The sequence below is a fragment of the Xiphophorus maculatus genome, chromosome 3 (genome assembly GCF_002775205.1).
Source record: "Xiphophorus maculatus strain JP 163 A chromosome 3, X_maculatus-5.0-male, whole genome shotgun sequence".
Taxonomy (NCBI): Eukaryota; Metazoa; Chordata; class Actinopteri; order Cyprinodontiformes; family Poeciliidae; genus Xiphophorus; species Xiphophorus maculatus.
The window spans coordinates 20,211,888-20,452,164 of NC_036445.1; the positions used below are offsets into that span (position 1 = coordinate 20,211,888).

Sequence of the window (240,277 nt, forward strand, 5' to 3'; positions counted from 1 at the left end):
AATAATTTTATATCATATATGCTTCTGATTTTACTTTTTGTCACAATTGTTCCAGATTATCAAATCTGTTTAAATTTCGGATCAAGATTAGAAATGCAGTTTTTGAATGATAATTATGTTTATGGAGGCAAGAAGGCTATTCAAATCAACCTGACCCTATGTGAAAAAGTAATTACTCCCTTTTTCAGGCATAGATTAACTTTGCATAGTCACATGTTTTTTCAATCCTTGGCCTGGATACTGTTAAGCCTGTAGAATAAATGAATCACTTAAAGAAAAGTCTGTCAACATAAAATAGGCTACAAGTAAGCAACATATCAGCCCAATCAAAAAGAATTACAGAAAAGATGAGAACTAAAGTCATTGACATTTGCCAATCTGGAAACGTCAAGCTCCAAGGCTTCCAAGGCTTTGGGACTCCAGTGAGAGCCACAACCCAAAAACAGAAAACATGGAGCAGTGGTGAACCTTCCCAAGAACGCATCAGGAGCTCATTCAGGATGCTACAAAATAACCTAGAACAAGTTACCTACACATAAAAACCAACAAGTTTACATCTAATATCACAAAAGAAGATTTTAGAGTGGCCTACTCAAAGTCCACTGACATAATGTGACTTGACCACAAATAGATCGATGCTAAAAATCAATTCTAAGTGACTGAGGTAAAGTGCTGCATTGCATTTACCCAGAGTGTCTTTTTCTGATGTTAAAGTTTGTTTGGTAACTAGAAATATTTGAGTGTTACAAAAGAAGCAAAAAATAAAGAAATCTTTAGGAGGGCACATCCCTTCATATCACAGAAGATTACTGCTTAAAGGTTACGTGAGGGGGCCTAAAAGTCAACCTTCTGTTACTTTTGATGTCATCAACATTAAACATAAATACAGTGAAGAAAGGCAGAAAGATTAAGACAGTGCAGTATCATCTGCCATGTTTTATTTATTTATTTATTTATTTATTTTTTAATTTCCTGCATTGGTGAACATACCCAACACAAGTAACCATGGAAATAAGCCCTGAAAAGAATCGAGACATCATCATAACATTAAAACCCCAACTTACCTCGCTAAGCTATTATCTCACTGCAGCTCCAGAAATGTTCTGACATGCTTAACAAAAACTCCAGGTGACACCGAAAAAGCTCTGAACTGCTTAGTGAAGGTTATTAGCCAGTTATAGACAGAAACGTATGGAATAACATTTGCTGTTTTATACTTTTAACTAGATCATTTCCATTAAAGTGTTGCCCATACCACAGCTTTATTGAACCATCCCAGATTTTTTTTCACCACCAAACAAATGAAAATAGGCAAAAGCCTGAAAAACATGAGCAGAATGTGCAAGTATTTAAATGAGGTGATGTAATAAACAGCTTTCGTGTTGAACTGTGATGTAGATGTTGAAAGCATTCGTTTCAACCGTATAAAGAAAGCCACATAACTGTGACGTTGGTTCACTGGAACAAGGCTTTATGTTCTTTTTTCCTCAGCTTATTTTACCAGATGCCAGAGAGCCACATTTTCATTGTCTGGATATAGAAATGTGAAATACCAGCTCTGCTTACATGTTTAGATGGATTCAGACAAGTTGTTAGTCCAAGTTCAAAACAACGGCATGGTCTTGTCCTCCACTGTGTTCGATTTGCCTCAGAAGATGAAGTCCAGATCTGGGATTGATGTCACACTTGTTCTGGTTGCAATTTGAAAAACCTATGAGGAACTTTATCTGCTTTGGTGCTGACTAAAAGGAGCAAAACAACCTTCTAGCAGCGTTATTCTCTATTTGCATTCAACACTAAAGCAGTATTTTCACAGCCAGAGGTTCTCATCAGTATCCATGTTGGGTACTGAAATCCGGACAGCGAGGCCATGTTGCTGTCTGAAGCATGAACAAGCAGGAACAAGGTAGCAGTGGGTTGGTTGTCTCAGATATTCTTCTGTGAACCATTTCAGAGTTGATTTTATCAACAATTAAAAACAAACAAAATCCTGCTCTGTATCACATTGAAGCCCACATTATTTATGTGTTTAAGAAAAACAGTGCACTACCTTCTAGACATGTATCATCTTCCCAAAATACCCTTTATGTTGTACAGGGGGGATCTGGGCTGTAAGTCTGGGATCTTTCTTTGACCTCCTGACTTCAGTTCAGGAGAGAAGTGGATTGGAAAGAGAACTATTTTTGCTGAAGGATTTCATTATTTTGCATAATATAATACATACAATATTTACTATGCAACGTTTAACACTGAAAAGGGAACACGGAGCTGCAGGAGAAGAGGTATATTCCTCTTCTTTTTATTCTTTCAAAGGAGTAGCCTGGCTGCACTTAAGCAATAAACTCTTTGGGAACACATGATTGTGTTTTTTCTTTTCTGCAGCTGTAAAGTACGTTTTACAGGTTCCATCAAAACCAGTCAGCTGTGTGGACTTTAGGAGAACACCTCAGACTCATTAAAGCAAAGTCAGCAATGTATTTGTTGTTGAATGACTATACTGCAGTTACTAGGCTGCCTGGCCATTGACTCACCCAGCTGTCTGTTTATCTCTCCCTTAATTCCCATTGATAAGGTCAGCAACCTACCGTCTCTTTTCCTCCATCCATCAGTCCAGTCAGATGTACATAATGTGATATACACACAGGAAATTAAAAGCCACCAAGCAGAAACTTCCACGCTGGTTGGTCTGCTGTTTTTTTTTTTCCACTTTTTGCTTTAGGGAGAGATAAATAGAAAGAGAGTGCAGAGGCTGCCATTCAATACAGTCCCAGTAAAAGATTTATTTAGTGGCATCAGCAGATTTAGATTGCAGTGATTTCGTTTGTTTTTACACAAAATTCAGGCAGACTCGGTTTTGGGAAGAAATAGATATATCTGTGGAGAAATCTCAATTATTGTTATCGGTTTACTGTTTTCATAGAAAATATTCCAAATGGGGCAAAAACATGATCAGAGAGAAACCTGGCATGAACACATCGCTGGTTAGACTGCATCTCCTTGCAGAAGTATTTATTCCCAGTGAAAGTCTTCACATTTTATCACATTATGACCAAACCACAAATGATATATTATTTCCAAACAGATAATACACACATAAATTCACGCCTGTTTACTTTGATACCCCTAAATTAAAACCAGCACAACCAACAGATTTTATTAAGAGAGTGACTCATCTAGGAAACACAGTTCATCCGTGTTAGATTTATTTTCAGGGGAAATACTTCACAAAATCTAAATTCTATGAAAATCTCCCAGAGGTTTGTTAAGAAAACATTGGAGAACAACAAACATCGAAGACAAAGGTACACAGCAGACAGGTCGTGGAGAAAGTTGTGGAGAAATTTAAAGACAATTTAGTTTACATCCCGTATTTTTAGCTTTGAACATCAGAGCTCAGCTCAGTGCATACCTGGAAAACAAAACAGCGACCGCTGTGAAACCACAGAAATGACATCTGGCACAAAGACAGTATTGATTAGAGACTGTGAAGAAAACTGGCGTAAATTCAAATAAATTAGCAGTAAACATCACCCTGAACAGACCATCTAGACTGTGACACATGATGGCAGCAGCATCATGCTGTGGGGATCCACTGCATTTAGTAGGAACATTGAAGCTGGTCAGAGGTAGTGGGAGTTTTAATAGTGCTAAATACAGGCTAGTCTTCCAGAAGGACAAAACCCCCTGAACATACAACAAAAGTTGTAATGCAATGTTTTTGGGTGGCTCAGTTAAAGTAAAGACAGAAATCTAACTGTGAATCTGTGCTGAGACTTGGAAGTTGCTGCTCATGGACGCTTTCCATTCAGTCAGACTGAGCTTGAATGAATTTGCAAAGAAGAATTGAAAAATATATTTAGTCTATGAATTTGCACAGATAAACTCAAAGATAGTAATTGTAATTGCAATAACGGATGGCTCTACCAAAATGACTAACAATACAAACCCATCGCACACTTTTCAAATATTTTAAGCGTAAAACTTGTGGAAAACCATAAATTTCACTCAACTATTATATGCTGATTTTTTTTTAGCACAATGACATCAAACTCCCACGAAAAACAAAACCACGTTGAAGTTTATGGTGTAAACAGGAAAAAATACAAAAACCCTCAAGGATTATGAATATTTCTGCAAGTAGCTGGATCTGGTTCAAAAAGCCCAGTGGTTCCAATTAAAGTAAACCCATCTTGGCATAAGCAAGACCCAAACAATTAAAACAAAGGAATCTCTCACGTGGCAGAGACTGCAGAAAAAAACAAAACACCCACAACAGGATAATAATAAGATCTGTCGTATTCCTCTGATATTATGCTGAATCAATGCTGCTCTGCTGAGTTTTCATTTACCATCTGTATAATTAAAGCAGTGCAGGTCCTGAAGGGGCTTAAGAGAAGCTAGCTGCATTAAAGGCGGTTTGATTGGTGCTTCGTTTCAGAGACAAGAAAAACAGTTTGTCCCTCATTTAATTTCTCCTCTATCTGCTGGGTCACCAGTAAAAATGACGATTTTCTTTGTGTGGATGATTTGCCCATCAATCTGCCTTCCTCTGCTTCTGCTCTTACATGCAGAATAACTTAAGGTTATTACTCGCAAATTTCTCTCTGGATTAACAATCGCCATCTGTCAAAACACACCTTGTATGGCCTAATGAAAAGATATGGCTTCAAGCCATTAATAATTTTATCGTGTGATATGTTACATTATGACAGAGCATACATTGTAATACCAAGGAAATTCTCTGGACCAGTTTAATTAGCTTCTTGACACACAGTGCCAATAAGTGTGCCAGCAGCTTTGATGATATAGAGGTCTGCAGAGAACTCGCTCCGGGGAAATAAGAGCATCTTTTGATTGTCAAAAAAGAAAGAGAACAAGAAAGATTTATGCTGTTGAGTTGAGGACATGTTTTAGTGCTTCCTCAGGTTGATGGGCTGTATCTCTCTTAGGCATGCTTACAGTGTTTTTGGTGATTTCAGTTCAGGACAAGACAAAAATGTGAGCGCTCAGCTGCCAAATGCTTTCTGGGATCCATGGTTTTAAGCCTTGTAGGTTTGGTAAGCTGCTCAACCGCCTTTAAAAACCTACTTTTATTAGTAAGAGAACGTTTTTAGGGATGATTTTTAGGCTTTAGGTAGAGATCACTTCACAAAGCTTGCAGCATCAAAAGTGACAAAGAACTGTATTAATCACAGCGTACAATCAGCAACGCTTCAGCAAGAAGCATTAAGCAAACATAAAAATAAGGATGACTAAAATTTGTTATTTACGGTAACTGCAGCTGAGACGCATGGACAAAACTGTATTTTCTACTTGTGAGGTGATCAGGGTCACTCAGATTAGAAATGATGTAAAAAGATGTTTCTTATCTGTCCAACTCTGAGCTTTACTGTGGGTGTCAGTTTTAGCAGTGATGTCTCCAGTGCAATGAATGCTGGTGAAAGCAGTTCGATCAGTTCGTTTCAGTAAATGGATGCTCAGCAGTTCCATTACTTGAGTGGAATGTTCCTCTGTCTTTCCCATTTTATAGAGGAACTAAGAGGAAAATTACTTTTGAGTCATGACATTTCCATCCCAAGAAGCAAGCAGTGATTAAAAGTCTCCAAACATTCTGGTGAACTTCAAAAGAGCAAATGATGAAGTAGAAAAACGCTTCTGTTGCCTTATTTTATGGGGAAAATGTGGTTGGTAACTATGACAAGAGGGAGTTAGCAAAAAAATGATTATTTCTTAAGATTAATTTATTTTTCTGTCCTTATTATTGCTTTCAAACTGAAGGTTGGATTTTTCTGATTGATTTTGTGCCATTGTTGACCTTTACCAGCTCAGAAAGATCATTTCTATTTTCACTAAGGTTGTTGCTTTCTAATTTTTATTTGTTTTATACTTCTATACAAATGAGAAGCTACGTTAGTCTTATTAAAAATCATTTTACAATTTTCTCATCCAACGCTTTTCTTTTCTTTTCAGGACAGAAACTTTCAGACATCAGGTGCTGCTGGCTGGTTTTGCAGGTCTTTGCTGTGACATTTCACGACATCATGAGCAGATTGAGATAATTCTGCTGTACAGTATTCTGCTTTTGCAGCTAACTTAAATCTGCTTTACATGTGGGCAAACGGAGCATTTGTTTATTCCAGACAATAAAACAAGGCTGGTTGTTCTCCGTGTTTGAACCAGCACACACTGTGCAGACAGCAATGACATTACAATGTAGTCCTTTTATTACTTTGAACTGAAGGGTTTCTGGAAGTAGTCAAAGTATTAGTCAGTCCACTTGAACGGAGAGCGTTGCTTTGCTTTGGTCAACATTCAACGTTCAGGTTGTAAGTCGGAGCTTCAGAAGAAAAAAAGCTAAGATGTATTATTATTATTATCTAATGTTTACACATATTTCCTTTGAATTACTCACATTGTATTTCGTTATACCCCAGAGGTGTTTGACTCGACATCGCACCAGATACCAGATGACAAGCGGACTAATAACTGTTACCAGTCTGACTAATCAGTAGGCTGTGATTCAGCTCGGTTCTCAGCTGCCCTCATATTAACCTGCAGCTTGTTATTAACACACAGCTCAAGAGAAGTGTGTGGCTGCAGGTTCACATTTTCAAGTGTGTGCATGTGTGTGTGTGTGTGTGTGTGTGTGTGTGTGTGTGTCGGGGTGAACTTGTGCAGGTTTTTAGTTTTAGGCAATGAGAGAAACAAAGCATGGTTCTGTTAGTTCATCTGCACATTTTTAGAACAAGAAAGCCCTGGAAGACTTTATATATATGTATACATATATATACATATATATGTATGTATACATACATACATACAGTATATATGTATGTATGTATACATATACAAAACTGCTATATCAATCAGCAGGTTGTTTTTGCATAGGACAGAAAAAAAAACCTTCAAATGCATTTCCTAATACAAAGGAAATGCATAAAGAAATTTTTTTTGGCACTTGATGCCTTTGTTGAACAGCAACTTGACAGGAAATAAGAGGAGAAGCAGCAAATGACTCAAACTGGGAATGGAACCCATGACAACAGAAATGCAGAGAAGTGAGTCACAAATAACCTTAAATCGACTGACATCATAAACTGTATTTATCTGCACTCTATTATGACCAGCATCCATTTGGACTGCATATAACTGAACTGAAGTCTGTCTACAATGGATTCATTTGATTACATATTTTTCATCAACTGTGAATATATCTATTTGTCCCGTAATACCCCTTGAGAATACACTGTGAATTTACACCAAACTCAACTCAGCTGACTTCTTCAAAATTGACTTGGAAAGGTCAAATTTTCAACTTTTATCCTTTTCAATTAAATAATCATTCTTGTATTTCTTTGTTTGCATAACTGTCTGTTGTTAAGCAATTAGGTAAAAATAATTTAATTACTCTGTTTTATTTTTTTAATTAACATTTATCCGTCCGTCTTGTTGCACAGTGCCTGGTAAAAACTGTGTTCTTATGAAGCCTAATAACTAGGCTGGTGTTTCCTGGGAGAAATCCTCCTCTGCTCAGGAAATGGTGCTTTCTCTGTTTGACAGAGCAACAATGATGGCTTGTTCCCAACAATTACACTAAGACAGAGGAAGAGCGAGAGACTGTGCTGTAGTTTGATTTTATCACTCCACAAATGATGACCTGCTCTAAAGCCTTAAATGATTGGTCATGTGCAGAGGCATCCCTAAAGTAAGGGTTACCTGAGTGAACGTCTCTGATTACAGAGTTATGCAAATACCAAAGGTAGGGAAAGAACTATTTTTGGATTTTTATGCAGGTAATATTTAAAAAGTTATTGGACCAACACCACATGGCATGAATAAACTGTCCATGTTGCTATTTTATTCATTTATTTATTTAGATATTCACTTTTTAATTTAGTTATTTATTTTTGGGTTTTGTTTTTACTTTTTTTTTAGATAAAAACTTAAAAACACAAATAACCTTGAAGATTCTAGGCTACGTCTTCAGAAGTAAAATGCAGCAATAGTGTTTTTAAAAAAAAAAATATATATATAAATAGGCGTTGTCATGACATGACTTTGTGAATCATAACAATCTCATTGGAGTAAATAACATGTGGGCCAACTTTTACTCTGTGAGTCATGCCTTTATTCTGCAGTACCGCATTTTATGTAGGATGAAGGGAGCAGAAAATGACTGAAGGAAGGAAAAAAAGGATAAAGAAAAAAAACAACAACAAATAGATCCAGGAAAATAAATTATAAAGGATTAAATTTATGCTTGAAGAGTAAGAAATGCTTGATGAGTACTCTTCATTTGTTGTGGAAACATTTTGTTTGCCACCTCAAAGTTTGGTGAACACAGCATTTTATTAATTATCAGTGAGTGAAGTCTCATAGCGGCGAGTGTGAATCTAATGTGAACTCAGTGTGAAGCGTAACATCTGATTCTGAGTATCCTGGTAAATGTAAACATCTTGTTTAGTTATAACAACGTTTACCACTTTCTGTCTTGGTTTAGCTTTCTTTGTTTTTAAAAAAATGTGTTTCATTATTATAGATTGGTTACTTAATTAGCACATTTTACAAAAAAAGAATCACAGTGTTTAGCACAGCTTATCTTAAAATCTTTTCAATGTATTTATGTTAGCATGCGTGGAGCCAGTTTCTGCCTTCTTACTGCTTCAGTGGGAACCAAACCCAGATCTGAACTCAGTCACTGTGTAACTCCTGTGTCCCTAACCTTTTAAGTTTAGGTTAAATTTGAAGAGAATAATCAAACTTCACTGAAAGATTGCCAAAAATATATATAATTTATTTTTCTTGTCCTTCTTTCAGCCAGTGAGTTAGTCGCAGGTGTTACGCTAAATGTTTTAGCTGAAGAGACATCTATAGATGCGGATGAACTGTTTTACGTGTTTCTGTTTATTCCACTGACAAATGATTTTACAATTCTTTGAAATGACTTCATGGGGTTCAACAAACTTCAGCAAGACTTTTTCTGATTTCCAAAAGTATAAGTATAAACACCTATGAGTGTTTGAAGAATTGTTTTAATTCTTAAAATGATTAGAATCCCTGTGATAAGAAATTCCTTAACCCAGCTAAATAAAACTTGTCTGAAGTTGAAAATGTTGTATGACCGTTTGAAAAAAGGTTGAAAAGTGTTGCTGTTTTTAAGGAAATGCCTTTTTTTTCTATTTGTATGTTTTAAAAAAGACGAAAACAAAACTTTTGCAAAATGAGGATTCTACTATGGGATGTGGATATTTGTGGAAAATGATGTAAAGAAAAGTTTGAAGTTTCCAAAAAAAATGAAAGAAAAACCTAGATCTAATTAAACATTACAAATCCTTTTAGTATCATCCTGTTGTAGAAATTCAAACCACCAATTGACATTATAGCCACATTATAAAGATTGCAGCTAATTTCTAAATCAATTTTAGTCAAAGAGCCACTTGCTGCTCTGCTGTAGCAGGTTGCAGAGCGCTGAACCCGATCAAACTGTGTATTCTGCCAGATCAGCTCAAAGGAGAAGCTGCATCAGTGTGTGGTCTGCTGCTACTGAGCAGCTGATAAATAAAAAGATGATGACAGGAGGACAGAAAAAGAGGAAGCGCAAAGAGGGCGGAGCACAATTCTTCCTCACCTGATTATAGTGCTTGCAGCAGATGGGCAGTTGTTTAAATAAGTCAAGCATGTGTGTCTGTTTGGGCTCAAGAGACACACCTGGAACAAAAGTATTCAGAGGTTTAGATCAGCCAGCCGCTGGCACATGTCAGTAGCGTCTCTTTCCCATGACTCCTACTTGTAACCCCTCAGGGCAAAGTCAGGGCGACGGCTCTGCAGCAGAGGAGTCATCTGCAGGAGCAGAGTTACGCAGCTCGAACGTGTCTTTCCCACACACACACTGAGGAAAACATTGATTCATTGTGATTCTTAATTTTCTTTTAAAGGGAAAAGTTTAGAATTTTAATGCATAGGTGTAAAAAATAAGAGATGGTTCAATATACTGCAGGTCGATAATATCACAGCTCCAGATCTTTTATACATTTTCAACTCAAATAATCTTGAAACGCAGAGCAAATCGAAAGGAGACGTTATGAGGGACTGGTGACCTGTCCAGGGTGGCCCTCTGTCTCACTTTTGGTGCCTGCTTGGAAAGGATCCAGCTGACCCTTGACCCCGAGCAGGACAAAGCTGATGGTGAGACTTCAACTGGATCAGAATCAGATTTTTTGGTCAAATATCTGAATGCACAACAGACTGGCTCCAGCTGTTTATATTCAGCTTTTCACTGAATATAGAATAATGCACAACAAAATATAGCAAAGAAACCTGGGAAATATAATGAGAACTGCTATGTGATGCATAGTTTTTGTAGATGTGAAAACTTTTTGATAAATTGTTATTGACTCATTATTCTGATGTACTAAACTCTGTAAGTTGTTTTCAGAGGGAGGAACCTGAGGGAGTTTGTCTGGAGTCTGAATGAAAAGCGTCGCATTTGCCCGCCGTTTCTCTAAGGTCAATAAATCTTGGCACGATGACAGAGGAAACTTTTTTTCAGCACTTCTTCAGTTCACTGAAGTCAATTCCCATTATTTTGAATAGTTCCATCCAAATTAAATTTATAGGATTAGCAGCCTTTAGAGGATTTGTTAGTGGGACTCATTTAAGCTTTGGACGAAGTCCGTCTGCATATTGATCCCCGTTCTCGTCTCGTTCTTGAATTAGCAACACCCTGCTGGTTGTGCAGGACCAACTGATACCTGCTAAAAATGCTCAAACAATCCTGTGATAAAAGGACTTCTTAAGGGAAGGTTTGGGGTTTCACTAACTTCATCTGTGTTTATAAAATAATGAGGTGAAGTCCGTGCTGTCTGGTTTTGTACAATATACATTCAGACCAATGGTACTTTGTTTTTATCATTAAAATAACTTAAGCATTGAATAGGCAAAGGATAAACAAAATGAATGGAAACTACCGTCAAATATAAACTTTGGTAGATTTCTTTTCAGAAAATGTAAACTGTTGATTAAAATCATTTTAAAAATATGCGGCTGGCTGTTTGGTACCACAGATAGAGTCATTGCATGATACTGCCGCATTTTGCTGCAGACACTCTGATTTCATCCATTTCTACCAAGGTTTTTATGAATAAAAATGCACTTTAAACGACTATTACATTTTAAAACAACTTATTGCTTCTTGTAACCATGCATCCATGGAATAATACATAGGGTAATTCATAACCTGAACCTGCAGAAGCTGGTAAACTAGAGCACCAAAGACTTTATTTTGACAGAATGTAGACCCAACACTGCATAGTTATATTATCAATCATGATCTTCTGTGCTGTAATTTTGTATGGTTACTGCTTTTGGCTCCGTCATGCATAGTGTTAGCCTCTAGCTTGATGACTCTTTCCACGTTATTCATGTTTCTGTGTCTGCTTGTCATGTTTCAGCCGGTATCTGTTCCTCTGCTGGGTTGTTTTCTGGTTTCTACTTTTTTAATCTGAGTTCCATAGATTCCAGTGTTTTCCTTTCTGTGTATAATATTCTGTTTCCCTCGCTCACTCGGCTCTGCTCCGCTCACAGCTGACACTCATTCATAACAAATGAACTCACCTGTAAAGCTTTCCAGCAATCAGCCTCCTCAGTATTAAAGCACTTTCACTCGTCACTGCTTCCCCTGAGGTTTCTCCTTTGTCCTGTTCTGTAAGTTCTCTCACGGTTTCTAGTCCTCCTGAGTTTTTCCTTCTCTTTCTGTGCCAGTATAAAATCTGAAGGCTTGGACTCTTATGTTTTAATGATAAAAGAAAATCTCTATGATGACACTGATACATATCTATGTCTATGTTCTTTATTTTATTCTTACCAGTGAGAGGTTTTAGTTTTTTTCGTCAGGTTGCTTCTCTGAGTTTCTCCCTCTATAAACACCGTGGGAATGTCAGCCACAGCTTTTGGGAAGAAGACAGATTTGGTGTCCCACAAATTAAAATGAACTGGCTGAAGCTGGTGAGTATTATCCATGGTGTGTGGAGTTCTGTCCACAAAATGGACTTAACGGGAAGATTTTACTCTAAAAACAACATAATTAGACAGATGAGTTTGCAAAGTGTTGCTGCATTTAAATGGTAAATTCAACATTTGTCAGTAAATATAAAGCACAAATTGAATTAATGAGTCTAGAGGTAGCAGGATTAGCATAATCATTCAAACATTTGACCCAACACAGTTTAAAATCAATTATACCAAATCTGGAAAAAAAATGTAAAGGTGAGAAAATGTTTAAAAAATCACTCATTACTCTGGCATTAAGTGTATATAAATTATTGTGGTCATACTCACTGCCTTAAAACAGGAACAAACTGATCTGATTCATGTTGGAGTGAGAAGAAATGTTATTTGTCTTATGTTAACCATTTTGTTCCATTTTATTTCAAATAAGACTTTGAAGATTTTCTAAGGTCAACAAATAAAATAACTGGTTGACTCTTTCTGCATGTTTCTCCTTTAATGAAAAGAATTACCAAAACTAAGCCTTCGGGATTATAGATGTGTTCCTGAAAATGTTGAAGCAAGCACAATAATGTATAAACAGTTTTGGGGAGGGAAAACAAATCATAAAATAAAACACCTACGGGTGTGTCTCTGTGCGTTTTCAGTTCCGATTAAAAAACAGTGTCATTGCTCCTTTAAAATCAAAGCTGGCAGCTCAGCAGGGCATGGCGAGGCACCTGCTCCGAGCGCGCAGAGCCATCCTGAGACTTTCCCTTTACAAGTCAGCACACAAACAAGCGAGCATTACAAGTGACCTGCTGGGTCCTTTGAAGCCTCAGCTAGAGGATTAAGTCGTCCGCTGCAGGTCCCACTGTGTTCCGAGGAAGCGCACTGGAGGAGCCCGGGGGGCTGAGAGCGATCCGACACCTGGAGGAGGATTCTCTGCAGCGCCACTGCTTCATGTTTGTCTCTCTATCTGAGATGTACCCCGCCAAAGGAAAGGGTTGGGACGAGGAGGATCAGCCGAAGGGAGGGATGTCTGAATAACAAGGAGAGAAACACCCTCTCTCCAGACTGACCGTGTCCCAAAAGGAGTGAGAGAAAAAGAGGGAGAGAGAGAAAGAGAGGAGCGCTTCAGGAGGAATCAGCGGCAGCTCTCAGACATTTTTTTGGTTTTCAGAGGATCTCCTTTGGGGATAAAAAAAAAGACGCTTTGAATTCATGAGTCCAGAGGTAGGAGCGCGATTTTATTTGTTTTAATTTACGCAGGAGTCTTTGAACGGCGCTGCATTTGGCATGCTAACTGATTATTTGGCTCAAATTGTGTTTGGAAACTTTATGAATCAGTGAGCGATAGGCTGACAAGGAAACGAGAGATGCACCTGTGCGCCGGTGGCGGTTCAAATGGCAATTCCGGGTATTTTAGAAAATTTATTTGAAACTTGAGAAAGGAGATTTTTTTTTTAAATGGGGAGATGATTTTTGCACAAAAAGAACGTAGTTGTTGATTTCCAACAGGGGCGCCTCCAGAAAGTTTTCAGACTGATCACATGGGGGCCCTTTAATCTTAGGGTGACATTTTGAAAACAAAAACCAAAACTAAGTTTATTTATGCTGTAGATAGATAGATAGATAGATAGATAGATAGATAGATAGATAGGAGGTGGAGGCGATATTTAGAAATGGCAAAAATAATCTTATCTTAACCAAACATAATTAAAAGAAATAGACCGGGAAGTCTATGACTGTGTTTGGCAAATTATAGGGATGGCCATTGCACCACTGACTTTCACATGCTCTGTTGGTAATGTGTTCATTTGCACATCTGCTATTGTTTTGTTTTTATGCCTCCTAACAATTTCAGAGAACAATTGCAAACTGTGTTCTACATGCAGTGTTAAACAGCAGCATTTTTCCCTAATAAACTGATTAGCTAACAATCAGGGTGACCTTTGTAATCTAGTATTTATATTCACCAAATTACAGGGTGGCAACTCTATTATTACCCAAGAACATGACAAAGCAGAGAAACAGTTTTGCCTTGTATTAAGAATTGCATGAAGAGAAAATAGGTATAAAAAAGAACAAACAAACAAAAAATAAATCTGTGTTTTTTTATTGTTTGCTCTCTTCTGTGTGGTGCTTAGAAATACCTATTTTTGCTCAATCCCTTTTAAGTCCCCCTCCATAAAGTCTGATTGTTTTCATTTTGAAAACAATGTCAATTTTCTGCTCTTTTAACACTGTTAGATTTTCCTTCCTAGATGGATTGTTTTTGATATATAATGACTTATTAGAGATATTTGTGATTGATTGCTTAATCTAGAGTGATGAACAGTTGGATTGATATTAACATTATTTTTGAGTAAACAAATAATCTCCTTATTTTGTTTTAAAATTTTCAGCATATGCAATTGCTGCAGAGGGAAAAAATGCTCATTTTCTGTTTTTATTTTGAAAAAAAAAAAACATGAAGCTTTCACACATCCTAGCTTGTGCTATGAGAATTATCTGTACAGTCAATTCTTCAGTTCAAGTCTGAGCAATCTAGATATATTGCTGTTGAACTGGTCATGATCCAGTGCAGTCCAGAAACAAGGAAAAAGTTTTGCGAATGTTAACAGAGCACTTTAAAAATTGAGAAAAGCAAATATTTTCAAATTATAGTCTCAAATTATCATAATCCACAAGTTCTGTTCAAAACTATCAATTCTCAGACTTTCATTTGTAACAATTTCCTTCTTTCCCTTCTTTGTTGATAAGGTTCAGTCCACCAGGTCATTGATCCATCTGTCTTTGCTCCCTGCTCGGCTGTCTTCAATCAGCTTGAGCCTAATTGTTTAATTTTTAAACAAAGTAGTTGGTGCAATGAAACATTAAAGTTCTTCCTCTGATGCCATCCCTGCATAGTTTTAAAAACAGGTGTTTCCATCATTTCGACCCTCAGTTTTTACCAGTTAAAAACAGCAGAGCGCTTCCCAGAGCTTTCAAGCATTAATCTTATTCATTCCAGTCTTGCTTCTGCTTTTATTGTTTTTTGTTTTGTTATATTAACTTATGTATTGGCTCAATACTGTGCAGCACTTTAAACATTTTTCTTTTAAAATGCGGTTTATAGATACATATAGATTTGGAGTTGAAATAGCCTTTTGATTCAACTCAGTTATAAGCTTCAAATCAAACTCCAACTTTGTGTCTGTGGACTGGTGGCTTTATGTCTAAGATCTTTGTTTTGGCCAACATAATTTTGGTTTTGGGTTTTGTTTGCGTTAAATATGGGATGATCAAAGGTTGCAGATTCATTCAAAAATTTAAATAGCCCTTTTAGATGAATGCAGTCAAGTCAATTAATGAACTTAGTTATTCATACACCGAGCTGGACAAGTTAGACATCAAATCTCCATTGATTGGAGATGCAAATAAGCTTTTTCTTTTATGCCATTGTGCAGCCCCAACACAGAAGACGCCCTGGACAGGTAGCCATATCGTTCATATCATTAAGTGCCACTGGCTCAGGGTTATGCTTACTTTGATCAGATCAGAATAATTTTTGGTACATATGCTCTTTTATTCATGTGACTGTCAGCCAGGTTGCGTTGATCCCTTGAGACAGATGATAAGGCGTCTTTAATGTTTCCATCTCTTCTGTAATAATGAGAGACAGACTGGGGGAAGGTGAGGAGGCAGGTGACTGAGTGGATGCAGAGAACAAAAAGTGAAAGGTGAAATGGGGAGATGGAGGAAAAGAGGAGAGCTTCTGTTGTGTTTTCTCTTTTTGTCAGACAATAGGACTCATCAAATGATCTCTTGGATCTGTCAATCAAACTACGGTCCTCCTCTCTGTCACTTTGTCCCTTTCTTCTGTTGGGCCTTTTGTTAATTTCTCAGCTCTTCTCTTCTTTCACACAAAGTCCTCTACTGTTTCTCGCCCAGTCTTCTCAGTGTAGGCTGGAGGGTCGACCACTGCTCTGTGGTCAGTCTAGACTACATACTTCTGCCCTGTAATTGTAGAAAAGCAGGAGTGTAAGGCATGAATAACTGATTCCAGATCAGTGGATTGGAATTGCTTTTGACCCCCAGAGTCTAAAACGCCTCGGTGGCATTCAGGCTGCTTCTGTTGCTGCTTTATACGCATTCCTTTAAATTCATCTGATCTCTACCTAGCTCTCCAACTAACTCAAACTTCTCCCTCTCCATGCAGGTCTAGACTGCTAATGTTGAGGATGTTGTTGATGGGAGAGGTCAGGTGGTGTTTTCTGGCCCCGCTGGTTTTACTTGTCTTTGTTTCCTGTGACCCCAGTAAGGCTCAGGGTCAAGGTAAGAACCCCTTCCTCATTTTTCTCTGTCTCCTTCTCACCATCCTAATAACATCCCCCCATATCCAGTCATTCAGCTCCTCTAGATCATGTTCAGTAAACCCCCCTTCGCTCCTCATGTTTTCCTCCCACCAAGTTTCACCTTATTGACCCCCTCCACATCACGCTACCTCCCTTCTACTGTTTCTGCTCCTGTGTTTTTATCCTTTCATGTCCCTTTGTTGTCTGTCTCTCTCTGACTCTGATCAGATCCCATCAGACTCATCATAATACTGCCTTTGTATCATTATACCTTCTCACCCTGGGAGCATGGCACCTCCTGTCAAAGTATCATCCTTTTATTAAACATATTGTGCTCATACCTCATGCTGTTGTAATTTCTCAGAGTAATTTGCTGCACAACACATCACACTTCAGCGCGCTTCGCAATTAAACACGTAAGCCCAGTTTGATCAAACCGAGTCTTGTCGAGAAGGGATTTTTCTGGGTGAACATCTTAATAAGAGAATGTTAAAATTCCAGATGGATTTGTGCTTGTCAATAAGAAGCTGACATGTTCAAATGCTTCTTCTCACTGATGTCTGTTTTTGCTACCTTAACCTGGGTTCCAACACAATTTTTTATTTCAAAATTTTACTCAAGTTTTCTGAATTCTCAGTTTTTTATAAACCCACTTTTTAAAACATGCAACCTGCAAACCAGGCAGACTGTGAGAAAGTCAGGAAAAATAAATAATTAGGGACAGGAGGGTGGATGGATGCATGCATGAGTTTAGATGAATACATTAATTCATATTCTGTGTGAATGAGTGCATGTGGACTGATAAATGGAACAATGAAGAAATGGATGCAAAGTTTTAAACGTACAAATGAATGCATATGTTAATGGGGCCTCCACCTGCAGTTCATGAGAGCTTCTGTCCTGCACCTTTTAGATGCATTCCTGAGCTAAAACACATACATCTAATGAGTGAGTCCAGTTAAATTGGAGCCTGGATTAATCCTAAATTTAGAGCATAGTGACTTGAAGTGCCCTGATTTACACACTAGGAGAGCGACTAAAGTCTGGAAGATATTTTCCCATGCTCTATTTTATCTATACTTATTTTGACCTAAAAAAAGGCTTAAGTAAAATCCCATATATTGGCAAATGGTGTGTGGGAATCCAGCCTTAATCTGCATTACTCATTCTCCATTGAAATTAAATATTTAACACCCAAAGTGCACAACGACTCACATCCAGTGCTGATGTTTTTCACTCACAGAGAGTTGCAATAACTGCATAAATTATAGTCTGAGCTCAGATATGATAACTTTATTGTCCATCACCTTTGATATGGAGATGTGTCTTGGACATATGGCAGAAATTTTCAATAGATGATAAATAATAAACAAACCACAGAATTAACCAATATAAACAAAACTCCAACTACATAAGCTTTAAATAATAAAAGCATAAAAAACAGTATTTAAATCATTATATTGTTTAAAAAAATAAAATAATGTTCCAGTCAATGTGTCACTATTTAAGGTATCGCTTGTTCAGAATCAACACAGCTGAAGGGATAAATGGGTTTTGTTTATGTTAATGGGACCATTCATCTTCTACAAGACGGCAGCAGCTTAAATGAGGACTGCAGAAGATGTGCTGCGTCCTTCTGAATCTGAACTGCTTCTTTCTTTAAAGCGTGTTTATGTAAATCAAGAGGATACATTTGCTGGTGATGATTATCTTACCGCGTGCTTGACTGCCTGGTTGACCTTATTTCTATGTTTAGCCAAAAGATCCCCAAACCAAAAACAATACTAAAGTAGGGAACACTTTCACAATAGATCAGTAGATCAGCTGAGAAGTGTACTTGTGTTGAAGCTCCTTTGCTTTCATAAGAGAAATAGACGCTGTCTTGCCTTTTTATGCACACAGTCCACATTGGGCTGGAAGGTCAGCTTGTCGTCTATGATTGTTCCCAGATACTCAAATTCAGTGACCTCTTCCACTGCCTGCCCTCTCATGACAACAGGTCTAAGAAAAGGCTCAGTATTTCCCTTCAGGTATAATTCCCTGGATACTCTTATTAATCTTATGACTGAGTCATAGTGTGTGACATTATGTCGCTCATCAGACCTTGGGAGAGTTTATTTGCTTTTTGGCATCTACTGTCATAATAATGGATCATGTGTGGATAGTAATCACACAGACATGATGCAGAGGAAGTCTTAAATATTTAGCTCTCCTTGCTTTGCCTTTATGTGCAAGTATACAGTACGTGGGTGTGGAAGCAGCTTGTATGCCCTTTCAGGATCTCCATTCATGCTAAGTAACAACCAGAAAAGCTGCAGGTTTCATTTAGAGAATCTCTCAGTGAAATATTGAAAATGCATTCTCTAATCAGTTTATCACCTATGAATATTAATGATTAGAACTTTTTCTGTGTTTTGGTTTAAGGTTTTCTTTTGAGTTTGACTCCTGAGTCGATTGGGTTGGTCTGCTGTGTACGTATATCTTTCTGCTGTAAGCAAGCATATTTAAAAAATATCAAGAGTTTTCTGCTTAATGTTGTGCTCAGACTCAATCTACATTAATCAAGTTAATTTTTTTAAACAGATATTTTGCTCCCCTCTTTAAAAAAAAATAAATAAAATTCTTTACATGGTAAACAAGTACCAGTATAGTAACTTATAACTTTTATATACCAAGGTTTTAAAAACTAATGGTTCCTATGCTGTTCCTGTGGCCTGAGATCCTTTTAATGAGACACCAGAGAAGAGCTGGAATAACTTTTCTGTACATCTAATGTGTTAGTGTAGTGCTGCCCCCTCCCCACTTGACCCTCCTTTTCACTTTTTTCTATTTACAAGAATATTGCCAAATTTGCACCCCTCATGTGTCCTGGCAACTTTATGGTCATTTTCTTCATTTCTTGTCTTTTTCTGTGTTAGTTGTTGCATTATGAACTACTGCAGCTTTAAAGCTTCTCCTGTGCATTAACCATGATGCTGCCATGTTTACATCAGCAGCACACTTACCTGTGTTTTGTCTCTGTGTGTAAACGTATGAAAATATTATAGATTATTATAGCTATTATAATAACTACGCAGTACGATAAATTAATTTCAGCAGCAGTATAAATGATTAATTTAATTTTATCTTTTGATTAAAAACAATTAGATTATTTAAAAAAATATATTTTCTGCTAAAGTAGTATATTAAGTACTGATGCTGGGAGAATTTCATACTGATTCAATTCTTTTACACAATATGATTGACTGCACTACCGATGCTGTGGCAGAAGGAGGCAAAAATATTGATATTAGCAATAACAATATCAGAAGTGAAAGCAAGCAGATCCTGAGCATTCGTAAAGCAATGCTAGGCTAAACATTTTAAAATTTACTGGCAAGCATGAAGTTAGCTGTTATGACCTAATCTTTAATTCCAGATGGATTCACCATAAATACAGTTTTTACATTTCCACTTTATGTCTAAAAATCAGTTTCAGTCACCAAAATCTTAATTATTGTGGACAGGGTTCAAACGCAACCTATATCTGCCTTTTTTAAACTATTTGTATCAATGTTAACAGGGCGTTTTAGTTTATTGGTTACTTTTTTTTCTTTCTCCTGCACTCCATATTTCTCACCTGTGATCAGCATTTCTTTCATGTTGAGCAGGAAGACTGCAGTTTGATCCTAGTCAGTCACAACTAAACAGGAGTGACCTCCTAGATGCTGGAGGAAGCACTGTTCTGTCCCTTCATTAGGGAGGTCATTAATGTCTGCTGGGTCTGCTTCTGTAAGCTGCAGCATCTGGTCACCGTGGATTTGAGCTGGAGGATTAGAGAGCGCTCTGCTCATTCAGGATGTTTGTATATGCTACTGAAATGTCTTGATATTGTCAGGATCTCCCTCCAATGGAGTGTGCCAGACTAGGAAGTTTTATTACGAGGAGCGAAATGCTGCCAGTGATCTGGAACTGAAGCAAGACAATCAGTATCTGGATTGTTTCTTCCTCTGTGCATCCTTTGGTTAGTCTGTCATGTAGTGTCTCCAGTAGCTGCCACTAGAGCAACATTTACTGTTTCAAAATGTTTCTCTTTCTGACTGACTCCTTAAAGTTTTCCCAGACTTACAGTAAATATTTATCCAAAGATGCAGATGCTTTCATTCTAGCCATTTTTAAATGCTGTCAGCTTCAGCAGATGTACTCATGACTTGGGCAGTCAGTACGTGTTTGACCTGTATTCATCTTCTTCTCAATGTCAGCAAAGTCTGTAGTGTCGTTCTGTACACTTTTGATAAACCTGAATGTTACACCTGCAGCTTAAATTAGTATGCTCCTGTTTCAGCCTGTGGATGCAGGCTGAGGATAGGATTAGCCATGGCAGAGAAAAATTAGAATAACAGCAAACTATCATGCTCACAGCAGTACTGCTGACAAGAAGATTTCCCATTATATTTAGTATACCACTGAAGGCTGCAGGTAGCCCGCTCCGTTCTGCAAATAGACATTTGGGGGAAAGGAACAAAACATTTACACTCTTCATACATCCTTAAAACTTTCTATGCTGTTTTCATGAGAATTTCCAAGTTTTGTTAAACAAAAGGTCAGGAGGTTTCCTAACAATATTAGGATTCTGCATCACAGACGTCTGGTTTAATATTTTTGAATAATTTTTATTTGCCATCAGGTCATGGAGGTGACGGAGAACAGGAGAGAAATCTAGACATCTCTCTCCCTGCTGATAGCCTCCAGCATATTCTGGAGGTCCTGAGTAATTCCCAGAGCAGAAGGAAAATATTGTCCTATTAGTGAGTTCTAGGTCAACTTTGAGGACTTCTTCCAGCGGATCTTACCCACAAAACCTCCAAACAGAAGCAGCCAACTTGCATTCTTGCTTTACTGACTTCTTCAGTAAAATCTCTGACTTCTTTTTGCAGAGGCTTTACTCTGAGCTCAGATGAATAATGGAGCCCCTCCCCTTATCTCAGAGGGTAGGTCCAGCCAGCTCATTTGAGAAAGCCCTCAAATGAGCTGCCTCTCCTGATGAACAGTGCAACATAGAAGGATTGTTATTTTGAGGGCTTCAGGGCAACAGTGTGCCTCAAGAGGAGTAGCTCAAGAATTTTTATGTCTTATTCATGAATGATGGTAGAATGTTGCAGGAGATGGATTGAAGAACTGGCGCCTTGTTTGCAGGCATTGCACTAGTCTGCCATGTTGAAGAAAATCAGACCCATGAAGCAAAGCTCTGAAGATATCTGAGCAAAAGAAGTTTTCTAAAGAAGCAAAATGTTGAAGGCAATACAATGCAGTGTTACTAAAATAAAAGTTGCTACAGGATAGGATAGGGGTATAATGGTACACATATCCATACAAAACTGTACCGGTACAGTCATCCCTTGTTAGCGATAGTAATGAGACAAAAAATGAGTCAATCACAGAGTGAGTCTGAGAATGCATCCAAGTGTTTTTGCTGCTTTTTGTTAGGAGCCACACTCAGAAAAAGAATAGATCAAGCCATCAAAAGTAGCCTACACCAAATTAATGCATGAATGGCTTTTAATAATAGCATGCAGGAGTCTGAAGGTCTACCTGCATGTTTTTGTTAATTATCAGTTTGCATTGGAGCCGTAGCAGTGGAGTGTAGATTGTCAAGTATTCCTCAAACTTGCATGAAAGAATCAAAGCAACACTGCAGGTATGTTTTTGATGAGGGAATAACATTATAACTGGATGTAAAAAAAGTTTATTTTACATAATACCGCCCATTTAAAGTATAACCCCGCAAAAAACACTACCGGTTACACTTGTAGTATTGAATGTCTAATGACCTCAATTTTCTATCAATAATTTTGTCCAAGTTCAGTTTAGCTTAATTTGCACTTGTGTAATTTCTGCAGCATTCTTCTGTCCGACCCATGGGAACAGCTATGACTGTTCTTTTTAAAAAAACTAAAAAAAACTCACGCTGTGGAGAATTTTCGACAATCAGCTGCTCAATTTTCTTAAAATACAGGTGTTTCTAAAACTTTAGAACAGGGGTCCCCAAACTTTCTCCTGTGAGGGCCACATAACTTGTCCCTTCTCTGATGGGGGGCCGGGGTCAGTTTGTAACAGAAAAAGTGTGACAATTGTAAGAGTGCTAAACATAAAAATGTATTGTTTTTCAGAAAGCACAATCAAATAACCTTTTCTGGATTCTTCAGAGAACAAAAGTCAGGAAATAACACTATTTATGAAATAAATAATAACCAAATAACACTGGGTTCTCCACATAAAAAAAAGGGTTAGGGTCAATTATATGCATGTATAAAATAGTTACTAACTAGTAGTTAATAATAAATAAAGTTCATTACTAACATTTATTTTATTGCAAAAGTCCAACTTATCAAATAAAAATGCACATATATGAAAATACTCTGGTATTGTTCAGGGGGCCGGACCAAATGTGGAGGCGGGCCGCATCTGGCCCGCGGGCCGTAGTTTGGGGACCACTGCTTTAGAAAGACCAGTGAAAGAAAATGCAAATTTGGCTCTCAGCTTATTCTTCTCCAGAGGGTAAAGGAGTGACCCGATACCTTATGTTCCTGTTTCCAGCCGACTTCATTCCCGGTCAGATAAATCTTTTTAAAAATATGTATTCATATATTCAGCTCTGAATAAGTCATGCATCGTAAAGATTTTATTGGTGAAGTGGGTTAGTGTTTGTTATTTCATGGCTTTGTGCGTGTTTACTTGCATGGTTAATTACTGGGATTGATTTTGTTGATTAGCTGACAGCCCGGATCAATATTTTGCTTCAGGATATATCAAAACAGATTATGTGCCAAATGCATATTTGCACAAATATTGCATTATGTGTGTGTACGTAGTGCATTAGTATTACTGAGAGTGTTGGGCAGTAGTTTCACTTCTAATGACCAAGGGGAGAAGCCAATGATGGGAAATCATTTATTCATAAACAAAAGCGGTGATGAGATGGGACAACCTGTTTTGAATTTAAAAACTGTCAAATTATCTGAGCCGTAGCTGCTGTCACCTTCTCATCTGCCTCTGCTGACTGCAATCCAGCCGGTCACGATCATCTGCAGCCTCACACTAAAAAGAACGTTGAGTTAGCGGAGAGGCGCCGCGGCCCTCTAATACTGACGGAGAGTATTGATGATTCTCATGGCCTGCTGTGACTGTAAATGAGCAACATTAGCTGATGAATGCTTTGAAAGGCCTTTAGGAGAAAGTTACAGACTATGAAAGCAGTGTGACTGGTGAGTGTACCGCTTCCTTTACCGTATCCAGGTCACTCTACATCCAGAATGCATGCATAAGCTAAATTACACAGCACTGAAGGTACAAACAGGGAGCGTCAGCTAAAGCAGCCGCTGTGTGACAAGCATGAAATAGACTACAAGCTTTTCAGAACATAAATATTCTTTTTCTAAAACATTGTGCTGATGTTAAAGTTGAGCAGATATTGCATTTGAACGCAACTCTCTTCTGCTAGCTTTTTTTTCTTCCCCACATAACAGAACAAATATAAATGTACAGGAACAACCAAGAGAACGTGCCTTAAATTTGATGAGTCTGGACAAAGTTTGGCAAGAACACATTTTTGAACTGTACTTTCAGACGAATGGTGAAAATAATTATCCCTACCGTATATGGAAAATGGCACTGCAGGAGGGCAAAACCTACTTTTCTTGCACAGTGAGACATATGAAGAGGTTGTGACTTTTTTATTCATGACAAAAAAAAATCTTGTTTGTTTTGTGAGAAATGTTCCAAAAAATATTGCTACTGAGTTTGTGAGAACACTAAGACTAGTGTAAATATTCATAAGCCTTTAGTATCTGTCATATAATCTGATGTTGAAGCAGCAACCTTCAACCACAAATGTCAATGCAGGTTTTAGCTCAGAGATGCACCACAAATCCATGTAAAGCAAATAAAAATGCTGTGAATAAACTTGCAGGCTTAAACAGTTTGCCCTGTTATTCTTTGTTCCTATCTGCAACAAAGGATGATGATTTTTGGCATACTGCTAATGGAAACCTAACATTTAGTTTTTCAGAAAATCTAAATATTACCTAAAACCAAATAAAAGTTTTTATTACACAAAAGTCAGCCTTCTGTTGACATACTGTCGATTGTATCCACTCAATATTTGATCAGGGCTCCTTTTGCTTGAATTGCTGCATTTATTGTAGCGTAAAATAGAAACGATCAACCCGTGTTTCTGCGGAGGCATTAGGCAAGCAGCGGTTCCTTTTTTACCCAATGCCTTCAGTTTGTCTGATGTAATTTATCTTCCTGGTGAAAATATCATTATATGGTAATCTCTTTTAATAGATTCTCTGAAGGATTAAGAGGAGGCCAATTTGTTGGCTTATTCGAACAGAGGGACACTATTGTCCTTTAACCAGTATTGATTCATTTTGAGAAAGTCAGCCAATTGAAAGTCCTGCTCTAAAATTAATTAGTGTTTTCGTAAAACTTGTCAGCAAGCAGGAAGCATGAAAACCCCAAAACTCTTCAAATCAGCGCTAATTGGAAACTTCACACCGAACCTCAAGGAACGTGGCTTCTCTCCACTGTTTTTACAGACTCTGTGACCTTAATTTTGTAATGCAAAATTAACTTCTATCTGAAAAGACAACTTCGGACCACTGAGGCCTCCTCCTTCCTAGCAGTTTATGATATCTTTGGTTCAGGGATTTTGTCACACCAGGAGTCCGAGAGTCATATTGCCAGAGACCTGGCTGAGTCCTTGTAGCTCTGACTCCAGCTGCATTCAAGACCTTGAAAATCTACCCCAATCTCTTCAATGGTCTTTTCTTTATAATCCTATCAAGGCTGCATTTGACCCTGTTGCTCATGCACTTTTTCCTCACACAGTTTTTCTTCCCCTCAATCTTTCACTGATATATTTGGATGCAGCCCTCTGTGAAAAGCCAGCTTGTTCAGCAGTGATAATTTGTGACTCACCCTACAATGACTCTCCTTGCACAGGTCATTGCATAACAATTATGAGTTAAAACATTCCAATAAATCTTATTTATTTTAGTTTAGTTCAGTTTTTAACAGGGCAATTTACTTTAATCATCTTATGTCAGTTTAGCATGTATCTGTGCTAGATTTGGCTATGAAAGCTAAAGGTCATCTGCAGTACCAGGGTGAATATGATTAATGCAGTAAATCACATGATTAAGTTATAAAATACTGAAGAATGAACAAGACCAACAAAACATGTTTAATATGCAACAGACACTAATCCACACATGATCACAGATGTGATTTGTTCCTAACCACCGTTTAATGGATTTAGGAAACTGCCTGGAAGATTGTAATGTTCCTCGGTTCTGTCATTAAAATATTCAAAGCATGAGCTGCCCTATGCTGATTGCACTAACAGAAATAAACTCTTCATATATTTCACTCTGTATGTACATGAATCTAAATCGTGAGTTTCTATGGAACTCGTTTCTTTAATTGAAACTCTAATGTATTGATTTGTTTAAACACATTAACTACATAAACGTTTGCATGCTGTAACACATAATCAGTAATGACAGAGTTTTGATTGTCTTTTTGGTTCTTCCTCTTGTTCATTATTATTATTTAAATGCTCAACCTTGACCAAATGACTGAAGGGGACTGATAGGGCAACAGTGTAATCATGCAGCTTAGTATTCAGCCTTACACACTCAATGCAGCAGCCAGATGACTGCTGTAAGAAAAAGGCATTACTTACACAAGATTGCGATGAAAGAGTGCAAAAAGGCATTAATTCACTGAAGCACAAGCAGGAGTGTAAGGTGGGGATGAAGGGGGTGAAATAAAACGTGAAAAAAGAGCAGAATGGATGAGAGGCAGACAGTTTAAACCTGAAGGTGTGATAAAAACAGAGAAGGGTTCCATGAGAGCGGTGGAGGAGATAAAAAGAGAGGAGAGGTGGATAGAAGCCGGAGTGGATTTGCGCTAAGTGCTGTCTCCTCCATGAACAGAGTAGTTTGTGTACAAACGAGATGGCCGCGGCGTTGAGTGAGCACGCCCGGGCGTTCTCCCTCAGGTTCAGTACAGGATAGCTATCTTGCGGTGACAGAGCCAGCATTTGTCATCCATAAATCCTGAGCCTTAGCAGAGCTCCTGCAGCCTGAATACTCAGCGGAGTCAGTACCAGGCTTATCTGGAGAGACAAGGAGAGGGTAGCCAGGGACTTAAAGCAAGGAAGGAAAAAAAATTAAGTAGAAATGTTGGCGAGAGGATAAAAGAGGAAGGAAAATCAAAGTGTGACTGGTATGAGACGAGGTTGAGAAGGAAACAGCTGTAAAAAAAATAAGGAGAGTTGGAGAAGAAAGGGCTAAGAGATTAACATGAGAAGGAAGGTGATGCTAAGGAATGGTAAAGAGGAGACTGAGAAGTCACCAAGTTCAAAGATAAACATGGATTAAGACAAAAAGATTTTGAATGAATGTTGAATAGTGAGTTTGCAAAGAGCAGTGAAGAATAAGAGAGAAGGGCGCTCTGGAAGTAAAGAATAGGAGAGAAGATGTTTGGAGGAAAAAAACAACTTATGTTGGAGAGGAAATCAAAAATGGGAAGTGTTGCAGCTGAAGTGGAGGACAATGACCGAGAGGACGGTGGGAGAGTGATGCACCGGTGAGCATTTACTCCTCAGTCAGGATTCCCTCTGAACTCTCTCTGCTCGTAATCCTGACAGGAATCATCCCCTTCTCAGACTGGAAATCTCAAATCGTGTTTGCTTCACGTTAACCCAGATAATTCCAGTTCATACAGCTCAATGACATCTTTAGTCTACACACTGAAAAAGAGATAACCCAAGCTCAAATTTAAAAGATCCTTTAAAAAATGGCTCAAAAAAGGAAAGCATGTGAACTATACATTAGAAATGAATTTGCATTTATTTCTCATTGATAATTTGGCAACTTTTTTTGCTTGAAGAAATTGCTGTTTGGGTTTATGGCTATAATATTAATTATTATGTTATTGTTTGTCTTTACTAAAGTTTTGTAGTTATGTTTTTGTCTTGTATTTTAAAAATTACTCACTCATTCCTGCTGCCTTGCTTCAATTAGTTTTGTATTTACCTCCATCACAGCATCTGAAAAGCAGAAATAGCGGTTCATCGAGGTAACTCTGTGTAAATGTAGTTTTAGGTGAAGCTCAAGGTAACTCTGTGTAAATGTAGTTTTAGGTGAAGCTCAAGGTAACTCTGTGTAAATGTAGTTTTAGGTGAAGCTCAAGGTAACTCTGTGTAAATGTAGTTTTAGGTGAAGCTCAAGGTAACTCTGTGTAAATGTAGTTTTAGGTGAAGCTCAAGGTAACTCTGTGTAAATGTAGTTTTAGGTGAAGCTGGTTCACTTGTTAGCCATTTGAGGGTGCATAAATGCTCTCACAAAGGATCTTTAGATTTGCCCAAGGTGATATTAGAAACCTACTTCTTGAAGTCTCTACATAATCTATTGTTTATATATTTGTTTAAAAAATGTTAAAAATGAACTTCTACCTTCAGCTTAATGATGCTTCTTGCTGTCGTCTGCTTAACCACCGTTCATGCAGAGCTGTATTGATATGCCGTAATCACAAAAGAATCTGCCAAGACTTGCTGCTGCGTTTGATATTAGACACAATATGAAGCTCACAGAACGTGATATTGTGAGACACAGAGAGACACTACAGAATGCATGAAATGTGGGCACTTCTATCCAGAAAGAAAATGTGAAATGTGGTTGATATTTATGGCCATATGGTGATAAACAAGAACAGATGTGTGAGATTGTTGAAGGGTAATCAGAGGCCCTCATGTTCTGTTGGCATCCTGGGGTTATTTCCAAAAGTCGTTCATCAAAATTTTATGTCGATACAATCATCATCCTGCTCATAGATCTCGACATTCAGACATACAGTGGGCTCAATTTATTTTTTTTATAGGTTTGTTCCATAATTCAGTAGGTGAGTGTAATCACTGACATGCAAAGCAAAAGTAGAGGCACTCAAGGCAATTTTCACCCAATTATAAAGATCCTACCTACTCACTTCACCTACCATCAAACACACTATGTGATGCCAAGGTAGTAATCTTCTGAGCGCCATCATGCACTGAAAATTATTCATAGATTTTTATTGTGTGGTATAATTATACATTTTCAGCCCGTGCCTTTAGAGTATTGGATAGGTGGCATAGTGTCGTCTCTTAAGAAAAGCAGCAAGGAAACAGTAAAACTTAAAGTGTTTTATTGATGTTTCTGCAAATTACAGTAGAGCATGAAATATTATAAAGGGATGTGATTCTTTTGATTGACTTTGCTTGTTGTGCCCAAGTGTCAGGAGTTACACTACTCCATTTGTAAAAAGTTAAACAAGCACTGACATTAACTTCTGTTAAATAATGCATTTACAGTTTTTATACATTTGAACAAAAATAATGAGACTTTTAAAGAAAATTCCATATTATCCATAAACTATAAGATGCAGAAGGCAGTCAATTGTACCATTTGTCAATTTATGGAAATTCTTGAAAATGTAACATTGTCTGCTGGGCTTGCTTTTGATTGACTTGGTTCTTATTTTAAGGTCAGTAATGGGACATGATCAAAAATATTTCAATAATCACTTAACTGTAAATAATTAACAGCTTTAATTTTGTTGAATAGCGGAATCAATAACTAGACACATAAAACATGTTATGCAGATATTTGTACCTCAATCTGGTCTGTGCCAGAATGTTGTGGATATGCTTTAATTAGCACAGGTCCACATACAGTTTCATATATACTGTATGTATTGATGTAACTTTTATAATTTGCAGCTTAAATGTTTTTCCCTGTTGCTTTGTCTTTTTCATTTTGATTGTTATATTGCAGTTATAATGTCAACACATTAAAAATAAATCCGTCTTTTTGCTTTGTTAAGATAGTAGTGTTCTACTATGAATATATTAATAAATTGTATTCTCTTCACTAATAGGAATAACATGCAGTTTCTTTCTAAATGTCTTCTGGACATCCAGCAGTAAAGGCACTAATGACACAACCTGCCTCAGAGTACGATGTGGGAAGAAAGCTGACATAATCGACCATGAGTCATAAGCTGCTGGTTTGTCAGCCAGGACTGCTGATGGACCCCATGAACCCAGAATGACTTCTTGTAGCTGTTTTATCAGTTGAATGTTGAATAAAGGACCCAAACGCCGGCAGGCTGGTGCAGAAACAAAGGCAGCCGATTTAATAACGACAAAACAAAACCCACAATACAAAATACAAACCATGATGCAAACCAGAGGAACACAGTGGCAACACAATTTCACATTTATTCAAAATAAAGCAACTTTCTAGGCAATTGCTAACCTCTGTCATGAAATGGATGCGTGGTGGATGCTGTTATCACCACCACGGCACCTTAAATCTTTTGCTGTTTCAGATACCATAAAATAAATTTAGCAAAAAATTTATATTTGAAAAGAACTATTCGTAGAGATGACCTGTCCAGGGTGACCCCGCTTCTCGCCCGTCGACAGCTGGAGTTAGGCACCAGCACCCCTGCTGGGATAAGGGTGTGGGGAAAATGGATGGATGTTCATAGAGATTAAATAAAAAATTTAAAACTGACCAATTTTGTTCATTTGCCCCTACTGAGCAGACAGAAGTTATAATAAAGTAATTTCAAGGTCCAGCTATCCATTGAAGGCATACAGAAAATCCAGCATTAATGCTCCACCTTCTCTTTCACACACGGCCAGTCTGGGCCCCAGAAACCCAAGATATTAGCTGCCAAATGCAGAACTCGAGGCTCAGAACGAAAACCTAAAATCAATGTTATCAAGGAGTCTGTAGAGGTGGTCGACTGAGGCCCAACGAGGGCCCCACAGGCAGAAGCAGCAGAATCAGGACTTTCTACACATACAGAAAATGCTTCACAGATGCATCTTGAAATGTCATTTAAAATTTACAAATGCAGAAAACAGAGACCCAGGAAGGCCTGTTTGGGATAGATGGAGAGAGAAAAACAACTAAAAACAAAACGACAGATACAACATGACATAAAATCCATTGTCTAAACCATAAATTTATAAATGCTTTACATAAATCCAATCACTTCTGCAGATATTGTCCCGTTACATCCATTGTAGCTCTGTGTGTACGTATATGGTCGTTGTCTAACTTGAAGTTTAATTTCCACTGTAGTCTTAAGTCTTTTGCTGGCACACATCATGTTTCCCATGGAGGGAAAAAACAAATCAGCTTTCACAACATGTTTACTGTGTCCCGTATGGTTTGTGGGATACTGCAAGCTAAACTTTTTATGACTTTCATTCGGCAAAGTATTTCTTTATGCCAATCTTCCATAAAGGGCAGATTACTTGAGTGCATGACTCTGCAATTGTTCTACAGATTCTCCTACCTGCAGTTCCCACAAAGTTACCGGGACTCCGTTGTGTATTCACAAAAAATGTAATCCATATTTTTTTCCAACCAAGTGACAATTATGTGTTACTTTGTTCTGGTTTTTCTCATATAATGGTGGCGGGAAGAGTTTCCAGTTTCAACCCCCGCTCTATCGTTTTTGTGTCCTTGACATCTCACCCACCTTGCCTGCTGGTGGTGATCAGGGGGCCCAGAGGCACCGGTGCATGGCAGCCCTGCTTCTGTCAGACTGCTTCAGGGCAGATGAGGCTACTATGTAGCTTATAGCAGTGTGTAGGCGTGTGCAGGGGTGGGTGAATGAATGTAGTGTGTAGTGATTTGGGGTCGTCTGGACTTGATAAAGCACTATACAAGTACAGTATATGATATACCATACCAGCAGAATGCTTCAAAATGTGTGGTTGTATGGTGATAGGGGGTAGAAATACCATATTTATTCCATCATAAGCTGTGTGAACTCCCAATCTGAATTTCATTCCACTTTCTTCCTTCCTGTTTCCTTGTTTTATCTTATTCTGCAGCTTTCGGATCCCTTCCAAATACTTTTTAAGACATGTCTAATGATGCTTAGGAACTTTTCAGGTCACAGTGTTTCCTTGAATTAGACACAGGTCTCTTTTTACATGCTTATATCTGGTTTAAGTGTTACCTTACTCTTCAGTTCCAGCTCCGAGGAGGCTGCGTTTCAAAGTGCACAGTTCCCGCAAACTCCTAGTTTCATGGAGGGAGCCCAGAGGAGAAGTCGACAGCTATTTATTTCTCTACAACAGCTTACCAGGTAGGATCCTCTACACACATGAACAGAATACACACACAGAGAGAGATAAAACACTATGTCAAAGAGTAGTGTAACTTCAGGCACCCGAGGAAAGAAGTAGGAAATGGATTTTTTTTTTTTTTTAATCTGCCAAGAAGGATTATGTAATTTACTTCTTATCAAAACTCCTTTGAACAAATTTCACTTCTGGGAGATCTGCAGACCTCAAAGTTTGTTCTGCACCTTTGCCAATTTGGAGAGCATGGGGGAGTGTTTCTGCTGAATATGTGGGACTTGTCAGAAGATTTTTAAAAGAGGGACTAATAGAGGGGACAGTAGCAGGACCACTTTCTAACTCATGTTGGAGGTCAGCCTGGGTTAGCTGAAGAATGCACCATGTTCTGCTTTGTTTTGCATCTGCCACACGCTGCACGCTGTGCAGATGCAGTGCATTCACAGCCTAGTATAAATCGCCCTAATCATTGCTGAGAGCATCCTCATCCTGTAGTCGCAGTGCACCTGCATTTACAGCCAAGACTCAGGCACTTCACTGCTACTGCATTATGGTCTGCATCTGGTAATAAAGCTGGGCTTAACATTAGAGTTGATTTTTTTACAGCCTGCATTAAAAAGGAATATGCAGGAATAGGGATTCTATAATAAAACTCATCTGGCGATATCATGAGAATAGAACTAAAATTCAGCTTTATGCCTCCTTCTTTCTCAGGGAAAAGAACAGCTTATTGCTGAAAATGCAGTTTCAGGTAATTAATTTCAGTACAATCTTTGCTGCATTCATATGGTGAATAAAGCCTTTTTTTGATCATTGTGAAAGGAATGAAATCATGTTCCTTCCTTCTTGTTTCGGAGTCAGAGGAGGTGAATGATGGAGCTAGTTCAGAGCTGCTGAGGAAACATCTTTATAGATCACAAAGGATTCAGTTAGATTAGTCACTGACCTTTTGGGTCAGGATAATTTTCCTGTTCTACAAAGACAGAAAGAGCTAGGTTTTTATGAAAGAAGATGAGATCGATTTCACAGGAGAACATGACTTGCTGGATGTTTTCTTAATCTTAAACCTGGAACAGAGAAACTCACCTGTTCCAGGTGAAATCGGGTTGTCGTTTTCACCTGATTAAACTGAGGAGAGAATCTCTGCTTCTTCACCTTGCTGTTGGGTTTCTGTATGACATACAACACAGAAACCCAACACCATACCTGACAGGTGGTACAGTGTTTTTTTAGGGTGAACGCCTCGCATTGAATCCTCCAAACATTCCTCTTATATGTCCTGCACCTGATGAGTTCAATCTTTGTCTTGTCTGACTGTAAAATCTCTCAGAAGACATTCGATTGGTCCTGCTGTAAGTTTCTGTTTTGCCTGAAGGAGAAACTTCTCCCCAAGTTGGTGGTAAGTAGTGTTGGGTCAAAGGGTTAAAATTATAAGTAACTGGTTCCAAACACAGGAAAGCAGCAAGTGTACATGAGAGTGAAGTGTTGACAAATATCAAATTGTTGGTAGCTTTTTTAATTCAAGGGTTAAAAAGTGTGTGGTTTCTCTGCAACATCAGAAATTAATCTAATTTCAAATAGCAGGGTGTGTAAAGGCTCATATATTTGAGCCTTTGTGTATAATTTTGAAATGGTTCAATAATTAATTTCTGTGAATGAGGAGAGTGTTTCTGTCACATCCCTTGTTATTGTGGACTTCTGCTTTTTTCATTTCTGTGTATAGATTTGTTATTTTGATTATCTTTTCCTCCAGCCCAGTTTATTCATTCAGTTTGTTCATTACCTGAGTTTTGTGAGTTTTGGTGTATTGTGAACTTAGTATTATCTTCTCATTATAGTTTATTCCTTCTGTTAGTTTAGTTTCTCTTTTTATCTGTTTGATTTATTTTGTTAGATTTGGTATTTATTCCTGTTATTGTTTAGGTTTTCTTCCTCCTATCTTCATCTTCGTTTTAGTTGCTTTGCCATTTACTCCCCTCCCCCAGCTGCTAGTCATTTTCTTGTCTAGTCTTGCTCCCTTCACAGCTGCAGCTGGTTACCTCTGATTAGCTCCTTTGTCATTTTCACTCCCTCCTCTGTCCTGGACTCCAGTGGCTCATTCGTTGTTCTGTTTCATTGTTGCGCTCTGCCGCCTCTCCATGTTCTGGGTTTCCAGTTTTTGTAAGTTTTTGACTTGTATTCATTAAACCGTGGCTCATATGACCACTCTGTTCTCCTGACTGCATTTTGGTCCAAATCCAAATTGAACAATTTAGAGTTTTCAATGCTAGTGCGTTTTTTTCTTCTTCTTTATATGAGTAAAAATGAAGCCATGCGACACAAATTAAACTTTTTTAAAAAACGTTGTTTTGTTTTTTTTAAAAAAGAAAATAAAAAAATAAACTGTATCTCATTTTCAGGCCTCAGTATAGTGGTTAAGTCCAGTGTTGAGTCCTTCTAGTGTGTTGCAGTGTAAAGCGGTGCAGGGCGTTGTGTGTACCTGCTTCAGTTTACTGTATCTCTCTGGCTGAGACCCACAAAACTTATAGTTTATAGGAAGGAAAGAATAGGCACTCACACACACACCACAAGGGAATAATTCACATGTGTAGGATTGTATATGATTAATGCAGCCTTGTCTCCACAACGGTATTATACATTAATTTGTTTCTGCAGCTATAGTTTCAACCCACAGTTTAGAAACGTTTGTGAAATTTATGTTAACTCTAAGTATGAAATTTTACCATTGTCTACCTGCAACAATTTAGTAACCTGTCAAAGGCAGATCCAGAAGATCAATAAAAGCACAGAAAGCATCTAGCAGAAGGAAAGAACAGACAGCCAAACACAAAATCAAGATCATAATACTAGATTTTCCTTTTTTATCCACATTTAACCACTTGTATTTGTCAGGTATGTGGTCTAAGGATTGCATAAATAAATCCACATAACAAAATATTTCCACCTTGACTGTTGAACAGCTCTTCAGATGAGTTTGCTTTTTCCTAGATGGCGGCTTACAAAAAAAAACATTTTTATGTAATTCTAATGTTATTTCTTGTGACTGAGTGTCTAAATGTCCCGTTTTTTTTTTTATCCCTTTCTCTGTTTTAGGTGGTCAGCAAAGGGAGATCATTGTGTCTAAATCTGACCCAAAGGTTTTAATAACAGACTACAATCCGTCTAAGGACTACATGATTAGTGTCATTGCTATTAGAGGCGGAGAGCAGAGCAGACCACTTCGGGGGAGATTTAAAGGTTTGTTTCATTTCTTTCTGCCCTTCTGGAATAGTCTTGTCTTTTCTGTTTTTCTACTTAACTAAATAGTCTTTGTTTTGTTCTCATTACGTTTGGCCTTTTCCTATTTTAAGCTGTTTAGACATTCTCTCAGATCATTTTGTTATGCAGTGTCTATACTGTATATTTTTCCCTCTATCACTTTTCTCTTATTTGTTCTTCTGCTTGGTTTTGTTGTTGCTTCATTGTCTCATTTTTAAAAGTTATTTTCTACTTTCTTCCATTCCCCCCATCTTGGCTTAAAGAAGCCTTGGACTAAAAGACTCAGTACGATCAGTTTCAGCATAAATACCAGCACTCTGGTATTTAATAGCGTTTAACAGTACTACTGTGTTTTTGGAGTTCATGGTCTCTCCCTTCATTCTCCAAACTAAATCAACACCCCTGTGCCCAAAGAGCTCAAATTTACACTCTTCTAACCAAAGAACACATTTCCAAAACACATCACCATGTTTCAAATGTTCAACTTTAGTCGGACGTTGATGCCCTGTTGTTTCAGCAAAGGAGTTTTTCCTGGACGGTGACCTTGAAGTTCTTCATGATGAAGAACTATGACACTTTCTTGACGCATCAAGTCCAGTAGAGGCTATTTTAGCAACAATCATCTTGGCAGTGACCCAAAGGGTGACATATCTGGCTATTTTCCTCTGCAGTTTTTAAAAAGTTGTGCTTTCAGCCACACCCAGCTTTATTTGCAAAAGAATGTGCGCCTTGATGCTTGGCAATGATGCGTCATGCAGCTGTTCTACACACCATGAAACATTTGAAAATGACAATGTAGCCTTCACCCTCATATTAAGTGCCTATTATCTTCTTTCTTAGGGCCAGACTTTTTTTTTTCCTTTTGGCATGATAAATTTGCTTCTGATCAAAAATGTCAGATTAGTCAAAGTGTTACAAAATTAACTCTGGTTAGCAGGACTGGTGCCATTTGAAGGTTCTGTGCTAATTGATTACCTCGATATGGTGTGAAAGTTAATTGAATATTCAAGTGAGGTCAAAACTAATTTGATATTCAGATTTGTCTTGGAAGTAAATTAAGCTTCTTGTTTAGTTCAGCACATAAATAAAATATACAGATAAAACTTTATGGAGATTTTGTCTTCGGTGTTTCGGAAACAATTCAATTATGAACCGTTTTTATTGTGGTCGTTTCTATGGAAATACTAAGAGTTTTGTGTGATTTCATCAGGGAAACTCTCAGCCACATTACCACATTATATTTATGGCAAAATAAAGTTTCTTAATCCGTGTTTTATTTCTGTTCTGTTAACGTCTCATTACCTCTCTCCAGCTAAACCAGCTGCTGGAGGTGATAGTGATAAAGAAGATGAGTCTGAGCTGCAGAGACTGACTGATTCAGATGGACCTCCTGACGATGCCAACGAGATCTCTGGAGGTAGGACAAAAACACACACCATTTCCATGACAAGAGGCTGCCTTTAAGCTGAACATATAAATGAGATAAATACCTTTTGGATGGATTCTCCAGTCTGTTGCCATAGAAATGTTTTGGAGGCTGGCAGATCAGCATGTGTAGTGTCAGTGCAGATCCGGTTGTTTCCAACAACATGCAGAGTTTGTGAGCAATCAGTAATGGAAAAGGTCAGAGAAATGCCCTGACTGGCACACGTCAGGTTTTCACCCGACAAGTGAGAACGAAGATGCCAGAACCACATATTCCTCACTGATGAATCTGTCATAGTTGTGATTTCTGGAAACATTTAGTGTTTAACATGAACTCCTGATATAAGCAAAGTGTCATTCACTGTTCGCTCTTGTCTGCATGAGTTGAAGCTGCTTTTTTCTTAAAGAATTTGCTTTATGTTTGAAACCAAGCTGTTCCAAGATGTTCTTTTTGATGGCTTAAGATTTGTTTTCAAAGAAATTTACAGATAGATGTCTTGGATATTTTGCTGAGTGGTCTTCCTGCTAACACATTCCCAGTTAACATGGGAATTTGTTTTGCTCATTAATCATTTTTGCAATGCTTTTGGGTTTTACTAATGTGTGAAGATCATAAAAAATCCCATCACACAGATGATGCATATAGCAACATCTCAGATATTAGGAAAGCTGTTAATGTGTGAAAGTGTTTGTTTTATTAAATGTGAGTCTAAATGTATTCACACCCAAGACAGATGTGGATTTAAAAATTATTTTCATGCAACCCAAATATTTGCTTGTCTTTCCTTCACCTTCTTATTTACACTTTGAACAACATCATCACAGTGATGACATATAATTACATTCCAGTACAAACCAGGGAAAAAGAGGTTTGTCTCTGTGGACATAATGGTGCATCTCTCAAAAGATAATTAATGAATGTAAAAGGAGAATCAACCTTAAACCTGTTTTTATTTGCATTATAATAAACAATGGCATCTCTTCTCAATAATGAATGGAAACATCTGTTGGAATCACAGTAGTAAAACCTTCCTTGCTGACCAGCTTTCTGCGTGTTTTCATTGTATTTTGACAATTTAACTTTGGCTCCAAGTCTTTGAAGTTGGAAGGCCTCTTTGCCATCACCCTAATCTTTAGCTCCCTCTGGAGACTCTATCAGATTCATATTGAGACCTAAAAGTCAAAATTACCTCCAGTAAGAAGAAACAAAACGATTGCTCTGAACCTAACTCTGCCAGAAGTGTGATTAAATTTTGATCCACACATTAGTTTTTCCTTCCAGCAACAGCATTAGAGCCCAAGTCTAATAGAAAGCATTTGCTCTGGGGAAGAAAGCTAATTGTTTCAATCTGAACTCATTTGATTCACACCACCTAAAGATGCATTTAGGGCCCATTCGAAATTTGTACAACACTCAAACAGTGTTATTTTTATGTATATACCAACTAGCAAGTTTAATTCAGGTGACAGATGTTTGTGCAGGTGTAATGAGACAATTACTGGACATTTCCTGGATGCATAAAATGAAACTGGTGTGAAAGGAAACTCCTTAAGTCGTCGTATAAGAGCAATCAGCCATCAAGATATCAACCTCTGTCCTGTTCAGCACCGCCGTAGTTTTAGCTGTTGTGTTGATCTCTACAGTGCATTAACTGTATAGACTGCAATTATTTTAATTACTATACAGTTATATATTGATTGCACCATATAATTCTTCTGTAATATGCTAAATGTGCATTTCAGATATGCTGATGGAGCACACAAGTACAATTTATTTATACACACTGAGAGAAGCGATGAACAATTAATTTCCATAAAAACATAACAAATTGGCTCTTGGGTGCAAAGCACATAGCTAATAAATCCTGTACTGACTGCAGGTTTTAGAAATAGCTTTTATTAATTGCAATACCAAACAAGTTAAAAGATTAAAATTATTGATTTTAATTTTAATCAAAATTATGAATGAAGGATTTATCTGCCCTATTTAAGTCTTATTTAATTCCATTTATGATTACAACACTTATAATTTTGTTGGTGCAGTTTCAGACATTAAACATTTTCTACATTTTTCTCTGTAAAACCTGTTTCTCTGTGCTGTGTCATCATGGTGATACAGAGAAATAAAAACAACGCAAAACAATAATAAATTCCAACAGCAAAGAAAAAATAGAAATGGAAATGTACTTTTGTGAGCTCTCTTGGTTTGTTTCTTGTCCGTTATTATGCCAGATACAATCTCGCTAAATAGTCATCATTAAAAAGATTTAAGATTGCTTGTACATTTAGTTTTATGTAGATGAACTTGTTTATTTAAACATGATAAATGCATCATTGCACTAATGACACATATTGGTTTGTATTTTAGGTTCTGTTAGCTATTTGTTCATATGGATCTGTTTTTTCCCTCGTCAGACATTTTCAAAATTATAAATAACCAGGACACTGTTTAAACCTCCTTCTTATGGCCTTAGTGTTCCTCTGCAAAAGAGACTAAACATTTACACTCAGTGTGAATATCACAGGTTTAAGTTGAACACTCAAAGGAATTAAACAAAGTTTCTTTTCTGTAAGGTACTCAACCTTCCTGTTATCTACAGAAGTCTTGCCCTCTCTGCCCATTGCAGTCTGAATGAGGCAATTAAAGAATATAATTTACTTTAGATTACTTTAAGATTGTTCTTATACCTTTTGTGCTTTATTTTTTATTTAGTTTTTAAACATGTCATTGCAGCTAACTTTGACTAAAAGTAGAGAATCCACAACCTCCTGGTAAAAATGGTTTATAACTGCAATCTGGTGCTTACTTATGATGTTTTCTGTTTGGAAAATAATAAAATTTTCCCAATGATACAATTTTACAATACAATTTTCTTTCGCTAATGAGAAAATATTGTTGTCTGAAGTTTTACATTTGATTCTTTATATTCTTATTCATTTAAGCTACTTAGAAATAATTTGCCAATGTAACTTCCATGTCACTCATAAAACAAAATAGTGGAGTAGTTTGAAATAGAAATAAGAACGGTTAACTAAAAAAACAAGTGAAAAAGTGGTTTGCGTCCATGTAAAACCAGATGGTTTTTTTCTGCATGCATAGAAACAGAAAACTGCAACTGCAGTTGCAGTTTGTAGATTTAACTCGCAGCTAAAAAATAATCTTTACTAGAAACTCTGTTTCACAGCTGACATTGAAAGAAAAAGTTCAGAAAATTTAAGTGAGAAAAGTTTAAAACTAAATATCTGGGCCACTGAAAGAAAAAAAAACCTTTCTACAGATATAATTCAACCTGTATTCCAATTATTTTAAAAAGAAAAAAATTAAACCACATAAAGCAGGCTTTGTGTGTCTAGACCTACCCACAGGTTTTAGTCTTTCATATTAAGTTCCTCTTACTTCCCTTTCTTCTAAGCAAGGATATTATAAAGTTGGATTTCCATCATATTCCTGTTATTAGACCCAGCTACCTTTCAATGCAACACCGGAGACTTTGATTGGTTCTTTGCTTTTCTAGCTGTTGGGGATTATAATAATATCCTGCTGTGCTTCTGTAGATTCTGTCTGGATTCAGCTGCAGCGATAATAATAATGCATCTCTTTAGTTCAATAGAGAACGCTCCTTTATATTGAGGTATAATGTGTGACTGCTTCTCCTCTTCCCTCCACATGATGCTCTGCATGTGTATTTATATTCCACGGTGATAACAGCGGCGTCCCACTGAGCTACACAGAGATGGTGCTACAGACAGTCTCCCAGGGTTCCTGTGTGAATGTGTTTTGTGTGCGAGTGTGCGTAGACGAAGGTGTAGCTGTGTGGAGTTTAGTACTGCTGACCTACTCCATCTTTGTTCCAGAGTAGCAATCAGGGCTTTCATGTAAGAATACCTTAATTACAAAAGCTGGTCATTCCTTCCTGTGTATGTGGTGATATTATATATATATTTATATATATGTATATTTTAGGTTGCTGATGATTATATTTAGAATTAGGTTGGTATTAGGATAAAAAAAAGATCCTACAGTTTCAATTTGAACAATTTAAAGTTTGTCATCTCTTGCCAAACATGTTTTTTTTAATCTTACTATGTAATACAATCAACTACTTCAGGGAGGGATTAGATTTTAAAGGTGTTACTGTTGAATGGGGTGTAACAAGAAAGTAGCAGATAAGGCCATTAGCCAAAATAAATGCCAAAGAATTTCCTCTACTATCAATGAAATAACTGCTTTTCTGGAAATACTCTCCAACCATGTTATCGTACTTGGACATATGTTTGAGCTAAATAAAAAAGTCTCCATTCAATCAAAGGAAATTAGTTTTCCGTCTTCTTCTGTGGTGACACCAAGTTACTCGGGCTCTTAGAAAATACAAAATGTTTGCAGTGGATTGAATATGTTTTCAGTCCACCACAGCCCCAACAGGAGCATTCAGGTGTGAAAATAAAATTTCCCTTTTGTGTCAATTTAATAACACATACTTATGTGTTATTAAATGTGGCTTGCTTAAAAGCAAAGAGAGACCAACCTGGTATTTTTCTCTTTTGTTAGCTTATGTTTTTGTAACTGATCAGTCTGGGGGGATTTTGTTGTTCAGTTTTTAATTGATGAATCAGTTTACAGGGGGTCGTGTTTGATTGCAGGTGGAGAAGTCGATGCACATCGACGATGGGCATCAACTTACCGAAATGGACTTGGAACTCAGGGAACTGATAAAAATCCTAAACCGATGTCTGATGCCCCATACTGTAATATCTGACCTCTGTTAGGGTTAGGGAAAGACAGCTGTAAGAAATTCAGCTCAAAGTTTAAAACAAACCATGTAAGGGGAAACAGAAACATGTGGAAGAATCTGCTTTGGTCTGATTAAAACTAACTGGACGTATTTTGATTACTTTGTTATGTATGCAAAACTCTGTGCATAAGGGGAAACTAACACCCCATATAAACCTAAACACACAGGCATCAGAATGGAACATGGCGATAGCAGTATTATGCTGTGGGATTCCTTTTAATCGGCAGGGGAAGAGAAGATGATGGAACTAAAGAAAAATGTTTACATGCTGCAGTGGATGAGTGTATTTAATTGAAATGGCATGAATCAAAATTAAATGTTAAAAAAAAAACAGTTACTGAGATGAATATTTAACCCCATGTCTGGAGGCTGAACTGATAGGACAACAACTCCACGCATGTTGGCTTTTGCCTGAAGAAGATCTGCTACTGAACTGTAGCATATTAAAATTATAACTCTACTTGATGGTTAAAGAAGACAGATCAATATTATTTCATAATATTATTGAGAACCACAGGCAAACAGAGGACATATTGTCTCTATTTTAGTTGCTTTTCACATAGTTTTCTCTTAATTTAAGGTTCATTTGATGGACCATAGTGTATAGAGATTTTTCTGTCTGCTGTGGGATTACATGTTTCTGAAGGGTTACCTTGTTTTTCATTCCAACATCATCAGAAAAGGACAAGGAAAATTAATATTTATGTTTTGCTTAGCAAAGAATGGAGGCTGATGTATTTCCCCGGAAATAGGTCCTAAACAATATTATTGAAAAAACAAATCTAGTATTTGTACAGCTGTGCAACAATAGCTCTTTTAAGAAATCTGTCAAGTGATATGTGTGGGGTTATGACTGCATTTGTTGCTGCTTAGTACTGGACGCTAAGCAGCCTTTAGTATGAAAACTCTTGGTGGCATTGTGGAAAAAGAATGAATGAATCTGTTGAAGCTGGAAACACCCAGTCAGGTTTATTTAGAACCGCAGGTGAGAACCCTGTCCGCTGTGTCTTACAGATGTGTTTTATACCCCAAGAAGAAGAAGTGCAACAATATTTACAAGATCGACTTTTTTATAACAAATTAAAATTCTCAGGTTTAATTTAAAGCAGTGTTTATATTTCCTAAATCCATCATAGTTTGAAAGTTTTAGAATATGTTACAAATGGAAATGGTAAATCAATATTTTCCTTTGCTGACTGTTAGAGTGACATGCAAAAGGCGAGCAGTTGTGACACAATAGAGCTTTTTTTATCACAGTTGCTCGCTTCTTCACAGCGACTGTACTGAAGGGGTGTTGTGCTGTCAGAACATGAGGTTTCTTAACTTGCTGGTTCTGCAGAATCAAAGACATGATGTGAAATGCAACAGCTTTCGTGTCTAGAGTGGCACAAATTCAGTTCTGTGACTTCCTGTGGTAACAGCTCAGGGGTGCAACACCGACATCCCTTCATCCTTCGAGTCTTAGAAACTCTTGAACACAACCTATCGCATCTAAAAAATCAACTTTAGGTGCATCCACTTGAAAACAGTGTTGGTGTATTCTTGAGGTAGTCGTATGATTGTGCTTACCAAACTGTTGCATTCGGAGAGGACACATTGATGAGGATGGTGACATCCCCAGAGGGTTTTCAAGTACTTCTCTGATCAGCAGCTGGATGGTTCAAATTTGAACGATCAGGTATTCTGACCAGACAAACTCTCAACTCTCAAGGGATGGATAAATCAGACCAACGCTGACCTTAAGATTGGCCTTGACTTCAGCCATGTTTAATATGTATGGGCTATGTGCAAAAACAAAATCTCTAAATCAGAAAGTTTTAATGAACAATACAGTCTCCAAGAAAACAAGTGGTCAAATATTCAGCCAGAAGCTAAATAACCTCAAATGTTTGTGGCTTTTCTGTCATTTGGTGAGGGATATTTAACTAAATATTAATGTTGCGTACGTACATAAGATCTGCTATGTACAATTATGATTGTGTGTGGAATATACTGTAGATAAACCACAAAAGCATCAAACATGTGCCTCTAATTGTAGTGAAATTGTTTGCTGTATCATCATTACTCCCAGCAAAAGAAATGTTCAAATGCATCAATCTAAAGATCAAAATTATGACATTCATGCTGAGTGTATGGAAACTTCTTAATGCCACAGAATTTCCTTTCTTAAATGCTCTGGTGCTTCATTGTAGTTTTTGTATTTCCAACCGAAGGTGAACTTAACACTCACACATGCAAAAACAAATTGAACCCAAGAGACAGATGCTGTTAAAGTTGAGCTGGAGGCCAATGAGATTCAGCTGACATTCAGCATACTGGTCATGAAGGAGTAGGCGAGTCTTATCTGTCATCACTGCAGAGAGAAAGAAACTCTCACCTGCTGATTAAAGTTTCTAAATTTGTAACAATTTATTCTCAAGAGTATGCATATTGCAGATAATACTACAAAATTTGTCTCTTGTTTAGCCTTTCTTTAGACACAGTATTTCCATGCATCCTTCAGTTTTCTTTTAAAATCTCCAGCAGTTGCACAAATGCAGGAAAATCTTCACTATTCGGCTACTGTAAAACTCAGTGGACTCACTGGATTGCAAAGATTTTGCCAAGAGACATGTTGATAAATGGACAGCAAGGCAGTCAGTAAGGGGAAATTAATGAGTTGAAGCCAACATAATCAATACAAAAATTTCATGTAATATAGACTAGAACAGCAGCATAATTAAACTCCAATGATTCTAAGCAGTTCATCATTCCTTTGTATTTGAGTCTTTTAATGCCAAAATCTTTTACTGACACAGAACATGCTTGTTTAAACAAGAAAGTAATGCTTTCACAGAACAAAGCAGATATGAAGTATTAAAGTGACTAATGGACAAGAAGGTACTGCTTCTGTATAAGTTGTGGAGTATCCACATAGGCTAAGTGAGACACTTCTGATTGAAAAGTACTGGAGGAAATGAGAAAAGAAATTGTTTTTCTCATGAAATGCAAAAGTAATTTCTGAAATTCATTTTGGCATCTTTTCCATCACTTCTGGTCCTTTATTTTCCATATTGTATATTTTTCTGCTCATAAATTATTCCTGCTGAAAGGAGCAGAGGAGAGATCCTGATCCTGAGCTGCTAAGACCCTCCACTCATTTGGATGTGAGTCGTGTTTGTGTGGTCTGTGCAGCCCGTCCTCGTCCTCTATTAATAGAGGACATTTATGGGTGAGTTGAGCTAATTGTATGATGGCGGTTAACAAGTGCATAGATGTGGCTGTGCTAATGTCATTTTATTAATTATTGGCAGGAACTCAATTAAAATAATTAGCATCTAATTTCCTGATTGCACCACTGTTGCTTCCCATCTCTCTATCTTTCTGAGACACTGGGCAGGACTATTTGTTTTGTGCTGAACCAATATCTTATATTCTTTTATTTCATGCAGGAAACAAAACAAAAACAGTGAAAGTTTGCATTAAACCAAAAGATTCAAGAGTCGTTATGTGCTTAATATTGAAAGAGTAATGCAATTCCTCCTTTTACTTTTGCTCACAGCATGCCTATTAAATGTCTTATTAGGGTAAAATAAATCAACTTAATGAGCGTAGTTGGAAAACATTTCATGTCAAGGGGACGTTTTGTTTTCGAAGCTGATGTGTTAGAAGCAGAAAACTGCTCCTGCATAAAGATTTAAGTCAGTTTGTCAGGGGCCAGATTGTGTTGGCTCGACAACAAGATCGGAGCGTCTCCTAAAGTTCAATTGTTGTAGAGTTGGTTTTGTTTTGTGGTGGTCAGCATCTTGGAAAAGTCGGCAAAAAAGAAGAGTTGTGTCCACTGTAGCTGTGCTTTGCTGAAGCGAGATAGTTTCCTGATCCTAAACAAAAAGGTCCATCGAGCAGAAAACAATGACAAGAGGTAGGAACCATAAACTAATCAGTAAAATTCAGCACTAAGCCACTGTTGATTTGTAGAGCCATAAAACCTGTTGGGAGCTACACACACGTTATAATCTTAAACGTGTGTGAAAACAGATATTACATATGTATTCAAGTTTTAAAAGAGAAATCTCTGGATTACTATTAAGGTTTCACTGGAAGCTACGCTGGTGTAATCCGCTGTCTTGTCAAGACATTTGGTTTTAATTATGAACATAAATTTGTCCTAATGAGGCAACACATGCTAACCTATTCAACTAACCCTAATATTTTGGGTTTCTTGACTAGACTTGATGTATATTAATGTAAGGTTAGGGTTGGAATAAGGCATTAACTTAAGAAAAGGAAAGAGTTTTGTTTAGAACTGTAATAAAAAATGGAGAAAAGCACAACTATAAAAGTTTATATGTGTGGATCAGGTAGATTCCATACAGAAAACAAACGACAAAGAAAAATGGATAAGCCAAACAAAGGTGGATGGGAGGGAAAATGACAAAAGGCTTTAAAGAAGTAGGGTATTGACAGGCCACATTATGCTTTTACCATCCATAATATCTGTTGTTTCTGCATATCTGTGTGGTGAATGAAGTGGAACCAAACACTCAGTGGAATAAAGATCAGGAGCGCAGACACAGACAGATCTTTCATGAAGTGACATAAATCCTCTGAAAACAGCTGCTGGATTTCAACTTAAAACCTCATGGATCAAAATACTTAATCTCACATATAAACACCCACAGGCTCAGGTTTCACCAATGAATATGAATGTCTGTGCCTGACTGAGTTTGTCTGATTTAAACAGTGGACTGCTGACCAAATGACAGGTGTATCATTCTGCTGCATGTCATCGTCTTCATAAATAAGCTACTCTCCGATCTCCTGAACCACTGTCATCTGGTGTAAGGACGGATCACTGAGTTACCTGCTGTTTCTTTTTCCTTCTATTAGTCTAACACAACTGTATATTGCTAAAAAAAGTTAACTTGGCTATTTCTTCATTCACAAATCCACTTTAAAATCATTGCAAAACTGAAAGAATAAGTTATTTCTCAGAATTTACATCCATACATCGCTGTGCAAAAGCATTCAAACTTCTAATTTTTTTTCACTTTTATAACATTACAACTACAAACTTCAAGAACCACAGGTTTTTCCTATTTTTAGATTTTAACATAAAGAAAACACATAATTCTATATAAAAACAGGATGGATGCAGGGCGTGCCGTGATGGCGTAGGGGTTAGCGCGACCCATATTTGGAGGCCTTGAGTCCTCGACGCGGCCGTCGTGGGTTCGACTCCCGGACCCGGCGACATTTGCCGCATGTCTTCCCTCCTCTCCTTCCCCATTCCTGTCAGCCTACTTTCGTAAAAGGGACACTAGAGCCCCCAAAAGAGCCCCTGGAGGGGTAAAAAAAATAACAGGATGGATGCATTTTCTTTATCATTTTCTTTTCCAACCTAATGACATAGAAAGTAAAATATCTCTGCTAATTTTAGTGTAATGCAGATGTGCAAATTCAAATGCAATTATTCCATGAGAAAACTGAAAAACTACTAAAACCTAATAATATTTGCTTCTTTATATTTTTACTATCAAGTTATCTAGAGCCACTACAGAACGTCCAAAGAGCCACTTGCGACTCCACAGCCAGTGTGTCTGCTGGTCACTAACCTGATCACTGCCTCACATCTTCTCCAAGCAGATCGCCCTGTATTTAGCTTCATCCATCTTCCTTTCTGCACCGACCACCTCCAGAGTCCCTGTTGAAGACAAAGATTCCCAGGATTGCTGAAAATAGCTAAACAAGGAAATTTTTTATGAATTGCTGAAGTCACTAAGGGGATATCGAGTAACTATTTAAACCTATAGAGTTATGAAACTTTGACTTACAAAACATAGGGATTCACTCTTAGTCAAATGAGGGTTAGAAACTGAACAGGGTAGTAATTGTTATTTCTATAAATGACCTCACAGGGGCAGCAACCCTCCCTCAATGATGACTGTAAAAGCCTTTATCTGCAGAAGAAGAACTGAATAGCAATGGCTCCCTTCCTGGGTTATAGTAATTGGAACAACTACTAAACTTTCTCAAAGGTAGTTAAGGGTTGAACCTGAAGTTAGATTACATGTTTTTTTGTTGTCGGTTTTTTTATGAGAATTGAGAAGAACTGACAGCAGCAGGTTGTGGCCATTTCAGAGTAAGCAGCTCTTGATGTCGTCAAGATTTTTCACCTTTGCCCCCTTCTATTGTTGGCTTTTTATATCTGCTTTTCTGACATGTTTTGCACTTGCAGTCATATTCAATGATTTTGGGATTATCTACTAAGGTAAAAAATAATGGAATGTTGTTTATTCATAAGTCATAATATTTAAAGTCATTGATATTTAAAATCAATTGAAATACTTTGCAAAATAGAAAGAAATGAAATGTAGGTATGAAAATTTATTATAAATAAAACGGTAAATTGGCTCTGCTAAAACTTTTTAATTTCTATCCGCTTTTGTCAAAAGTCATATAAAGTTTGTTTTTTTCACAAACATCTTCGACAAAACATATTTTTAGGCATAAGTTCTTCATTGTTTCTCTTTTTAAAAATGGCAAGAAATGTTTGCATTCCCTTTTTTGAAATTATTTACCAAAGACCATAAAGCTTACACAATTAGTTGTAGCCTTGAATCAAAAGGTTGAGGGCCAAACCAATAAATTACATTGACAAGGGCAACATGAGGATCTGACAAACACTGAAGGAACCCAGGAACAATATGTCCACAGGAAGGAAGTGAAGAACTGAATATGAAGCGTGGTTCTGGGTACTGATGTTGAAATGTTAGAAATCTTAACATGAAGCATAAATGAATCAACAAACTGTACAACTTATAAAACAGGGGAAACACTGGCAATGAGAACCGATGTAAATATAATGCAAAACATAGGAATACACTGAATAGAAAACCTAAAAAAAACTTGAATCCCTAATAGTTATAGCTACAGAAACCTGCTCAACAGGATATCAGTAATTTCCAATATGAAATGATACTTAAATAAATCTGGCAGAAGTAGTAATAAAATAGACGGTTTAATATCCTTGACACTTTTTGAATTCATTGAAGCTGATACAATTTTCAGTATTTTCAGCTGAGCATTTCTACTGGTTAAACTTTTGGGAATTAATGTCCAATTATTATTTTTTTATATATTTAGCCATGCATTGACGGTGAAGTACTCTTCTGAAAGCAGGTTCATCCTGAAGAAGGAGAAGGTTGCCACTGTGGGGACCATCCTTGCTTCTGTCCATGTATCTGCATGCCTGTCGCTGCCCTCAATATTAATTCCAGATACTGAAATACAATCACAGCGATGGGGAAAGTAAACGTTAACTGAAGAGAGACTGAAATGACAGCACGCTCCGTCTGATCCCTGGCTAAATAGAGGTCAGCAATAAATCAAGGCCGTCTGGGAAGAACTGTTAAGACCAGAGAGAGACAAAGAAAAATAGAGGAAGGGTTTGAGGCAATGGAGAAGTTTTTAAAACCAGATAAGTTTGTGTGCAACCGCATATTTTTGGGGGGTGTATTGTGCATTTACAATTCTCACAACTGTATTCATAAATGGGAATGCGTGTCAGTTTCTGAGTAAAGAATATTTCGCAGCAATCTTCTTTGCTTTAAGTAATCTGCTCTGTAGGGAGCCTGTAGTTTGGAGTCTCTTTTTCTTTTACTTGTCTTCGCACAATCTGTAAGCTCCTACAATTGTTCTTTCTTTTAAATGACGTTCATAATTCCTGCTTTTCTTCTTTTCATGGCTTCAGTGCTTTTCAGTGTCTCTCTACTTGATTAGCTGTTGGAGCCAACAGTGGCTGTTGCAGTCACATTTTTAGCACAGTCTGCTGCACTCCTACACAAGTTCATTCAGTTATTGCAAAGCCACAATTTTTTTTTCTTTCCTCCTGCAGCTCCACAGCCATGCACTTAGTGCTGTGAGATATAAGATTGGGCCTGTTCCCCTCTCTTGAATAGCAGGTGGACAGTCTGTCAGCTCATAGCCATGCCTGCTTTGCTTGGTGTGTGTCCAGCTGTGTGGTTAGCAGGTTTGGTCAGCACATTTTCTACTCTTGCTTCCAAGCAAATAAGGTTCAAATGTGATTCAGCCAACACTGTGATTCACAAAGTCACAAATCCGATTTTTCGGTGCTGAATAATAATAGCCAGACTACTGAAGTAATGTGTTGTTTGTGGATTTGTTCTCTTGGATGCAAACGGGTGTGTTTTTTTGCCTATTTTTTATTCATGGAGAATCTGGCAAAGACATTTTATATGATATTATAACAAACAGTGCAGCTTGTTGTGGCAATCAGTCACTGTAGGAGTGTTTGGAGTGTGAAAAGGTGATAAGTTGTGGGGGGAAAGAAGTAGATGTAGTTATAATTTGTGGGGATTTTGAAAAGCAATGATTGCAGAAGAGGTTAAGATTAGAAGCATGAAATCTGTAATGGCCAGTCCCAGAGCAAACAGGTTTAGATTCGATGGCAAGTAACTTATCACCATTTACAGATCACATTCCAGTTTATATCATTTGGGATATACAGTAGGTGAGCAAGAGGCCAGGGAAAATTAACATTTCTCTCACATTTTAAGTTGAAAGGGTTTTCACAACAGCCAGTCGTGTTGCACAAACCTTGAAATATAATTTTTTCCACACAAATATATTCTGCAAATTTTAAGAAATATTCTGAAACACTAGAGAATGTGGACATAAAACCTACCCTTATTTAACAAGTGGAAACACAAGAAGTCAGAAGAGGATAGATGTAGTACAACTACAGCTCCAAAAACTAAAGCATTGTGAAAATGTTCAATAGTTTTTCCAAATATTATACAGATTCATTAAACATAGACTGAATTAGAGCCCTTATTTTTTATTTTGATAACTATGACTTGTATATAATGAAAACCCAAATCTTAGCTCATTAGAAATGTACCAAGCAATACTTATAGCATATTTACATAATTTAGTCATAACTTGGTCTGAATCATAGATCTGTGCAGCTGCAATTTCTTGGGTCAAAAGATACAAAGCTGATCTAGTGTAAATAGCAAAGTTGTAACACTATAAATAGTAATTACAAGAGATGAAGCAAAACAAAAGTTTATTTGACCAAAAGTGAACCCAATCTTATTTATTTATATCCAACTACATCTGACTTCATAGCATCTGAAAAGTCACTCAAAATCTGAAAGCAGTTTATTTGCCCTGCAGAGCAGATTGTGTTCATTTTCTACAATATTCAGTTCATTAAACAAGACAACATAATTGCTGAGTCACTAAACACAATGGCTTTAAAGGGTTTGCAGTTATTTTTTCAAATAAAATCCGTCTTTTGATAAATAGTTGGTTCTGTAATCCAACAGATTATACATCAGCGCTGTTATCAGTTTGTGCTTTTGATTCAGTTCTTTCCTTCTGTCACATTCTTTTTCACTGTTCTACGCTCCAAATTCCCCTCAGGTCCACTAAACCTGCACCTTAACCCACAGCAGAGCAGTGAGATGGCTGCAGGACGGAGGTGAGCAGAAGGCCAGAGGGGCTTTAAAGGAGCAAGGAGACCTCTGACCAGGCTGCTGCTGCCTGACAGTCAGAAAACGTCTCACTAACACTAAATTATGACCATGCAGCTTCCAAAGGACTGTGTGTGATTTAATGTATCACAATACTGTAATGCAGCCTTCTTTTTGCTTAAATTGTTTAAACTAATAGTTTAAAATAATTGTGTGGTGGAACATCTCTTTTTTTTTTTCATGTGTTTGACTTTTATAATGATCTTTTCCACCAGTTTGATGTTAAACAAAAGCTAAATAAATAAATAAATAAAACAGTGTGAGAATAAATGGCAGCAAATCATTTGCTTTAACTGACTATAGACTGTTTACAGATGTTGTCGGGTGTACTGTGAAGGACATGAATTACCTAGATTATCGGTTCAGAGGTAAAACACTAACATTATGACTAACTTCAGCTGACATGCTCGCCACCCTGCACACAATAAAAGTTGGGAATGGTTTTGCGAGCTGTGAAAAGCTGTAATTACCAACCTTCTAATCATCTGCTTACCAGCTGGATCGGCAGGCATACAGGTTTTGCACATCTAACAATACCCAGGAGACCCAGCCTCTTATTTCCTAACCTGTCAGTGCATAAGCCTTTTTACACCGACAGTCACTGAATCTGTAGCTTTATGCATGATATCAACTGGCTTCTGTTATCATTTGTCACAGCATAAGAAAGAATCTTCCATATGCAATGCCTTTTCCATGGAATATGCAATTTGTATTCTCAATACAAACATAAATGTATTGTATTGGGAATTGTTTTCCTAATAAATGACAAATAGATCAGCACGAATGGAAAAGGAGTGCATTTTTTTCTGCATTCCTAAGTTAATAACTTTGAAGCTCATACAGCTTCAAGTCTCTTCGATTTGCTTCTACCAACATCTTATCGAAATTGTTCAAGACTGTTGTCCTGTTGAAAGATGAACCTTTGACCCATCTCAAGTTTTTTGCAGCCTCTAACAGGTTTACTCCCCTGTATTTAGCTCAGTTGTCTCCCGGTTGGTTCTGACTGTCCCTATTGCATCAAACAGATGTTATGGTGATGTTGTGTTTAAGGAGATGTTCTCTGTTAGCTGTTTTCCACCTTTAGCATTTTACATGATGGACAGAAAGTTTAATTTTGACATTCTGTGACTAGTGGCCTTTTTTATGGGGGTTTTTTTTGTGTATCTTCTACACTGCTTGTGGCAGACATCAATTTGGGTCACTTACTTTCTTAGTAGTAGTCTTTCATTAAAGCCTTATGACAATGTGATGTTGATGGATTATCTTACCTGAGGTATGCATCTCTGCAGCTCCTCCAGAGCTCTGCTTTGTCTTCGGAAGATGGATTGAACTGCTCTCTGCAAGACGTTACAAGCTAGTCTTACTGTTTGTTGGCATCTTTCTTGGTCTCTGTGTTTGTTCACGAATGTTTCCTAACAAACCTTTGGAACCTTTTTATATCAAAATAAAGGGGCTGAATACAGCTCTAAACAGCTTTGTTAGAACAATTTTGAAAAGCATTTATCATTTCCACTTGTCTGTCTCTGTGTTTGCCTACAATGCCTCAGTCAAACCTGTAAGGCAGCAGAAAACGAAAAATTGTCATCAGCCGTCTCTGGGACATGATTTCTTGCCGTCTCTCTTTCATCTGCTGGCTTTAGCAGCTGGCCTGTTCAAACCGGCAGACACACAGAGACAGCAGACAGACGGCTCTGTTTGGAAAGTTGCTCTTTGAAACAGATACTACTTCATTTTAATGTTGGAAAAATCTGTAGCTCTAAGCTTTAGATCTCGTTGTGCCAAGTTACCCACAGGTGGAATGTTTAATATGATGCAGTTATCATATATATCTAACCAGCACCAGCCTTTAGTTGGAGCAGAATGATAAATAGGTCCTGCTTTACATTTATTGTAGCAGAGGTGTTAGAAAACAGTTTGAATGACTTTATTATAGTTAGTACTAGCTAAATAATCTACATTAACTCCCCTATCTTTCGTCTAATCCCTAGAGCTTATTGCGCTGAGCAAAAAGCAAAGTAATAACTCACATTCCCTGCAGTCAGCATTCTCTTTTATAGCTTTTCTTCACTTGCACATAAATCTCTTTGTCAGCATGTTTTGGATTGTTCTCCGTTATTTCTGTAGAGCAGAACGTTATCTATGACACAACCTTAAGTGGATCCAGTCATTTTCAGGATGCAAGACTGAGAGGGATGACAAGATAAGCTTTATTGAATTATAAAGGATGAACTAATTCTGTGTGTGTTTTTTAGATTGTGGAGACATAAATTATAGAGACCAGATAAATGCTTGATACTGTAAATCAACATAAAATAAAAAAATAGGCAAGGATAAAATCTCCTAGACAAGCAGTACTTTTATTTTCTGTGTAAATTTACTATTCTTCCTTATGTCTATCTCTGTCCTTTTTTCCTTCCTTCTTTCTTTCCTTCCGTCCTTCCTTGAAAAATCTAGAAATCGGTATTTGGGAAAATGTGGAATTTTAAAACAAAAGGCATATAAGAACCCTGAGCTGCTGCAGTGATGTAATGGAAGTACCACAGTTTTAATCTCTGATTTGTTAAATAAATGCTGTTCTGGGGCGTGCTGTGGTGGCGCAGGGGGTTAGCACGCCCCACGTTTGCAGGCCTTAGTCCTCGACGAGGACGTCATGGGTTCGACTCCCGGTCCCAGCGACCTTTGCCGCATGTCTTCCCCCTCTCCTCGCCCTCTTTCCTGTCTGCCTACTGTCGCAAAAAATACGAGCCACTAGCGCCGCAAAAACTCTTCGGAGGGGAAAAAAATAAAAAAATAAATGCTGTTCTAAATATTGTAATCAATAATAAATAATAGAAAGGCGTTAAATTTTGACTGAATTGTTTTTGTTTTTAGATGTTTCTATTCAAACCCTTAAATGTCAAACTTTTCAAGACAGTGACAGCACTAATTGTATTATTGAATTTTAAACATGTGTGCTTTTAAATCTAAATTCAACAATAGTGACAAATTTTAGTTAATTGATTTTTTTATTTTTCTTAACCTTTTGAGGTCGACGCCCGCCCTGTGGCGGGCATGACGTCATGTTTCTGTGTGTGTTTTTTGCTCCAATGTGATAATAAATTTTGTCAAAATGAAACAAACACTGTAAAATCACAAAGTTTAGGATGTTCTGAAAATAATGATACCAAACAAGGTAAGGTAAATAGTTTTTATGGTGAAAATATAAGGGTAAATTCAAAATTAGACCAAAACGGCCATTTAGACCCAAGACTCCAAAGTAAAATGTGATAATGTATCATTTTTTTGTTTCAAATAATTATGCCATATTTTTTCTATTTTGTCTGTGTATTTTATTCTAAGTTTGACTTTATGAACCTGCTGGTTTTTCTTGTTTTGTTTTCTTTTTTAGCTGATCAGTTTGTGTGCCACACTGCGGCCATTGCAGATATTGTGATCCTGGTAGACGGCTCATGGAGTATAGGCCGGATCAACTTCAAGCTGGTCCGTACATTTTTGGAAAACCTGGTCAACGCTTTTGACATTGGCATTGATAAGACCAGGATAGGTGGGTCCCAGATGTTATTTTTCTTAGAGATTTAGAAACTGCATGATCCTCTGTATTGCCTCTTTTTATAAGTCCAAAGATGTTTCTTATTATTATTTGTTTTTTGTTTGTTACTTATGTTAAACCATCTATATCAAGATCTTCAAACTCAGAGCCAGACATGCAAATGTTAGATGTGTCTCTGCTTCAGCACACCTGAGTCAAATAATCGGGTCATCAGTAGGAATCTGGAGAAAATGAATGCATAGTGAAGAGCTGACTCAGCCATTTAATTCAGGTGTGTTGGACCAGGGACACATCTAAAAGTTGTAGGTGTGGATTTAAAGACTCCTGCTCTGTATCATTATTGGCACCCCTGGTCAATATCTGCTTAAATAAAGCAGCATAATATTAGACTAAAAAAATGATGTTTGAAGATTTGTCTTTCTTATCATCTTTCTCTTACCTTATGTGGTGTCAAGTTAATCTTGGCTCTTAATCCAGCCTTGATTCTCATAGAATAAACTGTTTTATATTTTCTAGTTCTTACTCTGAGTGTAATAACTTGGTAGCAAATATCTAACAAGTAGCTAGCTGCTACAGTATAGCCAGCTGCTACTTGTTAGCAAGTAGTTATTTGTTATCAAAAGTAGACAAGTAGCAACTTTTGTTAGCAAACGGCCACCATATTTCTGCAGGAAGAGAAACTACTGGATTAGTAATTACATATTCCAATAAAATGACAATATATGCTTTCTACACATCTTTTTCTAGTAGATGTGTAGGGTTCTGTAAATCAGTGATTGGGTTCATAGTAGCTGCTGTTGTCTGTTTCCAGGCCTGGCCCAGTACAGCGGAGACCCCAGGATAGAATGGCATCTGAATACTTACTCTACGAAAGAAGCTGTCATTGATGCAGTGAAGAACTTACCGTATAAAGGAGGGAACACTCTCACAGGTACTGCTTAAAATTAAATTATTACTAGCATCTGCTTCAAAAGTGCCTTTCTGGTTTGTTTCATTAAGTTTTTAATCTGTATGTTCCCATTTTTACTTTAAAGTCCAAACAAGCATTCACACACCACCCCATGCAGATATCATCTTTTGCTCTATTTAATCATTTCTATGGGAGATTTTTCTATTATTTACAACAGCATTTGCCAGTGAACCTTTTTTATTCACTTCTGTTTTTTATCTCCTCCCCTTTTTTATCTCTTTAACACTCTCAACAGGGCTTGCATTGAATTTTGTCTCAGACTACTGTTTCAAGCCTGAATCTGGCTCACGAGTTGGTTTACCAAAGATAGGGATTCTCATCACAGATGGAAAATCCCAGGACGACGTTGTACCCCCAGCAGAGAGCCTGCGAAAGGCTGGTGTTGAGCTGTTTGCTATTGGTGAGAACAGACGCAATTCTGCCACAGCTTCTCTACGACCCCTTTTCTGCTCCTCTAAATTGAGATTTTATTTTTTCAGACATTACTGACCTGCTGTGCTAAAGTTTATTCATCAAGACAGTGTCTGTTAAAGCTAAACATCGGACTTGAAATCCCAACATTGCTTCTGCAGTTGACTCTTTTCCAACAATGACATGTCCTTTACTCTTCTAGGTGTAAAGAATGCTGATGAGAACGAGCTGCGGTCCATCGCCTCAGAGCCGCATCACACTCACGTCTACAATGTAGCTGACTTCAACATTATGAGTTCGATAGTCGAGGGACTGACGAAGACCGTGTGTGAACAAGTGGAGCTGCAAGACAAAGACATCAAGCAGAGTAAGGAACAGGAATGAAAGGCAGAGAGCCTGCAGAGACCACAGATAAGGGACTTTGTAGTGGCATCCAGAATAATAACATCATCTTACATAACCATTAATCCCAAATATACGAAGGTCAAAGTAAAGCCAGGCAAGTTTATCAGTATGTCACTGCTCAAGCTAAAGTTAATTTGAATCACTTCACCAAGAGGCAAAATATAAGGACAGAGGTAAAGGAAATTACATGAATAACTAGAAATGATCAAGAATATTAGATAAAATAACCACCACATTAAAAGAAAGAGTATGCAGATGTAACATAAATATGATAAGTAGATAGGGTCTTTGATCCTTTTGCATAAACTGCAGTAAACTGTAAATTGTTTCGTCCTTATTTAAAGGGGCCAACAGATTCTGAACAGCTCAGGTTAGCAAGGAATTTGTTGCTTAGGTGAAGAGCACAGAAACATAAATAAATATTATAATAAATATACACAGAAATAATTACTTCACCCTAAGAACTCTTTGTAAAATGCACAAGTGCAGAAAATAAATGGGACATATTTTCTTTTTACTACAGGTATTAAAACAAAGAAAATTCTGCAAACTTCTAGAATTGTGTTTGACCATAAATGTCCATGCCATTGCATAAAGCCCTGAATGTCATGCATTATTTTTTCATTCTTCCACCTTGTCTTCATGTTTACACATATTGTGTTCAGAATTTACCCCAGAGAAAATGGAAATGCCGCTAAACCTGGAAACCTCAGAGGTCACAGCTCAGAGCTTTCGGGTCTCATGGAGTCCGGCAGCTGGAAACGTAGAGATGTATAGAGTGGTTTACAGTCCGGCTCAGGGAGGAGAACCACAGGAGGTAAACGCCGTGTTGCTTCCTGAGAATATTGCTATACATAATGAGTTATCTTTTTGTAGTGTTGCTGCAATTAAGAAATGGCTGCCTCATTGCAGACGCTTTGATGGTGTGAAGCTCTGTCTTGTCTTGTAATCTGTGGATGTAGCATGTGTGGAAGTGGAAGGAAAAACCTTTAGAAACGCTGCTGGTAGGAGTAGCTGAGTGAGGACGGACACTGCGCTTTTTTATCAGTTTTTCTCTGACATGTTGATGGTGTTCTTCATTGATACCTCTTGCATCTCTCCATTTACATTAACCTAGTTTCTCAATACAGACTGTGCTTGCAAACAAAAACTGATAGTGCTGTACATGCGGGTGCTTGTTTGCTCCCCGAGCAAAATTTAGTACATCCAAAAGACAATAGTGTTTTCTGTCTAAACATTGTTAAAGGGTGAAGTGACGTCTTCTGACTGTGGTAGTAAGTTGTTTCTTTTTAGCAAATGCATAAACTGAGAATGACTTTCATTGTTTTTGTTTAGGCTAATATTTAGAAATGCACTGATGTAAAAATTTGAGCTGGTATTGATATCTAACATAAATATTGTTAGATCTTTATATAATGCTGTAATTTCTCCCCATATAGTACACACTATTCCCTTCTTTCTGTTTTAATACATCAAATATACCCTCATTTGCCGCTTCCTTATTGCCTTTTCATTTCCGTACTTTTGTCCCTTTCATCCACCTTTCCTGCTTTGACTCGTTCTCCTGCCCACCAGGCTGTCGTGGCTGGCAGTGAGACTTCAGTGATGTTAAAGCATCTCAGCTCTCTCACTGAGTACCAGCTCGCTGTGTTTGCTGTGTACACGGACGAGGCAAGTGAAGCTCTGAGAGGATCAGAAACTACCTGTAAGTTTAGTTTTAGACATATGCAAAAAAAAAGAAAAGAAAAAGTCAACACCTTAGAACACAGATTAGTAACAATGTTTATGGCAATGCAGATTTTGTTTTTAGGATCTTTTGTCTTTTTGTAAAATTCATTTTAAAATGCATGCAAACTGTTGAATTTTATCTCATTTGAGTATTGAAAAACCTTTAGGTCTAATTTGCCTTCCTCTCTAACAATAAGACGTGAATCAGAAAATAAACATGAATCTTTTTTGTTGTTCGACACCTGGTTTCAAATATTGTTTTATTCTTGTTCAAATGTCCTGTTTTTGTCTGTCCGTGTGTGTTTAGTGGCTCTCCCGTCAGTCGCTAGCCTCCAGCTGTTCGATGCGACTCACAGCACAATGCAGGCCAGGTGGAGCCATGTGGAAGGAGTCTCAGGTTACATGCTGCTGTATGCTCCTATTACAGATGATGGAGATCTAAACAACAAGGTAGGCAAAGAAGCAAAAAGCTGAGAATGCAAAGTTTTTATAAATTCTCCGGCGAAGTTGACTATTTAAATTTGTTTCCAAGTGTTGCCCTCAGATTAATGTAGCTGACGGAGTAACAGAGGTGGAGCTGGTTGGCTTGACGCCTGACACTCTATACACCGTCACTGTTTATGCTATGTATGGAGAAGAAGCCAGTGACCCCAAAACAAATCAGGAAACAACATGTGAGTAATGCATATGCCCGCTCGAGCAAACTGAGATTTATTTTATTTTGTTTTGTTAGTTTTAGTTTGACTCCATGTGATCTCAGCATAACATTCTGAGCTTCGATTTAAAAGCTGAAAGCAACATCTAACTCAGTCTGCTGTGTGGGAAGTCTCATTAACAAAATATATGTTTCCGTCAGTCTCATAAATCGGAACATAATCTGTCCTAAGGGTAATTATTTAACAAAATCACTGAGCCCTGAATGCATATTTTACCAAAAGGAATGAGAGGATTACAAAACATTTTTTTCTCAGAATCACAATGTCAAGAGTTCAATTGAATTTAATGGTTATATGAGACCAGGTTGCTAACAGAATCAATAATTCATCTATTATTAAACACACCAATATATTTCAGTGAGTCAATAAATATAAAAACAGAACATAAATAAACTTGAAGTAGAAACTGCTTTGAGAAGTTCTGGAGTGAATTGAGAATTGAGTTTCATTGACTGAGTAAAGTAATTTTCAAGAGTGTGTGTGTCTCTCACTCTCTCTCTTAAAGGTAAGTTCAGGGTTTTTACACATAATTTGTTCTTCAACTGAGTTTTAACCAAGTCAATCTAGATGTGATAAATTCGACTGGGTTCTTCTTTGACGGTTCTGTGGGTCAGCACTGCAGCACGCACAAGCTACCCTACCTTGATGTCATCAGACATGGAGGAATTCATGCCACGTTATCACCGCTAAAGCTGAAAATAAACTATTATGCTTAAACCTTCTGGTTGCCATTTCTGAGGTTATACTTCTAAAACATTATAGGATGTTGCCAAGTGGCAGAAGTCATCTTGTATTAAGAACAAGGCTGCATTCAACTCAAATGAGCAGAATTGAATCATTCCCAATAATACAAATTGTATAGCAACTTCATAAACATCAGCTTTGCATTTGTAGTTTGATAAATGCAGACTCATCTGCAGGCTAAAAGATTAATTTAGAGTCCCTGTAATGTCATGATAAAGTTGTCTTCAACAGCCTTGGGTTGGTAAGCATGTAAAACATGTCAGGTTTCCAAGTGTCTTTCATGCTGTCATATTTGCTTTTATTTTTTTGCCAGTACCTCTGAGCCCTCCCAGGAATCTCCAGTTTTCAGACATCACTCATAACTCCGCCCACATCAGCTGGGATTCACCGCCTGATGGGGTGAAAGGTTACCGCATCATGTGGGTCATGACAGACGGACTGGTCACAAAGGAGGTGTGTTTGCTTCTCTCTGTTTAAAGATAATTTCAGAAACCCAAAGGCTGTGAACGTCCAATTTATTCTTTTTAAATGTTCTTGATCCCTCGATTCTTTTGTATTAAAATTACTTCTGTGATTTTACCTACTCTGATTGAATGTTTTAATTTTTGCTATCTTAAAGTTACCATGCAGGTATTTGCTTTATGCAGGCGAAGGTGGGCCCAGTGAATTCGTATGACCTCAGTGAGCTGGCGTCCCTCATGGAGTACTCGGTGGCCATCTTTGCTTTGTACAATGAGGGCCAGTCAGAACCACTCACTGATGGCTTCACAACCAGTAAGAAACCTTCACTGTGCATCACGACATATAGGCAATAAGTCATCACTGTTTTTTAATCATTTATCTGTAGGATACGTTTTATGAATCAATATTAAAACTAAGTCATGTTACATGATAACTTGCCTCTATTAGTTATTGAAAATTTTAATTGCGAAGAGAAAAAAAAAACTCATTCTTGTTTTTTTTTAAGTTCTTTACAAATAAAAATGTAAGGAGAGTGGTGTATTTTTGTATACAGCCCCCATAATTCCATGGTTTGCAGAACCCCCTTCCACTGCTAGTCTTTTGGATTATTCGTCTTCGCACATTTAGAGACTCAGATTTTATCCCAGTCATGCCAATGGTCAGTTTTTTTGTACGTTGTTGCTCTGCTGGAAGCTGAACCTGCACCCCAGTCTGAAGTGTTTTGCAACCTCTTGCAGGTTTTCTTCCTGTACTGGGCTGTATTTAGTTTAGTCTATTTTCCTATCTGCTCTGACCATTTTTACTGAAAGAAACTGCATAACACTGCAGGCAAACTTGGGCAAAAGGTTATATTTTGTTCATCATTTTGGCCAAATATCTTTCTTTCACATTTGCTTTTTTTGACACATGGATTGCTACAAACTTTTAACAGGCCTTCTCATGGCTTTAATTCACCACTCTTCTCTTGCCATTTTTCCATAAATGTAACATTTGTAAAGTGCACACAAATGTTGCATGTGAACTCCATTTACTAATTATATAATTTGGAGACAATTGATTTCACTGGATGTTTTCTAGGGAATTAGACCTAGAAAGGAGGCGGAATAGAAATGCACCTCTTGCATTTGTGCAAGGAAATGTAACTCTTCAGTAGATTAAACGACTTTAAGTGTTATAGCCTTTTTATTTATATTGCAACATTTGTGCACATTTTGGTTGTCAATTTAGCCATTAATCCACTGTCAAACAACATTATCCGGTTAACTTTTAAAAACAAGAATCACAGATGTTTATATATGTTAAGTGGCAAGTAATTTTTGTAATAGCTTCCACTATTAACAACTTCTCATGCTATCTCTTGTTAAAAAAAAAATATTTTAAACTATTTGTAAAGGTTATTTTTTGTTTATGTAGTTTTTGCTAATATTTCATCACACTTTAATGACAGGTTAGTACTTTTCTATACAGTTGGATAACAAAATCTATTATCTTTTGTTATAAAATTAGTTCATCTAACTCCCCATAACAAATATTAGCACATCGTACTAAACATTTCTCCTAATTACCCATGCTACCAACGCTTAGTGTGTTAAGTATATTTATTTTTGCTATCTATTTAATCATTCACTTTATGGAGAGTGCGGGTTTTAATTTGCTGAGGAAAATTTGTCTCAGTTTACAACAAACAGCTTGATCAATATCATTAGAACGTTAACGATTTCTCTTAACGCCAAATGGTGCTGGGTTTTATAACCTTTACTGGTCCTTCTGCCATCTTGGCTTCCTGCCAACCCCATTTACACTTCAGCATTATCGCTCAGTCACATAAAAAGGTAATTTTACTGTCCCTTACTATTTCATCTCACTAACACATATTGATTTGTAGGAATATCCCTTTGAGCTACAAGCAGTTAGCCTTAAGTGCTGCATCAGCTCAAAAAATGTATGTGTGGTGAGCAACTACTAAAATATGCAGTCCTTTTAAGACCATATAGGATTTTATTTATCTACTAGCAAACTTTGTTTAATGGACCACGTTTATGAAAAGGGGTTTTATGTCCTGAAATGAATATGCAAGCACTTTAAAATTTGTGGAGTGGAGACGTAGGTAATGGAGTGGACCAGGAAGAGTAGAGTTCACATTAAGGAAGTGAAAAAATAACTCATGTAAGATGAATACAGAGTGTAAGTGATTCAACAAACATCTTCATATAACCTTGCAGCATTATGAACACAACATCATTGAAAACAGCAGCAGAAAGAGAACTTCACTGTTTGTTTCAGCTCCGGTTCCTGGTCCGCTGAATCTGCGCTCCAGTGATGTCTACACTGGCAGCTTTAAAGTCAGCTGGGATCACTCAGCCACAGACATTGCTCTCTACAGACTCTCCTGGGCACCATTCTCTGGTGGTGACACAAAGGAGGTTAGTAAAAGTGAAATGTGTCCTTTGAATTGTTTTGTGCTGAAATAAATGTACCTTAAACTTGCCTCTCCTAAAATCCAATCCAGTATTTTGCACACTCCTTGAAAAGGATTTGTGAAAACAGATATTTGATATATTTAGTAGAAACTGCCATGACCGAGCCATTTACATATGTTTTGTCAACAACGTGGTTGATTTAGTCCACTTCTCTTCTTGTATGTAGATGAATAAATGGCTTTGCTCCATATGCTTTGAGAGAGGGAAGTCTCTAGTCCAATGACTTACACAGAAGCTTAAGACCATTACTGGTAGTACAGCTAAAACCCGTGGCATGGTTGAATATGAAAGCTGAATAAAACTAGACATTAATGGCTCGGGTGTTTTATTACCACGATCTGGGGTTTTGAGACAGCTGCGAAGCAATGATAGAGTCCCGGGTTTGTGTGGAGGGGTGTGTATGTTGTGTGTGTTAATGTGTGTTTTGCTCAGAGTCATCAGAGCTGAAAATGCCACCCTGGGGAATTGAAGAGATAAGCTGGGGATACTGACAGCCTAAAGAGAAAGTGATACATGTGGTTTACTCTTTTTCTCGGTCACATTCTCAGCACATGCTCGTGCACACACACACACACACACACACACACCGATTAATTTCCTCTTAGTGTTGAATTTGAGAGGTGATTAAGCACAATAAATTGAATGCAAAAGACAGTCACATAGCTGTAATGTAGTACTCCCCGACCTTCCTTCCACTTTTGTGATGCTACAGAAAAACTCCTCCACCCAAAACCCTTACACCTGCATGGATGCTCATGCATGTGAATGTTGAAATTACGATTCAGTAATTTATTAACTATTTATTATTGGTATTGTACAGCTCAACCTCTCTTCATAAAAAATAAATGTTAGGTTCTTTGTCATTTGTAGCAGCAGCTGTTTTATTTCATTGCAGCAAGGAGTTAAAGGTTATGATGTGTATAAAGAAACAATAATCCAATTATAAAGTAACAAGTCAGACTTTGAATTGAAGCCTCTATCTCAGATTCTTTTTACATCCTTTTATAGATAGGAACTTCAGTTCCTGGGAGGGTCCAGAGTGCATCAATTCTGGACATCTTTGTGTTTTATTGATGCCTTTTATGGAGGAGTTTAGTCACGGTGGCCTCATCAAGCAGATGCTTCCATCATGGAGTGACAGTTTTTGATAGAAGCGATATGGCTCACTGCCTAGGGCAGCTTCATGTCACAGGGTGATGCTTGGAAAAACAAAAAGAGAAAGATGTCATTTGTGCCCTGAACCAGCTTTCTGCTGCTTACGTGAATGTCCAGGAAATAGAGAATGAGGTTCCACCAGATTTGTGCATCGTTATAATACTAACAACTTTGGTTGTGCTAAATGGCAATGAAGTTGATGGGTGGTTTAAAGGCCAAAATTCTTCAAGGATTATGGATTGTATTTAATTGTTTCTTGTTCAAGATATAAAATGCTTTGACTTCTAAGACCTGCTAAAATATTGAACAGTTTTTAAAAGAGTGGGCAGATTGTGTGTTGTGTAAAGTCAAATATTTGGTGTGGATTGAGCTTTTTGAGCTTTATATGATGTTACGATGCTATTCCCTCGTCAAAAACATACCACAAGCGTTGCTTTCATTCTTTTAATGCATATTTGAGAAATCGTTGAATCCTCCATCTCAACCATTCAGGTGCCTAAAAGCTTGCTCTCACAAAGCTCCTCCTTGGAGCTGCAGTTGCCAAGCTGAGCCTCTGTTTCAAGAGCTCCCCTTCCCTCCAGCTCTTACAGACTAGTGGCAGCAGCAATTACCAAACACCTGCTGGAACTTTACATCTGCTGAGCTCATCGTCAGAACTACTTCTCAGCCCAACACTTCTGAAAACGATTGTAAACGGTATAACAAGAAGCATTATTGTACTGACATTCTGAAGTTGGAGTGTTGAAAAGAGCAGGAGCTTCTTAAAGAGACAGTGGCCAATTTCAAGATGTCAAATTGCGAAGTCAGATTGCTTTAAAGTTATGTTTGATTTATACAGCATTTTTTATAACAACTGAAGGTAACATAGTGAGTTGATTGTGCTATAAAAAGGCACTATGTGTCTAGAAAATACATGCACTTCAGGTTAGCATACAGATTCAAATCTAAACTGATCACAGATTTTTTTAAAACATAGTTCAGAGATGGAAAAACATTTACTTCTGAAAAAAAAAATTATACTTTGTTTTCTCAGAACTATTGCTGAAATCGTATCTAATTCTTGTGAACCCAATATTGTGTGCTGTCTTGCCTTGTAAGCACAATTTATGGTGACGCACATATTGGAGGAGCTTTCTTAGTGTGCCCTTAATGGAAGAACCACACTGCCAGCAAACCCTGTAGTGATTTGCAGAAGAGTGCAGAATTGCTGGATGAAGATTAATTTAGTTGAGTTTTGGCCATAGTGTTCAGCTTGAAAGAGTGGATGAACATTTCTAGTTAAAAATGAATAAGCAGATATCAGTTTGAGAAAAAAAAATCTTAGATTTAATATGATTATTTTAAAATGGAATGGAATCTGGATGTTTCCACCTGAAAATATTTTTAAAATGTTAGCAAAATCCCATAAATTGTGAATTATCCTGTTTTGACAGAGTCTGTTAAACAATTTTATTCAGCAAGAGAGCGAAATTAAATGTCTTGTACTGATGAAAATGAACTATTATATTCGAATGTCTGTTTTTTTTTAATCGTAGGTGATTTTGAGTGGAAGTGAGAACAGATACACTCTCGACGGTCTCAGTCCCTCCACTAAATATGAAGTCCTGTTAACGGCCATATTTGAAGATGAATCTGAGAGCGACACGGTCTCTGTCATAGAAACCACATGTAAGTGTCAACAGACTCACTTTTAACACGCTGCTTTTAAATGAATCGACATATGTCTTTAAAATGCATGACTCTTCTGGTTTGATTCTCATAACTATTCCCTTCTCCCCATTTTTTGATGCAAAACTTTCAATTTGTGAGCCAAAGTGTTGACATTCATCAAGACATTTGCGTTGTTGATTTTTGCCTCATCTTAGCAGAAGGAAATCTATTTCTGCTCACAACGATTAGTTACAGGTTCCTCTCTAATTGGCTTAGTTATTGGCACAGGGCATTGTTTAGCAGTAATACATTCTCTGATTTCTACTTTCTGTAATTCTCCAGTGGCTATAACAACAACGATTCATACCACAACCACAGGTAAGTGCCAAAGGTGGAACTGTGTGTTATTGCAATACATCATGAGTGGAAGCTTTTTTTTAATATATCTGGGGCATGTATGGAAACATCCAAACACATCCAGCAAGAGGTGGCTCACTGTGACACACAATCTGTGCTAAAATCATTCAGAGTAATTTTTTTTTTTTTAGTTTAGCTATATATGACTGTTTGAACTCTTCTTTTAATAGTCCTGCCAGCACATGTCCATCTTTCAAGAAGGGCTGGGCGTTGGGCTAAGGTTGCCGTTACTCTAGTGCCATTAAAAGAAATCAGAAGCAAGTTTTTTAACTTGATTCATTGACTTATAAAGAGTAAATGAATCTGTTTGCAAACAGATATGTGCCACTCGTTTAATCCGATAAACGGTCAATAGTGAGATCAAATAACTTTCTTCCCTGTGAATAAAGTTTTTAAACAAAGCATGAATCTGTACATTTTGTTTTTGCTCTTCTCATTGTCATTGTCCATCCCTGCTTATCGAAAAGATATCTAAAAACGGCTGTTTGAATAATGTTGCTATGGACTTATGTAGAGTACATTTTATGTTGGACTTAATGTCTACTTACCTAATTCATAATTATTTGAAATGTTAAGGGATTTGTACATGCCTTTTGCTTTAAATGAGTTAAACAGGTTTTCTCTGTGATGCCACAGTGACACGTAAGGCTGTGAAAAACCTTTACCTGAGTGATGAGACCACCCAAAGCTTAGAGGCATCCTGGGAGCTGGAAGACACTGATGTAGAGAGCTACAGGATTTCCTACACTGACCTCAGTGCAAACCAAGAGGAGGAAACTGTAAGTTATTAATGTTGTGAGCTGTCATGGTTTCAGGAAGATATGGACCAAAACAGCATTTGTCGAGGCTGATCTGTGTTTTTATGTTTTGCACTCTTTCTGCGATTTGTGAGACATCTCCAAATATGTGTAGGTTTTGTCCTTGTGGGCATTATCGCACTGAACCCGATGCTTGTGAATCATTCAGAGATATTTCCCCTGGACAATTCTGAACAACAAACATATGAAGCAGACCACACTGAAGTAGCGTCTAGAGGAAAACCGTTGTTATTTCAAACCTCCAGCCTCATGGATTGCACTACAGACGTCACTGCAGGGTCATGCAGTGCAGCCAGAAAACTGATTACACTTCTAGCTGCAGTCCACTCAGCCTCTTCTCCTGATCCCCTGTCCCTCTGAAGAGCCCTTGAGCTCAGTGTCATGTACTGACCCTGATCACTAATGCTCACCCAAACACGTCCGCACAGGCCTTCCACCCTTCTGTCCCCTTGCCTCCATGTTTCTCTGATTCTCTCCCTCGTGACTTTTCTCTCTCTCCACCTCCCCCTTTCTCTCTTTTAATTTCCCGATGTGGTGTCAGAGCCACAGAAGATGGAGAGGCCAGGCCAAGCCAGAAGACAGACCATTATCTTTTCTGTAGCCATTTGCCTCAGTGGGAACACAGATGGAGGGCAGCTGAGAAAAGAGCAAAAACACAAAAACTAAAAAACACCACTGGAAAGTAAAACAGTCAATAACAACACGAGAGAAATGCTTAAACCTGTCTGCTGATAAATAAAGGATGTTTTAAGCTGTAGCTTTAGTGTTTACTCTTTGTTCATGTTGTTGAGGATAATAAAAAAATAATAATTTCTTAACAGTGGACAGCTTCACTTACTATTAAATGCTGTTTCCTTTCATCAATAGCCTTGTAAAAATCAAAAACACATTTATTTTTAAATTTACTCAAACATTTTTAATGCTAATTTTTCCAAATGAATGAATGCTATGATTTGTTGTACGAAGGCTTGTTCTGTGTTCAGCTCACTTCCCCCAGTGAAGCTACATGTACATGAGACTGCTGTCTGGAAACTGCTCATATTTTCAGACGTTGATTGGGGGTTGTCCTGTCAGACCGTCAGTTCCTGAAACAACACAAAATATAACTTGCAAAAGTGCATGCGTGGTTAGTTCAACCTTGCTGGACTGCACACAGAGTAAAAATCTTGTGAGGTCCAAATTACTCTGTCTCTTAAGACCACAGCAGGATTAACAGAAACTCTGGGCTGGCTGTAACATCTACAAAGACAGTTAAAATGTATCTCATGCTATCTAATTTTTACAAAAAATACTGTTTAATTTGTCCATACTCTAATGGTAGTATTATACTACACCCACTTGAGACACATCCATTTGTAGACTTTCTAAAGAACTTGATCATAAGTTTTTTTTTTCACCTCAATCGTCTCTCCAACCTGGAATTCAGGAGTAAAACCAGGCACAATGTGGATCTGCAGAACTCCTAATAATGTCTTATATCTTCTTTTTTTTTGTATCTAGATATCCGTTGGTGGCGGTCAGAAAAGTATGTTGCTCCAGTCTTTACTACCAGACACGCAGTACAAAGTGACGGTCACACCAGTGTACCTTGATGGACAAGATGGCATCAGTGCTTCTGCTTTGGGTTCTACATGTAAGCCTAAATATCCTGAAAACACAAACACACCCCGTCTCACAAAAACATGGCATCACAGCGCTTGAGTGAATTATCAGGACTTGTTTTAGATTTGATGAAAATAAACTATAAATTATGGAAACACAAATGCATAAATAATATCTGTGAAGCCAGAAACGAAGCTCATGTTGTGGCTTTCATGTTTGACTGCTTAAACTTAAAGAGCTGGACTTCACATAAAAAAAAATAATTAAAAAATTTCAACTAGGTTGGTTTTCTTACCTTGTAGTAATTGAGTTTTGCAGATTGGAGCTTTATTATGTACTTTCTTTCATATCCATTATAAATGTTCAATTTAGTCAAGATCAAGACTGCTGCTGGACCTTTCTGTGAATCGATCTACCTTTCCAGAAGAAATGTTTTACTGTTTGCTCTGTGGCAGCATCATCCTTCAAAATGGCCCCACCTTTATGATTACAAGACAAGTCTCTAAAATTTAAACCCACACCTCTGCATTAACCATAGAGGTAATGAAAACTGTGCCGCTTCTGATCTGAGATGCCGCATCATTGATGAAAAGCAGTTTGATGATGCATCCATTTCATGTGACAAGATGTTCTTATGGGTAAAACTGTTTATGAATTTTGTATTTGCACTTTCATAACTACAATCCTGATATGTTATACACACCATATTTCTTATATTATGTATTTTACCATGACATTTTCTTTGCTTTTTTCTTTAACTTTTTATTAATATTAGATTCTTCAGGAGATAAAATTAATAAAATAAAATTCAAGGAGCTTTGTTGCACTTTCTGCTGTTGCTGCTGGCCGCTCTCTTTTTGTCGCTACATTTTCTGCCAATCAATTTATAGTTTTTGGAATAAATTACTTTTTTTGTTGTCGGAAAGTAAAACAACTCAGCCAAAATTCTCCAGGAGTAATAATTTCATATTTCATTGCCACTAGTTTAATATTCATGCATGTTATGAATTATTAACCTGTGAGGTTATTTCAAGGTTTCTGTGTTTTCTGTGAATGAAATATGCAGGTTTCAGTTTAGGAGAATAGGCTGAAAGATAATGAAGAATTTATTTGCTCTAAGCAGAATGCTAATTTGCACTTCGTACAATTTATGTTAATTTATGTGCCGGATGGAGAATATGAATTAAGGTGATGAGAAATACTGATGCTTTTCTAATTGTCTTAATAAGAACTCCTCGTTGTTCCAGCAGCTCCTTAAATAATGAAATGATTAAATTAGTCCAATTGACTCTCTTTACCATTGTTCAACCTTTTTTTTGAGTAGCACAGATTGTCTCTTTGTTATGCAGCAAAATAAAACATCAGATTAAACATGTCATATTTTAAGATTAGAATGCCATAAATAATCATCAGTCAAATTAAACTGCCATTGTCCCAGACTATAGTCATAAATTACAACAAAGACATATACTGTGAAAGCACTTAGAGAGTTTGAGGGTTAAAGCCCCCATAAATCAAGAGCTAAAGAGTTTTACAACCTTGCAACTATTTTTCGTTTGCATCGGGAAGAAAATGATTCATGTTACAACCAAAGCTTAGCCAGTTCTTCCCCTGGCATTCTTAACCACTCTCCATACAGCTTCTAGAAAAGTTAAACTGTTCAGCTTTTCAATTTTTTTTGCAAATAGTCCTGTGCTGGTACTATAAATGAATAACTTCTTTATGGATGTGCTCTGTAAAATCTGTAAAAAGGTCAAGAGATTTTTGTTTATTTCTTAAACAAATGAACAAACTGGCCATACTGGATGCATGAAGTCATTTGCTCTCTGCAAAGACTCAGTGAAACTTGAATTTTAGTGGCTGTTTAAGCAATAAAATTCAGAATCAAATCATTCCGTGTGCAATCAGAAAACATGCAGTCCTTCTCTGCAGCATTCAAGTCAAGTTCGCCTTTTTGTTTTTGTTGCTTTGGTAGTGCCTCTCTTGTCTCCTGAAAATCTACGTGTGTCAGAGGAGTCGTACAACCACTTCAGGGTCTCCTGGGATCTGCCTCAGTCTCCGACAGAAGGTTACAGAATTGCCTACCGGCCCATTCATGGTACACACACACACACACACACACACACACACACACACACAGACTGAGATCCAAAGCAGAAAGTTTAAAGCTTAAAAAAACCAGCATTGTAGCACAAAGATATGTGCATCCTCTCCACTCTTTCATTGAGACGTCATTAAATGACCATTTTAGCTGTTCTGTTCTGCGTATGCTGCTAATTACTTCACCAAGCCATGGATCCAGTATTTTATAGTTTCCAACTGTTTTCAATTACCTAAAAGCAATTATTTTACCTCAGAGGAGCAGGTACAGGCAAACGTGCTGCATTGATATTATTTTTAGGAATGTTGAAGAAAAAGAAAAGTCCCACACAGACCTTCAATTTCACACATATACACAGCTAGACTGGAAGAGACTTTTGGTGTATGTTGGCACAGACACAACTCAATCTGTATTTTATGAGGATTATTCCACTGGATGGTGTGTTAGCATAATAACTTGAATTACTTAGTTTTATACATTTTTAAAAGAGCTCATCCAGGAATCTGTGACATCTGTTGCTCAGTAGGTTTAGAAATTTCTCTTTCTGTTTTTCAAAAGTAATGTTTACATGTTCCTACATTATTTTTCCTGATCAAACTAAAAGTTCTGGCCCACTCTACTTTTTTCTGTCTTTTTATACATGTTTTGTTTTTTCCTTTTTGTAGTTCAAAGTCCAGTTTTGGAGACGACAGTAGACGAAGATGTGAACTCAATTCTCCTCCTGAATCTTTTAAGCGGGACGGATTACAGTGTCCAAGTGACGGCTTTCTACCCAGGAGGACCAAGTGAACCACAGCTCATTAATGCGAAGACATGTAAGCATTTGACATAATAATACCACAAGAATTCACATTGTATTGAATTCTTGTGGAATTATTCCCTTCTGTTAAATAAGAAGAGTTTCCCATTTAGCAGACGAGAAATTGTCAGGTTACATATTATTGCAAAAAAAAAAATAAAAAGAATAATTCATTTTAAAATTCAGTGTGAACATGCTGATGGTGGAAATTAAGTATAGTTAAATTGTTTATTTAAATGAATATGAAATATTAAGTGCAGACCAAAACACACCTGGGTAAAATGTACAACTTTAATATTTAAAGGAATATATTTTTTTACTGTTAATATATAGACTGATGCTTAAGCATAAATAGAGCAGTTGTGAAAAACATTGAACATTAAAACATTTGAAAAGCATTTGTCATTTACTTTTCAGTGTCGGTCTATCTGTTGGTCTATCACACAAATGTTCTTCGAACATGTTTGTGGTTGTAATATCTCATGGGATAAGATATTAGGATTTAAACAATATGAAAACTTCAAGTTGTATAAATTATTATGACGGCCATTAATATCCTTTGAAACAGGATCTAATTATAGGAACAACATTTTATAAACCTGTTAGTTTTAGTTGTTAAAATAAAGAAACTTAAAAAAAAATAGGTTGCATCACTAAAAGGTCACCAGCTGATTTTTTTCTTTTGTTTTTTTTAGTTCAGTTTTATTATGAAGAGACACTGGGACCATTACAGAGACAGAGACCCTGGTTGCAGAAAAAGAAATGCCATTTTAGAAAAGCACAAATGTGTAACATGCATATTAATTGCCTGCTTATTCCATGCAAACTAATTTCCATTGAGACCTTAGCAAACAGGCTGAAAAGCAGAAGGATATTAATATTTCCCATTCAGAAAGTGAGAACAATCCTTTCTGCATATAGATTTGAAATCAGTGGCTGGAGTAAAACCCAGCAAAGAGGCTTTTATTTATCTCATCTAAAACAAAGAGATGTAGAAATGAGAAGACTAACAGAGATATTAGATAGAAAGTTAGATGCATTGCATTACAGTACACTTGTCTGTCATCTTCAATTATGCCAACTTCTTAGTGTAAAACTAATTACATTTATGCCATTGGTTTAACATGTCTATGTTTTAGTGTCAATTGCTTTACTCTCTTGGTTTTTAAATTAAATTTAAGTCTTTGTCTTTTTTCTCATGCATTTATCAGCGTTTACACCGCAGTGTAATTTGTTGCTGGCAACGCAAGACTAAATACTTATAATCTGTTGATTGCAATCAATCCTCTGCCCTGCTGTATTGTCGGATGCATCAGATTTGCTTATGTTACACAACTATTAGCATGATTTGTTCCTGTTCACTCCTCAATGGAGAAACTAATTTATTATTCTCTTTGCATGCTAGTAGTATGGATGTTTTAAGAATGTTCCCCTGGATTCTCTTACTGCAATGTGATCTTGAAAGCCGATAGACATGTGTGCTCCAAATAAATCATACACAACATGCAAAATCAAAAACTAATTAATTGAGACGCTGGAGCTTTTATAGTCATAGTAATGCATTTGAAACCAAACAAGCATTGTGGTACTCGACAAATCGAGGTTAAGTTTTTCTTTTATTATTTTCTCACAGAGTTTCTTAAGAGAAAGAAAGAAAAGTTAAGTTCCCTGTTTTATATCACAGCTTGAACAACAAATGTAACAAAGTCAAATTTCTTATTTCTCCTACAGGGCAATTTCAGACACTCACATCTATCATTAGTTATGCGGTTTTAATGTGTAGACATACCTTAATGATTTTATTTGGCTTAACCATTAGCATTTCTAAGTTTGTATGCAAAGTAGATTTAATATTGTGTATGCATGGTCACTAATCTGTCCAAACACATATACTGACAATATGCTTTATGGCCTTAGTATGGGAAAACAAGTTTGGTCATTTATTTTACAGATGGTTTCTAAAATAGTGTATTGTTGAGTACATTAAACAGATTACACAAAGGAAAAGGTGTGGACTGTCTCAAGTGCTCAGAAAGAATATTATAGATATTCATGTTGAAGGTTGTAAGTGTCTCAGTGTGTTTTCTTATGGACCCAACAACAAACATTAGCTAGGTACCATATTAGACTTAACAGAGGTTTATTACAAGAACACAGAATGAACCAAGAGGTTTGAGAAAACAGAACAACAGACACATGAAGAGCATCAGGAAAATCCAAGGAGAAATGGAAAAAGAGGGGAAATAAATGCTAATAAAGAGCTAAGATGAGACTAAACTCCAACAGATTTTGAGAACCATATCTCCTATAAAAGAGGTCCGCCAGATCGTGAGACAACAGCGAATCTCTCACTTCTTGGATGCTAGACGAGCTGCAACCTCAGGAGGTTTTGATGCGTTTTGAGCCAAAAAGCATATCGACAATCCCCAAAGTTGATTACAATGTAGACTGATGGGACAAAACTTGAGCTTTTATGCCAATGACATCTGTTTTATGTCAACATGGATCTTTCAAAGAAAAGACTACACAACACACAATATATTAAGCCTACTTTGAAACATGAATAGAAGTCATCGTTGTCTATTAAATTAAAAACAAACTCCAATTTTTAGTAAGTATGAAATAAATAGCACAAAATGCCATCATATGTTTTAAGTAAACTGGGTGTAATAGTACACTTTTGTGTCTCTGCATCTTATTTAAAACAGCAACTGTGTGTCACATACATTATTCAGTAGTATTTAATATAAAGCACCTGCTTCCCTGTATATATCCATTTTATATTCGCAGCATATTCAGCTAATAAGAAGGAAAGTAAGCAAGTGACTCCTTGGAGACTTGCTTTATAATAGCACGCTGTAATTCAAGAGAAAAACAAGTTCCTGCTGTTTAAGTAGCATACTTTGCAGTGTCCAGCATGCAACCATGATATTTTGCAGCAAAACATCTAAGGCTCAACTACCTTTCTTTTTTTATTGTTTCTAACTCTGCCTACCTGAATTTTATGTCAGTTTACAGCTTTCACACTTTTGTGGATCACACAAAAAATAATTTAATTCAGTTTATTTATATAGCACCATTTCACAACAAACATTGTCTTTAAAAATATAATTTCCACTCAGTCACATGCATCCCGATTGATCCAAGTGTTCAAACAGTAGAATGAGCTAATTGTTCAAAGCAGTTTGGAAAGTTTCTAAGGAAACCCAGCAGATTGCATTGAGTCAAACATGTAGCGACAGCAAAAAATCTCTATTTGAAACATGAAGGGAGTTGTTTCAAAAATAACACAATCTGCAAAAAACAAAAGAAGCAAAAAAAAATGCATCCTTTTTTTTGTTCCATTATTGAACTATAAACCAAACATCTGTATCTGATTCAAACATCCCTCGAATCAAATATTCTGGATGCACATTATATGCAGTTTATTAAATGTTTTTCCATTTTATTCTTGAAATAAATGTCTGACTCCATACCTTTGATGAAGTGATTAGCTCAGAGGAAGCAGACTGAAGGATCATTGGAGGAGAGCAGATGATAGAGCTGCACTGATGGAGAAAAGATATCAAAGTTGTTCTTAGAATTGTAATTTGTTTTTCAATGCAAATGATCACTGGCTGTTATAAATACAGTCATTGCTCAGTTTGGATTCATCTCCCTGAATCTCTCCTGATTGATTGTGTTGGTAGAAAAAATGTGTTCACAGGATTTAAACAAATTTTTATGGCAAAATCTCAGTTTTCCAAACTTGAATTTGAACTGTTTTCAAACCTTCATTGGGTCATATTAGAAGGATTTAATCTCAGGAAAGGGAATGAAATCTGGAAATATTGTTTCAAGTAAAAACTGGAAAATGCCTCATTCAAATGCCTTGCATGTCCCCTGACTACAATGCAAACATGTTATTGGTTAATTCAACAAATTCATCATCACCATCATCTTGTAAGCGTGTATTTGTTGCTTTTCTGTGATAATACAGACAGAAGCTATTTCTCATAATCAGTCCCAGTTTGTTTAAAGCCACATGTTGAATCAATCTCTCTGTGTCTCACTCCAGTGTTCCTTGGTGTTTCTGGCTTGTCAACCTACCAGGTGCGCTCCAACAGCATGTGTGTTCAGTGGCAGCCTCTTCTGCACGCCACATCTTACCGGGTCTCCATACAGTCTGTACTCAGTAAGTATATTTACTGGTGGATGCTTTGTCTGTTTACGTAACGTTTTGAAAAATCTCTCGATTTTCCTCTTGGAAACTGAGTCTAAAAGACAGATTTATTTCATTTAATGTAAAAACTGAAGTATCCTAACACATTCTTGTATTATCTAATTTCACACCACTGTGTGCTAACTTACTGCTGTGTAGGTATATGATACTCCATCAAAAATATATACAGATACCAAATTATTTAGTGGAATTTTGTCTCATTCATCTAGACCAGGGGTGTCAAACTCCAGTCCTCGAGGGCCGCTGTCCTGCAGTTTTTAGATGTGCCACAGGTACGAAATGCTGGAAGGAAATGGCTTAATTACCTCCTCCTTGTGTAGATCAGTTCTCCACAGCCTTGCTAATGACCTAATTATTCTATTCAGGTGTGGTGCAGCAGAGGCACATCTAAAAGTTGCAGGACAGCGGCCCTTGAGGACTGGAGTTTGACACATGTGATCTAGACAGAAAGGTGGTGTTAACTAAGGTTTGAACAACATTATTGCTCAAACACAAAAATGTTTATTCTAATTTAATGTCGGACAGTGAGGGGAAAAACAGTTTCTTTTTATAGAGTGTATGTAAACATCTTCTTTCAACCATAACTAAATTTTCATTAAACGTTTTATGTGAGCCAACTTTGTCTCAAACAGTGATATGCTCTATGAAAACCAACATCTGTGCAAAAAACACCCTCTGAAGTAGCACTATACAAACACTGTCTTCGTTAATGAAGTGTTCATTTCTACACAGATAATGGTGCTCTCATTTGTGCATTTTGTTTGCATGACAAATAATTACACAAGCATCTTAATGACCATGCGTGTCATTTTACAGTCCTATTTATTTTCTGCCACTGACCAGAGTTGTGCTTCGTGACTCACAGTTTTTTATGACTTTCTTGTGCCAAAAATCTTTCTGTAAACTTATTTAATGCAATAGCAGCTGTGGATACCTCTGAGTAGCATCTCACTTAGGATAGTGTCTGTTGGATCATTGTTACATATTAAAAACAGAGGATAGTTATGTGATACATGCCTGGGTGAGGCAGAGTTTACTTTAAGTTCACAGAGCCAACTGGCTACTTAAACAACTTCAAAATTGTAAAAGTGTGAAAAATAATTTGCAGTTATTTCCTTTTATCTCTCAGATTGTTTCCCTATTGATTACTCTCCAACATAAGATACAGTAGGAAACAGAATTAAACCATTGAAACTTACAAATGTCAATTGTTACTCTGCATTACAGTTTAAACCAGATGTTTACATGCACTGAATAAAAAGTCATATGCATTTTTTTCTCACTATCTGAAGTTAAATCAGAACCAACTTTTCTTGTTTTAGGTCAGTTAGAATTACCAAAATTATTTATATTTTCTAAATGCCAGAAAAAAAAACATAAAAAAACATAATCTGATTGATTTAGATTTAGAACCGAAACGCTCAGTTCCTCTAAGTCGAGGCTAAAAATTAACCTGCTTAAAGTTGCCTTTGACTCATAACAACTGAGACATTGACCAGCATATTTTATGTCTACCTGCTTGAGGATTTTGAAAATGGCATTTGACAACATGCAAAGTTTATTTGTTGTTTCATAATTGGTGCTAAGCACTTTGAGCTGCCTTGTTGATGAAATATGTTATACAAATAAACTTGACTTGAAGAATAGAGTAAAATTTCAGTGTCCAGATGTGCACCTTGATTGAGACCTACTCACATCGACTCTGTGCTGAGATTCCATTCAAAGGTGCATTTACTAAATACTAACTTGGAGGGTTGGAATATTTAAGCAATCACTTATTTTATGTAAATATTTTTGTTATTATTTTGTAGAAATTGGTTTTTACTTTAACATTAGAGGGTTTTATGCAACTTTTATTGTTATTAAACACTAACAAGCAATAAAAGAAAATAAACTGCACTGGTATATGTAGCGATGCACCAGTCAGAGTTTGTTAGTTTATTTCCAATAATGAGATCTTCGCTGATACAGATTCTCTTTAAATGTGACATAAAAAGGTTTAAGAACAATGTTCAAAATATTTCCAAGGTTCCTTGTCGTTTGCTGTCATGCGGCACTTATTTTAGCAGGAGAGGCAATATCTCACAGCTGTGTGGGAGTGTGGGCGTGGGTGTGGGCGTGTGAAATTTTACTATTTTAATTCAAAGACAAAAGAATTATGTGGTTTCCATTTTAAATTGTCCATAGTGCTTTATTTGAGTAATTAGCGTAATTAGCATAACTATAGCAGCTCTTCTGGTTTTATTTGATTTTGGTTTACCTAAAAAGCTTTTGCTTCCCTGGTTTAGACATAATGCAGAACAAGATTCAGTAAAATATTTCTTGAGAAAAAATATTTTGATCTGAGTTTTGTGTTATTTATTTGGCTTTTTTTATTATTTCTTGCAGATGGTCAGAGACAAGAACTAAACCTGGGAGGTTCAGCTTCGCGCCACTGTTTCTATGACCTCACTCCCAGTAGCCAGTACCAGATCAGTGTTTATACACAAATGCAAGAAATGGAAGGACCGTCTGTATCCATTACTGACATGACACGTACGTATGCATACTTTTATCCTCAGAAGAAGAAAAAAATGTTTTCAAACCTATTCATCAACCTTGACTCGCTCTCGTTTTCCACAACATCCCTGTAGCTCCTCTCTGTCATGCATTTATCTCAGCTCTACAATATGTTCTACTTGCTAAAGTTTTCTTTTAGTCCATCATGTCTACCTCTCTCTGAGAAGATAGCTTCTAGTGTTGCAGTTCATTGCTCAGCTGATCAATTGAGCTGAATCTCACATCTCCATGGACAAAGAGCGCTCACCTTACATGAATAGAGGGACACAATCCCATGCACACTGACTAACATGCACTCAACCACACAAACATCTTAATAGAGAAGACAGCCGGTGATTTAATTTAGCAGCTAGCTTAAGGGTGTGGTTTCAGCAGGAATTGAAAAGTTCTCATCTCTACTTCAGTAAAAGGTGCTGTTAGAAAATTCGTATTAGAATCCAAAGTAAGTTATCTTGAAATCCTTTAGGATTTCAATCTATTGTATTAGCCTTAGCCAGCTCTTGTCCAATGGGATAAAAAGTAACGTTACTATAGATCATTCTGAATGCATGCAGCTAACCATGAAATTATGAGGATTATTTTGCTGTGCAGAATTTTGTTTATCTATTGACTATTTTATGTTGCTAATGAATGGACTACATTGATTAAATGTAGTCTAATTAAGAAGTTGTCTGGTTAAATTAAGAGAAATGAGACAGATGGCTACTCTATGAACTTTCATTTTTTGTGTGTTATTTCTGGAATGCCCATAATTTTATTGTTTAAGGTTAAATAACTGGATAGCTTTTGATGAAATTGGCTCCTTACGTCTTGTGCCATTACTAGTTTGATATTTAAGTGCACAAACCAGTGGTACTCCCAGAAAAGTTTCATAGTGGTGGCCAGAGTAGACCACCAGTAAAAATATTAGAGGGGGCGCAGCTTTTTATTTTATTTTTAATTTTATAAATGTGTGTATTTAGTTAGTTATTGGGGTTTACATTTATGTCTTGAATGAATTTAATGACTCTACATGCCTTTCTATGACCTGAACACGGTTCCTTGATTCTCTAGAATAGCCATTTGATTTTAAAGAGCGTCCCATGCATTGCATCCTCCCCAACTCCCCCGGACCACCACTACTGACACAAACAAGCTGTTGATGTTTGTAGTTGGCAAATAAATTTTGTCATGGCATTACTTTATTACACTGTTGTATGTTCTTTTCTTTTTCTGTGTGGTTATTCAAATGTAGTTTCAGAGCCGACTCCAGTTCCGACTGAACCTCCCAGCACAGAGCCCACTCCCACCATCCCGCCTGCTAAAGAAGGTAAACTTTAACCACAACATGAAGAACAGTGTATCTGTATATGTGTATATTTGTATCTGTAATAGTATAATTTCTGAGTAATTCAGAAATATCTAGCTTATAATTTGGGAACATTTACTAAACTGTGAAAAAAATATAATGTGAAATAGAATCATCTTTTTCCATAAAATCATCAAACAATATCTATAGAGTTTATGTACTGAAGCTGCTTTACTTTGTCTTGGCAGCCAAATAATTCACAATTGTAGTGATCAAAGGAATGAAACCATTTTGGACAGCAGAGCAGATTACAACAGTGTGTACTAGGCTTAGTGCATGGCTGAGTGATTTACAGATTAATTAAAAACAAAATATTCTAGTGATTTATATATAATTTCCCGGCATGTGTAGAGGTGAAGTGCAGCGGAAGGTCATCTGTTAGACAGATGAGAGCTGCTATATTGTGAGATGTCAAATGAAATTGATGGATTTCTGTTCCTTTTCTGAGGTGAAAAAGCTCTGCTGTCTCTCCAAAGGTTCATCAAGAGGGAGGAGGGTAGGGAGGCAGTTTCTGTCCCTCTCTGATCCAAACATATCTGAGCTCTGGTCAATGAGTTTACCTGCTTCTTTAAAATGTTTATTGAGCCTGGAGACATCCCTAGCACTCAAACAGCACTAGACAGCAGAGAATAGTGCACCTGCAGGGACCGACCATGAGAAGATCTCCAGTAGACATCCAGATAGATTCTTAGTTTCTTCAGAAAATAGTCTACTTATTCCCTTCTTGCACACAACTTTGGTGTTGGTGCTCCAGTCCTTTCTGTTGTTAACATATACACACAATATTTACAGCTGACAACCTCCTCCAATTCTCTCCCATATAACTTGACACAATGGTAATTTTACTTTGTGCTTTTCAAAATGGGAAGAAAGGAAAAGCATGCACATAAAGCAGATGCATCTTTATCTTTATAACTCTGATTCACTTGTATCTATAGTTAGAGAAATAAAGATTTTTAGATAAACAAGGCTGAGTGAGGACTCAAGTTCAACTCATTTACTGCACATAAGGAGGATGGTTACAGAAGTTTAAAAATCTCCAAAGATTAGTATTAAAGAATGGCTTCAAAGTTTTCAGTGTGAGATTATGCTTACTGTAAATCTGTCTAAAAACATTCTATAGATCTTTAACAGGGAAGCATAAGCCTAAAAGTTGGTATTTCTTAATGAGTATTAAGGAGCCAAGATCAAAAATTATTTATTTTATGTCGCGATTTTTCCATACAAATGGAGACTACAGTAGAGGTTTTAGCATATTTTCTTGCCTCAGTTGTTGCCTCGCCTCAGAGTGGCCATGATTGAATAAACTAAAACCTGTCAAAGTTGAAGTGACCCAAGTTAAAGTGTTTGAGTTGAGAAAATGATCAAAGATAAATCCAAAATCAAATTAACATCAAAAGAGGAATTACCAAATAAGTTATTGATGAACAAAACACTTTGCTGACTGGTAAAAGCAGGATATGTTTTGTTTCTCTGGTTATAACCCTGGTTTATTTGAGTCCTGTTTGTGTGTGTGTTTGCTTCACCCTGCAATAATTGTTTTCACATGTTTCTGTTTCCATCATGTTGTCATTTCTGAACTAACTCTACTTGAGTCACAATGGGGAAAAAAGCAGAGCCTCTCAACCACTGGCTTCAGTGTAACAATAGTCTTACATTTTTATTACTTTCAAATGTGCGTGCCGAAGTCAAAAAGCGACTGCTAAACACAAAGCCTTACATCATTTGTGGGTGACCCCTGAATCCTAATCGTTAAATGAAAACAGGAAGAAGCTACAAACAGAAGCAATTTATTTCTACCTCATTAAAGTAACTGTAACTTGATGTATAATACTGTAAATTAAGTAAACTATAGCACAAATCATAGCTGATCATAACTGATTAATTTAATAGTGAAAATGGAAATCAAGGACAGGAAAAAAGGTTCAAACTCCCACCCATAAGATCTTTTTCCGCCTCCTCTTTTAAAAGGTCACCCTACAACTCCAATCCCTCAGACATGAACCGATACGCCTGCTGAGCCCATCTTTAAGCATTTCTGCTTAAGTTTCTGACCTTTGTCAGACATGTGCCTCCATGTGAAACAGCATGCAACCTGTACTCCAAGCAAGATGAAAAAAGAAGGAAAGCGAGAAAGAGTGTGAGGACAACAAAAGCAACAGAGGGAAGAAACTGGACAAAAGTGAAGGGTAGAACAAAATAAACACAAAAATTGCTCTGCAGAAAACTGAAACAAAGAAACTGAGTGAAAGGACGATGAGAGAGTAGAAAAATATGTTCTTGAAAAAAGTAGGAAAATTATTTAAATTGCTGAAGAAAATGGCAGGAGAGAGCGACTGCATAGAGAAGTGTCAGTAAAAACCATCACAGCTCCTCAGTTCCATCCTCTTCTGCTGCTTCAGAATTGCAGCCATTTTTCATGCTTTCCCTGAAATTTATGGAGGCCGGCAGGATCATAAACACTGCTTGGAATTTTGTGACTTTGAGTATGAAAAGCCTTTAAAACCCCTAAACAACTTTACAGCTGCTGCAATATGGCTTCTGGGAGTCGTTGAGAAACCTGAGAAGAATAAAAGCAGAGAGTAAAGTCGCTGCGGGGCCACGAACACGACTGAGCTGCTAACAAAAGAAGACATGAAATACATAAACCCATTAAAAAAGGGCATTTCTGTGAGTTTCGAAGTGAGTGCACATTGTTAATCCGTCTTTTGAACTTAGTGTGTGCATTGCTCTCATGGCCTGATCCTTGCATATTGACCCCTTTCTTATAGATATATTTGCCACGATTCTTACTTTGAATATTTAATCAGTCTTAATAATTAGACAACCTGTTGAAATTCTGCATTTGCTTTGTCCTTATCTGGCTTCTGTGTGATTTTTTTTTTTTTTTTAAATCCAGGTATGAATTGGGTGGCTGACTAAGTCTTTCTGCATGACTGTCTTATCTGTCTAGTGTGCAAGGAAGCCAAGGCTGACCTGGCGTTTTTGGTTGACGGCTCTTGGTCCATTGGAGACGACAACTTCATGAAGATCACACGTTTTCTCTACAGCACTATGGGTTCACTGGATCTGATTGGACCAGATGGCACCCAGGTTTGTCACTAATGCTTTGGATTTTTATTTTTTTGTGTGTGATGCTCAGACAAGTCAAATAGTGACTAAAATATTCAGAGGTGGGAAAGCTCAAGATGTCATGACTTTTTTTGAGAATGACCAAAGTGGGCTGGACTACTGCAGATATGAGTATAAATAGAGAGACAGCTTAGACATGAGTAGAGAAGGTTGAAGGATATAATAAAGAATAGTACAGAATTGCAGTCCCAGAACTTATTTACATTAAAATTTTGAATAATTTGATAAATTGTTTTATGAGTCACAGTTATTTCTTTCCAACATTTAATGTAAAGCAGATGCTTGAAAAGAACCAGGGATCTTATATTGTGACAACAAAATTAGAGAGCGAAGCTCATCTTTCAGAGTATGTTAACTCTGCAAAAACAAGTTTGCAGCAATTTAGAAGTTTTCCATGTAGATTGTTAAGCCCTCCAAATCATTAAATAGCTTGAGGTAATTGTTCTATTGTGGTGGAATTTCTGTATTTGAACATGAAATGCACATTTCCTCATAAACTGGCTATTAGATCATTAAACGTTATTCTTTTCTTTTTTTTGTTTTGCTTTTTACGTTTGTGCCTTTAGACCTTTGTTTTATTGGGAAAGTGCTAATTCTGGCATGAGTCTACATGGCATGGAAGCTGTTCTTTACCCAATTTTCATTTGTTACTCCCCAGAGAAACCTGCTTGTCTGCAGCCCTTTATCTACTTAAAAGTTTAGGAACGTGAGAAGGAACTTTATTCCCCTAGTGAGTCAATCTTTACTTTCTGGAACGACCTACAAGTTGCTGAGCTGCATTCATTGCTCATTTTCTGCCACTGTGTTCTTTGCCAGGAAACATTACTTCTTGTGCATAAATGGTGGTTTTAATAAGTTAAATATGCATGAATTAAAAGCTGGAATAAGCATCAAGTGGTTCGAGCAGGGAAGGAGGCATTTCTCTGACTCATCCTGCCACAGTTTTACCATTAGGCTGATCAATAGCAATGCCAGGCTTTAACTCCTTCCAGTGTAAAACTGATTTATTTTGGCCTCTTCCCTCCGTGGCCTCCATGATGTCAGCAGACTTCAGCTGCTTCATTTGTCACACTATATAGGTGCTTGCTAAACCTTTTTGTTTCATTTGTGTAATGTCTGCTGTTAAACAGTTTGCTGCCTTTGCTGTTCCCCAAAACCGCCGAGCAGTGGGATACTGACAGCAAGCCACTGGCTGTAATGTGAGAAAGTTGGCTGCCCTGTAAAGAGGCAGTGGGCCCATAAATGTAATGAGACAAGAGCCACCAGTAGCACCATTACTGGTGTGGATGGGATGATGGGGTCCATCGCTCTAATAAAAGCCTATTAGATTGATTATATATCAGTATTAGATATCTGAACAAATGCGTCTTTTAAAACTATTCACACCCAGCTGGACTCTTCTACATGTTGTCATGTTGCATCAGAAATGTTGGTGTGTTTTCTTTTTTTTGTTAGACCAACACAAAGTTGTGAATAGCTCAGAAGTAGAATAATGTATATATTTTTTTTTTGTAATAACAATCTAAAATACAGCAGACTTTTATATCAGGGAGTCTTGGTTCACTGCTTTACATTTCAGCGTAAGTCCCTGCCAGGTTTCCACATCTGCCATGTTCTGATCTAAACCATCCCATTGTTCTGTAGCTCTGGCTGGATGCTTAGGTTCATTGTTCTGTCACAAGCTGGACCTCCAGTCTTAAAAATGACTTAGGAAAACAAACCGAGTGTTTAATGTCATCTGGCATATCCAAAGTAAATGCAAATACAGCAGATAAAACTGAAGTGGATGTTAAATCGCTATATTACGACTATAAGAATTTTTGCTTGTTTCAAAGTTTTCTTGAACCAAACCTGCACAGACTAAAGTTGGAACTATTTTCAAGTGATAATGTGTTTGGTGTTGATGTGAATTGATAGGGCAGAATGTTATTTTCTGTGAAAATTATTTCTCTAGGTGCAGACAGAATTAGACACTGAGAGCAATTTCTTTCTCAATGCTGAGAGCTTATTCGCTGTCTCCCTTTCTGTGCAGGTGGCTGTCGCTCAGTTCAGTGACGACGCGCGGACAGAATTTGTGCTGAGTTCCCACGGTAACAAGGAAGCGCTGCTGGAAGCCATTCAGAAGATCAGATACAAGGGCGGGAACACCAAGACAGGTTAGGAGAAGTTGTCAAGATTACTGTGGTGATGCTCTCACTTTCAAAGGAGAGGACCAAAGCAAGCTTGCAGTTTGTCCTACATTAGTCTAAATTTACCTCTGATTTGTGAAAACAGATAGTAGTTTCCCCTAGTAAAAAAAATATTTACATTGGGAGAACTTGGAGTCCTCAGGTAGTCCTAAAATATTGATGTTGGAAGTTGGAGCTGAAATCACAATATTCCCACAATGTCTTAAAACTAACTTTACTCCTCCAAGTGAATGTTTTCATACTATCTGGACCTGTGGGAAGGATCCATTTACACTCCAACCAGTAGCTGGTTCTAGTGTGTAATAACACACTAGAACCAGCTTATTTTGTCAGCTGGTTCTAGTGTGTAATAACACACTAGAACCAGCTACTGGTTTTCTTTTATCTGGAGTCAGGAAGGAATATTTCCTCAAGACAATCAAGCTTCATATGAAAAACCTGAAATGTTGTAAAATTTGCATGCTTTGGAAAATTTCTTTATTTCTTCAAGCAGCTCTCCATTATGTTTCCATCTTGCACCCTGACACACAACTAAATTCATTTTAGTTTTTGGTGGTATTTTTAATGAAATGATGACAAGATTAAATAAAAATGGCATAAATTAATACACAAATAAGTTTAAAAAACCTATTTAAGTATGTGATCATTTAAACAGAACCGAAAGCACAATCAATATACATGTTTAAAAAAAACTCCAAAATGTATGTCATGACAATATGTTCAATATTTAATTGAATGTAAAAATAAAAATAAATAAAACATGTTGTTATGTTTTATGGAAACATTGTTAGACTCCTGTGTTGCTGCATATTGTGAATTTATTTATTTTGTCAGCGTTTCGTATCATACTCGATGGGATGCTATAGATGATCTGATTGGTTTGCTGCGGAGGTGCTATCCATGTTCACCAATGAGCATTTATGCTCCACTTACCAAGCCATAGTGACAGTTTATTATGTCATGATATACTGTTGCATAGGAAATATGAAATAATAAAAGAAATACTAAAATAAATATATATTTGCACCATATAATTAGTGCACTTAATACACTGACATAATAATAAAACTGCAAAATGTTTTTTATGACACATTTGCTACACTTCTATTTTAATTATTACATATATCACTATTTTATTGTCTGTTTATTAGATTCTGGCAGCTCTGAGCTGTTAATCCTGATTTTTTTTTTCTCTTTTGTTTTAACCACACTGCTTCCTAAAAGCATGTAAAATCCATCCAACTAAATGACTTCACTCTACAGCCATGCTATTTACTGCAGGGGGAAAATATATTAATTCCCGGTCAGGATCCATGATGATCACGCCTGTAAAATTGGGGCGGATGTTTCTTCTGTACCAGGACACATGAGATGGTTGTCAATAATTCAGCTGGTTTCTGCTTTTATTGGCAATCCTGGTTGTTAAAAGCACTTTCATTCAGCTGATGTCTGAAATTTGTGCTCAACATCTTTTTCCGTCCTTGAAAATACAGTACCTACATGTTCAAGGCCTCTGCAATATATAGGTAATATTTATTTTTCCCTTTACATGCTTCCATCTTCATCTGCCTCTCTTGATTTGTTTTCTTCCTTCTTATCATTTTCTTTTTCTTTTATTTGGATCCCCATTAGTTGCAGTTCCCTGCATCTACACTTCCTGGGGTCAACACATTCAACATAAACAACTGAAAATACATAACATATAAATATATCACATAATAAAAGTAACTACAGAAGTAAACAAATACAAAATAGAGGGCGTAGACCAAAACAAATTAATTATAGCACAATAAAAACATTCTGCAAAAGGACATTCACTTCAATATTTTGTCTTCAGCTCTGCAAATTCCTTCTCCATTTGCTTACAGCTTAAAAGACGGAAATGGAGCGAGTACTTTAGCTGACAGGACAGTATCCAAACCAAATGTATGCGGAGTACGGCAAAGAAGAAAATGAACCATGATATTTCATCTTCAGACCACAGAGGGGTAAAAGAGAATCAGCTGAGGTTTGGCTAATGCTCAAAGACACAAAATCAATCTTTCTTTCTCTTCGTTTTTGAGCATTACAAAAGCTGAAAGTTATAGAAATTAAATTTTTATCCTTCAGCTTTTTAAATTTACCTCTCTGAAGTTTTTGTTTTATTGTCACTAAATCATAAAGCAGGGCTGTTTGAATAAACATTTCATATGCTTTAGAGTTAACTGCAAGAAGATGCAGGGATTCAAAGTCATGTGAAAATGACATCCATAACACTGCTAGTTAGTCTAAGCTTGAAATCTGAAAATTGCTGTTTGTTTGTGCTTTAATTAATAAGGGTTTGCACAGATTTGCAAATGATTCATTCCCTTTCATCACATTTTGTCACATTACGACCAGAAACCTCAGTGTGTTCCTTTGCAATTTTATATGACAGGCTTGTGAATTTTTACTGGTAAGGTTCACACATATAAAGACTTTTATAGAGATATTTTTGTCCAGTTTTATTTAATATTTTCTAAAGCTCTGTCAGATTGGATGAAAACATCTGCTAACATACATTTTCAAGTCTTCCCATAGATTGTGCTAGATTTAGTTCTGAATTTTGATTACGCATTTTTAGAAAGTCGCACTGCACTGTCGCTGTACGAGTGTTGTTGCCCTGAAGGCGAACCTCAGTCCCTGACTCAAGTCTTTTGAAGCATCTAAATTTTTATGGATCTGGAATTGCTCTATTTAGCCCCTTCCATCTTTCTGTCAAGTTTATTTGTATAGCACATTTTAGAAAAAAGGCAGTTCAAAGTCCTTCACATGATACAAATGTAAGACAATAGGCAAACTATACAAAAGTTGTGAATAGTTGCTGTCAAGAGTAGATATAATCAATGGCGACTTATTAATAAAAGGCAACTCTAAAGAAATGGGTTTTTAGCCTAGATTTAAAGGAACTCAGTGTTTGATCTGTTTTGCAGTTTTCTAGAAGTTTATTCCAGATTTATTGTGCATAAAAACTGAATGCTGGTTCTAAACATTTGTTTTTGATTATGTAGGATGTAGATCAGACCAGAACCAGAAGACTAGGGTGGCCCCCATGGTTGATCCAATGACAATATTATTCAATGTATTTTGGTGCTAAGTCATTCTGGGATTTATAAATTAACAGCAGTATCTTAAAGTCTATTGCCTGGGAGTCAGCAGAAGGACTTTAGGCAAGACAACTTTATTTATATAGCACCTTTTAGCCAGAGACATTTTTTTGTACAAAGTGCTTGTACAAAAAAAGTTCAAAACAACATACATAGATAAAAAGAAAGGAGAAAAAATCAAGCAGATTAAAAATAGAGTAAATATTAAAATGTTAAATGTAATGAGTCAATAGAATTAAAAAAATGTACAAATAGGCAACTGCAAATAAAAGGGTTTTTAACCTTGTTTTAAATAGACTCAAGATTGGGGCAGTCTTACATTGAGCAGGAAGCTTATTCCAGAGTGTTGAGCTCCGACTCTCGGAATAATTAGTAGGTTTGACTCTAATTAAATCAGTCGGGTGATGTGCTCCATCTTTCTGGTTTTAGTGAGAATGTGAGCAGCAGTGTTCTGGTTGAACTGGACTGGTATATTTATTTGAGCTGTATAATCCTCTTTTTTCTTTTTTTTGCTCCAACGTATTTAAGGTCACATTACCAATGTCATAAAATGTAGCCTAAAGAGTCTGTACTGTAATAGTTCCATATTTGGCAGTGACACAAAAGTTATTTTTCGCTAACTTTGTCTATCTAAGGCAGACTAAAAGACGAAAGGTCTTTAGTTGTTGAGCTTTTCAAACCTGCTGAAATTAAATTGTAGCTAATAAGGGAACAAACTTATCTAATGTGAAATACAATCTTAACTAAACTTGACTCACTGGCATTACATTTAATGCAGCTATATTTTACCATCTTATGATTTCTGCTGGTTTTTGACCCAACACACTGGGTCATAATTTTTCACCCAGCGTGTCAAAAATAAAACAACTTCTACTGCAGCAGGATCAATAGTTATTTTTATGTATATATATTTCCAAAAGTATACTTTAACTTTTAGGATAGTTATTGTTTGGTCTTTTAAATGAGTGTATGAAGATCCGAGTATATGACTTTAGATTCCCTATTCAGTTTTTCTTTGATAAAATAAACTAAATTGTCAGATTTTTTTGTGCATTTTGTAATGGTATCTCTCTTTGGCAGCAGATACAAATCTGTGAGACACCAAAAAATTTTGGTTTTCTGTAGAAAATGACTGCATTTTGATAAGCAACATCTGAAGACAAACTACCTTGAAATGTGTTCATTTAGATACTTCCTCATCCTCTCTTTCTCTGTTCTGGTCTTTTCCGTCTGAACCCTCCCCATCAGCCTCCATCGCCCGGCCCCCTGCTCCATCTGATAGCTGCCCTCCTCCCTGTGTTGTCTTCTGTGTCTCTTCATGCCTCGCTAGCTGCTGCATTTCTAGACATGCCTGTCACGATCAGTGTGTAGAAACAGATGTACTCACAGACGTCTGACATCACAACGTTTTACAGGCTGACAGCATTGTCATTTGTCATCACAGACAGCTTCTTGTGGAAGTGGAGAGAGAAAGTTGTGATATAGTCTGAAAGTTTTGCTTGAAGTTCAGGGACAGTAATATATGTGCTGCATACTATTAATCAGTTTATGGTTGTTTATTAAATTTCTGCAACAATTGGAGTTCATTATCATCTGATCCCTACAACTCAAACACATAAATGTCTCTTGCAGGATGATTAACAATAACCCCATTTAAACTGATTATGTAAATAATGATGTACTAAATTGGCACTAAAATTAAAAAACTGCCTGTGTGAGAAGATTACACTTCTCACTTACTGTTTGGTATAATCAATTACTTTTAGTTCCCTTCATGGGGCAAACAGTGAGCTGTCAGGTGAAATACTTCATTTCTGCACATTATTAAAACTAGTACCCTGTCCACTGCTGTGCTGTGGTGAGTTGAAATCCCTCCCACGTGTAAGATTTATAAAATTTGCTGTGGTGTGTTCACAGAGATGGCCTTTATCAGGGGTGGGCCTGGAAACCTTTTAAAGCCGTCTAGACATTTCATATTGAACGATTAGGTTCATTACCAGGTGATTGGACCTCAAGATGTGCGAACTTTGTGTAATATTCTGGCTTGACTTAAAGCATACAACACGACATGTTTGTGTTAGTCTCAATTCTCAGTGCTTAGGTCATCAATTCTCTGACGTTGTCTTGTAAGGTTGATTATAAAAAGCTTTAACTCATTTCTGTGTAATAATTTCTATGCTCAGAAATGTGCCTGATTAATGCGATTGAAAGATGAATTAATTATAGTGGAGGAATATGAGGAGCCATCTTTGTAGTTTCCCTAACATTCACTTTATGCTGCCCCTTTTTGATCCTGTGTGAAGTAGCATCAGTATTTACTTAGTACATGTAATATTTTTGTTAAAGTGATGGTGTAAACTATCATAACAGAACAAATCTTGATATCATAGGCATTTTGTCAGGTAATAATATAGAAATGTAAATACGGATTTACATCTATTATAGAACAGGCAAATTTTTCAACCGTTTTTTTCTTCAAGAAAAGTTGTTTATCTTTTACTTAATACAGTAATTTTTTTTAGATTAGAGACTACACTGTTATATAGTAGTTTGTTGGCTTATATTTTATAAATGTTTTCAGACACCTCCCCTTGAATTGATTCTAAAAACATCGTCACTGAAAAGGGTTCTGCTGTTTGAGGAGGTTATAAAGACATCAAAGCCATAACATGGATTTATTAAAGTAAGCCAACTGTGGCGATGCGCTCATGTATGGACTTTCATGGTGGGTTTGATTTAAAAGATGTAATTATGTGAGGGGGCTGGTTCTGATGAAGGGAGTGTCAGCAACTCATTAAAAGAGGAACATAATCAGCAGAGTGAGGAAAACGCCTTTAATATCCAGGTTATACAGTATGATGCGCAGAGAGAGCTGTGAATCAGAGATTAACTAGAAAAGGCTGGGGTGTTGTCACAGTAAACCTAAAAAGTACTACAGATAATCTGCTTGTTTTAAAGTCTTAGGATTGGACTAGTCTGGTTGAACCAAAATCCTCAGAGTTAAAACAACAAGGATTTTCCTCCTGATTCAATTACAAATGTCTTCCACACTTGGTTGTCTTCCTTGTAGAGATGTGTACAACGCTTTCGAATATGATCTGTTATTGCAGCAGCATAATCTCTCTCTGAAATGTCTAGAAAATTATATAACTTTTAATTTGAGTGCATTTACTTACTGTAAGGCAGGCAAAGCATTCATTTAAACAAAAAAAAAACATTTAAATCTGAATGTTTTGTCTTTTGTTTCCTTCTCAGGTCGAGCCATCAAGCATGTGAAGGAATCCATCTTCACACCGGAGGCCGGAGCCAGGAGGGGTGTTCCCAAGGTCCTGGTTGTTCTGACCGATGGACGTTCGCAGGATGATGTCAACAAAGTGTCAAAGGAGATGCAAATGGAGGGTGGGTGCTTCGATTTATCAAGAGTAAAATGGTTGACTACAACAGGAATGATGTCACACCTGAGCTTAGCACATTTGTGGAGGTGCACTCTAACATCCATCCACTTTCTAACACTCTTGTCCTTAGTGGGGTCAGGAAGGGTGCTGGTGCCCATTCCGGGCGAGAGGCGGGGTTCACCCTGGACAGGTCGCCAGTCTGTCGCAGGGCAACACAGAGACAGACAGCACAAACAACCACTCACACACACTCACACTCAGACCTAGGGAGAATATAGAGAGACCAATTAACCTAACAGCCGTGTTTTTGGACTGTGGGAGGAAAAGCCGGAGTACCCAGAGAGAACCCACGCATGCACAGGCAGAACATGCAAACTCCATGCAGAAAGACCCTGGGCCGGGAATCGAACTTCTTGTCTAACTCTGTTTCATCATGCTTCTTAAACTATCAGTGATATTTAGTTTAAGTCTGTTTAGTAACTGTGAATTTGTACTTTCTTTTTAATCTTTTATTTCCATTTACTCCAAAATTATCAGAAGACTTTCTGTTTTATGCCACTTTTAGGCTACATCATCTTTGCAATCGGCTTTGCGGATGCAGACTATGGAGAACTGGTGAATATTGCCAGCAAGCCCAGCGACAGACACGTCTTTTTTGTGGATGATCTGGATGCTGTGAAGAAAATAGAGGAGCAGCTTATTACCTTCGTCTGTGAGGCAGCCACTGCCAGTGAGTAACACCAGCTTATGTTTTAAACACCAACCAAATCCATGAATCTTCAGGGAAATAGGTATTGTCTAGAGTTTATTTAAATGCTGGCTGATGATGGTCATAAACTCTTTGTTTTTCAGCTTGTCCATCTGTTCTGATGAGCGGCAACACACTGGCAGGTAAGAGATTTGATCAAATGAGCAACACACATGACGCATAGACTGACAAAGGTTCATTCCCCATTAAGCAAACGGCGATAATGACGGCGCAGACGAGACAGTTGATAATTATGTAGGTAATAATCTCACTGAGAAAAATTAAGTGTGATTTTCATGATTCTGCTTCAGGTTTCAAAATGATGGAGAAGTTTGGCCTGGTGGAGAAGGAGTACAGCACCCTACCTGGAGTTTCTCTGGAGCCCGGTTCGTTTAACAGCTTCCCCTGCTACAGGTTACACCGCGACGCCCTGGTGTTACAGCCCACCAAGTGAGCAAAAGCATGTCCTCCCCGAGATATCAAATGCACGCTGTGTAACGCATGGTAGAGCAAAATATGGCGCTTTTTAGTCTGCCCAAATATTTTCTAGCCACTTTAAAGCTAAAGCTAATATTGGTTACGGTTGCTCTTGGGGAAAATGCTTTTTTTTTTTTTAAAGATACAGTGTCTTTCAAAACAGTGTAAGATCTTTTTATATGGTGTGAGATAGTATTTTATGGTCTTATGAAACCAAAGTTGAATTTTAAGCTGCAGATAAATGTAATTCTAACACAAAAAAACCTGTCATGCCCACATTGTTGGCAGCATCATGACCCGAAGTTTCTTTTCTACAGATGGAACTGTTTTTTGTTTTTTTGTTGTTTTTTTTAAGATGGAGGAAAATATGAACAGGGACGTCAGTCATGATCTAAAACCTTCAGACATCTGATGGGATGATGAAGATGAAAAATGGATTTTATTTTTCTCCATCATAATGAGAAGGTTTATTCATGAGGGAAAAGTTAACGTTTTAGAGTGACAAAGTCAGAGAGCAGAACTAAATTTGACGAAGTTTGATCTGATAGATTGAATTTCGGTTGCAAGAACTTCGCTCTTGCAACCGAAGTTCTTGCAATCTTGCAAGATGGTTGCTTGACAAAGGAGACGGATATTTCTAAGACTCTGTGTGGGCTGGCAATAGATTATTTCCAAATTATACATTTTTTAAATTTGCGTCCACATTATTTTATTTACTGATCAATGGGGCACTGTGTGGTCAGAATAGATGCCCCATAAATCAGCAAATAAAATAATCCAGATGTACTCTTACATCAGTGGTGACTTACGATATTTATTGTACTCTTGCAGTTTTCTTTCCTATGAAGAAGTTTTAATAATAATAATAGTATTTCAAACGATTCAGTGGGGTTTACAAAAGAGTTTGGTTTGACAGCATTTTCGAAAATGTAGGAATGTAATAAAAAAATAATTTGCTTTATATGAATTCCTCATAAATTTAATGTGTTTTGTTTTACCATTTTAAAACACAACTCTTAATGCAGCACAGAGAGGTACTACATTCAAATAAATACATAATAACTGATGTTGTTACTAGTTACCACCAGGGAGCATTTAGAGCCTCCTTGCATGAAAATAGAAATCCTTTGTGTAGCAAAGGTAATTGGAAGCTTTTAATGGGTTCATTTGAGCTCCTGTAATGTATTTCTTTCTGTGATGTTGTCATTGTAGGAGCTTCTTTTCCAGTTTGTGTTGTCAACAGGCTGTAATTGTACCTTCTTGTTGTGTGATTGCTCTATTTTTTTAAAACTGTCCACAATGAACAGTTTGGAAAGTTTAGGGTGGCATTAAAAAACCTCATGCTCAGAGGCAGTTATTCAAAACACGGTGGGTTCTTTGATCAGTCTGTCTGAAGCTGCAGAGAGCGCTCCACCAGCCGCTGCAGCAGCTGAAGCGAGTCAAAATGCACTTGTAAAAGACTTCCAGAGGCTATGTTGGTCTAAGACACGGCTAAGCCTGCTGTTTTTCTCTGTTTGTCTGCTCCACAGGTACCTTCACCCTGAAGGTTTGCCATCTGACTACACCATTTCTATGATGCTCCGTTTACTCCCTGAGACCCCGCAGGAGCCCTTTGCTTTGTGGGAAATCCTCAACAAAGACAATGAGCCGATGGTGGGCCTAATCCTCGACAGTGAGTCTGAGTCGCTGAAAGTTTTTCGGTTTTCTTTTTTCTTTCCTTTAGTTTTCCTGCTTTCCTTCAAGTAAGCCAAGGAAGTTCACAATTTTGGAAGCAAAACTGCAGAAACATGGCTGAGAGAATTTCTTTTAATCCCATCAAATGTTCTTGGCCTTTATCTAGAGAAGTGCAGTAAGTAAACTCAGCCTTCAAGAGCTACTGTCCTGTACATTTTTGAAGTGTCCAGTCTTCAATACAGCTGAGTTGATGGCTGAAAGTTTTATGGAGGCTCTGGTAATGAGTCTTCTCATTCGATTCAGCCATATTGAGCAAAGGGAACATCAAACTCCTGCAGGACACCGACCATCAAGGACTGGCATCGGACATACCTGATCTAAGCATTTTGTTTCTCCAAATAATTGCACTTCTTAAATCTGACTGAATAATATTCATTCAGTTGTAAATTGGATTGAACTCATAGCTCACATTGCAACTCTTATCTCCAAATTACTGCAGTACAAACAAAGAGAAAGTGCTTCAGGAAGCATTTTATTTTGCTTGTGATATTTACAAAAATGGTATCATTGAAATGGTTTGTTTTTCAAAAACAGCATAGCTGAGTTAAATCCAAAAAAAGTTAATTCTGTCTGCAAACGTGAACTTCCTCTAACCTCATCCCACATTCACTCCGCCTGCATTCAGGCTCTGGGAAGACTCTGACATTCTTCAACCACGACTACAGAGGAGACTTCCAGACTGTCACATTCGAAGGACCAGAAATCAAAAAGGTTTTTCACGGCAGCTTCCACAAGGTGCGTGTTGCGGACAAGTGTCTTAAACCATTTCGTTTAAAGTGTGAATGTAGCCTGAAGTAAAAGTGGGCCCTGAATAACTTTCTATATCCCTTTAATGTTTCTACTTTGTCATGTTATGCAAACTTCAATGTGTTTGATCAGGATTTTATTTGAAGTATTACAGCCGCTGAAGGAAAAGGATAAAAGAATCTTTTTCAGAAATGTTTCACAAATAAAAACTGTCACTTGACCTTTTAATATAACAACCTTTGGTAAAAGTGTTATCAATTACAGCTGTTCTTTCACAGGTTTTCCAGAAAACATTAATGAAGAAAAACCATCATTATATCCAAAGGAAACACCAGACTGGTCAGGGATAGAGCAGTTGAGAAGGTTACGCAGGTTTAGGTTATAAAACAAGCTTTTATGATAGCCATTATCTGAGTGTGACACAAGTGTAGGTATAATTTAGAACATGATTGTCAAGCCGAGGGCCAGAAGGAGAGCGTTTGTCAGAAAAATCAGCGAAAAGGTCTCTTCAGACCCATAACTCAGCAGGGAGAATCTGTTAGCAGAAAACCATCAGACATATTTGATATTATCCACGGGTCATGTAAGGGACAGAGGGAAACAATTGTGAGAGAAAACCTGTTATAATGCAAAAAACTACAGACTGGGCAGTGGGTCGCCTTCCAAAAGGATAATGACCCCAAAAATGCCGCCAGAGCTGCAGAGGAATATTTTTTCCTGATCCTCATTGTCTTTTGTTGTGGAAAAAAAAAAACTATTTCCAAGCACTGTTCAGGTAAAATCACTCAATCGGGTTTATTCATGAATTGTGCACAACTCAGAGAGCTTGTAGGACAATCAATAACGAAGCAAGTCTGAACGGAAAGCTCTGCCAGGCAGAGACAACACATGAGTTTTTACACAAAGGGATAGGGGATCCAAAGCATGGGAAACAGACTGGTTCCCATGCAGCTGGGAAAAACAACGTCCAACCTTGTGCATGTAACCCAAATAGCTTTAACTTGGTGGGAATACACAGGAAGTTAGAATAAACATATAGCAATACAACTAGCAGGTGTGACCTTACTGTAATTTTTCCGCATCACTTTCATTTTATAATTTATTGATCTATTTGTCTTCTTACTTCAATAATTTCAAGTTTTTATTAAGCAGTTAACCAATTTTATCCACTGTACAGCACTTTTTGTTCCACCTATCTGTATGCAAAGTGTTCTACAATTGCAGATGATTGATTGAATGATGGGTTACAATCCAGACCCGAATCAATAAATTGAGATTCTGTGGCAAAACTTGGAAAATGTAATTTCTCAGGCTCTTCTGTCTGATCTGACTGGTGTAATTTGTAAAGAAAAATTGGTGAAAATTTCAGAAGAGCTGACAGAGACATCCTCCAAAAGACCTGCAGCTGTAAACGTAGCTAAATGTGGTTCTGTACAGTACAGTTCTGAAAAGTTTCATGATTTCAGATTTTTAATTGTGAAAAAAAATTAAACCAAGTACCTTTTTAGCTCGACAGTTTAAGCACTACTTTGTGTTGGTGTGTCATAAAAAATCACAATAAACTGTCTGACGTTTGTGGTGCAAATTATAAAAAAACTATAAAATGGTATGAATACTTTTGCAAGTCCATGTGAAAGTTAATAAAGACCAATTTCATAATACACTTGCAGATGAACCTTTTGACTGCTGCACAGAAACTGTGCTGAATAGAGGGGAGCTGGTGGAGCTGGACTGTAGGTTACAGGCAGCTGTGAAGCACAAAAACAGGAAGATCCCACGAGTATTTGGATGTTTTTGAAGTTGCACATTTAGTCTGGGGAGATTTCAGAGCCTCGTGGGCTGAGAATTGTTCTCTTTTTTTTATCAGCACTGTTTTAGAGTTTGAACCTCCAACTAAAGAGCCCATCTCCCTTCTCACAGTCTGTCTTTACTGATTTATTCATATTTTAACTTTTATTTATGATTGAACCACACACAGGAGAATTTGAGAAAACGAGATCTCTTTTCTCTTTCTAATTTAGCTCAGCCCCGGTGGGTATACTATTGAGCTGAATTGTTTTTCATGTAGATATTTTAATGAAGTTTATTTTTATGTAAATTGTGTGGTATTGCACTGAATAGCAGCACCAAAGTCCAGTGAGATGTTGCAGAAAAACTTTTATTCCCATTTATGAGAAACGCTTAAAAATAAAAATGATAACATAAACAATAATGCAGGTGTGGAATAAGTGATAGTCTTGATTTGGTCTCCACAGACTCAATGAATGACCAATGCAGACTGCAAAACTCTGATCAACCCCATTAAGATGAAGTATTTCTAACTGGTCAGTTCTAAGAGACTTGTTAGGATTTGGAAAATAAAGCATTCTTCTTCTGTAAGGATTAGCCGGTTTGTACTGTCACTACTTAAAGTATATTTTTTGCTAAAAACAACCTCACAGCCACCCACCAGCCTCCAGTTTTCCATTCCTTATCTCAAAATGTGCGGGAGTAGCTGTCCATCATTCAGTCTTTTGCCTTTGTTGGCGAACATGGCAATGTTCAGAGCAGGAACAGATGCAGAGGACTGCCAGACCAAAGGAAGTGTTTGCTTCTATTTAGACAGGATGACAAGTGAATAAGAGGAATCTTCGTGAGCATGAGCTTGTTTGTGTGGCCTTTAGAAAAGGATTACCATATGAAGACGCCATGCGTTAAAGCAGGAAACCCAGTAGGATCTGTCAAAGCTTACTGAGGCACACAGGCACAGACAGGCTGACAAACCCCAGGGGGGAGAGACAGAAAACAGAAACAGGTAAAAGCAGAGAACAGAGGAATAAATAGAAATGACTCTGAGTTTTAGTCGCAAAGAAAAATATAGTCGTAAAAAACGGAGACACAAAGGGGAGAAGAGAAACTTGTCTTTGCTGTAACTCACACATTGCTCAGAGCCATAATATTCTCCAGAGGCATGTGAAGGCTATTTTTGTACATGCCCACATGATTAAACATTAAAAAGTCATGTGTGCTAAAACTCTTTTTGGGAGCTACAAATCATCATTCTAGAGCTTTAACTAGCTATTTGGGGTTTTCTAGCTCTCAGTCACTTACAGCCTCTCATGATGTAGTTAAAAATATACTGTGTATTCGTATACTAATATCTTAAAATCATATACAGCACTTAAAGAAATTATGTAAAATCACAGCAGTGGGCATCAACCAGTAGGAAGTTAGCTGTAATAAGTGACAATAATCGTTAAACAGCCTTGATTTGGATTCTGATCCATTATTATTCATGAGTGGGATTAAGTTTCAATCTGATTCTAATTTCTGATCCAGTGAAATTATGTGTGTGTGTTTTTCCCTCTTATTCCAGATTGTTGTCACTTGTAATCATTCCCTATTTTTTTCAATACCCATCTTCAGGAGACCACATATTTAGGGGTGAACTTTGACTAGGTCATTCACTCCTCCTTAAAGACAAAAAAATTACATCTATTTTAAGGTCCAGTTTTCTGGTAGACATCTGAAAAAATTTGGGTGAAAACTTTCATTCAGTCAGGCTTTATATTTTGAATTAGCTCAATGAAAACCCCAGTTGCACTTTTGATAGAGGAACACCAGCTCACGCTGTTGCCAGGACGATGTTGTTCTGTGGGTTTGTTTGGTGTTTATGGTGATGCACCGTGATGTTATTTGCCAGAAATAACTTTTAAACCGTGGTTTTTAACTATGGTTTTTGCTTACTAACATAAAAGACCAGATGTCAAGAAAATGCTGCTGGTACAGCTGAACTTAATTTTTCTTCTAATTAAATTCACAATAACAGGTGTGAACCCAGGGAGACTGAATGTTGAAACTGAATCAAGAATGTGTGCATTTAAGTTAAGAAACCAGGTGCCTTTTTTCACATCTTTTTACTTAATTGGGTTTCCGTTAAATTGACAAATGCGTGTGAATTAATAGCCATTGTAAGTTACATTGCTTTATTGATTACTAGAAGAAAAGCACATCCAGGAAGTGGTAAGCTTCCTGACCTTTTACTAGAGAAAAAAAGATTAATAAATTAAAATATTAAACATTTGCTTTTACTTCCTGCTGCTGTTGGCAAGATCATTTTGACTTTATAAAACTGAAATGTGCAAACAAAACATTTTTCATTTAGCATGAAGGCTAGAGTCACATGGAGGACAATGCTGAAACACAGAACGACGGACATGCACATACCACACGGTGCTGCTTATATACCATCGACATTTCCCTGCCCTGCACTCATTCCCTCACCACTAATATTAACCTTAACTGAATGCCACTAAATATCAGCTAAATGTCTGCACCATGGAGAATTTTCATTATGCATTATTTCACAAAAGCTCAACACATATTATGCCCGGTGAAGTATTCAGACCGAAGGACACAAAAGTCACTTTAAAAAACGATGTTCACACCTCAGCAGAGGACTGCATTCTGGCTCTCACATCTCAACTTTGTCTCCATATTATCTGCAAATAATATTCATTTATGCACCTTTGATATAGGGGGTCTGTGCATGTTTTGCTGAAGATGAGCAAGAGCATAGAGGTTATGAGAAAAAAAAAACATAACTGGGAAATGCACAGACACTAATGGTCTAGGTTATTACTGTCCTTCACCAGAATGCCGCTTTCTTTCCTCATTAACTGTACAGACATCTGCTTGTGATGGTTCATGGATCTGGCAGCACTTTTCTCTTGAGTAGGCAGTTTTAGCTCACAGACTTCCAGAGCTCAGGGTGGATTGGGTTATTTGTTTGCTCATTGCAGATACTTTTGGAAAGTATTTATCTAAAAGGGGGAAAAACACACACACAGGCACAGAGGAGTTTATGGTCAGGGTGATTATTGAGCTCATTTGCTGATACACTCTCTGGGAATATTTCCATACTGTGGAGTCGAACTTTAGTCTGGCTCATCAAGCCAGCTTTGGCCTAAAATCACACGGGCAGTACCTTTTTTTCTTGACTGCATGTATTTGACTGGTAATATAAACCCAAAAGTTGACAACTGAATAATAAGAATAAATGGTGAAAAACTTCTGAAAAAATGTAATTGTTCAATTTGGTGTGTGAGATCATTTATTTTTGACGTGTCGTTAGGTTATACAGAGAACCAAAAAGATGCACAGTAGTAATGAAACATCAACAAGGGGAATTTAAAGAATTTTCTCATTCAAAACAAAGAAAAGAGCAGCATTTCTACTTTAAAGATCATGAAATAAATTTATTTTGAAAGCAAAACCTGATCCCGTTTTCATCATGGTGCAGGTACCTGAGAAATTTAGATCACAAAATTGGACTAATTTATGCAAAAACTTTTACTTGAAAGCTTCTTAGAAGATTAATTTTGAAAGGTAAACATAATCCCTTGTTAGGCACCAGTTAAGTAACAACAATGTTATGGTATCTATTTTGTAGTAATCTCACTTATGAAATAGTGAAGGGTTTATTTTCAAGGGTATTTCTGAATGTCCAGCAACCTTTTCAAGTTACGGGAACACCTAGTAAAAGTGTCCTTGATTTCCACTAGCTTAACGTTGTGTTTAGTTAGATTGCTTCAACACATTTAGATTTAAGCAGAATTAAGGATAATTTCACAACTTGCTCACTGTTGTCTTACTCTGATGTCTGGCAATTAGGAAATTTCTATCACACCTTGTTTTCTGACCCTGTTCTTGCTCTGCCACACAGCTCCATGTAACCATCAGCAAGACATCGGTGAAGGTGGTGTTAGACTGCTCTGTGGTCGGGGAGAAGTCCATCAGAGCGGCTGGGAATATCACCACAGACGGAGTCGAGGTCCTGGGGAAAATGGTTCGGTCCAGAGCCAAAAGAGACAGCTCTGCTCCGGTTAGTACTGATTAATGTATATCTGTAGACAAAAAAATATGCTAGGATGGTGGGGGAAAAAAGTGTCTTGGAGTCCACTCTTCACATTTTACAGAGAGAAATAAGACAAAATATTAATTTGTGAAAAATATGTTGTGCTTGCTGTCCACCCCCTCCATCTTCCAAGAGGGTATGAAGAGGGTGTGAAAATGTGTGAAGAATTACTCCCAGGAAAGATGGCAACCATAAATACCTTGTAGTGAGTCAATCAGTGGGAGCTCATTTTATTTATGGCAAGTAGAAATTTGCAAATTGTCACAAATGTATGAAAAAAGTGGTTTTGGGCACCAGAATGTGAGATATCCTGCTGGAAATACAAAGTGCTATCATGGAACTATAATTAGGTGTTTACTTGCAATGCAGGTTTTATTTATTCTGTTTTCAAAATATCTAATCTCAAACTTATCATTATCATTAATATAATAGTAATAATCACTATTGTCATCATTATTATTGTTATTAATTAATAATTATTGGTCATGACTTTATCATGTTGAGAAGAGGCTTCTTCAGATATAAATTGAGTAAATAACCCAAATCTGAAAGTGTAGGTCCCAGATAAAAGATGAAGTGCAGATTATAGAGAGAGGGGTTTACTAAAGACGATGACACACAAAATGCCTACAATAGTATCCATAACATGAACTCTTTCGCATTTTGCCTCAACCAATTTTATTTGAAAATGTTTCCCCTTGCTACTTTAACCATTGATTTTTTTTCAGAAGTACTAATCCCACTGAGATTTTAATTAAATTTTTTCACCAAGACAGCATCTAATCATTTTTAAAATTGTGAAAAACGACATAAGTTCACATTAAAAAAAATCTTGAAGTGTGCATTATATTCAGCAGGCAATGAGTCTATGCTCTGTAGAAACTCCTTTCACTCTATTCACAGCTGTAGGTCTCTTAGATTATTACAATCTTTAAATATCTGAGTTTTTATCCCTTTTTTTTTAGCTCAGGCTTACCGGTACTTTGATTAAAGGGAGAGCATTTTTGAAAATCTGATTATGAACAGATTCTCAGTTGGATTTAAGTCTTGACTCGTGTGTATTCTGAACCATTCCCTGGTAGCTCTGATGTTTGGGTGGCTTGTCTCCTGGAAGGTGACTTCACCCCATTTCAAGTCTTTCTATGTCCTCCAGCAGTTTTAGTTCCAGGATTTCCCTGTACTTAGCACCATCCATTTTCCCATGAACAACTTGTTCATCTGAGCTACAACTGAGTCTTTTCATAGATGGTGTGTTCAGGATGACATGAAGAGTTTATTTCCACCAACAACTTGTTCAATTTAAAAAAAAAAAAAGTTAAGATGTATTCTCATGTGACCACAGCACTTTTTGTATGCTTTGTTTTCTCTGTAATTTGTCTGTGAAAAACTGAACAAGACGTCCATGCGCTTTCATTCAAAAATTGGCAGAACACTCTGTTCTGCCAATTTTCCTTAGGTCAGCTAACAGCTGTCCTATAGATTTTCCTACATGAGCTTTGGATCTCTGTTGGTCCTTCAGAGTCGCTATGGGCCTCTTGGCTGCTGCTTTAATTAATACTTATTTCAGGTAGTCTGTTGGTTAATCCTTTATCTGCAAAATAAAACTCTACAAATTTACAACAGATCCACAAAAAATAAGCAACATTTTTTGTTGTGATAAGAACATATGAGACTAACTTAAGATTACAAATTGATTAATTCAGTCATGTCTATCTACTTTCAGCAATGGGTTTACCGTTGTTCCATGATATGTTCAAAATGCAAATTTTTTTTAACCTAAACCAATGGTAACTTTTTAAATGTTTGTCAGTAGCTTGATCCCTGTGTACTTTGATCTTCATGATAATGTTTGATCACTATCAAACTTTCATAGAATAGCTAGATATGTATTGAACTCAAATTGCACACAAGTGGGCTCTTCTGGATTTTGTTCTGGATTTTATTTAGGGGTATCAAAGTAAAGTGACTGAATTTTCATGTATAGTTTTCCCTTCACTCCATCACTAGAGCTACTTTGTGTTGGTTTTTCACATACTCAATAAAATATATTTAATGGGATTGTAACATGACAAAAATAAACATGTACCAAGTTCCCAAAGGGATTACAGATATTCTTGGCTCATTTTAATCTAAAACCCATTATAATGGTACATAGTGATGACCCAAACTAAGACAATTACACCAAAATCAGCTCTTTAATCTACAACAACTTTCCCCCAGCAGATACTGAGGCAAAGTTACTTTAAATGTATTTCTTTTTTTAATAATGCTGATGGGTTTTTTTTTACCATATTTGAACTAAATTGGAAAATTTCAACCCGTTTACTTTTCCAATTCTAGTAATGAATATCACTGTTGCTTTACTCTGCGTCATGGTCCTGGCAGATAACATTTTGTATTATAGATAAGGATTGTTTAAATAAAACAGTGGCAGAAAGAAAAACGCATTTCCATCCAAGTCTGTAGTCATGTATCAAAGCCTTTCATGTCTCTTCTATAATATATTTAAACTTTAAAGATAAAACTATCCCAGCCTGGTTAATCCAAGGTGGGACTTTCCACAGCATCACTTTCTTTTATTACTACTTTTTAATGTCAACTTTTATTATAATATAAACTCCTTTTCAGCTTGAACACTGTGTAATAGCCATCAGCTGGGTCACATTTGTTTCCGAGACCTGATGGCTTTTAATGTCTTTGTTCTGGAGAGCGTCTCTTCTGAATATTTTCTCCATTAAACACAGTTTATGCCAAATAAAAGTGCATCTAATGCAATGAAATATGCATAACTGCAATGAAATAATATACAGTGAATGAAATAATCATATCTTGCCTATCAAGCCAGATTTTACTCTGTGTCTGTCCTGTAGTATTGCTCTATTTTGAAATGTTTTATTTGCGGTAGTAGTAAAAACGGTTGGGTGTGTGTGTTTACAGTTTCAGCTGCAGATGTTTGACATCATCTGCAGCACGTCCTGGGCCAGCAGAGATAAGTGCTGTGAGCTGCCAGCTTTGGTAAGAAACGGAAGGATATCAGCCACGCTTTAAAACGTTTCTTTTTTCTTTCCGTCTTTCTTGTGCAAGAGATTTATTAGCTGTCTGAAACTGACACAAATAATATGTGGGGTGATTGCTATTATGATCAAACTTTGACTCTCTAGATTCATTCAGTGACTAACCTAAGAACATCGACAATTAACAGCCTCGTCTTTTGGCATGCACACAAATGTTGATTTATTTTTCTGAATGTCAAGAATAATTTGCCAAAACTTTACAGTTGTGCACTTTGATTCAGACCAAAATTCAATAAAACTTTACTCATCCCTCAAAAAGCAGCTGTTTCAATAACGTCTTGATCCCTGAGGGTGGAGTGTTATATATCATTAAATATTACATTTTATCAGATATAAGAAAGTTTTATGGTTGATTTCCAATCTCCATTTTATTGTGTTGCTTTGGTCTGTCGATCCTGATTTTAGCCAATTAGGTTTCTCTTAAAAACCTACACTGTGAAAAAGAGGAGATTATTGTGTGAGGACATTTGCTGTAATACAGGCTGTAGGATGAACTACGGCAAAATCATTATGGCGCTGCATCACTTATCTAAGTACTTGTGCTTGCATTTAGCATCATTAACACAGCTAGCATTACTTAAACAACAGTTTCCATTTGCAGATCCTCCTCTTAACTGCGAGATTTCCAACTTGCTGACATTTGTGCTTGTAGTCTCGGCCTGTTATGAAACAGTTGCAGCTGTATCTGTAGTTATGGACTTTGGTCATTCAATTTTTGCTCTTGTGTGTGTGTGTGCTTTCAGAGAGTGGAGGAGCAGTGTCCTCCCCTGCCCCATGCCTGTACCTGTTCTCAGGAGAGCAAAGGACCTCCAGGACCATCTGGGCCCCCTGTATGAACACCAGTTTATTCTTTTGATTGGGTTGATCTTCCATGGTCCGGTCCACAGGAATGCATGAAGATATGTCACTATTTTCATATCAATAATGGCACTTATGTCTGTATGAAAACAAGACCTCTCGTGTAGTGTTCCTTAAACAGATTAGAGCGAAGCAGTGTTTGTTTTATGTCAACTTAGCATATCAGAGCAAATATCTTCAGTTGGTTTGGAGAAGGCTGAAATTTGGAGGGTATTTTTTAACCAGAGAACCTTAGAACTATTGTCTAGTACGAACTTCTCCCTATGCCAAAATAATCTGGAGTCAAATGTGAGCCCATCTGATTGGCAGCGGACGTTTGGCTCAAAGTGGGCCACCAACACACAGTGATGATGAATGCAGCTACAAATCTACAAGATTGGTGGGAAAAAAGAAAAATATGAGTTGTAATGACTCACCTTGATATCATTATGTAAAAATAAATCCATACAAATGACTAGACTACTTTTATTTCAATCAAATGAACATTGACTTACTGATTTCAGAGGCAAACTTACTCATCACATCCTTCTCTTCTTTCTGTTTTGAGCTTTTTGTGGGACCAAAAGTCAATTTCAATAACCAAATATTTGCTAGGTTTATGTTTTCATTCACCTTCAGGTGCATAACAGTGTGTGTTGTTCAAAGCTGGGTATTTCTCAGTCATGTTTGAAATACAATCAACACCTGTGCCAAACCTTGGATCCTAATAAAAACACTTCAAACCAAAACTAAGGTATTATTTTTGGGTGATTAAGCATATACCTTTTTGTTTTTAATATATAATAATTAGAATAGTTTTTTTTTTATTTCCACCATGCAGGCTGATTCAGGTAATTTTCTGTAACAATCCTTGCTTGTTCTGATGTTTGCCTTTCAACCAATAACGCTATGTGAGGTGACTTTTCTGATTTATTCAGCAGCTGACCGCTTCAGTTTTCTATGCCTCATATTCCACTCATCGCCTCTATATTGTGTGTTTAACCCAGCCACAGTTCAACACTCAACATTAACCAACGATCAATCCAGTATTTGGAAAGTAAGGCATGCCCAATCTGTCATCTCCTTTTGATAGAAATTGGAAAGTGCCATGCTGGCTTACATCCAAGATTTAAATTTGTCTTTGGCATCAAATTACTCAGAAAATCATAGAGCTGTGTTTTTCTTTCATTACTGGGGGCCCGCATACAAATCCAAATGTAATTATTTGTTTTACTCCTGCTGGAAGCTAATTTTAGTTTCTTTGCAGTATGTAAATGTGAGACTCATACTGTTGGAAAAGAAAAGCGTATCTGCTTGGATTTTTATACACCCTGTTTATCCCAAATATATGCAAATTCATTATAAAATTAAATACATACATTCCTGAAACATGAAAAAATCCATGATGATAGTTTCCACCATTTGCACAATACACACACACACACACACACACACACACACACACACACATACACACTGTCTTCTTGCTAGACTTTTTCCAAGCAAGGAAAAACAGCCCCACTGTCTGTGTGCTGTGCAGCTAAGCATTATCAAGGATGAAGGAAGATTACTGTGCGAGAAAATCAAAGCACACACTCCTATGTATCACAAATTCAAAAACAGAGAGAATATCACCAAACAGCTTTTTAAGCAAGATTCACTAATGCCCTGATGAATAAAAGTATTAAAAGACGCCTATAATTGGAATACCACCTCTAATAAACTGAATCCTCAAAATGCTCTTATTAGTATCTCTACTAATGGTGGCAAATGGTGTTTTGTAACTCAGATGAACATTATCCCAAATGCTCTGCCACCCTATTTAACTTTATGCTCACAAACAACAACTTTTGTCATCTCATGGGCTGGCTGTTTCTATTTTAATCTATTATTTTTCTGTGCAATGAGTGTTATTGTGGCAAATTTTGTCAATTTTGGCTTGTTTCTTCTCTTAAAGTCTGGATTCCAGTTGTTTCTTTATGAGGTAAATTACATCCTCCCTACTGTTTAATTCCATGAGTGATCTTTTTAGCCAAAGTGCTCATTTCATCATTTTTCTGTGTTGAATGTGTATAGAATATGTTGAATATGACATGCCTATTCAACATGCAGTATTCCAGTTAAATTAGTATTTTTAATAAAGAAAAAACAGCCAGTCTGCTTTAAACGATGGTCTACTGGATCCAAATAACACAAGATTTTTTTAGATGTATATATATATATATTTTTATGTGGAAAGTTGGTTGCTTTTACAATTGCCTGTCTGCTTTAAAAAACAATGAAAAGGCAAATTAAGATTTTTCAAGTTTTATCCTGTTAATATTTATAAGTTTTATGACTCTATATTATGACGCTGTTTGCTACTCTTTTTTTTTTTTTTTATCATCGGTTTAGGGTGGACCCGGAATAAGGGGAGCCAGAGGAAACAGGGGGGAACCAGGAGTGACGGTTAGTAATGGGTACTTCATTTCTGGGACGTTATTTTTCAGTAGTAGTATCAGTCTGAAATGCATATCAACTATTCTCACTGTGTTTTATTTCACAAAAACAAAATCAAATGGAATCCCACACAAGGGAGACAAGCTTGGAAAAAATCTGAAATTTCTTCTCAGCTGGGCACACATTTCATTTCAGCTCACAACAGAAATACTTTATGAACCCTTACAAGATTAACAAGTCCAACAATACAAATATCTAAAACGTGGATTCAATTGAACTCAGTCCAGTTTATTCAAATTAGCAATTCAAATATACTGCAACACAGCCAATGTCACTTGATCGTTTTCTCAAATTTTTAAATGAAATAGTAAATCTTGAAACCTCTGTCTTCGAATAAAACTGAATTGATTTTGCAGAAACAAACTTTTACATGTCTCCCCTTTTATTCTCCAGTAAACATTTTAACATTATAGTGGAGAAGACAAGTATTTTATACATTGCTAATTTTTCAGGTTTAACACTTGGAGATTGGAGAGGTTTGTAATTTTCATCAGTGAGAGAGAGAATCTGAACTAAGAGACCCACAAAATTATATTGTAGATTTTTTTTATTATTAATAAAAATTTTATGGCATAAAATAAGTATTTGATACAAAAGAAAATTAAAACGTAATACTGAAACCTTTTTTACAGTTGCAGAAGTCAGGCGTTTCCTCAGGCACACACTGTAGCAGGGATTTTGACCCACTCCGAACTTTTTTTTTTCAGCTCTTTCAGGTTCACTGGGAACACAAGTATGAAATTCCTCCAAAGATTTTTTGTTATTATTATCAGTATAAAATCTAAAGACTGCAGGCTTCTGACGGAGCCATGATTTATTTTCAATGCCTTTACTGAGGGAATAACACGGTTACTCAAAGTCATGACACATGGCTTCATATATGGTTCAGTTCCTGTCCCCTTCACAGAAATTATATTTACACCTCCATGCTTCATGATTGGGGTGATTTTTGTTAGGAATGTACTCATTGCTCTTCCTCCTCCAAACACAGTGACTGGACTTTATACCAAAAAGTTCAGCACTGCCTTCCTCTGACCACAGGACATTCTGCAATGTCTCATCTGGATCATCCAGAGGATTATTTGCGATCTTAAAACGGTCCTGGACATTTATTTCAGCAGGGGAGTGCTACAGGATTTTAATCCATGACAGTGCAGTGTGTTAGTGAGGGCAACTTTTGAGACCGTCTGTCTTAAGGTGATTGACCAGATCCTCCGGTGTAGTATCTTGAGTTTCTTCCATAATTGTGCCAACCGTGCTTGCTTCCTCTCTGAGCTGTTTGCCGATTGTCCTGCAGCTCCCATGACAATCAGCTGGGGATCTACAGTACATGCCAGTCTAATGTAGATCTACAGTTCTGTTCTTGGGTTCCTTAGACACGCTTTGGTTTTGCCCATAGTGTTGACAGGAGTTTTTTTTTTTCTCCAGGTAATTAGTTTAAACAGATGCAATTAGTTCAGTAAGGAGTGGAGAATAGAATGGCTTCTTAAATATGAACTAACAGATCTGTGAAAAACAAAATTCTTCCTGGTTGGTCGGTGATCAAATACTTATTTCATGCAATAAAATAAAAGTTAATGATTCAAAAATCATACAATGTGATTTTTTGGATTTCTTCTTTTAGATTCTGTCTCACAGTTGAGATGTACCTACAATGGATGTTACAGACCTCTCCATTCATTGTAAGTGGGAAGACTATCAAATACTTAGACAGAAAGATGGTGTATGTGACATGCAATACATATTACACAACTTGATCCTAATAGTAAATTTATCTGATTCTCAATTGATTGAACACACACCTTCGCTCTTTGTTTTTGTTCCTCCTTCATTCTTGCACAACTGATCTGTGTTTACTTGGTGTGTTTTGATGCATAAGAAACGCATAAACCCAGGATGCGCATGATTGAACGGTAAAATAATAATCACACGTAAAGATTGTTTTGGCTATGACTGCCACTGTACTGAAACTCTCCAAACACCATAAATCAGTTTTGGTTCGCACTAACTTCTCTTTTCTGGCTACTATTGCAGGAAAACTGTCTGCACTTTTTAAACTGTAATAAAGTGAAACTCCAACAGCATTAAAAACCAGATTACATATGACTGAAGTGTCCAAATTAAAGTCCTGCCCTATATCCCACCACAGAGACGGTCAAACGTAGAAATCATAGAATCGATGTTGATCAGAGGCTGTATGTCACTCTTAAATCACCTGTTTGACGTTTTATAGATCAGAGACAGAGCTCAGAAAAATAAAGTACTTTTTTTATTAAAATAATGCATAATAATAAATGAATTGTATTTGGAGGGATAAAGAGATCTTGGAGCTTTTAGTAAAGTTAATGTCTTGATTTTACATACATATTTAATAAAGAGGCCTAAACTATCAAACTGTATGAGATAAAAGTGTGTGTGTGGGGTGTGGGGGGTTGTGCCTCTGATCTCTGTGGGTGAGCAGTGTTGCATATAATCTCAAAATACAACTAAAGAAGCTTTAAAACATTAATTTCCAGGAAATCCCAACACAAGACCACAAAAATCAACCATGCTAAAACTTTTTATGGTGTCCTTTGCGCATCGAAGCTCTTGTGTCTTACAGGGTGAAACCAGCTTAACAGATAAATTTTGGTTTGTGAATGTGAGACAAATGTTCAATTGTTTGTCCTTCAGTCTTTTATTGACCTCATAAAAAATGCCCTGGCTCATCAAAATTTATATCATTTTAACCTTGTTCCTTTGTTGTGGTGGTTTTTATAGGGACCACGGGGACCTATGGGGGAAACCGGCCCTTCTGGACCTCCAGGACCACCTGGTCCTCAGGGACCCAGTGGACTCTCCATTCAGGGACCCCCAGTAAGCCTGCGTTTAAGTAATTGTTCACTCCTAAGTATAATGCCACATTTGCTTTACTTAGAAAGGACGTTGCACATTAAACACTTCAGTTCGTCGTGTAAATGTGGCAGATTTAGCCGTCGATGCAAATATTTGTCTGCAGTCCCAGGCATGTTGTTGGTATAACAAGATTCAAATAGTATTCTAGCAATTTAACAATAATATAGATATTGAAAACAAAACTCTAAAGCCTTAAAACACACGATCAATATGCAGCATCTACAAATCTATATATGAACACAGATGTGATTATTTTACCTTTTAGGCATTTTTACAGACCTTGAAAGTAACACACATCATTGTGTCAACACTCAGTCGCCAGGCTAATTATAAATAAAATAAATGTATAGCAATATATGTCTCCTTGTTCAATACACATGGCAGCCACTTTAGGTCTTTTGGTCGGGGTTGATGAGAAACATTTATTTTTCTCTCTTGGAACTGAGACTTCAGAAATTCCACAACATTACCATCTTAATTTTCAGCATTCATTACAATAAAAGATTGCAATGTTCCTAATTGCTTAGGACCTATGCATTTGATAGTGTTTTCATGATGAAAGTATAATAAAAAATCTTTAGCTTAAATATTTTTTTAATTTTTATTTTTGGGCCTTGAGATTGTGATGACAGGATCGTCAAACGGAAACATAAACGCACACAAATCCTGGATGCTACTGAATCAAACTAATCAAAATAACTGGTGTAGTTTCATTCAATTAATTTATTTTATCCATTAATTTGTTGTTGTGTTTTAGCTTCCATTCAAAACCACAATGCCATTGGGCGATTCAGTGACAAAGTTTCCTTTTCAGGGCATTCGTGGAGAAAAAGGAGAGAGAGGTGATGCTGGCACAGGAGGACCAATGGTAAGAACATCCATGTTTCATAAAAACAATAAATATAATCATGGAATATGTTGACATCCCCAAGGACTCATTTATATTTTATTCCATGTATTGATTATATCCCAAGCTACTACAAGTTTAAAAAAGCTTTGAAATTTCTTCACTTTATGGGCATAATTACAGCAGTGAGCAGTGTCTGCTTTTCTTTTAAGGAAAATATTACCTCTAATACCTCTCTTTTTTTGTTGTGTCTTTTGCTTAGACAGATGAAGAAGTAACATTTTAAACAAGAGCTTAGGAAGATAAGGATAGTAAAGAGATTTGCCCTCATAGAGGATCATGAACATGTAAATTGCATCATCTGTTTGTGTTTTAGCAGAGCTGTGCTGTTTTGTTGCTGTCACTTGCACGTGGACAGCGATCTAATGGAATCACTGAGATGTGATTAATTGTTACCAACATCCCCATTATTGGGCAGTGAACCAGTGAAAGTAGTAATGAATTAATTTTATGGTTTTCTCCTAAGGAGCTCGAGACACCAGCGGAGATGAAGTGAAAGTTTTAATAACTCAGCGTTCCAAGATGGGTTTTGCATTTCATTGTTTCTCTTCCTGCAAATTGTTAGGGAGTTTTTAGTTGGTTTGATAAATGAATGAACAAAATATGCATATTAAAAACACTAATAATAACTTCTAAAACACTTGTAGAAGTTATCTTGTGCTAGAACTTAGACTGTATAAACATTATGAGATATTTAGATGCATTTTTTTTACCCCTCCAGAGGGTCTTTTGTGGGCTATATAAGGGAGATATTTTTGTCAAACTACTTTGCTTTACTTTAAATTATAATACAAAAATTTTGTTTGAGGTCAAATTAGGGAGATATTTTTTATGAAATATATCAAATAGAAGTTTTTAATACATTATTCAATATTTCATACAATTAATGTTAAACAATATTGTTTTTGGCCTCTTTGGAAACTAAGGTTTCCTCTATGTATTTCTACCTATTGCTGATTCGTCCTCCTGCTTTAGCGAATAACAAATAAACATGGACCTTGTTTATGGATCAGTGGTTTGATGACTCCATTATTCAGATTTTTACAGAGAATCTGTAATATTGTACATGTTCCTGATTTACATCTCTATAAACTACAAATGTAACCTTTCTTCCTTCAAACTGGATGATTGTCATAAATCACAAGAGCTGCTGGAAGAAATTTGATCATTTAGTGAATCAGCTTGTTTCAGGTTTAGTAAAGCAACAATAAACTCCTGATTGGGCAACAGGATCTGTACTGAGCAACGCAACAGGCAAAGAGCAAAACTAAGCCGTGTTAAAACTTTTTTTTTTTTTTTCCATGCTACTGAGCAGGACTGGTTACAGTTGTTGCTCCCATCTGCCAGTCGGTGATAATGTCAAACTGATGCACCTTCAGAAGTCACTGTTGGTGGGACAAATATTTCTTTCCGTGCTTTTTTCCTTGTTGGTCAGCCTTGAAACATTTTCACTTTGTCAGACATTTCATAAACTCTTCTGAGTCTAAAGATTTCTGTCATGACAACAGATGCATCAACTCGATTGAACAGGTGTTTTTTATGATGCTGATGGGCACATAAACAGTTGTCAGCCAAAATGACTCGTCATGCTGTTGCAGATAATGATGTCCCTGATGACTGTATACAGATACCTTTGGGATTTTTTGGATGGTGTTTACTCTTTTTTTTTATATCCCACTCTATGCATATCATTAGACTTTAATAAAGACAATATTTTACAGCGATTCACCTGCACCATATGTTTCCACAAGTCTTTTTTACATTTTTTTTTAAATATAAAGTACAATAAAAGCTCCCCTCATGAGGAAAGAACAACTTGTTTCCTGTGAGAGAGCCACAACACATTTTGATGGAGCACTACAGCTCTTCCTGACTGCATAGTGCTATTAATAAAACCCTCCAGTTCTGTCCTGTGCTGCTTTGTGTTACTGAGTAATAATGTGTTTTGAGAGAAAGGTATATGAATGATTGTGTGTGAAGCAGTGTGTGTAATACAGCAGCTTCTACTGCTTTTATTTATAATATATGAGGAACCAAAGAGAATATCACCACCATGAAGCATCAATTATCTCTGTCTTTTTTTATACTTCCTGTTTTCTTTTCTTTCCCTGCTGCAGTAAATTTAGTGTAACCTTGTCTTGAGCATCTACTCCACCTTGGTTTCAATTTGAGTGTGAAAAATGCTGCTCCAGTGCATGGCAAAGAGAGGGGTGGGTTTGGGTGTGTGTTGGTCTTTCTCATTTTTCATTCTTTGTTCTTTTTATTAGTCTGCCTGTGCACTTGTGTAATTTATCAGTTAATATGTTTTGCTTTGTGCGAAAGAGGGATGCGTGTGCTCTTTTGATTGTTTCCTTGTAGATATGGGGGAGATGTATGTGCTTTCACACTCTTATGTTCCCATATTGCTCAACACTTAATCTCAGAAAGTCTGAGCGGTGTGAGCCGGAGTGTGCGCTTGCAGATCTAGTTGTGTGTCGACCTGTAGTAGCGAGATCCTAATACTGATGTATCAGAATCAGCTGCACTGCAGATTCAGTGGTTAGAAAGCACTTATGAAGGAATGATGAGTAAATTCATTGCCTATAAAATCTTTGCTTAAATAATTGCATTAGATAATGTACTTATTTCAAAACAATAATATGGCAAAAGTTATCAAAATTTGGCTGGTTTAGTTTACCATTCAACTTCTCCGCAGATGTGAAAACTTATTTCCCTGGTAGCCATGTTTGTTTTTAGACATGTGCATAAAAATACAAAGCAGAAGCTCTACCTCTGCAGATGATGTGGGAGACTGTCCTTCAGCCAAGATCTGAACAACGGCACGTCGTTAATCACCAGGGCCTGTCCTCTGCAACCCCAGTCTGTAATTTGTAGAATCTTTAACAGTGTTAGCTGTCCTGTTTTATGAGCCTTCCACTAATACTAAAGTGTAGAGATAAATCAACTTAACACTTAATCTATGACTGGTCTTTGGAACTGGTTGCGTGCTTTGACCTGCAGGGAGGTGAGGAGGCTGAAGGGGAAAAGGGGCAAGAAATGGAGCAGCAGGGTCACCAGCGAGTATGAAAGCCTGTCTGTGTCCCAAGACTGAGGTCATTCAGTCTATAAATCAATTTTATGTACTGTTGCTAAAAGATCGTTAAGACAAAAAGTTAACCGTTTTAACCTTTCCTAACCTTTGTGTAGAAGTATTATTGTAATGAAAACTTTAGAAGAAAATATTCAGTGTTTAACTGGATTTGATCCTTCAGATGTCTGAGATCTGAAGTCAAGATCTTTGAGGCACGAATCTGAAATAATATTAAGAATATTTTAATGGTAGAAATATGCATAACAAGATCCCAGCTAAGTAACAGTAGATGTTGTTACTATTGGAAAAAAGTTTGAAATATCAGTTTAATCTTTTTATGCACTTTACAGTGTAATACTACCAAAGTGGTGATGGTGTTTGGTGATTTAAACATGAATATTTGTATTTCCTTCAGGGCGTTCCTGGAAGCCCTGGCTCTCCAGGCAGAGATGGTCCTCCAGGAGCAAGGGTAAGATAAACGACCAATATTCCTTCTAATCCTCTGTGGGTTCTGGTGTTTGGTTTTGTATGTTTTTTGTTGTTTATATATATATATATATGATCCATAAGTTTTACTTCTTGACTTTTGCCTGTCTTATCATAAGGCACAGTGACAAAGGATAAGGATAAATTTATTTTTATGTTTATGAAATTCAACATTTTTGTCCAGGCTAAACTTTGGCCAGACATATAGAATAAAAAAAAATAATAACCTGTTTAGCAGCTTCCCTAAATACTTATGTTAAGATGTTTCTGACTTCTGTCGCATCTGTAATAAACACTTTACATCCAGGTGTATTTAGAGCCTCTGTATGCTTTTTAAACTTTCTGCTTCAGATCATGAGCTGTTCCCTGAGGTTTCTTCATATCTCCTTGTTGTTCACATTGATCTAAGTTTACTGTTTCAGAAGTTGTCTGGATTTGTCTGGAAGCTTTCTTGGAAAATGCCCATCATCTTTTTATGGTCTTGAAACTTACTTGTGCTTGCACCTTGTGGTGGACCCTCTGTGTGTAGCCTGAACAAGTCTGCGGTAGACATGGATAATGAGATGTCAACCTGCTGGAGAGGATTTTTCTCTTGGCTGGGGCTTGTAAGACTTCATGGAGAGAATGCTGTAATCACCAACCAAAATTGTGTTCTGCAATTTTCCAGGGTTTCTGAGACTGCTGGGCTCACCAGTGTCAGAATGGACCAAACTATTGGTTTGAACTCATCTCATCTTCCTGCTAATTCTGACATCTATTAGACCAAATGTAGCCTGTGTACCTTCTGATAAACAGCCGATGTAACTACATCGCTCAGCCTTGAAATATTCCCACGTTACTGTATTTGTGTGTTTTCCAGCTGTCTTTTTATATTGAATGCACAGCTGCATTTCCCTATTTGGTTTTATGCCTCATCATAAAACTGCACATCTTCCCTGAGTTGCAGAGAACAGCATCCCACCCAGGTTTTTGAAAACAGCATACACACCAAATGAGATCTCATTCATAAAGGCTTAGAGATACCAGCTGCAGTTAACACTGGCAGAGTAATCTGGCCTTACAATGCCCGGCTGAGCCGTAAATAGCAAAACAGAAGCTCAGCCAAAGGGTAGGGAATCAGCAGGCTGCAAAGAAGGTTTTGTCCAAATTTGTAATATGATAACAGAGCAGTTCTGTCCTGGCCCGGATCCCGGAGAGGTGGAGGAATTGGCATGTAATCCATCTGCTGTCTGTTGGCTGACAGTAGTGCCGGTGCTCATCCTTTCAGCTGTGCTTGTTAGATCTATTCATGCACAGTTTTCCCACCTGTGTTTCTTTCAGGACCTGCATGTTGTCTGTTGGTTCTTCTCACTGTGCCAGATCAGTTTTAGAGCACATGACTTATAGTAACCAAAAAGGTAGTTCACTTTTTATTTGGTTTTATAGTCGATGTTTCACCTGATTCAGCATTGTGTTCCAAAGTTCTTGTAACTTTACTTCCAAAGTTCTTGTAACTTTGGAACAAGAACTTTGTTACAAAGTTCACTCATGCACTCATGATTATTTAATGAGTGAAAAATTCATGAGTGAATTTCATTAATTTTTCATGAGTGAATCTTAATCTTAATTAATTTATATGCTTCTTTCACTTTGAAAATGTTAACAAATTTCACAGCATGAGCGTTACAGCTCTTACAATATTTGCATATCTTAAATATGCGGCATGCAGGACATGTTGAATGCAACTGCTACACTCATATTGCAATTGTTTAATTACTTAAAACATCATGCAAACACTTTGTCCACACAAATGCAGAATCACCAAACTCGGGATTTCAGATCCTTGAAAGTGATTCTAAGAACAGGACCTATTTTTGTTTATTTTTTGGCTAATTCAGGTAATTATTTCTTACCAGTGCTAAACTGGGGCTAATGAGTTCTTTGAGTTTCTACCACCAGAAGGTCGGACAGAAGAACTCCTCCTGAGTTCTTTACACAGAGTTGGATCAGCTGTGGCTGAATAAGATTAGGTGTCTTGCAGTTGGAAAGTTGTGGGTTTGATTCCTGTTTCCTCCCCGCCCACATGCTGCGTGTCTGAGCAAGGCACTTCACCCCAAGTTTACTACAGAGTATGAAAAGTTAAATATGGCTTTGGAATAAAACTAGGCTGCATTTAGTTCTCGTGACAACTCAAAACGCACCATAAAAGTTCAGAGTAACACTTTATTTGACGGGTTGTGAATAAGACTGTCATGACATCGTCATAAACATGATATAACATCTTTCATGAACATGAGTGAGTCTTCATGAATATTTATGGCTGGCTGTTGTCATAAAGTGTCATTCGGTAAATCATGATATTTTAATACAAAGTTGACATTATTCAAAATGTCTTTGTTATGACAACTTGACATTAACCAAGAAATCATGATCTGACATAAATTTGTTATAAAAGTATTACTGATTAAACTTTAAATATTATGTAGCTTAATGTTATTAAAGCTAAAGTTTAATCAGTAATCCTTTTATAACAAATGTATGTCAGATCATGATCATGTTAGCTGTTACAAGCTCATTTCTCATCCTATCATAAACCTAGTGACAATATTTTTTTCCAAAGAGACCTGAGTTATTTTTAAAACTTTATCTGCTTGAAAAACGCCTGAAGCCATGAACATACATCTCCTAATCAAATCTTGCATCTATGCATTTTATTACTTTAAGTACTGTAGGCTTGTTATGTGTTGAACAATGACAGTGTTACCCAAAACTTATATATTTGCTTTTTATGGTATATATGATTTGACCCACAGCTACATTGACTGCTGGTGAATTTTTGTGCTAATGGTAGCTTATCCCAGATGTCTTTTCTTTTCTTGGCTTTTTCTTAATGTGGTCTTGACATATTTCAATGTTTGTCAAGCAGAAAATGTTCCTTCTGGTTCATAAACTAAGCAGAATCAACAGATACGTGATGCTAAAGTGAAAGAAGTTCCTGTTCAGAACCGTTTTTATCATCCATTGTTTTATTTGGATGTTTTCTGCCTTGTAACATGGAACAGGGAAATGCTGCTGCTCTTTGTCCAATGCATGTAGCGTCCCCCTGTTTGCTTTGCATAGCATGTTGCTACAGCAAAGCCGCGGGACAGGCATTAACAAAATGTTTTAATCGTTTCACAAGTTACTTCAGAAAGCAGTGAGCATAAACAATGACATCAGGAAAATCATTTATTGAATTAATAGTTTATTTATTTGGGCTCACACATGTGGCTCATGCTCATTCTGCTTGTTGCCTTCGGAGTGTTTGCCCTGAAAGAATCTGGTTTTTTTTCTGTTTTTTCTTCTTTTTTTTCAGCATAAAGCCAAATCTAATCTGATCACATTTTTCCATTGCCAACTGTCATTGTTTGAGGCTTATAAAAATATTGTTTATCAATTTCAGTGTTACATGTATTCATGCTTATTTACCAGTCAGGTGCAATTTTAGCTGCGATGATCAACAGGGGGCACCTTGTTTGTTGAATAACTAATCTTCCACATTTTAGTTTTCAAATTGCAAAATCTGGTGTGTATTTCCTATTTATAACATATGATACCAATTTAAATAAAGTCAACAGTGCATGTAAATGTGCGCTAATAATTTCATTTCAGTGCAACACACAGCTCTGATTCTTTAATGGTTAAAGAATTGGCTTTTAGGTGTCCAGCAGTGCACTCGGGCTGAGCTGAAAATATTAAAAACAGCAGGAAAAGCTGGTAGAAATCAGGTAATCAGATATTATCAGAGCTCCAGCCATTTATGCTTTCAACACGTATTTGAGAACAATAAAGAAAGTAGATGAAAACCAATAAAACTGTAATCGGGTGGTCTCTAAATACAAATATTCAGTTTTCCTTTTGTGGTCACAGTGAAAAAAAAACATTTTCATTAACCACTACGTAATGTATACTACACAGAGCAGTGAGCAAAAGCTCTTATTGATTTACTGTAATATTGTCTCAGTGCAGCTTTGCTCCTTTGGAAATGTGCAAAACATTCATGACATTTATACAAGGATAATTTATACAATGCAAAGAGCCGAGCTCGGAGTGAAAAGGAAAAACTCTGTCCTCTGTAAAGTGAGCTGCAGTAGTCGGGTAGATCAGATTAACCGACAGTAATAGTGTCTTGGCTAATTTATTTATCTGTATTTCAGTGAAATAGGTCAAGATGAAAACTACAAATCTTGGTTCTGTTCCTTCCAACCCTGAACCTTCCAATCTTTTTTGTACTTATAATATATCTGCCTGGTAGATTGTTTTCAGTTTTCATCATCATCTGAAATATGCAAATAACTTCTGTTACAACACAGGCTATTTTATTTTTAATTTGCAGTTTTTCGCATATAAGGCTTAACATGAATGGATAACAGTCTGAAGTTAATGATTCAAGTTTTCCTTCCAAGACGTCTTCAGTTTTGAAAGTGTTAATAAGGTCCTATTGGCGTTATTTTCTTTGAACGTCAATTGCCTTTTTCATCCATCTTTGGTTTTTTTTTGCTTTGTTTTGTTTTGTTTTGTTTTGGTTCAATTAGATCCCAAAGGTGAATTAGTATTGGCCAGTGTTGGACAAGTTGGCCAAATATACAGAGTTCAAGACCAAACTACTATTGAGCCAATTCCAAAAAACAGAAATTCTCTTATTTTCCAAACATCTTGATGTTGATTAGTGAAGAGGGAATACATATAAATGTGTTATGTGTTTTCATCTGTTCCCACCTTACTGTTGAAAAGTAAACATATTTCAGTTTCAATCAGCTGAGCTGATCAGCAGTATGACAATGCAGGTGAAGTGGTTTTCTGTGCAGGACGCAGTAAGAAACCACCAGCACACAGATTGTAAAATTTCTGATCATCTCACATTGTGATCATTGTGAGCTGATCACACCAAGGTTCTGAAGCTGAAGGTTTCTTTATTAATAAGTCAGGCTGCAACTGCTTTATAACTATGTTGGAAACTTTATGAACCCACTACTCATAAAGTTTTCCTTCTCCTCTTCATAACTCACAACAAAGCCAGGACTTCTCTTTGGCAGTCTGACTGGCTCTGATAAATTCACCAACCAGCCTTCATGCAGTTTGGATGTGTTTGCTCTTCTCCATGGGAGTCCCGGTACAAACCCATTTCAATAAGCTAAGGACTGTGAAAGTGTACATTTCATTCTGGTTAAAGAAAATCTTTTTCACTGTAACCACAAAAGCAATACTGTGGTAATATCTCTTAGAGACCATCCACTTGCAGTTTTATTGGTTTCTACTTTCTTTACTGATATCAAATGCATGTTCAAAGCTTAAATGGTTGAAGTGCAGATAGTATCTGATTACCTGATCTTTACCAGCTTTTCCAACTGTTTTCAATATTTTCAACTCTGCCCAAGTTCACTGCCATTTTTCTTTTCACAGTTAATGTGTCATAGATATTGTGTGTCGCAGTGGAAATAAATTATTAGCTCCTTTTGATTTCAAATTCATGTCCACTGCTAACTTTATTTAAATAGTTGTCCATAGTTAAACATATAAAACAAACATGTGCAGCATGAGATGAGTTATTCAGCATACCTGCTGTTGAGCAGCTAAAATTGCATCATGATTGGTATACTAACATGAATACTTTTAATACTGGCAAGTTGCAGTTGCACAGTGATGACCTCTTGGTTGCAGAGGACTGCTGAGATGGTACCCAAAGCAATTCTGCTGCTGAGACCATGTTGGATAAATTGTATTATTAGTAATTATCAAATATTTGTTGTATCATGTAGCCTTGTAGTTACATTTTAGATAATGTTTCTGTGTGTTAAATAACTTTGATTCTATCCTGAGACTTCCCTGGGAAATAGGGGTGACAGCTACTCTCAGCAGCTGTTGTCCTGCAGGACTTCCTACAAGACGGAGGTGTTAATTGCTCCCAGCAGAGTTTTACAGGCCTGACAATAAACTCTGCTCTGTGCTGCTTTGTGATACAAAGCCGTTGCTTTGAAGCTATGCAATGTGTCTTGTTCCACACCGGGCCTGGAGCAAGAAAGATTTAGAGTATAGATAACGTGTGTCTAGACTAGTGAATGTTATTTAGCGCTGCGACCATATGATGAATGCTTTGACCCCACCCCATAGGGTTGCAGCGCCCCGTGTGACAGGGTTTCCTGAAATCAATAAAAGAGAGGAGCGGGAGATGTGTTTTCCAGAGCGGTTGGAGACTTGTAACTGGAAGCACATCTCTGTCTGCTCTCCTCGCGAGAAACAAAGAATCTAACTCTCTTGTCTTCCTGTGTTTTGTTTATTTAGGTATTTAGACCTGACAGACCATTACATAAAACTCAGTGTAGCACAGTTAGGCTTGAGATCCTACATGGGTCTTTTTTCTTCAAACTCTGATAACCAGACAGGGAGGCAGGCCAGCAACACATCAACCATCACGGTGGCTTTACGCATCCTCACTAGTCAACAGACTCCAGGATAGATGGTGTGTGATGAGGAGTGTTATGTACTCCAGAAAACCTCTCCTAGATCCTACAGAGGCCATTCATATTTTGGTTGATTTTTTATGTTATGGTGACATTTCAGCCTGGTCTGAGGGGGACCTAAAGATTTCAGACGATGTTGATGTCTTGCACACAAGGTTTTTTTTTTTATTAGTTATCCAGTTTTTCCTAACCTTTTACAGAGAGTTTTTACTTTGTTTCTCTTTTTTCCCCCAACACTTGATAAAATCTCCAGTTGTTTTGGTGTAAGACATTGGAACTGGAATGTCTTCTTAATAGTCAACTGTTTGTTTCCTGCGAAGTGGGATTATTTAGCATTTTAATGTTTCTAGTGCTCATGTTTTTAATTCAATTTCAAATAAATATGTTTGTTACAAAACCGAGCAACACCAGGAATTTATAGTTCTCTCTCTGAGTTCCATCTATGGGCTGATAAGGATAAAGTAACCTGTCTGAAACCAAAACTATTCTCATTGAGAAGTTCTCTGAGTCACTTTCTGACTTGTTCACAGATGCTCGTGCCTTTGCTGGCTTATGTGCTGAATACTGAATATTGCATAGTCAAAAACCTGGTGAATTTGGCTGCAGGAGCATTGGCACAGAATATTAAGAAAGAAACTAGCAGAACAAATGAGACTCTGACCAACACATGTTCTCCTGTCTCAGAATCTGTTTTTTATCATTATATAGTTTTTTCGTCTAGTTTGTTTCCCTTCTAAAACGGAACGAGGACAGTTTCCACATATTGCCCATACTGAAAGGCAATCAGCCTCAAACTTCAGGAAAAATCCAAACTGAAATGAAAGGATTAGTTGGGCCTCAGGTTAAGTTATTTTCCAGTAATCTGAGACTGTGTTCAGTATCCAAATTCTACGTTCAACACAGATATGTTTCAGGTTAAACAAGCCATAAATGCTCTTGCATAAAACCACCATAATATTAGTATAAATCATTTGTAATGTGTCGTACAACCAGACAGCTGGCCTGCAGATGAAAACTGAAGCTGCAGTTAATTTAAAGGAATAAAGAGAACGCACCTACTAATAATCATCATTTTAAATACCTATGAACAAATGTATTTTCTATAATGCTAAAGTTAAGAGAATTAACTTGTTTATACAATGCATCTAAAATCAAAAGTGACCAGAGGTTCGAGGTGTACAGGTTTTTACTGGGTCTGGTACTACAGCAGTACCCACTCAGTTTGGTTTTATTAATATCCTAATTGTTTTCCATTACAATAAAAATAGAAAAATGTAGTAAATGACTCATAGTAAACGGAGCATTGAGAGACAATATGCTGAATGTATTAAACCATCTTTCTGTCAGGGTCAGCCGGGTAACAGCGGACCTCAGGGAAGACAAGGACCTTCTGGACCCATCGTAAGGCTGCTTTCATTTCAGTTCTGTCATCTTTTTGTCCCGAATTCAGTCACGTCCTCTTGTTTTTTTTTTTTCTCTTTTCTCTCAGGGATCTCCAGGAGCTCCTGGAGTCCCAGGGCCCAATGGACTAGCGGGGCCTTTAGGTGAACAAGGACTGCCTGTGAGTTAAGATTATTTTCCTTTAAATGACGTTTCAACCCCCCAAAAGCAACTTTAATTTAAAATCTAAATATTTTTTGTTTAATGACTCTTTGGTTTGTTTTGAGACACTTGTTTGGCCAGACCACACGAACAGTTAACAAACAGAAAGTAAAGATGCATCTAATTAATTTTGATTTGATTCTCTATGCTAATTTTGTCAAAACTTTAATCTGACATTAATAACTTTAGCTGATTTCAGTTTCATTTTAATTTGCTAATCTGTTTAATAGCTCTCAACATATTTTTCTAAACTTCCTGCTATGAGCAGGTATGTATTGTGCTATTAATTTAAAATGAAGGCAACATTTTCTGTTTTATGCTGTCTTTATGTTTTATGTTACCAATTAGCAGTAACTATAAACAGAAGCCTCATTTTATATTCCCGGAACAATGGCCAGGGTGCTGTGGTGGTGCAGAGGGTGAGCACAACCCACATAATGAGGCCTCAGTCCTCAACGTGGTCGTTTCAGGTTGGGCCTGGTGACCTTTGCTGCATGTCTTCTCTCTGTCTCTCTTCACCTACTTTCTTGTCTTAGCACGTTCATTAAAGGGTCGCTAGAGCCAAAATAAAAAATAAAAAAAAACAAAAGAAAGAGAATGCACAGTACATTACCTCACAAATTTAGATTACCTGAACTTTTCACTCATCAGTCTGTTTTACTGAGATTTTATGTGAAAAAGCAAAACAGAAGAGTGCGCTGTGAAAACGTAAAGATATTAGCAGTGTGGCGTGCATTCATTCCCTCTGAGTCAATTCCTCTTATGGTTTTCTATGAGCAAGGGTTTCCTTTCTGCCACTCGTACATAAACACCAGTTTAGTAGAATAAAGAACCAATAGTTCAACTTTTGTGTTCATTGATCTTCATGATTCTGCTCTAATATTCTCTAACAAATCTGAGGTCAGATTTATACTGAGATTAAGTTACACACGTGTGGTCTCTCTGTACCAAATAAGTTAATTCAGAGGCTACTTGTTGCACTAGGACTTATTTAGGGGTGTCAGAGTAGAGAAGACTCAATATAAATATACTCAAAACCAGTGTAAAACATTGTAAAATATATATATATATATATATATATATATATATATATATATATATATATAACATTTATTAGTTTATAGACATCCTAGTTCTGCACTATTAAAGTGAAACCTTAATTAAAAGTTAGTGATATGAATACTTTTTCAAGACACTGCAGTGTTATTATTGATATAGTAATAAGGGGCTTAGATTCCTCAAATGATTTTTTTTTTCTTTAAAGTCTAACATGAGTCAGCGTTCATGCCTTCATGTTTTGTTTTGCCTTTAAAAAGAAAACGAATTAGCACAAGCAGCACAACATACACAAGGACACTGAATAGACTTCGAGACGATCCGAACTATGTGTGGCGCTAACCATAACAGATGACGCCGCGGTGCTGCTGACAGCTAATCTAGTCCTGGGTCAGCTCTCTAGGCCAGCAGCAAGTTTGGCTCGTGGAGTCGATCCATAAATCACTGACACCCCTCCCCATCGTGCACACATTTAAAAACACACTCACAAATCCATAAAAACATATCTATAAGAGATTGGATCTGCTTTTTGTCCAAGATACAAATAAAATCCATATGAATTTCTGCACCTCCTAAAAGTATTAACTTTGAAACTTCAAATTATGATTATTTTACTGATTCTGTTTTTGTTTCTATCTATATAGTTTATTTTTATGTTGTTTATATCCTAAATACAATCACAACCAAGTGAATCTAGAGGGAATTTGTCCAACTAGGTTTGCTAAGTTGGACATATCGAACCACACTGAGAACTTAATTAGAGAACAATAGATTTATATCCGTGAAAGCTTAATAGCATTTAAAGCCGGAAAGGGACAGATCTTCAGTTTCTGGTCTTGGTCGACCAAAATGAAACCCAAACAGCTGTTTTAGGAAAGAGACGGTGCATCTGGAAATGCTCTGCTTCATCTATCAAGGTCAGTAATGATGAAACTTTGGGATTAACCTTTTAATAGAGATGAACCTAGCAGATTTGGTTTACTGTTTCATCAGCTCTCCTTGGGCCATATACAAATAAGTGTGCCAGACTGTCAAAGCTCCCGCTGACATCCCTATTCTGCGTCGGACGTGAATCAGGGCCTGACTCTGAATGCGGTTTCCAGTCATCCAACCACCTGGAGAGTCTTTTTGAAATTGATCTTGCTTGACCTGATGGTGAGCTGCCTCAGGTTTGCCAACTTTGAAAGAAATGAGCTCAACAATCTTCTTGGGAGTGCTTAATCAGTTCACGTTTGACACCAGAGAGAGAGAGAGAAGGGGGCCAGGGGAGGTATCTGAAACTCAAGGTTTACAGTAAAAATATTCTGAATCCTCTTCTTGGAGAAACCCTACACATGCGTGGAATGAAGGAAAGTCAGCTTTGATCAATAATAAATCAGATTTTTATGAGCGGTGTTCACATTGCCATTATGTAGCGTGGTTTTCCGTGTCAACCTGATAAGATGGCAGACATTTATGTGCCTGGAAAGACTCGTATGATCCTGGCTCACCGAAGAGGTCCAAGACGAGAACTTTTACTGTTCAGGTTGGCTCCTTCGTTCAGCAGCTGTGTCAGACGTTGGCTAGACCTTTCCTATCATCGGCTGATTTATATGCGGTTAATTTTTTAACATAATCGTCGCCCTTGCACACAAGCACAATCAGACAGCCGGTGGGGGTGGTGGTGGTGGTCAAGAGCATTTTTCCACTCAAAATAAACAAGTCTTCATTTAAAAGTGGCAACAGCTTTTGAATGAAGTAGTTACAGCTTTTTTATTTAACGGACGGAGCCCTGTGGCCAGGAAATATGTCTTTTATATGCCTCTGGATTACAATGACTGATTTGCTCATGCTTGGCATATGTGTTCTGCTTCTCCTTGGTTTTACAGTGTTGACAATAGCAGAAAGTACATTTATCCAAAGCCCAGATGTCAGTTTCTGTGAACTATAAACTTTGAGGCTTATTGCACTGAATTTGTCCCAATCTTTTATCTTTCAGTAAAGCCAATGAGACAAAAGATAAGGCGCTGTAAAGAAAAGAATTGATAAGAGTGACAAATGGTGACATTTGTGAGAAGGAAATAAAATGGCTCTTTCTGAGGGACATGCGTGTTATGAATGACTAGACACCCAACTTAGAGACCTTTGAAGTATTTTTTTAAAAATCATTAAATAAATATTAATATTGGACAAACATAACCTAAGTTAATACTAAATTCCAGTTCTGAGCAATAATTTTATCTATAAAGGGCAAAGAAGCTCATCCAACAAACTGTCTCAGGTAAAATAATTGTTTCCTAAACTTAATAACTAATTGTGTCACCCTTTTTTTGCAACAACTGTTGCAACCCTTTTCAGATTTTTAGATGTCAACAATTTCATTTCTCGTCTGATCTTGAAGTTCTGCACATTGGACACAATGTGTAGCATTTTTAAGTATTTTGGCCTACTTGATGTTGTCAGGAAGGTTCTATTTAAGTGATTTCTTGATCCTGCGTGTCAGACTGTAATCTTACATAAGGACTGAAAGTGAAAATGTATCTCAATTTTCAAGAAGTATGCTTAAACTCAGTGAATCAATGATTCAACAAGAAGGCAATTTCTTTTTCAGATAGGGGCAAATTTGCTTGAAAAGCTTTTGTCCCCTTAACAGATGCAATCCTTATTTTAAATCTCTATTTTGTGCTTACTTTTTACTGTTTTGCCATCTTAGCCTGATATGTGTTTGATGATCTGAAACATTAGCTGTGATGAAAAAGCTAAAGCAACAGAAATCTGAAAGGAGGCAAATATTTCTCCACATCACTGTATCCTAAATAAATGTTATTTTCTCCCTGTGCTTTCATCTTTTCAGGGTCTTGCTGGTACCAAAGGCGATAAAGGAGAAAGAGTAAGCTACTCAATCTGTACACTTGAGCTGCTGTTAGAGCGATATTCCAGTGGACATGTTGTTCCTTTTCTTCTCTAAAACCCTCAAAGTTTTTCACTTATGGCCCCTGCTCTTTCTAGAAGAAATCCCATTTCTTCCTGTTTCTGGCTCCTTAACTCAATCAGGCAGCTTTTTCTGTACCGTATCTTCATGCTTGTTTAGAGCGAACCAAATCAAATCGGTGTTCATGGAGCACCAAGGGCAGTGTCTGGATTTTTGCTGACAAAAGCGAGGACGTCAGCGCCAGCGGCTTTGTAAGACACGCTACTCGCCGGCTTGAATCAAACCTCAATGTTGGGGACGTTTGTACCTCGACGCAACTAATTTTAGCTTCAAGAACCAAGATGAAAGGCGTTTAAAAAGAAAATGAGAAGATTTTTTCCTCAGAACTGCGTTTCTGTGAGTTGGCCCAGTTCTCCTCAAAGATGGTGGTAATCTGATCAGGATGTTTTTTACACTTTTGGTCAGCCCTTCAGCTGACCTTTATCTGTCTTCTAGTCACAAATAGGAGCAGCTGATCTTATTTAAATCCCTCTAATGGAGTTTTAAAAAGTGATCAAACATTGCATTCCTCGTAAAAGAAAATAGAAACCTAAAATCACTCATGTTGTTAGATTATTTTGCATCTCATAAAAGATAACATTTGTTAATGGATTTCCCACAGAATGATTCACTAAACAAAATGGTATTTTTGTCTTTTTTTCTGTTCCTTAATATGCAAATATAGAATTAACATTCCAGATACCTCAAGATTTAAGTTCGGCTTATTAAAGATACAGCTCTGAATTAAAATTAAGAGACTATTTAAAATGATCAGTTTCTCTGATTTTACTTTTTATAGATATATGTTTGAGTAAAATGAACATTGTTCTTTTATTCTGTGAACTGTCAACAAGTCTCTGAAATGCCAAGCAAAAAAATTTTTTTTATTTGCAGAAAATGAGAAATGGTCAAAATAACAAAAGATGCAGTGCTTTCAGACCTCAAATAATGCAAAGAAAACGAGTTCATTTTCATTTAGAAACAACAATACTAATGTTTTAACTCAGGAAGAGTTCAGAAGGTTTTCAATGGGGTTCAGTGCAGTGGGCTCTTCATTTTTTCCAGAACTTTATCTAGATTTTCAACATGGAAATGAGAAGTGCTATTTAAATATATCATTTTTGTGAAATATAAATGTAAAAGAATCAGCTTGGAATGAAGGTTGGCAGTGCTAATTAAACACCATTTAGATCTCACCCACCCATTAATCAACCTCTGGTCTGACGGTTAATGTCCCCATGGCTGCTCAGATGGAAAAGTGCCATTTGTCTGCAGTGTGTAGAGCTGTCTGTTTGTTCTTCAGGGTGATGTGCAGTCCCAAGCAGCAGTGAGAGCAATTGCACGGCAAGTCTGTGAACAGATTATCCAAAGTGAGTACTTGTTGAATTTATTTTTGTTTTATTTTATTTTTTTTGTAATAAACTTTCCATAAATTTGTGGTTTTAAAAATTTTCCTTACCGTTTCTGCTTCTTCTAGGTCATTTCTCTCGCTATAATTCCATCTTGAACCAGATCCCTCAACAGTTTTCAGGATCGGTCCGAACTGTGACGGGGCCGCCGGGCGAGCCGGGCAGGAGAGGCCCTCCTGGGCCCCAGGGAGAACAAGGCGCCCCTGGCAGACCCGGTTTCCCCGGTACTAATGGTCAGAGCGGACAACCGGGTGAAAGAGGTGAGATAAATAGATGCTTTCATGGAAAAAAATAAAAATAAAATACTACTGCTTTCCCCTGATGGACTTGAACTGAATTATTCAAATCATATTTTGCCTAGTTTTGTGTTTATGTAAAATGAATATTTAAAGTTTTTAAAAAATCTAATCTTAAAATAGCAATTTGTGCTTAGAAATAACTTGGGAAACCTCTACATTTATTTTTACTTAAATGGCTGATAATATATCCAGACGTAAGACAGATGAATAAGATGAGAATAATGTTACTCATCATTTTGAAGGAGGTTTGCCCTTTTTACTCCTCACACATTTAACCACTCGAAAGTGAACAAAACAAGATCAATACTTAGAGGAATTTGAAACCACCCACTGACATATTTGGAAAATCAACCAGAACTGGAAAACCTTGAAAACAATTATTTATCAGTATGTTGGCCCTGCATAAGGACTGATGGACGAGGTGTAAACCACAGTTCATACCATGGGAACAACAGAAATCATTAGCAATCAGGACTTTGACAATTGAAGCGACTTTTAGTATCTCTGCTATGAAATATGCTGCTTAGTTCAATTTTTACTTGTGTCCCCTGCCTGCTGACATCAAAAGAACAACAATAAATCAATACCTCTCATTCTAAATGTTCCCCATGCCTGATTTTACTTAATTTAATAGTTTGTATATCAGTCATTTTCACCCATTAAACCTCATGTACAGTATTGGATAAAGGTCATGATGAATATGTTGTTGTATTGTTCTAATGGCTAAATTACTGTTAAAGCCTTTTGATCTGCTGTTCTCAGACATTTCTTCTTACTTCCTTCTTCTCACTTGATAACATAACTAATCACTTCTATCTTTTTATTTGGCGATGTGTTCTGTGCTGATATGTGATGGCATTATTCATTGCTACATTCTCAGTTGCCTTGTTATTGGTTTGTTATCTTTTATTTTTAAGATCTAACTCCAAAAAATCACTAAATACTCATTTAATGTTCATATAACAAGGGTATATTTAAGTGCTAGTTTGTAGCACTCAAATTAAAATGTCAGAATCAACAGTATGGTTTCTACTACTGCCATCAAAACTTCAACTAAGTGCTTTACATGGATGAAGAACAAATACAAACCATGGATATGCTGGGAGACATTCAGCAGACCTTTCTGCTCACACTGCTTCTTTGTCTGGGAGTCATTCTGCTTGTTTGCTGTATTTTGTGGTTTGCTCCCTCAAATCACATTAAAGACAGTAACTTCAGTATCCATGATGTCATTCCTTTACTATACTAGGTCCTTAGAGGACAGACGGCGTTTATGAGTCTCTGTCCTAATCACTGAGACATGTAACCCATGCTAAAAGAAAAACAAAGAAACATTTGAATGCAGCCTAGATGCACATAAAGAGCTGGAACAATTAAAAACTGCTGAATGTCTGTCCAGCTATGACTCGTCCTCATCAGGGGTGGAGTCCTTTGGCTCTTTCCAGTAAAACGTCAAAGCTGTTGCCACTGGTCCTCCACGCACATAAAAACCACATTACAGTTTAAAGGCTTAACCTGTAACTGCACTCAGACAAAATCCTGCAACATAAGAAACTCGTTTATTTTTATGCATCAGTTAAAAAAAGTTAATGCACAGACTTTCAAAACTGAGAAGGGCTTTTTATCCGAGGCTATGACATTCATTTTCTCCATTAGAACAGTCATAAAAGAAATGGGACAAAAAAATCTGCAGATCATATTTTAATGTGATTCTATAATATTTGCAAAAGGACACATTAAATCACTCAAACAGGCTGCTTTTCAGGACAGCAAACTGCCTGGAGACGCGATTTATTCAGCTCATTTTCACAAAAAACAAACATGATACTGATTTTGAAATAAAAAGCGTTTTAGTCACTGGTTCAATATGTAGCCACATTAAAGTCTGTTAGCAAGGAGTCTTTGATTCCTGTCTGTGAAATCTAATAGTGAAAAAAAAACATGACATGTGACGGTTATATTCATTTCTATTTCAGGAGTTATATTCATTCTTTTTCCCAAAATAAAAAAAATATGTACATAAAAAATAATGAGAATGAAAATGAACCAAGCCAGCAGAGAACAAAAGCTAACGGGAACACTATATCTCACTTTAACACGTGACAAGAATCAGTCAGGACAACAGTACTGATGGCTTGACGTCTCCAGCTAGATTGTAAATTCATAAGGCAAAGATGGAGATGTTGCTTTGTCCAGGGAGGAGGAGGAAGTCAGGAGACATGTTGTCCTTGACGACCAAATCTACCAGCACTCTAGCCAAGAAATTCAAAGATGTTTTCGCAAACCATGTCCTTTTCCATGTGGTGAATGATCATTTGTGACAAAAACTGACATTTTTTGTCATCCATGTTGATGCTATTTCTGCTCCAATTCTGACCAGCATTTTTTACATTGACATGTACAACAAACCCATTTCTGGGAAAAGATTGTTACCAGAATAGTTTACATCAGTGAGGCAAACAGTGTGAAACAGAAGAAGTGAATGGAAGCAGATGAAAATCTCACTTTCCTACACATGTTCAGTTCATGTTTCTCTCATGAGTGTTTTAAATACACTACAGTAATTGTGAACACTTTCGCTCATGCTCCTTGAAATGCTTTAGTCCATGTGGAGTTAGTTTTTCCTCACAAAAACATGTGGCTTAAGCCTAAGAAAAAAGTCATTTCAAGCTAATGTTACATATTTTGTTGTTGGATGATTCACTGAGCAGAGTGAAAAACTGAGTTAGTCCAGCAGCTGATTACTGTAGGTAAACTCATGTAGGAGTATTTAAAGAGTGGGTGATCCATGGACAAGACATTTTATACTGACACAAGTCATTGTGAATTAAAAAGCAATGTTATCCACAAACACATCGATCCTGACTTTTGTTGCAACTAGGCCTCTGTCAGTATTTTGTCCTCATCGCTCGGCTTATTGTGTTCGTACCTTGAAGAGATCGTTCTTTTTGCTTCATAATCCTCGGGTAAAAAGTGGTTTGAAAGTGTAATCTTACTGAGTATCTGAGGAGAAAGGGTTTATATTTTATTCTTTTCTCATGTTGACAGTAAGTAGTCACTCATCCATTCAACATATTCCTGTTAAAAACATTTTTTTCTCAAAACCTTTTTCTCTTTACCACAGTAGGCAGCTATGCTCTGCAGTTTCAGGCGACCTGTCGCCATCCAGAGCCTTTCCTGTTTCCGAGAGGCGTGACTGTGAAGGCTCTTTTTGTGTCAGAAAAGTGATTTGAAAAAATTGTATTCCTTCTTTAGGCTCTTATTTATATTTGCGGTGTAAGATAAAATTCAGAAGCTAGAGCTCTACTTATACTACAACAAATTTTCTCAGGTTTTTTAAAATCTCAAACTCTGTGTTTCCAGGTTTGCCAGGTGAAAAGGGAGAGAGGGGGAGTCCAGGCGTTGGGAGTCAGGGACCTCGAGGACCACCCGGTGCACCCGGTAAGACACAACACAGTCCTATTCATGATTATAGATTATTGAGAGCCCTCTGTTTTTGCTTTTCCAAAAACAACCAACATATGACATTGTAAACTTATTCTGTCCATGGGGATAATTTCTTATGTCCAGACAAAATGTTTGTGCATTGGTCTTATTGTGTAGCTTTTAAACAAAACCAGAATGCCGCCGATATTAAAACAAGAACTGAAGTTAGTCACAGTCGTAATGCTTTTAGGATTCACTCTCTACTGATTCTCAAAGAGAGGAAGGCGAGCAGACATTTCAGTCCATGAATGTGATGCTCTGTATTGATTTTACTGCGTGCGGTGTGGAATTTGAGGTTTGTGTTATAAAAATATGTCAGTGCTGGTATTTTCAGCCATACCGTGATCGATACTTACAAGAAGACAAACTTTAACTGAAACTTTTCCACGGTTACATTACTGGAGAGGCAAAACATATTCGAACATATATCAAGCCTCAGTGTTTTTAGAGGAAGGTTTATTCTCTGTGCTTTTCTTAAATAACTGTGGGATAATAATTTTTGCACTTGGCGAAAGAAACTACCTTTAAAATATTGATATCCGATTCCCGCAGACTGCTGAGCAGTCCTAGCGGAGCAGTTTGTCCTGTGAAATCATCAAACAGAGGCCTGGGGCTAGATTTCAGCTCGGAGCTGCGTCGTTCCTGTTCCTGCCCTCAGGACATTCGCTATCATACTCTGTTACCCGGATAACGACAAGCAGCCATTTGTAGCTCGCTAATTCTTTATATCATGTTGTTAAATCCGCAGAGGCTGAAGCTTTTTCGTAATAGTGACAGGGTGTACCTTTGGTGCGCTGTTTGTTGCTTTTTTTTTTTGGTACATTTTCTCACCAGGTGTCTCGCTGCTGCAGTCTTTGTACCAAAATGTCAAACCACTTTCCATGCACGACCTACCACCACGTCTTTAAATATTTCTCCATCTTCAGGCCTGCCAGGCGAAGGTCGGGCAGGCAGCCAGGGCCCACCTGGTCAGCCCGGAAGCCCGGGTACGGCTGGCAGGCCTGGAAATCCAGGAGCTACGGGACCAACTGGACCACCAGGATACTGTGACCAGAACTCGTGTCTGGGATACAATGTTGGAGGTAAATATTATCCATTCATCCCTGAACTACCTTTTGGATTTCTTTTTCAAACTGGAAACAAAATAGGACAATTACATTATAACTGGTGGCCTGTTAGGTCTTCAGGCATTTTTATAGACAGACTATGGTTTGAACCCTGTGGATGACTATCAAATGGGGATGAGGGTGTGGGGGGCCGCCCAGCTGGAGGCATCACATGGGAGTGTGCCTAAGAAGCAGAATAACGTCATGACAGGGATGCATGGATGTGGTTTTTGTGGGAAGACAATAGAAACCGGATGGTTCTCTGTTCCTTTTTTTTTTTAAATTCCCACCTCAGAAATGTGAGAGAAACATGGATTTAATAATATTAAGGTTTGGATCCAATTCTGCAGATGTGTAAACACACACATACTGACAGAGTACAAGGCAGAATATGATCTGGCAGCTGAAGCCGAAATAACATTTTGACTGGAACATTCTGTTTTTATTATGTCTTTATCTTTTTTTCATAAAACACGAACTATGCAGACATTTTAAAATATTTAGCGGTGTTTCTTTAAACTGGAATGCATCCTTATTTGTACCGTCGTCGTCTCTGAGCGGTGTTACTCATATCTACTGAGAATATCTACTGCTCTTGTTATTCCAAAACATTGTTGCCAGTCTGGCCTTAATGTGTCTTTCCATTTAATAAAATGTTAGAAAAGGCAGCGACAGTCTGCCCTCAGATAGTTACTGCTCTTGTAAAGTTCTCAGAGTTGGATATGCATCCGACTTTTATTGTTGGAAGTTTATTCATTCATGCCCACACAGACAGATTAAGGACTTAACAGGTCAACGCTATTTGTCTGTGTTGAAATCTAATAAAATATGCTCGTACACAGACCCGGGCCCATACACGGAGGCATGCACAGCGTCTCTGAATATTCATACGGATGATGATCTTGCAGCCCTCTGAAAAGTGCACAGCTACAAGCCGTTGCAGCTACGATGTTGTATATCATCTGCGAAAAGTAGCGAATGGATGAGACATCATTTTATCCATCAAAGCAGATTTATTTAAATAGATTCAACTCTCCATTGTTTTTCCCCCCATTTTGAGTTTAAGAGTCTCATCTGCTGCTTTGAACAATTCAAGGTTTAAAGTTTAAACCAAGCCTCCCTGCTCAACCACTTCAAAGGCAGAGTTCAGTTTAGAAAGTTTTCATTTTGCTTAACATTTTTCATTTTAAGTGAATGTTTTCCTCCCTGCCAACCAATTACACTGCATACAGTTTTTTTTTCTTTTTCAGTTCGTATTTTAAAAGCCAAATCCAGTTTTTGAGACATTTAACTGGTACATATTATTGTTATTTACTTTATTGATATTGTACCAATTAAAAAAAATAACCAGTAATTGCTCGTAAGTAAAGATTTGATTTGGAAACAATGAAACATGTGGATTAGAGGGAAAAACAATGGGTTAGAGTAACAGAGAAAGAATAAAATAAAGAAATATAAATGAATTGTGAAATAAATGGATTTAATTGTATTCACAACATTAAAATTGCTTTAATTATAGATCTTAAGTTTAGACCAAAGATAAAATATGTTGTCTGTATACATGTGGCTTTATAAATATATTAAATAGGACATTTCACAGACTTTTGTCTTGAAATAAACCTTCTTCCAGCCTCATTAACATTCCACCACTGCATATTAAGCATAGTGGTGGAGCTATTAGGATCTGGGGTTGTTTAGCTTGTCTTGTAACCAATCATAATTCTACCTCAGATACCTCAGTTCAGCATAACGTCCAACCAGACAGGTAAAACAAGAGAACACAGTGCTGCCAACCTCACTATAACCTGTTTGGAGAGGATATAAAGCAAGATTAAACACAATCTTCTACTATTATTGTACCCAATATTTAGATTTCAGCGCTAGCTGTGCTCTGGATGCATAAAAAACATCTGAGGATGCTGCTTGATAGACCGTCCCTTTGAACATTTTACACTCCAGCAGACAATTTTTTTAGATTCAAGTTACACTTGAATGTTGACTCAAGAAAGAACTGCTGACAGGTTCTTTCAAACTTTATGCTTGGGTGTACAAAACTAACAAATTTCTTCTGAATTTACAACTTGTGTCCCTCATTTCATTTTCTGCGTCAGACATTTTTATTTAAGCTTTCTACTAAGCAGAAAGAAAAATAGGGTCTTGACATAGTCTTGTTCTTGTATTGCTCAATGAATTTCTGAAGGTTTGTTTCCTTTCTGTAAAAGAAATGGTCTGGGATTTGTTTGTTCACTTCCTAAATCTTAACCCAGCAGTTTTGAAATGGTTTGTCTGGAAGTCTTTGGTGTCTTTGGGTTTTCCTTCTACATGTGAGGTAAACTTCTCCTGTCTTTCTCTCCTCCTCCCTTCCCCTGCTCTCCCTTGTTCTGATTTGAAGTTCAACAGGATTACAGGAATGATTACTGAGGAGAAATCTCCAGCCATCTCTGCTCATTCTCCTCCTCACGTGCTCACCTCCCTCTTTGCCTTGTTCAGAAACATCCAGTCGTTCATTCCCCAAGATGCCAAACAGTAAACACAAAGCCTGATATACTAAATCAGGGGTCTGCAATCTGTGGCTCTTTAAAACCTGACTAAGAGAGTTGAGAACCAACTATTTTTTTAAATGCAGAACAAATGCAGATTTAGGTTGTTGTTGTTTTTTTGTTTGTCTGTTTGTTTTGCATGGAATAAATTCTGCATTAAATTTCCACAACAGAAGCCTTTCTGTTTCTGTAAGTATCAGCGATATATTTTTCTCATCCTGGTGTTGGAAACAAAGTAGTTTTTGTTTACTTTTTTTTTTCCCATCCATCCATTTTCTAATACCCTTGTCCCTAGTGGGGTCAGGAGGGGAGCTGGTGCCTGGTTATCTCCAGCTAACATTCCAGGCGAGAGGCGGGATTCACCCTGGACAGGTCGCCAGTCTGTCGCAGTAAATAATTTTTTACATATACGCAAAGAAAATGATGCATTTTCTTTCCATAGAAGAAAATATCCTCGTTTTGTCATTTTGTCCTGTTTTTTGTTTTAAACCCTGAAAGCAGAAATAAAATTGTGGTTCTTTTCAAATTTCTTACAGTAGATATTTTTAAAAAATGAAGATGTCTTTTTTGCAAAATGTTATGTAACAGTTATGACTCTAAAAGAGTTTTATTTAGCTGGACTGCAGGCAAAACATCTCTTTGGTTTGTAAAGGTTGCAGACCCCTGATCTAAATCAATCTTCAAACATACACTTAATTTACAGAGAAAATCATTGTGTACCAAGGCTAGCTTTAGTACACAATCTAACTGAATTTCTGATTGGAAACTGTTCTGCATTATTCGGGTTAAATTAAAAAATTGTCAGCCGTAATAGAAGCTCAATGTAAAAGGTCTCATAAATCAACAACAACAAAAAAAAAACCTTCCTCAATGCTGCCACCAACAATTGCACTGCCATTTATCAACAATTACTCATCTTCCTCCGCGTTTGCCTGCTTCGGGCTCAAATCTCATTACAGCTAATCACTTCTTTCAAAGCCCGATCAATCAGCTAAACAGTGATGAATAGCGCTTTTTTCTGATTGTCTGCTTTCATTGCCGTACAACCTGGCTTACCTGTGCAAATCAAATTCTGAGATGTGCTGAAAATCTATCTTTTACCCCTAGAGTAATTGCACCATTTTCATAACTGGAAAAAATTAGGACAACTAAGCTTTATTTAGCCACTCTGAACTTCAATTAACGCAACTTCTGACACTGCATGTCCACCTGCATGCCTCACGTTCCTGCTGAGCTTCTGTTAGAAGTACTTTATCTTGCTTTGGCAACACTACATCTTGATTTTCATTAGTTGTGGCATCTAGCTTTAGTTTCCTTTAGCCTCACTTCAGTCGTGACCTTAAATATCCCCTCCATAACCACTCCAGTCTCACCCCTGCCCCACGGCGGCAGCCGCCGCTTCCAGCCCTACAATCCTCCCCACGGACAGCCGTACAACCCTGCTGCAGTGGCGTACAACCACCACCAAGGAGGAGGCGAGGAAGAGCAAGATGTCTACTATCGTGGTTACCACTCCCAGTTTAACTACGGGCACCATGGGTACCACCCAGGAAACTCTGAGGATGTGGAGCTAAGGTCACCGGGCGTAGTCAGGAGGTTTTCACAAAGCGTGGTCACGGAGGAGAATTGAAGAGGAAGAGCGGACTCACCTTAAGTGCTTGAGCCCCAAAAAGACACTACACCACACACACACACACACACATCCTGGACATGTGCACTCATCTGAAACTGCGGTGAGAACCTAACACCCTGCAGTGGGTTTCCTCCTAGGCTTAAAAAAACAAAACAAAAAAAAAACAATGTAAATATCTCTGTGATATCTGTATGATATATGTGTAAAAGGGATGTCCGAAAAGTGCCTGATCTGTGTCCGCTTCGTCCAGTGATAATGCAAACCTTGAACCTGTCGTTTCACACCTTGCAGCTCTGCGAAGCTGCATGTGTCCCGTCTGAGCGCGAGACTGGACATCAGGTTTCTGTAGCCTGAGGATTTCCTTTTTTCAAACCACTGAGAAAACAAAAGTGTCATCATTTGTACAGACTGCTTTTTCTAATGCAACATGATACCCCTGCACCAATTCTCTATTTGTCTGTCAAACTTACCTCTGCGTGCAGTATTGTTGTTTTCTACTTTGCGCTTCTACTTTAGTTTCTGAACTGAGTTTGCAGAACCAGGTTTTATTTAAAAATTGAAGGCTGTTGCATTTTGTCCTGCGATACTTCATTCTCTTATCTCAAAATGAACAAAGTTTTCATATAAAAAACGAAGCTGTTGTGTCTTTTGTTGCATCTTCTATTTTTTTAAGGCCAATTCAAGCCCACTCTTTCTGGAGCAAGGAGCAGAAGTTTTACGGAAGTGTCAAACTCATTTTCATTTTGGTTCACATTGAGATCATGAATGTCCTAAAAGGCAGACAACTGGTGTGTATTGATAAAACAACCCACTAACAAACTGTTAAAATGTTAACTTTAAAAAAAAAAAAAGTATTCAATAAATACTTAAGATTAAATAATATTGAACATCTTTTCACAGATGTAATTTGGCAATATACTGAAAAAAACCTGCTTCGATTTGATAAAATATTTGAGCACACGATTATCTTGAAGGTTCTATTCATGTGACAAAAAAGAAAAAAGTTATGCCATTTGATCCTTGAGTTTGACACGTGTGCACTGAAGGTTGTGGCTGTTATGTGAAAAAGCTTAAGAGGGACACTTCACGTCTGACTACTACAACCCTCTTTTACTCTCTATTTCTCTGCACCACAACCATAAGTCTCAGGAAAAAAAATGTCCCTGGAGGCATGTTCAATAAAAAGATTTTACAGCATTTATATAAAAAAAACTTTTTCATAAGAGATGGTTCATTAGACAGTTTATTAGCCTGGTTTACAGTTCACTTAAACAGGTCTCGACTGCTGATCTCAGCACTGTAACAATTATTTTTCAGTGTGAAAAGCAAAAACAACCAGCTCTAACAGATGTCACGTTTCAAGGCCAGGTCCGACTGCTTCATGGCGACACACTCGTAGGGGCAACCAGCAGAATGGGATTTTCTCTGATCGGAGCCGAAAGCTGAACTCTCAAGCTGTTCCGGGATAATTCGGCTCTGCTGTGGTTCCGTCGCGGCTGATGCCGCTCACGGAGAGCTTTTGTGCGAAGCCATAGAAAAACAGAGCGGAGGGGTCCGGGGTTGTTACTGCTGGCACTGAGGTTTGCGGCTTAGTGCTTGGGAGTCCGGGCAAACTTTGTCGGCAGTTTTTGGAAAAGGAAGAAAGCTCTTATGTAAATTTACAGAATGGAGTGAAGTCAGATTTTTATGAAAACAACAAAATGTTTAAAGCCTGCTGCTTTCTGTGTTTAATATTAAAAATATCCAGTTGCTCTGGGGAGCTTTGATTTCATTTCATCTTGTAATCTTCAGGTCTGCAGAGAGAGGGAGAAAAAAAAAAGAAAAAACAGCAAGAGAACATATTAGTATTGGGAGCGACTTCGAGGAAATACACAGACAGAAAGTGACAGATGAAAAAACTGGGCAGATCTTATCGGTTTTGTTTTTTTTCCTTCCAGCCTTTCAAAATGAGTTCAGAGCCAGCATCACGTTCTCGTGTTTTCTCCCTTTAATTTCAGCTGACAGATCTAATCGCAGGATGCTGTATGGGTTTCGTTACAAAGTGAGAAAAATGTAATAGTTCTGCTATCACATACAGCAGTACGTTTGTCCTGGGTCTGGCTGCTTACTTGTGTGGAATGTGTGCATTTGTTTCACAGAGGGCGTGGTTCCTCCAATCATCTCACACTTTTGCTCCAGGAGTTTTCAGAAAGAATATTAACTATGTGTTTAATTCGGGGTAATGATTGAATCGCCCTCGGTGACCCAAAGCCTACAGCCCCTGACGCGCGCACACATGTATCTGATGAGTAGAATGAGTCAGGCGGAGCGTGAATATTTACTAGGCTGAGGCGTCTTTTAAATAAACCAGGATTGGTTTGTCCTTGACGGCTGCACATCGGCTGGCGTGGATGACGACACTCGACCAATAACCAATGAGAGAGGGCCTTTCACTTGGAACACGCACTCTGACAAGCAAGGAAATCCGCATTGTATACATGTATGTATTATGATGCAAACTGGATGGAAACATGGAATGTTTGCTTAATTTAGACGTTTCAGCTCGAAGTTTAGAGTCAAACGCAGCTTGTTGTGTTTGACTTGGCTTTAAAGAAAAACATTAACATAAATTTATGCCTTTGAAAAACTTTTGAAATAAATTGCTTTCCTTTTGCCATTTTACAACTACAAACTTCAGTTTGTTAGAGGAACACAAAATGAGGTGTAAGGAAATAGATTTTAGCATCCGTCATTGAAAACTAAAGCGTATTTGAATCTCTGCAGCACAAGGGGTGTGAATACATCTATGTATTCATATTCTTTAATAATAAAAACGCATTTCTTATAACAAACCTAAATTGCAGTTTTGCATTGATTTTTAATTAGCTGTAAATTAAACTTTGTTTGTTCTTAAATTATGCATTTGGTACAGAAGAAAAGAGAACAGCAGTTTTGACTCTTGCTCCACATGAGAAGTGTTTTTACCAGGACTATAAAACAAGACCTGTGTGGTTAGCAAGCTGTACGGTCCAAATGAAAACAGGAATGCCACAGGGAAGCAGCGCAGTACTTTATGTCGCTGTTGATATCTGAATAATTGATTTGAACCTGCGGTGAGCCCCCTGAAGATAGCACAATTTGTCTCCACTTTACCGGAAAATCAGAGACAGTCGTCTGAAAAACACAAATAAATCCAGGGAAGAAAGAATATCACATTATGCTGGGGCTTGGAGAGGCAGGCAATAAAGAGCAACATTATTACGATTTTCTTTCACTAATGTCATGACATTCACAAAACAAAGGTTTTGTGAATGTCTGGTATATAGGGCAACTTCAGTGTTTATTCGAAGCTCAATGCACTTATTCCAGATCCACAACAGAAAAAGTTAGGAGACTCTCCTGTGTGTGAAACACTATGGAGAATCCAGACTTTTAATTTAATATGTGGATGCCTGGCAACCGTGCATTGACCCCGACCTGGACGATGGACAAACTAATGGATTATCAGATTAATGAATGTAAAGGCTACATGTTGAACGGAGCGCGACCGCTAACTCGTTAGAATGAAGGTGCTGCGGATGGGAAGGAGGGAGGGGGGAGTTCAGCGGGATATTACGATGCCAGCAAACTGCAGGTCACAGTGTCAGTCTAATCTCCAACCTGAAAATACTTGAGCCAGAAAAGCCATGAATATGATTATGTTGAGCAACAGATGTTCTCTCTCTCTCTCCCACACACACACACAGTAAACCCATCCAGTTGGGACAGAGAGGAGAAGAGCCAACTTTCCCGTGTGTGTTTGTGACATTTGATCATTTCTGCTTCCAGGCTGAAGGGAAAACTCCCTTTTTTTCAGCGTGCTGCTGTTGTGCATTCGTTTCCATTCATAATAAATCAGCTTAGAAAACCATAAAGGGCACTTACACCAACTTACATAAGAACCAAAAGCTTATTTCTGCACAACAGAGCACAACACACTTCTTATTATGAATCAACTGGCCGCCTGGCCAAGCGTCCGTCACTGTTTGCTGTGCATATCCTGTCACATGTGACAGCTCAGCTGGCTGACAATCATTCACTCTTCAACTCACATATGTTTGTGGTTAAAATCCAAAAACAGCATCTTTAAGTTATTCTGCTGGAAGGGAGCAGAGTCCAAGTCAATGCGGCTACAAGACAGTGGCTGGCATGCTTCCTGACATGAATCTGTTTAGGCATCCGTTGCTTAGGAGGAAAAAAACAACACACAGCTGTGTGTGTGTGTGTGTGTGTGTGTGTGTGTGTGTGTGTGTGTGTGTGTGTGTGTGTGTGTGTGTGTGTGTGTGTGTGTGTGTGTGTGTGTGTGTGTGTGTGTGTGTGTGAGGGAACACCTGGACTCTTCATTGGTGGGCAGTTCAGAGTAGAAACACTGAGAAAGTCTCAGTCTCCCATTTGTACCCTTGTGCATAAAGATTTTCAGGGCCTTCAAGAAGTATTCGTACCCATTTTGTATCAAATTGTTGCGCGTTACTCTTTTTAGCAATTGGCAGTTTCGTTTTTACAGCATTTATATAAAAAACATTTACAATTTTTGTAACTTGTGCCATCCACCACGAGACTGAAATTTTGCTATATTTTAATCACTGCTTTATTTTTAGTTAATTCACTCAAATATGAATAGTTAATGTAGCAACTAAAAAAAATCATGAATGACAAGGAGCAGAAAGAAGGATAAACTTATATCTGCTCTCTAGTCACAAAGAGAAAATTAGCTATTCAACTCAGAAAACTATTACAGACACAACAAGACTTCAACTTATTCAATGTCATATCGCCTCATTATGATTTTTGCTTTTCTTTTAAATGCTTTTAAACACAAAATAGTATTGTTTTTAAACAATAATTAACTAATTATGACAATTTATTAAGGGAAAAATTACAATGTTCTGAAGAGATCTGAAATAGGATCACATTTTGTCATAACTGCAGTGTATCTTATTGGGATTTAATGTGTCACACCAAAATGAAGTTGTGCATAATTGAAGTGCCTTTCATCACCAATGCTCACATTATTTTGAGGAAGCAACATAGACAAAGCTGTGATTGTTGGAGGAAACTCAGTTTTAAGCACAAATAAATGCCTGCTGGCGGCTACATACGGGATCCACAGCCTGGGGAAGGCGTCGATCTCCTCCTGGGTGTACTCGCTGAGCTTCCTGGGAATTTCTCTGGGCTGAGGAAGCTCCTCTGTCAGATTGGCTCGAATGTCATCTGGCAACTCCTACGCAGGAGAGGGACAAAGTTTTAGGCCACGAAACTCGGAGAGAAGAAAACGTCGAGACAGGAGTGAAAATAAAAATCGACCACAGAAGCACATCAGATATTCTGCACAAGACATCAGGGTCCATTAGTCTCTAGAGCTAACCATCTTATTGTTATTCACTACAGATGGGTATGCCTACAGGTTCATTTAAGGGAGCAGGCAAGAGTTCAGACTAAAATACAAAAGCAGTGATCAAACACTTCAAACTTCCAAGAAGTACTGAAGAAGAAAAAAACACTCTGCTGAATGTCAGATTCCACTGCAGACGGTGACCAACTAACTTTGGCTGCTAACTTCTCACATTTCTTCCCAAATATCACATTATGAGCAGAAACATTATCAGATGCACATCGTTCCGCTGCATTCTTACACACCCAAGTTTTCTAATTTAATTACTTGCTGTCACATGTGCCTTTGCCTTTCCGATACATACAAACATTACACTGCAAAAAACAAAATCTTTCCACGTATTTTTTTTTGCCTAGTTTTGTGCAAATATCTTAGGATACTTGAAATGAGACAAAACTAAGTTACAGTGAACTTTTCAGCGAGATATAGGAGATTCTTTGAAGTCAATAATTCCTTAATACTGATGGAAAAGTAGTAGTTTCACTGAGATTCACTTATAACACAATATTTTATATTACGTATGTCAGTGGAACTAAAACTTTTTTCAACAATATTAAGCAAATACTGAAACAAGCTACTATTACTTACATAAAAGGTACTTGAAACTTAGTTTAGTCTTATTCCAAGAAAAAACTTACTTGGTAATATTTTATTTTTTTGCAGTGTATTTGACAAATATATATGTATATGCATATATATATACATATATATGAAAGCCACTTAGTGTGGAAAAAATAAAACGATGAATGGATAAAGAGAAACTGCGAAACAGTAGAGAATAAGTTTGGAAATACAAATATTTTTCCATAAACCTATTTTCTTCTTCCAGTCTTATCCAAACTTTGAACCAGATTCCAGACACTGAAGCATGTGGATGTGTTAAAGCTGGAAACTCGCTTGCTGTTCGACAAAACCCCCAGAGGGATGTAATTAGTCTCTTTAGCTCCATCCCAGCTTAGCTCAGCAGAGCACAGCTAATTTTCTGCTCACTTCTGATTCTGATCAGGCTGCAAAGAGAATTACACACTTTTTTTCTTTGCTGAGCATCTTAGAGCAAAAACAAAGCTATAAGAGTTGTAGAAAGACTTGGGGCAGGTGATCCATTTGGTTCATCTCGAGTTTAAGTGGATACCTGAGACAAAGGAGTAACGCGTTTATGGAAGGAAGAAAACTGTTTGTAAAATATGTATCACAAGCAGTGACTGAAATCAAAACTAGAGGCAACAATTATGCTTTAAATTAAACGTTGGCTGCAACAAACGTAAAACAGCAGCATTAATAGAAGAGTTTCTTTAGTTAGTGTTGTATTTTAATAAATGTTCTGTGTCTGTAGTTTCCATGCAAAAAAAAAACTTCTTGCAAAAGTTTTGAAATCTGTGAACAAGCTCTTGCAGTCCGAAAACCCATTATTACAACTCAGACGTGAGGTGAAGGGACTTACATCCTCGGGAAAGATGTGCAATCGTTGCATCATGGTGCGCCGGTGCAAATTTCGAGGCAGCATGCCATAAACTGCTAACCTCACTATCTGCAGGAAACAAGGAAGAAATGCACACGATGACATACAAGCAATTCAGTAATAATCATAATAATAATAATAACAAAAAGGCAACTCTACACATGCCTGCGTTTTTCTTACATCTGCCTCTTAAATGTAACCATATTTTACAATGTGAGGATTGGACACGGTCTCCTGGACTGAGATTCTGGAGAGAGACATTGGGCAGACGCTGTGCTGACAAACTGTTCTGCCGTCCATTTCCCCGTCTCCCGCTTCGCTGCAAACTTCACTTCAACTAAATCACCAGCAGGCCTCCCGTCTGAAACCTGCATCAGCAGCAGAGCCGGCAGTCAACTCAATGCCTCCTCGGAGACCGTTGACGACAGACCGGAGACCGGAACAGGTCGTTCACCTGATCCCAATGCCTCCCACTGGACCGCAGCCATTTTTATAGGATTCTTATTTGCTTACACTAGCTGCACGTGGAGAAGCAAACAGCGAATCTCAGCGGACGCTGCTGTTTCAGCCAAGTCTTAAATGACTCTTATAAAGGCCTGTTATTGTTTAGCATCAGATGAGGACAAGGAGCAACATTTAGATAAATGACTCGCGAAGGAGCATCGGAAAGTGTCAGATTGTTGTCAAATAACAGAATTTTACTAGATTTATAAAGAAATTAAAAAGTACAAAATTCACAAATTACTTTTATTTAAAAACAGAAAAATAATTAGTCTTACTGCTGCTAATACATTGAGTTTTGTCCAAGTAGAGTCTGCAATCTTAATGAGCGTGATACGTGAAATTCTTTAAAAACACGGGAAATTATTTGTCTTTAGCCAAAGATGTAATAGAGATATTGTTGAACATTGCAATCAACAGTGATTAACTCATTCATCATTCATTCATCATTTTCATCATTCCTTTCGTTACTGTTGTCATGACAACTCATTCGCTACATCAGGTGTGAAAATAAAACTCAAAGAACAATCAGCTGGTCAAACATAGTAAATGCTTTGTACTGAAAATATTAAAGCTAACCCCACCAAATATTGTACTGGAGCAGGTTGTTAGGAAGTTGCACATATGGAAATTGTGACGATAGCTGTAGGTTTCTTTTTTCTTGCTTCCTTAATAAACACCTTCATTTAAAAAGTGAATTCTATGTTAACGTATGTTATCTTTGATTAATATTTAAATTGGTTTGATTTTGATGCTCTGAACCACTGATGTGTGACAAACAGGAAATCAGAAAGTGGGCGAGCACTTTTGATTTCCTGTGTTGCTCAGCTGTAGTGGACAGAAACACAATTAAATAACACACACACACATGTGTGTGTTATTTATATCTTTGCTGTTGTGGCCTTAAATTTCCACGTCAATTCTGCCTCTTAGAAAGCAAATCTTTCATTATACAAACAAAAGAAACTGAACAGTCTCTAAATATGTCAGTAGCAACAGTGAGATTTCGAACATGCACTTTTTTTTTTTTGCACAAACCTTGAGATTAAATGACTTTTTAAAACAGAACGTGAGAAATTAAAAGCCCTATTAAGGAATTAGTTTCAGGAATAGATCATTTCACGTTATGGTTCATGTGTTTAATAAAAGAGAGGAAGAAGGTCCATCTGATGTGCTTAATACACAGGTATAAAATTGCCAGTGTAACATCACAAGTAGCCTGACATTTCGTTTCACACAACACACAGCATAATCCTGAAATCATGAATATGCAAAAGAATCTGAAACTTCACTATTAGCCTAAAACTGACAGAGGAATTCAAAAAAATATCAAAGACCACCATCATAAATCCACTGCCATCTAATCCCACTTCCCTGTACCGCTCATTAATATGCACGAGCAGTGCATCTGAAAAAAGGGATAAGTGTCAGATCAGGAAATGCCACCTCGACTCGGGATCTGTCACGTGTTGACATTGTGCTAATCTCTGTGTGCGAGGCTTAAATCTGAAATGCAGAATACGAAAAAGAAGGTGGTGCAAGGTATCCTGTGCTGACATTTCTGGTCGCTTAAAATTCAGTCTGCATTGCAGAAACGGTAGGAAGCAGAGAGTTGGCGGCGCAGCTTACAGCTTTTGGGTCCTTTAGGTGAAGCTGAGCAGCTGTGACTTGTTTGAATCCACCAGGAAACCTTTAAGAAGGCGACAAAGCCATGTCAGTTTTAATACATGCAGTTCTGAAAGCTTGAGCATGTAGCTCGAGAAAGTATTCAACACATTTTGTCTCATTACAACCAAAAACTTCAATGAACTTCATGAAATATACTTTTTTCTTCTTCTTTTTTTTTTTACACATAAAGCTCTAGAAACAGTTTCAACTCTCACTTTATGTTGCAGTTTGTGGCTATAACAGGATTTGAAACAGGGGTGTAAATACTTTTTAAAAGGCACCCTACATCTGCTTTCAGTTTTTATGGTTCTTTCAGAACTTGTTTCCCATCTTGGGAAAGATAAAGGTCACACATAAGGGCAAACAGCATCCTACAAGTTGATTCATTGATTATCCCCTACTAGTCTTTTGCTGTGCAGAAAATTGTGAAGCTGAAAAGGTAATGGGAGTCGTTTCTCAAACTGACTGATTCAAAACATTCAATCTGCTTAAATAAACATGAACCGGGGTCTAACAGGGACAACGGAGCATTAGAGAGTGAAAAAATAAAACAAGACGCATCCAACTAGCAATTCAGTCTGAGCAGTGCTGCTTACATTAATAAGAGCAGAAATATTTTTTTACAGGAGGTGTCTAGTGTATTTTTAATCATTTTAAGCAGGTAAGGAGTAGTCAAGTTCTTAACTGAGACATTAACTGTGTACTTTTTCGCACTGCCAAAATGCAATTAAATTACGCAGAAACTGTAAACATTGTTGTTAGTGCAGTATCTGAAACAACTCCAAGTAAATGAGATGTTTGAAGGTTTTCTATGATAATTTCTCTCTCATGGAAACACTGAATATAAAAACAAAACTGATGTCTTCATCACATGCATGCCAGTTTGTTTGCAGGAACCAAGTGCTAGTAAGAACATAACAAAATGGCAATGTAAAACGTCTGAAATGAGGATTACGGGATAAAAGACAAACAGGAAACAAAAGCACAGGCAGATGGGAATAATCAGTAAAAAGATTCCTTACCCTGTGTGTGATGAGTAGACTTTCTGCTCCCATTTGTTCCCGGAGAAAGCAATGTGTTTGGTGTTCAGTACCACTACGTGATCACCACAGTCACCTACGAACAGATGAGAGTTTTATGTTGGTCTCTTTGTTCCTGCTGCTGGCTGTTTAATGAGTTCCAGTTTAATGAAATAAAGACACTTTGTGGCAGATTCCCATTTTGGCCTACATACCAAACAATGACTGAATAAAACTAAAGAAAGTCACTGATTTTTGTCATATTCCACTCGGGTATTTTGTTCATAAGCTTGTACTAAAACTGATGACTTGTTTCCAGGCACTTCTGTCAGATGTGGATACTTAGAAGAAGAGAAACAATGAAGCTGTTAGCACACAAGCTGTGCAGTTTTACCCCATGTTTATGCTTTAAAATGCTCATTGTCATTAATCATACAAATCTCATTATGTATTTGCAGTTCCTATGAGCAGTGCCTTCATCTAAACATACTCTGTGACCAGAGCGAAGACAACACCGGCAAATGGAAATCAAGCCGCCAGTCGAAGCCATTTCATTTGCTGATTCAGGCTGCACTAAAAATATCCTGCTAAAATTATTTTCAATCACTGTGACACGTTTTGAACTTTTTTTAAAACCAGCAGAATATTTAAACTGACAAAATTGCAGAGACTTTACTATAAAATATATCACCATTATTAATGCCTCTCCTCATTGTTAAAATACATTTGAACCTTTTTTACTAAGCTGACAGTGTTAGCCATCTCTCCAGATTACAATATAGATTTTTTAAAAAGCATCTGTTCAAAATATTGTTAGATATATTTTAAGAAACAAAAGCCAACAAAGATTAATCAAACTTTTAATTTTGCCCAAACAGAACATTTTTATAGTAATAAAAAACAAAAAAGCAAAGATATATTTTTAAAATTAGTCCATTGCTGCCATCTTGTGGCTATTGCGTACTGCAGTACATGTAAGGGTGGATTGTTGGTATTTCAAAGAGAAAACAGTAGTTTGTGAGGGTTATATAAGCTTTACATCTAAAGCTGTGGTATACATGAGAATCCCTTGATGCAGACAGAACTCACTGAGAGCATGGTAGATGGGCTTGTGCTTCCCCTGTAGCCTGACTGAGCACATGGTTGCGATCTTGCCGGGAGGCTGCATCCTGGCGTCAATGAGGAACCAGGATCGGGCAAACGTAGCCCATTGCTGTGGAGGAGCAAGAGGAAAAGTAAGGACAGAATAATGGGACAAAGCTGTAGAAATCACTCTTATGATGGTAAATGGCCTGCACTTTACAGTGCTTCATCTTGTCCAGAGGACTCCAAAGCGCTTACACTAAATTCAGTCATTAATGCACACATTCACACTCTAATGATGGGGAGCCACTTAATAGCCACAAATGCCTTGGAGTACTCTGACAGAAGCAATTAAGACTATTTAAGACAAAAAAAATAGATGACAAAAAAGGATAAAGTTGGTTGATTTCATTTCTGCAATAAGTAATATAAGAAAAAGACATGAGATGGTGTTTTTAAAGCCTACATGGGCTACCTGCTAAATTGGGGGTTGAATTTGAGATTCTTTCAGTTATCTTCCGGAGGTTTTGGTTCATCTTATTTGTCTGAAAATGAAGTGAGACCTTAATTTTACCATTACAGTCCGTGCTTCTGCAATGCACTGGTTCACAATGCTCCAATTTCCAAAGATAAACTGACTTTTTTTGTGTGTGTAAAATTTAATTAGACATGATTTAGTGTAATTACTATTAGTACACTTTTAAATAATAAAAAATTAAAATCATACCTGAATAAATGTTCTTTACAGTTTTATGCACCGTTAAATTTGGCTATATTATTTTTTTACAACTTGATTCAGTTTACCTATTTTGGTTTTTGCCCTCTTAATTTTTGTTTTGTATGAATCCTTGTTGTTTCTTAAATTACTTTCAAAACGGTTTAAAATCTATTTTTTTCTATGCATCTATTTGCTTGTTTCAGTGTTTCCATGTAGAGCGTAAAGATGACAGTGCACTGTTATATGGTTTTGATGCAAGATATTTATGCTATTGAAAAATGTTTCGCCTGTCTTTGATTTAGTAAGTCTATTAAAACGCCTTAAATAGTGAACATCTTTTAAAACACACTTAACTCAGTTACGAATAACATTTTCTAGAATATCTCAACAAATGGCTCCATAATACACCCGATATGTATTAAATTATGTGAATTATGCGGAATTATGTGAAAACACAGAACAGACTAGTCACCATTATTGCACTGATCTTAACATTCAAAATGTGTGTAGCAGCGAAAGCCGTGATATCAGCTGAGGGCAGAGCTTGTTTGCTAGCTTCTTTGCTAGCACTCTGGCTAGCGACGTTCAGCTATTCCTCCTTACGTCGTACGAACATGACGTTGAAATATTCAGTTTAAATCATACGAAGACTACAATGATTATATTTATGGCGAATTACCTGAGCAGATCTGGAAAAACTGGACATCTTACACGAAGCTATGCAAACATTCTCACAACATTTGACCCCCCAACGTGTGACACGGTGCGTCAATTAATTTCTCACTGATGAAACACTTTTCGCATACTCATTAGTTCCTGTAGCATCGATACTTCAACTTTTTATTTTTATTATCAGGCACATTAAATCATACTTTTACTCATATAACCTTATCAAATTTTAGATATGATTATGGGCTTGGCTTATATATTTTTGTTAATCTTATTATGTTTTGTTGGACTAAAATACATGAGCAGAACAACACCTTTTCATTACAATACGCAATTGAGATACTATTTTACTATAATGAGATATAATCCCATAATTTGGAGTTTTTCATCTGATAATTATAAGAGTCTGATTATTATGAAATAGCTTGTGTCATAACTTTGAGACACACGTGTGTTTTTTTTCATCAAAGGAGCAGAAATGGGCTTCTATAACAAATTTAATGAATATGCTCACCCTTAGCAGTACCTGTGAGCACCTTGTAGAAACACTCAAATCACATTTCATCATTCCATTTTCTTCAGTACACCTGCCATCATTTTTAATCAATCTATTGTATGTATTAAAAAAAAACTTTCAGTTGTCCAACTTGGACTTCTCAGACATTTGTCCAATTCATTCTTTAGCTAAAGTCATAGTTTGGAGAAATGTTGCAAAGGTTGCATCAGATGAAACAGATGCAATGAAATATTAGTTTAAGGGTCTGCACATATATGGAGTGTGATTGTACCAATTTAGTACACTTTCCCTTTGAAAACACTTGTTTCTTTTCAGCTGTCATATTATTTGTGGAAAACTTGAAATAATATGACCTTTATCATGTGTACATCAGACCACTTTCCTTAAATCACCACATCCCCCAATAAATAAATAAATAGATAAATAAATAGATCTTCTCCGGCTGAAATGACTTATGTAACAAGGAGCGACATAAGGAATACATTTTGATTTTAGGCTTGACTGTTGCAGTATCGACTCTAGACTGCAAATGTAAATTACTGGAAGCAACAGCCTGCTGCGGTGGTGGCAGAATTCGATGCAACACCGGTAGTAGTTACCTCACTTCCTGTCCGCGACTGAACGAGAAAGCGGGTAAATTTGACAGAAAGTAACACTAACGTCGACTTTTGACTGTATCTCAAGGCTTTGGGAAAGCATTAACCGAGAATGAGGACCTTAGAAGAGGTGCAGGCCACGCTGGAGATCGCTAAACTAAAAGAGGAAGATTTACTCTCAACTGTCCACTGTTTATCATTTGGAGACAATGTTTCATCTGCAGACTACTGCCTGATGGAGCTGGATGAAACCCTGTGCAAACATATAGAATCTGGAGAAAGGTAAGCTGCAGAAACAGTGATTGTCATTCATAGCATTTTTTTAAACTTGTTGGTATAATAATCTCGAAGTTTTTTTTGTATTTCTTGTTGTGACGTACATCAATATGCCACCTTAGCCAAGCTTCAGTCTTGCATCTAGATTTGTAACCGTACTAAAAGCCAGCTTGACAGAGTTTAAGGAAATTAAGCAGTTTCCCCCCCAAAAGGTTTACATTTAAATGTTTTCACGAATCGCTGCTCAACAGTTTTCCACACTTATTAGATAAGCTTATGTGTAAAATTAGCCAATCTCATCTTACCTTTTGTCAGCTACAAAACATCATATCTGTCAATTTCTGGATTTTTTAAAAATTAATTTATAAATAGTTGTTTATCAAGATAAAAACACACTGGAAAACAAACTTCTTTGGCTAATCAGACTACATCATATTAGGCAAATGATTATTAGAATACATAGATTTGTCTAATGATTGTTGTTTTCTCTTAAATTGCTGCAAAGTTGTTCACTTGTATTTGTTTGAGCCCTATATATGAACATATATGAAAATTTGGCATTGATAAAACACACAGAAGCAAAGTCTGTCTGAGATAAATGACAATGCCACCTCGGCTCCTTTGCCTCTGCATTTGCCAAATCAGATAGCTTTCTTCACAGTGCTTTTTAAAACTTTGTATTTAATTAAATGCTGCCAGTGGAAACCCACACCTCATCCTCATCACTCACATTTGTTTAATTTATATATGGAGTGGTGAAAATAATACATGAGTGAACTATGTCAAGTGATTACATCTACGTACCTAAACCAATATTTTCTTGTCGCCAGTCTTGTAATTCGGGGGGATAAAGACGAGCGTGCGGTGCTTTGTAGCAGCGACAAGACCTATGACCTGAAAATAGCAGACACGTCCAATCTGCTGCTGGTGGTTCCCGGCTGCAGAACGCCAGACCAACTAACTGATAACCAGGACAGCACTCATGTGGTGCACACTCAGGTATGGAAATCTCAGCTGAAAGTAACCTGTAGCAACCAAAAAGCTGATTATTCTGTTACACACACATGCATAGAAGCAAAGATTATCAATGAAAAGTTTATTTAACTTTAGTAAATCCCTAGGAGAGGTGAAACTCATTTATATAGATGCTGCTGCACATTTTTAGAAATGATTATGCTTTGAGACTTCTGCTTTAGAAGCAATTATCAACTTATGTGAGCTTGTGTAACAAAGCTACATGATCTTTGATTTTTCAGTTGAATTACTTAAATAAATGAATGTTAAGTGACCGTTACCTAGGCACGCCTGTAGATAATCCTAGTAAATGTTCATTTCCTGTATCTGTCTCAGATTTGGGGGTTCTGTAATAGTTACTGGGAGCTGAGGAAACAGAGACCTAAACTGAGGAAACTGAAGAAGCTTTTAATGGAGAATCCTTACGAAGGACCTGCAATAAGGGGACAAGAGGATAACACAGAGAACAGGGTGATTGTTATGATTATAATTAATTATATAATTAAATAGCACTTTGGCTGAATACTAACAAGCAGCCCTGTTGTTGCAGTCATCACTAAATAGTTTGCTCTGTTGACAGTACACAATGGAGGACCTACTGGAGAGGATTCAGGCCAGTGAGGAGGAATTAAAGACCCACTTGGAGACGATCCACGCCTGTCGGATCGATGGTAAACAACAATAGCTTCTTCAGGAGTTATGTGTGACTGTTTATGTTCATTTCGTTGACATCTGAAAATTACCTGTCCTCCCTTTAGGCTACTGGCGAGTGCTGGACTTTGACTATGAGATGAAGCTTCTGGGTCATGTGACCCAGCTGGTGGATTCTGAGTCATGGTCCTTCAACAAGGTTCCCCTTCATACCAGCCTGGAGGAGCTGGCTCCATTGGAGCCCAGGTAAGGAAACCCAGATTGTTTTAAATGAACTGGATGCTTCCCTATGATGAAACATTTTGCTAGTTTTGTATGCGCTGTGAGGTTTATTTTCTCTTAACCAAATGCATGTCATAACGTTTCCTGTTTTCACAGGGAGATGATTGAGCACTGTTTGAACTGCTATGGGAAACGCTACATTGAAAGCGGTGAGGAATCTATGAAGATGCACCTGAGAGTCTGAAGAACTTTATTGCTTTACTGGTGACTGTCTGCACTAACACATTTGTCTTTGTTCCCACTTTGCTTCCTCTCCACAGGCGAGGTCTTCTATGCGTTGCACGAGGACAGGGTGTGTTGGGGCCTGGCGCTAATGCTGCTCCAGAATGCCGTCAAGTTCAACCTGAAGGAGTTCCAGGACGTCTGGCAGCAGAGCGTCCCAGAGGGCATGACTACAAGACTGGAGCAGCTTAAGGTCATTTTTTTAGCTGGCTAATTCCTTTGGTTTTTTTCTGTGTAGCTTCATATGTTAATGAATTTTTGCCTACTCTTCATTAAAACATGGGTTCGTTTCATTGAGGTGAAAGCATGGCTCTCTTGAGGTTTGGACTTTTTTGTGGCTGTCTTGCTGACGAATAGTTTTTGGTCAAGCTTCAGCTCTTGGACAGATGGCCTCACATTTGGCACAAGAAGATGTTGGTTCACAGAGGAGTTTGTGTTTGATTCAATCAACCCAAAATTAGCAGCTCTCTACCACCATGCTGTGCAGGCTCTATGTTGTTGTTTTTCCAGACATAGTTCTGTAAACCAGCCGTCTTTACTTCGGTGTCTGTGCAAAGACATGTTGAACTTCATTCAGATCCAAAGAAAAAGACACTTTCTGCATGTAGCCATTCCAGAAGCAATGTTTAGTTTTACTGAATGGACTTCAAATAGTTTGGAAATGGCCTATAATTTATTTGCAGATTGATGGGTGGCAACAATGTTTCCTTTAAGCTCATTGCTGATGTCTTTCTATCTTTGCTTTCTATTGAAACTTACCCTAAAGTCCATTTTTCATGAAAACAGCAACAGTGTGCCAAGTTTTTAATTACTTTAATGACAATTGTGAAAAATGTTTTTCTTCTGCTGGCTTCACATTATCTATAAATAAACTTACAAATAATTTACTTTTCATTAAAAAAAAAAAAACTACAAAATAAACCAGTTAGGGTTGGCTGGTCATATACTGACCTTAGCTATTGCACACTGGCTTTGTTTTACATCTTAGCATTATCTGCATGTATTTGAGAAATTGTTTACATTTTCTGACCTCAGTACTGGCTGCTTTTTAATTCTTCCAGGGCGTCGCTCTGGTGGATCGGACTTCCCGCCCAGAAACCATCAGCCTGCTTCGAGTGGAAGATCTCCCAGAGGACACAGTGGAGCGCTTCCATCACCTCTTCTCACTCAGAGAGAAGTGGACAGAGGATGACATCACTCCATACATACAGTTAGTGGCTTCAGTTGAACAAATATAATGAAAAAGATCAGTTAGTTTTTTTCTTTACTCCTTTTTTTAGTTTATTAAAATAATTATTTTTTCTCTGCACCCAGAGACCTTTGTGGAGAGAAGCAGACCACCGGAGCGCTCCTGACCAAATACGCTCGATCATCAATGCAAAGCGGAGTCAAAGTCTTTAACTCCAGACGACCTGTGGCTACATGAAGTCTCCAAGCAGACCAGAAATCAATTTAAATCAGGACATTTTTGCAATTTCATATCAACGAAATCAACTTACCTAAAATGTGATTCTGCAGTGAACTTGTACAGATTTTAAATCGGTTTGGATCGCTCGGTTTTGACTTTTTTCTGTTCAACAGGTGAAAAATGTGTAATAAAGATTTTTGGTTATTAGTGGATCTGTAATGTTTTGTGATTTTTGACTTGAACACATTAGCTGCTGCACTTCGAACTGTGCAGGAGTTGTTAGGGTGGTTTTCCACAAGATGGCGTGCTGCATCAAAATAATCCCCACATGGTGACAAACGTGCCGCACTCATTTCTGTGGTAATCAAATTACTCTTAAAGCAGATTGATTTAAATTACTGGCCAATGTCAGGAAACTTGGTTACATTAAAAGTACTAGGTATCATTTCTGTTACAGGAATTAATTCATATCATGTTCTATTAACAGGAAGATATGCTAAGTATTTCCCTTCATGTTTTATTACACTAAATGTTATTGGAGCCTTGACAAAATACTTGTGCTATGTAATTTTGTAAAAATCAAGACATTGCCTGACACATCAACAAAGTTAGTGTTAAATCCAACATTATTTAGATCAAATTTTATATATGTTTTATGTGACCTAAGGCCACATGGATGTTAGTATTGGTTACATAAAATTTTCACTTAATTGTTTACAGCTGATTTTTAACTTCTGTACAAAGAAAAGTTGTGGTTAAATTTGCAGAGAAAGCTGTGCCGGACAAAAAAAATGGAATAAAGCAGAAGAGAATAAAGTTTCAACATTAGCATCTTATTTGTGGATGTGAGCAGATCTTTAAAAAAAAGTTCATGTTATATTTAGAGTGACACTGAACACTTTATAAGAGACAACTAAATGCGTTGTGTTCAGGGTGATGTGAAGTTGGCTTTCTTCACATACTTTCTTCAGAGTTTTCCATGTGGCTTGTGGAAATCTTGAATTACTTTGTTAAGCTAACTGCCTGAGACTTCACCAAAGCGTGGTGAGTTCCTCTGTCTTCATGATGTCTTTTATTCCTAAATAGCCTTCAATAAAACCCCACCTGAGGGAACAGTTGGGAAAGCCATACTTTACCCAACAGCAATGCAGTAATATGTGGGAATATCTCTTATGTTTAGAGTTGCCTGTACATTTTTTTTTTGCAAGCCACGTGAAGCTCATAGGTTTGACTCTGAAGTATTCATAGATTGAGTTTTGTCACTAACCAAACTAAACCAGTTTGGTTAGACACAAAGAGTTAACTGGACACTCATGAACAGGCACGCATCCCATGCCTCACCAGACACAAAGACAATGATTTTATCTGCCGTGGACCTCTGACTAATCCTGACATCACCCAGTAGGACAACTGACTTATCAGCATACAAGGTAAGAGGTCTCAGTTGTTTTTTAACTGTTATGGTGTGCATGATTCACACTTCCTCTAAAATGAATAACTCTCTTGTCTGTCTTTTGGCTCAATTCCTTTTTCTTCTTCCTTTTATTTTCTTTGTAGTCATCATGTCTAATCTTTCACTTCTTACCACAAATTCTATAATCAGCTCATTTTAAAGTCTTACATAACATAAGAAAGAAGGAAATATTTAAAATATACATATAGTACTAAGGGTTTTTTTTTTTCATTTTAGCTTTAAATTTGAGCTCCAAGCTATCTATCAGTATAGGAATTTTTTTAAACCACTAAAAATCTGAAAATTGTGGTGGGCATTTTTATTAAGCCATATTTAGGTTATAAAACTTCATTTCAAATATTGTATGGAGTCACAAACAAGGAAAAAATATGATGGCAGCCTTATGCATTTCTTTAGCAGGGATGGGAAAGATGTTTCAGAGAATATAGGAAAGTTAAAGAATCGAACTGCAGGGAAATCCTGAAGGAAAACCTAGTTGAGGCTACAAAAGATTTGAGATATGGAGGTTCACTTCTCATTACACTGACACTAAACACACAGCCAAGAAAAGGTTACGTCTGATGTAAAATCTGCATGTATATGGTCAAACACCTTAAACAAAAACAAAAAAATTAACTCATTCTTAATTAACAAATTTCCTTCCAGTCAACTTTCCATTCATGTTCTTGGGTGACCTCTCTGTGAATTGGCATTTTCTTTTGAAATGACCTTTTGCAAGATTGTCTTACTTGTGGAGTCAAGTCAGCATGCTTCCCACATGATGACAACCCATAACATGATTGCAACATTTCTGTGTTAATTAAATTACTCAATATTTCTTAATGTTGAAATGTTTGGGGAAAAAAATTATTTGGACATTTAATTTGCTGTAAAACATGAGCTTTAAAATTAACCGAAATATGTTGTTCCATTTGTAATGTAAACTTAAGCTTTCCTTTTTAAACTAAGTGATTTTTTATGACATTCTACTTCATTGGGATTCACAGGTAAAGTGAGTCCCGATCCTCCGATCCACAAGGTGGCGGTAATTAGAAAACAAATCGCTCACGTGTCTCGTGACGTTACAATACCCGGTTGTTATTGACTACCGTGCGTTTGTTAGCATTGTTCTTCGCGCTTTTTCTCTCAATTCGCGTGTTTTTAAATGAATTCGTCCTATAATGGTGTTTACCTGCGTCATTCAGGGCTGCGGGAAAAGACCTGAGCCGTACGTGAGAAGCCTGCATGGATTCCCGAATAACTTGGAGACAACAAAAGCCTGGAATGGGTTCGTGAAGCGGACCAAACCGTGTTGGAATGGCAACACTCCTTCAACGAGGATCTGTAGCGAGCATTTCCAGCCAACATGTTATAAAAACCACATGGCCTGGTCGATGGGATGTGTTAGGACGCTGGATCTGATAGATGACTTTCAGGTGCCAACGATTTATCCTGCTGTGGCTGAGAAAAATGCTCCATCCCCCTCCAAAAGCAACAATCTCAAAGCAGACATACACATACAGACCCAACAGAAGCCACCAGGTAGCTCCACCATGCTTGCACCAGCGGAAATAAAACAGGAGGAGGAGGAGACACGCTGCTCAGGTACCACAGAGGCACCTCTTATTCAGGTAAGCTACAAAAGTGTTATTTAGACTTGAAGATGTTTTCTTCAGTTGGCTGAAAATGCCTGAGCCTGGTCAAAGTTTGTTTTGTTTTTTTTTACTGCAAAACGAAATATGTCAAGTTTAATACTGGAGCAATTTGTACTAATAAGTCATTAAAAAAATAAGTCATTTTTAATTACTTATTTCAAAAAGTATTATACCTTTAAATAGTTTGGAAACGTTCAAATAATGGTGAATTTTAACAAGGTAGGTTAATTCAAATTTGAAGGAAATGGAGACATCTCCTGAATAGCTCCTCATCCTATTCTTGCATTTTCCATGCAAAGATAGAGGGATGTTTGAGATAGTTCCGCTAAACATTAAGCAGTTTAATACAAACATTATCTTTGTACTTTATTCACACATAGATAAAGTGTAAAGAGGGAAAAAAAATCTTGCTCATACTTACTAAATATAAATAATTAAGAAAATTAGTGCGGGGTATTCAATGAATTAGCTTCGCATAAGAATTAACTGGTTGCAGTGAATCAAAACCTAAGATACTTTTTGTCAGTAGCAGACCAAATCATTAATCAGAAGAAGAAATAATTGTGAGAAGAGTGGATGGATTAAGAAATACTTTCCAGCAAATCCACATTATCTCAACACATGCATCATGTCATGAAAATAGGATTTTTTGGGGCTTAAATACTAATTTTACATTTTGTCTCGACAGCTTTGGTTACAAAGCATAGAGTAAGGTATTATTGACGGGTCGGGACAAAGGCTGTAAAATCTCCCTGTTTGTGTGGCTGTTTAGGGATGTCATGTAAAGGCCGAGTACCAGGTGATGTACTTTGTAAGACATGTGGCGACCCAGACCGACCCTCCATCCATTTCCACAAACGCACGATCAGTCGGCACACAGCTGACCAGGTTATCCCGAAGTACAGGTATGTTACTTTGCACAGAATGTGATTGTCGATGTTGTAAAATAATAAATATGAGAAGCAAAACTCATTCAGAAAGCTTGCTGTTACTCTGACCACGTAAATCGAATAGTCTGTTGTTTTCACAGGTTCACAGGTGAAAATGGGTCGAGATTATAGTGTCTGCACAGTTCCCTTAAAAACTCCCCGGCTGCTCTTACAACCCACCTTGGTAAAAAGACCAAATAAGAGACTTCGACTGGCTCTGGAATATGAGGAGGAAGCCTCGTCAGAAGGCATCACATCTACAGCAGTTCAGATCAAATCCAGTTCAACGTGAACCTGTGGACTGTTTCGGTGCAACAGAGAATATAAAAGCATGTAGCTTTTGTCTTTGGTACGGGGAAAAAGTTTATCCAGCTCCTTGTCATAAAGTTAATAGTGATACACTTATGCTACAACTAAAAACTGTGCAATTCTTACTGGGATGGAAAGCTCAGTTCTGTCTCCATATCTGTTAGTAACTGGCAAGCTGAAATGGACAAAAGCTGCTAGAACCTCCCTTCTTTTGGATTTTCTTCTGATATCAGATTGTTTGGAAACCATCTGTAGCAACATCATTTATTGTTCCACTAATGCTTAATGGAACAATAAAATACTATATCAATGAATGGCCCCATTTTCAATTTTTGTGCAAATAAAGATCTTAAAGTTGAAACCATAAGTTTACATACAGCTTTGTTTTTTCATGAAACGTGATTTCTAATCCATAACACTAGCTGGGTTTTCCTTCATTGTTTAAAGAGAGATCATTCTGATGTAAATAAATGTGACACTTACTTTTGCTATTGTGGCATTTGGCAAATATAAATCATTTTGGTAAAGACACCGCAACTGCCTTTTGGTTCAATTTGATACTATGCTAAACCGATTAATGTAGTGTAGGTTTAGGCTACACTACTTCCCAATGATGATATTACTTTTTCTTCTGCCTGGAGGATCGCACATGCAAACTGGGTGAACGCATCATAGCGACGAGGGACAGCAGAGCTGTACTTATCCTCCAATCCAGTTGGTGGCGGTAATGAAGAGAAAGTACACAAACCTCGCATGTCTCATTGATAGGAGTGTGTTTACTGGGATTCTTCCCCTTGTTTTTCTCTCAATTCGCGAGGTTTTAAGTGATTTCTTCCTATAATGGTGTGTACCTGCGTCATTCAGGGCTGCGGGAAAAGACCTGAGCCGTACGTGAGAAACTTGCATGGATTCCCGAATAACTTGGAGACAATAAAAGCCTGGAATGACTTCGTGAGGAGGACCAGACCCACTTGGAATGGCAACACTCCTTCATCGAGGGTCTGTAGCGAGCATTTCCAGCCAGATTGCTATAAAAACCACATGGCCTGGTCGATGAAATGGGTTAGGACGCTGGATCTGAAAGACGACTTTCAGGTCCCCACAATATATCCTGCAGCGGTTAAGAAAAGTCCTGTATTACTTGCCAAGGATGACCGTAAAGCAGGCAGAGACATCAGCCCGATCCCACCGGGTAGTTCCACCATGCTCGCATCAGTAGAAATAAAAAAAGAGGAGGAGGAATCACCCTGCCCAGGAGCCACAATGCCACCTCCTATTCAGGTAAGCTACGAGTATTATTGTAGTAGATTGAAAATACCTGAACTTGCTGATTCTTATTCAATGATCATCAACCATTTATGTTTACTGGGATGGCTTGTTTCAGAATCACTAAATTGGCATGATAACAGGCTAAGAAATTGCTTTGATGTAAGGGTGCAAAATAAGTAATAGTAAAAAAATATATATATAAAAGAAATATACAATATGTAGCCATCTGCATGTAGCTCTTCTTTGACTGCAAGTGTTTTCTCACAGCAAATTCTTCCGAATGTGAGCACCATGCCACAAATCAACTTTTTTTTTGTTTTTTGTCTGTAAATATGGCATAATGAAGGAATAGCCTTTGAGTCAATTTTCCTATTATTTTTGGTCCCTTTAAAAACAAGGTGGCTCATGTTCAGGAGCTGAAACTCCTACACCCTTCTTCCATTTTTAATGTGATTTGCAGTCAAAGCTGAACGTGTGAACTTTCAGCTTATATAACTACAACTTGTCAAGTCAAGTTTTAAAGCTAGAACTTGAATATGTTTAAGTAAACAGGTACATAAAAATAAAGTTTATATTTTTTTTCTTATTTGACTTCAACGTAGAATATTTTGTGCAAAGCAGACGCATCATATGTAATTTAGACTTTGAAAATATTAAATACAGGGTGTAATGTAAGAAATCACAAAATTCTAAGGGGTGAACTGTACTGATCTGCTCCAATATTAGATTTTAGCTTGTCATTTCCTGTTATAAAGCGTAGAGTAAGGTAATAGTGACAGGTTGTGATAAGGGCTGTAAAATCTCCCTGTTTGTGTGGCTGTTTAGGAATGTCATGTAAAGGCCGAGTACCAGGTGATGTACTTTGTAAGACATGTGGCGTCCCAGACCGACCCTCCGTCCATTTCCCCAAACACACGATCAGTCGGCACACAGGTGACCAGGATACCCCGGCAAATTAAAGTTCAAACTACAGGTACGTTACTTTGCACATAATGGGAGTGCTGCTACTAAAATAATAAATCTGAGGAATAAAACTCATTCAGAAAACTTTCCATTACTTCAACATTTTTACTTTTATTTTTAAACAGGCTCGCAGGTGATATTTAATAGTCAACATCGTATTATCTGCTCAGACCCCTTAAAGTCACCACTGCTGCTCCTACAACCAACTCTGGTAAAAAAGACCATCCAAGAGACTTCGACTTGGACTGGAATATGAGGAGGAAGCAGTTCAGGACAAGACCAGTTCAACGTGAACCTGTGGACCGTTCTGGTGCAGCAGTCATACCTCTTGGACCAGAGAACAAAAAAAGCACATGTTCATGTAGCTTTTGTCTTTGGTGCGGGGAAAATATTTATCTAGCACCTTGTCAAAAATGGCATAATACTAAGTTTTATGTCACCACTAGAAACTGCGATGCTTGCTGGGATAGAAAGCTCAGTTCTATGTCAATATCTCTTAGCAATCTGCATTGAAGAATTACCTTCATTTCTTGTTATAAATGTGCGTAAACCTCAAAACAAAACCTCCCTTCTTTTAGGGTTTTTTTCCCCAACCAATTGGTTGGAAACTGACCATAGCAACATTAATAGGCCTCTCTGTTGAGAGCAACGCCAAAAACACTATGTTCAAATAGAAACACTAAGCAGATTTGAATAAAAGGATAGCTGCCCATGCTGAGGGGTCTAAATCACCCAGTTGATTGTAATGACATTCTTCCATCTTTTCTCAGTGAAATAGTCATACTTTTCCTTGTCAAACTTCAAGAAATGGTTCGTTTTCCAGTACTTTAATTCAAAAAAAAAAATTACAAAGCTAAATTTACTTTAGGTGCATACCTTTGATTTAAAATGTAATTTTTCAGCACTTTACATGTAAAGTGCATTACAGCACTACTTCATAGTTATGTAAAAAAAAAAGAAAGAAATTCTAGCAGGGCTCCATAAAGCAAGCAAACATAAAAGCATTCAATAATAAACATACTGTAAGGCTGTGTTATTATTGCTGCATGTTTTATAATGTTCACTGTGATAAAAACTACAAGAACTTCTCTTAGTGGAAGCGGAGGTCATGCGTTTCCAGTGGAAATGCTGAAGGAATCGCCCAGATGAGTAAACCCAGTGTCACGATTCAGGAGTCTCAGCAAGTCCTGGAAGCTGGTGTGTGAAGATGCACTAAGATTTAGATCCCTCATTAGTTTTAACCTTTTCATAAAAGTCCCTTTCCTTTTAATTTTTATGTCATAGATTGGAGTTAGTAGAAACTTTTACATGATTGTCAAACCTGCCTAATACTACCACAAACGCATCACTATGAATTACTTGAGAAGTTGTTTTCAGTAGTTACATACATCGCCTAAATTTCTATTTAATAAATAAGCAAATGAAAACTTTTAATTTTGCTTTAGTGAGAATTAAATGTTCACTAAGACCACTAAAAATGCATGTTTGATAGGTTAGGGCCTACACCAGATTTCATAATTTTGCATAATTTATTTTCCCCAACTTTAAAATGCTAAATAATTTATTCTTAAATTATTTTCACCTGCTGAGCAATAATTTTACACAATATTCTTAATTTTGTGGAAAATAATTTGTAGATCTCAAAAAGTGTGATAAAATGTTCGCCTTAATAAAGTAGAGATTTTGCTTGGGTTAAATGTTTTCTATTGTATTGTGGCTTGACCAGTCTGTTTCTGAATGGAAAGTTGCTAATTGTTTGTGGCCTAATTTTTCTGCGATATTACATTAGCAGGAAAAAAGCATGGCTATGCAGCCGTCCATTAATTAAACCTGCTTATCCTCATTGTCCATTAGAGACAGGCTTTATCTAGTGGTTATTGACAGAGTCAGGCTACACCCTGGATCAGAAGATAAAAGAGAACTAGGTGTTGCACTGAACATTTTCCATTCAAGAATATTGCCAGTAAAAATCTAATTCTGAAAATCTTTTCAAGTATATTGGGCTTAATTTAACTTTACTTGCTACCCTTGTGCATCAGAGTTTATGTTCTCTCATTCATCCAAACACTCATGTTGTTTTGAGGACAAAACTAAAACTCATTCAGTAAAAGTGCAACCTGATTCAGGTTGTGATCAATCTGACATTACGGCCTTCTGGCCAGCATGTCCTCCAGGTCAGCCACGACGTACGCAACCACGGCCCACAATGCTGAGCAGAGGTCCATGTCGTGAGGGTCCTGGACTGTCATGGTGTCTCCCTCACTGTGGTGGAACCAAAAGTAACGACTGTCTGCCACATGAAGGCTGGCCCCTGTGTGCAACATGAAGAATAATAGTCACAAATTTGATCCGATACATAAAACAGTAGTTTCAAGTGTTTCCACAAATTCCCAATTTGATTTAGGTCTTTGCATTGACAAGCCAGTACTGCACATGAATATGCTTTCTTGTGAACTATTTTATTCCAGTTCTGGTTGTATGTGTACATCTTCCTGCTGGAATATAATCCTCTGCCCCTTTGTCCAGGTCTTTCACAGCATTTAATAGACGTTCTTCCAGGATTGTCCGGCAGTTAGCTTAATTCATCTTAACTCTGACCAGCTTCCAAAGATACACATCCCCATAGCATGATGCTGCCACCACTCTGTTTCACTATGAGGACACTATGCATGTCCTGGTGATGAGCAGCATTAGATTTCTACCATGGTTTGAATTTAGGGGAAACACTTCAATTACATCCAACAAGACAGCACTCTTCCAGGTGTTTGCAACATGAGTTGCGGCAAACTGGAATTAGGATTTCTAATGGATTTTTCTTGCCAATCCTCCACAATAGTGTGACTTGTGGAGTAGTACAAGCCATTAGTTATTATATAAACAACTATTACCTCTTTTTAAATGTTATTGCTAAAATAAAATTTACATGTGCACATACTTTTAATGAGTGATTTGTATTTCGTCTTCATAGTTGTTTGAAAAATTCCTGGGAAGGCTCCAAAAAGCAAGTAAAAAATGTTATCATTTAGTTATATACATACAGTATATACATACAGTACATACAGTATGTATATACATACAGTATATACATACAGTACATACAGTATGTATATACATACAGTATATACATACAGTACATACAGTATGTATATACATACAGTATATAACTGGCTATAAAGTTTGCTGGAACAAACTACAAGAAAGAACTACACACATTTCCGTTCTTTGTGGAAGTGGAGGTCACGTGTTTCCGGCGGAGATACTCCTCATTGTTTGCAGGCATGGCCCAGAAGGAAAGGCGCTGCATTCTGAACTGCGATGCGCAACAAATCAGGTTTGGACTCCCGGAACGCGCCGACCAGAAGGAGAAGTGGTTGCGGTTCATCTTCAACAGCATCCCCAAGCAGTACCAACCCGACCTTGTGTTATGTGCACAGCATTTTACAAAAGGCTGCTTCCTGAACTGGTCCAAGTGGTCGGAGAAGTTGCAGCTGAGAGATGGAGCGGTTCCGACGCTCCGGAACCCGTATCACGATCCAGCAGTGTATGTAAGTACAGGAAGCTGGTGTGTGCTGGTAAAAAGCCTGCAAAGTGTGCAGATGCACTAAGCTTCGCTGTTATTTTGACTCGTCTAATTGTGTATCGGTAGTTTCGAAGAAAGTTTTAATTCCGATCAGATCATTGGATAGGCCAAGCAGCACGAACTAGCTTCAACCAATCAGATGAGTGAATCGTATAGCGAGCTTCAGAGCAAGAGGACGTCCACATGACGCACTTTAATGCTCTATGTTAAAGGAAGGCGCATTTAATGTGCAAAGATGTACAACCCTCGTTAGTTTGCAATTCAAAGCTATCTTAATCAGCTCCATTTGGTTTAGGCCCAAATGCATAATAATCTTAAACCAGTCTGGAAAAGCATAGTGTTTATTTTTACTACTTTCTGTCTGGATGGATAGTTGGACACGAGTTGGTTAGTAGGAGCTTGATAAGAAAAATATAGTTTGTCTTACTACTGACTATTGCTTTATGCGTGTCCACAGCTTTTACCAACAGGGTCTGATATGTTATTGAAAAACATAACATAATGCTGACCAGTTTGTCATTTGTTTCAATGTTTAGGAATATCGTGTGAAAACCATATGTGAGGTGGCATCTGCTGTAAACCATGTGGCCTCCCAGACTGACCCCCTAACCACAGAAACGCGAGCAGTCGGCGCACGCCTGCCCATCGCATGTCCAAACAGCTTTAAAAGCACAGGTTTGAAAATTAACCTTTAATTTTCATTAAATAAATCGAAACGATAAAGCTTGCTGGTTTTTCAGACAATTGTCTTCAGCATTTGTTTTAAGCATCCTGTTAATTTGCGTTGCAGGTACCCAGGTTAGAGTGAAGAGACGAAATTGTGGCGTTTGTACAGAAACCATCACCTTAGACAGCCCCCTGCTGCTCCTGCAGCCTGGAGAGAAGCTGAAGGAGAGACCATCCAAGAGACCTCGACTCAGCCTGGAGGAGGAGGAGGAGGTGTTGGTCCCCTCAGAGAGCAGCAAATCCAACTCAACATGAACTACAACACGCTGAAGTGCAGCAGATGTCTTTTACTTCCAAGTGGAGAATCACGTACTTTAACACGCAGAGCATTTTTTCTTTGGTGCTGCAACACCTCACCTAGAAAAGCCACGTGAGGCTTAATTGCACAACCTTTCACACCAATATTTCATGCCTTGCCATCTGCCCCATGTTGTGGGAGCTCCCTGTGAGGCACAGAAGCTGTCGGGAACCAGAGCCGTCCCCGCGTCACGATTTGATTTCTGATCTCATGGATTTCCTGGATTGAAGCTACAGCGGTAACTCGGCAGCTATCTTTTTGAGGGGAATGACTCCACAGAGACTACTGAGCAAAGAAAAGAAATCGCACTATGTTGACACAAAGCTTTGAAATAGCTAAGAAATTGCAGTTTGGATTAAAGAGTGCCAAAGCTTGTTACCAACTCTGTGGCCTTAGGCTAAATTAGACTGTGTAATGTGATTTGCGAAATAAATATTTCATTGCCGTCTTTATTCTTCAGTGCATGCCTATATTTTCCCTTTTTGCTTGAAACAAGAGACGTCAAAGCAACAGCCTATAAAGCATCAGCAGTACCAAACGTCTACTGATCTTAAAAATGTTTTTAAACATTATTTTATGTTTCTGTTTGCTCTTCACACTTAACAGTTTTCTTTAAATGGGCAGCATCTTTGTAATAAACGGTTAAATATGCTGCATATTTATACCAATCAGTCTGGTGTAAATAGGAGGGATTCATGCATTTGAAAAAAAAAAGGACAATGTGTGAAAATATTGAATATATAAAATTTTGGAGTTTTGGACCAAAATCTAAATTATTGAGATTGGTCAAAGTTTTAAAGAGGTAATCCTAAAGTCCTGATCTCAGTTCTGCAGAAAAGTTTGGGGAGAATTTGTCTTGATTGGAAATGACAGGAATATTCCAGTTGCAAATTGGGCCTATGTTTGGATTACTCTGAAATGAAAACTCTTGGCTCATTGGGGGTACATTTTTGTTTCAAAAGTGATCTGATAGAACGCTGGAAAAGATTGTGTGAAATTTGTACCAAAAGGTGTTGGTTTATCAACATTGTTATTTAAGCCTGTAATACCATATCTATGTAAATAATCAGCAACAAACAAACAGCAGCAAGCCCCTAAAAACCTGATCAGAGAATCATTGAATCTGACCAAACAAGACTGATCTGAACAGGCTGTTTTATCTGTACCCCACCCTCCTTTATGGACTTTCCAAAACGTGTTCATCACCCAACAATAACACAGCGACTATCCAAGAGCAGACAGAAAGAGAGGGCTCTGGGTTTGCTGCTTATCTATGGCTGTACATTCAGAGCGAATTGTTCCCGTTTTGAGAAGTTTATTCCTGCTTAGAATATATTTGGGGAAAAAAAAGGTTTAAAGCTGCCAAAGATCAGAATATCTTCATTAATACTTACCCTGTGTAAATAGTCTTGCACCATCTTTTCTAAATTGTTTAATTTGAAATTTTAGTTTTGTGCCCTTTGGCTTGTATTACATGTATAATTATTGAGTAAGTGAACAGGCCGATTGCAGCAACGCTGAAGAAAGTAATGCTGAAAAATGCCTTTTGATCGAGACGCTGAACTCTCAGCTGTTTTGCTGCAGCTTTTAAAACGTTCCACAAGGAAAACTCTAGTGATATGATTCTCTTCATTTCTTCTAAAGATCCCACACACACATCTCAACAAAATGAGAGAAACTGTTTCAACCACAGGATTAAAATTGATGCATATATATTTAAGCTCTGCAAAGCAATTCACAGAATACTTTTTGTTCCCATGCTTTAATATTAGTTTACAGAATATTTAACGTTTTTGTGTTTTCACAAAGATCACCATCTGGCAACAGTTAGAGGTCCAGTTTCAGACATCTGACTTCATAACGGGATTCTGAGTGGAAGCTTTATGTTCATACTTAGAACATCTGAAAGTTACATTTCGTGGTTCCATTGAAACAGAATTTCTATCCTCACTTCCCTATAATAAACCAAACTCTGTTTATAGTTCAGCAATCAGCAGAAAAAGGCTATGAAAAAACAGAACCACAACTAATGGGTTTTTCCTTTTTGATGCATGTTCTGAAAAATATAATTTTTCCTATACGTTTTAGCACATATAGGTCTTCAATTTTCTGCATTGTCCACCTAGCTATAGCTTATGGCACATGCATATTGATCACACTAACCTGGGATTCCTGCTTGCATCCACAGAAAGATATCTGTCCCCTCGGCATCGGTCTCCAGTTTGGTTACATTAATGGGAGCCAAAAGTTTGATAACTTCTTCCATCACCTGTAGATATGGACAGTCATTTGTTGTTATAGCTTTTTAATAACAATACAAGAGGTCCAACCCATCTATTGTTTTATATTATACAACAGATTCAAAACCATATGATAAAGTGCCACACAGGATTCCTGTACATTGTTTTTCAATGTTGTCCCAAAGCCAAATGTTCTGATTTCTCAGTCAATTGCAGTTTGATTTCAAGATTTATGGATGAATGTGTGGATAGATGAAATAGAAGATGCATAAAAAGATAGACTGAGAGTCATATAACTGGCTCGGACTGAAGCAACTAAAAATAACTATGTTGACGAGACAGAATAAAATCTGAACATACAAACCATTTTCCACTCCACATATTTTTTTAAATGTTTCTGTATTTTCTTAACATACAATAAACAGTAAAGTTTTAGTATTTCAACCTGTGCTGAACAAATATTTTCCATGCAACAGTTTCTCACCTCACCCTGTACAATTGATGTCTTAAGTTTCTAAAGACAACAGCTGAGTCCTTTTGCAGTTTGACCTTTGATCTCACCTTTCGTGCCGCCTCACTGCCTAAAAACTGCAGACCCATCGGGGTGAAGGTCCCCAAGTCAGACTCCATAACAAGGTCAAAGTTGGAGATGTTCTCCTGTGTGGGGAGAGGAAGTGAAGCAGGTGGGTGAGGACAAAGCAAGTGTAGACACAATGTTGGGAAAGCATGAAAAAAACAAAAAAAAACAGCACAAAATGGCTTGTAACCTCACAAAAGATTCAATCCAGTCAGTTACATTGATCTTTATGTCTGGTCGCACACACTATAAACAACCACTAGGAGTCGCTAAAGCAACTTTGTTGTTATAAAAGGGAAATAAATTTTTATTTACACATTTCAAAGAGAACATAAAAAGCCCTCATGAGAGTTATGGCATCCTTGAGAAAAATGATTACTTTGTTTTCAAAAATGCATGAACTCTTTATCTCTGGTTTTAAGTATTTAGCTTATCAGGTTTTAGAGCCTGGTGGGCAGCCAAAGCTCTAAAGAAGGAAACTGTAAGACCCAATTGCTGCAGAGAAAAATCTGGGAGCTGGCCAAGTGCTCACCAGTCTGCTGGAAAGGCATTTCCACACTCGTACACGGTGCTTTCACAATGTTCTGACCCTTCCTGCTCTGTTTCAGCAGGAGAGATATTTGCTTTCAGGCTGTTACTGTGTTTTTCCCCCCCCTCTCTTAAGTGGAGAGCAGTAGTACCTTGTGTAGATTGAAGTACTGCTGTGCACCGACACCACCCTGCTCCTCACCTGTCCACAGAACCGCTCGCAAAGTTCTTCTTGGGCGCAAACCTTCGAGAAGATGAAGATACCGTTTAGTAGCCTGGAGAACATTAGTGAACAAACAGCATCATGAAGACCAGGTAATACAGCAGGCAGGTCAGGGGCACATTGTGGAGGAGAAGATTAAAGCATAGGATTTTACAGAATCCTAACCATGATTCATGGATCACCGTTTCTCGATCACTTGAAAATGGAAAGAACACACTACAACTGCAGACCTACTAAGATATGGCTATTCACCAAAACTAACAGACCAGGAAAGGACAACATTTTTCTAAAGACCCGGCAAGTGACACACAGTCAGTGGAGAGGCTGCAGAGATCTATAGCTCTATTAAATGAACTACTATTAGTTGTGTACATGAAACACAACCAAAAGAGTTTAATTTTTAGTTTGTCACTTAGGTCATTTAGGGAACAGGTCCCCAACCCTGGTCCTCAGGCCTCTCTGTCCTGCATGCTCTGCTATGTGGTTAGAGTTAACCTGCAGTGGTCATATCTAAAAGCAGAGGGTCCGGTTGTAGTTTAGAAAGGTAAGTGTGAGGTTAATTTGGTGAGCTAAGATGTTTGAGGGCTGATGCCAAAAAAGCAGCAGCAATAAGAGAAGAGGCCCAGAATGGCACTGCGGCAGCAAGTCCCTCCTTAACATTCCTCAAGAGGATCCAGATTCATTTTCAGATGATTTCCAAGGAGATAAATCCTTGAACTTAACTGCTGAAGGGAGGCCTCTATGATGGCTTCTATTTCCAGCTAAACGATCAAGTTAAATTAAAATACTGGAGAAACTTTAAATCTTCACTAAATGTAATATAATAAAAGCCGAACCTATTTTATGGAGCGTTAACACCAAAATAAAAGGCAACGAAAGCTCAGCAGAGGATTTCAACCTCCTCAGAAATCTGAATCAAGGGGAATTCCTCCCTCCATCTTCACAGAGAAACTCCTAATCACATCTTGGCACAGCAGATGCACAATAGCTGACAGGAAAGCCCTCCACAGAGTGATGAGGAGGCCTGGGACATTGATTACAGTCTTACCTTCTGAGATCTGGAGGAATATCTCTCTCTGTTTTAACAAAGGGCTAACGGGAAGAGCAATAGGTTATTTCCTCCAGCTATGTTTCTGCTGTATTTCCATTCCTGCTCACCATATTTTTAATATTTAAACAAAAGAAGGAGCTGGGAATTTTTTTGCAGCAAGCAGCCTTTCTGTCATGCTTAAAAATGAGGCCAGTCCAAGGAAAACAATGGAAATGTCAGAGGTGAAAGGAACTTCTAAAACACAATAGACTCATATTTCTCATGAGTTAAAGCAATATCAGATTTTGTAGGATGCTACTTTCCCAAAGAACATCTGCAAAATAAGGTTGAAGATATTAATGGCCACACTATAGCATCGTCCCGTTACATAGATATTACATCAGTGCATAAATCTCCTTCAAAGATTGGTTTTATAATGGATGCAAGGTATTTTTCCTCCTAAAGCAACTGAAACCCTACTCCTTAGGTGAATCCCCTCTAAAGACTACAGATAGTAAAAACTAGCCTAAACCAGCCCCAGCACTGTGTCTAAAGGTCATTCCTCTAAAACTACAAGCCTGTAAAGGCAGAAATAAAGAGTGATATCAACATGTCTGAGCAGAAACTGTCCTGGTTATGCAGACAAAGATGCAAAATAAGAAAGAAGAGCTAAATATTGTATATGTGGAACTTTTTCTCTACATTTCCCCATGGGTTACCCAGGTCTTTGATGAGGGACAGAGCCTCCCAGGATATCATGACTCCACCTCCATCATCCATGGCGCCCTGGCCAACATCCCAGCTGTCCAGATGACCGCTCAATAGGACAACCTGTCAGAGAGTGCAGATAAACTGTGTAAACATCAACAGGAGCCACTGCAGGAGCGCAAGGCTGCAGCAGTTTCAAAATGCACATTCAGGGATATTCCACAGAATAAGATTTTGCTACTCAGCCCTTTTTACGTCCATATCTCTACACAACTCTACTGAACAAACAATATACCTTACATTTAATGCACAATAAGCTGTCAAACAAAAAAAAGCAGATTATTATTATTTTTTTTACACACGAGATTCCAAAGGTAAAATAACAGAATCTTTTTATCTGGTTCAGGAATCTGGAAGCGAGACAGACATTCCTATCAGTTGGATGATCCCGACCCCCAAGTTACGAAAAGCAGATCTTGACCTGACAAACTATCTGGTCAACAACCCAGAAGTCAAAACATTCCTTGAAATGAAATGTTCTGTGTCCAACTTAAATCCTCTGTCAACAATGGATTATTAATCTGTGGAGAAGAAACTTTTACACCATTTAAACTGAGGACATTTCACATTTAGTTACACCGTCAGTTATTACAGCACCAAATAATCACTTGCTTTATCTCCCATCCACTCAAAAACAGTGGAGTGAGCACTCTTAACCCACATATTCCTTCATTAATAAAAACATAGTTAGGATTCTGTATGATCGGCTCTTCTCACCCACCTGAAACAGTTTCAAAACCTAAAATAATGCTTATGTATAAGAACAGGATTTAAGGAAGGAACAAAAGACAATGCCGAGGGAGGAAGCATTGCCTTTTCCCTCCATAATTGATGCCACATTGATGTCAAATAATTTAAGCAGAGTCAGCAGCCAGACCATCAATGCAGCCACAGGTGTCTGTTGTGTACATGAATTTCCCCAGGTATGAAAATATATAATTTTACTATGATTTCTAAGCAGCTCTGTGGCAGTACAAAAATGTCTGCCGACCTCTGTGGGTTGTGGTGTTAAATTAAATAAATGATAACTCCAAATATCCCTACTTAATTTTTAACCAAATACGCTGCAGCTCTGGAACTTGAAGCAGGAAAAGTGTTTCTCTGCAGCTGCCATTTGATCTCACTGTCGGTGAGATGTATAACTTCACTTCTGTATGCCATGCATGTATGCCATTGGCTTTTTTACGGAAAAATGATTTGTGTTAAAACAGGGCTGCATGGTAAGAACAATGTTTTGACAGGTACAGAAACTCAAAGTGCTTTACAGATTAAAAACAAAAAAAGAAAGAAAAAATGTGTAGTTTATTTGAACGCTTATGAATAAGGTTGATTATGTAGAAAAAGACTGATAAGACTTTCAGCTGCTTCCATTCACTAAAACTATGTTTTAGACAACCACTGCAATACAAAGTATTCTGCTGACATGGCTGCTGGGGGAAATGGTCATAACATTAACAGAAATGACTAAATCTATCTAAATTCAATCAGAATTTTTGTTCTATTTTGTCATATCATTTAACACTGATGTGATTTACTGGCAGATCAGATTCAGCTCAGAGCATTTTTAAATTCCTTGAATAAGTTGCCAATTTAAGCCACCAAGCTGCTGCTTCTCAGACAACAGTTCGTCTTACTTCATTCTTTTCACTGGACAAGTTGCAACATAAATCTTTTTCGTGGAAGTTTTATGCATTGATGCCTGAATTAACATGATGTCAAAATGTCACCCTTCAGCAACTTTCAGCTGTATACTTGCTTAGTTTCTCATGTGCATTTTTTTTTTTTTTTTTTTACATATTCCAGAAACACTGGCATGGTAATGCCATGGTGTTTAAAACACCACACTTCCACCATTTTACAGATTTAGAAAAGATTGGAAGTACTCACAAACATTCCCTAAAAATACAATTATATATTCCATTTTGAACATCTATTTGCAGCATTCATTTCAAACTAAATTAAAACAAATTTAAAACAGCCTCTAGTGTATTGGTCCTCATTTGTTGTGTACATTTGATATAAGTTTTTGTACTGTAACTAAGCTTGCTAAGACAAGATGCTGTTAACACACGTTCGTAGTTGGTAGGTAATGATCAGTTCACACTACATTTGCCTGAAATATTTTAACATTTCACTGACTGCATCTAAGGTTGGGTCTGTTTCCCTCAAAGACCTTCAAATTCGCATCCGTAGCCTTCACACCCCCAAATATTTTGTCTCAAGTAGCCATGCCGACTGTCCCCAACTAGCCGAGACGGGTACAAGCAGGACTACAGTGCATCGTAGGTAAAATCAGGAAAAAGATTGTACAGCTTGTTCCCAGCCTAACAACTTACAAGTGGAAAAGCTTTAGAAATGATTACTATACAGTTTAAAATATTTATTAGACGGCACAAAGAAAACAAGTGAAGCAGAAATCCTACACAGTGATTCAGAGAACTACAGCAGAGCCGTTCTGAAGGAAAAACAGCAAAGCCTCCAATCTTCAGTGTAAACTTTGCAGACAGTTTACATGTTCAATAAGCTGCACAACCTACTACCGGGGAATAAACTAGTACATATCATGTTTCAGCATTTTATTTCAAAGAAAGATTGAAAGCAAAGTCCGAGTGGGAGGAAAAAATCCAAGCACCTCAGCAGTCTTGGATGACTTAAAAGGGCAAACTAACTCTGGAAATGACTCACAAAACCTCAAATGTACATTTTTCTTTAAGCAAGCGTGCATCCCCTCTCCCTCGCGCTCTCTCTCTCTCATACACACACACACACAGGCACGCCCTCGCCCACACACATACTCACAGCCAGCCACAACTGCTGCTAACAGTGAGCTGGAACACAAAGTTTCAGGGCCAGACATGATGTCAGCCCAACCATGTGTTTCAGTTCCCTTTTCCACACAGATGGACTGAATGTTAGCTCTGGACTGCGGCTAGCAGCTCAAAAAGCAAAAAATATTATAAACTTATTAGGGACTTTCTAATGTAGCCAACTTAAATCGGATTGAGAAAGAGGAAATTAAAGTGCATACATTTCAAATATTATTAAAAAAATGTATGAACATGTATCATGCAAACTGAGGCCCAGGGAGTACGAGGTGTAGCTTTAGAGATTCATCTCAGTCTGACCATCAGGGCAACTTGCTGGAACTTTCCCTGCAGGAATAATTATCAGCTGTCCTAAATTTCCATTTGCTGATGATTGTAATGGTTTAGGGGGAAATCTTTTATTTTTAATAGAGCTTTTCAGATTGATGGACATCAGGAGTTGATTCTCAAATAAGTCTTTCCTCCTCGGCAATCTGTTTTACAAAATCTCTTGAAGGTATCAGACCAGAAAACTGTCACAGCTTCTGTCTTTAAAGAGAAGCTCACACCTGTTGGACAAGCTCATCAGGTTGGATAACTGCTAATTAGTCTATTAGCTCATACTGAAGTAGAAAGGGTGTACTGAGTTAATCACACATAGCTTTTGAATTTTGGCTTTGGTTTTATTAAAATTAGCAACAAGAACAGTGTTCGGCAGTCCTGAAGAACATGTATATTTGTTTTGTATATTGACTGAATTAAACAAACAAAAAATGTATGTAATTATTGAAAAAGATAAAAAAGTGATTTTGTGTTGGCAGATAATTACATACCATAACTTATTCTTTGTTTTTATGAAGTTGTAGTTGAATGACTTAAAGGTGGTTTGAACTAAAGTAATACAATAATATTGAATATGTATGCAACATAAAATATTTAGAGACTTGGTACTCTTCAGACCATTTATCATTTTGTTTTTTTATGTGGCGATATCTGACAGAATATATCATTCCACTGAATCTGCTAAAATCTAGGCAACATGTACAGTATTGAGAAACCTTTCAATCCCATTGTGAAATTTTTATGTTTGAGTTTTTTGTTGTTAAATAGTAAAAAAAAAAAAAAATGCAGTTATTTCCCTCACAATTGTATTCTGTGACGGATTTTATGCACCTCTAATATTTTTTGGATGTTTTCTCTAAATTATTAATCTTTTTTGTGACATTGAAGAGCAGAAACATCCCTCTGTTTCCATTTTATGACAAAAATAACTTCTGTTTTTACCAATAACGTTCAGTGGTAAGCAGGAAGTTCTTAAGTTCTTCAAAATGCGTAGCAATAAAACGGCTCCCTAAAAACAAGGCAACATCTCAAAAACGTTCTTGTGTGTTCTTCTGTTTTGCTGCAAGATTTTTTTAACAGATTTTGTCATTTGTTTATGGTACAATCTACACTCCAAACGTTATATTTTAAGACATGTTTAATGACTGTTCTTGTGATACATTTGGGAATGAGAAACCCTGACTACACAGAAGGAACCCAAATGAATAATTGTAGTGATATGAAAGAACCTAATTTATCTACTGTTAACTTTGGCTGGGCCACTCTAAAGCACTATTACTTCCAGCTAGAAGACTCATTTTGGTCAAATCAAAACATTGCTTCTCAATTCCTGTCCTCACGCCCCCCCTGCCTTGCATGTTTTAGGTGTTTCCCTTCTGCCACACACCTGGATTTAATCTGTGGGTGATTAACAGCCTTCTGCAGTTCTTGATGGCTGCAGAAGAGGTCATGCAATCATTTGAATCAGCTGTTCTGGAATAGAGCATGCAGAGCAGGGAGGCCCGAGGACTGGAATTGAGAAGCACTGCCTTAAGCTGTGTAAATAATTTGGGCAGAACTATATTTGTAGCACTTCCTCTCTTCTGTCAGGCTAAGCTATAAATGATTTTTCAGACGGTACCTTTATAGACCAATTACTTAGTCATTTTCCCATAGAGGACTCATGACATAATCATTGGCATAAAAGTTGAGGACCAGTTTGGCCTTGGGGGCACGGAGAATCACATCTCTTTACAACTATTATCGCCAGTTCTCCTTGTTGTCATAACTATACAATCTATTCTGTTTTAATGAAACAAAGTCATTTATGCAACAGGAGGAATATCTTCTTCTCCTTTTGCAAAAAAAAAAAAATTACTACGGTACTCTAAAAAGCAACCAGACCCACCAAGAGTCCGGCCCAGATGCTCTAGGCAAAAAAAGTGCCAGGCCAACTTTATACTACTTATAACTAAATCACAGTTCAAATAATTATATTTTGGAAGTTTATGAACATAGAAATAAATTTGTCTAGATAACAGAAATCCGCTCTATGGGATAGAGGTTCCCGGAAAGACCATGTGCCTCTACAGCAAAATAAATGTTGACCAAACAGTTTGGGAAATCTTTGTTTAGGATAACCAGGGGTCGCCTTGCAATCCTTGGCCAACATGATAAAGTAGGGACACAGAACGTTTTTTTTTTAGATTTAGTATTGTATAAACCTTAAACAATATTTTAATTTTTCCATGCACGTCATTCAGATTATCCACCCAACATGCTTACCCAGGTACTAAAACTTCTTGTGTCAGGTAAAAGAAGTGGTCTGATGGTTTACAGAGATAAATAAGTCATGCAGGTAGACATGAGTGAGTGAATGCTACCTGCTCCGGGTGCTGCCAGCCTCTTATCTCAGCCACTGTGTTAAAAGAGTCAGCATCTGGCAGAGTCTGGGCTCCCATTATGAGTCTGACCACAATCTTCTGTTTGTTTTGAGCCAAACGCCACATTAGCTCAGCGTCCTCCACTGTGATGCAGGCTGTGGGGATTCGCTTCACTCCGTCTTGGTAGATCTGCAAACCTGTGTGAGGACTAGAAGGAAAAAGCACAATGATGGGAAACTATCTGCGTTAACTTGTAAAAGCACTAGATAGCAAAAGGGGACAAATACCTGTTAATAGAGAAAGGGGTGACAGATCGAATGAGTGTGGCCACAGCTCCCACTTTAGCTGCCTCTGAAGCACCGAAAGCACGATAAGCAACCGTCTCCGAGTAGCTGATAAAAGGCTGGTTAAAAACCACAATCCTCCCTGTGGCCTCGCTGGCTCTACGCTTCAGTTCCTCAAAAGACTGAACCACCAACACCTCAGCCTCAACACCTGAACAGATACAAACGAGTCAGTGAATACTAATGGAGTGCTGGTGCACAAATTAACACAGCTTTATAAAGTCTGATCGTCACCTTCGGGAGGCGTTCCTACACTGCTGCCCAGGCCCAGTATAGCCAGGCTCTTGGCCCTAGGCATAATCATCTCTGCACTCTCCTTCCCTCTAACCCAGTGAGGGATTTTTACTGGTTCTTTAGAAGAAACAAGACAAGTGAACACAAATGCAAAAAACAAAATGTGAGGTTTTCAGGAAAGACTTTGTAACATATCTTTAAAACTCACCTAGATGAACATCCAGTCCATCCTGTTTCATGGCAGTGTACATGTATTTAATAGCCATTTCCAGGTTCCGTGACCCACTGACCCGGTTCCCGATTGTGTCAGTAAAGTCAGCCAGCCGTCTGTAAGAGCGATTCTGGGCCGCACCAAATACAGCTAGCTCAATGATGCGCTTGGCCACATCTTCATATCTTCCCACCTCTGCTGCTACATCTGGAGCTGGGTTCCAAAAGAACATAAACTGTATTTTCTTTTTATAAAAGTCTGACTAAATTTACAGCAGAACAATTAGGATTTATTTTACTGGATTATATCAACAATAACCTGGTTACATTCCTGAATAGATAGAAATAGTTTGGTGAAGGTAATACAATACAACTTATGAATTATCACTGTGAAGTGTTACACCCTCTGTAAAAGAAACTTTGGATGTTTGCTGGTCTGGAGTTAAGTGTTAACACAAAGCCAAGAAGTAAAAACGTCACCAATCGCCTCAGAGAAGCAAATGCTGCAGCTTGTCAATTGGTATTAGGCTATAAGGCCATGCACAATCAAATTTTAGTCCAATAAATAAAAAGATTAACAAGGAGAAAGAATGTAAACCAGCTAAACATCTCCCAACTGGGTTCATCTCTGCTCCAATACACCCGACTCAAAATGCTGAATTACCTCCTGGGTGTGTCAGCAAATTTTGCAAAAGCCTGGTCATTAACTATTCATTTAGTTCAGGTGTGTTGGAGCAGACAGGTATCCAGAAGTTGAAGGACAGAAGCACTCGAGGACTGGAGCTGTAGATCTCCCAACTTTGAAGTTAGAGTAAACATTTCAACAACAAAGTTCGATCATTTAAACTATATTTGTAGAGCTCTTTTTATACAGAGAAGTTACAGCATTCAAAACACACTGGAATCAAACGAGGAATAAATAAATAGAACAAGAGGCAATTGTGTAGTTTGAGGAAAGGAAGGTAAAAAGACAAATGTAGAAGTTCTGAAAACCTAGACATAAATAGTAAAAATAAAAAAATACTAATAGAAAATTGAATAAAATAAACATACTAATTTCAGTACCTTTAGCAAAATGTACAGTGCTTACACTAAAACAACACTGTGGGGGTGCCCACTCTCTACTGCCTAGACATGCAAGGTATCATTTTTAAAAAATTAATATGAGTGCAGCTAACCTAATGTTTTCCAAGTATTTGTGTTGCCCTCTGATGTAATGGTGCCCTGAGCAGTGAGCCATTATGTCCAATACTAAAAAACCTTTACTGCACAGAACTGTTTGCAAAGAACAGTGGTTTTCATTTACTGGATTGTTTCAAATCGGGAGTAAAGGAGACTACTACGTTTGAAAAAAAAAAGGCTAGGTGGCTAGAGTAGTTCAATATGAAGGCTATGATTTGTTTTTTGTTTTTTTTTTTTGGGGGGGGGGGGGGGGTTGCAAAAGCAACTGGTTGCTAAGGAGTATGAATTATTTACCTTTCTTTGTGGTTTCATTAGATACAACCCTGATAGCAGGGCTTCTGAAGCGCTCAGAGAGAGTATGACTGTCAGAACCAAGTGACAACATGACAATCATAAAGAGAGGAAGGAGAAAGGCCACTTTCACCTCCAATGCCATCTGTGGAAAGAAAGGTCAAAGTGACCACAAATATTTATTAGACACAGAGCCAATAAAATCTACGAGTTACATTTGGTGTACATATGATTTCTAGCAGTACAACTAGGTAGCCGTAGCAAATAAATGTGAGCTCGGTATATATTAAAACTCTGACCTGAGCAAAACACACACACACACACACACACACACACACACAAATGTCGAGCAGGAAGTCAATTTTGATACAACAGATAGCAGGATACTGTATACAAAAAAAATACTGACAATCCTTTTCAACAGCTGATAAGTCAATGAAACGATTACTGTAATTTAAAAAAAATAAAATCACGTTAAAAATCAACAAACACAAACCCTTGAGGTTGTTATCTTTGACGCTTCAAGATCTTATAAGGAGTTAAACGTCACCACATACAATGTAGAGATGCAGAAGTTTAATCTCTATTTCCGTATTATTTTGTGGAAACTTCCGGCTGGAGTCAATGTTTTCAAAATAAAAGTATTCCCTATGTTTTTAATTTTGCGTAAAATTATTTTTTTTCTTATACTACACATCTATTTAAAACATGCAGTATCTGTAAATTCATTTTTTTAAAATTAACTTTAAAGTATTCAAAGACGCGTAATAGGAATAATTATGTATTTTACTGTGACATTTACTTTGAAAGAAAATCTGTTCTACAAAAGCATAAAATTTGAGAAATCAAAGTTGAACATAGGTCCTATTGAAAAGAGAAACGAAAAGAGAAAAGTTTTCTCTTTTTTCTTCGTGTGGTTTTGTATTTTATCTCTCAGTTGTGCAACACAGTATCCTGTTAATTACAGATTTAAAAACAAAATTATATGTACTTTTCTCATTCTGCTAAACCACTAAGTCTTTTTTTTTTCTTTGACTCCTACACGTTTAAATTTTAAACATTTAACCAGCTGTGTATTTTTGGACAAAAAAAAACATCCCTGCCTAGAAAATGTTTGGGATCATAACACCCTAAGGTTTGTAAAAGAACAGACAGAACAGTTTGATTATGATTGAATTGAATGTTTGACAGAAATTACTGAACCTCACAAAGAGAAGTTGTTAAAACTCTTTAAATGGAAAAAACAAACAAAAACAAAAAAAACACCCGACTTAGTGCTTATTGGGATTCCTAGATTCATCTTTGGACCCAATGGTACCATTACTTTGTAAACTCTGTTTTTGTTTTCATAGAAAATAAGCTTGACTTATTTACTGCCTATCCGTACTAAAGCCAGATGATGATGTCGTTTCTTTCAAAACTTCTGACAGGTTAATTGACACATTTGAGTTAATTGGAGACACGTCTATTCATGTAACCCTGTCCGTGTGAGCGGACACCTCGCTGCTCCTTGAGACTCTGCGTTGTGTTTTCTTTACTGGTGGTTGCCGGAAGGCAGGACTCGGACCCACTCGGCGGTTGAGATCGTGTTTCAGACCGTTTATTCGGACCCACCGACCGCGCAGCCGCTTCGCCTTCAGAAATCACAGCAAATATTTTGTGTCAACATAAATCTCATTAACGCCGTTATTTTTGTTGTTTTTTAAATTTTGTTTACAGGTACAGCATATATTTAAAAAAAAAAAAAAGAAGAAAAAGACAAAACTAACTAGTTGGACATTAAGAGTAACATGTGGCTACAGTGAGGAGCTGGCGGTCCGCGTTGCTTACCTTCGGAATGGACGGCAAATACTGACCGTTGTACTGCCAGCGCATACTGTAGTAACTGGCGATAAGTACGGCGTTCTTCAGCGGACACACTTTACCAACTTCCACAACCCAAAGAGCAAATCTAACATTTCAACCAGTTCCCTACATATGTTAAGGCCACATCTTGAACACACACTGCTGTCTTATTTGACACAATGGCACAGTCAAACGAAATCAACCAAGATATGAGAAAGAGAACCGTGAAGCTGCACAGGTCTGGTTCTTCATTGGGAACAATTTCCAGATGCTTGAAGCTGCAGCATACATCTGTTTATGCAGTTATATGCAAGTATAGACACGATGGGAATGTCCACCATTAGACCAGTTGGGAAGGAGACGAGTTCTGTGTCCCCGAAGGGAGCGTATTTTGGTCTCAGATGTGAAAATTGGCCCCAGAATAAAAGTCGAAGACCTTGTGAAGATCCTGCCTGAAGCTGGTAGGACAATCTGATTATCCACAGTGACCTGTGTCCTGTTTTGGACACGGCTTGAAAGACCACTCAGCAAGAAGAAAGCCTTTACTCCAAATGAAACATATAACAGGCAGACTGCAATTTGCAAATGCACACAGGGACAAACATCTTCATTTTTTGAGTCATATCCTGTGGTCTGATGAAACTAAAGTGGCTTGTCCATAATGACTATTATTACTTTGGATATAAAAGGGGGCGGCTTGTAAGCCTGGGAACACCATCCCTATTGTGTAGGGGGGTTTGTAGCATCGTGCTGTGGGGCTGTTTTGCTGCAGGAGGAGGTGGTGTACTTATAAAATAGATGGCAATCATGAAACAAGAACATTATGTAGAAATATTGAAGCAACATCTTAAGACATCAGTCAGGAAGTTAAAGCTCAGGTGTAAATTGGTCTTACAAATGGACAATGAGCAAACAGCCAAAGTGGTTATAAAGTGGCTTATGGAAAACAGTCAATGTTTTGGCGTTGTCATCACAAAGCTCTGATCTCAATGGGCAGATGTGAAAAATGTGTGCAAATCATGCATGAATGGCATGTAACTCTATGCACCGTCTGCACTGTGCATAACCTGAGGTCTAATATGGTGTTGGTACATCTGGATTAGTGCAGGTTCTTAGTAATTGCTTCACGGCTAAATATGTAAGCCTTAATCTTCTTGTAAACATTTCTGTTGCCATAATAATGCCCAGTGCTTGGAATGGATTGTATCCGCAGTGCAAAAAAACACAGCACTTATCTGCCCACATCCCAATCTGTGGTTTGCATCCTCCAGCTTTCTTTACCACTAATCCCCAGCATTCCTCTGCAATCACTGTTGTCCACTTAAATTGTTCCACCCAAATTAACTTAGTTTCACAAAACCTACTTTTATACAATATGAAATTATGTGAAGTGTTTTTAAACTTGTAATTTACTTTAAGATGTTTGCTTTTGCATAGAGGACAGTAAAACTTTAGGCACATTTTACCCCTTTATTTATGTGTGTATATACGTTATGGAGTTTCCTCTCTCCAACCACCAGGTATGGAAAAACTTCTGATTATTAGAAATAATCCAAATGTTGATGAATTTAGACATTTACTCTTTTACAATATAACAATAAAAAAAGAACAAAGGTGAACTAGTTATCTAAATATCAACAAATAGGTGCATCCACAGGATTGTGAAAGTATTTGTATCATATTTCTTGTTTCTACTTTTTTGTTACACCTGAATCTTTCAAACTAAGCACATTTTAATAATAGATAAATATAACCACAGTAGAGACAAAATGCAGATGTCAAGTTCATGTATTAAAGGGAAAAAAAGATAAGTGTGAAAAACTATTTGCACCCAAAACCTAATAATTGCTTGTACCACTCTTCATGGCAGCAACTGCCAATAAGGGCTTGTGATCCTAAATGGCAATATGTCTTAATTTCCACCCACTTTTCCTTGCAAAACTGCTTTCATTCAGCCAAATTGGAAGATTTGTAAACCTGAACGACACATTCAGGGTCCTGCAAAAATATCTCAATCAAAATTTAATATCTAATGTAGTCCAGGTCTACCCATTCATTGGCAGCTTTACTGGAGTACTGTAGATCATGTCATCACACCACCACCACCGTAGTGTTTATGCACCAGGTTGTTCTTTTGCAATGCTGTTTTATGATTACGATGGACAGAGATTCACATGTTCCAGAAAGTGACTGATATCACTTTTTGACAACAGCTTTCCAAAAAATGGGGTCAAACGCAGTTCAGGCATGATTCAACAAGGTTATTTTTTCACCTCTTAATTTGCATAGGCTTTGCTCGTAATAAATGAAATAATTAAAAAAAAGGCTTTTTGTGTTTTTTCTGGCAATGCTTTCTTACCGAAATGTGCTTACCAAGAGGTTACAAAGTAATGCACAAATCAATTTGGAGATTGTTCAGCTGACATAAATTTGCAAAAACCACAATATTGTTTAATGTTTGCAAAAACTCAAAAATGTTCAGATAAAAAAGGCCACTTTCAACATTGCAATAATGTCACATTTTTATTGAGAATAAAAATGAGATCCACCAACAACACAGTTCCTCCCACAATGCATCAGCATTGTGAGTTGATTGGTGCTCACACAATTGTTTTTGTTTCTTCGACAACAAACAAGTCAGTCCATCTATCTTCAACACCGATAAAGACAATCATTATTTTTAACATGCTCCATTTTAATTATGTACCAATTAAATTTATAAGATTTTTTTTTTTGATAAATGACATCTATGCTGCAAAGCCACATCAAAGTTTGTCAACTACAAACCTCAATGTAGTTGACATTAGAAACAGCTTACACAAGAGGGAAAAATCATCTTGTATTCTATTCCCAAGTATCACTGACATAATGTGCTAATCTTAGAAGAGAGTATGTATAAATTATGTATAAATTAAAATGTAATTTACTTGCCATTTATGACAAAAGATAGAATAACACATACGTCGCTGTGTCCCATTACCTACTGGATTGTAGCAAATGCTAAGCCACCGTTTGCCTTCGTTCTGGTTTTTGCAACGGTCAAAGTTTTCTGGACAGCGCTGCAGTGGCCTCTGACACAGATAAGGCCGATTTTGATTGAGTGCAGCTCAAAGTTCAAAACCCAAAACTAATACTGTAACAGCACAGCAGACGAAAGCCCTGCGAGAGGCACTGACGGTTTGAGTGTTCGCTAAACACCACGTTAACAGAAGGTCGGTGACCACATCCTCCCGTTTATTCCAGCTACAGTGAATAGGTAGTTTGCATTTGCATTCAGATAACTTCATAGTGTCTCTTCTATGAACAGAGATAACTGCAAAATAACAAATCAAATATGAAAACAAAAAAAAAAATGACAAAGACAATGACTTTTGATTTAACATGTAATGAAATAAGGCATGACAAAAAAAACCCAGCAATTCAGTAACTGTTAAATTCTTTATGACATTAAACAAAATTCATAAAAAGGCCTGAAATCTCTCTTTTGGCAATACCTTGAAAATGAGGCCTAACTATTTGCTCAGTCCTCTGAATCAAAAACTGATCTCAGTTATCCAGATAAGGGCATATCCGGATCATATTCCTGGTATTCAAAAGGATACATTTTGAATCTCCAAGAAGCATTTATAAAACAATCTTCAACATATATTATAAGGCAGTAAGTAAATAAAGTCCATACATAATAAAATGTCTAAACTTCCTATTAAAATATTGCATCAGCTGGGTGTATATGTATGTGCTAATAAAAATGAATACCACCCTTTTGTCATCGCTGTAACCTGTATTATTACTGTAGCTCCTGCTATGCTTCTTTGGCCATTTGAGGTAAAGTTTAACAACTAGGTAAGCCTATAAAACTTATGTACATGCATATTAAACCAATAAAAAGAATATTGTAGTTCGGAAACAGACCTTTATAGCCAACGCTAAAATAATAAGTAACACAAGATGCTTTTACTTTAAACTCCAAACCCTCTTTCACAGCTGCAAACAGTGGACAGTCGGGAAGGAATGTGCTTTGGCTGTCACCAGACACTTTGGTCACTTCTGTGGGTTCTGAATTATAGTCATTAGCTTTGGCTCTACCTGTCCCACATGCCTGCAGAACTCAGTCACCAAGTCAGATAATCCTGAAAATATAGGAAATGTTTGAAACATGCTATACCTGAGGGACCGTTCTGGAATGGAAATCTCTTGGCTTACAGAAATATATCTGCTAAACATCAACATAAAAGTTTTTGAAAAAGGTAAAGCATGTTTATTATATTTGGTCAGTTTCTACAACTGTTAAATACCTTTAGGGAGAAAAAAACAATAAACATACATTTATATTGAACTTGTACCTGCAGCGTAAGAAAATCTCTCATGGCAATACTGGGCAGCTTATGAAAAGATTCATTGTCATAACAAAAATATTAAGATTTCAACAAAGAAACAAACGTTTATGCGAAATATAACAGAACTGAACTAACGAAGAAAGCATGACCTCAACAAGAACAGGGTTTGTTTTAAGGACCCTTTGTAATACTAATATGTAGTACCATTTTAATTAAAAGCATTCAAAAATGATTGGAGTCAGGTTTTCTCAGTTTTTTTTCCATCTTCTTGTTGAACTCCTCTAAAAAGGGACAATGAATTACAGTGTGATTCAGCTGAAAAGGTCTGAAGGCACAGTGTTAAAACAAGTTTTAATTTGATAAACGTACAAAATTAGAACAGCTGTGGTCCATTTAGAGTGAAGGAAAGGTTCCTTTTACAAAAAAAAAAAAAAAAATGCTCATTCAATATTTATGCCACGGTCCTTCCCAGGAAGGAAATGACACAAATGCATTTTAGGAGCAATGCATTTGTTTCCTTATGACCCTTTCTGCATAGAAAGCTGAGCATTAAGTAGAGAAAAGCAGAAAATGGTGGCAAACAAACAGACGGGGATGGATGAGGATGCAAAAAAAACCTTATGTCTGCAGCACTGGAGGAGAACAGACACTTCAAACTTCATCTGAAGGAACCTTCTTCAGCTGTTTAAAGATCCTTATTTAGTCCTGATCAGAAGGAGCCAGACTCCACATTAGATTGTCCCTGCTGGTCAGTTCAGGCATAGAACTCCTTGGTGGGCGCTTTGTGATAAGCTGTTGCAGACATTTTGGTGTCGCCCAAATCATAACTTCCTTCATCCTTCTTCTTCATGCGGTAGGCGAGGAGGAGGAGGAGGGAAATGGCACAAAGGAATCCGACCACTCCACAGGCAATGACAGCTGAGGACAAAAATGATAACAATTGATTTTATTTGCAGTCTTAAACTGTTAAAAAGTCATCTTTAAAAAAAATTTTTCAGAGCCTTATCTGAATTATAAATCCGACTAACTTATAAAACTTATCCTCTATCCTCACCTGCAAGAACCTCTGTCCTCTCCCACAGGTTCTCAGAGGTGACTTCCTGTGGAGAGTTGAGCTCGTTCCGCCGGTTGTTTCGTCTGCCTTCAGGAAAATTGTCACTTTCAACTTTGATCAGGACTTTGGTGTCCACTAGGATCTCTTCATTCACAGGAGGGCTAAAGTCAGTAGTTGCATCGACAGGACTGGCACTGGTACTCATGTCTTCATCGACAAAGTTGGATGTGGAGTCTGGAGTCTGTAGTGATCATAGACATGACACATTTGAAAACAAACCTGACATGTTGTCTAGTTTTATTGCTTTTAATTAGTGTTCACATACTGCACAGTGCAGTTATTTACATTTCATCAATGTTCAACAAAAATGAGAAAGCATACAACGAAACCTTTTCAAATTGTAAACGAAATTGCTTCAGCAATGTTTTTTTTAATGTTTGGTTTCATTTTCCCATTATGCCACATTACAAAATACAGATCAACAGTGCATTAACGAAAAACAAAAAGCAGAGGTACTGAGGGTCAGTGACTGAATGTGTGTGTGTATAGGAGCAAATTATAGATGATTAAAATAAAACTGAGATTATCATCAATGAATAAAGCATTAATAATGTCCCTATTAATAACATAACAGGGACAAAATAATAATAATAAACAGTAAAATGAAAATGATGTGTGTTTGTTCTACCTCATCAGTGTCATCTGGTTCTGGATCCTGCTTGTCTGCTGATTTGGTTTGTGGGTCGGAAATGGAGCTCACAGTCGGCTGTGCTGGAAGTGGCAGCACCTCTTTGTAAAGGATGCTCTCAGTGATGTTCAGGAACCTGAATACTTCGTCTTGATCCGACAGGATACTGAAACCTGTGTCAAAAGTAGATATAAGGTGCAAGACAAAATTTAATTTGAAACTATTGAGAGAAAGAGTCAGCAAGACTTTCAGGGTGTTGACAGAAAGACTTCTGGTCTTCTGGCTTTTTTAGTAAAGCTAGTAGCGCTAACGATGAAATTCGACTGTCTACCTAACCTGATGTAGACAGTCGAATTTCCAGTCATGACAAAAATTATTTATTGTGATAACAATAATTTCCAATTAATGATGTCTGAAAACCCCAAAGACTGACAGTAATGTTAGTTTTACAAGAAACTACTAATGAATATTAATTAATTCAAAAGTATTATTACAATAAATGCAGTAACTCTGTACAGTTGAGTGATTAAAACATAGATAAAAATCACACTTGTTTATATAACTGGTGCCCTGAAGAAGACACGTTAGTCTTGCATGTTTTTTAATGGCAGTAATTGCATTTGCGGAGCTTTGACTGCAGTGGGTGAAGTCACAGGCATGTTTGTAATTCTCTAAAAAGGATTGCAAATAAATTAGAAATATTTTTTTTATTGTCACTTTCCTCATTATCACAAAAAAATTGCACAAAATATTATGATGAAATTTAAGTTTGTATCGCCCTTCTCTCTGCTGGGATGGATATATAAATTCATATATATACATTTTAAATTTGCATTGAACTAAAACCACCAAAATAAGCTTACAAAAGCAAAGCCACTCTTACCATGGTCTCCAGACCCTGACCCAGAGCCAGATCCATCATCTTCACCGTCTTCATCATCTATGGGGACGTCACCTGATCCTGGTTCCTCTATGTAAAGGTCATCTACTTGGGAAGTAGTTGAATGGGACAGGACAAGGAGCTGGAAAAAAGAAGAAAAACAGTACAGTAATTTAAGGGGGTGGGGGGGGCATACAAAGAAAGACATAAAAGGAAACGAGAGACACTGATGCACATAAATTTACACTTTCAGAAAATCCACCCACTAATTGAAACCATGTGAAAACCTCTGCAGATCTAGAGTAAGACAATACCTCTCGTAACCAATGATGTATGCAGGCCAAATATGCTGGAAGTGTGCACTGCTGTCTGTGAGAGAAACCACAGTGTGAGTTGTGAGCTGCAGCCATTCTATTGTATGAATAGTTGGCCTAAGCTGGATTTATGCTCATTTCATGTGTCATGATTGTAATTTGTGATACTCCCCAGAGCCAGACAGCTGAGACCAAAGTGTTTTTGAGAGGAGTGGGAGTGAGAGAGAAAAGAGATAGAGCAACTTCAAAGACAACAGACAAAACAGACAAAGTGCATACACATGTTAAAAAGGTTACTGCCGTTGCTCTGGATACCCTCCTAGCAACCCAGCGCTACACAAATGTGACGTGCTGAAAACCATTGAGAAACTGCACGCAAAGCCCAGTCGGTGAGGAGCTGATGCAACGAACACACTAGGCAGGCAAAATGGAAAACAAGAGAAGCCTAATAATGACTGAAATGTTTAAAAAAAAAAAAAAAGTGAAGGAGAGAGGGGAATCACACAGTTGGTGTTAAGACAGAAAGACACACACAGACATGGATGAATATGGTCCTTTGAGACTTCAGCTATGTCTGGTATGTATACTATGCTTCCACTAACACAGGTGCTGAGAGAGTTAGAGAGGAGAAAGCCTGGAGAAAGGAAAGGGAGAGAGCGGAAGAAGAGAGGCAAAAAAAGCTATTTGTCTGACAAAACAGGTGCTGACGACAACAAAAAGTGTGAGATAAGGTGACCGATTCAGGTTTACTACAACTATTGTAAATGACTCAAACTTAGCATTACAAAGAGATCATCAGCATCAGCTTTAGGGAGAAAACCGAACACGCGGTTTAAAAACTCACTACAACGGTAATTTTTTATCATATGCTCTTGCTTAAGGTGTTCAATGGACCAAGCTGGCCCAGAATAGGCTAATAGGTATTAGCCTATTCTGCTAATAGAGGCAGAAACTTCTGCCTCTATTAGCAGAATAGAGGCCAGATCCCTCTGACCAACAGATCTCTATGTAAGAGATCTGTGGCTCAGATCTGTGGCTCAGATCTCTTACAGACAAATGACTAATTTGAGGTAAAACTAAATAACACCAAATAAGCTCACACTATGGCAATAGAGAAAATTTCCACCCGTTTCTAAAGGCAGCAGAATAGGCTAATGCACAACATGGCTACACAACAGAAGAGGCTTCTGTTTTTAGCCAACAATTACAAATCCAGATGATGAAAACTTATGAGCAGACATAAAGGACTGAACTTTTATCTTATTCCAACAGATACTACCAACAATTAGACCAAATGGCTTTAAATTCAGTCTGTGCTGATGAAGAAAGATAGTTGTTATCTTTAAACTGTTTGAGATTCACCACCAAGCTCCAACTGAGGCCAGACATCAGTTGTTTAAACTGCGTCTGTTGCAAAGCAAAAAGAGCAGGTCACGCCCACCTCTACAATGGCCTCCACACAGCCCTTGGGATTTTTCCACATTTACTCGCAGGACAACTTCAAAGTGTTTTGTTGAGATCTGAAGTCATAGATAAACAAGAAGTGGTGCAGATAGGTGAAATGAAAGAAAGACAATTTGCTTTTAATTTCTTTTTCCAAACAAAAATCTGAAAAGCGTGCATTTGTACTCCGCCCTACTCAGTCACTCCTTTATAGAACCAATTACAGCTGCAAGCCTTTTAACATATGTCCCCACAACAAAACACAGTTGTTGCCCTTTTTTCTTATGTAAATTCATTCAGGCTCACACTGATGGGATATAGAGGTTAAAACAGCCAAACAAATGCATTCCAGTCTAGAATTTACTGGGCCATACAAACACATTAATTACTTTAAATCAAAACCATGTAATCATAAATCCAGCTGTAGGGCCACTCTTCTGCTAGAGGGTGGGTCCCCACTCCTTTTTCAGCTGTCTAACGCGATTGTTTCCCCAGGATTTTTTTCTGAAAAGCATCCCCACACCAAGGTGCTGCCACCACTATGTGTCACATTGAAGTTTGGGTTGTATTGTGACAAAAGAGTTGATTAAATTCTTAGATTATTAAGAATGTGTCAGTACACTGACTTTGCTGCATCAATGAAAAGGCCTTCTAAGAGTGCAATAAGTTTGAATTTAATTTAGGTTTTAGTGAATTAGCAGCTAAAGTTGTGAACTTCATGATTCATCATTATCATCAAAAGAAAAAAAAAGATCATTGTAGGTTAGTTGATATATATATATATATCACAATATTGAAACATTGTAATTGAATGCTTTTATTAAATTAAATAATAAGACTAACTCAAGATAGTGCCCCTTAAGCAATTTGTTTTAGCTTAATAAACGTTAAATAAAGATGACATGTTTTGGTGGATAAGTCAGGCTAATCTTTTATTCAAGTAATTTTCTGTTGAGCTATTACTTTGATTAATGGACATAAACACCATATTTTCTGTTAAGGTAAATGTTTTAATACATCTAATTGATAAATATAACAACATTTATAAGTTGTTAAAGAGAATCATAAGTATCCACACTTGAAATCAGGAGAGCAGACCCCAGGTTTGCAGTAAAAAAAAAAAGAACGATTAAAATTATGTATGAAAAGTTAATTTTCATACCAACATCCCGCCTGTTGAAACATAAAAGCCATAATGTAACAAACGAGTCAATACTCTGTGCTTTCCTCGCTAGAAGTAGGTTGTGTCAGAGTTTACTGGTAGATGTGACACAAAGGTCAAACATCTGGAAAACACACATATGCAACGTACATAGCGTATACACTGGTGTGGTTTTCTAAAGCTTTATCAAACTGAAGACAGTTTACTGGAAACAGCTGGAACGGGGCAGTACAGCTATTTAAACATTCAGTGGGGGTGAGTGTGTTAGAAGAGTGTGTTATAAAATTTAGCAAACCCCTCCTATCGTGCGTTTCTGGGGATGACATGTAAATATTTCTCCTGGGAGATGGGAGCCAGTGAGTAGAGACAAGAGAGAGATTGTGTAACAGGCCAAAGCACACAGAGAGCCTATCATCGTCATCGAGATGCCTGCTTTACACAATGCTGTGTAAAGAGGGTGCATGTTTGATCAAGGCAACAAAGAACAGAACGTTTGACCACCTCAACATCAAGCCAGCGTCTTTTTAACAGCTTCAAAGGTGTCAGAAATAAACAAATCTGAGCATTTTTGTTGTAGCTCAGCAGGCCTTCGTGATCTTTAAACTTTAGTGTGTAGTTTCCAGACATCTAACTGTGACCTTATCTAAGGGGTTCAGCATGGAGATAACGACAGAGCAGAACTGTAATGCAAAGGTCCTAGTCCACACAATAGGAAAGTCAATACAAAGTTTTAGCTACAGGAAGAAAGGAGGAAGAGTGATCCTCAAAAAAATAATTAAAACAGCCTGCCTTGGTTTATTGGGTCGGACCTGAAGTGGTTGCCTTATCTCTGTTCAACAATGCCGTGACTCACGCTGTTAAAACCTGAAACTGCAGCTACGCAGCGCAGCGCCACAAGTAATACTAGCCTACTTTTATTTACATTTCATTATATCTCATTTTACTGAGCAGGGGAAGAGTAATTTTACAGCCATATGTGCGTTTTGGGAGCAGGCTTTTAAAGCGCCATAAAAAGACTCATTAAAACCAGTGTGACAATGTGTCACTGTCTTCCTCCTTCTTTGTGTGGTTCGGCAGAAAACTACGTGTGCTCCACGCAGTAACGTGCCTGCCTGGACAAGTCCGGAGGGACTCACTGTGAGTCATCCATCCAGAAAATGACACAACTACCGGCCCACATGCTGGCATGGACCAAACGCCCGCTTCGACGTTCTGCTTTCAGAGGAAAGCAGCGCTACAGGCTGACGAAGCACTCACTCTTTAGCCAACTCAACCACACAAGGAGAAGGATAGTTTGGATATATATATAAAAATATATATATATGTGATGCAACCCATCACACCCAGCAATTTAGTCCTGGAGCCTGTATTAGAGACATAAAGTAAGGAGGAATCTGAGCAGAATGGTGAAATAAGTATCAGCCACCATTCTGGGAAGATAATGTTTCTGTTGCCTCTGAGAAAAAAGAAACACAATTAGATATGCTTTTTTTGGGTGGGGGGAGAATACAAGGTCTTCATTTTCTTTCAGGCCTGATTTTCAATGGGTTTTGGTTTCCAGAGAACTTCAGCAAATGACAGAGAAAAGAAATTATTTTATGGAGGTAGGAAGTTAATCCCCATTGATGCATTGATGCATATGACTCCAACACCCACTTGATTCTAATGAAACTAAAATGCATCAACGGTCAACACGTCCACCTGGCTCCAGGTGATTTGGTTTTTCACCTGGAACCAGAAATAAACAACAACAACAAAAACAGGAGTTTTTAAATTATTATTTTCGTTTTAAAATACATAAGAATATAGATCATTTTAAATTTTTGGTTTGATTCCCTTTTGTATTCTTCTACAAAAAAAAAATCACTGACGAAGAAAAACTGAAAGCTTGTTCATTTTTTGACCTAAATTTTCAAAGCAAAAAATATGCTTAAACTAGTCCCTCCATGATATTGCAAGTTTTTTTTGTTGTTGTTGTTTTTTTTTTGTGATTCTTGCAATCTAAAATTACAGATTTTGTGTCACCTTTTTCAAATGTTTGTGGTCAAATTTGCAAATTTCTTAAGGCTTTATTTATGCCATGACATAGTCTTACAAAAACCTAACATTGCTTTTCCTTTCTCTCTTTCTCATCAAGTTAAATAAATCCATGACATCACTGGTCATATAGGGTAGAAGTGTATATATACATATATACACATACACTTCATTTTAGATATGTTTTTTTGTGATCTTTATTTACAATATTTGTTCTGCAATGAAACAAAGAAGCAGGACAGCAACTTTTTGATGTACATAGTCTTATAGTCACTACGTTCTCAGATTTATGTGCCTTTCAGGGACTATGATGAAAAAAATATATACTTCTCTTTGCCAATGTATTGGTTTTTACGATGCAAAGCTATACTCCCACTGTAAATTTCACCACAGAAACAAGAAACAGTCCTTTACAACAATTTATTTGGACTGTGTTACAAAAAATGTTTTAAAATAGAATGTTTGTTATGTCGTTTTTATTACTGGTTTCCAATAAAAAAATATCCAAAAACCAAAACACACAGGAAAAATCAAAGTACATGCAGTTGGCTTGCGTGATTAGGGAGTGAGAAGAGTGGGGAGCCTCAGTCAGTTTTGCTTAATTCAATAAACCACTTTGATTTCTCTGTATTTGAGACACAGTTCAACATTACGGGGGATCAAGGCTGATTCCCAGTGATTGATTGGTGCATCTATATTTGCAAAACAGATGCATTTAAAACGAATTTAAACAGAACTTCAATAACTGGATTGGAGAACAAATTAACAATTGGGGTTGAGACTATCTGAGGTTTCACAAATCAACAAGCCTGGGGTCTTACGATCCTCTTCAAAAATGAGACTCAGTTAAAAATAAAATACTACAATGTGTATTCATGTGTATGAGCACATATAGTTCCCCCCCCAAGGCTACTTTGTGACTTGGCAGCTCAAGAAGTTTGGCAGCCACTGATCTACAGAATAAGAACAAACAAAACAAAAATCCAAACAGTACATCCACAACTCTAAGTCTTGCTCCCCACCCCTCATTTAGCAGAATGGTCTCAAGTTTCAACTCCCTTTATTTCACAACATATAGTCCATAAATCTTAAAGAATCATTTTCTGGGGCCTGTGGCTCTCACTCTGGATTTTTTTTTTAAAGTCAAGTCTTGTAAACAGGTTATTATTTTTATTACCCAACACAACAGCTGCGTTTTATCCTATTATCTCCAAGAACATTTCTGACTATGGAACTGGCACGGCTGTATCTGTAGAAGAATCTAAGACCAAATATTGATATTTCTCTTCAGATTTCAATTATTATTATTATTATTATTTATTTTTGTTTTATATAATCTGTGTATTAAACCCAAAGCCCAGGGCAAATGGGAGTTCAGGTCTCAAGCTTTTGGTTTAAATGTCAAAGCTTTGAGCCAGAGGCTAGCCAGACTTGTGAACTTGACACCAGCTGGTGGAAAGCTTGAACTTGGCTATGATCCACAACATGATTATCAGCCAGCATCTGTGCTAGTAACAGCATTTTTCACATCACAGCTTGATAATGTCATCCATGTTTATATTTAACTTAATTATTTGAGACGCACTTTTGATTTAAAAAAAAAAAAATCTAAACATGAGACTCTATAAAATAAACAAACACACTGGCAAAACAACATGAAAATACACTTTTGAGAAGATCTGGAAAATGTTGATAATTCTTCAGGAAGAACGTTAAACGAAAAACAACAAACCATCTGAACCAAAACAAACGTTACGGGAGTTTTTCCAAACGCATTTTAACGGCTGGAAAAGACGCTAAGATTGGACGTAAAATGAGAACAAAACATCAAGTTTGTCGCCAACTATGTGAGCGAACCCACTGCGAAAGCAGAACCCAAAATAAAAGCTCGTTACCTTGTCGCCGATAAACCCAGACGACAGCGCGACGAGGAAGAAAAGCCACAGATTCTTCATCTTGACGACCAAACGGAAAAAGAAAAGAAAAAAAAATTGTACAAGGAAAAAAAAAACTTTACGATTAAAACCACAAACCGAGAAAAAAATATAAGTAGTTAAGATAACTGATGAGAAAACAGAACTGCTCAAAATTTCCGTGACGGTTTGACGCTGGAAATGTAAATAGTTTGCTTAAATCTCAGATCCGTCGGGAACAACTCCACAGCTCGGTGTGAAGCGAAGTTCCACTGTGGAGATGTTTAGACTGGCTGTGCAGCGTGGCTGCGCGATGACGTCAGCGCGGCGTGACGTTCATTCATGAAGGTGATGGGTTGGCTGGGGGTTTGTTATTCTGAGATTGGTTGACGTGACAACGCATTTATTTTCGTGGTATTTTAAAATACGTCTTTTCTACGTCGCCTCAGCTGTATTATCTTTATTTTCACAAGTAAAGTAATTCAAGCTTTTTTTTCAATCGCTTCAGTGAAGTTACCTGCTTATGGGTCCCGACGTTTTAATAAAGTATGAAACAACCCAACTGTTTGAGGATAAAAACTGAAAAAAATTAAAATTCTCAATGAGCTTCTTACAGCAAAAACCAGAAAAGTCACAAAACAATCATAAGTCAGGCTGGTTTGTGACATTGTGTTGCCACTCAGATAGATGGAGCAAGGCGGTATGGTCTCTGCACAGTTTCTGCCCTCTAGTGAAGAATGATAGCTAAAACAGAAAATAAAAACATTTTTGAAGTAAGAAATAAAACATGCAACAACAAAAAAAAAGAGCCCCTTTGGCTTTGTGGCAGATTCCCGAACTGATAGGTATTAATAAGGTCATTTCTCATCTGTGTTGACTTTGGCGGTATTTCAGCCTACTTCATGTTGTCAGACTGGTTCTATTTAAGTGATTTTTTTTTTTCAAATTCTAGAGGTCTGATAGTAATCAGGCCAAGTGAAATGTTGTAATCCCAGTTAATTGTTTAATAAGGGCACAATTACATAATAATAATGTTATTATAATGTAATATAAAATATATTAATAATAATATAAAATAATGTTAAAAAGGTTGAATATATCTTTTATCTAAATAAATAATCTGAAAACTTTTTGTATTTATATCAAAAAGTTTTTGATATAAACTATAAACTGAGGTATTTACATCAAATGCAAAGTTTGATGTAAAACTTTGCATTTTAACCAAAAAGCTAAACCAAAAGGGCAAAAAATTCCATCAACAATTATAAACTACATAAAACAAACCATTAAGACATTAGCTGCTAATGCATTAAGTTACTGATAGGATTTAGTTTGCCAAAATCAAGAGTTGAATATCAAAAATACTCAAACTGAAATGCCAAATACCTATTATAGCTGAACCTTTTTATTCAAACCATTGATATAAATAAAAATGCCTTTCAATAAGTATATTTATGACTTGGTTACCTAAAGTCCCTTTGTTTAGTGTTAAATAATAAATAAATTGCACTAAATGCTGTTGACAAAATTTACAAAAATCAGTGCCAATTATTTCATAGGTTTAAAAAGCAAACAGTGAGGCACTAATACTTTTGTGCAGAGGGGCTTAAGGTTTTGCAATCAAACCAACAGTTGAATAGTATGTTTTACTGTTTTAATAGATTAGATCATCTTCAGAAAAAAACAACTAACTATAGTTTAAAAACTTTCATCCTGAAGGGTTCAAATACCTGCAATTTTCAACGTCAGCTGCCCAATTACCCTGTTCAGTAAGAAGTCATTTTCTTCCCCAACAATTCCAATTTGTGGTTCACGTTTCAGGTTTAAAGTGATAAAAATTCTCAATTAAAAGGAATTTGCATGTTTTTCACTGATGGTTCACCATTAAATTTCTGAATAGGATTAGTGATAGAGCAAAGTCAATAGCAGCATGAAGCCTTAAAGCATTGCATGTAAATATTGTGATCATTTTTTCAACACAGGACAAACTAGTTAGACCGCTCAGCCATTGTTTTAATCAGAAATGACACGGACCAGTCGTTATGCATCAGTTAATTTTAATGACGCATGTTGGCAACCGCAGAACATACCAGATTATCATCTCAAAGTCTCTCTTTCCAAAGCAGTGTGTGCCACACTGTAAGGACTCTGGTTTAAATTCAAAGCCTTTCTTTATGTAAAGTCAGAGGCCGACCTTTAACTTTAATCACATATTAAAATTTCTAATTAAAATAAATATACATCTACTCTTGAAAACGCCACTTTTTAAAGTACCGCTCCTTTAATGGTTAGGACGGTCATCTGTCTCCGGTCAGGATCTGCCGCTCACCTTCCGAGGCTTTAACACCAGAAACAGCAAAGCAATTTTCCGTAACTTTACTCTGAATAAAACAGGCTGTGAACATATCCATTTGGAGGTCTGAAATAGCCAAATGATACAATAAGAACACAGAATAATGTGGACACATCCTCGAGTGCTACTAGTACCACAAAAAAGGGGAACACAAAGGTGAGAGTCATAATATCTTATAGGCATGGTGATAGGATCGTCTTCACAGCTGCAGGCTCTGGTCTGTTTTGTTTTTTTCCTACATTGAAACCAGGACCTCATCTGACTCCAGGCTTAGTATCTTGTGGTTTTATATTTCTTTTCCAAATGGAAGGAATCTGTGTCACAAACAAAACACAAATTAGCCTTTAAAACACAATAATTTATAGGAGTTCACACAGGGATTCACATACACTATGTACAAATACACACAACAGTGTAACTGTACACATCGACATGTTATAACCATGATCTTCAATGTAGTTTGCTGGGTTTTTATTTGTTAGACTAAAGCAAAATTGTTCTTAAAATAAAGAAAATTTGAAACCCCTAAATAAAATCCAGTGTAATTAACTGCCATCAGAAGTCGTAATTAATTAGTTAATAGAGCCCACAGGTGAGTAATTGAATTGAAGTTGGATGGAGATAGAGGGCTGGAGGGAAATACAAATGAATACTACTCTTTTTAGATTTAAATTTGTAAAACAGAATGTGGAAAAATGACATTAGATGAAATATGCCATAATTATTGCTTTGTGATAGTCCACCTCATAATAATCCAATAAAATACTCTGGAGAGCGTGGTTGTGGCGTGACAAAACGTTTAAACGTACAACAATGCGGTGTAGTGGAACTGCACAGTTTGGATTACCAGTGATGGAGCTGAGGGATGTAGATGCCGTCCTAGAAACGATAAGAGGCGTCTCCATATTAACCCGCTGCCCAAAAACATGAAGCCTGTTACCAGCCAGAAAGCACGAGGGTCCTGTGATGGACAAAGATAGGCAGACACTTAACAGATAAACAAACAATTTTAACTATAAGGCATTGTTACGGCCCTGGGCCTTGTGGGCTGGGTTGCAGGTTTTGTCTGTCTTTATGCTCCTCCCCTTTTTAGGTGTTGCTCGTCCATTGATTTGGAGCACAGAGTATTTAAGTCTGGCTGTCTCCACCTCTGGGTTGCCTTTGGCGTCCACTCTGCTCTCGAAGCTTGTGGTGCTCTGCTGCCAGGCCTTAGCTCCCCTCTTTTTGCACATTTGAGTTTGTCTTTGTTTTTGCACTTCAACACTTCCATACGCACTCATACACCACATCCAAGCATTTGCCTTACACTACTGATACTGACTTTCACAATCCATTGTAGTTTTTGTTAATAAATATATCTTTTTATGCACTTTAACCATTGCATGGTCTCCTGTTTTGTTATGACTTTGAGCCAGTCGTAACAGGCATGATTAACAGTAGAATGACTTACATCTTCAAAGGCCGTCGTTAAATTCATTCCAAAAGCCACCCCGATGAGCCCAAACAAGGTCAGGGAGAAAGAACCCATAGTCAGCTGCAGATTCAGACGCATCATCACATTACGATGGCTACAGCAGGAAAGACATAGTTACATGCAAAGCTATGTCACGTGAACTGTAAATATTTTGTCAATCTTTCTGAAGAATCAAAGAAAGAACAGCAAAGTGGACAGAACAGACCCTGACTGCTTATTGTGCTGACATGTCACTTTCTCCGGACATGGTTGTACATATAACATTTTAAAATAATGTCCAATCAGGGTGTGTACCTGTCCAGATTGATAAAGATGACACTTTCTGAGTCGTCTATCAGTCCCTTGAGCTCTCTGGTCTTGTTGGCGAGCTCCTCGGCCTGTATGCAGTGAAGAGATTATGATCTGAACGCACAGTCATGGCCAAAAACAAAAACATCCTCTGTTTAATTAGGTTTCCTGTTTCAGAACACACCAGAAATCATCTGGTCCGCCCTGAAAATTAAAGATAAGTGGATAAAATCCTAGATGAAAACAGTAACTGAGATACATTGAGTCATTAACATGGAGTCGAGGTCTGAGCTTTGTTTTCCACAGAGCAACATCATTTGTCTTCCGGGATTCATTTGTTGATTAGGATCTTTCGTCTTAGTTTCTTTTTGTCTAATTGTCTCACTGATGTACTCAAAAACATTTTACTGAACAGAACGAGTTAATGACAAAGCATCGTCCCTCCACTGCAGCTCTGAAAAACTTTTAAAAAGTTGTTTTTTGCCAACAGGCTGTGTTTAGTTTAAATCGAATACAGCTCTGTAAATTACAGACACATCTTAAATTTGGAGTTGTCTGTTTCTTCCAATCATCACCTGAAGCGGATAAAGCATTCAAAAGCAAAACTGCAGCTTCTGGAAGCAACCTTCAAAAGAGACATGTTTGAGTGATGACAGTACTGATTAATTGACAAGTGATAAGATCCCAACTGCTTGGAAATGTCATTTTATTCCTGTCCAGAATGCTTGGATACGTTAATGAACACCTAAATGCTTCAGATGAGGGGAGTTGGACTCATTCTTGAGGGCTTACAACTCAACACATGACTCTGAATAGTCAGAAGCAGCTTCTTTTTTTTTTCTCACAAGTTTATTAGTCTCAGGTTGTGAGTTGTAGTTATCTTCAACAAAAAAAGCTTTTGAGCATCTTGGAAGACAATTCCAATTTGTCAGCAAAATGTGCATTTCATTTGTCGTTATTTGGCAACGCGAAAAGTGCTGCATGTTTTCTCAGCTGACCCTCCCACAAGTGCAGCTGGTGCACACTCATCTTGAGCCGCAAGCTGCATTGAACTGTGACATATGTAGTGTGACTGGTGATCTATGAATCATTCATTACAGATATTGAATATTGCATGCAGCCTGTTTATCCATGGCACCTGGCATCAGTTAAATTTTTGAAACTGAACCTCTCCATATGTGTCCCTATAGTGACACATCCAACTCAGGATTATTTAGCACTTTTCAAAAGAAATTACTTTTCTTTCTTAAATATAAATGTATCAAAAACAAGTAGAAGTCTAGTAGAAGTCTATCAATTGTTGATTGTTTTTTAATAAGCGATTTTCCCTCTGTGCCTTTCGTTTAAAAGTAAATAAAAAAAAAATTTTAGTCCAAAAGACATTTGTTTTAACATTTATTATTTATGTTAAAAAGTCAAGTCAAGTCAAAGTTTATTTATATAGCACATTTACAACAGCCTCAGCTGACCAAAGTGCTTCACAACAAACACAACATCACAGGTAGATAAATGATAAAATAGAAATAAAATTATGTTTTAAAAAAAAAAGCACAACTACCTGCATGTAGTAATTCTCAAGTAAAAGTTCCATCTCCTCACAGTGGTCGATACCCAAACTGCTCTCCTCACTAAAAAGCAGAAACAAACAGACATATATTTATCATTTAAGAATAAAAAACATTTAAAGTGCAGCAAAATGAACCTCAGCGAGAAAGAAAATGCTGCAATAACATATACTGTTAATGTACTTTTACTTTTCCAGTATCTATTATAAAATATTCACCGTTAGCAGAAATTTAAAATTTGTGGCATATTAAAAATATGTATTTAACCTCCTTTACGTTGACAATTACCTTCAGTCACATAATCGGTGAATATAGTCCAGCTCAGGTTAGTATGGCAAAACTATAAACAGCGCACTGGGTATCAGCAGGTTTCGGTAAGTCAGATTTAAGACATTTTTAAAGCCAGCATGAATAAAATACAAGACTAAAAAACAATAAGTGTAGGGGATAATTGGGAGATCCTGCTGGCTTGTATGGGCAAGCGACAAACTTACATGAGGGAGTGGCAAAAACAAACATCATCCAGCCAACTGGTGATATTTGCCTTTACACATGAAAGATGCAAACAAGCAAGCTGGCAGCTAGTTACTATCCGCCTATCCACCACAGAATGCAAAAATAGAAAAATAAAATTATATCCTTTTTCTTTATAGTTTTGCTATGCCTTTTGTCAGTCTATCAAAAATAAAATAACATCCAATTAAATAGACTTGATTCCTGATGTTGTGTGAAAAGAGTGAAAAGCTAACTTTGACCGTTTGCAATTGATCGAAGTGTTGGGGTTTTTTTTGTTTTCACAGAAACTACTTAACCACTGTCCTTTTAGAACTCTCAGAAATTGATTTCAGCATTTAGAAACACAAATGAAATTACACAGGAACATACAAAATCCTTGGATCTGTCCATCTGGTGAGACACAATTGCTCAATCATCGCATCCTCGTCCAGGATTTTCAGCAAGGACTCCTTGAAAACTTTGATGTCTGTTTCCAACTCCGACAAGCTGCCAGACGGAAGATAATAAGTCAAGTTAAAACATGAAAGGACTCAGTGTTTTGGGTCCAACTCTGCCATCTGATTGTGCTCTTTACCTCTTGCTGTTCTGCAGCAGAATATGCAGCTTACTTCTATCCGCAGAAACGATTTTAGGATCCACGAGCGACTCCAAGGTGTCCAGTATGCTCGGTTCGACATCGTTCAGCCAGGTTTGCAACGTGTTTACCTGTTGACACAGATCTATGAGGACACACAAACAAACACATGGTCCCTGTTATTTTGAATGAGAGCGTAAAGCGTGTGGAACCTTGTGCTGCAGGATGGCCTCCAGTGCTCTAAACTCAAAGGGCAGAGAGTGCGTCTGCGCTGCTAGCTGAGGGGCGAGCTCCAGGACCAGCCAGCGTTCCAGACTCAAACCACGATAATCCAGCACCAAAAGCGACTCCTGGGTCAGGATAACTTTCAAAGTCTGAAAAGATAATATTTTGAATGAATTAAAACTTGCAATGTTATTACATAAGATGCAGACACTATTTTTTTGTTTTTTAAAACATGCGATTTTATCTGCATGTTGTGGATGTGTTGTAGTCTGGCCACGTGTGTATTTTAAAGTCTGTCCGTTCAAGAGTTGACTCTGATCTGTAAATATTTGCAGCGAGCAGCCAGATCAATAAAATCTTACTGATCCTCTATAGGTCGGTGTATAGGGCTGGGGATGTTTGCGGGCAGCATATCGGTGTATCGCACTCTGCAGAAGTAGATCTGATAACTCTGATAGAGCACTGAGGGCTGGCAACACATCAGGTAAAGAACAAGGCATTGCATCACAACTTTTGTTACTTTTATTTATGTTAGGCTTGCAGTCGAAAGGTTATTATCCAATAATTTCCCTTGGCTGCAGGATGGCTGTGAAGCTGCTGTTTCTTTGGCTGTTGTTCTGTCTAAGCTGGGCCCAGGAACAAAGGTGTCTGCAGTCCGCCTCAAGCTGCGATGAGTGCATCCAGGCCGGCTCTGGCTGTGCTTGGTGCAACTCCCCTCAAGCTCACATTCGTTGTGCGACAACAGAAAAGCTGTGGAGCTCTGGTTGTCATGGGAGACACATATATAATCCTTCTGGCAGCATCCAGGTGGTAAAAAATTATAGTGGGTAAGCGTCCTAACTTGTTAATGGGTGCCTATGTGGAAGCAAAAATGACTTCCTTTTGTAACTTTCCACTTGCACATTCCAATAGTTTTCATGTTATTTTACACTGACAAAACTTATTAGGAATAGCAATATAAGCTGAAATAAACTAAACCACTTTATGTTGGTTTAGTTTATTTCTTTATGTTGATAAAAAAAAACTGATTGGAAAAATTGTGCATGTTTATAGGATTTCTGCAGTCTAAAAAATCTACAGTCACTTTTTAGTGTTCTTTTCAATACAATCAAAAACTTTAACGTACTTTATTTAGATGTTGTGTGATGAATCAACATAAAGTGTAGCTACAGTAGACGGAAAGTAAAAATAAAAATCTGAACGATGTGGCGTGAATTTGCATTTGTCCTACTTTTTGCTGGTTGCTCTTAGTGTTTGTCGCTACCAGTTTTTCCACATCTAGACATTGAAATTATTCCATATTTTTCCATGCAAAACAGCTCAAGCTCAGTCAAACTGAATGCTTGCCGCAAATTTCTGTGGTATTTAGTTCTGAACTGTGACTGGGCCATCTTACCGTATCACTATGGTTTGATCTAAACATTCTCATTGCAGCTCTGTCTTTTGCAGATTAAAACATCATTATTTTTTGTGCAAAATTGTCTTCCATTTAGCTCCATTCATCCTCTAGTCACCTGATCAACTTTTCTTTCCCTGCTGAAAACAAGACACTGCCACCACCATGTGCCACTGGGGCCGAGTGAAGTACACTTTCCCAGAAAGCAGTTGTGCACGTGGGTCAAAGGTTTAGCTTTGGTCCCATCTGACTATTGGAGGCCTTCACAGAACAGTTATACATATACTGAGATTACACAGCCGTGGACACTTGGACCTCTGAAGGCAATTGGTTATACTATATTTATTTACGAGTATCAGACTATATTACAGTGAATACAAAGGCATACCACATTTCTCAGGTTTTGTTTTGAACAACATTTTGAAAGCATCACTTTTCATCCAGGAATAATAGTATGATTACTTCCAGAAGGCGCCTTTTACATTCTGACAAATGATTTCCTGCAGGGCTGACCCAGCAGATGACGAAGCCTTGCTCCTGCATCCCCAGGAGGTCTCCCTCCACCTAAGGCCAGGAGTTAGCGAGTCCTTTCCTCTCACCATCTCCAAAGCAACAGACCACCCTACACTAGAGCCGATTATGAACGTCAGCAATGTGCCAGCTGGAGTTCATGTCACATTCAGCAGCATAACCAAAGGAAACCCGCAGCTCTTACAGGTCAGAAAGGTAGTGCAGAATAACGTGCTGAGGACAGTTTAACAATATTCATAGCTATTTTTCAATGTAGGTGAGTGTGGAAGCTGCCCAGTGTCCCAGTAAGAGTGGAACCTCAAACCAGAACAAAACTGGACCCTGGTCCATTCTTATCACACCCAGAGGGTTTTCAGTGAGCCTCAAGCTAGAGATAACATTGCTATGTAAGCCGTCAGTTTATTACCTGGTAAAAAAAAAAGTTTTGTTACTGAATTAATATTGCTTCCCACAGGTGAGTGTAACTGCACTGGAAGCCATGAGGAAAACAGCCCTGACTGCAGCGGCCATGGGACTCTGGTCTGTGGCCAATGTGAGTGCTATGTGTCTTATTTTGGGAAACGATGCCAGATGAATGGTGACTCCGTCTCACCACAATATGAAGATCTGTGCCGCAAGGGCCCAAACGCCCCAGTCTGCAGCGGCAGGGGCACCTGTGTGGCGGGTTTCTGTGAATGCAACAGGCTGGAAGATCCAAAAGAGTACAGTGGACGATACTGTGAGTGCAGCAACTTTGACTGTCCACACCATAACAACAGGTACAGTGCCACAAGAAAAAAAATCAAAAGGTCTCCTTTTCATCAGTATCAAACACAACATTTTCAATGCATTCCTGATAAAGATGTGCAAAAAGGAAAGAAAACATGGTGATATTTTACCACTGTGTCATAAACTCAAGCTGAAAATTATAGAAAAATACTAATTTTAACTTCAGTATGTGATTGTTTTTAATAAAATCCCCCTGCAAAAAGAATGATCGTTGTGCCGAAATATTTTTTCCCTTAACTTTCTACAAATATAGAAAAGATCTCATCAGAAAATCATTCTTTCTTTGTTACTGTGTGATGGCCTTCATTGTTTTAAAACCCAACAGAAGAAATTAACTTGTGGCTCTTTTAATTAGCTATAAAATAAACAAATTTCATTCGGTAGACATATAAAAAACTTGAAAGGTGATCCATTCTTTAAAAGGTCATGAAGGTTTTGCAGCTCTCGTCAGATTGAGGGACAAATAGCTGTTTAACAAGCTGTGTTTTGGCCACAGACTACATTGCGTCAAGTTGAGTAGTGGATTTCTCTCTATTTCTCACCGTGAGATGAGGCTTTATTTTAAAGTTTGCTTTGTTTTTACACATCTTTACCAGGACTGAAAATAAGCGTGGCCGCCACTGTAATTTTAGAACCGATGCCAAAAACACTGACGTTGGAACATTTCTATTTACCAGACTCTGCGGAGGCAATGGGAGGTGTGAATGTGGGAGGTGTGTGTGTAACAGTGAGTGGATCGACAGTGCCTGCAGCTGCTCCATGGAAACCACTTCCTGTATGGCCAAAAACCAAATGCTGTGCAATGGCAGAGGGGTGTGTGAATGCGGAAAGTGTGATTGCATTCCTCCGTATGTCGGTGCGACCTGCGAGGAATGCTCTGATTGCGTGGACGGTTGTCAGGATCATGCTGCGTGTATGGAGTGCCGAGCGTTTCGAACCGGAGCAAAAAAGGACACGTGAGAACATATTTTATCTTAAACCACCTGAATGGTATGAAACGTTTTGAGTGCACTGTGGTATGGAAGAGCAGAACCAGTTTCTAACTGAGGTGTTAGCTTCGATCATATTTAAATAACCTGGATCTGCTTTTTTTCCTCAGCTGTGACAGATGGTGTGCCCACCTCAACGTTGAAATTGTTGAGACAAAAGATGAGCTTCAGGGAAAACTCTGTAAAATGAGGACCAATGAGGACCTTTGCTACTTCTTCTTCTCAATCCTGCCCTCTGGTGGACAGTTTGCTGTTGCTCGAGCTAAAGAGTGCTGATCAACAATCGCTCTTGACGTTTATCTGTCAAACTGTACCTGTTTGGGCAGCCTAATACTAATAAATCTATTTACAGTATGTCTCATTTACTTTTCTGTTTTCTGATGAACATGATTAGAAAGAGAATGTCTAGAAATAAGGAGGAGAACGTACGCCCATTCGTATGATGATGCAGTTGTTTCTGGTGCTGAGGCTGGTGCTGTGTTGGAAGCGAAGGTCTCTGGCCTGAAGATGAAGCTCCTGGCAAAGTTCAATCTTCTTCTTTTCTGGAAAATAAAAGGGCGTCACGGGAAAAATGTCTGTTATCAACATTTTATACCTTTAGCAACATTTTTATGCTTCGTAAACTGTTTCACATTTTTGGGATTTTACATGGAAATAAACACAAAGTAGAGCAAATGAGGAAAAACAAGGGTTTGCGTGGTTACATTTAATATAAAGTAATCTGAAGTGTGATATGCAAATATACTCAAATACTAAAACTAAAGTCTTGTAAGAAACTAAAATGTAGTTTCTTACAAGACATTGCAAGAAACTGGTCATTTCATAAAGTTGCTTTCTGCCACAGGACATCCTGACAGACTGGGAAAGGAGAAAATGGAGTAGGGAAGCAGATCTACCCATATAAGACTAATATTTGAGATTTTGGCCAGCACTGAAAATGAAATGCATCATCGCCATTGTGAAACACAATGACGGCAGTATTATGCTGTCCCAACAGACTGAAACGTACAGCCAAAGCTACAATAGACATGTTTCTACCAAAGAGTATTCATGTCTTTGAATGAAAGTGTTGAAACTGCAGCTCCCAGGAGTCCTCCAAGTAATCTGGCTGAGCTTTAGCTCTTTTGTAAAAAAGAATGTCCAAAAACACTTTAATGACAGGTGGCTCTATAAGGTGCTGACAAATTTTCCTTCCAACTTACAACTATACACTACGTTGTATTGATCTATCACAGAAAACCCCAATAAAACACAAAATGTAGAATTTTGTGAATAGTACGCACACAAAATACTTTGTGTTTCTGGCTTAAGAAGTGTACAGTATACAGCTGGTATATTTAAATGACATATGAATGATACAAATCTACAAACCAATTATCAGTCTTTGTTGTAGAGATTTTCTAACACTTACCGAATGATGTCACATTTCCGTCCGTATCAAACTTCATCTGTTAAATAAACGGGACATAAAACTCATCAATGACATTCAGCAGCCCGGATGTAAACAGACATTTAAATCTATTTCACCACTGAACGTATGCAGCTTCAAGGTCTTGTGTAAGTCCAATATCTATGAAATCAAATAATCGGAGAGTTTTTTTCTTAAAGCATCATAATATCAAGTTTACCAATGAAACATAACCAACAGCAGTAATACCAGTTACACAACCCTTCAGTTGATTATCTCACCACATTGAAAGTTGGAGACACAGTGGACAGGGGGGCATCGGTCACTCGGCTGCGCACAGTGGACACTGGTCAAAGAAAAGCAAAACACAACTACACTTTAAAGACAACACTTTTTTTCTTTACTTTGGCTATAAATATGCAACAATATGCTGATGTCCTTTCAATCAAGGCAGTAACAAAATATGACTCTTGATAAACAGAATCTAAAAAGCATCACATTTTTTTATATCAGTCCATACCTTCAAAACAAAGAATTAAATATTTTCTTTACTGAGTAAAATGTTGAAATACTGGCGACATACTGGGTGCTGGTCATTTCATAAAGGAGTTTTCTGTCTCAGGACATCCTGAACCCACCATGAATCAGTTCATACTCACTTTGATAACTAATGTTTTATAATCAACATTTTCCCAGTAGTATTGACAATAAATAGGAAAAGTTGTTAGCACCAGTCTGTCACAAATACCCAATTGTTTCCATCTCTTCAGTTGCATCCATGAAAAACCCAAACATAGCGCAGTTTAGCAGACACATCGCATCCAAGCTACAATGAGGTGATTCCTGAAGAAACAAGTTGGAAACTAGCGGTATATGAGATGATCAACTCTGCATTTATTTATTTTTTTCTCAAATACATAACCATCAGACAGTAGTCATCTGTTGTGAACAGATCCATAAAGCCTGACACGTTTTCTGTTAGTCCATGTGTAGCTCACTTTTCTTTATTTTCAAGTCACAAATTGCAAAATAAAGCTGGAAACCTGGATGGACAAAAGGTAAGAAAGCAAATGAAATTCTAAAAAAAACATTTTAAAAAATCTAAGATCTACAAAGCAAAACATGTTTTTGAACTAATACCAGCTACAAGACTCCTTAGACTTAACAAAGGTGTCTCAGTTACCTGTAACTAAAGTGACTTAACCTAATCTGTGCGAATCTTACCAGCCCAGGCTGCTCCTCCTCGCAGCAGGATGTCCTCCGTGAGTCCAGCAGACTGACACCTCCTATGCAGACTTCTTAATAAAATTGGCCTCTGGTAACATGTGGAAGTACAGTCAATATCCCCGCAGCTCCTGCTGAGCAAGCCCGCCTTTCTACTACCAGCTTGCCTCAGCTGGTGTGTAACTGTGGGTCCACTGAAGAGGATCAGAGTTTGACTCCCTCCAAATCGTGAGCAGCAGGAGCTGAAAACTCGTTTTCTAACAGATGACATCCTGGGAGAGTTCATGCAGCCAGCAAACAGTAGCAGTCGGTGCAACTTTACCTCCATCACAACCAAACATAGACTGAAGGAGGCTGAAAAATGTTACAGGAGAAACACACGCAGGGCAGCATCAGCCTCCATGAAAAAAAAGAGTAATGAAAATACTTGAGTCATCTCCCGAGTTGTCCAAACTTGTACGAGCCTATAGGCTGGCGGGAAGCAAAAGGAGAGGAAAGTCGTAGCAATAACTTTAGGTTAAATCCAGTTAGTGAACTTTTCAGCAGTCTCTGTACTTGTTGAACTGGTTAACCTTCCTCTCAATGTTTCCACGATGTGCTCTGGACTTCCGCCTGTACCTGCTAACTCTTCGTATGCACCTTTTGTCGGTTCTGAGAATAAACAAAAGCTCTAGGAAGATAAACCGGACAACATGCCGCTAACTACCGGCTCTCTAGACTGAAAACTGAAGGCTACTTCTCCCAGAAAACAACCCCTCCTCCAAGCTAGCAGGACCGCAGGACAGGAGCAAGAGCACCCTCCACAATGCACCGCGGTGCAAAGATCGTCTCTGCTGAAGACAACCACTCTGTAGTCACTGTTACTGAGATTTTAGCATATTTCGTTTAAAACCGATTATATCCAGGGGTGGAAGTAGTTTGAAATTCTTGGAGGGCGATATTGACACCACGAGATGCCATGAGACCTAAATTCTGAACGTCACGGCGTGGAGTGCAAACCAGTTGTCCATGTCTGGGATATAACCATTCATTTTAGCTTTTAAACTGGTTATATTGATCCCGTGTCCAGACAGAGGGATCATCAGTAGGCCTGGCATCATGGCCTGTTTGTTCTGAAGATCCTGCAGCTTCCAGTTCGTCTTCCTGACATGGCGCCTCCTCACCCCGACTCTCATACTGAGGAACCACAGAGCACTGTTAAGTTAAAAGCACATCTTCTGAAGTTGGGATATTTTTCCTCCAACAGGTTCCAGAGGAATCACCTCAAACCAGATGTTGGACTGGATTTTATTTAAATGTCATGTGTGAATGTTAGAGCCTCGTTTTCAACAGTGGCGCTATAAAGATTGAAAAAGGTTATCATTTTGGAGAAAGTCTCATCAACATCAATATTTCAACTAAATAAGAGGCAAAAAAATATATATATAGTTTGATAGAGGAAAAGCCTCTCAGACTGAGCTTAAAACAAGACGGCAGAGAGCACCAAGCTATTTGCTTAAATATTAGACAATTTAATTTCACATAATGATCGCGGTAAAAGCCATTTGTTTGTTAAATACTTAATGAAACACATTTACTGTGTTTGATGTTTGTTGTGAATGACGTATGCTCACAGACGAACGAAGCAATAAGTCCAAGTTTTGTCGTTTATTGAACGTTCAGAAACTTTAAAGAGCCACAGAAAAAGTAAACAAAGGCAAAAGAACCCGAACAGGTGATCAACTCAAAACCATTCGTACATTTTTATTCTCTGTCTCTCTGTCATTTAAACACACCCTTTGCCGTGGCAACCGACTGCGCTCCGCAAGCCGAGCAGAAAATACTTTAAAAAACATAACATGCAGTCCGTTACGATATCAGGTTTCCAGGCTTGATTTTAATTTTTTCTTTCAAAATATTTTTATTGTTACTTAGCACATATTAAAAACATGGCATTTTACAGTTATACAGAAATTTCGTCTTTTTTTCCTTTAATAAATACAATTCATCACTCAAGTTAAAGTAAAAGAAGCTAAGAACAAGGGTATAACAAACAAAGTCTCTGTATGTTAAAAGTTGGGCAGGACCGGGGTGACTCCTTACGAAGTTCGGAGCCGCCACGTCCTTCCAAACAGCGCTTGGTGCTGAGAGGGGAAACCTCCACTAAGCTCCTTCCCGTCTGCCTCACCCGGAGAGCGAGGCCGCTGCTGCTTGGACCTCTGTCCGTGGAGCCCAGGGGATATTTATTGAAAGACCTGTAAGGAGGAGGATATGTGGACTCTGATTGGCTCAGGAGATTATTGGTTTCAAACAACGGCAATCTGTGTCATGTGACTAAACTTCAATAGTCACGTAACATTTGATATAGATTTATGATGCTGCTATATAGAAATGGATATTTAAATCTTCATCACAGTATTTTTATACAGTCTTTGAATGTGTTATCTGTGATAATTTAGTCACCTTGTCTTTTCGTTGTCACGTCAATATTTGTAAAAACTGAAAACAAAATATTCTACTAGCTTGTATAATTACATCATATAAAATACATACTTATGTAGCGTATAAGCTGTTAATGACTTATTTTAACTGAGATGCGTCGCTTTGAAAATAATTAAACTTTAAGACTTAAAAGCAAGAGAAAAGAATACAGCAAACTCAAACCCCGAATCACACGTCACAGATTAACGTCAATGACCGCCTGAAGCAGAGTCTTTGAATGTAGGCCTTCTGCGATCATTTGGTCACTAATCATTTTCTTTGTCTTGCAGGTAAATGCTTCTAAATACAAAAGCCATTAAAGATAGGTTATCCTTTCTAAAATGGACGAGCATCGCTATGCAGGATAAAAAGAGAATTTTTAGTCCGGGTCTTTATTTAAAGGCCTGTATGAAAAGGAGGTGGATATGTGGTCACGTGTCTCTGGTAAACAAGCTCGTATCGGTTCCGCTCCGCTGGCGGGCAAAAACAAGGAGGAGGCCGATGAATGCTTTACGAACTTTGTTCCTCTTTTGGCAGGATGAACAAGTACAACGTACTGGACAGCTAGCTTCCCTGAAACTAACACACTGAGCTCCTCACAACAACCGGACACTTTTCTCGCTCTTCTTCTTCCTCCCACCACCTGCACGTTGCTCTCTACTGCCCCCTCGGGAAAGGCTGGGCCTGTAATAGCAGGTTATTGTTTTAGCTGACGGCAATATGTGTCATTTGACTAAACTTTTAATAGTCAGGATATGTGATATAGATATATGATGTTGCTATATAGAAATAGATATTTAATTCTTCATCAGAGTATTTTTTTATACAGTCTTTGAATGTATATTATCTGCGATTATTTAGTCACTCTGTCTTTTGTAAAAACAAAAAACTAAATATTCTACTAGCTTATTTAAAGTATAATTATATTAAATAAAATTCATACTTATGTACTGTGTAAGCAGTTAATGACTTGTTTTAACTGAGATGCTTCGCTTTGAAAATTATTACACTTTAAGACTAAAAAGGAAGAGGAAAGAATACAGAAAACTCAAACCGCGAATCACACGTCACACATTGACGTCAATGACCGTCAAAATAATTAAACCTTAAGACTAAAAAGGAAGAGGAACGCATTCAGGTAACTCAAACCCGGAAGCACACGTCACACATTGACGTCAATGACCGTCAAAATAATTAAACCTTAAGACTAAAAAGGAAGAGGAACGCATTCAGGTAACTGAAACCCGGAAGCACACGTCACACTTTGACGTCAATGACCGTCAAAATAATTAAACCTTAAGACTAAAAAGGAAGAGGAACGCATTCAGGTAACTGAAACCCGGAAGCACACGTCACACTTTGACGTCAATGACCGCCTGAAGCAGAGTCTTTGAATGTAGGCCTTCTGCGATCATTTGGTCACTAATCATTTTCTTTGTCTTGCAGGTAAATGCTTCTAAATACAAAAGCCTTTAAAGATAGGTTATCCTTTCTAAAATGGACGAGCATCGCTATGCAGGATAAAAAGAGAATTTTTGGTCCGGGTCTTTATTTAAAGACCTGTAAGGAGGAGGATATGTGGACTCTGATTGGCTCAGGAGATTATTGGTTTCAAACAACGGCAATCTGTGTCATGTGACTAAACTTCAATAGTCACGTAACATTTGATATAGATTTATGATGCTGCTATATAGAAATGGATATTTAAATCTTCATCACAGTATTTTTATACAGTCTTTGAATGTGTTATCTGTGATAATTTAGTCACCTTGTCTTTTCGTTGTCACGTCAATATTTGTAAAAACTGAAAACAAAATATTCTACTAGCTTGTATAATTACATCATATAAAATACATACTTATGTAGCGTATAAGCTGTTAATGACTTATTTTAACTGAGATGCGTCGCTTTGAAAATAATTAAACTTTAAGACTTAAAAGCAAGAGAAAAGAATACAGCAAACTCAAACCCCGAATCACACGTCACAGATTAACGTCAATGACCGCCTGAAGCAGAGTCTTTGAATGTAGGCCTTCTGCGATCATTTGGTCACTAATCATTTTCTTTGTCTTGCAGGTAAATGCTTCTAAATACAAAAGCCATTAAAGATAGGTTATCCTTTCTAAAATGGACGAGCATCGCTATGCAGGATAAAAAGAGAATTTTTAGTCCGGGTCTTTATTTAAAGGCCTGTATGAAAAGGAGGTGGATATGTGGTCACGTGTCTCTGGTAAACAAGCTCGTATCGGTTCCGCTCCGCTGGCGGGCAAAAACAAGGAGGAGGCCGATGAATGCTTTACGAACTTTGTTCCTCTTTTGGCAGGATGAACAAGTACAACGTACTGGACAGCTAGCTTCCCTGAAACTAACACACTGAGCTCCTCACAACAACCGGACACTTTTCTCGCTCTTCTTCTTCCTCCCACCACCTGCACGTTGCTCTCTACTGCCCCCTCGGGAAAGGCTGGGCCTGTAATAGCAGGTTATTGTTTTAGCTGACGGCAATATGTGTCATTTGACTAAACTTTTAATAGTCAGGATATGTGATATAGATATATGATGTTGCTATATAGAAATAGATATTTAATTCTTCATCAGAGTATTTTTTTATACAGTCTTTGAATGTATATTATCTGCGATTATTTAGTCACTCTGTCTTTTGTAAAAACAAAAAACTAAATATTCTACTAGCTTATTTAAAGTATAATTATATTAAATAAAATTCATACTTATGTACTGTGTAAGCAGTTAATGACTTGTTTTAACTGAGATGCTTCGCTTTGAAAATTATTACACTTTAAGACTAAAAAGGAAGAGGAAAGAATACAGAAAACTCAAACCGCGAATCACACGTCACACATTGACGTCAATGACCGTCAAAATAATTAAACCTTAAGACTAAAAAGGAAGAGGAACGCATTCAGGTAACTCAAACCCGGAAGCACACGTCACACATTGACGTCAATGACCGTCAAAATAATTAAACCTTAAGACTAAAAAGGAAGAGGAACGCATTCAGGTAACTGAAACCCGGAAGCACACGTCACACTTTGACGTCAATGACCGTCAAAATAATTAAACCTTAAGACTAAAAAGGAAGAGGAACGCATTCAGGTAACTGAAACCCGGAAGCACACGTCACACTTTGACGTCAATGACCGCCTGAAGCAGAGTCTTTGAATGTAGGCCTTCTGCGATCATTTGGTCACTAATCATTTTCTTTGTCTTGCAGGTAAATGCTTCTAAATACAAAAGCCTTTAAAGATAGGTTATCCTTTCTAAAATGGACGAGCATCGCTATGCAGGATAAAAAGAGAATTTTTGGTCCGGGTCTTTATTTAAAGACCTGTAAGGAGGAGGATATGTGGACTCTGATTGGCTCAGGAGATTATTGGTTTCAAACAACGGCAATCTGTGTCATGTGACTAAACTTCAATAGTCACGTAACATTTGATATAGATTTATGATGCTGCTATATAGAAATGGATATTTAAATCTTCATCACAGTATTTTTATACAGTCTTTGAATGTGTTATCTGTGATAATTTAGTCACCTTGTCTTTTCGTTGTCACGTCAATATTTGTAAAAACTGAAAACAAAATATTCTACTAGCTTGTATAATTACATCATATAAAATACATACTTATGTAGCGTATAAGCTGTTAATGACTTATTTTAACTGAGATGCGTCGCTTTGAAAATAATTAAACTTTAAGACTTAAAAGCAAGAGAAAAGAATACAGCAAACTCAAACCCCGAATCACACGTCACAGATTAACGTCAATGACCGCCTGAAGCAGAGTCTTTGAATGTAGGCCTTCTGCGATCATTTGGTCACTAATCATTTTCTTTGTCTTGCAGGTAAATGCTTCTAAATACAAAAGCCATTAAAGATAGGTTATCCTTTCTAAAATGGACGAGCATCGCTATGCAGGATAAAAAGAGAATTTTTAGTCCGGGTCTTTATTTAAAGGCCTGTATGAAAAGGAGGTGGATATGTGGTCACGTGTCTCTGGTAAACAAGCTCGTATCGGTTCCGCTCCGCTGGCGGGCAAAAACAAGGAGGAGGCCGATGAATGCTTTACGAACTTTGTTCCTCTTTTGGCAGGATGAACAAGTACAACGTACTGGACAGCTAGCTTCCCTGAAACTAACACACTGAGCTCCTCACAACAACCGGACACTTTTCTCGCTCTTCTTCTTCCTCCCACCACCTGCACGTTGCTCTCTACTGCCCCCTCGGGAAAGGCTGGGCCTGTAATAGCAGGTTATTGTTTTAGCTGACGGCAATATGTGTCATTTGACTAAACTTTTAATAGTCAGGATATGTGATATAGATATATGATGTTGCTATATAGAAATAGATATTTAATTCTTCATCAGAGTATTTTTTTATACAGTCTTTGAATGTATATTATCTGCGATTATTTAGTCACTCTGTCTTTTGTAAAAACAAAAAACTAAATATTCTACTAGCTTATTTAAAGTATAATTATATTAAATAAAATTCATACTTATGTACTGTGTAAGCAGTTAATGACTTGTTTTAACTGAGATGCTTCGCTTTGAAAATTATTACACTTTAAGACTAAAAAGGAAGAGGAAAGAATACAGAAAACTCAAACCGCGAATCACACGTCACACATTGACGTCAATGACCGTCAAAATAATTAAACCTTAAGACTAAAAAGGAAGAGGAACGCATTCAGGTAACTCAAACCCGGAAGCACACGTCACACATTGACGTCAATGACCGTCAAAATAATTAAACCTTAAGACTAAAAAGGAAGAGGAACGCATTCAGGTAACTGAAACCCGGAAGCACACGTCACACTTTGACGTCAATGACCGTCAAAATAATTAAACCTTAAGACTAAAAAGGAAGAGGAACGCATTCAGGTAACTGAAACCCGGAAGCACACGTCACACTTTGACGTCAATGACCGCCTGAAGCAGAGTCTTTGAATGTAGGCCTTCTGCGATCATTTGGTCACTAATCATTTTCTTTGTCTTGCAGGTAAATGCTTCTAAATACAAAAGCCTTTAAAGATAGGTTATCCTTTCTAAAATGGACGAGCATCGCTATGCAGGATAAAAAGAGAATTTTTGGTCCGGGTCTTTATTTAAAGACCTGTAAGGAGGAGGATATGTGGACTCTGATTGGCTCAGGAGATTATTGGTTTCAAACAACGGCAATCTGTGTCATGTGACTAAACTTCAATAGTCACGTAACATTTGATATAGATTTATGATGCTGCTATATAGAAATGGATATTTAAATCTTCATCACAGTATTTTTTATACAGTCTTTGAATGTGTTATCTGTGATAATTTAGTCACCTTGTCTTTTTGTTGTCACGTCAATATTTGTAAAAACTGAAAACAAAATATTCTACTAGCTTGTATAATTACATCATATAAAATACATACTTATGTAGCGTATAAGCTGTTAATGACTTATTTTAACTGAGATGCGTCGCTTTGAAAATAATTAAACTTTAAGACTTAAAAGCAAGAGAAAAGAATACAGCAAACTCAAACCCCGAATCACACGTCACAGATTAACGTCAATGACCGCCTGAAGCAGAGTCTTTGAATGTAGGCCTTCTGCGATCATTTGGTCACTAATCATTTTCTTTGTCTTGCAGGTAAATGCTTCTAAATACAAAAGCCATTAAAGATAGGTTATCCTTTCTAAAATGGACGAGCATCGCTATGCAGGATAAAAAGAGAATTTTTAGTCCGGGTCTTTATTTAAAGGCCTGTATGAAAAGGAGGTGGATATGTGGTCACGTGTCTCTGGTAAACAAGCTCGTATCGGTTCCGCTCCGCTGGCGGGCAAAAACAAGGAGGAGGCCGATGAATGCTTTACGAACTTTGTTCCTCTTTTGGCAGGATGAACAAGTACAACGTACTGGACAGCTAGCTTCCCTGAAACTAACACACTGAGCTCCTCACAACAACCGGACACTTTTCTCGCTCTTCTTCTTCCTCCCACCACCTGCACGTTGCTCTCTACTGCCCCCTCGGGAAAGGCTGGGCCTGTAATAGCAGGTTATTGTTTTAGCTGACGGCAATATGTGTCATTTGACTAAACTTTTAATAGTCAGGATATGTGATATAGATATATGATGTTGCTATATAGAAATAGATATTTAATTCTTCATCAGAGTATTTTTTATACAGTCTTTGAATGTATATTATCTGCGATTATTTAGTCACTCTGTCTTTTGTAAAAACAAAAAACTAAATATTCTACTAGCTTATTTAAAGTATAATTATATTAAATAAAATTCATACTTATGTACTGTATAAGCAGTTAATGACTTGTTTTAACTGAGATGCTTCGCTTTGAAAATTATTACACTTTAAGACTAAAAAGGAAGAGGAAAGAATACAGCAAACTCAAACCGCGAATCACACGTCACACATTGACGTCAATGACCGTCAAAATAATTAAACCTTAAGACTAAAAAGGAAGAGGAACGCATTCAGGTAACTGAAACCCGGAAGCACACGTCACACTTTGACGTCAATGACCGTCAAAATAATTAAACCTTAAGACTAAAAAGGAAGAGGAACGCATTCAGGTAACTGAAACCCGGAAGCACACGTCACACTTTGACGTCAATGACCGCCTGAAGCAGAGTCTTTGAATGTAGGCCTTCTGCGATCATTTGGTCACTAATCATTTTCTTTGTCTTGCAGGTAAATGCTTCTAAATACAAAAGCCATTAAAGATAGGTTATCCTTTCTAAAATGGACGAGCATCGCTATGCAGGATAAAAAGAGAATTTTTAGTCCGGGTCTTTATTTAAAGGCCTGTATGAAAAGGAGGTGGATATGTGGTCACGTGTCTCTGGTAAACAAGCTCGTATCGGTTCCGCTCCGCTGGCGGGCAAAAACAAGGAGGAGGCCGATGAATGCTTTACGAACTTTGTTCCTCTTTTGGCAGGATGAACAAGTACAACGTACTGGACAGCTAGCTTCCCTGAAACTAACACACTGAGCTCCTCACAACAACCGGACACTTTTCTCGCTCTTCTTCTTCCTCCCACCACCTGCACGTTGCTCTCTACTGCCCCCTCGGGAAAGGCTGGGCCTGTAATAGCAGGTTATTGTTTTAGCTGACGGCAATATGTGTCATTTGACTAAACTTTTAATAGTCAGGATATGTGATATAGATATATGATGTTGCTATATAGAAATATATATTTAATTCTTCATCAGAGTATTTTTTTATACAGTCTTTGAATGTATATTATCTGCGATTATTTAGTCACTCTGTCTTTTGTAAAAACAAAAAACTAAATATTCTACTAGCTTATTTAAAGTATAATTATATTAAATAAAATTCATACTTATGTACTGTATAAGCAGTTAATGACTTGTTTTAACTGAGATGCTTCGCTTTGAAAATTATTACACTTTAAGACTAAAAAGGAAGAGGAAAGAATACAGCAAACTCAAACCGCGAATCACACGTCACACATTGACGTCAATGACCGTCAAAATAATTAAACCTTAAGACTAAAAAGGAAGAGGAACGCATTCAGGTAACTCAAACCCGGAAGCACACGTCACACATTGACGTCAATGACCGTCAAAATAATTAAACCTTAAGACTAAAAAGGAAGAGGAACGCATTCAGGTAACTGAAACCCGGAAGCACACGTCACACTTTGACGTCAATGACCGTCAAAATAATTAAACCTTAAGACTAAAAAGGAAGAGGAACGCATTCAGGTAACTGAAACCCGGAAGCACACGTCACACTTTGACGTCAATGACCGCCTGAAGCAGAGTCTTTGAATGTAGGCCTTCTGCGATCATTTGGTCACTAATCATTTTCTTTGTCTTGCAGGTAAATGCTTCTAAATACAAAAGCCATTAAAGATAGGTTATCCTTTCTAAAATGGACGAGCATCGCTATGCAGGATAAAAAGAGAATTTTTGGTCCGGGTCTTTATTTAAAGACCTGTAAGGAGGAGGATATGTGGACTCTGATTGGCTCAGGAGATTATTGGTTTCAAACAACGGCAATCTGTGTCATGTGACTAAACTTCAATAGTCACGTAACATTTGATATAGATTTATGATGCTGCTATATAGAAATGGATATTTAAATCTTCATCACAGTATTTTTTATACAGTCTTTGAATGTGTTATCTGTGATAATTTAGTCACCTTGTCTTTTTGTTGTCACGTCAATATTTGTAAAAACTGAAAACAAAATATTCTACTAGCTTGTATAATTACATCATATAAAATACATACTTATGTAGCGTATAAGCTGTTAATGACTTATTTTAACTGAGATGCGTCGCTTTGAAAATAATTAAACTTTAAGACTTAAAAGCAAGAGAAAAGAATACAGCAAACTCAAACCCCGAATCACACGTCACAGATTAACGTCAATGACCGCCTGAAGCAGAGTCTTTGAATGTAGGCCTTCTGCGATCATTTGGTCACTAATCATTTTCTTTGTCTTGCAGGTAAATGCTTCTAAATACAAAAGCCATTAAAGATAGGTTATCCTTTCTAAAATGGACGAGCATCGCTATGCAGGATAAAAAGAGAATTTTTAGTCCGGGTCTTTATTTAAAGGCCTGTATGAAAAGGAGGTGGATATGTGGTCACGTGTCTCTGGTAAACAAGCTCGTATCGGTTCCGCTCCGCTGGCGGGCAAAAACAAGGAGGAGGCCGATGAATGCTTTACGAACTTTGTTCCTCTTTTGGCAGGATGAACAAGTACAACGTACTGGACAGCTAGCTTCCCTGAAACTAACACACTGAGCTCCTCACAACAACCGGACACTTTTCTCGCTCTTCTTCTTCCTCCCACCACCTGCACGTTGCTCTCTACTGCCCCCTCGGGAAAGGCTGGGCCTGTAATAGCAGGTTATTGTTTTAGCTGACGGCAATATGTGTCATTTGACTAAACTTTTAATAGTCAGGATATGTGATATAGATATATGATGTTGCTATATAGAAATAGATATTTAATTCTTCATCAGAGTATTTTTTTATACAGTCTTTGAATGTATATTATCTGCGATTATTTAGTCACTCTGTCTTTTGTAAAAACAAAAAACTAAATATTCTACTAGCTTATTTAAAGTATAATTATATTAAATAAAATTCATACTTATGTACTGTATAAGCAGTTAATGACTTGTTTTAACTGAGATGCTTCGCTTTGAAAATTATTACACTTTAAGACTAAAAAGGAAGAAGAAAGAATACAGCAAACTCAAACCGCGAATCACACGTCACACATTGACGTCAATGACCGTCAAAATAATTAAACCTTAAGACTAAAAAGGAAGAGGAACGCATTCAGGTAACTCAAACCCGGAAGCACACGTCACACATTGACGTCAATGACCGTCAAAATAATTAAACCTTAAGACTAAAAAGGAAGAGGAACGCATTCAGGTAACTGAAACCCGGAAGCACACGTCACACTTTGACGTCAATGACCGCCTGAAGCAGAGTCTTTGAATGTAGGCCTTCTGCGATCATTTGGTCACTAATCATTTTCTTTGTCTTGCAGGTAAATGCTTCTAAATACAAAAGCCATTAAAGATAGGTTATCCTTTCTAAAATGGACGAGCATCGCTATGCAGGATAAAAAGAGAATTTTTGGTCCGGGTCTTTATTTAAAGACCTGTAAGGAGGAGGATATGTGGACTCTGATTGGCTCAGGAGATTATTGGTTTCAAACAACGGCAATCTGTGTCATGTGACTAAACTTCAATAGTCACGTAACATTTGATATAGATTTATGATGCTGCTATATAGAAATGGATATTTAAATCTTCATCACAGTATTTTTTATACAGTCTTTGAATGTGTTATCTGTGATAATTTAGTCACCTTGTCTTTTTGTTGTCACGTCAATATTTGTAAAAACTGAAAACAAAATATTCTACTAGCTTGTATAATTACATCATATAAAATACATACTTATGTAGCGTATAAGCTGTTAATGACTTATTTTAACTGAGATGCGTCGCTTTGAAAATAATTAAACTTTAAGACTTAAAAGCAAGAGAAAAGAATACAGCAAACTCAAACCCCGAATCACACGTCACAGATTAACGTCAATGACCGCCTGAAGCAGAGTCTTTGAATGTAGGCCTTCTGCGATCATTTGGTCACTAATCATTTTCTTTGTCTTGCAGGTAAATGCTTCTAAATACAAAAGCCATTAAAGATAGGTTATCCTTTCTAAAATGGACGAGCATCGCTATGCAGGATAAAAAGAGAATTTTTAGTCCGGGTCTTTATTTAAAGGCCTGTATGAAAAGGAGGTGGATATGTGGTCACGTGTCTCTGGTAAACAAGCTCGTATCGGTTCCGCTCCGCTGGCGGGCAAAAACAAGGAGGAGGCCGATGAATGCTTTACGAACTTTGTTCCTCTTTTGGCAGGATGAACAAGTACAACGTACTGGACAGCTAGCTTCCCTGAAACTAACACACTGAGCTCCTCACAACAACCGGACACTTTTCTCGCTCTTCTTCTTCCTCCCACCACCTGCACGTTGCTCTCTACTGCCCCCTCGGGAAAGGCTGGGCCTGTAATAGCAGGTTATTGTTTTAGCTGACGGCAATATGTGTCATTTGACTAAACTTTTAATAGTCAGGATATGTGATATAGATATATGATGTTGCTATATAGAAATAGATATTTAATTCTTCATCAGAGTATTTTTTTATACAGTCTTTGAATGTATATTATCTGCGATTATTTAGTCACTCTGTCTTTTGTAAAAACAAAAAACTAAATATTCTACTAGCTTATTTAAAGTATAATTATATTAAATAAAATTCATACGTATGTACTGTATAAGCAGTTAATGACTTGTTTTAACTGAGATGCTTCGCTTTGAAAATTATTACACTTTAAGACTAAAAAGGAAGAAGAAAGAATACAGCAAACTCAAACCGCGAATCACACGTCACACATTGACGTCAATGACCGTCAAAATAATTAAACCTTAAGACTAAAAAGGAAGAGGAACGCATTCAGGTAACTCAAACCCGGAAGCACACGTCACACATTGACGTCAATGACCGTCAAAATAATTAAACCTTAAGACTAAAAAGGAAGAGGAACGCATTCAGGTAACTGAAACCCGGAAGCACACGTCACACATTGACGTCAATGACCGTCAAAATAATTAAACCTTAAGACTAAAAAGGAAGAGGAACGCATTCAGGTAACTCAAACCCGGAAGCACACGTCACACATTGACGTCAATGACCGCCTGAAGCAGAGTCTTTGAATGTAGGCCTTCTGCGATCATTTGGTCACTAATCATTTTCTTTGTCTTGCAGGTAAATGCTTCTAAATACAAAAGCCATTAAAGATAGGTTATCCTTTCTAAAATGGACGAGCATCGCTATGCAGGATAAAAAGAGAATTTTTGGTCCGGGTCTTTATTTAAAGACCTGTAAGGAGGAGGATATGTGGACTCTGATTGGCTCAGGAGATTATTGGTTTCAAACAACGGCAATCTGTGTCATGTGACTAAACTTCAATAGTCACGTAACATTTGATATAGATTTATGATGCTGCTATATAGAAATGGATATTTAAATCTTCATCACTGTTATGTTTAGTGTTATTATTAGTCGAAATACGCCACCTTGTGGTCACTTCAAGTTATTGTTTAAGTTAATAGTAGAAGAAGAATATAGACAGGAAGTGCTTTGCCCAGAATCAATGGCCGCTCCACGCTCCTCCTAGTTCTTTCTTGGTGTTTGTTAAAGCATTGTCTGTGAGTATTACTTGATAATAACATTAAGGCACCTGTAATGTTACATAATATGATGGTATTGTGTAAAGTTGTAGGTTTATAGCCCGTTATTATTATGCTAATGAGTTCGTTTTCATATGCTAATCTTTGTTGCTAATCGCTAGCTACCATCCTCATTTCATTGAAAGTCAATGTCATGTCGGTCCTTTATTTTATTTGTATCGCTCTGTAAAGCCTAGATTGTAATACATTGCATTTCTGTATGTTACAGTTTCACAAAAAAGGAAGGAGAAGAAAATTACTGAAGTAAACTTTATTAACCAGTCATCGCCGTCAGGATTTTCTTCATCTTTCAAGATTGTTTAGCTGTTTGGATAGCTAGTGCGAGTATCTAGTGAGGCCAAGAACAGTGAAAAGACAGCACCACGGCAAGCATCAAAGCTAAAGAACCTATCACGTGGAGCTTCAGCCAGCGCAAAGAGCCAAGTAAAGTGCATTCAGACATCATAAGCCACAAAATGTCTGAAACCAAATCCCAAAGGTCTCAAAATAAGTCAGTACACTCTCTAAAGTCATCAAAAGCAAGTTCTACGGCTAGTATTGAGTTACTAAGAGCTAAAGCAAAAGCCGAAGCTGCTCAAGCAAGAGCTACATATGCAAAGAAAGAAATAGAAATCAAAGTAGAGCAGGCACGTCTACAAGCAACCCTTGATGCACTTAGAGCAGAGCAAGAACAAGAAGCTGCAGCTGCAGAAGCAAATTCATTAGAAGCAGGACTACTACAATTGGGCTTTGAAACACGCAGCGTAACACAAGGGTCATGTCTTACAGAAAATAAAGCGACACGCACAGCCCAGTATGTTTTAGATCAAGCAAATCTCACTGCAGCAGAGTCACCTGCCCCTGTTCGAACTGAAATAAATAATCCAGGACTCCCGTTGCAACCCTTCGTTGTAAAACAAAAAATGAACTACGCAGCTCCTGAAAGCGAAGTTTGTGAAACCCAGTCTGCCAGTTTCAAGCAGCTTGCTCCTGTTACACCGGTGTTACCCAAAATGAACCATGCACACAATAGCCATGTCGAGACCCAGCCAACTTATGATCTGGCCAAGTATCTAGCCCGCAGCCAGCTCGTTACTACAGGCCTCACAAGCTTCGATGACCAACCCATGAACTACTGGGCATGGAAATCATCTTTCAAAACCGCTATAGCAGGTTTGGACCTTTCTGCAGGAGAGGAACTAGATCTGCTTGTACGTTACCTCGGTAAGAATTCATCGAGACAAGTCAAACAAATGAAAGCTGTCAACATTAGATGTCCTGAAGCTGGTTTGGCCATGGCCTGGGACAGGCTCGAAGAAGTCTATGGCTCTCCAGAAGCTGTAGAACAAGCACTCTTTCAAAGGGTAGAGAGCTTCCCCAAAATCACCCCCAGAGAGCCTTTCAAACTCCGAGACTTAGCTGACCTAATGTTGGAGCTTGAAGCGGCTAAGCTTGATGGGTATTTACCAGGCTTGTCTTACTTGGACACATCCAGGGGAATTCAACCAATAGTTGACAAGTTACCTTACAATTTGCAAGAGAAGTGGATGTCATACGGCTCAAAGTATAAACGTGATCACGGCGTCAGTTTTCCGCCTTTCACTGTGTTTGCTAACTTCATTCGCACTGAGGCCAAAACGCGAACCGACCCAAGCTTCACCCTCCACAGCTCAAACCAGTTACCTGAGAGAAAACAAATGCCGGAAAGGTTTTCCAAAGTGCCCATATCTGTCCACAAAACTCAAGTACAAGACAAAACAGAAAATAAAGAAAAAATCACAAGTACAGTAAGTCCCAACAAACAGTGTCCAATACACAACAAACCTCACGCGTTAAAACGCTGCAGAGGATTCAGAGAGAAACCTTTAGAAGAACGAAAGCAGATAATCAAAAGGTTTAACATCTGTTTTCGCTGCTGCTCATCTACAGATCACCTCGCCAAGAACTGTACAGCAGACATCACTTGCACGGAGTGTGACAGCAATAATCACATTTCTGCCCTCCATCCAGGTCCAGCACCGCAGGAATCTAAAACGCCGCCTCCCCCACAGTACGGCGGGGAGAGCAGCAAAGCGGATGTCCAAGAAGTCACCTCTCGGTGCACTGAGGTGTGTGGAGAAGGGGTGAGCGCCAGAGAATGTTCCAAAATCATACTCGTCAATGTGTATCCTGCTGGCCACAAAGAACAAACAAAGAGAATGTACGCAATCTTGGACGAACAGAGCAACCGTTCTCTTGCACGTTCACAGTTCTTCGAGTTGTTTCGGATCCAAGGAGCAAGATACCCCTACACATTGAAGACGTGTGCAGGGCTCACAGGAGTTTCAGGAAGAAGAGCTGGTGGCTTCATGGTGGAGTCAATAAACGAACAGTTAAGCCTTCCTTTGCCAACACTCCTCGAATGTAATGACATTCCCAACAACCGCTCGGAGATACCTACCCCACAAGCTGCATCCCACCACACTCATCTGCATCGGATCGCGGACAAGATCCCACCATTGGACTCTGACGCTGACATACTGCTACTGCTGGGCAGAGATGTATTGAGAGTTCATAAAGTCAGAGAGCAAGTAAACGGCCCAGGTGACTCCCCATTTGCTCAGAAACTGGATCTGGGATGGGTCGTGGTTGGTGACGTCTGCCTAGATGGTGCACACAGACCCACACAAGTAAGCAGCTACAAGACTTTCGTTCTGGAGAATGGTCGTGCGAGTTATCTTCAACCATGTAACAGTCAGATGACTGTCAAAGAAACATTCACAGAAACACCTGAGCTTTCTCACGGCCTCAGAAGCTTCCAAGCATCAGGATGTAATGTGGACAAGATTGGTCAACAAGTTTTCGCTCACACACCTGACGATCACAAATTTGCACCATCAGTTGAGGACATGCGGTTCCTCCAAATAATGGACTCTGAGTTCTACCAGGACAGTGACAACAGCTGGGTTGGTCCACTGCCCTTTCGGTCGCCACGACGACGTCTACCCAACAACAGACAGCTGGCTTACGATCGTCTCATGTCACTCAGGCGCTCTCTAAGAAAGCGGCCTGAAATGAAAGCACATTTTCTGGAGTTCATGGAGAACATGCTCGCTAGAGGTCATGCAGAAGTCGCACCGTCTCTAGTCCACAATCAGGAATGCTGGTACTTACCTTTGTTTGGGGTTTACCATCCCAAGAAACCCACAAAGATCAGAGTTGTGTTTGACTCAAGCGCCCCCTATGAAGGAGTCTCTCTCAACGACGTGCTACTCACTGGCCCTGACCTTAACAACAGTCTGGTCGGAGTGCTCATGAGGTTCAGAAAAGAACAAGTAGCCGTAACCGCTGACATCGAACACATGTTTCACTGTTTTGTTGTTAAAGAGAGCCACAGAGACTTTCTCCGCTTTTTGTGGTACAAAGATAACAACATGTCCTGCGAGATAATTGAGTACCGCATGCGCGTGCACATCTTCGGGAACAGTCCCTCCCCCTCTGTCGCTATATACGGCCTCAAGAAAGCGGCAACGACTGGTGAAACAGAGTTCGGGACCGACGCGCGCAGGTTCATAGAGCGAGATTTCTATGTTGACGATGCCCTCAAGTCATTCCCCACTGAGCAAGAAGCAGTTCATGTTCTAAAACAAACACAGCAGGCTCTCGCTTGTTCAAATCTCAGACTACATAAAGTCACCTCAAACCGCCAAGCTGTTCTGGAAGCCTTTCCACCAGGAGACAGAGCTAAAGAGGTCGAAAACTTGGATCTGTGTGCACCAGATCTCCCAGTCCAGCGGAGCTTAGGACTGTTGTGGAATGTTGGCCTTGACACTTTCACATTCAAAGTCGACGAGGATCAAAAGCCGTTCACTCGTAGAGGTGTCCTCTCTACGGTCAATAGCCTCTACGACCCTCTCGGGTTCCTCGCCCCCATCACAATCCAAGGCAGGCAAATACTCAGAGAGCTAACCAGTTTGACGGACGACTGGGACGCACCTCTTCCCGACGATACAAAGGCAGAGTGGTGCAAGTGGAAGGACTCTCTCCAAGATCTGCAAGGTCTGCAAATACAGCGTCCTTACACCTCTCTCTCTACAACTAACGCCCAAAAAAGAGAACTCTACATATTTGCTGATGCGTCTGTGAAAGCTATTGCAGCCGTTGCATATATCAAAGTCTCAACGTCAGAAAGCACAGAAACTGGATTTGTGTTTGGAAAGACCAAGTTGGCTCCTCAATCGGGCCTCACGATTCCGAGACTCGAGCTATGTGCCGCAGTGCTCGCAGTTGAAGTTGCAGAGTTGATAGTAGCAGAAATGGACATTTCATTTGACAACATTGAGTACTATACGGACAGCAAAGTTGTGCTAGGGTACATATACAACCAGACCCGAAGGTTCTATGTGTACGTGCATAACCGAGTCCAACGCATACTCCAGTCGGCACGCCCTCACCAATGGAAGTACGTTCCATCTGAGCTCAACCCAGCAGACCACGGGTCTCGTTCTGTTACAGCAGCCCAACTGAGCAACACAACATGGTTGGAAGGACCGGCCTTCCTCCTCAAGCCTTCACTACAGGTACCTCCTTTTGAAAACTACAACCTTGTCGATCCTGTTGCTGATATAGAAGTGCGCCCCCTTGTGACAACAAATCTGACTCGTGTCACAAAACCAGCAATCACTCCAACATGTTTTGAAAGGTTCTCAAACTACAGCGCTCTCATTAGAGCAATAGCCCAGTTGATTCATGTCGTTCGCTCATTCAATCACTCCAACCAAGCATCCAGCTGCCACGGCTGGCACCTTTGTCGACCTACAGAAGAAGAAATGGGAAAGGCAAAGATTTGTGTCATAAAGAGTGTTCAAAGTGAGTACTACAAAGAGGAGTTAAAATGCATATCAGAAGAGTCAAAGATTCCCCTCTCAAGCAGTCTTTGGAAGCTGCATCCCATATTGGACAATGATGGACTCTTAAGAGTTGGGGGCCGAATCGCACATGCTGAACTGGGTATCGACACCACTCACCCCCTCATCATTCCAGCCAGACACCACTTGGGTACCCTCCTGATACGCTATTACCATGGATCCGTGAAACATCAGGGGAGGCATTTCACCGAAGGAGCGATAAGAGCTGCAGGATTCTGGCTGGTGGGAGCCAAACGAAGCATTAGCACCGCTCTTTTCAAGTGTGTCACATGCAGGAAGTTACGAGGAAAAGCTGAATGTCAACAGATGGGAAATTTGCCTCCTGAACGGATGATGGTCGCACCTCCATTCACATACGTGGGTGTGGATGTGTTTGGGCCGTGGGAGGTTTCCACCCGTCGCACAAGAGGGGGTCAAGCTAATTCCAAAAGGTGGGCTGTCATGTTTTCCTGCATGTCTACGAGAGCAGTACATATCGAGTTAATCGAAACAATGAGCACGGACAGTTTCATAAACGCTCTGAGGCGGTTTTTTGCAATCAGAGGCCCGGCAAAACAAATCAGGTCTGATTGCGGCACAAATTTAATCGGCGCCTCTCACGACCTGAAAATGAGTGAGACGGATCTCTCCATCAAAGATGTCGAAGGCTACTTGAACAAACAAAACTGCTCATGGATCTTCAATCCTCCGCACGCACCACATATGGGTGGTGCTTGGGAGCGAATGATCGGGATTGCCAAGCGCATCCTCAACTCCATGTTTCAAGATTGTAAAAGAGCAATCCTGACCCACGAACTGCTGTCTACGTTTATGGCTGAAGTCTGTGCCATCATGAATGCTCGTCCTCTCGTTCCCGTGTCTACCGACCCTGAGTCACCTCTTATCCTCACGCCGTCGATCCTGCTCACCATGAAAACAGGATGTGCGCCTCCACCTCCTGGAAACTTTGGAAATGGGATACTTCTGAAAGAACAATGGAAAAGGGTTCAAAGTCTCGCTGATATCTTTTGGTCGAAATGGAGACGCGAGTATCTTCACACTCTGCAGTTGCGCCACAAATGGCAGGATAAGAAACAAAGCCTCAAGGAAGGAGACATCGTTCTGCTCAAGGACTCTCAGGCCAAAAGGAACGAGTGGCCCATGTCCATTATCTCCAAGACCATCCCAGGGGAGGACGGACTTGTCAGGAAAGTTGAAGTAACTACTTCTCACGCGGGAACAAAGAAGACCTTTTCACGCCCTGTGACCGAAGTGGTTCTGCTTTTGTCTTCCGAGCACTTCGGTGTCTGTTAATTTGAATGTGGGATAGTATTCTCCCAGGCGGGGAGTGTTATGTTTAGTGTTATTATTAGTCGAAATACGCCACCTTGTGGTCACTTCAAGTTATTGTTTAAGTTAATAGTAGAAGAAGAATATAGACAGGAAGTGCTTTGCCCAGAATCAATGGCCGCTCCACGCTCCTCCTAGTTCTTTCTTGGTGTTTGTTAAAGCATTGTCTGTGAGTATTACTTGATAATAACATTAAGGCACCTGTAATGTTACATAATATGATGGTATTGTGTAAAGTTGTAGGTTTATAGCCCGTTATTATTATGCTAATGAGTTCGTTTTCATATGCTAATCTTTGTTGCTAATCGCTAGCTACCATCCTCATTTCATTGAAAGTCAATGTCATGTCGGTCCTTTATTTTATTTGTATCGCTCTGTAAAGCCTAGATTGTAATACATTGCATTTCTGTATGTTACAGTTTCACAAAAAAGGAAGGAGAAGAAAATTACTGAAGTAAACTTTATTAACCAGTCATCGCCGTCAGGATTTTCTTCATCTTTCAAGATTGTTTAGCTGTTTGGATAGCTAGTGCGAGTATCTAGTGAGGCCAAGAACAATCACAGTATTTTTTATACAGTCTTTGAATGTGTTATCTGTGATAATTTAGTCACCTTGTCTTTTCGTTGTCACGTCAATATTTGTAAAAACTGAAAACAAAATATTCTACTAGCTTGTATAATTACATCATATAAAATACATACTTATGTAGCGTATAAGCTGTTAATGACTTATTTTAACTGAGATGCGTCGCTTTGAAAATAATTAAACTTTAAGACTTAAAAGCAAGAGAAAAGAATACAGCAAACTCAAACCCCGAATCACACGTCACAGATTAACGTCAATGACCGCCTGAAGCAGAGTCTTTGAATGTAGGCCTTCTGCGATCATTTGGTCACTAATCATTTTCTTTGTCTTGCAGGTAAATGCTTCTAAATACAAAAGCCATTAAAGATAGGTTATCCTTTCTAAAATGGACGAGCATTGCTATGCAGGATAAAAAGAGAATTTTTAGTCCGGGTCTTTATTTAAAGGCCTGTATGAAAAGGAGGTGGATATGTGGTCACGTGTCTCTGGTAAACAAGCTCGTATCGGTTCCGCTCCGCTGGCGGGCAAAAACAAGGAGGAGGCCGATGAATGCTTTACGAACTTTGTTCCTCTTTTGGCAGGATGAACAAGTACAACGTACTGGACAGCTAGCTTCCCTGAAACTAACACACTGAGCTCCTCACAACAACCGGACACTTTTCTCGCTCTTCTTCTTCCTCCCACCACCTGCACGTTGCTCTCTACTGCCCCCTCGGGAAAGGCTGGGCCTGTAATAGCAGGTTATTGTTTTAGCTGACGGCAATATGTGTCATTTGACTAAACTTTTAATAGTCAGGATATGTGATATAGATATATGATGTTGCTATATAGAAATAGATATTTAATTCTTCATCAGAGTATTTTTTTATACAGTCTTTGAATGTATATTATCTGCGATTATTTAGTCACTCTGTCTTTTGTAAAAACAAAAAACTAAATATTCTACTAGCTTATTTAAAGTATAATTATATTAAATAAAATTCATACGTATGTACTGTATAAGCAGTTAATGACTTGTTTTAACTGAGATGCTTCGCTTTGAAAATTATTACACTTTAAGACTAAAAAGGAAGAAGAAAGAATACAGCAAACTCAAACCGCGAATCACACGTCACACATTGACGTCAATGACCGTCAAAATAATTAAACCTTAAGACTAAAAAGGAAGAGGAACGCATTCAGGTAACTCAAACCCGGAAGCACACGTCACACATTGACGTCAATGACCGTCAAAATAATTAAACCTTAAGACTAAAAAGGAAGAGGAACGCATTCAGGTAACTGAAACCCGGAAGCACACGTCACACATTGACGTCAATGACCGTCAAAATAATTAAACCTTAAGACTAAAAAGGAAGAGGAACGCATTCAGGTAACTGAAACCCGGAAGCACACGTCACACTTTGACGTCAATGACCGTCAAAATAATTAAACCTTAAGACTAAAAAGGAAGAGGAACGCATTCAGGTAACTCAAACCCGGAAGCACACGTCACACATTGACGTCAATGACCGCCTGAAGCAGAGTCTTTGAATGTAGGCCTTCTGCGATCATTTGGTCACTAATCATTTTCTTTGTCTTGCAGGTAAATGCTTCTAAATACAAAAGCCATTAAAGATAGGTTATCCCTTCTAAAATGGACGAGCATCGCTATGCAGGATAAAAAGAGAATTTTTGGTCCGGGTCTTTATTTAAAGACCTGTAAGGAGGAGGATATGTGGACTCTGATTGGCTCAGGAGATTATTGGTTTCAAACAACGGCAATCTGTGTCATGTGACTAAACTTCAATAGTCACGTAACATTTGATATAGATTTATGATGCTGCTATATAGAAATGGATATTTAAATCTTCATCACAGTATTTTTTATACAGTCTTTGAATGTGTTATCTGTGATAATTTAGTCACCTTGTCTTTTCGTTGTCACGTCAATATTTGTAAAAACTGAAAACAAAATATTCTACTAGCTTGTATAATTACATCATATAAAATACATACTTATGTAGCGTATAAGCTGTTAATGACTTATTTTAACTGAGATGCGTCGCTTTGAAAATAATTAAACTTTAAGACTTAAAAGCAAGAGAAAAGAATACAGCAAACTCAAACCCCGAATCACACGTCACAGATTAACGTCAATGACCGCCTGAAGCAGAGTCTTTGAATGTAGGCCTTCTGCGATCATTTGGTCACTAATCATTTTCTTTGTCTTGCAGGTAAATGCTTCTAAATACAAAAGCCATTAAAGATAGGTTATCCTTTCTAAAATGGACGAGCATTGCTATGCAGGATAAAAAGAGAATTTTTAGTCCGGGTCTTTATTTAAAGGCCTGTATGAAAAGGAGGTGGATATGTGGTCACGTGTCTCTGGTAAACAAGCTCGTATCGGTTCCGCTCCGCTGGCGGGCAAAAACAAGGAGGAGGCCGATGAATGCTTTACGAACTTTGTTCCTCTTTTGGCAGGATGAACAAGTACAACGTACTGGACAGCTAGCTTCCCTGAAACTAACACACTGAGCTCCTCACAACAACCGGACACTTTTCTCGCTCTTCTTCTTCCTCCCACCACCTGCACGTTGCTCTCTACTGCCCCCTCGGGAAAGGCTGGGCCTGTAATAGCAGGTTATTGTTTTAGCTGACGGCAATATGTGTCATTTGACTAAACTTTTAATAGTCAGGATATGTGATATAGATATATGATGTTGCTATATAGAAATAGATATTTAATTCTTCATCAGAGTATTTTTTTATACAGTCTTTGAATGTATATTATCTGCGATTATTTAGTCACTCTGTCTTTTGTAAAAACAAAAAACTAAATATTCTACTAGCTTATTTAAAGTATAATTATATTAAATAAAATTCATACGTATGTACTGTATAAGCAGTTAATGACTTGTTTTAACTGAGATGCTTCGCTTTGAAAATTATTACACTTTAAGACTAAAAAGGAAGAAGAAAGAATACAGCAAACTCAAACCGCGAATCACACGTCACACATTGACGTCAATGACCGTCAAAATAATTAAACCTTAAGACTAAAAAGGAAGAGGAACGCATTCAGGTAACTGAAACCCGGAAGCACACGTCACACATTGACGTCAATGACCGTCAAAATAATTAAACCTTAAGACTAAAAAGGAAGAGGAACGCATTCAGGTAACTGAAACCCGGAAGCACACGTCACACTTTGACGTCAATGACCGTCAAAATAATTAAACCTTAAGACTAAAAAGGAAGAGGAACGCATTCAGGTAACTCAAACCCGGAAGCACACGTCACACATTGACGTCAATGACCGCCTGAAGCAGAGTCTTTGAATGTAGGCCTTCTGCGATCATTTGGTCACTAATCATTTTCTTTGTCTTGCAGGTAAATGCTTCTAAATACAAAAGCCATTAAAGATAGGTTATCCCTTCTAAAATGGACGAGCATCGCTATGCAGGATAAAAAGAGAATTTTTGGTCCGGGTCTTTATTTAAAGACCTGTAAGGAGGAGGATATGTGGACTCTGATTGGCTCAGGAGATTATTGGTTTCAAACAACGGCAATCTGTGTCATGTGACTAAACTTCAATAGTCACGTAACATTTGATATAGATTTATGATGCTGCTATATAGAAATGGATATTTAAATCTTCATCACAGTATTTTTTATACAGTCTTTGAATGTGTTATCTGTGATAATTTAGTCACCTTGTCTTTTCGTTGTCACGTCAATATTTGTAAAAACTGAAAACAAAATATTCTACTAGCTTGTATAATTACATCATATAAAATACATACTTATGTAGCGTATAAGCTGTTAATGACTTATTTTAACTGAGATGCGTCGCTTTGAAAATAATTAAACTTTAAGACTTAAAAGCAAGAGAAAAGAATACAGCAAACTCAAACCCCGAATCACACGTCACAGATTAACGTCAATGACCGCCTGAAGCAGAGTCTTTGAATGTAGGCCTTCTGCGATCATTTGGTCACTAATCATTTTCTTTGTCTTGCAGGTAAATGCTTCTAAATACAAAAGCCATTAAAGATAGGTTATCCTTTCTAAAATGGACGAGCATCGCTATGCAGGATAAAAAGAGAATTTTTAGTCCGGGTCTTTATTTAAAGGCCTGTATGAAAAGGAGGTGGATATGTGGTCACGTGTCTCTGGTAAACAAGCTCGTATCGGTTCCGCTCCGCTGGCGGGCAAAAACAAGGAGGAGGCCGATGAATGCTTTACGAACTTTGTTCCTCTTTTGGCAGGATGAACAAGTACAACGTACTGGACAGCTAGCTTCCCTGAAACTAACACACTGAGCTCCTCACAACAACCGGACACTTTTCTCGCTCTTCTTCTTCCTCCCACCACCTGCACGTTGCTCTCTACTGCCCCCTCGGGAAAGGCTGGGCCTGTAATAGCAGGTTATTGTTTTAGCTGACGGCAATATGTGTCATTTGACTAAACTTTTAATAGTCAGGATATGTGATATAGATATATGATGTTGCTATATAGAAATAGATATTTAATTCTTCATCAGAGTATTTTTTTATACAGTCTTTGAATGTATATTATCTGCGATTATTTAGTCACTCTGTCTTTTGTAAAAACAAAAAACTAAATATTCTACTAGCTTATTTAAAGTATAATTATATTAAATAAAATTCATACGTATGTACTGTATAAGCAGTTAATGACTTGTTTTAACTGAGATGCTTCGCTTTGAAAATTATTACACTTTAAGACTAAAAAGGAAGAAGAAAGAATACAGCAAACTCAAACCGCGAATCACACGTCACACATTGACGTCAATGACCGTCAAAATAATTAAACCTTAAGACTAAAAAGGAAGAGGAACGCATTCAGGTAACTCAAACCCGGAAGCACACGTCACACTTTGACGTCAATGACCGTCAAAATAATTAAACCTTAAGACTAAAAAGGAAGAGGAACGCATTCAGGTAACTCAAACCCGGAAGCACACGTCACACTTTGACGTCAATGACCGTCAAAATAATTAAACCTTAAGACTAAAAAGGAAGAGGAACGCATTCAGGTAACTGAAACCCGGAAGCACACGTCACACTTTGACGTCAATGACCGTCAAAATAATTAAACCTTAAGACTAAAAAGGAAGAGGAACGCATTCAGGTAACTCAAACCCGGAAGCACACGTCACAGATTAACGTCAATGACCGCCTGAAGCAGAGTCTTTGAATGTAGGCCTTCTGCGATCATTTGGTCACTAATCATTTTCTTTGTCTTGCAGGTAAATGCTTCTAAATACAAAAGCCATTAAAGATAGGTTATCCTTTCTAAAATGGACGAGCATCGCTATGCAGGATAAAAAGAGAATTTTTGGTCCGGGTCTTTATTTAAAGACCTGTAAGGAGGAGGATATGTGGACTCTGATTGGCTCAGGAGATTATTGGTTTCAAACAACGGCAATCTGTGTCATGTGACTAAACTTCAATAGTCACGTAACATTTGATATAGATTTATGATGCTGCTATATAGAAATGGATATTTAAATCTTCATCACAGTATTTTTTATACAGTCTTTGAATGTGTTATCTGTGATAATTTAGTCACCTTGTCTTTTCGTTGTCACGTCAATATTTGTAAAAACTGAAAACAAAATATTCTACTAGCTTGTATAATTACATCATATAAAATACATACTTATGTAGCGTATAAGCTGTTAATGACTTATTTTAACTGAGATGCGTCGCTTTGAAAATAATTAAACTTTAAGACTTAAAAGCAAGAGAAAAGAATACAGCAAACTCAAACCCCGAATCACACGTCACAGATTAACGTCAATGACCGCCTGAAGCAGAGTCTTTGAATGTAGGCCTTCTGCGATCATTTGGTCACTAATCATTTTCTTTGTCTTGCAGGTAAATGCTTCTAAATACAAAAGCCATTAAAGATAGGTTATCCTTTCTAAAATGGACGAGCATCGCTATGCAGGATAAAAAGAGAATTTTTAGTCCGGGTCTTTATTTAAAGGCCTGTATGAAAAGGAGGTGGATATGTGGTCACGTGTCTCTGGTAAACAAGCTCGTATCGGTTCCGCTCCGCTGGCGGGCAAAAACAAGGAGGAGGCCGATGAATGCTTTACGAACTTTGTTCCTCTTTTGGCAGGATGAACAAGTACAACGTACTGGACAGCTAGCTTCCCTGAAACTAACACACTGAGCTCCTCACAACAACCGGACACTTTTCTCGCTCTTCTTCTTCCTCCCACCACCTGCACGTTGCTCTCTACTGCCCCCTCGGGAAAGGCTGGGCCTGTAATAGCAGGTTATTGTTTTAGCTGACGGCAATATGTGTCATTTGACTAAACTTTTAATAGTCAGGATATGTGATATAGATATATGATGTTGCTATATAGAAATAGATATTTAATTCTTCATCAGAGTATTTTTTTATACAGTCTTTGAATGTATATTATCTGCGATTATTTAGTCACTCTGTCTTTTGTAAAAACAAAAAACTAAATATTCTACTAGCTTATTTAAAGTATAATTATATTAAATAAAATTCATACGTATGTACTGTATAAGCAGTTAATGACTTGTTTTAACTGAGATGCTTCGCTTTGAAAATTATTACACTTTAAGACTAAAAAGGAAGAAGAAAGAATACAGCAAACTCAAACCGCGAATCACACGTCACACATTGACGTCAATGACCGTCAAAATAATTAAACCTTAAGACTAAAAAGGAAGAGGAACGCATTCAGGTAACTCAAACCCGGAAGCACACGTCACACATTGACGTCAATGACCGTCAAAATAATTAAACCTTAAGACTAAAAAGGAAGAGGAACGCATTCAGGTAACTCAAACCCGGAAGCACACGTCACACATTGACGTCAATGACCGTCAAAATAATTAAACCTTAAGACTAAAAAGGAAGAGGAACGCATTCAGGTAACTGAAACCGGAAGCACACGTCACACTTTGACGTCAATGACCGCCTGAAGCAGAGTCTTTGAATGTAGGCCTTCTGCGATCATTTGGTCACTAATCATTTTCTTTGTCTTGCAGGTAAATGCTTCTAAATCCAAAAGCCATTAAAGATAGGTTATCCTTTCTAAAATGGACGAGCATCGCTATGCAGGATAAAAAGAGAATTTTTGGTCCGGGTCTTTATTTAAAGACCTGTAAGGAGGAGGATATGTGGACTCTGATTGGCTCAGGAGATTATTGGTTTCAAACAACGGCAATCTGTGTCATGTGACTAAACTTCAATAGTCACGTAACATTTGATATAGATTTATGATGCTGCTATATAGAAATGGATATTTAAATCTTCATCACAGTATTTTTTATACAGTCTTTGAATGTGTTATCTGTGATAATTTAGTCACCTTGTCTTTTCGTTGTCACGTCAATATTTGTAAAAACTGAAAACAAAATATTCTACTAGCTTGTATAATTACATCATATAAAATACATACTTATGTAGCGTATAAGCTGTTAATGACTTATTTTAACTGAGATGCGTCGCTTTGAAAATAATTAAACTTTAAGACTTAAAAGCAAGAGAAAAGAATACAGCAAACTCAAACCCCGAATCACACGTCACAGATTAACGTCAATGACCGCCTGAAGCAGAGTCTTTGAATGTAGGCCTTCTGCGATCATTTGGTCACTAATCATTTTCTTTGTCTTGCAGGTAAATGCTTCTAAATACAAAAGCCATTAAAGATAGGTTATCCTTTCTAAAATGGACGAGCATCGCTATGCAGGATAAAAAGAGAATTTTTAGTCCGGGTCTTTATTTAAAGGCCTGTATGAAAAGGAGGTGGATATGTGGTCACGTGTCTCTGGTAAACAAGCTCGTATCGGTTCCGCTCCGCTGGCGGGCAAAAACAAGGAGGAGGCCGATGAATGCTTTACGAACTTTGTTCCTCTTTTGGCAGGATGAACAAGTACAACGTACTGGACAGCTAGCTTCCCTGAAACTAACACACTGAGCTCCTCACAACAACCGGACACTTTTCTCGCTCTTCTTCTTCCTCCCACCACCTGCACGTTGCTCTCTACTGCCCCCTCGGGAAAGGCTGGGCCTGTAATAGCAGGTTATTGTTTTAGCTGACGGCAATATGTGTCATTTGACTAAACTTTTAATAGTCAGGATATGTGATATAGATATATGATGTTGCTATATAGAAATAGATATTTAATTCTTCATCAGAGTATTTTTTTATACAGTCTTTGAATGTATATTATCTGCGATTATTTAGTCACTCTGTCTTTTGTAAAAACAAAAAACTAAATATTCTACTAGCTTATTTAAAGTATAATTATATTAAATAAAATTCATACTTATGTACTGTATAAGCAGTTAATGACTTGTTTTAACTGAGATGCTTCGCTTTGAAAATTATTACACTTTAAGACTAAAAAGGAAGAGGAAAGAATACAGAAAACTCAAACCGCGAATCACACGTCACACATTGACGTCAATGACCGTCAAAATAATTAAACCTTAAGACTAAAAAGGAAGAGGAACGCATTCAGGTAACTCAAACCCGGAAGCACACGTCACACATTGACGTCAATGACCGTCAAAATAATTAAACCTTAAGACTAAAAAGGAAGAGGAACGCATTCAGGTAACTCAAACCCGGAAGCACACGTCACACATTGACGTCAATGACCGTCAAAATAATTAAACCTTAAGACTAAAAAGGAAGAGGAACGCATTCAGGTAACTGAAACCGGAAGCACACGTCACACTTTGACGTCAATGACCGCCTGAAGCAGAGTCTTTGAATGTAGGCCTTCTGCGATCATTTGGTCACTAATCATTTTCTTTGTCTTGCAGGTAAATGCTTCTAAATACAAAAGCCATTAAAGATAGGTTATCCTTTCTAAAATGGACGAGCATCGCTATGCAGGATAAAAAGAGAATTTTTGGTCCGGGTCTTTATTTAAAGACCTGTAAGGAGGAGGATATGTGGACTCTGATTGGCTCAGGAGATTATTGGTTTCAAACAACGGCAATCTGTGTCATGTGACTAAACTTCAATAGTCACGTAACATTTGATATAGATTTATGATGCTGCTATATAGAAATGGATATTTAAATCTTCATCACAGTATTTTTTATACAGTCTTTGAATGTGTTATCTGTGATAATTTAGTCACCTTGTCTTTTTGTTGTCACGTCAATATTTGTAAAAACTGAAAACAAAATATTCTACTAGCTTGTATAATTACATCATATAAAATACATACTTATGTAGCGTATAAGCTGTTAATGACTTATTTTAACTGAGATGCGTCGCTTTGAAAATAATTAAACTTTAAGACTTAAAAGCAAGAGAAAAGAATACAGCAAACTCAAACCCCGAATCACACGTCACAGATTAACGTCAATGACCGCCTGAAGCAGAGTCTTTGAATGTAGGCCTTCTGCGATCATTTGGTCACTAATCATTTTCTTTGTCTTGCAGGTAAATGCTTTTAAATACAAAAGCCATTAAAGATAGGTTATCCTTTCTAAAATGGACGAGCATCGCTATGCAGGATAAAAAGAGAATTTTTGGTCCGGGTCTTTATTTAAAGACCTGTAAGGAGGAGGATATGTGGACTCTGATTGGCTCAGGAGATTATTGGTTTCAAACAACGGCAATCTGTGTCATGTGACTAAACTTCAATAGTCACGTAACATTTGATATAGATTTATGATGCTGCTATATAGAAATGGATATTTAAATCTTCATCACAGTATTTTTTATACAGTCTTTGAATGTGTTATCTGTGATAATTTAGTCACCTTGTCTTTTCGTTGTCACGTCAATATTTGTAAAAACTGAAAACAAAATATTCTACTAGCTTGTATAATTACATCATATAAAATACATACTTATGTAGCGTATAAGCTGTTAATGACTTATTTTAACTGAGATGCGTCGCTTTGAAAATAATTAAACTTTAAGACTTAAAAGCAAGAGAAAAGAATACAGCAAACTCAAACCCCGAATCACACGTCACAGATTAACGTCAATGACCGCCTGAAGCAGAGTCTTTGAATGTAGGCCTTCTGCGATCATTTGGTCACTAATCATTTTCTTTGTCTTGCAGGTAAATGCTTCTAAATACAAAAGCCATTAAAGATAGGTTATCCTTTCTAAAATGGACGAGCATTGCTATGCAGGATAAAAGAGAATTTTTAGTCCGGGTCTTTATTTAAAGGCCTGTATGAAAAGGAGGTGGATATGTGGTCACGTGTCTCTGGTAAACAAGCTCGTATCGGTTCCGCTCCGCTGGCGGGCAAAAACAAGGAGGAGGCCGATGAATGCTTTACGAACTTTGTTCCTCTTTTGGCAGGATGAACAAGTACAACGTACTGGACAGCTAGCTTCCCTGAAACTAACACACTGAGCTCCTCACAACAACCGGACACTTTTCTCGCTCTTCTTCTTCCTCCCACCACCTGCACGTTGCTCTCTACTGCCCCCTCGGGAAAGGCTGGGCCTGTAATAGCAGGTTATTGTTTTAGCTGACGGCAATATGTGTCATTTGACTAAACTTTTAATAGTCAGGATATGTGATATAGATATATGATGTTGCTATATAGAAATAGATATTTAATTCTTCATCAGAGTATTTTTTTATACAGTCTTTGAATGTATATTATCTGCGATTATTTAGTCACTCTGTCTTTTGTAAAAACAAAAACTAAATATTCTACTAGCTTATTTAAAGTATAATTATATTAAATAAAATTCATACTTATGTACTGTATAAGCAGTTAATGACTTGTTTTAACTGAGATGCTTCGCTTTGAAAATTATTACACTTTAAGACTAAAAAGGAAGAAGGAAAGAATACAGCAAACTCAAACCGCGAATCACACGTCACACATTGACGTCAATGACCGTCAAAATAATTAAACCTTAAGACTAAAAAGGAAGAGGAACGCATTCAGGTAACTCAAACCCGGAAGCACACGTCACACATTGACGTCAATGACCGTCAAAATAATTAAACCTTAAGACTAAAAAGGAAGAGGAACGCATTCAGGTAACTGAAACCCGGAAGCACACGTCACACTTTGACGTCAATGACCGTCAAAATAATTAAACCTTAAGACTAAAAAGGAAGAGGAACGCATTCAGGTAACTGAAACCCGGAAGCACACGTCACACTTTGACGTCAATGACCGCCTGAAGCAGAGTCTTTGAATGTAGGCCTTCTGCGATCATTTGGTCACTAATCATTTTCTTTGTCTTGCAGGTAAATGCTTCTAAATACAAAAGCCATTAAAGATAGGTTATCCTTTCTAAAATGGACGAGCATCGCTATGCAGGATAAAAAGAGAATTTTTGGTCCGGGTCTTTATTTAAAGACCTGTAAGGAGGAGGATATGTGGACTCTGATTGGCTCAGGAGATTATTGGTTTCAAACAACGGCAATCTGTGTCATGTGACTAAACTTCAATAGTCACGTAACATTTGATATAGATTTATGATGCTGCTATATAGAAATGGATATTTAAATCTTCATCACAGTATTTTTATACAGTCTTTGAATGTGTTATCTGTGATAATTTAGTCACCTTGTCTTTTTGTTGTCACGTCAATATTTGTAAAAACTGAAAACAAATATTCTACTAGCTTGTATAATTACATCATATAAAATACATACTTATGTAGCGTATAAGCTGTTAATGACTTATTTTAACTGAGATGCGTCGCTTTGAAAATAATTAAACTTTAAGACTTAAAAGCAAGAGAAAAGAATACAGCAACTCAAACCCCGAATCACACGTCACAGATTAACGTCAATGACCGCCTGAAGCAGAGTCTTTGAATGTAGGCCTTCTGCGATCATTTGGTCACTAATCATTTTCTTTGTCTTGCAGGTAAATGCTTCTAAATACAAAAGCCATTAAAGATAGGTTATCCTTTCTAAAATGGACGAGCATCGCTATGCAGGATAAAAAGA

General features: G+C 37.7%; 9 protein-coding genes across 13 annotated transcripts; 5 read left to right on the forward strand and 4 right to left on the reverse strand.

Annotated features, from left to right (window-relative positions):
• Nucleotides 1-12,697: 12,697 nt before the first annotated feature.
• LOC102216744 (collagen alpha-1(XIV) chain) lies at nucleotides 12,698-134,783 on the forward strand. Of its 4 annotated transcripts, XM_023331258.1 has the most exons (49): nucleotides 12,698-13,221; nucleotides 16,190-16,305; nucleotides 31,407-31,523; nucleotides 34,609-34,752; nucleotides 36,086-36,190; nucleotides 53,919-54,074; nucleotides 54,892-55,011; nucleotides 55,286-55,450; nucleotides 55,664-55,828; nucleotides 56,532-56,683; nucleotides 57,442-57,571; nucleotides 57,902-58,044; nucleotides 58,127-58,268; nucleotides 59,368-59,507; nucleotides 59,702-59,828; nucleotides 61,800-61,939; nucleotides 64,687-64,819; nucleotides 65,144-65,179; nucleotides 65,855-65,997; nucleotides 67,537-67,669; nucleotides 69,614-69,736; nucleotides 70,405-70,554; nucleotides 74,596-74,712; nucleotides 77,149-77,295; nucleotides 78,554-78,628; nucleotides 81,621-81,760; nucleotides 83,832-83,955; nucleotides 90,369-90,512; nucleotides 91,074-91,238; nucleotides 91,361-91,399; nucleotides 91,568-91,706; nucleotides 93,263-93,405; nucleotides 94,093-94,202; nucleotides 99,919-100,077; nucleotides 103,048-103,125; nucleotides 103,928-104,014; nucleotides 105,979-106,005; nucleotides 106,416-106,469; nucleotides 109,281-109,376; nucleotides 110,230-110,283; nucleotides 113,808-113,861; nucleotides 121,705-121,758; nucleotides 121,847-121,918; nucleotides 125,849-125,884; nucleotides 127,269-127,335; nucleotides 127,443-127,634; nucleotides 131,037-131,114; nucleotides 132,086-132,241; nucleotides 134,658-134,783. In XM_023331258.1, exons 2-49 carry the CDS (start codon nucleotides 16,203-16,205, stop codon nucleotides 134,684-134,686), a joined length of 5,403 nt encoding a protein of 1,800 aa, XP_023187026.1. In that variant the 5' UTR covers nucleotides 12,698-13,221; nucleotides 16,190-16,202; the 3' UTR covers nucleotides 134,687-134,783. The 4 variants fall into 4 exon arrangements, with proteins under 4 accessions (XP_023187026.1, XP_023187027.1, XP_023187028.1 ...); XM_023331259.1 differs by lacking the exon at nucleotides 105,979-106,005; XM_023331260.1 differs by lacking the exon at nucleotides 65,144-65,179.
• Nucleotides 134,784-137,663: 2,880 nt separating this feature from the next.
• On the reverse strand, nucleotides 137,664-149,083 carry mrpl13 (mitochondrial ribosomal protein L13). The gene is made up of 7 exons (XM_023329622.1): nucleotides 148,976-149,083; nucleotides 147,585-147,708; nucleotides 146,499-146,592; nucleotides 145,438-145,498; nucleotides 143,290-143,376; nucleotides 141,556-141,677; nucleotides 137,664-138,231 (listed from the first exon to the last, which is right to left on the reverse strand). The coding sequence occupies exons 1-7, from the start codon at nucleotides 149,000-149,002 to the stop codon at nucleotides 138,207-138,209; spliced, it is 540 nt and encodes a 179-aa protein (XP_023185390.1). The 5' UTR covers nucleotides 149,003-149,083; the 3' UTR covers nucleotides 137,664-138,206.
• A 978-nt stretch (nucleotides 149,084-150,061) lies between these two features.
• Nucleotides 150,062-154,143, forward strand: dscc1 (DNA replication and sister chromatid cohesion 1). Its single transcript, XM_005798457.3, has 9 exons — nucleotides 150,062-150,360; nucleotides 151,185-151,353; nucleotides 151,705-151,839; nucleotides 151,949-152,039; nucleotides 152,127-152,265; nucleotides 152,398-152,450; nucleotides 152,562-152,716; nucleotides 153,585-153,733; nucleotides 153,838-154,143. The coding sequence occupies exons 1-9, from the start codon at nucleotides 150,191-150,193 to the stop codon at nucleotides 153,947-153,949; spliced, it is 1,173 nt and encodes a 390-aa protein (XP_005798514.1). The 5' UTR covers nucleotides 150,062-150,190; the 3' UTR covers nucleotides 153,950-154,143.
• Nucleotides 154,144-156,442: 2,299 nt separating this feature from the next.
• Nucleotides 156,443-158,641, forward strand: LOC111608061 (THAP domain-containing protein 10-like). The gene is made up of 3 exons (XM_023330417.1): nucleotides 156,443-157,015; nucleotides 157,812-157,944; nucleotides 158,070-158,641. Exons 1-3 carry the CDS (start codon nucleotides 156,566-156,568, stop codon nucleotides 158,258-158,260), a joined length of 774 nt encoding a protein of 257 aa, XP_023186185.1. The 5' UTR covers nucleotides 156,443-156,565; the 3' UTR covers nucleotides 158,261-158,641.
• A 290-nt stretch (nucleotides 158,642-158,931) lies between these two features.
• Nucleotides 158,932-162,200, forward strand: LOC111608131 (THAP domain-containing protein 10-like). Its single transcript, XM_023331096.1, is given in 4 exon segments — nucleotides 158,932-159,558; nucleotides 160,372-160,519; nucleotides 160,635-160,723; nucleotides 160,725-162,200. Coding segments are annotated over 4 exon segments (756 nt in total). The 5' UTR covers nucleotides 158,932-159,117; the 3' UTR covers nucleotides 160,803-162,200.
• On the reverse strand, nucleotides 161,808-179,888 carry cpq (carboxypeptidase Q). 2 transcript variants are annotated; one of them, XM_023331095.1, is made up of 11 exons: nucleotides 179,749-179,888; nucleotides 178,253-178,394; nucleotides 176,775-176,990; nucleotides 176,567-176,683; nucleotides 176,276-176,483; nucleotides 175,989-176,196; nucleotides 170,431-170,542; nucleotides 168,611-168,702; nucleotides 167,915-168,010; nucleotides 167,277-167,382; nucleotides 161,808-162,820 (listed from the first exon to the last, which is right to left on the reverse strand). In XM_023331095.1, exons 2-11 carry the CDS (start codon nucleotides 178,392-178,394, stop codon nucleotides 162,654-162,656), a joined length of 1,464 nt encoding a protein of 487 aa, XP_023186863.1. In that variant the 5' UTR covers nucleotides 179,749-179,888; the 3' UTR covers nucleotides 161,808-162,653. The 2 variants fall into 2 exon arrangements, with proteins under 2 accessions (XP_023186863.1, XP_014324047.1); XM_014468561.2 differs by having other exon boundaries at nucleotides 178,746-179,888.
• A 2,715-nt stretch (nucleotides 179,889-182,603) lies between these two features.
• Nucleotides 182,604-194,194, reverse strand: LOC102222852 (syndecan-2-B). The gene is made up of 5 exons (XM_023331070.1): nucleotides 193,905-194,194; nucleotides 187,057-187,195; nucleotides 186,174-186,346; nucleotides 185,486-185,726; nucleotides 182,604-185,349 (listed from the first exon to the last, which is right to left on the reverse strand). Exons 1-5 carry the CDS (start codon nucleotides 193,962-193,964, stop codon nucleotides 185,186-185,188), a joined length of 777 nt encoding a protein of 258 aa, XP_023186838.1. The 5' UTR covers nucleotides 193,965-194,194; the 3' UTR covers nucleotides 182,604-185,185.
• A 1,768-nt stretch (nucleotides 194,195-195,962) lies between these two features.
• Nucleotides 195,963-208,036, reverse strand: mrs2 (MRS2, magnesium transporter). Its single transcript, XM_005798516.3, has 12 exons — nucleotides 207,234-208,036; nucleotides 206,291-206,355; nucleotides 206,013-206,049; nucleotides 205,031-205,143; nucleotides 200,905-201,066; nucleotides 200,693-200,823; nucleotides 200,488-200,604; nucleotides 199,596-199,665; nucleotides 198,044-198,126; nucleotides 197,726-197,843; nucleotides 197,123-197,236; nucleotides 195,963-196,589 (listed from the first exon to the last, which is right to left on the reverse strand). Exons 1-12 carry the CDS (start codon nucleotides 207,559-207,561, stop codon nucleotides 196,530-196,532), a joined length of 1,398 nt encoding a protein of 465 aa, XP_005798573.2. The 5' UTR covers nucleotides 207,562-208,036; the 3' UTR covers nucleotides 195,963-196,529.
• On the forward strand, nucleotides 201,112-204,955 carry LOC111608179 (integrin beta-1-like). The gene is made up of 7 exons (XM_023331435.1): nucleotides 201,112-201,401; nucleotides 201,499-201,744; nucleotides 202,820-203,030; nucleotides 203,101-203,230; nucleotides 203,299-203,602; nucleotides 204,290-204,568; nucleotides 204,712-204,955. The coding sequence occupies exons 2-7, from the start codon at nucleotides 201,500-201,502 to the stop codon at nucleotides 204,875-204,877; spliced, it is 1,335 nt and encodes a 444-aa protein (XP_023187203.1). The 5' UTR covers nucleotides 201,112-201,401; nucleotide 201,499; the 3' UTR covers nucleotides 204,878-204,955.
• Nucleotides 208,037-240,277: the final 32,241 nt, after the last annotated feature.

Excerpts from the sequence above, each read along its gene's own strand:
- LOC102216744 (XM_023331258.1), top strand. The coding sequence starts at position 16,203 with ATGTTGAGGATGTTGTTGATGGGAGAGGTCAGGTGGTGTTTTCTGGCC. Across the intron at positions 59,508-59,701 it reads ACGGACTGGTCACAAAGGAG|GCGAAGGTGGGCCCAGTGAA; the intron begins GTGTGTTTGCTT and ends TGCTTTATGCAG. Across the intron at positions 94,203-99,918 it reads TTCACGGCAGCTTCCACAAG|CTCCATGTAACCATCAGCAA; the intron begins GTGCGTGTTGCG and ends TCTGCCACACAG.
- mrpl13 (XM_023329622.1), bottom strand. The coding sequence starts at position 149,002 with ATGTCCAGTTTTTCCAGATCTGCTCAG. Across the intron at positions 145,499-146,498 it reads GTCTACTCATCACACACAGG|GTTTCCTGGTGGATTCAAAC; the intron begins GTAAGGAATCTT and ends GCCTTCTTAAAG. Across the intron at positions 141,678-143,289 it reads TGCACATCTTTCCCGAGGAT|GAGTTGCCAGATGACATTCG; the intron begins GTAAGTCCCTTC and ends TCTCCTGCGTAG.
- dscc1 (XM_005798457.3), top strand. The coding sequence starts at position 150,191 with ATGAGGACCTTAGAAGAGGTGCAGGCCACGCTGGAGATCGCTAAACTA. Across the intron at positions 151,840-151,948 it reads AGGATAACACAGAGAACAGG|TACACAATGGAGGACCTACT; the intron begins GTGATTGTTATG and ends CTCTGTTGACAG. Across the intron at positions 152,040-152,126 it reads CCACGCCTGTCGGATCGATG|GCTACTGGCGAGTGCTGGAC; the intron begins GTAAACAACAAT and ends TCCTCCCTTTAG.
- LOC111608061 (XM_023330417.1), top strand. The coding sequence starts at position 156,566 with ATGGTGTTTACCTGCGTCATTCAGGGCTGCGGGAAAAGACCTGAGCCG. Across the intron at positions 157,016-157,811 it reads CAGAGGCACCTCTTATTCAG|GGATGTCATGTAAAGGCCGA; the intron begins GTAAGCTACAAA and ends GTGGCTGTTTAG. Across the intron at positions 157,945-158,069 it reads CAGGTTATCCCGAAGTACAG|GTTCACAGGTGAAAATGGGT; the intron begins GTATGTTACTTT and ends TTGTTTTCACAG.
- cpq (XM_023331095.1), bottom strand. The coding sequence starts at position 178,394 with ATGGCATTGGAGGTGAAAGTGGCCTTTCTCCTTCCTCTCTTTATGATT. Across the intron at positions 176,197-176,275 it reads ACCCCTTTCTCTATTAACAG|TCCTCACACAGGTTTGCAGA; the intron begins GTATTTGTCCCC and ends TTTTCCTTCTAG. Across the intron at positions 162,821-167,276 it reads GATGCAAGCAGGAATCCCAG|GGGCCAGCCTTCATGTGGCA; the intron begins GTTAGTGTGATC and ends TGTTGCACACAG.
- LOC102222852 (XM_023331070.1), bottom strand. The coding sequence starts at position 193,964 with ATGAAGAATCTGTGGCTTTTCTTCCTCGTCGCGCTGTCGTCTGGGTTT. Across the intron at positions 186,347-187,056 it reads GTCAGGGTCTGGAGACCATG|GTTTCAGTATCCTGTCGGAT; the intron begins GTAAGAGTGGCT and ends CTTTTGACACAG. Across the intron at positions 185,350-185,485 it reads GAGGACAGAGGTTCTTGCAG|CTGTCATTGCCTGTGGAGTG; the intron begins GTGAGGATAGAG and ends TTTTGTCCTCAG.
- LOC111608179 (XM_023331435.1), top strand. The coding sequence starts at position 201,500 with ATGGCTGTGAAGCTGCTGTTTCTTTGGCTGTTGTTCTGTCTAAGCTGG. Across the intron at positions 201,745-202,819 it reads GTGGTAAAAAATTATAGTGG|GGCTGACCCAGCAGATGACG; the intron begins GTAAGCGTCCTA and ends GATTTCCTGCAG. Across the intron at positions 203,031-203,100 it reads GAAACCCGCAGCTCTTACAG|GTGAGTGTGGAAGCTGCCCA; the intron begins GTCAGAAAGGTA and ends TTTTCAATGTAG.
- mrs2 (XM_005798516.3), bottom strand. The coding sequence starts at position 207,561 with ATGGAGGTAAAGTTGCACCGACTGCTACTGTTTGCTGGCTGCATGAAC. Across the intron at positions 205,144-206,012 it reads CGGAAATGTGACATCATTCG|AAAAGAAGAAGATTGAACTT; the intron begins GTAAGTGTTAGA and ends TTTATTTTCCAG. Across the intron at positions 196,590-197,122 it reads ATCCCTCAGCTCCATCACTG|ATTCCTTCCATTTGGAAAAG; the intron begins GTAATCCAAACT and ends TTTGTGACACAG.